The following is a 288,358-nucleotide window of genomic DNA, read 5'->3' as shown; positions in this document are numbered from 1 at the left end:
TGAGTGCTTACACAATGAAAAGAATAGTGTTACGTTGACTATATTGTTTTCAATGTAATGGAGAGCTCATCTTTAAGAATCTGAACGGAACATATGCATAAATAGTACAAAAGGAGCTAAAACTGCTTTATTATGAGACAAACGTATACATAAACATATAGGTTAGACAGTAAATATTGTTTTTACAAACAATGTAGAGAAGCATTTCTTGTTGACTAAAACTGTTCAAACATTTAAACGAAACACATTAAGATGTAGAGGTTCTATTAATGTTTGAAGGATTGTTCATTATTAGCTCAATTATCTTGTTACCGTTTTGGGAGCCTTTTAAAATAATTAGTTTGGCACTGTTTAATATATGAAAAATTTCAACCTGTAAAGTTTAGAAAAATAATAAGAAAACATGAAGTGTGTTGGCAGAATGAGACTTTCACTCTGCAACGGAGTGTGAGCTGATATGAAACTTCCTGGAAGATTAAAACTGTGTGCCTGACCGAGACTGGAACTTGGGACCTTTGCCTCTCGCGGCCGTGCTCTACCATTTTCTTTTTTTAAATTTCATTTTGTTCTATATGGTTCGTTGAATTATTCAGGGGGGAGGTCCGATGACCTTTATTCGTTGATCCGTTTGCCCAGTTCTTTTATTACAAAGGGTAGCTAACCCACTGACCGAACACGCTGAGCTACCGTACCGGCGCCATCTGAGCTACCGAAGCACGACTAACGTCCCGTTCTCAAAGCTTCAGTTCTGTCAGTACCTCGTCTCCTATCTTCCAAACTTCACAGAAGGTCTTCAGCGCACCGTGCAAACGAGCACTCCTGGATGAAAGGACGAGGTACTGGGAGAATTGAAGCTGTGAGGACGGGACATCAGTCGTGCTTGGGTAGCTCGGATGGTAGGGCACTTGCCCGCGAAGGGAAAAGGTACCGAGTTCGAGTCTCGGTTCGGCACACAGTTTCAATCTGCCAGGAAGTTTCATGTAAAGTGTTATAGTTTTGTAAAAAGGGAATGTTCGCTGCACAGGGAGTTTTGTATTGTTTTGAACTTTGCACACTTGTAGGAATATGAGAGGAGAAGCAACATAGTAAATTGTGTGTAGAGGTTTATTTAATGTATATAGCACTAACACCTCAACGTAGAAACGTAGAGTGTAGTAGAATCATGCAGCGTTGTGTACAGTGTCTATATCACTGAAACCTTTGGTTGGGGAAACTGCATTTGGTGACACAGCGGCTGGTATTGTCAGTGTCCTTTCACTGAAGCAGCACTGTGTAATTGTGGCTCTTGGAGGCGAAGCTCAGCATTGGTCGCTGATTGCTACTCAGGAACCGGTAGTTATTGCAGACATCCGTCATTATGACAGACCTCCCTGGTTGCTGTCATCATTGGAAGTGACATCATTGTTGCAGACGTGTGCATGTGCATTTTGTAATTTGTTTGTGCCCTGGCAGATCCCAGTTACTTGGTACTCTATGGACAGAAAATTCTTATCGTAACAACTTCACAAACTTTTTTTCATATTCCTGTAAACATAAGTGAAGATAATCAAGTAAGTAACTGCACATGCAGTTTATACGAATGAAAATTTGTAAATTGTTTCTTATCAGACACAAATATATTAACATGAATCTAAAATTTTTGTACATAAAACTCGTATTTGTAGCATTGTGAGAACTGTTTGGTTACTAATTAAGATATCTGCTCATGAAGCTTATTAAGGTAAACATATAGTGTAAATTGAATATTAAGTAATTCTGCACAGGCATTGTTTCCTTATAACATAAACGTCAAGGAAAGTGAGCTGCATTTTACAGTGTTATACACAAAATGACAGAAAAAATTGTACTGGCAAAGAAATGCTTTGCATATTGGAGCGTCAGACAAACAAAGACTCAAAAAATATTAGATTGCATAACAGATGCTTTGTATATATACGGACATAGGAGGCTTGAGGCAGCTATATACAGGAACGCTAAAAAGTATTGTTCTGCACAGGCAGTATTTGGTGCATATTGATTAAAAATCTTGACAATGACATGTATCAGCGTTTTACTTACGTAACCTCAATATCTTAATAATCCTATATTGAATAATTTTGTACTGTTCAACAGTTATTTTTGTGATCAAAGGTGCACTTTTGTTGGGAATTACTAGTACTATCCTGTCATGACCCTATCACAAAACACACAGAGATCTATACTACACATAAATCGGATCCATCTTTCTACAGGATATGCATTGTAGTAAAGTGTAGTGGGATAGTTGTCCACCCCCGAAAAAAAAAAGTTGCTGAGTGGTCAGTGCGACAGACTGTCAATCCTAAGGGCCCGGGTTCGATTCCCGGCGGAGTTGGTGATTTTCTCCTTTCAGGGACTGGGTGTTGTGTTATCCTAATGTTGTCTTCACTATGGGATACTGTTCAATACCCGTTCTCTCTTGTATTTACATCTGTAAAAAATTGAGTAATCCTTATACTAACTGCAGTATAAATGTTACTTAAAATTCTTATTTTCAGATTCATAATTTAAGTTGCAGTGGGTATTGGCACGTTAAATTGTCGTCATTTAGGTTTCTAAAGGAAAACATTCACCAGTGTCTAAGCTAACAGGTAATAAGTTTTCTTCTTTCTGGCTTGGATTGCCAATTCTCCTTAATGTCATTCCATACTGGATCCTTATCTTGCTCTTTCACAATGTTCTGTAATGAGGACGAAACGAAATTCTCAAACAAGACTTTCTTTATGTAAAGAAGATAGAAATTATTGTCATGTTGAACTTGCTTGTTATTTCTTGATAGTCCAAAGGATGCACGAGACAATGTATCTCCAACAATATTCTCCCCATAAATGATGTGGATGATGGTCATTTGAAATTCTTGAAGATACAGAGTCAAGTGTCTTAGGAGCTCTTGTGTCGGTTTTGATGACATCAGAAATTGCTGTGCACGATGATCTGTATAGAATTTCGTGTTTTTACCAAATAGAAAATAACAGAATTTCGTAAAAGCCCATAATATGGTTTATAGCTCCAGTTCTGTGATTGCGTATTTTAGTTCTGACTTTGTCAGAACGCGACTGCTGAAGGTTATGTTCCTTTATACAATAACCACATTTTCCTCCACCTCTTCAAACACGTGAGCGTCAAGCCCAATCTTGGAAGAGTCTGTGGACAAGCAAAAATCTTTCGATGAGTCTGGATGACCTAATATGTTAGCTTCAAGCAGTGCTTTTTCCAAGCATTGGAATTTCATTTCACCCTTCTCATCCCATTTCCACAGAGTGTTTTTTTCCTGTGACAGCATACACTCTTGGCGTTGTAATAATTTTTAAGTTCAGAAACCTACGATAAAAATTGATTAATACGAGGAAACTGCGAACTTCACGCTTATTAGTAGGTGAATAGGTCAATCTTATTCATTCCAATTTGTCAGGATCTGGTTCTATGACTGTCGATGAAATGACGTGGCCTAAAAGTTTTACCTTAGATTTTACAAATGCGGATTTCTCCAAATTTACAGTAATGCCGGTGTCAGGAAAGAGTCGCAGCAGAGAGTTTAGAATTCTATTATGTTGTTGCGAAGATTTTTCTGCTATAAGAATGTCATCGAATAAGCAGAGAGAATAGTATTTAGCCCACGAATAAATGCTGCCATTGAAATGTTGGGCCCAAACGCTAGCTTACAGAATTTGTAACATGTACCGAAACACAACAATGCAGCGCGTTTTCGGAATTCTGGATGAATTTCAATTTGCCAGATATTTTATTGTAAGTCAGCTGAAGACAGGACGTGTACACCACAGAAATTTTAGAGGAGTTCCTCAATAGCTTGAGGTCTATCATTTTCTAGTACTGTAATGGTATTAATTTTTCTCGAATCCAAGACCAAACAGATCGAGTCATCTTTCTTGTGAACAATGTGTAACGGACTATTGCAGGAGCTTACTGCTGGCTTAATGATTCCGTGTTGTAACATAGTTTGAATTTCAGCTTTAACCTTCTCTCTATAGTGTGGAGGAATGATATATGGTGACACTCTAAATTTATGGTGAGGTTTGACCTGGAAATTATAAATAAAGCCTTCAGTGGTGTCAGGACGATGGATGAAGACGTCAGGGTGATTATGCAACATGTTTGCAAGGTCTTGTTTGTCACCCTCTGGGCGTTGTTGTGCGCTCTGTAAGGAGTGTGTCAGAACTCTCCACTACATTGAAAACAATATAGTCAACTTAACGCTATTCTTTGCATTGTGTAAGCACTCAGATATCATATCTTGGCTTACCACCCATCGAGCAGTCCTTCCGTACGCTACATGCGTGAACTGGGTAGATATTTCAGAATGTATTGCCATAACAACCGTACAGCATAGATCATGAACTCGTTGTCTTACGAGAATACAGGCTTCACATCAGAAGAAATCATGTTGGGTGTTAAGTGGAAAAGTGTAACAGAGGAGATGATCGATTCCCTCCTGCGACAAGATTTAGACATCAGTCAAAAGAAAGAGATGCTGAGGGAAAAGAAGAGAAAACGTGCTAAAGCACTACTTAAAAGGCACTACTGCAAATTTAAAACCGATAAAATTCATAATCGGATGAAGTGTCCTCGTCGACTCACGAGAGAAATCCATTGACACAGATAATCATATTTCCAAGTTCAAGTTTATTTATAATGGGCCATTCAAAAATGAAAGCATTTCTCACCCTAATGCTCACATTCTGATATCAGGTACAATATTGGATGGTTCTATCACAGCAGAGACAAATAATGTTATTCTGCCTGTAAATAATTGTGATTAATTGAGGACTAATAAACTAGTTTTTTTTAATGGTCACACACTGTGGATGTCATGTTTAAATAATGAAGATAAAGTTTTTTTAATTATATGAGCGTTTGCTTTGTTATGTAAATTGTAATCAGAACCTTAATTGTATTGTAATTAGTTTAAGGAGATGTACAGTATATGTAACTGGTGACTTCCGATGAAGTGAGACTTGTTATTTAAGTTGTTGGTATAAATGTTGCAAAACGGACACTAATTAACGTGCAGGAAACTGAATTATTACCTGACAAAAGTAAAAAATATTATGAATGAGCTACCTACGGACGTGGAACACATTGAGGTACCCACACATAATTGAAAGCTGATGTACACGAGGTAGTACACCAGTAATCTGTTTCTTCTTTCCAGGAAAAGGAGGCTATGCAATAAATGCTTATGAGTAGGCAGTGTGTATGTGAATAGTGTGGGTCAAAAAATGTAAATAGTAGTTCAGCTGATTCTTGTGTGGGCACAAGAAATGTAAATGCTGTGTGAAAAACTATTTTTAGATCACTTTTGGGTAATGAGTACTCGTGACGCTTAGTTTATGAGAGTTGTAAATTTCATTTGGACATACATGTTACAAATCCTGTGTGAAAACTTCTTCATCATTTTTAATCAGTGAGTGCTCATGTTGTTTAATTGATGCCAAATGTTAATAGGTCAGTGAACAAATCTTTTCTTTTCTTATTGTGTGATTTACATCTAGCAGTTGTACTAAAAACTTTCATATTTAATTGAATATTTTCTGTTCATATTTGTTTTTGTAAAAAGTTTTTTTTTCTGACGAACCATATAGTCCTAGGGAACATATTTCAAATGAGTAATAAGTAACATGTTTCGGACAGTGGCAAATAATAAATTAAATTTAAATTCCATGGCACTGAAAGTTGGCTGGTTTAGAGACTTGTTGTTACGTTCTGAACGTTTCCTTAGACTATATTTGCCAACGTAGATCAATGAAATGTGGGGCGTGTGTAACAAAACAACAAAGTCCACTAATAAGATTTTCCAGCTTTATTAACTGTGTACATTTAAATGTAGTTTAAACGTATGTTGTGTATGTTATTGTGATGTTTACATGTTTTAATGATCTCCTGTGTGCAAAATAGCCAATGAAAGAGAAAGTAAAGCATTGTAATAGACGCACTGGCCAAGTCACGCAATATCGTAATGTATACGAAAGAGGTTATTGTGGTACTGTTACTGGCCGCAGGAGCGTGGCGCAGACGGGCTGTGTCTGTCATGTGGTAACAAGATCCGATTAGTAGAGAGCGAGCGGGTAGGGTGCAAAGGAGGAATTCCGCTGCGAGAGGACGCTATATCTACGTGATTACTCTGCTATTCACATTAAAGTGCCTGACAGAGGGTTCAAAGAACCATTTTCAAGCTATCTCTCTACCATTCCACTCTCGGGCGACACGCGGGAAAAACGAGCACTTGTATTTTTCTGTGCGAGCCCTGATTTCTCTTATTTTATCGTGATGATCATTTCTCCCTATGTAGGTGGGTGCCAACAGAATGTTTTCGCAATCGGAGGAGAAAACTGGTGATTGAAATTTCATGAGAAGATCCCGTCGCAACTAAAAACGCTTCGGTTCTTATGATTGACACTCCAATTCACGTATCATGTCTGTGACACTATCTCCCCTATTTCACGATAATACGAAAAGAGATGTCCTTCTTTGCACTTCTTCGATGTCATCCGTCAGTACCACCTGCTGCGGATTCCACACCGCACAGCAATACTCCAGAATAGGGCGGACAAGCGTGGTGTAACCAGCCTCTTTAGTAGACCTGTTGTACCTTCTAAGTGTTCTGCCAGTGAACCGCAATCTTTGGTTTGCTCTACCCACAATATTATCTATGTGATCGTTCCAATTTAGGTTATTTGTAATTGTAAACCCTAAGTATTTAGTTGAATTTACAGCCTTCAGATTTATGTGACTTATCGCGTAATCGAAATTTATTTCTTTTAGTACTCATGTGAATTACTTAACACTTTTCCTTATTCAGGGTCAACTGTCACTTTTCGCGCCATACAGATATCTTACCTAAATCATTTTGCAATTCGTTTTGATCATCTGATTACTTAACAAGACGGTAAAGGACAGTATCATCTGCAAACAAACTAAGACAGGTACTCAGATTGTCTCCTATGTCGTTAATGTTGATCTGGAACAATAGAGGGCCTATAACACTTCCCTGGGGAACGCCAGATATTATTTCTGTTTTACTCGATGACTTTCTGCCTGTTACTACGAACTGTGACCTTTCTGACAGGAAATCACGAATCCAGTCGCACAACTGAGGCAATACTCCATTGGCATGCAGTTAGGTTAGAAGACGCTTGTGAGGAATTGTGTCGAAAGCCTTATGGAAATCTAAAAATGTAGAATCAATTTGACATCCCCTGTCGATAGCACTTATTACTTCATGAGTATAAAGAGCTAGTTGTGTTTCATAAGAACGATATTTCCTGAAACCGTGCTGACTATGTGTCAATAAATCGTTTTCTTCGAGGTGCTTCATAATGTTGGAATATAGTATATGTTCCAAAACCCTACTGCAAATCGACGTTAGTGACATAGGCCTGTAATACCGTGGATTACTCCTACTTCCCTTTTTATGTATTGGTGTGACTTCAGTAATTTTCCAGTCTTTAGGTACGGATCTTTCTGTGAGCGAGTGGTTGTATATAGTTGCTAAACATTGAGCTATTTTATCAGCATACTCTGAGAGGAACCTGACTGGTATACAATCTGGACCGGAGGCCTTGCCTTTATTAAGTGATTTAAGCTGCTTTGTTACACCGAGGATATCTACTTCTATGTTTCTAGGCAGTTGTTCTAGTTAGGAATTCAGGAATATTTACTTCGTCTTCTTTAGTGAAGGAATTTCGGAACACCGTGTTTAATAACTCTACCTGGCACTGTCATCAGTGACTTCACCGTTGTGATCGCGCAGTGAAGGTACTGATTGCTTCTTGCCACTGGTGTCCTTCAAGATCCCACGTACGGCCGGCCAGGCATAATGTGGAGAAGTAACTGGGCATCGACGTTAACCAGTGTTTAAGAAAAGCGCTGGCTGGCCGAAGTTAATTGTGGTCAAGAGCCTGTGGCTGTAGATTGTCGTGTTATAATGGACCTAGCCGCAAAGACAGCACCGCTGTGAAGTAAGACCCGACCAAGTTATCATTTGGTATTGTAAAAGGCTTGCCAGTGTTAGTTGCGAATCGTCCAGTAACAAATTCTTTAGCAACGTATGTGTGTTAAAGTGTGTAATTCTCAGTAACACTATCTGACAGGATCCTCTCCGTATCCGTAACTCACCGAATATGTCATTAATGAAGTGAAAGTAAATGATAAAAAGCGTGAAGTTCATCGAATTGATTAATAGTTTGAATGAAAGTGAACGAAAGATTTAATGTTTTAGGATTTGTTAATTAAGTTCTGGTTATAGAAAAATAATTTGACAAAGCAGCATAATTAACAATATTTCATGTTCAGACATTTTTGTGTGAGATGAAGTTTACGTAACAAAAAGTTAGTTTTTTGGACTTGTTAATTAAGTGCTGATTATCTACAAGTAATTTGACAAAGCAGTATATTCAACAATACTTCATCTTCAGAAAATTTTGTATGAGAAGTAATTTACGTAACAATATGTCAAAGTAGCGAACTCCGTAATCATTTTAGAAACCAGTACTTATTGTAGAACAGTCAATGTAAATACTAAAATTATTCTTTTCGAAAAGTTTACCTCTTGCAAAACAGTTTAATAGCGGTTGGCATTACAGTGAGGAACTCAGTTCAGTTGTTATTTTACTGATATTGTAAAGAACTAGTAATTAATTTCATGAAGTAGTTGCAAGTTTGCTACAGAAGAATGCTGAACATTAGATGGGTAGATCACGTAACTAATGATGAAGTATTGAATAGAATTGGGGAGAAGAGGAGTATGTGGCACAACTTGACAAAAAGAAGGGACCGGTTGGTAGGACATGTTCTGAGGCATCAAGGGATCACAAATTTAGCATTGGAGGGCAGCGTGGAGGGTAAAAATCGTAGAGGGAGACCAAGAGATGAATACACTAAGCAGATTCAGAAGGATAAGGGTTGCAGTAAGTACTGGTAGATGAAGAAGCTTGCACAGGATAGGGTAGCATTGAGAGCTGCATCAAACCAGTCTCAGGACTGAAGACCACAACAACAAAGAATGGCTCTGAGCACTATGGGACTCAACTTCTGAGGTCATTAGTCCCCTAGAACTTAGAACTAGTTAAACCTAACTAATCTAAGGACATCACACACATCCATGCCCGAGGCAGGATTCGAACCTGCGACCGTAGCGGTCTCGCAGTTCCAGACTGCAGCGCCTAGAACCGCACGGCCACTTCGGCCGGCCACAACAACAACAACAGTAGTTGCAAGTTTGCTTTTGTCCATGGCTGAAATTTCTCTGGGTGATCATAAAGTTTTGATAATGAACGGGAGTCAGTGCCTGTACGATAGCCCATACCTGGCAACATGCTACGTGATTGAATTACAAAGTCAGGAGTTTTAATTTTTAGTGTACAGAGGGACCAAACTAAAGGGTCTTCTGTCCGAGTTTTAATTCATTTCGCTCAAAGTTGGATGGCGACCGTTCATTTACAGTAATTTCCAAGCAGAATCAAAATTAACTCATCACATAGGACTAAAATATCTTTAACTATTTTCCGTATTATTTTGTATATTTTTTATTTCTGCTGATCGCCTAGCGCAAAGTAAATCGCACAATAACGATCAAGTTACGATACAAACTGACTTTCTCCGGATAATACTTTAACTTCGGATTTGATGCCTTACCTCAAATTAATATCAAAGTATTGACAACACAGTAATTCTTTAATTAGTCTACCAGCTGGAGAGGAAAGTGGTGTTATACTATTAGTGATAAGTTTCGTTGTTGACATTGCTGGGTGCCCGCATCTCGTGGTCGTGCGGTAGCGTTCTCGCTTCCCACGCCCGGGATCCCGGGTTCGATTCCCGGCGGGGTCAGGGATTTTCTCTGCCTCGTGATGGCTGGGTGTTGTGTGCTGTCCTTAGGTTAGTTAGGTTTAAGTAGTTCTAAGTTCTAGGGGACTTATGACCACAGCAGTTGAGTCCCATAGTGCTCAGAGCCATTTGACATTGCTGGGTGCAAGCGAAGAAGAATTATTGATCTTTTGAATGTAATACATAGTCTTATGAGTATAGAAATTGGATTGAGAGTAAAATGGAAAAAGAAACAAGAGATGAGAAGTAGCAGAATTAAGAATAGACAGAAAGTGATCTTCAAAATTGGTGATCAGGAAGTGGACGAAGTTAAGGACATAAAAAGGAGACTAGCACAGGCGAAGAGGGCATTTCGGACCAAGTCTGAAACAGAGGTGTCAATTTGAGGAAGAAGCTACTGGGAATGTACGGTTGGTGCACAGCACTGTATGGTAGTGAATCATGGACAACGGGAAAGCGGAAGAGAAGAAAATCGTAGCGTTGGAGATGATGTGCTACAGATCCATCTTGAAAATCAGGTGGACTGATAATTATAAGTAATGAGGAAGTCCTGTACGGAATCGGTGAAGAAAGGAATGTTTGGAGAACACTGGAGAAGGAACAGGATGATAGGACACATGTAAAGGCATCAGGACTTACCGTTCATGGTCCTAGGCGGAAAATTGGAAGTTAAAAACTGTAGGGGAAGGCAGCGATTGGAGTACATCCAGGCAATAATTGAGTACGTAAGTTGCAAGGACTATTTTTAAATGAAGAGGTTAGTGCAGGAGAGACATTTGTGACAGGCTACACCAAACCAGTCAGAAGACTGAGGACCCAAAAACATGATAATAACAACGAGAACACCGGTTAATGGTTGAAAGATGTCGCTACGAAAGGGGGTTGCAGCAGAGTAGTGCGAGGAGATAAATCGGATGGCGCTTATGTTGCCTCGTGTGGGCTGAAATGACGACCAAGGTGTTTATTAGCTACTCGCAATAGGCCGAACCACAAAGTTTTTACACTGACGTCGACTAATGGATCTGAATTTCGCATCGCGCTGTGCACTTGTTTCTGCCTGTTAGCCTTTTGGATCAATCGCGCTGGTCGCATTTTGTGCGTTTCATCGTACCAGTCTTCGCGCAGGTGTTCCGACTACAATAATTACTATAATATACTCGCAAATTATTCCGAATCCTTACTCAATTTTGGGACCTCAAAATTAACCTTTAACTGTTAAAATGCCACACTCTTCCACTCAAGTACCTTACAAAAGAAGAAATTATACAGGCCACACTTTTATTAAAAAGGACAAAGCACCAAGCGAACACTCGATAGTTGTCGGAAGGTGGAAGAACACATGGAATAAAGCTATTGATAAAGTAAACAAGATAATTCGCAACGTTTGGAAAACTGAGGAACATCCGTTTTGTTTGTCCTTCACGCTGATGTACCTACATCGCAGTAAAGGTTACGGAAGTGACGTAAAAAACTATAAATACATCACTTAACACGTAATAAAATACAAGTTTCTTTCAAAGGCGCTTCTGATTTGGCAGGAAAACAAGTGCACCTTCGACTGAGTGAGATGGGTTGAAAAAAAGTATTTCATGTGCCGAACAGGTAATGAAAAACGAAGGAACTCATAATGACCTTTGTCGACTTCAAAAAGTATTTTGATTCAATATACCGACTAACAAATCTCGAAGTCATTAGCAAATATGGGCTACGTAAGAATGTAACAGGTATTATCCCGCAAACGGTTCGTGACATCACCTCTAAAGTGGTGCTTACGAGAAAGATTTTAGATGCTTTCGGTAGTCCGTAAAGGAGATGAACTTCCGCCTCTGAATTTCAAATGTGTACTTGAGAAAATGAAAGTAACGAATAGGAACGACTAAAGAAAGAAGTCAGGCTTGGCCGCAGAAACACTAATTTGACTGTTAACTGCCAAATCTTTGTAGATGACCAGGCTACTTCTACTGATTTCTCCTTCGAGAAACATGTAGTCACCGCCCAGAATATCAGAGGTAGAAGATGGGGAAATATAACAAACGGAGTTGTGTAAAAACCTAGAAGAATTGATACAGCCAAATTTCTCTGTAAGCGAGGCCTTTACTTTACGGGTGGAAACAATGTGAACAGAACATTAACTTGACAAAAGTGCCTACAAGCAGAAATAAACACCAGTTACTGCCAAGAAACGTCATTACTGCGCAGTAGTACGATCTGAGGCATATTACGCCGCAGAACGCGTTGTTAAGAATAGAAAAGATCTGATAGAGAAATGAAACACAGATCTTCAGGAAAGATCTAAATGATGTGAAAATTTGGCTGCAACACGTGATTCGTAGTCTATAATATACTGAAGGTCACCTCTTTGAGTTAGGTATATTGGGTCAGGCCAGAGACACCCAACTCGCCAAAGTGGTGTTTTAATCGAAAAGCTTACGCCAAACCGTTGAACGACGTAGTATTAATTAATTGATAAAGCACTATCACATTATTATGGCGAGTATTTTTGCTAGTTTTAGCTCCTAAGCAGTCAATCCATCTCTTCTCAATATTGGAATGGCCTCATTAGACTGTCAGCGTTTTGCATTTGTATCCAGCATGACTTATAAGCGTATACGAGGAAGATTACTTAACCCCGCCCAGTTAACCGTGCGACCTAAAGCACTGCATTCCGGGCGGGAAGGCGTGCCGGCCCCCAGCACGAATCCGCCGGCGGATTAATGTCGAGGTCCGGTGTGCCGGTCAGCCTGTGGATGGTTTTTAAGGCGGTTTTCCGTCTGCCTCGGCGAATGCGGGCTGGTTCCCCTTATTCCGCCTCAGCTACACTATGTCGGCGATTGCTGCGCAAACACTGTCCCCACGTATGCGTACACCATACTTACTCTACCACGCTAACAAACATTTAGAGTTACACTCGTCTGGTGTGCGACGTACCCCCGGGTGAGGGGGGGGGGGGTTCCAGTGGGGGCCAAACCGCACAATGTATCCTCTTTATGTATTACACATTCATTTATATACGTATCGCGATTCTCTAGATTTGTAAAAAAGACGACGTAAAAATTCGAGTGAAAAGTGTTAAGATTTCAAAGTAATTTTCAAGGTAATTTTCAAAGTAAGCCCGATCAAAGAAAATAGTAAATCCAGGAGTTGATATAACCATGAACTCGATACAAGTGCAGGAAAGATCACAGACACCACTCATAGGATAAAGTCGGTCTTTTATACCCACATTGCACGTATGGGTCCTACAGGGTTGAACAATCGTGGTTCAGAAGCCAACAGCTACAGATCGTGTCTGCTCAACGTATAAATCTTATTCTAAAAGTAAATTTAGTTTTCATGCAGCACAGAATGAGCAGATCTTTTCTAAGCGTGTCAGTTTAAGTTTCCCGCGCGTTATCAATTACTGATGTACTGCTAAAGATATACATATATCAAATGAAGTTTTGCATAATCTCCGTTCTGAGAGTTCCGGAATCTGTAATGATAACTGGAATAGGAATCAACATAAGCATCATTTCCGCCCATTTTATTGCTCATGAAAACCACACATTACATGTTGTACCACCATACAGCGAGACCTTCAGTGGTGGTGGTCCACATAGCTGTACACACCGGTACCTCTAATATCCATTAGCACATCTTCTTGCATTGATGCATGCCTTTATCGTCGTGGAATACTATCCGCAAGTTCATCAAGGCGCTGTGAGTACAGACTGTCCCATTCCTCAAAGGCGATTCGGCGTAGATCCCTCAGTGGTTGATGAGCTACATCGTCCTCAAACGGCCCTTTTCAATCTAGCCCAGGCATGTTCTATAGTGTTCATGTCTGGAGAACACGCTGGCCACTCTAGTCGAGCAATGGCGTTATCCTGAAGGAAGTCATTCACAACAAGTGCGCGATGGGGGCGCGAATTGTCGTCCATGAAGATGAATGCCTCGCCAATTATGCTGCCGATATGGTTGCAATATCGGTCGGAGGATGGCATTCACATATCGTACAACTGTTTTGCGCCTTCCATGACTACCACTGGCGTATGTGTGCCCCACATAATGCCACCCCAAAACAGCAGGGAATCTCCACCGTGCTGTACTCGCTGGACAGTGTGTCTAAGGCGTTTATCCTGACTCGGTTGCCTCCAAATACGTCTCCGACGATTGTTTGATTGAAGGCATATGCGACACTCCTCGGTGAAGAGAACGCGTGATGCCAATCCTGAGCGGTCCATTCGGCATATTGTTGGGCCCATCTGTACCGCGCTGCATGGTGTCGTGTTTGCGAAGATAGACCTCGCTATGGACGTCGGGAGTGAAGTTGCGCATCATGCAGCCTATTGCACACCGTTTGAGTCGTAAGACGACGTCCTGTGGCTGCACGAAAAGCATTATTCATCATGGTGGCGCTTCTGTCAGGGTTCCTTCCAGCCATAATCCGTAGATAGCGGTCTTCCACTGCAGTAGTAGACCTTGAGCGGCCTGAGCAAGGCATGTTATCGACTGTTTCTGTCTCTCTGTATGTCCGAACAACATCGCTTTGGTTCACTCCGTGACGCCTGGACAGTTCCCTTGTGGAGAGCCCTTCCTGGCGCAAAGTGACAAAGCGGACTCGATCGAACTGCGGTATTGACCGTCTAGGCATGGTTGAACTACAGACAACACGAGCCGTGTACCTCCTTCCTGGTGGAATGACTGTAACTAATCGGCTGTTGGACTCATCTAAAGGCGCTGCTCGTGCATGGTTGTTTACATCTTTGGGCAGGTTTAATGACTTCTCAGAACAGTCAAAGGGACTGTATCTGTGGTACAATATCCACAGTCAACATCTCTCTTCAAGAGTTCTCGGAACTGGGGTGATGCGAAACATTTTTTGATGTGTACATTTTACGCCGCGTAGGAATAGCTGGATAAAAATTGTATAGAGTTCTCATTTTAACTTTCAATGAAAATAATAAGTTGAGGAATCATTTTAAATTTGAGTAGTTTCATGTGTAACTGAAGCCAAATTACGCACTCTGAACTTACGTAACAGGATTGCTAATTATAACGTTTTCATCCTCCCCGTCTTAAATACAATTCCAAACTTTAATCAAAGAAAATAGTTTTTCATCAGTCTCCTGTTTACGGAAACTTTATAGGAGGATATCCAAAAAAGCACTTCTCTCATAAATAAAGTACAAGAGTATCTTGGTTTCCAAGAAAGTCAAAACTTAATACAGGGAAAACATGGACTGAAGCGAGGACGAAACTGGAAACAAATGCGGAAATACTTGTTAAAGCCAAGGTAAAAGAGAAAAAACAAGTGCAGCTGAAGTAGAATGGTTCAGAAATGGCCAAAACGAAAAGGGAGTAAGGTACACGTAGGAATATAACAATTGCCGAATACATGATTATTGTTTGTTAAATAGTTTGTTACATGTATGTTCATTGGCGTCCGCATAAATTTAACCAGGAGGTACCGAGATTCCAAAATTGTAATTTTGTATGCAACGGATTTCACGAGTCGGAGAATATATACTTTTCCAGAAACTAAATTTGACAAGAATTAACAAAACTATTACTATATCTCAAACGAGTGAGAGGTATCCAATCAATGTTTAGAGGTTGATAGCTTTTAACGTAAATCGTAAACATATTTTCATTAGCGCCTATGTGGTAAGAACAAGTTGTGTTACCCACACGGATATGAATGCCCCCACTACATCAGTCTTATTGTTAAATAAGACTTATTGGCTTCTTCACAAAAAATTCATGTACCCGTAATATTAGATTTTCATCAAAAATTGAAAATCTGAAACACAAAGAAATGGCGCTCAAATAAGACAAGTAGAAATAAACATTTAAAAAATGCAGAATTTTCCTCACTCTCACTAATGCTATATCTTCAACTTGTTGATGTGCAGACAGTCACTGCTAGAAATGCTAGGAAATTTAAAACAATATAAAGTTTCGCATTTTGTAGTCCTATTCATGCAACTACACTTAAACACGAGGTCTGTTTTCAGGCTACCAGTTTTTAAATACAAGTTTCCGCTGTTCCAATGATCTCTGACAGATGATGGATAAAAATGGTACTATATTTGTATCATAGTCAACATGTAATCTTACGGGGATACGGTCTGGGCCAGATGGCTTCCTGGCGTCTAAGGATCTTAACTTTTTTACAACCCGAGATACACTGAACACTGTGTCAGCAATCCTTGCGTTTGTTCGATAAATGAAAGGGGCGGATGGTGCTGCAGTCCTCTACCGTAAACGAGTTTTTGAAAGCTAGGTTTAGAATTTCGGCTTTCTGTTTATCATCATCCGTTACATTACGCGTCCCGGCGGGTACTTACACTTAAAACTTGCTCTGCTACTTGTCAATATTTTATGTTATTGGGCCAATTATCTTTAACTTTCGTTGCTGCACATTGAACTTGTTTCTGAACCACCGACAGTTTTAATAATGAGTAATAAAAGTGCTCGATGTGTGACGGTATGCACTGAGACTCCGTACCGGTGCCTCGGACTAAAAGATATTAGAACTGCACGGTTTCGGATATGTGCAACAGAAATTTTGGAGAAAAAAATCTTGCGACACTTGCAGTTCACTTTCAGTGCTACTACCAAGACAGTTCCAGAGTTATCTAGTGAAAGTGAATCTCATCATGAAAGACGGCAGAGCCTCTCTGTTAACAAAAACTGTTTCTTCACTACTTTTTCTGAAGTGGAATGGCCCATGACTGACTCGTTTTGACTCTTCAAGGTACGTGTACTTTTGGCTGCATCCTGGATGGCAATCCGCTATAGACACCAACAGGGTGTATACTGAAATCACTTCAAACCTTGGAAAGTTATAACAAATCGCACAAGTCACCCTCTCACTTATCTTCATATTCTTTAATGTTGTTATTACAAACCAGACATAATTTTTGTGAGACGAAAGGAAGTTATCAACATGAGCAGGCTTTGATGGCAGCATGCACATTGTTGAGGCATGCGGAAGCTTTGTGGTAGCTCTTCTTCTCATAGTATTGTCTGGAGTTTAGAAGAAGCAAGCAGTTCCTTTATTTAAGAGTGTAGCTTGCAGTGGACGTTTGGGGCTTGGGTGCCACGTGCAGCTATTGGGGAGAGGAATATCTCGAATCACTTACCGAGGACAAAATGCTGGTCCTTAAGAATTTCTCGTACTAGTGTGCAGACAATGCTTTCGGCCAAAGAGGCGAAAAAACTTCCTACCTTGATGCGTTTCTGGCCATCACAGAGGAAAGGGTGCAAGAGAGAAGCGGATCACCCAGCCAGGGTATTTCGACGTCCTGCAAGGATATGGTGTACATAGAAATCTGCAAGTTTCCATGGTCACCTTGGGCCGGACACTTTCACTGGAGCCGTCATGTGGTGTCATCCCTCTGCCTGAGGGAAGCCTCAGGCCTTCAGAAGAATATTAGGATGGAACGTAAGGTTTATGGTTAATCAGAAATGATCTATGTTGGGACACTCTTTGTTTAGCCGAGGCCCCTGGTCAGACATGCCCATCCGCATAATGATCTCTGTGATGAATGTGTTCTTTACTTTAGCGTAACCAGAAACTAAACCATGGTTCCCTGAGATTCGACACAAAGCCCTCGTGGGGGCAGCTGCTTGGGTGCTTTTCCTGAGTTTACTGATTTTAATGGAAAGGGACTGGTCTTGAGTGTGAAGCCTGTGGAGAAGTCTTAGCTGTGCCAATAGTTTAGACCTCAGTCATCTCAGATAGCTCTTTATGCTGAGAGCGATCTTATTCGTATCACGTTTGCCACCTTGTTGCCGTTCGATCCGCTTGTGCGCTCTGCCCTATAAGTGAGTCAAATTGGTCCATGGTTGACTGGCGAATGAGAGTGTCACGCGCTGGAATCTATGGAGATTTCAGGACTCCATCCGAGAGTAATTGCGATCTAACAGATCGCCTACCTGTGGCTTTACATGTTTTATGCCCGCGATTACGAATTACAGGCGTAGCACACTGCTTCTGTGCAGACTCTGAGACCTGAGACAGCACTACGCATCGAGAAAGGGCTATAGCATTGGTGCTCCGACTTCTCAGGCCAAACAGAATCACAGTCTTGCCACTTGTTCTCAACTGAACCATCGTAGCATAACTTCTGTGTCGAATAGATCTGTCAAGGTCTATTCGGCGTTACATAACTTCAGATAGCGTTATCTATGTTTTGATCCAGTGTAAATACGTAGATTATAGAGATAAGCCTTAATCTTCGCCAATAAGACACCACCGAGTGGAATGCTAATTATCTGTTGCTTCTATTTGTGTTGTCAACAGTTTATGACTTAATTGCCATCTCGCTTAACTTGTGTTGTTTGTCCTATTTTATGATCGATAAACTTTTGTCATTTCATAAATAAAGATTAATGCTGTGTTGATATATTAATCACCCATCAATAATTGTCTACTGTAGTAACAGGGCCACAATTTCATTAATTTTTCTCAGTATTCAATTTTATCTAAGATTCTGATAAAAGTGATAACCTCCAGTGCGGTCTAGCAACAACAACCAGTGTTAGAGGGCCGAGTAAATTCAGCAGATGCATGGCCAGGTAGACAAGTGAAAGACTTAGATGTTAAAGTGATTGGTGCCTGTGTGTAAACTTACAGTCGCCTGTAGCCTTTCGAATCAAACCGCAAGACCAGTATAGTCTTGCCGTATAAACTATAAATTAAAACACTTGAAGTTTTTTTCTTCTTCAGTATCTTATAATTCAAATTACGTTGTTCACCTCACTGCTGTTTCAATTTTGTAGAAGATGTAAACTGAGAAATAATGTTTAACTTCATTAATACAACGTGTAATGAGATATTGCCAGTGCACATTAGAGATTTTTTCCAGTACAAATGCTGTATTAACAGTTTTTAAATCCCCAGAATACGGTGAAAGTAGCGTTTTAAGAAGTCTAAAATTTGAAAACGCTCCGCGAAAGGTAACAGTACCGGATCCTACCTTTTTACTAATCATGCATTGCTTTCTTCCTCTACTGTTGTTGGAATGGACACCACTGTTTCTCTCAAACGGTGATTATTGCTTTTTATTGGCGAATGATGTGGCAGTTAGAACTCTAATTTCTTGAAAAGGTACTTACATGACGACCGCCTGCGAACCACCTATATTGTTCTTACTTTCTAGGTGGCGAGTTGGTCCAGAAAATTATTCCATAAGATATTAATTAGTGGAAAATAGCAAAATATGTCAGGAGGCTGATTTGTTTGTTTCCTAGACTAAAATTATATGAAGAGCAAAAGAAGCTGAACTTGTTTCAGCAGCGCAATAATATATTAAGTTGTCGTAATCGTCCGATCCAGAAAGATTATATAATTATGTTCTTGATTTTTGTACTGAAAATAATATTAAGATGAATGGAACAGAGCTTTTATTCAAAAGCTTCGATATAGTTTGCATTGCCTTTTGACATTATGACATATCCCTTGTAATAAATCTGAAAATTATTTTTGTATCTTGTAGACCTATCTGATAATGATCGTTTTCGTGGAAGCCAGACACAAAACAAAAGAAAAAAATTGCGATCAGTGACTGTTTTGTAATATACAAGTTTTCATCACTTATCTTTAGTTTTAATGAATTAGTTTTAGTTGCTCCTTTATTAGTATAAGGACTCTCCGATTGAGTAATGAGTCCAGAAGGTTTCCAGTAGCTGATAGAGGATAAAAGCAGTGTGATAACCTATTCAGTGCTTTTATACATTGGGTGGTCTCGGGGAACTCGGGAAGATCGTAAAATACCTCTTCGCTCTTATTGCACCTGAAATTATCTTTACAGCTTTTGGGTCACGGCAACAGCCCATTAGCGCTTAATGCAGTACAGTCAGTAACAAGATAACGGGAGACGACTACTCAACTCCGGCAAGAAATCGACCACTGAGATAATTATGGAACCTCGTATAGCGTGAACAATTTCCAGCAGTCGAATTAGCCTTAAACGTCGTCGAGTGCTAATCAGAACTATATGTGCTTGTCTTGAATAGTGGCTGGATTCTCGTGGATTGTTCGCTTTCCGAATTTAGAACGCCACAAATGTCTACTTCCCAATCGTATACCTCCAAGTTTTCTCCTGCTTACTATGTCTCACTCTTTGCAGCTGTAATTATTTTTTCTCTTCCGTTGAACTTTCTCCATTCCTTATTCGTCTGCCTAGAGAGTACTTTCGATCTAACTTGACCGTAGGAAATCAGTTGCAACTTCCTAATTCTATCAGCAATGACAAGCTGCGTTTCAGACGTTCTCATAATGTTTTCGTTTTAGATGCTGCTGTCTTGAGCCTAGCTGAACGTTAGAGTCAATCATTAGGGATTTGCCTACATACGAGATGTGGCTACAAAATGACGCGACTGATGCTGTCACAGGCTAAGTACGTATGTGCCAAAGAGGAACAACCAATAACTGCGGAGAGTGAAGCCTTCTCAGTTGAATGCGGCATCTCTGGTATTTGTAGACAAATCAGTGCGGTCGTGGCGTTCGTTCCTATTACAGGTACTATTAGTTTTGCTGGAAAAATAAGTGTAACAAATGAGCAACGAATACTCGTTAAGTTTGATATGGAAGTTGGAAAAACTGCTACTTAAACCTATCTGTTACCAAAAGAAGTGTATGGCAAGGACTGTCTATCACGTATGTGAGATTTTGACTGGTTGAAACGCTTCCAAGGTGGCCTAGAAGACGCTGAAGATGACTCACGCCCGGGACACCCTTCATCAGAAACGTACGAAAATATCGAAAAAGAAAGTAATCTGATTCGATATGACCATCGGTAGAATTATGGATCGATTGATGGGATTGTAGGAAGTGACAAAGACTGCTTAAGACAAACTTCACACAACGAATTTAAAATCAGACAAGTGTGTGAGAAATTGATGCTGAAAACTTTCACGATCGAACAAAACGAAGCACGTGAATACATTTACCTGATAGTTTGAATATTATTGAAAATGATCCTGATTTTTGGAAAAAGTAATAGAATGTGACGAATCTTGTTGTTCCACTTTAGATCCAGAAAGTAAGCGCCAGTCTATGTAGTGGAAAAGCCCAACTTCAGCGAGAGAGAAAACATTTCGAATCAGCAAATCAAGATTCAATGTGATGATGATAGCTTTTTCCGATGTTCATGAAATTGTGGATCTTCACTGGGTTCCTAAAGGTCAGACTATTTCTCAACATTGCTGCCTTGAGGTTCTTACTCAACTCCGTGAGAAAATAATAAAAAAGAAAGACGCGGATTTTGGAAGGACAGTGATGGGTTCTGCATCATGACAATGCACCGGCTCATACCGCATTGTCTGTTAAGAGGTTTCTAGCGAAGTACGGAATCCCAGAGTTGGACCACGCACTTTATTCGACTGACCTAGCACCATGTAACCTTTATCTATTACCAGAGGTCAAAACTGCATGAAAAACAACAAGTTTTCCGTCCGTTGAAACAGTGAAAGAAAAAGTAGTGCACGTCGTCAATTATCTCTCAGAGGAAAAAAAATTGACATCGATCGTTGTAACGGTAGGTGAGAGGAGTATACTGGGGGTGATAATAACTCAACATGTACATTTTTTAAATAAAATATTTTACAGCAACAGTAATTTTATGCACACCTCGTACTCTCAAATGCAATGACATAGGATAATTTATTTACTTTTTTGTCACTGCCATGTGGGTTCTTATTCCTCATCCAGGAACCATATTTGGACCGTGAAAACAATTACCTGCATGTGGTGTAGAAAAATATCCGCTACCAGTCATGGCGTTTGACAGCATCTACTATGGACAAAATTCATTTAAATATCTGCATGTGGATGTCGAAGCATGTTGAGAACTGAGAATTGTGCTAAAGAGTGCCCGCTGAAATCCATAACACGAACCCCTGATAGAATAAAACTGTGGTAAAATTCTCTTGCGGAATAATAAAGAACACACTTAATGAGGATACTGTTTTTGCACTGAATATGGGGACTCATCTGGGCAAGAGTATTACTATGTGTGGCACTTAGATTACTAGGGATTTATTTTGGTTTTTGTAAATTTGAGGACAGTATTGCGAACAGAACTTAAAGTTCTAATTTTGTTATAATTAGTAAAAGCCACTTAATTACAATCTATCTGAACAAATCATACATGTCATCAAAATAAATATCGCGCCTATTATTTGTTGTAGTTGTACCACTTTATTTTTAATTGCATGTTTGTGGCAATTGTTGCGATTCCACAATTGATTTTCTCTAATTTGCATCTAAAATCAGTTCGAATAAAGTATAGACGTAGCACAAAGAAAATGTTGTATGTACAAGAAAAAATTTTCAATAATTTTTAGTTTGAAGTTAATATATATTATGAAGGACACAAAACTACCCACATAAGCAATCAAATTGAAGACACGTATCTAGATCAAACACAGTTTGCAATTAAATGGCTCTGAGCACTATGGGACTTAACATCTGAGGTCATCAGTCCCCTAGAACTTAGAACTACTTAAACCTAACTAACCTAAGGACATCACACACATCCATGCCCGAGGCAGGATTCGAACCTGTGACCGTAGCGGTCGCGCGGCTCCAGACTGCAATTAAAGATTCTCTCTAGTTGGTAACAAATTTCGCCTTACTCTCCCACGGGCATCCTCAGAATGGTGCTGTGAAGTGGTAGGTGATAACGAGAAAAACGCTGAAGTAGCTAAGAAACTGTAGCACTCAATGAATCGTTTCTAGTTTGCCTAGACAGACAAGAAAAACAATAGCGAGAGCAACAGAGTAGGAATTAATACGAACAGCATAGTAACGCAAACAGTGAGATACTGTGAACAGTTCTTTGACTGGTTAAATCTCAGTAGAGTCGATAGGAAGCCAACACTAACAACAAAATTTCGAGTACACTAGGCGATATCACAAGGAAATCCACGCCTCGCATGTAGTCTTGGTTACCGGGAAACAAGTTACAATTTCAGAATTTGATAGTGCGCACCTTGTAATGTTATGTTTGCTGCAGTACAAATCATCAAGATGTTCTTCAAAAACTACACTGCCGGAAAAAATTAGTACTCTGTTGTTGAGGTTTCCAATTCACTCAAATTTTATGTTGCAACAGTGCATATGGAGTCCATGGGATGATTACATGAATAGATCTATAGCGCATGCCATTCATAAGTACCAGGTATCGATCCATACCGAAACACCCATATTGGTACGTGGTACGGCCTGCACGGGCGGCAATGCCGACACTGACTCCGACGTTCAGTGGATCGTGCAGTGGATGAATACCGTCCTAGGATACGTGACGGCATGCCTACTCGATCTGTTCACGCAGTTAGGTAAGAGATGTTGGCTGACGAGTCACACAAGTCACTTCTCGTTCCATCATGTCCCACACGTGCTCGACTGGAGACGATTCCGGATATCATTCTGGCCAGGAAAGTTGTTGCTTATCTTGCAGATTACTTTGAGTTTTGCGGACAGTGTGTGGGCGAACATTATCCTGTTGGAACAACACATCATCTTTCCGTTGTAAGAACGGGAAAAGAACGGGCCTAACAACATTTTGTACGTGCCGTGTAGTGATTGGCATCTCCTCAATAAACATCAAAGTTGAACGAGAGTTGTAGCATATCACACCCCAGACCATAAGGACTGGGCTCACAAGCCCTGTCACATGTGCTGTGGTAAGTGTACGATCTTGTACTGCTGCCCTTAAGGCATGACGATTCACAACTGTGATGAAATCCGTAGTCAATAATTCCGAAGTTTTATTTGAAACCAAAGGGGAGGCGAGTAGTGTCCAAATAACGAATCGTAAATACCTATTTTAAAGTCTCAGATTAAGTTACATAAAAAAGAAAAACCCGTCTACCTGGTGTTGAGTTCCTGTCAAAGTGCAAACTGTTTCATCAAGAGCTTCTGTTAAAATAGGATTAAAGAACTACATAAATTCGACACTGTGAATTGCTTAAAAACAGTTACAAATTTATTCGTTAGGTTGATAACCTCTTTGGATATACTAATTTATACACCAATGTTACTGTTACAGAAACTTCAAGGTGTTTCGGAATAATCTTATTTTCCATAACAAGGCACATTTGTCACTGGTGAATCTACTTATGGACCTAGTAGGCCAATCTCTTTCGTTTAGTTATGTTTCCTTTAATGAAGGTATTGTTCGTCAAAATGGCAGATTAGAAATGGGCTCAAGCATTTCTGGGATTGTATGTGAATCTTTTTATCAACAGTGTGGAACGTGAACTCTTCGCGGAGCAGAATGAGCTAGTTTGAACAAATTTAATGTTGACAATAAATTGGTCGTTGTTAACGGGAGTAAGTATGAGGCGTTCGGGCTAAAAGAAATTTTTATCTCTTTACACCATAAGTGAAATTTTACTATGGATTTGAATTTGAGGTTTCTCTTAACTTATTGGATTTGCGGATAAGCAGGAATGTCCAACGTTTAGAATACGAGGTTTTTCGCAAGCCGACAACAACAGATGTCATTATTGCTGGGAATTCTAATCGTCCTCCATCACAGAAGAAAATATTTAATGGTTCAGTGTTCCACAGGTTAAAGAAATTTTCACTTCACGAAGAGGCCACCGACAGGGAAACAGCCACCATTATACGAATAGGGACTGCAAATGGATTTAAAGAAAATGATCTCAGGAACATTGATGAAAAAATTCTGTCACCGACTCAAGAACGCACCGGAGTAAAGAATGAAGAAGTCGGATAAGCTGCTACAAGGTATGTTGGCCCACGGTCTCTGAAGAGTAGTAATGAGTTTAAAAAACATATGTGACGGTAGGTTTTAATGCTATTAATAAATTGGAGAAGCTCCTCTGACACAGTAAAGAGCAGCCTGTTGATAATATTTGCAGTGGTGGGGATCTACAAGATTAAGTGTGGGGCTTGCGACAAGTTTTACATCTCAGTTCAGAATCCTATATATGTAGCAGAGCTCATTTACATCAATGCAATTATCAGCTTCGTCACTTCGAAACAATATACAAATGCTTCATTATGAGATAAAGGCGTTTATTTAGATATTTTGTAATAGCTATAATTTTCGTACATAGACAGTGCTTCCATGGCCGATTACCTAAGGGGAGAGGGGAGGCAATTTCGATCCATTTTTCTGACAACGATATTTCACATTATCAATAGATACACATTTAATTTGAAAAGAACTAGAAGTTTTAAAAACAGTGAAATTTTCACTGAATGTATATAACATAATTATATGCATTCATTGCCAACTGAAATAAACAAAATAACTCCCATGGATTTAAGAAAAACATTTTTTTATTCTGTCACTAATAAAATTTCATTTCCTTTAACACTTTAATTATTGTAACCATGGACCTTGCCGTTGGTGGGGAGGCTTGCGTGCTTCAGCGGTACAGATGGCCGTACCGTAGGTGCAACCACAACGGAGGGGTATCTGTTGAGAGACCAGACAAACGTATGGTTCCTGAAGAGGCGCAGCAGCCTTTTCAGTAGTTGCAGGGGCAACAGTCTGGATGATTGACTGATCTGGCCTTGTAACACTAACCAAAACGGCCTTGCTGTGCTGGTACGGCGAACGGCTGAAAGCAAGGGGAAACTACAGCCATAATTTGACCCGAGAGCATGCAGCTTTACTGTATAGTTAGATGATGATGGCGTCCTCTTGGGTAAAATATTCCGGAGGTGAAATAGTCCCCCATTCGGAACTCCGGGCGGAGACTACAGAAGAGAACGTCGTTATCAGGAGAAAGAAAACTGGCGTTCTACGGATCGGAGCGTGGAATGTCAGATCCCTTATTCAGTCACGTAGGTTAGAACATTTAAAAAGGGAAATGGATAGGCTAAAGTTAGATATAGTAGAAATTAGTGAAGTTCGGTGGCAGGGGGAACAAGACATTTGGTCAGGTGAATACAGGGTTATAAATACAAAATCAAATAGGGGTAATGCAGGAGTAGGTTTAATAATGAATAAAAAAATAGGAGTGCAGGTAAGCTACTACAAACAGCATAGTGAACGCATTATTGTGGCCAAGATAGACACGAAGCCCATGCCGACTACAGTAGTACAAGTTTATATGCCAACTAGCTCTGCAGATGAAGAAATTGATGAAATGTTTGATGAGATAAAAGAAATTATTCAGATAAGGAAGGGAGACGAAAATTTAATAGTTATGGGTGACTGGAATTCGAGAGTAGGAAAAGGGAGAGAAGGAAACATAGTAGGTGAATATGGATTGGGGATAAGAAATGAAAGAGGAAGCCGTCTGGTAGAATTTTGCACAGAGCATAACTTAATCATAGCTAACGGTTGGTTCAAGAATCATAAAAGAAGGTTGTATACATGGAAGAAGCCTGGAGATAGTAGAAGGTATCAGGTAGATTATATAACGGTAAGACAGAGATTTAGGAACCAGGTTTTAAGATTTTAAGACATTTCCAGGGGCAGTTGTGAACTCTGACCACAATCTGTTGGTTATGAACTACAGATTAAAACTGAAGACAGTGCAAAAAAGGTGGGAATTTAAGGAGATGGGACCTCATAAACTGAAAGAACCAGAGGTTGTAGAGAGTTTCAGGGAGAGCATAAGAGTTGACAGGAATGGGGGAACGAAATACAGCAGAAGAAGAACTGGTAGCTCTGATGGATGAAGTAGTGAAGGCAGCAGAGGATCAAGTAGGTAAAAAGACGAGGGCTAGTAGAAATCCTTCGGTAACAGAAGAAATATTGAATTTAGTTGATGAAAGGAGAAAATATAAAAATGCAGTAAATGAAGCAGGCAAAAAGGAATACAAACGTCTCAAAAATGAGATCGACAGGATGTGCAAAACAGCTAAGCAGGGATGGCTAGAGGAAAAATGTAAGGATGTAGAGGCTTATCTCACTAGGGGTACTATAGATACTGCTTACAGGAAAATTAAAGAGACCTTTGGAGAAAAGAGAGCAACTTGTATGAATATCAAGAGCTCAGATAGAATTCCAGTTCTAAGCAAAGAAGGGAAAGCAGAAAGGAGGAAGGAGTATGTAGAGGGTCTATACACGGGCGATGTACTTGAGGACAATATTATGGACATGGAAGAGGATGCAGATGAAATGGAAGATACGTTACTTCGTGAAGAGTTTGACAGAGCACTGAAAGACCTTAGTCGAAACAAGGCCCCGGGAGTAGACAACATTCCATTAGAACTACTGACAGCCTTGGGAGATCCAGTCCTGCAAAACTCTACCATCTGGTGAGCAAGATGTATGATACAGGCCAAGTACCCTCAGACTTTAAGAACAATATAATAATTCCAATCCCAAAGAAAGCAGGTGTTGACAGATGTGAAAATTAGCGAACGAGCAGTTTAATAAGTCACAGCTTCAAAATACTCATGCGATCTCTTTACAGACGAATGGAAAATCTGGTAGAAGCTGAACTCGGGGAAGATCAGTTTGGATTCCGTATAAATGTTAGAACACCTGAGGCAATACTGACCTACCGACTTATCTACATTTCTAGCATTTGTAGACTTACAGAAAGCTTTTGACAATGTTGACTGGAATACTCTCCTTCAAATTCTAAAGGTGGCAGGGGTAAAATACAGGGATCGAAAGGCTATTTACAATTTGTACAGAAACCAGATGGCAGTTATAAGAGTCGAAGGGCATGAAAGGGAAGCAGTGGTTGGGAAGGGAGTGAGACAGGGTTGCAGCCTCTCCCCGATGTTGTTCAATCTGTAGATTGAGCAAGCAGTAAAAAAAACAAAAGAAAAATTTGGAGTAGGTATTAAAATCCATGGAGAATAAATAAATTCTTTGAGGTTCGCCGATGACATTGTAATTCTGTCAGAGACAACAAAGGACTTGGAAGACAGATGAACGGAATGGACAGTGTCTTGATAGGAGGATATAAGATGAACATCAACAAAAGCAAAACGAGGATAATGGAATGTAGTAGAACTATATGGGATGATGCTGAGGGAATCAGATTAGGAAATGAGACGCTTAAAGTAGTAAACGAGTTTTGCTATTTGGGGAGCAAAGTATCTGACGATGGTCGAAGTAGAGAAGATATAAAATGTAGACTGGCAATGGCAAGGAAAGCGTTTCTGAAGAAGAGAAATTTGTTAACATCGAGTATATATTTTTAAGTGTCAGGAAGTCGTTTCTGAAAGTATTTGTGTGGAGTGTAGCCCTGTATGGAAGCGAAACATGGTCGATAAATAGTTTGGACAAGAAGAGAATAGATGCTTTCGAAATGAGGTGCTACAGAAGAATGCTGAAGATTAGATGTGTAGATGACATAACTAATGAGGAGGTATTGAATAGAATTGGGGAGAAGAGGAGTTTGTGGCACAACTTGACTAGAAGAAGGGACCGGTTGGTAGGACATGTTCTGAGGCATCAAGGGATCAGAAATTTAGCATTGGAGGGCAGCGTAGAGGGAGACCAAGAGATGAATACACCAAGCAGATTCAGAAGGATGTAGGTTGCAGTACGTACTGGGATATGAAGAAGCTTGCATAGGATAGAGTAGCATGGAGAGCTGCATCAAACCAGTCTCAGGACTGAAGACCACAACACAACAATTATTGTAAAATAGTTTTTGTTCGGTTGGTGGTTCTCAATTTATTTGTAGTAACTTATTACTACCTTGAGCACAAATTGACCAAAATTTCATATTTCTAATCCAATTAGTTTAGAAAATGTTGGTACCAGAATGTCAAAAAATCTAGCTTTGAAAAAAATCTATTTAAAGTTCACTGTTGCAATTGTAGTACAGTTGTTTATGTTAGTGACGTACACTGATATTTTCCTGCACCGTACTAAGCATCATCTGTATCATATGGATTCCCTATTCTTCTCTTGGTCCTTATTCTTTTCTGTCTACCCTCTTTTGTTAATTTTAAATTAGCAGATTCTGCTATGAGAGTTCTCTCTTTGGCTATTTGTGGACGAAGGATTTTGTAGTATTTCCACTAGATTTTGTGCCCAATACGTCCAAAACATCCAGTTTTCTTGTAACACTATCACTGAAACATAAACACTAATCTTGAGGGTTGTGATATGAACAAATACAGTTATCTGTAACCGGATCCGAAAGACAGAATTCAAAAATTCATTTCCATTTATCATTTTCCCATGAAGACATTTCTTCAACAAAGTATCTTTGCAAAGATCTCTAAATATAGGTTTAATTTCATTCATTACTCCTACAGTGAAAGAGTGTTTGTGGTTGCACTTCTCATGTCTTTGCACGAAGGATGAAGATCATTTGGGCAGAAACAGTGCTAATAATTTTCATTCGCGGAAATCGTATGGAGAAAGATAGCCCATACAGCTTTTTTCATGTTTTCTAAATTCCTGTCATTTCTTGTATTGTCCAATCCTTAATAATTCTGTAATCAATCTATCTAAACATTTGCTAGGTGACCTTTACCACTCATGTTCTTACCGTCTTACAGTGCTATTGTTGACCTTCCTTTTAATAATGTTCTCAACCTGTACCCCATTCTCTTCTTGAGGTGCCAAATGCATACTAATTTCTGCACATACCCACTCACAGGCCTTGCTGTCACCTTTCCCTAAATACTGTGCATCTTTGATACCTCTGTTTGCTACTGAATGATTAAAAATCCTGAGAACTCCTGCTACTTCCATCCCACCACTAGGACCAGTATAGATCATCTGACAGTTGTGTTCATCCTATTTTCACTTTCACTGCAGCAAGCGTTACAGTACTTGCTTAGAATCTCTACATCAGTTGCCTTACCTTTATCAAATAATGTAACTGTAGTGAAGTGTGGCCATGTTTGTGCCAGCTCCTATCAAAACATGTACAAATATCACTACTGTCACTGTCATCACTTTCCCTAAGTGTTTCTTCAGCTGCTTCTAGACATGCAGTTACAGTAATTTTATTGTAAGTCATACATTTTTCAGGGGAACTGAGATGTCAAAAGTAATGCACATAAGAGTATGCCCGCTTCCATCCCTTTACCGATAGGTCTGAGACATAAAATATCCTTATGTTATTCTCAAACAAATTGTTATTTGCGATATATGACGTCATAAGTCTAGCAACTGCACCACTTTTTTTCCTATTCAAAGTCATGTTTGACAAACTCCCATTAAGGAGGCACTCATTCTCTCCCGAGGATATGTCACCACCACATATTCTGCACACAGTATTTTTGGAAATGAAACCACAGAGCACGCGAAGATTCACCTCAATATTTCCAAACGAGTATCCATCTTCACAAGCTGACTGGGAGCATAACTCCTTGAAGACACTGCATTTGCTTTCCTGAGGTGCTTGGAAGTAAACATCGTGCGCTCTTTGCGGCCGCTGTTTATAACACCAAATGTTCGGTGACGTTTGCAGCAATTTTGAATTTATTTTTTAACATGCTGTAGTTTTCATATATGTAATACTTTATGTCATATCTTACACAAGTTTATGTCTTTGAACAGTAGCTTTGTCATTTGTAGTAATCTTGATACACAACTTCTATTAAATTTCCTTATGATACTGGCGGTTCCGCCGCACGGCATTGTGCTAGCCCAAGGCGCCCTCTATCAGCCAAGGCGATCGTTATCTGTCGCTCTGGCGCTGTTACATTTGGTTTCTCTCTGTGCTACTGCAATGTTGTTGCACCTGATATACTAGACAGGTTTTTTTTATTTATGGCGTATACAATTGCCTCTTGAGCTTATGTAACTGAATATGGTATGTAAATTTTTTCCTGTTTTGACATCTTCTATTTTTTATTATTTTTGTACCTTTTTGATCCATGAAATTATATATACTTGCATTTGTATTACGGGAAGAGTTTGTAATCCCAAATTTTATTTCTGACTAGTCACCATACGATGGACTGAGCCCGAAACATGTCGTGAATGTGGAAATAAAAAAAAAAAAAAAATATCTCCTAAAGCAGCTACGAAATTTTCACACCAATAAGAAATCAGTTTTAAAGTAATTTTTATTATATTTGTCATGATGGTTGCCTACCTCTTCTAGTATTTCCAGTGTGAAGTAAATGTTTAAAAATAATTAGTGTTATTCAGTGTTGGGAAGAATGCTGAAGATTAGATGGGTAGATCACATAACTAATGAGGAGGTGTTGAAGAGGATTGGGGAGAAGAGAAGTTTGTGGCACAACTTGACTAGAAGAAGGGACCGGGAGAGCTGCATCAAACCAGTCTCAGGACTGAAGACCACAACAACAACAACAGTGTTGAATAATCACTCAGGTAGCCAGCCATGTGTATTAAAGCGGCGCTTCGTGGACGGGGATGTGCGATGGCCGCTAATCGAATCAGTCTGGCAGATTAAGAAGGACGGTTGGCGCAGCGGCCGGGCTGGATGTGGTTTTTTCCGCGGTTTCCCACGTCCCGCTAGGTGTATACCGGGTTGGGACCCAAATCCAACCAGAGCTATACGATTCACAATCATTTGGAAAGCTTTCGCTCATTTTGAAATGAATAACATTACTTGTAGACAGTTGGAGTGCACGTATTCCGTCCCAGGATGTTACGAGGTGGCGTCATTAAGGTCTTCCCCCTACCCCTGGAACTAACCATTCCAAATTCGTTAGTAGCACTGTCGGCTCTACACCGATGCCAGACAAAGGCACAAGAGAAAGAGGAGGAGTATTTGATTTTAAATTAATATGGGGATGAAGAACTTATTTAAATGATAGTGAGAAGTGGTGTAGAAATCAGAAAAAAGTGCGTTACGCACTTGTTAAATACTCGACACATTTATTAGAAGAACCCGCGAAAGAATGTTCGAATTCTCAAGAAACCCAATGTTAGGTATCGGCTCAAAGATGCGACATTTTTAGGTATACTTCGAGGACATCAATGTCGTGGGACATCTAGTATCGTGTTGGACCTGCATTCGGCATATGCAGCAATTCGATGTCGCTTGGACACAGCAAGTCGATGGAAGTCCCCTGCAGAAGTATTGAGTCTTGCTGCCTGTAAACCCATCTACAATTGCGAAAATGTTATCGGTGCGGAATTTTGTACATGAAGTGACCTCACGAATATGTCCCATAAATATTCGGTCGGATTCATGTCGGGTGATATGGGTAGAAAAATCATTCGCTCCAATTCTCCAGAATGTTCAATTCAGTCGCGAACAACTGTGGCCGGTGACAAGGAGCATCATAAGAATTCCATCGTTGTTTGAGAACATTAAGTCCGTGAATGGCTACAAGTAGTATCAAGTAGACGAGCGTAACCATTTCCAGTCAATCATCGGTTCAGTTGGACCAGGGTAATCAGCCCATTCCATGTGAATGCAGCTTTCACCATTATAGTGCTAACACCAGCTCGCATAGTGCCTCGTTTACATATTGGGTCGATGGTTCGCGTCTGCGACACATTCGAACCATCTGTTCTCACCAACTGAAATTGGGACCCATTTGACCAAGCCACGGTTTTCCAAACTCTAGGGTCCAACTGATATGGTCATGAGCCCAGGAGAGGTGCGTGGAAAACGATGTCGTGCTGTTAGCCAGGCACTCGCGTTGGTCTTCTGCTGCAGTAGCCCATTAAGGCTATATTTCGCCAAACGGAGACATCCGCTGTACATTCAACATTGATTTCTTTGGTTATTTCACGCAGTGTTGCTTGTCAGTTGGCACTGACTACTCTACGCCTATGCCGATGCTCTCGTTCGTTAAGTGAAGGCCATTGGCCACTAGCTTTTCCGAAATTTGGTACTCCGAGCACAGTCTTGACACTGTGCAGGTCGGAATACTAAATTCCGTAACGATTTCCGAAATGGAATGCTCAATGCGTCCTGTTCAAACTATCATTCCGCGTTCAGAATCCGTTAATAGTCGTCGTGCGGCCGCAGTCACGTCTGAAACATTTTCACATGAGTCTCTTGAGAACAGACGATACGTCCACCAACGCAATGCCATTTTATACTCTGTACATGCGATACTATCGCCATCAAAAATGTATGCATCACTATCTGATACTTTTGTCGCCTCCAGTTGTAATTTTTTATTAAAAGGCGTAAAAGGCGGAGCCCCTCCACACCCTCACCAACTTGGTGACCATCTCAAAAGATCCACTGGCACCTCTGTATTTGTTAGTTACTAATTGAGAATATCACGGGATGTGAGGCCGTGAAATCTGGGTAGGGTTACACTCTAATACGGACGCATCGAGGAGGTAGATAGTGGAAGAAAATCAAACGAAAGGTAGCAATTTCAATGCGAGGGAAAAAATGCCATGGCCAGTGCCAAGGGAAAAAAAAAAAAAAAACTTTGCGATAGAGTGGTCAGGCAGTAAGAGCAGCAGCGGTTTCCTTGCTATTTTCTGCAAATCATGCATCGGTGAGGCATCGTGCAGGACTGGATACCGTTGTCAGAGCTTAGGTCATCACGAAGTGTGTCAGTCCTGTATTGGAGGAGTATTGCTGAGCGGGGCTTCTGTGAGATGTGCTCAGATCTCACGGTCGGCTACCACTGGTTATGTCTATATTGCACGTCACGACGCAGCCTCACAGGAATTAAACAATGAATAGCCAAAGAAACTGGTACACCTGCCCAATCGTAGGCCCCCCCGCGAGCAGTGAGAAGTACCGCAACATGATGTGGCGTGGACTAGACTTTCTGAAGTAGTGCTGGAGGGAGCTGACACCATGAATTCTGCAGGGCTGTCCATAAATCTGTAAGAGTACGAGGGGATGGAGATCTCCTCTGAACAGCACGTTGAAAGGCATCCCAGATATGGTCAATAATGTTCATGTCTGGGGGGTTTATGGTTTACGGAAGTGTTTATTACTCAGAAGAATGTTCCTGGAGCCACTCTGTAGCAATTATGGAAGTTTGGGGTGTTGAAATGGCCTGCTGGAATTTCTCAAGTCCGTCGGAATCCACAACGGACGTAATTAGACAGGATGCTTACGTACGTGTACCTGTCAAGAGTCGGATCTAGACGTATCAGGGGTCCTATATCATTCCAACTGCACGCGCCCTACACGGTTACAGAGCGACCATCAGCTTGAACAGTCCTCTTCTGACATGCAGGGTCCATGGATCCACGCGATTGTCTCCATACCCGTACACGTCTATCCACTCGATACATTTTGAAAACAGAGATTCCTCCGACAAGGCAACATGTTTCCAGTCATCAACAGTCCAACGTCGGTGTTGACGGGCCAATGTATCGTGAAGTCATCAAGAGTACATGAGTGGGAGTTCGGCTCTGAATGCCCATATCGATTATGTTAAAATGAAAGGTTCGCACGGTGATATTCTTTGATGGCCCAGGATTGTAATGTGCAGCAATTTGCGGAAGGGTTACACTTATTTCACGTTGAACGATTCCCTTCAGTCGTCGTTGGTCCCGTTCTTGCAGGACCTTTCTCCGGCCGCAGAGATGTCGGATTCCTGATATTCTTCAACGCTACCTCATAGAAGCTATTTCGCATCGCTCGATCACCGACTATAGCACCGCGTTCAAACTCACTTAACTCTTGATAACCTGCCCTTTTAGCAGCAGTAACCGATCTAAAACGGCACCAGAAAATTGTCTTATACAGTAGTTGCCGACCGCAGTGGCGTATTCTGCCTGTATGTAAACAGTATTTGAGTACGCATACCTGTACCAGTTTCTTTCGCACTTCAGTGCATTACATAGAGAGGACGTGAAGCTTGCAGAAGATTTATATTTCATCAGGGTCAATCAGGTTCATTATTTAATGTTTTTCTTTGTTACGATGCCGTAGGACAGCATGCTGCCATCAACAAGTGCCTGCTATTTGTACATAAATTCTTAAGAACGAGTTCATGTGAAGTGTCGGAAACATTTTTTGCTCGGTGTGACAGTGAAGTTACGTTTCCATTGTTATTGTCGTTGTCTACAAAGATATATTTCTTTTAGCTAACAGCATTACATACGTTGCATAGTAAAATAATCTGAAAATGTTTCCCTACAAGTTGTGAAAACATATCCGAAAATAAATTAATTTTCATGGAAAAGGACCGTATCATTCGGAACATATCCTAAACGACACAACCAGCAAAAATAATCTTTGTGTCAGTTCACATAAGTCTGATAAATAAGTATAAGTTGTAGTCTGGTACCTGATAATTTGTAGTATATTCCTGAAATAGGTCGTACTAATAAGGATTGGAAAATAGACGTAATTGACAAAAGCGCGTATTTTTAAAATTTCTGAATACAGTCTGTAATTGTACTGGAATTACGTAACCATTACGGTACCTCACCTGAACCTCTCGATACCAGTAATATTCTACTGTGTTCCTGTGGAAGTAGTTGACATATTTCTGAGACAACATTCACATTTGATTTCATTAATGTAGAGGTACTTTGATACATGGATATGTTTATATTGCAGTGATGTTATTCTTATGTGTATTCTTTCTTTTGTCACTATGATCTTTGACGTACTTGTAACTCTGATTTTTTGGGCGCGTAAGCGATTATTAGTTAGTTGTTAGAGAGTCGGACCTTGAGAAGGTCAAGTCTTGGACGTCATGTTGGAAAGACGCATATTGTAGTCAGCTTATAAAATGTGGACTTTAACGGTGACTGTGAGGAAGATGTTTTCAAGTAACACAACCCTTAAACTGCTAGATTTAGTGATGTTTGTGTGTCACGTGATACTGCAATAAAAGCAATTAAAAGGAAGTGTAACTTAAATTCGGAGTGCTGATTATTTTTCTTACATCACTATTGTGCTAACTTTGAAAGGTTTAATATCCAAGAATGGTTTGTGAAGCGCATCTACAAAACTTTTGAACATAGCAGAATAAAACCTTGGCCTCTTTGCATCCGAGCTTGGAATCATCACCACCTAGAATTTCGACGATTGAGCCATGATTTTACAACGAGACCAGCGTGGGAAACACGAAAAGATGAGTGCCTAGTTTATTTATTATTACATGAAATGCCTTTATTAACTGTGCTCTAATAACACCTGCCACATAACAACTCTGTTGTTGTCCGAAAATGCAGTATTTAGCAGCGTGAGCAACACCACAATCATTAAATTTTGATCTTTGTTGTGTTAGGGTTGTTAGAAGTCACACACATCAACAAATTACGTGCCGTATGAAGAAATTGGAGTTGCAAAAGATAGAACTTCCATCGTAGACAAATTTCAAAGCTGAAATTCTGTATAATTTTTCATAGGTGAAGCATAATCCTACAGAATGCATTCTGAGAATCACCGATGTAAATAGTGTACAGCAAAATCTAGAACTTCCAAGTGAAGAAATTTATTCCCTTGTATTCTGACGTGAGTGGAAATATGATGAGTTTGTTTCTGCTACACTCTGTCGGATTAGTATACTCACTGTAACGGCAAATGGTGCAGTAACTGAAACGCACAAATATTGTGATCGCTGTTGTACTGTACACAAGACTGTATACTTTAAACTCAGAGAAAGCTAAATACTTTCCATTTACCTGGCTCTCATTTCATACACTTCCGTCAGATTCACACAGTTTTATTTTTTATTTATTCTTACGGAGCTAATATCGTCCTATAATAATGCATAATTAGCCCATCGCGTCCCGCTAGAGTAATTTTCGTCTGCCAATTGAGGCATGTAGCGCCATTGTATGGCAATTTTTCATGCATTACGCGCATAATATCGCCTGAGCATCAGAGGCCCTGATTAAGCACTCTTCTTAGTTACGGACTACAGTTAATATTCTAAATAGGTAATTTTAAAAGTTCTTTTTCCTTTAAAGAGTTCTCATTAATCCATTACGTTATGTAGACAAAAGAGAATAGCTCAGCAGTTGATCAAACACGGGTATTAACAACTCTGTGTTGTACATTGGCAATAGGTGATGTCGTTATTCCTGAGATCCTTGAAAGCATGGTCGGTGAGAGCTTAAGCGGAACTTCACTAAATAATCGGTAGTCAACGTAAACGGAAATCGCGGCCGGACACGGACACAGCTACTTTGAAACAAATCATGTGACTGGAACTAGTACCACTTGGAGAGCCTGAAGCGACACAGCGTTATTTTGCTGACTGAACAGAGGTAGTGTACTACATTAGAACAGGTGATGTAGAGATTGCTTAGGAGATCACAGCTGAACTCTACCAGATACTTATTAACTAAGCAGTAACAGACTTATTTGGTGTTCCCAATATGGAATAGCGTTTTGGGTCCCTCGATTAGAAACGATGAACGGACACAAGAGGAGCAAGCTAGATTCGAGATAGAAGATTAAAAATGGGCCCAAGAGACAGTTTTTTGCTTCTTATTTTTGCTTACAATACCCGTTATAGGGTACGGGTAGCAACGTCTCAATTCTTTGCCAAAGCGGATGGATTGTCGAAGGAGTAACTTCGTTCCTCAGTTCTGGCAACAAATTACATCAAAACTGAAATAATTCTTGCACATGTGCATTTATTCTACTTAATGTGAGATTTGGAAGTATTCCTCGGATTGCTATAAACTTTCACTTGAAATTGCAAAGATTTAATACTGCATTTCGGTAAAATAAAAGGTAGCCAATTACCTGGTTAATTAATTTTTTTTGTGAACAGTGCCAGTGTTTTCTCCCTGTTTCATCTCCGTATATTCAGTACAGGTATTTGAAAAAGGAAAATATGACACTAGAGAAGCTGCACTATGACTTTACTTTATTCGACGATAAGTATCGATACCGATGTTATCAACAGGGCAGGGTAATAGGTTTCATTCTAAGACAGAAAATAAAAAACGATTCAGCACGAAGAAATTATCAGAATGGGACGGAAATCGGTAGATGTGATGTACGTTTATAGACAAACAAATGATTACAAAAAAATGATGACTAACTGAAACCCTCAGCTGCCGGCACGTGTTGTTGATATACCTCGATGTGGACAATTGAAAATATGTTCCCCGACCGGGACTCGAACCCTGCTTACGGTCGGCGCACACATTTTCAACTGTCCACATCGAAGTATGTCAACAACACCTGCCGGCAGCTGAGGGTTTCAGTTAGTCATCATTTATTCCAGGGAAAAGCTGCACGGTCATCAACAGCATCTGTTCTTTCGAGAACAGTTACTGTCTTCGTATAAATGATTACAAATGATTCAAATGGCTCTCAGCACTATGGGACTTAACTTCTGAGGTCCCCTAGAACTTTTTTTTTGGTCATCAGTCTACTGACTGGTTTGATGCGGCCCGCCACGAATTCCTTTCCTGTGCTAACCTCTTCGTCTCAGAGTAGCACTTGCAACCTACGTCCTCAATTATTTGCTTGACGTATTCCAATCCCTGTCTTCCTCTACAGTTTTTGCCCTCTACAGCTCCCTCTAGTACCATGGAAGTCATTCCCTCATGTCTTAGCAGATGTCCTATCATCCTGTCCCTTCTCCATATCAGTGTTTTCCACATATTCCTTTCCTCTCCGATTCTGTGTAGAAATTCCTCATTTCTTACCTTATCAGTCCAACTAATTTTCAACATTCGTCTATAGCACCACATCTCAAATGCTTCGATTCTCTTCTGGTCCGGTTTTCCCACAGTCCATGTTTCACTACCATACAATGCTGTACTCCAGACGTACATCCTCAGAAATTTCTTCCTCAAATTAAGGCCGGTATTTGATATTAGTAGACTTCTCTTGGCCAGAAATGCCTTTTTTGCCATAGCGAGTCTGATTTTGATGTCCTCCTTGCTCCGTCCGTCATTGGTTATTTTACTGTCTAGGTAGCAGAATTCCTTAACTTCATTGACTTCGTGACCATCAATCCTGATGTTAAGTTTCTCGCTGTTCTCATTTCTACTACTTCTCATTACCTTCGTCTTTCTCCGATTTACTCTCAAACCATACTGTGTACTCATTAGACTGTTCATTCCGTTCAGCAGATCATTTAATTCTTCTTCACTTTCACTCAGGATAGCAATGTCATCAGCGAATCGTATCATTGATATCCTTTCACCTTGTATTTTAATTCCACTCCTGAACCTTTCTTTTATTTTCATCATTGCTTCCTCGATGTACAGATTGAAGAGTAGGGGCGAAAGTCTACAGCCTTGTCTTACACCCTTCTTAATACGAGCACTTCGTTCTTGATCGTCCACTCTTATTATTCCCTTTTGGTTGTTGTACACATTGTATATGACCCGTCTCTCCATATAGCTTACCCCTACTTTTTTCAGAATCTCGAAGAGCTTGCACCATTGTACATTGTCGAACGCTTTTTCCAGGTCGACAAATCCTATGAAAGTGTCTTGATTTTTCTTTAGCCGTGCTTCCATTATTAGCCGTAACGTCAGAATTGCCTCTCTCGTCCCTTTACTTTTCCTAAAGCCAAACTGATCGTCACCCAGCGCATTCTCAATTTTCTTATCCATTCCTCTGTATATTATTCTTGTAAGCAGCTTTGATGCATGAGCTGTTAAGCTGATTGTGCGATAATTCTCGCACTTGTCAGCTCTTGCCGTCTTCGGAATTGTGTGGATGATGATTTTCCGAAAGTCAGATGGTATGTCGCCAGACTCATATATTCTACACACCAACGTGAAGAGTCGTTTTGTTGCCACTTCCCCCAACGATTTTAGAAATTCTGATGGAATGTTATCTATCCCTTCTGCCTTGTTTGATCGTACGTCCTCCAAAGCTCTTTTAAATTCCGATTCTAATACTGGATCCCCGATCTCTTCTAAATCGACTCCTGGTTCTTCTTCTATCACATCAGACATATCTTCACCCTCATAGAGGCTTTCAATGTATTCTTTCCACCTATCTGCTCTCTCCTCTGCATTTAACAGTGGAATTCCCGTTGCACTCTTAATATTACCACCGTTGCTTTTAATGTCACCAAAGGTTGTTTTGACTTTCCTGTATGCTGAGTCTGTCCTTCCGACAATCATATCTTTTTCGATGTCTTCACATTTTTCCTGCAGCCATTTCGTCTTAGCTTCCTTGCACTTCCTATTTATTTCATTCCTCAGCGACTTGTATTTCTGTATTCCTGATTTTCCTGGAACATGTTTGTACTTCCTCCTTTCATCAATCAACTGAAGAATTTCTTCTGTTACCTATGGTTTCTTTGCAGCTACCTTCTTTGTACCTATGTTTTCCTTCCCAACTTCTGTGATGGCCCTTTTTAGACATGTCCATTCCTCTTCAACTGTACTGCCTACTCCGCTATTCCTTATTGCTGTATCTATAGCGTTAGAGAACTTCAAACGTATATCGTCATTCCTAAGTACTTCCGTATCCCACTTCTTTGCGTATTGATTATTCCTGACTAATGTCTTGAACTTCAGCCTACTCTTCATCACTACTATATTGTGATCTGAGTCTATATCTGCTCCTGGGTACGCCTTACAATCCAGTATCTGATTTCGGAATCTCTGTCTGACCATGATGTAATCTAATTGAAATCTTCCCGTATCTTCCGGCCTTTTCCAAGTATACCTCCTCCTCTTGTGATTCTTGAACAGGGTATTCGCTATTACTAGCTGAAACTTGCTACAGATCTCAGTTAGTCTTTCTCCTCTTTCATTCCTCGTCCCAAGCCCATATTCTCCTGTAACCTTTTCTTCTACTCCTTCCCCTACAACTGCATTCCAGTCGCCCACGACTATTAGATTTTCGTCCCCCTTTACATACTGCATTACCCTTTCGGTATCCTCATACACTTTCTCTATCTGTTCATCTTCAGCTTGCGATGTCGGCATGTATACCTGAACTATCGTTGTCGGTGTCGGTCTGCTGTCGATTCTGATTAGAAGAACCCGGTCACTGAACTGTTCACAGTAACACACCCTCTGCCCTACCTTCCTATTCATAACGAATCCTACACCTGTTACACCATTTTCTGCTGCTGTTGATATTACCCGATACTCATCTGACCCGAAATCCTTGTCTTCCTTCCACTTCATTTCACTGACCCCTACTATATCTAGATTGAGCCTTTGCATTTCCCTTTTCAGATTTTCTAGTTTCCCTACCACGTTCAAGCTTCTGACGTTCCACGCCCCGACTCGTAGAACGTTATCCTTTCGTTGATTATTCTATCTTTTTCTTATGGTAACCTCCCCCTTGGCAGTCCCCTCCCGGAGATCCGAATGGGGGACTATTCCGGAATCTTTTGCCAATGGAGAGATCATCATGACACTTCTTCAATTACAGGCCACATGTCCTGTGGATACACGTTGCGTGTCTTTAATGCAGTGGTTTCCATTGCCTTCTGCATCCTCATGTCGTTGATCATTGCTGATTCATCCGCCTTTAGGGGCAATTTCCCACCCCTAGGACAAGAGAGTGCCCTGAACCTCTATCCGCTCCTCCGCCCTCTTTGACAAGGCCATTGGCAGAATGAGGCTGACTTCTTATGCCGGAAGTCTTCGGCCGCCAATGCTGATTATTTATCAAAATTTGGGCAGTGGCGGGGATCGAACGCGGGACCGAAGACGGTTTGAATATGAATTAAAGGCGCTACCCCTAGACCACGGGGTACACATAGAACTTAGAACTACTTAAACCCAACTAACCTAAGGACAACACGCACATCCATGCCCGTGGCAGGATTCGAACCTCCAACCGTAGTGGTCGCGCGGTTACGGACTGTAGCGCCTAGAACCTCTAGGGTACTCCGGCCGGCACAAATGATTACAATTTCAGAAAATTTGGATTATTCATTCAAGAAAATGGAGCTTTTAAATTTGAGGTCAATAAGGCGACCGTCCACCTCTGGCCCTTACGCAAGCAGCTTTTCGAATTGGCATTGACTGATAGAGCTATTGGACGTCTGGAGAAGCCCCGGACAGTGTTGCCATACCAACCATGCTGCCGCCCGCCATACGACTCGTCAGCCAAGAGCGATGATCTCGGGTGCCATTACTTTGCATAGCAGGACCCCTTTAGTTGTTATCTGCAGTACCCTTACAGCACAGCAGTTCGTCTACGGTATTCCAGACCCCGTTTTGTTGCCATTCATGGCAAGCCATCCTGGGCAAGCATTTCAGCAAGATAATGCCCGCTCGTACATTGCGAGAGTTTCTACTGCTTGTCATCGTGCTTGCCAAGTCCTACCATCGCCAGCAAGGTCGTCAGATGTCTCCCTAGGTTTGAGGAGCATTATGGGCACGGGCCTACAACAATGTGGGGATTTTGTCGATCTAACGCGTCAATCGGACAGAATTTGGCACGGTATCCCTCAGGAGGACGTCCAGAAACTCTGTCAATCAATGCCAAACCGAGCAACTGCTTGCATAAAAGCCACAAAGGCGTTATCGATTTGTTCAGTTTCTGAAGCTCTTCATCTTGAATAAATAATCCAATTTTTGTGAAATTATGATCATTTGTTTGTCTGTACATGTCCATCAAATCTACAGATTTCCGTCCCATTCGGATAAATCATTCATAGAGCATCTTTTTGTTCCTTTTTTCTTTTTCTTTTTTTTTGCCTTGGAGTGTATATCAAGCGGCCGACATCATATGTCATGATAATTAAATGTTAGAAGTTGTTCGTCAAAATGAATGTTAGAAGTTGTTCGTCAAAATGAATGCCTTTCTAAGTTGTACTTCTGACACTCCTTCGCATAGATGCTAGTGATTGGCTCACATTTACTCCACAGAATTAACGGATATTTTCTCCACACTGGAAGTACAACACTTTGACCACAGGTAACAATGAGTGACAGTTGACAGGCTTCATCCAACAATTCCTACGTAGGCTGAGGAAGAAATGCGATACACTGTTAAACAGTTATTGAAATTTTGAGTATTATTTCCTTATAGAAACAAAACGCTAAACAATGGTCTTAGCATTTCTTTTTTTTTTTTTTTTTTTTTTTTTTTGTAGAAGCAGAATAAATTCTTATTTTGTATTCTCTAATACTTAAATTTTCGTTTTCCTTCAATTACAGTGTATTGTCTACTACCTTAAGCCACGGTTCTATGTGAGGGTGAATAATATAAAACAGCAATACTATGTGCGGGCTTGAGTACGTATCCGGTTGAATGAAACCAATTTAAAGATCGTATCCTTAGAAATTTCTGAATTTCCAACCTCATAAAATTTCCTAGTAATGGAAAAGCCACCAAAAATATTCACTGTCTCGAAACTGTTCACTATAACGGACATACAGACAGGAATTAGAAAAAAAAAGTGACAGAGGAGGCATTGTAAAAAATAGGTTACCAACTTTCGATTATACACTATAACGGACATACAGACAGGTATTCAAAAAGAAGTGACAGAGGAGGAATTGTAAAATCTAGGTCACCAACTTTCGATTATATACCCATTCTGGACTAGACTCTATTAAAAATAATGATAGCATTGGTGAATGCTTGCGTTCTTTTGTTCTGCGACAGTAATTACACGATATGATAGGAAACACTGCCTTTAGGAACCAACACTACATGAAGCTTCGCTCTGATAGGAAACTTTCCTCGTTACATTGGGCTCTTGCTCGTTATTACGATTTATTGAAAGAGGACTGACAGTGGTAAACGAAATGCATGTTCGGTTGCCTGTCTCCTCTGGCTACGTTGGCAGAAGTGTTGGTCAATTGGAGCGGAAAATAAGCATTTTTAACTAGGAGTGAGCGCTGACCACAAACTGATGTGATCGATAGTTCTACGGATATCAATAATTATAAAAATCCAAAGTAATTTACCATGTGGCAAGATATCATGACTAAGAAGTTAACACGAACAAGAAACCAGTGAAATTGGAATCCATACTACTGGTGATGCCGAACAGTTTAAATCGCAGTAGTTCGTGATTACCGAGGGAGGATGGAGTCCTGTCAACTTTTCTGTAGTATGTGTGTGCGGTCAAATTGTTGATTTCTCTGTAATAAAGTCTAAAGAAAACACAACAAATATTCAGCGTCAGAACGCAGCCTCCTGGACAAATAGAGAACTTGTTGGTCAAGAGAATGTTGGAGATGAAGTCGGTGATAAGTCGACGGCACGTACAGGATAGGCATAACCGATAATCAGATTCACATGACAACACGAGTTTATCTCTAGGTGCGTCACTACAGTCTACAAACAGATAGTTGCAGCATTCGACAAGTTATTTTATGAAAGGTGACTAACGATGTAGTTATTCCAATGCAAAGAGTTTTATGTTGTTCGGTATCATTTTCATGAGGGATATATTTGTATTCTGCCGACGGTAGTTCTTACATAACCTCCCAGCCACTAGGACTATATTACAATACGTATACGTTAACTACGTGGCGAATCTGCGTAGCTTCGTGAATGTGGTAAATATTATATTCAAAATGAAGTTGACGTTACATTTTACTTGACAGCAAAGAGAAGAAATACATTGGTACCACAATTTCCAAAATGTAATCTAATCTCTGTCCGTTTCGCTCCCCTTATTTCCTTCATCGAAAACTTTTTCATGTTCCACTAAACCCAAAGAACCATGATTAAATTACATACGTATACTGTGAGCATTTTTCTCAAAAAAATGTCAGCATTCATTTCAAAATCTCCTTCGAACTTCTTGGAGAATATCTTCAGTTAGAACTTATCCTGTTATTGAAGATTCGATAAGGCTTTGTACGTAACATTCAACAGGAGAATTCTTCCGCAATTTTCTTGAATATGGAGGTAACATCCTCTATCTTACTACATACAGTTTTGAATATTACTGAAACTATTTTGAGAACATGTAGCTATCTGTGATAGTAGGAAATGATTGCATTCTTGATTATATCTGTATTGTTTGCGTTTGTTCCTGCAGCTTCTGTATTTTTTTGCAATAACTGGCTTTTTGGTAATCCATATACACACATCGAAAAAAGGTTTGCATCACCTCGGTTCCTAGAGTTCCGGAACCTGTACAGAAAATTGGAGTAGAGATCCACATAAACGTAATTTCAGCACTTTTTATTGCTCATGAAAACCACAAATAGAATGTTGTACTATCACCATACAGCGAGACCTTCAGAGTTGGTAGTCCATATTGCTGTACACATTGGTACCTCTAATACCCAGTAAAACGTCCTCTTGCATTGATGCACGCTTGTATTCGTCATGGCATACTATCCACAAGTTAATCAAGGTACTGTTAGTCCAGATTGTCCCAATCCTCAAAGGCGTATCAGAGTAGATCCCTCAGAGTGGTTGGTGGGTCACGTCGTCCATAAACAGCCCGTTTCAGTTTATCCCCGGCGTGGTCGATAGGGTTAATGTCTGGAGAACGTGCTGGCCACTCTAGTCGAGCGATGACGTAATCCAGAAGGAAATCATTCACACGAAGTGTACGATGGGGCTCTAATTGTCGTCCATGAAGACGAATGCCTCGCCAACATGCTGCCGATATAGTTGAATTATCGTTCGGAGGATGGCATTCACGTGTCGTACAGACGTTACAGCGCCTACCATGACCACCAGCGGCGTACGTCGGCCACACATAATGCCACTCCAAAACAGCAAGGAATCTCCACCATGCTGCACTCGCTGGACAGTGTGTCTAAGGCGTTCAGCCTGACCTGGTTGCCTCCAAACATGTCTCTGATGATTGTCTGGTTGAAGCCATATGCGACACTTATCGGTGAAGAGAACGTGATGCCAATTCTGAGCGGTCCGTTCAACATGTTGATGGGCCATTCTCCACCGTGCTGCATGGTGTCATCGTTGCAAATATGGACCTCGCCATGGACGTCGGGAGTGAAGTTGGGCATCATGCAGCCTATTGCGCACAGTTTGAGTCGCAACACTACGTCCTGTGGCTGCACGAAAAGTATTATTCAACATGGTGGCGTTGCTGTCAGTTTTCTCCGAACCATAATCCGTAGGTAGCAGTCATCCACTGCAGTAATAGTAGCGCTTGGGCGGCATGAGCGAGGCATGCCATCGACATTTCCTTGGGCCGTGCTGCAGCTCGCGTTGGTGCTGTTTGTAGGTTTCCACCCTGTGTTGCAGGCCATACGGTATCGTTTAGTTGGCACGGTTGCGGTTGTTTGTCTTCCTCTCTTGTTGGCACGGTTGCGGTTGTTTGTCTTCCTCTCTTGTTGACTGGCCCTATTCGGTTTCACAAGCGTAGCCTGTCCGCTAGTGGCAGCAGCGGCGTTATCGATATGTAGTAACTGTTGCCCTGTCTTTGGGGCGACGTCATTGTGTTCCGTGTCGTGTGAGTGTGCAGTTCAGGAGGGGTCAGGTCCACACAGTGCAAGAACACGCCGGGACTGCTCGAGGCGTGCATGGGCTGCCGGATGGAAGGGCTATGGTTCCGAGGGAGCACGACCTCGTTGTAAACCAGATCCAGCAGGCTTTAAGATGATTGCATTTCAATTCAAGGAGGGAAACCTCCACCATTGTGACATCTCGCGATTCTCCAGTGACTTGTGTTCTTGTTGCTGCTCATAGTGTCACTAAGGCGAAGAACAGCGACTGAAGTGCTTGGAGAAAGCAGATCTGATTAACTTTCCCCGACTTTTTATTACTATTAACTACGTTCAGCTTGTTACAATTTGGTAAGTTCAACCAGCGGTATTTTTCCTGCCTGGTGGCTGCTAACGCCCCAGTTACCTACCATGTGCGTTGATGTATGTAATGGCAGTGTACGTTTCCTCGCCTTGCCTCTGCTGTCCGGTAAGTCGTGTAGTTTTAACAGCTTTCTTGGTGGTAGGCTGTTTGTGATTCTTCTACTCTGGTGGTAGTGAGTCCTTTCTCGTTCCGGGAGCTCTAAGCACAGCATTCTGGGGGCGTGGTGCAGTCCGCTGGTTCTGGCTTTCGCGTTTTGTTCCATTGTTGCATTTGGTTTATTGGGCGTCAGGAAGCTTCAGCAAGATTATCATTAGTCATTCGTTAGACTGCCACTAGTTACCATCTTATGAAGTGAATGCAAGTCTTGGCTGCCTATCTCATCGCTCGCGAAAGCGTTTGTTGCACTGTCTCTGACTGGTCCTTGTGTTTTATTATTGTATTATTTGTTACTATACCTTGTAATGCCTGTATTAAAGGTTACGTTTGTCTAGTTAATAGTTCTGGTCGCCTTCTGGAATAAATCTAGCAGTGTAAGGGTTGTGTTACAAGGCTACCATCATCTTATTGCACACGTTTGGTGGTCAGTTGATCGTTCCTTTTAAGTAACCTTTGATTTATTTGCTGTTTTACAGCCGGTTTCTAAATATTTTTTTTATAATTTTCGTTCTTGGCGTGTAAGGCCTTCAGCCGTGATTGTGATCACTTGATTAAAAAAAAAAAAGTAGTTCGATGTTTGTATTTTAGCAGTAAGCCTTAAAACCTTATTTACTGCCATTCCTGGTGTCTGATACCTTTTGCTGTGTTTGTGGCCACTTACTTTTTAGTATTTCAATACCTGTAAGTTGTAACTGCAGCGAGTTCTTAAACATTGTTAATTTATTGCCATTCTTGGAGTATAAGGCCTTCAGCCATGATCACTGAAGCTTCTTTTTTTTACCATTATCTGTATTTATGGTGATTTGCTAAATTGTAACGCCCTGAAAACTCTATTATTTGTACAGTTGTTTATTTATTCATTAATAAGATGTGCTATTTTTTAATTTATTATTGAGTCTAGAATTACTGTTTTTTTAAAACAATGTAACTGTAATAGGCAACGAATTGTAACTGATTATGGCCCCGTCCAGAATCGTAACCGAATCCTGCCTTCCGTTGACAAATAGGTTTCATTACTGTCTCTCTGTATTTCCTGCACGTCCGAACCACATCGCTTTGGATCACTCCGAGACGCCAGCATACTTCCCCTGTTGATAGACCTTCCTGGCACAAAGTAACAATGCGGACGCGATACAACCGCGGTATTCACCGTCTAGGCATGTTTGAACTACAGACAACACGAGCCGTGTACCTCCTTTCAGGTGGAATGACTGGAACTGATCAGCTGTCGGACCCCTCCGTCTAATAGGCGCTGCTCATGCGTGGTTGGTTGGTTGGTTGTTTTGGGGAAGGACACCAGACAGCGTGGTCATCGGTCTCATCGGAGTAGGGAAGGATGGGGAAGGAAGTCGGCCGTGCCCTTTCAGAGGAACCATCCCGGCATTTGCCTGGAGTGATTTAGGGAAATCACGGAAAACCTAAATCAGGATGGTCGGACGCGGGATTGAACCGTCGTCCTCCCGAATGCGAGTCCAGTGTCTAACCACTGCGCCACCTCGCTCGGTCATGCGTGGATTTTACATCTTTGCGGAGGGGAGGGGGGTGGTTTAGTGACGTCTCTGAATAGTGAAAGGGACTGTGTGTGCGATACAGTACCCACAGTCAACCTCTATCTTCAGGAGATCTGGGAACCGCGATGATACAACATTTACTCTTATTTATTACTACATTCTTAATGGTAGGGAAAACATTAGTTGTGAACGAAAATACGCATTATTTGTTCTTTCAGTAGTTCATAAGTGATAAGGTAATTCTAAAACTTTCATGTCGTGAGAGAAAAGCGGTGTAATCTCATCATTCTCGATACATGTAATTAGAGGCCCACTTACGTTGTCTACCTGATGTCATCTGCTTCTTCGTATCCTGTATTCTTAAGACCTTTCCATCTTCGCTTGCGAATGATTTAATTAAAATTTAATTAAATAAAAGACGCGTGTGACTCCTTCCTACAAACTGTGGATTTACGTTACACTTTAGACTATAATATACTGCGTCGCTCTGTTTGTACGTCACAGTGCATCAGTGAAAGAGAATACTTTACAGCTACATGTAATATGCACATGATGTCGAAGAGGGTTTTACGTGCTGACGGAAATCAAATCGACGCTGTTAGCTTTACAAATGAAAGAGGGAAAAATCGCATTTTAAAATGTAGAAAATATTGTATAACCACTTCCTATATTCTTGCGCGGTAAACACAGTTATCGACAGGCTGATAATATGTATGTCAAGAGAAAGCCGGGCAACAGGAAGGCAGAAACAGAAGCTGACGTGCTGGAACTGAAGAACAGGAGTGGCCTCCTTCCAGGTCTTTCGCCAGCCGGCTCCACGGAACACTTCCCGAAGTCCAGCAGTGAGACAGAACAGCCGCCGCAGGAAGCTTCGTGGATTAATGTGTCGCAGCCCCTCCTGTCGCCGGGAGAAGAAAAGCCGGCGGTTCTTCTGCTCTGCGACTGCACACGTCTGGCCACTGCTACAACAAGTATTTGCCAGCTGCCGGCTGGCGCTCTCCTTATAATCCTTATGGTGCGATGGTCTTTCGTCTGACCGACTAATCTCTTAGCACTGTTATGTAATGAAGCTCACAGTTGTTGGCCATACCCTAGAATGACCACGGTAACACGATAATCTTCTGTTCTTTGGATACGATATTTTCATTACGTTCCACATTTGCTGTTGACGCTGTTGCGTAAAAAGAAATCACAACGTTTTATGAGGGTAATTTCTAAAGTCTAGCACACTGTGATGCGCGACCGTTATGGTGACATTATCAAGTTGAAACACATGCCTGTTATGAGCGAGAGTTAAGGCGGTCGTATACGTGTATGCTGGTTCCCGCGGCTGTGTCGTGAGTAATTCAGTTATAAAATGGAAGCTGGAACAGAGTGAGGTCGGATTGCAAGTAGTGACCAGCGTTTCTACATTAAATTCGATTCTCTACGTGGAAACAACCTAACGGAAAATTACAATGGTTTGAGATAGGTGTGTGAGATTTTTTCTAGGATAGTACCAACGTCATCTGCTCGTTTCCGTGAAGAAGTGGCAGGTAATCTACTGCAACAGACTACGTCTCTCAGGTTATAATTAATAATATTTTGAGAGAAGATCGAAGAAAGATATGCAAGGAAATTGCACATGAGGCAGGAATACCTGTCACTTTAGTTTACAGAATCATAACTAAAAAGTTGAAGATGAGAAAAGTTGCTGTCGGATGAGTTCCATATGAATTGAGTGAAGAGCAGAAAACAGATCGCTAAAAACTTGCAAATGAATTGCTTGAACATTATCGAACAGAACGAGAACTGTTTCTGAAAAGGATTGCCGCACTTGATGAAACCTGGTTACGAGATTGTTAACCTGAGTTGAAGTCTCAGGCATCATAGTGGAAAAATTTTGACACTCCTCAACCGAAAAAATTGCGCCACCAACAGTCAAAGGTGAAACTAAAGCTGATCATTGCGTATTACATGAATCGACTCATAGCTACAGAGTTCCACAGGGGACGTCTGTAACAGGAGCATACTACAAGCTGTTTCTACAATTTTTTTGCTCCCTAAAATTCGTCACAGAAGGTCTGACACGCTTGCAGCTGGTGTTCTCGTTTTCCACGACAATGTAAGACCGATTACTGGTCTAGCAGTGAGAAAAACGGTCGACAAATATGGATGGGAAATATTTCTGCACCCGCCATACAGTCCTCATATGATTCCATCAGATTATGCAGACAACCTTTTAGGTAGGGCAACCATAGCTATGAGTGTTCATTTTGGTATTAATAACCGCTTCGGCTGTATTTCGTCCTATATTTCTGGATCACTACCGATTTCGTGGCACTAAAAGCCACATCTTCCGATGAGCATATGATTAAAATATTGGAGCGGAAAAGCTCGGAATCTTTTTACCCAATATTCGTTGACCGTCGAAATAAAAGACCGCGAAAAGACGCTATGTCAGAGATTAGAAACTGCCAGATTCCAATACAGTGGATGGATCCAAAACAAAAATTACCATTGATCAACTGTACGGATTCCGTATGGATCGGAGAAGCGACCACTAAGGCACTTTTTGTTTTGTACCCATCTATTACACTGGAATCTGGCACATGACGCGCTAAGTGAAATACACACTGTTAAATCACATTAATGTGACCTCCTGTGAGAAACGTGAATAACTACCTTTCCCTGTGGAGACCGCTGCAAGAGCAGCAGGAAGAAACGCAGTAATGTTCCAGAAGGTACAGACTGGGATGTGGAGCCATGAATCCAGTGCCGAGGCCAGTTAAAGAAAACTTCACGGTTGAGGATCTGTGGAGCGAACAATCGAGGCCCCCCCCCCATTCACCCTCCCCCCTACTCACCTTTTATCCGCAACTGCTAGACTTTCCGTTTGCACATTGACGTCGAACATAGGTGGTGATCACATTACTGTGACAAACCATGTAAAGTTACAGTTTCATAACGGCATAAAAATGAATCAACGCTCGGAATAACGTCATATTTGTATTAGGCACCAGAATGTGTTTCCTGATTGTATAGTTGATTGGTTGGTTTGCTTAAAGAAAAAGGGACCAAGCTACAGGGTCATCAGTCGCTTCTTCCACATTCAAACAGGTCGTGAAGTAAAACCGTTCCCCAAAGAAACCTCGGAAGAAAAAAAAGGTGGAAAACTAACTGAGAACCACATTGAAAGAGACAACGATAGAGGCAAGACAAAATGGAAGGATTTGCACTAAAAGGAAAAATCGGTAGATGGCTTTAAAAGAATACAGCAGATGGCTTTGGGTGGCTGATCGTATTAAGAAAAAAAGGAGGAGCCAGCCACTCTGCAACAAACTAAAATCTCCAGCCTAAAAGACAAAGCTAGAGGAACACAGATAGGGAAAGGCGAACACCAAGCCGTACAAACAGCAAAGAGAGAGCGTGGAAGAGTTCAAATGGATGGAGGGTGAAGGCCTGGGAAAGGAGACCAAATGCATACCCTTATAATGTGTGATGAAAAGTTATCTCATGAATAAAACGCAGAACTAGATCAGTAGATGAGGCACTGTCTCCCAACACTATAGGCAGTGTAGCGGGAAGGTAATAAGTCCACCGCAGTGAGGCTAAAATAGGTCAGTCCAACAAGATGTGGACCACAGTGAAGTGGGAGCCACAGCAACACTGAGGTGGGTCCTCACTACAGAGGAGGTGGCCAATGCGAAGGTGGAAAAGGGCAACAGAGCCCATGTTGGTGGCTCACATAGATGACTGTCATATATTCCTTGTTTCCTTGATAATACATAGTTTATTGGGTGTATTGAGGTGGGAAATTCAGTATCCCAGATCCCAAAACTTTACAGCGTTCGTTTACCGGTAGCCTGCTTGGCCAGCCTGTCAGCAAGTTCATTTCCTGGGATCCCGATATATTCCGGAGTCCATATGAAGTACACTTGATGTCCATTATTTCTGAGGGCATAAATAGGCTCCTGGATAGTTATTACCAAAGGATGACGAAGGAAGCACTGATCAGGAGCTTGTAGGCTGCTTGAGGGGTTACAAAAGGCGATGGAGGACTGACCAGCGCTGGAGTGAATATGCTGAAGAGTGCGAGAGATGGTTACCAACTCTGCAGTGAAAACACTGCAGCAGTCCAGCAAGGAGCGCTGTTCAATATTTCCATTGTGATCCTAAGCAACACCAAAGTGTCTATCGACCATTGAGCCATCGGTGTAGACTATTTCTGAGCCCTGAAAACAGCTGAAAATGGAGAAAAATTGCTGGCGGGGGACCTCAGGTGGAACTAGGCCTTTTGGGCCTTGCAATAATCCAGAAGATGCTGTGGAGGTGTACATAAGTGGACCTCCAGGAAAGGTGATACAGGGAAAGTATTGAGTTCAGTTAGAAGCCACAAGACACGGAATGCAATTGGAATTCCTGATCTGGGCTGTCGTTGTGGGATATGGCTCGCCATGTTAGGTAAAAGGAGATGGTAATTTTGCTGTTGAGGCGAACTACGAATGTGGGCTGTATAATTTGCAGGCAGTTGTTGTTGCCTGATCTGTAATAGAGGAACGCCAGCTTTCACAAGAGGCTGTGCACTGGGCCTGTTCAGGAACCTCCTGTCGCAGGAAGAACTCCACAGTGGTGTTTAGGGAGCAGCAACCACAACGTTGAGGCAGATGTTGAACCATAACCAGGCTCCCATAGTCAAAACGGGATATACAAGGGCCTTGTACAGCTGCAGCTGTGTAGAGGGATCGGCACTCCAGTCAGTGAGATTCAGGCATTCAATAGTATTAAGATACTGCCAGCACTTCTCCTTAAGCTGATGGGGAAGCCAAGTTAAGCGGGCATCGAAGACAAGTCCCAAAAATCAATAAGTCTTAATTTCATTACGTAGTTGGTCATCGGATGTGGGTAGCCAGTATGATGATGACAGAAGTGCTTGATGCATATCTTAGCAGCTGAAAACTGGAAGCTGTGAGTGAGGGTTCACCCCAACACCTTTCACATGGCTCCCTGCAGTTGATGTTCAGCCACCCCAGAGGAGCTGAATTGTCAGCATATAAGAAGGGGGATTCTGAGGACACTACTGCTGCCACAAGACCATAAATGGCAATTAAAAAGAATTGGATGCTCAGCTCAGAGAACTGCAGGACCACCTTCTCTTGGATAAGGAATGAACTGTGGGAAGCAACGACTCGAACTCCGATAGCGCAGAGCGACAAAAAGTTCCGTATAAAAATCGGGAGGGGGCCCACTGAGACCCCACTCGTGGGGAGTAGCGAGGATGTAACGTCGTCAAGTTGTATTGTAGGCTTTCGTTATGTCAAAAAAGACGGAAATAAGATGTTGACGGCGAGAAAAAGCCGTTCGGATACCAGACTCGAAGTATGCCAAGTTATCAGTGGCGGAGTGCCCTGGAATGGAGCCGAAAGGCCCTGAGACTCAAGGAGCCAACACAACCGCCAGCTCACCATCAATTCGAGCAGCTAGCACAGAACGTTGGTGAGGCTGATAGGGCGATAGCTGTCCACATCTAGCGTGTTCTTACCTTGTTTTAGCACTGGAACAATGATACTTTCCCACCACTGGGACAGAAATTCGCTATCACCCCATATGCGGTTGAAGACAGCAAGGAGGTAGCGCTGGTAATCCTCTGACAGATGTTGAATCACTAGGGAATGGATGCAGCCTGTCCAGGGGATGTGTCAGAACAATTGGCAAGGGCACTGAGAAATTTCCACTCGCTGATGTCAGCATTATACGACTCAGGGTAGCGTGGAGCAAAAGATAGGTGTTTTCGTTCCACCCACTGGTTTAGGAAATGAAAATCAGTGCGGTAATTCACAGATACACAAGTGCGAGCATAGTGCTTGCCAAGACGTTCTCTGATCATGTCTGGATCGGCATATACAGCTCCATGTACGGAAATTCCAGGTGTACCTGCAGGGATCTGATGTCTGAGCTTGGTATAAACCTGGGAAGGAGAGTTTATAATCGAGTGGTGGAGATGTATTGTTCCCAACACGCCTGCTCCCACCATTTGATGAGTTGACAGACCTGGGCACAGAGCCATTTGAAGGCTTGAAGTGCTCCAGGGACAGATGGCGCTTATGACGTTGGAGGGCCTGCATAAGGTCTCTAATGGCTGCAGAAATTTGCGGTGACCACCAAGGCACTGACTTCCATTGGGACCAACTTGAGAAACAAGGGACTGCTGATTCAGCTACGCCAACAATGGTAAGAGTGATGGTCTGGACCACCCCATCGATTTTACCATTGAAGCAAGATTCAGCGATGATAGCGAAATTGAAAGCGTCCCAGCCACCCTGGACAAGAGCCCATCTGGGCAAGCATCTAGGTGAGTGACGCTGGGGGACAGACAGGAAAAGTGGATAGTGGTCACTAACGCATCAATGGTCATGAGCTCTCTAGTGAATAGACTGTAGAAGGCCAGAACTGCAGATGAAGAGATCAATGTCCGAGTATGTGCCATGTGCCACACTGAAATAAATGTGAGCACCTGTATTTAGGAGCCAAAGATCGAGTTAGTAGATCCTTGTCATATTTTCCACTCCCAGTAATTTTGGTTCCACCCCACAAAGCGCTATAGACATAAAATCACCCAGAAGTTGAAAAGGTGGGGACAGTTGGGAAATAAGTGCAGCCAATACATGGTGGGGCGTTTCACCATCTGGAGGAAGGTAGATGTTACAAATGGTAATTTCCAGCATGATCGTCATCTTGACAGCCACATCTTCTAAAGGTAAAGGTTCAAAGGTTCGCTACATACAGAGGTAAGGACGTAGATACAGACACCGCCTAACATCCTGTTATGATCATTGTGGTGTTTGTAGTACCTCCAGTAGCCACGAAGGGCAGTGGTCCACATTGTGGGAAACCAGGTTTCCTGATGGGCAACACAAAAAGCATGTGTCATGGGGTTGTAATTCAGCTAGATGGGAGAAAAAAAACTCGGGAATTCCACTGGAGGATGATGCTGCCTGTTATTTGGGAAGGCATAAAGGGGCCAAGAAGGCAGTTTACGCCTCAGGGAGCTGGTATCCTGGACCGCTGCATCTGAATCAAAATCTACATCCTCGGTGGATGCTAGAAACTCCACCTTGTCCTCGGACGTGGAATTGTTAAGAAATGGTGGTGTTGAAGCCACCTGAAGCTCATGTTTCTTACCTGATTTCTTCTTCATCGGTTTGCCATTTCGCTGCTCTGTAGGGGTTTTCTGGGAGAGCTTTCCTTAAATAACATTACAGACAGAGGAAAAACATGAAACCTTACTACCACCAGCACTTGGCTCCTTCAGTCACAGACTAGTGTCCACTTTGGATCTAATGGGGACCTTGGAAAGGAGAGTCCTGAAAGACACCTTCCATGTGAGAGAAGGCGGGGGAGCCAGTTGCTTATCTGGCTGGGGTGTGGACACCAACGTCCCTGGCAATTGGGGAGATGTTGCCCCCGAAGTAAAAGTTTAGGGAGCAACAGAAGAAGAAGTGCCTCCAACCTTCAAGGAGGGGGAATGTAATACGGCAGCCCTGAGGACCCACTGTGTGAGGCAGAGACAAGGAGGGTACTGATGCCAATGAGTGTGACGTTAACATAGCTGCTGCATATTCAGATGTCAAGCTAATGGGGTGCAGCCATTTACATTTCCGTTTAGCCTCTTGGTAAGTCAGCCAATCCAGGGTAGTGTGCTCCATAGTTTTCTGCTCCTTTTGGAAAACTGTGCTGTATGGCGAGCAATGGGAGTTGTTCTCTCCTCAGTTGACACAGGTAGGAGGAGGTGCATGTGGAGTACTCGGTTGCAGTGGACGTCCGCAGCAAGATGATGTGCCTGAATTTCCAGCACTTAAAGCACCTTGACCTTTGTAGGCAATGAATCACCTTCAAAGGGCAAGATGAAGGCACCAATACCAACCCAATTGACTTTTGGTCTTATATAGACGCGCTGGATGAAGTGAACGCCCCACTGTATTAAACTGACGTGGAGCTCATAGTCAGACTGCAAGAGAAGGTCGCATTGGAAAATAATCCCCTGGCCCATATTGAGATTTTTATGCAGGACGACGGTACCCAGCTAGTCACAGGCCAGCGATGCTTGGGACAGGACTGAGGAAGCTATCTGAATGAATACTGCCCAATTTCTCATTTTCGACAGTGCAGCCACATCCTTAGACTTGTCGTCCAGGTTTTTAACAGAAAATAGTGTCTTTTCGGCCAGAAAGGAGTCTCTATCTTTTCTGCTGCAGTCTGAATACTGAGGCAAATAAGGCTGTTTTCTGTAGTTCTACATCCCTCTTATGGGGTATCTAGGGAGGGGAACAGTTTGAAATCATACATTGCATGGTAGTCCATCTTGCCTTCTTAGAGACTGCTGGAGCCATTCTGTCGGCAGCAAGAGATGAAGTGGTCTGCTTCATTGTATGTCATCTGCCCACATGCCACCCACTCTCATCAGGGGCTCTCCCCGCGCCCAGCCACAGCGAAGGCCACCTGTTGCGATAGCAGTTGGTGGGATTCCCCATGCTCCAAGGAGACAGGCAACTACTCCTTGACATACATGGGGAACTCAGGCATCAGCAGTGCGATCCCTGTGTTGTCAGGGAGCTATGACCTGTAGGGTACATGGCTACCAAGCTAGATACTGGGTGCGGGAAAATCCTGTATTCCCGTGGGGCTAAAGAGGACAGTGGACACTTGATGTAGAATATGTACCCTCTAATGTGTCGTCGTCCAGGTAGCTGGAATCCGGGTGGAGGTACAGTGCTATGACAATAATAGGTGCAGAAGATCATAATGCATGAGGGATTTAAAGTGCATCACGTAAGGCGTCCTTCCCCAAATGGCCTGCACTTCAGAAAAATTTGGACAATGTGGAGTTCAAACCACAAAAGGAGACCATAATTTATTGGGCCGGAAAGTGGGGACTCCTTTTCAGTCACCTCTTATGACAGACAGCAGTACCTCGAGCATGTTCTGAATCCTGGACTGCAGGGGGCCTGATCGTATAGGTCACTTTTCCGCTACACCTGGTCGCTGGGCGTGTTGATACAAGATTGTCCAGGCGAATGGTGCCTTGAAACATGAACTGTACCGCAGATACAAGCCAGTGGAGGCAGCATTATGACAGAGTAAATCTCCTCTAACATTCACCTGGATTTCCATTGGCCTTTGGCTGTACTCCGTAATGCAGTGACTTTGTCAAGCACAAGACGCATATGGTGAAGACACAGGGTTTGTTTACACCAGTCCCCAACAAGTATTAAGACAGACTAATAACATTCGAACTCCCAATAAAATTCCGGGTAAATTGACAATACCAAACTCATATCTGTCGATTAATTAACTAAAAACTAGTCTATCTTAATTACACAAGTAAACTAATTGCCCCAGGTCCACAGACACTATCGAGGTATTGTTTACATAAAGGGTCATTGGTTGGAGTAGGCAGGATAAATTGGCATTCCCCGTTTATTTAATGTAGACAACGCGTAAGGTGGCGAAATCCAACTTGGTTTCCTGGCCGAGTCGCGATAGGCACAATAAAAAGATTCACACAAGAATTAATTACTTACTTAATTAATTAATTGTGTGAATCTTTTTATTGTGCCTATCGCGACTCAGCATCTCCGCTATATGGTAAGTAGCAACTTTCCTTCTCTAGTATTGTTACATTCCATCGTGGATTTTCCATTGTTTCGTTTCCTGGCCGTTATTTTGAATCGTCGTTGAAGCCACGCTACAGCGAAGACGTTCAAAATCTCTTGCGTTCTGGGAATTCGCTCCAGTTCAGTGCACGAAATTGATGGCTGGAACTTGCCCGCTGTAGTCGGTCAGAACGACCTCCAACTTCTGCTAGATTGGCTGCAATGATCTTTTCTGGTACCGCGAATGTTCACTGTAATTCATCGACAGAGTGTTTAAGTAGTCCGTATAGCAACCTACGACCCATTTCCTTTGCAGTTTCTGGAGCTGTCGACATGGCGAGGTTTATCGTGTAGCAAATTACTGCTATTTGGTGGTAGCCGTGTGTTAGCCATCTGCAAGCTGCTCCTGATGTTTCGAGTTACAAAGCACGCCTGAACTACTGAAGACGTGAAATTTGTGTTGGGCAGGGCGTTGGACTAGAGGATTCTGTGCAGGTGTGTCGTCTCTACTGCTTCGGTGATGTCATGGCTAGCATACCTACATTATAAACAGAAAGATCTGCGTTCAAGTTCTGGCCATGAGACAAATTTTAATTCATTTTTTCAGCTTCCATCTTTACCGTACAACGTTTGCGAATTTACTTTCGTTATGTTTGCAGTGCCAGATGTCGACTTTGTACATCGATATGTAGCGCGATAAGCTCAGTTGTCCAAACCCTGTTACTGTGATCGTATTTATGACCCATGGCTTGCTTCATTAGTAATAGTGATTCATGTTAATTCAATTCTGCGCTGTTTCTCTAGCAACAAACCTTTATTTTGAAGACATTATTGTTTGTGTGTAGTTTTGTTGTTTTGACTTGTCCTACAGCAGGTCAATTTGCCGCCCAGTTGCTGCATTATTGTGAGTGATAGTTTAAGATATTTGTGATGGGGCTACTTCCCATTTGTCAGTTTTTAAATTCATGCACCTCCAGACTATACTGACTTTTATTGGTTTGCAGCTGTAGTAGGCGACGGAACACCTGCTATAAGATAAGGATCAGCAGGTGAGCGATATGCTAAGGAACAAAGTTAGTTGGTACATTCCGAAGGCCATTATTCCATCTTTCGTCAACCTGTGTTAATTTCGATTCTTTAAGAGGAGAGACGACAGAGACCACTGCCACAGCTACAGCTATTCCCCCAACCAATACATGGAACAACTCTAAATCACCATGAAGCCGGTGGACTAAGTGAATGCCGAGGACCCCCTGTAGCACTTCGTGATTGATATTTTCCCTGGTGGCGATTGCACGTAACAAAGCCAGAGTCGTGCATCTGAGATTTGCGTAATGTGACTAGGAATTCACACAGAAGTCTTGACCTCGAAATTTTCCTGCTCAGAACCCGATGGAACACATGTCAGACGCAAGCATGCGTCACCTCCGCGTCTACAAACTACCGACCCGTAATTCACTAGATCTTCTCTACCCGTGCGTACCTCCGAAAACTTACTTAAATACTAGACTGCAGAATAGAGTTGTCTCTAAGAACAGTTTCAAATTACATTAGTGGTTTCCCTTTCTACTGGATCCACGTTTTATGTCAATGATCAAATTATGAAGTATCCTTGTGACTACATGTTGAACTATCTGAGTTACTAGTTCCTTTTCCTTCTAGTCACACAGTTGCCGAGTATGCTCCTCTTCTCAAATTGCGATGGATTATTTATGATGAATGTAGCTGCTTGTGAAAGTCACCAACCGAATCGGTAGTTAAGTGCCAGTAAACGTTAGGTAGGTGAGTTCAGAGGTCGGAGAATGTGAGGGCATAACTCACTGGATAGATGATCTCTCGTGAAGCAATGTAACTTTAAAAGAATCCTACTTACATAACTCTTGTGAAGATGCAGTCATGGTGCCTAATTTTGGAACAGGTGTTACCATAAAGAATGTTGTGAAAAAACACATACTATTCTCACTGTGCTTTGGTGCAATCAGTGATTTTATCTGTAAACATTGAGCTATCCCCGAACTTATTCTCTAATGCATTACTAAAGATAAATATTCCAACAATGTTTACATTTAGATTTTTTGTTTCATATTTAGAAAACAGGTAATGAGACACTTAAAGGAAATGAGACACTTAAAGTAGTAAAGGAGTTTTGCTATTTGGAGAGCAAAATAACTGATGATGGTCGAAGTGGAGAGGATATAAAATGTAGACTGGCAATGGCAAGGAAAGCGTTTCTGAAGAAGAGAAATTTGTTAACATCGAGTATAGAATTAAGTTTCAGGAAATCGTTTCTGAAAGTATTAGTATGGAGTGTAGCCATGTATGGAAGTGAAACATGGACGATAAATAGTTTGGACAAGAAGAGAATCGAAGCTTTGGAAATGTGGTGCTACAGAGGAAAGCTGAAGATTAGATGGGTAAATCACATAACTAATTAGGAAGTATTCAATAGACTTGGGGAGAAGAGGAGTTTGTGGCACAACTTGAAGAAGCGATCGGTTGGTAGGACATGTTATGAGGCATCAAGGGATCACCAATTTGGTACTGGAGGGCAGCGTGGAGGGTAAAAATCGTAGAGGGAGACCAAGAGATGAATACACTAAGCAGATTCAGAAGGATTTAGGTTGCAATACGTACTGGGAGATGAAGCAGCTTGCACAGGATAGAGTAGCATGGAGAGCTGCATCAAACCAGTCTCAGGACTGTAGACCACAACAACAACAACCATAGAAAACGTCACGGCAGGTTAACTTACAAACCCACTGAAATGTAAGTCCAAAAGGGCTTGCCCTGAAGGACAAGAAGGGGACGTAGTATATAGTTGATGGACCGTTGTGCTGTCAGAGTGGCACCAATGACAACTAAAGGGGCCTTGCTATGAAATGAAATGGACGGTACCCCAGACAACCACTCCTGGCTGTCGGGCCGTATAGCGGGTGACGGTCAAGTAGGTATACCACTGCGGTCCAGGGCATATTCCGACATGAATTCACTGGTTCTCGGGGATCAGTTCGAAGCGGGACGCATCACTAAACACAGTTCTACTCCAGTCAATGAGATTCGAGGCCGAAGATGTATCTGGATTCAACCCAGACAGCGAAGGGATATCAATCTAAGTGTTGGCCACCACACGGACCAGCAAACAGGACTGACTGATAAACTCTACAAATAACGTATTTCGGGCTATAGCAAAAGCTCACAGCGATACCGCCAATATCTTCATTAATTAATACCTGAATTTTGCGGCAGCCAACCATGTCTTTCAGGTCCTTTAAATTTGATACTGTAATGTGAAATAAAAATGTCACGGTATGCCTCTCTCTGTGCAATCCCAGCTGATCTTGCTTGAGCTTGAGAGGTGTTGTTAAGGCACCAGAGCGGATATTTGTTGGCATGCAGCCTGCAGCAGTGCCACTCCGAGGCTTCTTGCATGTGCATGACAGAGCGCAAATTCAGTCTGCTGTCCCGAGAAGTACTATCAACATCATCTGGACGTCAGCGCCATGCCTGCTGTGGATGCAGCTGACAATCCCGTGATACAACGCTGGGCCAAGCGTGGTTGTAATGACTGAGGTTGTCGCTTTTCGAGGGCTGGCTCTGGATGTGACGGTAAGTGGTACTGAGCAGAATAGGAAACAACAACTTGCTTCACCATAGGTAGGCACTGCGTTGAGCAGCTGACAAGTGTAAGGTAGCAATGGGCTTTGTTTAGGGCGCACGCCACTTCTTTTGTAGTCAGCGTGCCTGGCCCAGGTACTTGCCACGGGCTGCTGTAGCACAGACCTGAACAGAGGGCAGCAGTTCGTTTGATGGTCAGCAAGCGAGACGGACATTGGAATAGACTGGAACTGATGTACCATAGAGCTGGGCAGCTTCTGAGGGTCATAATGGTCAATGCAGGGCATGGCAGTGCTGTACACGGATATCGGTCACTTACAGAACAGATGTGTCTTCCCAGTGTCCAGAAAAGGACACAATGCAACAGTTTGAGCTGTGCTGCATCGCATCGATCAATGGATCGCTAGATCTCGGTAGCAGTGCACGACCTTTGGTGAATCTCCACACGAGGAGCTTAGGCCGGCACGAGGGTGAGTTGGAATTTGCGGACTGAATTGGAAGGAGCACTTGCGGGGCGCGAGGCCGGTTTGTCTCCTCTGTCTGCAGACGATAGTAAACAGTTTCTGCGGAGCACAGACCTCATCCCACGAAGACGGTGTAATGGTTTGATTGTGGTGGCTATGGGACTCTGGAAATTTGCCGGCGCCGAGGATGTAGAGATCTGAATGCATTTCCTCTACTGATTCATCAAATCTCTTTGGTGAGAATTTTTATTGAACTTCTGTACATGGTTTTGGGTTGGTTCAAATGGCTCTGAGCACTATGGGACTTAACGTCTAAGGTCATCAATCCCCTAGAACTTAGAACTATTTAAACCCAACTAACCTAAGGACATCACACACATCCATGCCACAGGCAGGATTCGAACCTGCGAACGTAGCGGTCGTGCGGTTCCAGACTGTAGCGCTTAGAACCGCTCGGCCACCCCGGCCGACACATGGTTTTTGTTTCAGTCGTAGTGCTATGACTACTTTCTGCTTCATGGAAGGTCTGCTGTGTTTCCTGTTGATAGGGGTTTGCTCCGAAAGAACCAATGTTTATCTTAGTGGAAGCAATTCTGTCTCATTATAGACGTTAGTGGCAACGCTTTGTGAAATGTGTGAAAGGTGCGTGGGCTGTGGTAGAGACCAGGTGGAAATTAGCCATATTTCGAGTGGTTTACCGTGGACCATGTTGAGGGCAGCACAGTGTCTTGTTCTTTCTTTTAAATACAGTGAAGTCTAATTTAATCACAGTGACTTTTCACTGTAATCATTTTAGGTAACCATTTAGTTTAATTTAATCACAGTGCCTATTCATAGCTATCATTTTACTTAAGTTTTTCTAAAGCATTTTAGTGGGGTTGTAAGTTAACCTGCCATGACGTTTTCTATGGTAAGTTCTGCTAAAATAAGAATGTACTTTTCTGCTGTAATTGTTAAGCGAAGCCTGGTAAACTAAGTTTAACATCTGATATTCAGTTGCTTAGCTATTTAAAATAGTGGCGATATGTTAGTAAGAGCTAGCCATTTGTTAATTAAGGCTATTGTTTTACTGCAAAACATGTTATGTCAGCGAGTTTGAATTTTTTGTCATTCCAAAGTAGTTTAAAATGACTGTTTCCACGCATAATTTGTACAAGTAGATGTTTCCGAGTTGATTTTGAGGGCACTTATCCTTTATTGATTTTCTCATTCCTGTAATCAGAGTGCTAGCCAGTAGTTCGGTACACTGTTGGTTATCACAATATTCGCTGTCTGGGAAGATTTTTTTAAATTTATTTAGGTTAGGCTCTTAAATTGTAATATAATGAAAATGTGCCGTCCTTCTTAAAATAGTGCTCTGTTACTAGCTTTCTAAGATTAGTTCTCAGTCTGTTGTAATTCACTTCGTGAAAGATCTCCCCCATCCTGCAGTACACCCGTGGCTGGAGAGTTCACACCAACCAGTCCCTCGGGTTTTCCCGCCTGTCCCGTGGCTGAATTTTATATGTATAATTGCTCCTGGTTCCGTCCACCAACGGATGTGATGCTTTGTATGTGTGCTACTGATAATTGTCATATTTTCTGCAATCGTTTAAAATATTGTATTTAAATGCCAAAAGAAAAATTTGTAAATGTTAAGGTTGTTGATTATTAATCTGCTGCCTATCTGACTTTAGATACCAGTTAACGATTGACAAATTCTTTAAAATATCTTTTACTGACGTCAGTTACTAAGCTCATAAAGTAGACCACAATATTCGACAAGTTGTTTAATTTCGTACTTGTTTTTTTTAACAAACTATTTTACTGATATCATAAGGTCGTTGACTTTTATTTAAATAAAATATCATGCAGCTTTTCAACTGTGAACGCAGCTTTCTTGCCTTCTGGCCCTGTTCTTCCACTCAACAGCGTTTCAAGCTGCTTTAGGGTAACTACACACATTTCACAGCCAAAGATGAACAATTTAATTATTGCAGAAGTGTAAAAAGCACTAAGTGTTTTGCTTTTTTGACCCACATTGATGGTGGGTGGATGAGAGACTTTATCAAAGTGAATGGCGTTTTTGGCGGGTACTGAACTTGTGAAGTCAGCCGGTTCCTGTTATGGTGTTTTCGGACACTGAGTGGCTGTTTAATTTTGCGAATTGTGTACTGCATGGCATGGCAATGGTACAGAATAGAACTTTTTTCCTGTATTGTGATTTTTGGAGTTCAGATAGTGGGCGTGATTCAATACTTATATACAGGTGTATGTTTATTTGTGTTGTTTTGTTTTCCATCGTCACTATGTAAGGTAGATCCTTGTAGTTGGGTTGTCAGTAGTATGTTGTGGTTAGGTAGATGGTAGAAGGTTACTTCTAGTAGATGGTGCCTCTCGTTGTGGTATTACCCAGTTTCAGTGGGTAGTGTTACTCTTGGTGTCCCCTTATAACGTCATGCAAACTAATACTGTGATTTCTGTTTTTAGTTGGTGCCCTACTTGTATGCAACCAGTGTGGAATACGATAGTTGTTTAAGGATATTATAACTGCTTAGAATAACCTCTTTTACTGTAATTATTTTGAGCTGTGCTCATGCTAAAGTTAGTCACTTTCACTTTCCATGTATAATTCGCACAATAAATCATAATGCTCTGGAGTGAGTCATAATACATTCACATCGGAGATTACTTCGTAAAAATGGCTACATGCTGAATATTTATAAATTTTCTTGTTCTTATTATTATTATATGTACAGATATGAGGTACTAAATCCCACTATGTTTTACACATAACAATTATAGAAATTTTTCTACAGGATATGAGTTGTCAAGGAGAAACGTTTTCAGCACGTTTTAAAATTTTACTTCGTTGTCTGTCAGATACGTGATATCACCGGGTAAATGATAAAAAAATTTTAGCTGCAGCGTAGTGCACCATTTCTGTGCTAAAGAAAACGTTTATTTGTTTATTTGTGTCATCGATCTTCTGGTTGATGTGACAGGGCGCACCACGAATGGTTCTCCTGTGCCAACCTCTTCATTAAAGAGTATCACACGCAACCTATGTCCTCAGTTATTTGCTAGATGTATTCCAATCACTGACGTCCTCTGCAGATTTTATTCTTTACAGCTCCCTCTAAGAGTACGGAAATTATTTGATGATGTCTTAACAGATTCCCTAACAACCTTCTTCTTACCTGTTTTTCTGGAGGACCTCCTCATTCCTTACCTTATCGGCCCACCTAATTTTCCACATTCATCTGTAGAACATATCAAATGCTTCGATTTTCTTCTGTTCCGATTTTCTCACAGTCTATATTTCCCTACCGTACAGTGCTGTGCTCTAAGCGTACCTTTTCAGAAATTTCTTCATTAAATTAAGGCCTGCGTTTGATGCTGGTAGATGTCTCTTCGCTGGTAGATGCCCTTTTTGCGCGCGCTAGTCTACTTTTTATGTCTTCCTTGCTCCAAGCGTCATGGGGTGTTTTGCTGTCCTGTTAGCAGACTTCCTTAACTTTATCTATTTCGCGATCCCCAATTCTGACGTTAAGTTTCTGGTTGTTCTCATTTCGAATGCTTCTCGTCACTTTCGTCTTTCTCCGATTTATTCTTAATCTGGATTCTTTACTCATTAGACTGTTAGTTCCATTCAGAAGATCCTGTAATTCTTCTTTACTTTTACTGAGGATAGCAATGTCATCAGCGAATCATATCATTTATTTCCTTTCACTTTAAACCTTACTTTTATTTCCATCATAGCTTCTTCGATGTGTAGACTGAACAGTAGGGGCGGAAGACTACAGTGGTGTCTTATAGCCATTTAATCCGGGCACTTCATTCACGGTCTTCCATTCTTACTGGACCCGCTTGGTTCTTGTACGTATTATGTATTACCAGTCTTTCCCTATAGCTCTACACTATTTTTTTTAATTTCAAACATCTTGCACCATTTTTCATTGTCGTACGCTTTTTCAAGATCGACAGATCCCCGATAGTGTCTTAATTAGTCTTGCTTCCATTATCAACTGCAACATCAGAATTGCCGTACCTTTCCTGAAGCCAAACTGGTCGTCGTCTAGCACTTCCTCAATTTTCTTTTCCAATCTTCTGTATACCATTCCTGTCAGCAACTTGGATTCATGAACAATTATGCTGATTGTTTGATAATTCTTGCACTTGTCGGCTCTTGCAGTCTTCTGAATTGTGCGGATGATGTTTTTCCGAAAGTCTGATGGTACATCACCAGTCACGTACATCCTACAGACCAACGTGAATAGTCGCTTCGTGCTACTTCTGCCAGCGTTTTTAGGAATTCCGTTAGAATGAGATCACCCCTTCTGCCTACAAAGGTCTTTTAAATTCTGAACCTAATACTGGGGCCTCTATCTCTTCCCTATCGACTCCTATTTCTTGTTCTATCACGCCATGAGACAAGTCGTCCTTCTCACATATGCCTTAAATGTACTCTTTCCACCTATACACTCTTTCCTCGACATTTACCAGTGGAATTCTCATTTCATGCTTAATGTCACAACTCTTCCTTTTAATTTCATCGAATGTTGTTTGATTTTTTTATATGCTGAGTCAGTCCTTCGGTCAAGCATTTGTGCTTCGTTTTCTTCGCGTTTCTCATGCAGCCATTTCTCCTTAGCTTCCCTGCACTTCCTATTTATTTTATTTCTAGGTTACTTGTATTTCTGTATTCTTGAATTTCCCTGAACATTTTGTTACTTCCTTCTTCATCGATGAACTGACTTATTTCCTCTTTTATCCACGGCGTTTTTTTTTTTTGTTTTTTTCTTTGCGGTTACCTTCTTTCTACCTATGTTTTTCTTTCCAATTTCGGTGACTGCCCTTTTTAGAAATGCCTATTTCTCTTGAACTAAACTAACTCTGAATTATAAATTATCACAGTATTTGGACTCTCAGAGAACTTCTAGCCTATCTCTTCATTCCTTAGTGATTCTGTATCACACTTCTTTACGCACTGACTTTTCTAGTTTAGTCTCTTAAACTTCAGCCAACTCTTCATCATTGCTAAATTGTGATCTGAGTCTATATCTGCTCCTGTTCAATATGTGATTTCTGAACCTCTGCTTGACCATGATGTAATCTAACTGAAATATTCCCATTTCTCCCCGCCTTTTCCAAGTATACCTCCTCGTTCTGTAATTCTTGAACAGATTATTTGTTATCATAAGGATACACTAAGCAGATTCAGAAGTATGTAGGCTGCAATAGGTACTGGGAGATGAAGAAGCTTGCACAGGATAGAGTAGCATGGAGAGCTGCATCAAACCAGTCTCAGGACTGAAGACCACAACACCAACAAGCTGAAATGTATTGCAGGACTCAATTAGTCTTTCTCCTCTCTGATTCCTGGTACCTACGCCATAATCTCCCATAACCCTTCTTCTCCTCCTTTCCCCAGCCCCGCATTCCAACCACCTGGGACAAGTAGACTTTCGTCTCCCTTTACGTACTGTATTGCCCATCCAGTATCATCATGCATTTTGTCCATCTATTCAGCTTCTGCTTGTGACATTTGCGTGTATACCTGAAGTCTTGATGTCGCTATTTTCACTCTCTGCTCTTCCTTCCTATTCATAACGACTTCTACTCCCGTTGTACCACTTGCTACTGCTGTTATTATTACCCTACACTCATCATACCAGAAATCCTTGTTTTCTTTCCACTTCACTATACTGACATCCACCATATCTTGCTTGACCCTTTGCGTTTCCCTTTTCAGATTTTCTAGCTTCCCAACCACTTTCAAACAGCTGACATTCTTCGCTCTGACTCGTAGAACGTTACCCTTCCGTTGGTTATTCAGTCTTATTTCTTATGGTTGCCTCCCCATTGGTAGCCTCCCCATGGAGATCCGGAATCTTGTGCCACAGACAACATGTCCTGTGGTGTCTTTAATGCCGTGGTTTCCAGTGCCTTCTCAATTCTCGTGCTGTTGATCATGGCTGATTCTTCCACCTTTTAGGGACATTGTCCCACCCCAGGGGCAAGAGGGTGCCCTGAACCTCTGTCCGCTCCTCCGCCCTCTGTTGGTAGTATGAAGGTGACTATTTATGGTGGATGTCTTCGGCTGCCATTACTGGCAGTTTTTACATACAATTGGAGCAGTTGCGAAGTTTGAACCCATGATCGAGGACGCTTTAATTACTAACCAGGGATACTAACCATAGAACACGTCTATTGTAAAACAGAACCTTAATGTGGAGTTATGAATCTCTTTTCACTCCTCCTATTGTGCTTATGTACATCATTATTTGTTTTGATCTGTAGTGGATTATTTACAAAAAACATCATGAAGCAATAAATAAGCTGTGAACCAGAAGTCGGAATGCCCAACTGCTTAAACAGATGTCCGTCGGTGAGCACCACATATAATTTTTACAGAACGTTTTAGAGCTACCACTGAACATTATTCTTTATGGGAATATTGAATGAAAATATGCAAAAATATGAATTTATTGATTCGTCTCCCGAAGATTTACCATTATTCTATGTGAGAATGTGGCAGAACCAAGTTGATTTAAGAGTCAGTAGTAAGCGATTTCTCCAGTTTAAATTTTCATCAGTATGGACATTAAATATCTTTGAAATTTCCAACTCGTTTATTATTTCCTCACAGTGTGTTCCACGTATCATAGGTGTAGTTCCTCTAGATGATCAGAACTCTATATGTTGTTTCTTTTTGAGATTCAAGGTGAGACCATTAGCAGAAAATGAATGACACTGTTATGAACATTATTTAGTATTTCTTTTGTTGCTGTATGAATGCTTGGAATGATTACAATACTAATGTCATACACAAAAATAGCTGCTACTTCATATTATGTATTAGGCAAAAGATAGTTTAAATGTATAACAAACAGTGGCTGATATAAGCTGGAGCCTTGAGGAACAATGTATGTAATTCCTCGATAGTTAGAGGAATCTCTTGGGATTACATTGGATAAATTACCCATACGGCATTACCCATTATTGGTTGGCGATGCCATCAGTACCTTAAAAGCTCAGTTTAACCAATGGGATACTGTGGTTCACACAGTCAAACGCCATAGACAGCTCGCTTAAAATAGCAACCGGTGCTATTTTCTCGTTTAATGCTCGCAAAATTTGGAGAGTGAACGTGTAAATGGCGTTCTCTGTAGAGTAACTCATCTGATATTCAAACTGTGATTAACCGAGGATATTATTATTGCTCAATTGAAATTCTGTTCTAGAATAGATCACCTAATAAAAATTATGGAAAATGGTTTCAGTAGTGAAACAGGTGGACAGTTACTGACATCTTTCCAATCACCTTTGTCATAAGAGGGCTTAACAATGGTATATTTCAATGTTTCCGGAAAATGCCTTGTGTAAATGATGTATTATATATTTCAGGGAGGACAGAACTCATTGCATGGGCACAGATGTTCAGTACTTGAGACACCCTGCATAACCCGCAGAACAGGACAGGTAGTTTAAACTGTGGAAAGGGGCCAAAATAAGCGGCTGTCAGTTACACTCGAACCTAAAACTTTATTATTTGATCAAATATTACAAGAGACCAAAAAAAATTTTTTTAAACATACAGCTTTAATCCTTGGGACTTAATTACCGGCTGAAAGCCACTTTAATTTAAAAACGGCTGAAGGCCATTAACTTAAAACGCAAGCATAATCAGAAATTTAAAAGGCAAGCCTTCTTTATTTAGGGTGAAGGCCCAAAGAATCTGAGATTTTCAGCCGACTGTTGTGGCCGAGCGGCTTTAGGCGCTTCAGTCCCGAACCGCGCCGCTGCTACGGTCATGGATTCGAATCGCGCCTCGGGCATGGATGTGTGTGATGTCCTTAGGTTAGGTTTAAGTTGTTCCAAGTCTAGGTGACTCATGACCTCAGATGTCGAGTCCCATAGTGCTTAGAGCCATTTGAACCATTTTTGGCCTCTACAGTTCCGCCTAGTACCATGGAAGCCATTCCTTCATGTCTTAACAGATGCCCTATACTCCTGTCCCTTCTCATTATCAATGTTTTCTACATGTTCCTTTCCTCTCCGACTCTGCGCAGAACCTCCTCATCCCTAAAATATGAAGTGTAGCTTCTAGTATATGAGGATAACATCATTCCTCGCTCTCTCGTTTCTTTGTTCCTTCAGAGTGGAACAGTCTTCACTTGACGAAAGCGTGTCGCGGATGACAACCACAGGGGTCCTGCTGTGAAAGGAAACGGCAAACCAGACCATTACTCCTGTCTGTCGGGCCGTATGGGGGATGACAGTGAGATTGGTATCCCCACACCATCTGGGGTGTCTCCAGACACGTCTTTGCTGGTCATCGGAGCTCAGTTCGAAGCGAGACTCATCATTAAAGACAATTCTACTTCAGTGAACGAGATTACAGGCCGAAGAGGTCTCTAGAGGCCCCCCAGAGAGCTATGGGATACCAAACTGTCACCCTCCGTACGGCTCGACATCCAGAAGTAATGATCTGGTGATTCATATCCTTTCACAGCAGGACCACTTTGATTGTCACCGCGTCACCCTTGCAGCATGTTCTACACCCCATTTTGTTGCCCCTCTTGGCTTACGTTTCAGCAAGATAGTGTGCATCCGTAGACCGCGAGAGTTTCCAATACCTGTCTTTCTGCTTGTGGAACCCTCCCTTGGCCAGTAAGGTCGACTGTCCTTTCCCCAACAGGGAATGTTTCGAACATTATGGGCAAGGACCCTCAACTATTTCGGAATTTTACTAGCTAAGGCAGCAGTTAAACAGACTTTGGCACAATATTCCACAGGAGGACTTGCGACAACTTTGTCAATCAGTATCAAGCCGAATAACTGTTTGCACAATGGCCAGAGGTGGACCAACGCTTTCTTGACTTGTGAAGCTCTTTCTCTTGAATAAATCATCCAGATTCTCTGAAACTGTCATTATTTACTTTTCTGTACAAGAACATCACATCTACCGATTTCCGTCCAATTCGGGTAATTCCTTCATGGTACGTCTTTTCTATGCCTTAGAGTGCATACCACAATTTTCTGCATTAACTGGTCTTTATGGTTTACAGAAATGAAAAGGTTTCTGTTGTAGACCATAAAGACCAGTTAATTCGGAAAATTATTGTATGCACTCTGAGGCAAAGGAAAGATGCACCACACTACAAAAGAAAAAGAAACCGTGTACTGTAAAAAATTGTAAAAATCACACCATGGAACCAAAATCCAAAGAAAGTCACTCAGTCACGACCGGGGAGACGTCTACTGCAGGTGGTAGTTCACCGTTCTCTAGCCTCATATTCCGCCACTGTCGGCTTCACTTGTTTAAGGATTGTTAATAGTCGATCCCTCCATCGCGTCCTTGGACGTCACGAAGGACATTCTCCAGGAGATTAGAAAACTCGGTTTGTGATGGATCCATTAGGTTGCTGGATGCGGCAAAACCACTGTAGCCCCTTCTGCCCTAATTTTCGGCCAGTGTGTGGCGTTCCAAACAGCTGGTACAGATCTTCTTTCGTTCTTCGTTCCCATTTACGTTTAATGGAGTTATTGGAGGGTCCACAGGTCTCGGAAGTACTTTCCTCTACTGTCATTTTCGGCTGGAACTTATTCTTTTGTCATATTAGTAAGTCACTTGACTGGAGAAAATGAGATTAGCGTGTATTATTCGGTGATGCGCCTCTTTCGTCACTTCACTTTTATTATCAGTATGGATCCTAGCCTTCTCAGTGGATTTATTAACTTCAGTAACCATGGTCGCTATGATGACTACCTGATAGGTAATTTATGTCTTTATACTGGCGCTGTAGATAAGGTCAGGCCTGTTTGTATCTCCGAGATCTGCAGTATTTCTGCTACGTGTGGGCTGTCATACTAGCTGTTGAAGGCAAGACGCACTCAGAAGACATGGTCTGACGTCAATGTAAATTCGTACCAGCACACGCAATCTGTGGATAGAGTTGCAGTTCTCTGTGACAGAGACAGCGGTCACCACAGTGCAATAGATTTGCTTGTGTTTAGCCATGTTATTAGACGTGGTAGGGTAAACAACAAGCGTGAAGAGGGTCAGACGTGATATGATGACTATGAAGGACTCGGAGAAGCAACGTACTCGTGCGGAAAAACTTTAGGTAAGCTGATAATTTGAAAGGGGATCGGTTCTGGCCGCATTTTACCGGCCGGTCGAATAGTTCAAGATGCAAATTTGTGCAGCACTCGGATGTGCCACTAGCACAGTGTTGGACTGCAAAGGAACGTGACGGTAGTCACACTATTTTCAAAGGTTCCGGTCGACCAACTCTGATCACCACAACGTCGGGGGGGGGGGGGGGGGGTTTCTCGTATTGTGGACCAAGGACATAGTAAACCTTGTATATGCAACTGGCATCCAAAGACAGGTACTACAGTCCCTGCAATATTCTGCGTCATCTCACATCATTGGACATAATCTAGCAGCAGCCGGACGAGGAAGGCTGGCTTAACTCCACAGCAAGAACGGCCGCGTTTGGAGTTGTCCGATAACCGTTAAGCAAGGACAGCTGATCAACGGTGTCATATTGTCTTCAGTGATGAACGTGGCTCTACGTACCGCCGCCGACCATCGTCGGGCAGTTCGACGTCGAACTGAGATATTTCCCATTCCTATAGCGTTTTAGATATGAACACCTGCGATTGCGTCATGTTTGAGGAACCATCGAGTAAGACATCAGGCATGGCCGGTTGTGATTGAGAGAACCCTGACCGCACAACGGTACGCCGCTACATTATGCTTCCTCATGTGGCGCTTCTCAAGCGACAGTTTGGTGGTGCCAGTTTTCAACAGGACAATGCTATCTACACATGACAAGTGTATCTATGAACTATCTGCGTGATGGGGTACTCATGTGGACAGTTAAGTACCCAGATCAATCGCCGATAGAAAAGATATCCGAATGGCTCAGACGTCCCAGTATCGTATCCACGATATGAAAGACCAGAAAAAACGGTTGTGGACAAGCTTGCCTCAAAGGAGAACATAACGGCTTCATGACAAACTTCCCAACGAAATCAGTTCATTCACTTGGGCCAGAGGGGGCGTAACGTTAAATGTAGAAGTGACAGCATTCTGCCAATTTTATGTCAATTTTATTACAATTTGTGACCACTGCTACAACATCACATACTATTTCAGTGCATGAAGTTTCATTTTATTTCCTCCTCCACTTCTGGACGACTCACTTTTTTTTGTTACGCAGAGTGTATATTTTTGTCTCATACGACCGATTATATTGTCATAAACAGCAGTTAAAAAAATTTCGTCATAGTTAACAGCTAACGGCGAGTTGTGAGGGTTATAGTAGTTGATGAGAGTATGACCACCGGTTTTTAATGTTCTTTTATACTGAACTACTAGGGTCAAAAAGATATAGACACATTTTTGTTTGAGGGGTTCAATATTATTATCGTCTTTCGTCGCACATGAAGAAAGATCGTCTCATTATTTCAGAGCAAAGGTAGTGTGGATGTAGCTCACGGTATTATATCTGGAGGAGGGAATTGAAATTCTGCCAAAGTAGGCCAGCACTCGTGAGAACGTAATGGCCTGGAAGCGGCGAGGAGGACGACCTGCCCTCCATTTAGGAGGTGGGCGTGGCCGCGGCCTTCTCTCACGTCGGCGTAAATCAAATCGCAATCTCGCCCCGGATCGCCGGGCAGACGGCAGCGCGCCCCGCCAGCTGGTGCCGCCGCCGCTGCTGCTGGTGCTCCCCTACCTCACCGCTCCGAGAGCTCTCCTGCCGCTGCGTTCTCCACCTGTTAGCTATCCGTCACTTACGTCACAGCTCTCGCGATAGTGAACGCAAACTCTGGCTGCTCTAACGCAGAACTGCATACTATGCTTACTTTCATTCCATAATATCATATGGGATTATTTTTTGGGGTAACTCATCAAGCCAAGCTAAAGTTTTCCGGGCACAAAAACGTGCAGTAAGAGTGATATGTGGTGTGAACTTAAGAACATCCTGCAGAAACCTGTTTGGGGAAGTAGGGATACTAACTACTGCTTCCCAATATATTTATTCCTTAATGGAATTTGTCATTAAAACTAGACCACTTTTTTCAAACCAACAGCTCAATTCATGGAATCAGTACTAGAAATAAGAATAATCTTGACAAGGATTTAAAGTCACTTAGTCTTGTACAAAAAGGTGTGCATTATTCAGGAACACACATTTTCAATAACTTGCCAGCAGCTATTAAAAGCTTAACAACCAATGAAATTGAGTTTAAGAGAAGCCTAAAGGATTTATTGGTGGCCAACTCCTACTCCATTGATGAATTTCTCAGTAAAACCAACTGATTTGTGAATATATAACTTCTGCACCATTTCAGTGCAGTAATGTGTTCATTGTAAATAAGTATAAAAGTAGTTTTATTACACGTTTATTACTTTATAAATAAATAAATAAATAAAACTTTTTTTTATTTTTTTTAATTCAGTGCATTAGTATTTGTAAAATGACTCTTTCATATAGTGCTCATTAAAAAATGACGATCGTTCCACTTGGGACCTGTGGAATGGTACATTAGCTTATTGGTTTTAATTGTAAATATTTGTGATCTATTGTTGTTTTTCATGTTCTACATCCTGGAGGACCTCCTCACTACGGATCAATCTAGTAAATCTAATCTAATCTAATCTGACCAGTACTACACATAAACCTTTAATCCCATTATAAATATGCAGGGAGTGTCTCAAGCAAAAGCGATATCTTGTATGGACTATAGTACACGATAGCAATAAAAACAAAGATGTCTCAGTAACCGTGGGATCGCAATCGCGCAATATGCGAGATAGTTGTTAATGTGTGGTTACGAACCGCTGCTGACTTCAGCGTGGGACATTGTCCAAATAATTCCCGGCGGGGTCAGGGATTTTCTCTGCCTCGTGATGATTGGGTATTGTGTGATGTCCCATAGTGCTCAGAGCCATTGTCCAAATATGTGCAAAAACAGGTTGATCCAGAAATACATCAATAAACTTCGACTGATTGTCCGAACGCGCGTCAGGAGACATTACCAAATGACACTACGGAGTGTCTAAAATATAGGCCCCGGCGCCTGCCACAAGGCCACCACTCGAGCAACAAAAATTGATTTTGTATGCTGACGAATCATAGGCGGAGCGTTTTGCAATTTGTTTGTTATTCACTGATCGCAATTGGTTGCCACGAACGCTTGTGGAGAGTATGGAGCTAGTTGCAGCATAGAACAGCCATGTCCCCTATGAATGCGATTGCCTGTTACCTCGGTGGATCTATTATTCTTTTCTCCTGGAACCCACAACGTGTCCATTATATTTCGGTATGCAGGAAATAAATAAGCTGCCTACGCAGTAGCTGGCTCCATCTTTTTCACAGGCCGTCGTGGAAATCAGTCACGATAACAGAATAACAAACAACATGGGACGGTCCGCCTGCGGTCCATCAGCGTACAGAGACACGTTTGCTGCCCAAACTGCGGCCTACTGCCACGTGCCTATAATTGGGAGGCTTTGTAGCTTCGCTGGGTGACGTGTGCGCACACGGGTTCCTGTCCTCGAGTTCTACATCCCGGTCGCTGTCGCCGAGCGGTTCTAGGCTCTTCAGTCCGGAACTGCTCTGCTGCTACGGTCGCAGGTTGGAATCCTGCCTCGGGCATGGATGTGTGTGATGTCCTTAGGTGAGTTAGGTTTAAGTAGTTCTAAGTTCTAGGGGACTGATGACCTCAGACGTTAAGTCCCATAGTGCTCAGAGCCATTTGAATTTCTACATATACACCTACATGGATACTCTGCAATCACATTTAAGTGCCTGGCAGAGGATTCATCGAGCCACCTTCACAATTCTATGTTATTCCAGCCTCATATAGTGCGCGGAAGGAGCTCTGATTTCCCTCATTTTATCGTGATGATCGTAACTCCCGATGTAGGTCGGTGTCAGCAATACATTTTCGCATTCGGAGGAGAAAGCTTTTCATTGAAATTCCGTGATAAAATTCTGTTTGTAGGGAAGCAGCCTACTCACGCTGTAGTAAATTCACATCAGTCTTTCCATTGTGTGCCAGCCAGTCCGCTGTAACTAGCTCTGACGTCATAAATGTTGCGCAATACTTTAAAAATCAAGAAAATAACCTAAAACATTTCTAGCATGTCAGGAGTAATACTAAAACAACATGTGTTGAATATCAGTTCGATAACTTTAGCCATTTTCGAAATTTTGACGTTTCTCTGTAAAAATCATTGGCGCAACAGAAAAGAGCTAGAGAATTAAAAATTGATAATTAGATTCATTTTTCATAATTATTTAATAAAAACAGTCTTCTGGATCTCACAATTTAAGATTTTAGTGGAAATTCATGATTTTCTGGTTTTTGTCTTAAAACTTAAGGAAGCAAGATAGATTAAGTAGGCTAATAAATAAGGCTAGGATGTTTATATTTAAGTAGGTTGGAGATCCGCTATAACTACGAAGATGTGAGAAGTTTCATTTGAATACCTATAAAACTATAGCGATAGCGTATCTCCAAAGGGCCAGTTCAGAGCTCGTCTACTGCATGCAGTGTAATTAAATTAATTCTCTCGCCCAAAATATTTAACTTAGCCACGTCAAAATTTTATTATCAATACTTACCTGCGTGCTGAATGCACATTTAAATTAAGAGCTTCATCGGCCATCAGCAAGAGAAGCTATGATTTATTCAGTGACTTAAAGTGGTGCATTACTAGCCCAGCGGCTAGTCGGGAGAGCCGATTTGATCAGGCGTTGCCTTAGCCGTCCGCACCGCGGCTTTATATATAAGAACGCTGCGCGAGGAAGCAAGGCCCCAGTTCTCTCCAGACGCTGAATAACACGCCATCTGTGTCGGGAGTCGCGTCGCGTCGGTATCATTGCTACAAACAGCCTCGGGTGCCGTATTAAGTTACTCGAGATACGCGTAACCATGAAATCATTTTCGAGTGAAGTGTTAATTCTGGGATTACTTTAATTATCGATCTTCAGTTTGCGTATTGTCGTATTTTCACGTGCCGCCGCGGGACAGACATTCTACCAATTATTTAGCGTGGCGTTTGATGCACATTATCATCAAACTATGGCGAGCATTCATTTAAATATTTAATTTGGACAGTTATAGTGGCATCAGCGCATTAGACTCTGAACTGCTCTGTTAGTTAGATTGTGTGGATTCTTTTGTTTTCATCTGTGACTTTCAGAATATACTGAACTATTTTAATCAAAATCGTTTTTGATTATGAATCCTAGACAATCTCCTAATTTCTCAGAGCTATAAGCTGCAGCTGTAAGTGTGTTTCTCAGATGAAGTGGGCACTAGAAATTCTAATTGCAGGCATCACGTTTTGCTAATCACTTTCTGGTTGCCAATATTGTAGTTAGAAAGCCAGTGTTGAGAACGGCGAAAGACAGCATAAACAACAGCATAAATAATAGGAACATTTTAACAACAATAATTCCACCCGCCGCCGCACATATGGTTAATCGGCCGGGAAATGCAGTGTTTCTACATGCAAACAAATTTTATATAACAGCAACATAATTCCACCCGCCGCCCCACATATGGTGCATCGGCCGGGAAAAGCAGTGTTTCTACATTCAAACAAATTATAATATAACAACGTACTATTCCACCCGCCGCCCCACATATGGTGCATCGGTCGGGAAATGCAGTGTTTCTACATGCAAACAAATTTTATATAACAGCAGCATAATTCCACCCGCCGCCACACATGTTGCAACGAAAAATGCCTTTCTTTTAATGATGTCCAACCGAAATACTGTACCATTTCAGTGACCCTCTCTCCCATTTTTTGTGATAATAAAAAAAAATGCTGCGCTTCTTAGAACTATTTCGATGTTCTTCGTCAGTCCTATCTGGTAAAGATCCCACACCGCGCAGAAGTATTCTAAAAGAGGACGGACAAGTGTAGTGTAGGCAGTCTGCTTAGTAGGTCTGTTACATTTTCTAAGTGTCCTGCCAATAAAACGCAGTCTTTGGTTAGCCTTCCCCGCAACATTTTCTAAGTTTTCCTTCCAATTTAAGTTGTTCTTATTTTTAGTTTCTAGGTATGTTGAATTTACGACCTTTACTTTTGGCTGATTTATCGTGTAATCGAAGTTTAACGAATTCTTTTTAGCACTCATTTGGATGACCTCACTTTTCGTTATTTAGGGTCAATTGCCAATTATCACACCATTCAGATACAATTTCTGAATCGTTTTGCAATTTGTTTTGATCTTCTGATGACTTTACTAGTAAATAAACGACAGCATCATCTGCAAACAACAAACAACCTAAGACGATGCTCGGATTGTCTCCCAAATAATTTATATAGATAAGGAACAGCAAAGGGCCTATAACACTACCTTGGGGAACGCCAGAAATCACTTCTGTTTTACTCGACGACTTCCCGTCAGTTACTACCAACTGTGACTTCTCTGCCAGGAAATCACAAAAATGGTTCAAATGGCTCTGAGCACTATGGGACTTAACTTCTGAGGTCATCAGTTCCCTAGAACTTAGAACTACTTAAACCTAACTAACGTAAGGACATCACACACATCCATGCCCGAGGCAGGATTCGAACCTGCGACCGTAGCGGTCGTGCGGTTCCAGGCTGTAGCGCCTATAACCGCTCAGCCATTCCGGCCGGCAGGAAATCACAAATCCTGTCACGTAACTCATACGACATTCCATAAGCACGTAATTTCACTAAAAGCCGCTTGTGTGGTACAGTGTCAAAAGCCTTTGGAAATCCAGACATACGGAATTGATCTGAAATCCATTGTCAATAGCACTCAACAGCTCATACGAATAAAGGCCTAGTTGTGTTTCAAAAGAACGATGTTTTCTAAACTCATGTTGACTATGTGTCAATAGATCGTTTTCTTCGAGGTAATTCATAATGTTTGAACACAAAATATGTTCCAGGATCCTGCTGCATATCGACGCTGATGATATGGACCTGTAATTAAGTGGATTACTGCTACTATCTTTTTTGAATATAGGTGTGGCCTGTGCAACTTTACAGTCTTTCGGTACGGATCTTTCATGGACTGAATAGTTGTATATGATTTTAAGTATGGAGCTAATGGATCAGCATACTCTGAAAGGAACCTAACTGGTATGCAGTCTGTATCAGAAGACTAGCATTTATTAAGTGATTTCAGTTGCTTCACTACTCCGAGGATATTTACTTCTACGTTACTCATGTTGGCTGCTATTCTTGATTCGAATTCTGGAATATGTACTTCGTCTATTTCTGTGAAGGCATTTCGGAAGGCTGTGATTAGTACCTCTCCTTTGGCAGCACTGTCTTCGATAGTATCTCCGTTGCTACTCAGTTCACACCCTATAACCCCTTGAAGTCTGCTGCAACCTTTTAAAGACCCACTCTACGTTTGGAACGAAAATCTTTCCTTTAAACGCTTATCTAAGTGAGCTCAAATTTCATCCACGCCTCGTTTGCAACTATGCAGTATGCTGGGCAATAGCACGGTTGTTATATGACACTTTTAAAAATTTTTAATATTCTTTATAAGCCTACCATCAAATTTCGTTCCATTCCATCCAGAAATTAACTAGGCGGCATTTGGGTTCTACAGGGTAAGCGTATAAGGTTGACCTTATGCATAGTATAAAAGAAAAAAACAGACAGCAGCTTAACAAAATAGATTGACGCCAAAGAAATCGAAACATCAGAAAAGAATTAATATAGATTGACTAAATTTCTGGAATACAATTGTATAGGTAAGGTATTTAAGTGATTAACTCTGCAAGGTTACTGGTTAACGTAACGCAAGCGCGAGATAAGCTATTGCAAATATGTAACTGCCAGAATGTTGAGTGCTGGCGTGCAAACGTGCGTGGATTACGTTATACAGGCGCAGGAAGTCAGTTTGTGGGATAGAGTTCCATGCCTGCTGCACTTGATCGGTCAATACAGGGACTGTTAACACTGTATGTGGATGACGCTGGCATTGTCCAATGATGTCCCATATGTGATCGACTGGAGACGGTTGGTTATCGAGCAACATGTTGGGTTACAACAGCTGTATGTGGGCGAGGGTTATCCTTGTGAAAAACACCCTCTGCGGTGCTGCTCATGAACAGCAGTACAACAGATCGAACACTCAGACTTAGGTACAGTTTTGCAGTCGAAGTGTGTGGGATAATCACTAGGGTGCTCCTGCTGTCACACGAAATTGCACTGAGACCCACAACAAGGTTTGGGATTAATGTAAGGGAAACGTGTAGAAGGATAGCCCAGGTTGATGCGTCATTTATCATTCCCAAACGGATATTTTTATTTAATAACAGGTCTATCATAAGTCCACTAACAGTTACCAAGATTCTTGAAAAACTCATATAAACATTTGCATTATACATAAAGTTACAAATGGTACTCGAAGAACACGATACCAAAAGCGTGACAGTTAGATACTCAATTTGAGGCTGGAACGCCAAACCTAAGCCTCGTGCGATGACGGGAAAGCCACCAAAGCAGGAGGAAAATGCTTCCCTGCCCAGAACCAGCAGAAAAACAACGCTGCAGTCGCTGCCGATACAAGGTTGTCAACATATACCAGACAACAAACAGCAAAGAAGTTTGATAGAAATTAACATACACAGTAATACTGCAACTGGCAATTAAAGGTTATTTTCAAGGAAACCAACTATTAAATCAACAGTATAGGAGGGGCCCGCTCATAAAACTTGCAATTTAACCGTTTTAGCAATAACGTCAACGTAAAAATACATATAAAAGAATAATTATAAATGAATAGAGATTAAGTAAGTCAAGGTATTCCTTTACTGGAGCCTCTTAGGGGCTAATAGACACCGTAATTTTGATGTGCACGAAATGAGAGATGGCCGGTTAAAATGTAAACCTGTAAACTGCAAGGCTCCTCAACACGGAGTAAGAGTGTGTGCAACTAGTAGCATACACATACACACACACACTCACACACATACAGACACACACACACACACACACACACACACACACACACACACACACACACACAGACATGACCTACACGTGCGTACCTTTTGGCTGAGCACATACAGCTTTAGTTGCAGAACAAAATCAACAACTCGCCCTAAGAAGGGCCTTAAGGTCTACAACAAACAGAAATTACTATCAGTTGCGTAAATTACTCAGTGATACAGAAACCTCCAGATTGACACACACACACAACCCCGAAAGGGGTCACGGAAAGGTATGAAGGAACCGTATTCCTGGCCGGCTCACACCGGTGCTGTATTACCAATCTGTGAGTACAGTACTTACTGAACAATATTCATACATAATTTCAAATAAATGCCGAGGTGGCCAATAGCTTCAGGACCCCAGGTATGCACCCTGAAGTATTGGCAGAAGTGCCAACACCGTTTCCTAGAGGAGGCCGAAATGCACGCGTTTAATTACACGCAGACTGGCGTGAGGTCTGGAACAGGACAATGTCTTGAGAATTGCAAATAAAGTACGTACATGATGTAATACTTAACTTTAATCCATAATTGGTGTACATCGCTCTTGATGGTACAGGTTATATAATAAGCTCAATATAACTGGTAATGGCGCCTTGCTAGGTCGTAGCAAATGACGTAGCTGAAGGCTATGCTAACTACCGTCTCGGCAAATGAGAGCGTATTTGTCAGTGAACCATTCCTATGAACGTCGGCTGTACAACTGGGGCGAGTGCTAGTAAGTCTCTCTAGACCTGCCGTGTGGTGGCGCTCGGTCTGCAATCACTGACAGTGGCGACACGCGGGTCCGACGTATACTAGCGGACCGCGGCCGATTTAAAGGCTACCACCTAGCAAGTGTGATGTCAGGCGGTGACACCACACACCCGATTATACTGCCATCCTGTTCGTAGTAGCTAACAAGTTGTTCCGCACATCTCGGCGTATTTACCACACCACGCTCGCCCGGTTAGCCGAGCGATCTAAGGCACGGCTTTCCGGAGCGGGAAGGAGCGCCTGGTCCCCGGCACGAATCCGCCCGGCGGACTTGTGTCGAGGTCCGGTGAGCCGGCCAGTCTGTGGATGGTTTTTAGGCGGTTTTCCATCAGCCTCGGCGAATGCGGGCTGGTTCCACTTACTCCGCCTAGGCTACACTATGTCGGCGATTGCTGCGCAAACAAGTTCTCCACGTACGCGTACACCACCATTACCCTAACACGCAAACATAAGGGTTACACTCGTCTGGTGTGAGACGTCCCCTGGGGAGTTCCACCGGGAGTCGCACCGGACAATAAATAACCCTGGGTTCGGTATGGGGTGTCGGAGGGGTGAAGTGGACTGCGGTAGTCGTTGTGGGGCGGAGCTTCTCCGTCGTTTTTAGGTCCACGGTTAACATACAACATACCACACTACACGTAATTGACGCCCTTCCTGACGAGGTTGCACGCGACAGGAACCCTTTCTCGCCCTTTCTCGTCCGTTGCCGGTAGCAACGGTCAACGTTGTAGGAAAATGCGGGGCCCCATGCCCCAACGGTCAACGCTTTCAACTCGCTGCAATCGCCCGGACGCCGAGTACTCTGGCACACCCGTCCACCTCCGTGCTCCACACACCACTCACTGCCGCACAGCCCCAGAGGGAATACATAACTAAGCAAAGATGATACAGAATCGATGGAACGAGCGCACAAATCGCGCCAGTAGGATCGCACGTGCGCTCTCACAGAAGCCACAACGGCACACACGCCCCACGATCTAACTCCAGGTGTAGGTACGCAGACGGGTTGGTTTCAGGCCCTCAACGGGACACCTTGCAACAAACATGCGGCCATCACTGGCAGCGAGGCAGATCCAACTTTCATTAGAAAACACAACAGATCTCCACCCTGCCCTACAATGAGTTGTCGCTTGGCATCACCGAAGTCGCAAATGGCGGTAGTTCGACGTCAGTGAAAAGCATGCTACAAGGCATCTGGCTCGGAGCTATCATTGAAATAACTTATTTTTAACACTTTATTGTGTCACTAAGTTTGGCAATGGAAAGCACGCTACAAGGCATCGGGCTCGGAGCTATCACTGAAGTAACTTCTTTGTAACACTTTATTGTGTCACTATGGTGCCGACTGCTACACAGATTGCTGCTGCAGATGCAGTATGATGCGTTACAGCCAGATGCCGAACACGATGGTCTGCCCCCCTCGTTAGTGTGACGTGGCCGGCCGAATCTCGGTCTTCTTTTGATCGTACATTCTAGTGACCACCGTTACTAGCTGTCATGTACAGTGGCCACATTCTCGCAGAGTCTTTCTACAATATCGCAGAAGGAACATCCAGGTTCTCGTAGCCCTATTACACGACCTCCATGAAACTCAGTGAGGTTTTTATAATGGCGGGAACTTTGTCTCCCTAAAGACGTTCTTGACTGACATCAGATCACCACGCCAAAGGTAACTAACGCTCACAACTGTTACAGCCTGTATCTGAAGCAAACCTGATTTGCATCCTCATCGTGGCACTAATGGTGCGACTGGAGCGAAACTTGAGAAGACTTCGTCTTTCAGATGTGGAAACACGCCTACTAATTTGGTTTACGTCGCACAACACCTATTTGGTTTCAGCGATTTCGTTCTGTCAGTATATTATCATAATAAAGTAATTCATTACCTAATGCTGTCAAGTTATTTACTTCATCCTACTTAACGGAAACCGTTGTCACGTCATAGATCATATGCTAGAGTGACGTGACGGGTCCGACACGCCAAGGAGTGTAGGAGGAGAGAGGCGTGTCGTTACTTTTAGTGGCGCATGCTGAACCATCCCTTCCTCTTTTTCTTCCGACGAAAGGCAGCAGTAGCAGCAAGTACAATGACTTCGTTTACGGGAGATAATTTAATTCCCTGAGAACTTCTCGAGTGAAATCATTACACCAAAATCCAACTGTTAAATAAATTTTTACGTTTCCCTTTCACAATTTACAGTGTTTAAATTATTTGCAATCCAATAAAATTAGAAGTTCCAGTTATCTTTTTCTTTCAACTACCGTGATCGGTTTCAACTGAAAGGCCATCCTCCAGTGGCTACACGTCAGTCGTCACGAGGGCACAAAGGCAGACGATAATATACAAGGGCGTGCTGAAATGTGACCCCTTCTAATTTTTTATATGAAAGCTCTAAGGCTTTTTAAATCAAACAACGATTATTAACGTTACACGTTCTTATTCTTCATGTTCACAAAAATATATTAAATGATTTGAAGTCGGAAATTGTCGACAGGTGAACTGAATTCTTTCGTCATTTTTGTTAAATATAATGGCCCAGTGACATCCGTTTTCCACTTGCTGTTGAGTCCAAATTACAGAAATCTAATACCTTTGTGGAATGGAACAAGATTATTAGGTGTCAGGAAAAACGAGCTGTCGAGTTATGAGCCACACTAGTGCTGCATGCATCATGAGGCATTGCTACATTTTGCTGCTAGTGTAAGACGGCACTTAAAGCTCCAGTACGGTTCAAACTGCGAAGATCGAGCACGGGCTGCACCTTGGCCACCAACATCGCGTGTTTGAATGCACTGGCAATTTCTCTCGGCGACCATCTCAGAAGAGATGTGTACATCACTTTCATTGATAAGTAATCCATTTCAACGGAAGGAGTTGTGACTTGTACTGTCTTCCCAAGTTTTACGAGCTAATCCGTAAATATTTTTAAGGATTTTTATTTGTTTCTGAGAAGGGTAGTATTGCATCAAAGAGCGAAGAAGACGCGTGGAACACCTCCTTAACAAGCGCAGTATGATGTTACGTATAACGTGCTGAAGTAGTGCAATAGTTCTTCTCAAGGTAGGTCATGGGTGAAATACCAGCACAGTGAGATGGGGTTTTTAAAATACAACGGGCTTAAAGAAGTTTACGTCCGAAGACCGTATAGTTTAGCATTGTTATGCCAATCAGCAATATCACCGAAATGATTGGGGCTATCATCTCACCGACGCGCCATGTTGGAGACACACTTTTGATGTAATGCCGCGTCTACATCTACATCTACATCTACATTCATACTCCGCAAGCCATCTGACGGTGTGTGGCGGAGGGTACCTTGAGTACCTCTATCAGTTCTCCTTTCTATTCTAGTCTCGTATTGTTCGTGGAAAGAAGGATTGTCGATATGCCTCTGTGTGGGTTCTAATCTTTCTGATTTTATCCTCATGGTCTCTTCGCGAGATATACTTAGGAGGGAGCAATATACTGCTTGACTTCTCGGTGAAGGTATGTTCTCGAAACTTTAACAAAAGCCCGTACCGAGCTACTGAGCGTCACTCCTGCAGAGTCTTCCACTGGAGTTTATCTATCATCTCCGTAACGCTTTCGTGATTACTAAATGATCCTGTAACGAAGCGCGCTGCTCTCCGTTGGATCTTCTCTATCTCTTCTATCAACCCTATCTGGTACGGATCCCACACTGCTGAGCAGTATTCAATCAGTGGGCGAACATGCGTACTGTAAACTACTTCCTTTGTTTTCGGATTGCATTTCCTTAGGATTCTTCCAATGAATCTCAGTATGGCATCCGCTTTACCGACGATCAACTTTATATGATCATTCCATTTTAAATCACTCCCAATGCGTACTCCCAGATAATTTATGGAATTAACTGCTGACCTACTATATTGTAGCTAAATGATATGGGATCTATCTTTATATGTATTCGCAGCACATTACACTTGTCTACATTGAGATTCAATTGCCATTCCCTGCACCATGCGTCAATTCGCTGCAGATCTTTCTGCATTTCAGCACAATTTTCCATTGTTAAAACCTCTCGATATACCACAGCATCATCCGCAAAAAGCCTCAGTCAACTTCCGATGTCATCCACAAGGTCATTTATGTATATTGTGAATACCAACGGTCCTACGACACTCCCCTGCGCCACACCTGAAATCACTCTTACTTCGGAAGACTTCTCTCCATTGAGAATGACACGCTGCGTTCTGTTATCTAGGAACTCTTCAATCCAATGACAATATTTGTCTGATAGTCCTTATGCTCTTACTTTGTTCATTAAATGACTGTGGATAACTGTATCTAACGCCTTGCGGAAGTCAAGAAACACGGCATCTACCTGGGAACCCATGTCTATGGCCCTCTGAGTCTCGTGGACGAATAGCGCGAGCTGGGTTTCACACGATCGTCTTTTTCGAAACCCATGCTGATTGCTACAGAGTACTTTTCTAGTTTCCAGAAAAGTCATTATACTCGAACACAATACGTGTTCCAAAATTGTACAAGCGATCGACGCTAGAGATATACACTCCTGGAAATTGAAATAAGAACACCGTGAATTCATTGTCCCAGGAAGGGGAAACTTTATTGACACATTCCTGAGGTCAGATACATCACATGATCACACTGACAGAACCACAGGCACATAGACACAGGCAACAGAGCATGCACAATGTCGGCACTAGTACAGTGTATATCCACCTTTCGCAGCAATGCAGGCTGCTATTCTCCCATGGAGACGATCGTAGAGATGCTGGATGTAGTCCTGTGGAGCGGCTTGCCATGCCATTTCCACCTGGCGCCTCAGTTGGACCAGCATTCGTGCTGGACGTGCAGACCGCGTGAGACGACGCTTCATCCAGTCCCAAACATGCTCAATGGGGGACAGATCCGGAGATCTTGCTGGCCAGGGTAGTTGACGTACACCTTCTAGAGCACGTTGGCTGGCACGGGATACATGCGGACGTGCATTGTCCTGTTGGAACAGCAAGTTCCCTTGCCGGTCTAGGAATGGTAGAACGATGGGTTCGATGACGGTTTGGATGTACCGTGCACTATTCAGTGTCCCCTCGACGATCACCAGTGGTGTACGGCCAGTGTAGGAGATCGCTCCCCACACCATGATGCCGGGTGTTGGCCCTGTGTGCCTCGGTCGTATGCAGTCCTGATTGTGGCGCTCACCTGCACGGCGCCAAACACGCATACGACCATCATTGGCACCAAGGCAGAAGCGACTCTCATCGCTGAAGACGACACGTCTCCATTCGTCCCTCCATTCACGCCTGTCGCGACACCACTGGAGGCGGGCTGCACGATGTTGGGGCGTGAGCGGAAGACGGCCTAACGGTGTGCGGGACCGTAGCCCAGCTTCATGGAGACGGTTGCGAATGGTCCTCGCCGATACCCCAGGAGCAACAGTGTCCCTAATTTGCTGGGAAGTGGCGGTGCGGTCCCCTACGGCACTGCGTAGGATCCTACGGTCTTGGCGTGCATCCGTGCGTCGCTGCGGTCCGGTCCCAGGTCGACGGGCACGTGCACCTTCCGCCGACCACTGGCGACAACATCGATGTACTGTGGAGACCTCACGCCCCACGTGTTGAGCAATTCGGCGGTACGTCCACCCGGCCTCCCGCATGCCCACTATACGCCCTCGCTCAAAGTCCGTCAACTGCACATACGGTTCACGTCCACGCTGTCGCGGCATGCTACCAGTGTTAAAGACTGCGATGGAGCTCCGTATGCCACGGCAAACTGGCTGACACTGACGGCGGCGGTGCACAAATGCTGCGCAGCTAGCGCCATTCGACGGCCAACACCGCGGTTCCTGGTGTGTCCGCTGTGCCGTGCGTGTGATCATTGCTTGTACAGCCCTCTCGCAGTGCCCGGAGCAAGTATGGTGGGTCTGACACACCGGTGTCAATGTGTTCTTTTTTCCATTTCCAGGAGTGTAGGTCTACAGTTCTGCACATCTGTTCGACGTCCCATCTTGAAAACGGGGATGACCTGTGCCCTTTTCCAATCCTTTGGAACGCTACGCTCTTCTAGAGACCTATGGTACGCCGCTGTAAGAAGGGGGCAAGTTCCTTCGCGTACTCTCTGTAAAATCGAACTAGTATCCCATCAGGTCCAGGGGCCTTTCCTCTTTTGAGCGATTTTAATTGTTTCTCTACCCCTCAGTCGTCTATTTCGATATCTACCATTTTGTCATCTGTGCGACAATCTAGAGAAGGAACTACAGTGCAGTCTTCCTCTGTGAAACAGCTTTGGAAAAAGACATTTAGTATTTCGGCCTTTAGCCTGTCATCCTCTGTTTCAGTACCATTTTGGTCACAGAGTGTCTGGACATTTTGTTTTGATCCACCTACCGCTTTGACATAAGACCTAAATTTCTTAGGATTTTCTGCCAAGTCAGTACATAGAACTTTACTTCCGAATTCATTGAACGCCTCTCGCATGGCCCTCCTCACATTACATTTCGCTTCGCGTAATTTTTGTTTGTCTGCAAGGCGTTGGCTATGTTTATGTTTGCTGTGAAGTTCCCTTGGCTTCCGCAGCAGTTTTCTAACGCGGTTGTTGTACCACGGTGGCTCTTTTCCGTCTCTTACGATCTTGCTTGGCACATACTCATCTAACGCATATTGTACGATGGTTTTGAACTTTGTCCACTGATCCTTAACACTATCTGTACTTAAAACGCAACTTTTGTGTTGAGCCGTCAGGTACTCTGAAATCTGCTTTTTGTCACTTTTGCTAAACAGGAAAATCTTCCTACCTTTTTAATATTTCTATTTACGGCTGAAGTCATCGATGCAGTAACCGCTTTATGATCGCTGATTCCCTGTTCTGCGTCAACTGTTTCAAATAGTCCTGGTCTGTTTGTCACCAGAAGGTCCTGCTTCGTGAAGAAGTCCTAACTGCTGCTGCACATCCTCGTCCGACAATAATCTTCGATGCTTGAAGACTTTTCTTAAGCCACCGAAGGCAAGGTAATCGCAAGGGATCAACACTATAGGACGGTTGATCGAGTGTCTCGCTCTTGAGTTGGGGTAACAGATGGACTCTCAGATCGACCGGCGTCTTGTGTCGAATCGCAACCACCACGAAAGTTGATGCACCATTCCAAAATTGTGCTTTTCGACAAACATTCTGCTCCATATACATTCTACATTCTCTGATGGTTGTCTATCGGTGTTTGTCCTTTGGCAGCCAAGAAGAGAATAACAATACGTTGGTCCTGTTTAGTAACAACGTCGCCGCAGTTCACGTTCCGGCATTTACCAAATGCGCGTGAGAAAGACACGAATGCGACACAAATCCCTTGCCTGTATCTCCGTGCTTATGAAAGGAGCATCTCCTAAGACTCGTCAGGCGCATTTCCTCTGCTGGTGTTTCAGTAGATATTTTCAATTTCGTTTGTGCATTGTGTAGCTGGAGTCAGCCTAAACGAATTGCGCTCTTCACGTCTTTCATATGACTTCCAGTGTAGACGTGAAGTGACAGTCAGTTTACCATTACGAACAAAATAATCTTTAAAGAGGAATCTTCAGTGCCATTGGATACAGCGGTCCCAGATCATTCTAGCATGATATTCGTTTTATCGACTTGCAGTAAGAGGGACAGTAAATCTCGAAGAATAAACAGTTCTCCAGCAGCGACACGACCGCTCTGCCCCGCGCTGACTGCTACCGCCAAGCATGCAGCGCTCCTTCGTTTTTTACTGTCACTGTTAACACATACTGATAAAACCAGTACCGCAGTAGACTGATCTGAGAGAGCACTATCGAATGGGCACAAAACATTTCGCTTTAGAAATGATAATGTTGGTAACGGGAAACAGACTGACAGTTTCCTTCTACACTGGACGTCACATGGAAGACGTGATGAGCACTATTACTTTCGGTTGACTCCAGCTACACAATGCAAAACGGAAACTGTAAACATCTGCTGAAACACCACAGAAAATGCGCCTGACGACACTTACTAGCGACACAGTGTATACATGTGTCGGTGTCAAGCTACGTTTTGTATAAGCTGCAGTGGAGAACGCACACGGTAACGTTTCGGCCGCCTCTTATACTGTATATGGAAACTATTTCATGATGATGTCAGTGGTGGCTTGTAACCAAACATTTTCAGTTATCTCGCAAACGTCTTGTTTCCAAAAAAAGTATTTATTAGAACCTCCCTGTTCCTACCATCGCATTTATCCAAGTAAGTTTTTATTATTAGTTACAATACATCTTGCAAATATGAGATGAGGCAGCCAGGACAGTTTTGGTTATCGTTAGGTTATAGAGGACAACGTGGCACGTTTTCTTACGTACTGAAGTAATTTTTAATGTTTGCAGCAAAAGATTAACACACCGGCTTAGTTTCATTAAATTAATCTCTATACATATTCCGTGGCATTGGATACGCCTTTTGAACAAATACACGTTTTCCATCATTGGTTCACTATAGGAAGACGCTCAGTTTACGGTCACATTGCATCTGTGTAATCCTTACACGAAACACTGGGCACATCGGATATACCAGGTGAAGCACCTAAGAACACCTCACATCGATTCAGTATATCCAGATGTTGTTTTCGCTTGGTTATAGCAAATGAGGTAATAAATTTTGTGATGTATGCAAGTAATTTTTAACGCTCAAAAGTGATCAAATACGACTAAGAATTTTGTAATGAAGCACAGGGTGTCAAAGTCTTCGCGTCAAACGTCAAAGGGTAACAGATCTCGTCAGCGACAACAACTTCAGTTTCAGATAAAATGTTTTCCGACAAAACGAAGCTAGGTGTCGTTTTATATTGGTTATGCCCGTGAGAGGCGACGGGTTGTAACCACTTGAAAGGCGGTGGGCAGAGCCAAATTAGTGCTCGATTCGCTTCCAAGATATCTTCATCCACTTAGAGACATTCTTAAGGTTTCTTGATGAAACTGACGTATGAGTTTAGCGAGGTAATTAATATGCAGCGCCCCTCGTAAGTAGACCCTGCTGGTTCGGTGAAATCTCATCGTCCCAAGGTCTTCCATCACTTAAGGACGCCTAGCGCCGCCGGGAAGCGTCAGCGAACATTTCATCACCAACAAAAGTTTTTCTCCATGTTTTGATCTATTACATTTATCACCCTAGACCTTTGATACAAAGACTTTTAAAATCCTATATAAAGACTCTTAGCGGTATAAGTGCAGCTACTGCGATAATTGGTACCTTAATATGTACCCACTTCAGTGTGTTACATGACTTTTTCTTTCTCTCCATCTCACAGTCCCACAAACACTTCACATAATTTACTACCTGATGTTTTCTGCATGGTCGTAACAGCTCCAGTAAGTGTACTACGCCAGTCGGTATAGACTCACTGTTTTGCGTCCACATGTACACAGTTGAAAACCTGACCTGCTGCCCAGGGGAAAGTAAGTACTAATGACCGCTCTTGCCACATGTAGTTGGAGGTACTAACCAAACTGAAAACGTACTATCACTAAAAGCTATAATTATTACTCTGCAAATAAAGGAAATACTTATGTAATGCTGTTCAGTACACTGACCTTAGTCAATAATAAAAATATTGGCTATTTTACACCTGACACCTTGCATACCTTTTTCGGTCGTATAGTAAGGGGCACTGAATACGACTTCAGTGCCGTATAATTTGGAACCTGGCCAAACACTGGCGGTGTAACAGTACCTCACAGTACTGTCAAAGTGTCAGAGGAAATTCCAGCGAATTTCAGCTCCACTCAGCGAAACACATTCTGGACAGACTATACTGAAAGCTGTAAAAAAAGATATCTATAAACATTCTTCGTGCTACTTTGATTTACTTTCTTTCTTGAATGTCGAAGACCAAAATCCGAGAATATCATGGTCAGAAGTAGAAGGTACCGTAAAAGGAGTCGGTAAGAAAAACCACTTTTAATTTTAGTTAGCAACAACCATTATTTATTGCTTCCGTCATACAAAATTAGGCATTTAAGTTTTTATATCCACTATTAATAGTATTATTCGCACTACAATTATTTGTATTTTATGGTGAATTCACAGGATGTTTAACGATCATCAATCATCTCATGTGCGATTCGTGAATGAAACAGAGAAGCGGGAAACACATTTTTCTATATTTATTTATTTCTGTTACAACCGACTCCCCCATCTAGTGGTATTAACAAGGGAGACTCCTCATCGCACCCCGCCCCCCCCCCCCCTTCCCCCTCTCCCACAGACTTAGTGGTAAGAGGCCCGAGAGGACAGCTCGTCAAAAACTGAACGCAGTTCAAATATGAAAACAGGAAGAACGTGTACTGAACTGCGAAAAAATCAAGACAGGAGCAATCCAAGCTTAACAAGTGCAACAATGAGCGAAGAAGAGACGCGACGGCGTTTGCGGCGATGTGGTCACGGTGTTGGACTGCACAACGGGCTATTTTATTTCGTTTCTTCCGCTGTTCACTGTGTTCAAATTGGTGTCTGTGTCGTAGTGTAACGTCCGTTTGCAACAGGGAGGTGTAAAGAAGAGGCTTATAATGAAAGTTAATTCTGCACAACTACTCTATTTGCAGCCGAAAGGAAGTGGCTTTCGAATGGGAACCGCAAACCTTTGATGAAAAGGCGACAAGTCAATCGAATCCTCCACTGGAAAACACTTCAAATGTGTCTTATACGGCATTGGTGACAGTACGTTTGTCACACAATGGGACTTAATTAGTACGCCTAGAGAATGAGATATGCCTCCTAGGCCGATTTAGGTGTTCGCACAAATGTGAATGTGATCACTTCCAAGGAAGTGATGAAAACATAATAGTTCGTCACACAAGCTGCAACAAATGAACGCAACAGCTTCACAAACACACAGTTTCTCTATGCTCTGTGAAAAAATACCTTTTTAACCTGTTCAAAGTTGCGTCCCGTTTCGGAAGTTTTGACTCTAGAATTCCTTTGTTGTAACATAGTTTGGATCTGTTTATGTGTTGTTTTCATTTCTGTTAACCCGTATATGTGGTATCTCGCGTGCACCCACTTTTCGTCACATTTACTTGTGAAGGTAACGTATTCTTACCACAAAACATAATCTATAACCACTGTATCATACGAGTATGACAACTGCCAAGACTACAGAACGGGAACAAACATTTCAATGACCGGATGGACAGTTGATAAAGATGTGAAAAAAATAAGTTGTAAAAAAAAATGGCACCAGGGCTTTTAGCACCCAGCTCGCGCGCTTCTCAGTTGTACACAGTAATCACTTAACCACAACGCCATGGCTCTTTCACTGTACTCAATGTTACATTTTTCAAGCTTGGAACGTTCACTGACACCATTTGGCTTTTGTTTTAATTAGCTGAGTGCACCATCTTCCTGTTTTCACCCTTGATCTGTGATCAGTTTTTGACGGGCTATCCACGTGGCCACCTTACCACTACATGTGAGTGGGGTGCGATGGGCAGGTTCGTTGGTGGTTTGATTTGGGCGAAGGAGGACCAACCATCGAGGTAATCGGTCCCATCGGATTAGGGAAGGAGGTCGGCCGGGCCCTTTCATAGGAACTACCCCGGCATTTACCTGAAGTGATTTAGGAAACTCACGGAAAACCTAAACCAGGATGGCCGGATGCAAGATTGAACCGTCGACCTCCCGAAAGCGAGTTCAGTGTGCTAACCATTGCCCCGTCTCGCTCAGTACGATGGGCAAGTTTCCTTGTAAGGAGGGTCGTTTTTTCTGTGCGTTCTATATTTCTTTCTATATGACACTAAATGTCTTGGAATTGCTCTAGACTGATAACCTTCCAGTTGTCTAAAGCTAAGTCTGTCCCGTGCAAAATTACTACCAACTCATGCTGGTGGCTCGACAGATTCGATCCTTCGCATAGGAACTAACTTTGAAAAAAGGTTTTTGTTATTTTCTTCAGCTTAAGAGCACATAGTGCAGTTGTCACAGTTCCACCTCCATGAATATTTCGGAAGGACTGAGCAAAAGACCGAGCAAGAGACTGAGCGAAAGTTTAAATAACGTAGCAGCGCAATTTGTGACAGTCTTGCATTATCATGCAAGTCTGATGACAAACAGTTTTGTGTAGGCCACGCTTTTGAGTCAATATTGCTTCCCGTCTCCCCACGTTTCTCCCGAACCCATGCTTAACTATCCCGAGGACAGTTTTTACCAAATTATCTTTCCTTCCGTCAATAATTCGTGTTCGTATTTTGCGTCCATGTATTGAACGCATAGTTCTGTATTATTCTCATCTTTCACCACCAACCTTTTTGTATGTTGTTGTTGTGGTCTTCAGTCCTGAGACTGGTTTCATGCAGCTCTCCATGCTACTATATCCTTTGCAAGCTGCTTCATCTCCCATTACGTACTGCAGCCTACGTCCTTCTGAATCTACTTACTGAATTCATTTCTTGGTCTCCTTCTACGATTTTTACCCTCCACGCTGCCCTCCAATGCTAATTTGGTGATACCTTGATGCCTCAACACATGTCCTACCAACCGATCCCTTCTCCTAGTCAAGTTGTGCCACAAACTCCTCTTCTCCCCAATTCTATTCAGTACCTCCTCGTTAGTTATGTGATCTACCCATCGAATCTTCAGCATTCTTCTGTAGCACCACATTTCGAAAACTTCTAGACTCTTCTTGTCCGAACTATTTATCGTCCATGTTTCACTTCCATACATGGCTACACTCCACACAAATACTTTCAGAAACGACTTCCTGACACTTAAATCTATACACGATGTTAAAAAATTTCTCTTCTTCAGAAACGCTTTCCTTGTCTTCCCCAGTCTACATTTTATATCCTCTCTACTTCGACCATCATCAGTTATTTTGCTCCCCAAACAGCAAAACTCCTTTACTACTCTGAGTGTATCATTCCCTAATCTAATTCCCTCAGCGTCACCCGACTTAATTTGACTACATTCCATTATCCTAGGTCTGCTTTTGTTGACGTTCATCTTATATCCTCCTTTCAAGACACTGTCCATTCCGTTCAACTGCTCTTCCAAGTGCTTTGCTGTCTCTGACAGAATTACAATGTCATCGGCGAACCTTAAAGTTTTTGTTCCTTCTCCATGGATTTTAATACCTACTCCGAATTTTTCTTTTCTATCCTTTATTGATCGTTCAATATACAGATTGAATAACATCGGGGAGAGGCTATAACCCTGTCTCACTGCCTTCCCAACCACTGCTTCCCTTTCATGTCCCTCGACTCTTATAACTAACTTCTGGTTTCTGTACAAAATGTTAATAGCCTTTCGCTCCCTTTATTTTACCCCTGCCACCTTCAGAATTTGAAAAAGAGTTTTCCAGTCAACATTGTCAAAAGCTTTCTCTATGTCTACAAATGCTAGAAACGTAGGTTTGCCTTTTCTTAATCTCGCTTCTAAGATAAGTCGTAGGGTCAGTGTTGCCTCACGTGTTCCAATTTTTCTACGGATTCCAAACTGATCTTCCCCGAGGTCGGCTTCTACCAGTTTTTCACATCGTCTGTAAAGAATTCGCGTTAGTATTTTGTAGCCGTGAACTCATAGTTCGGCAGTTTTCACATCTATCAACACCTGCATTCCTTGGGATTAGAATTATTATATTATTCTTGAAGTGTGAGGGTATTTCGCGTGTCTCGTACATTTTGTTCACCAGGTGGTAGAGTTTTGTCAGGACTGGTTCTCTCAAGGCTGTCAGTAGTTGTAATGGAATGTTGTTAATCCCGGGGCCTTGTTTCGACTTATGTAGTGGACTGTTAAGGCAGCCAGTCCACAGTGAAGTAGCCGAAAGGGCACTCGTCAACTCACGCCGTCTGGCGTTAAGTCTGGAACAGGATTCGTAATGAATGTGATAAAGAAAAGAACGTAGCTACTAGAACACTTAACTTTTATATTGTCCTTTGGTATACAGCATTCTGGATGATACAAGTGAGACTCTATCTTGTGGTACATGCAACGTTACAAATGGTTAACGGCGCCTTGCTAGGTCGTAGCCATTAACTTAGCTGAAGGCTATTCTAACTGTCTCTCGGCAAATGAGAGAAAGGCTTCGTCAGTGTAGTCGCTAGCAACGTCTTCGTACAACTGGGCAAGTGCTAGTCAGTCTCTCGAGACCTGCCGTATGGTGGCGCTCGGTCTGCGATCCTGACAGTGGCGACACGCGGGTCCGACATGTACTAATGGACCGCGGCCGATTTAAGCTACCACCTAGCAAGTGTGGTGTCTGGCGGTGACACCACAACTTAAGTCTTTCAGTGCTCTGTCAAACTCTTCACGCAGTATCATATCTCCCATTTCATCTTCATCTACGTTCTCTTCCATTTCCATAATATTTCCCTCAAGTACCTCGCCCTTGTATAGACCCTCTATACAGGGTGTTACAAAAAGGTACGGCCAAACATTCAGGAAACATTCCTCACACACAAAGAAAGAAAATATGTTATGTAGACATGTGTCCGGAAACGCTTATTTTCCATGTTAGAGCTCATTTTATTACTTCTCTTCAAATCACATTAATCATGGAATGGAAACACACAGCAACAGAACGTACCAGCGTGACTTCAAACACTTTATTATAGGAAATGTTCAAAATGTCCTCCGTTAGCGAGAATACATGCATCCAACCTCCGTCGCAAGGAATCCCTGATGCGGTGATGCAGCCCTGGAGAATGGCGTATTGTATCACAGCCGTCCACAATACGAGCACGAAGAGTCTCTGCATTTGGTACCGGGGTAGCGTAGAGAAGAGCTTTCAAAAGCCCCCATAAATGAAAGTCAAGAGGATTGAGGTCATGAGAGCGTGGAGGCCACGGAATTGGTCCGCCTCTACCAATCCATCGGTCACCGAATCTGTTGTTGAGAAGCGTACCAACACTTCGACGGAAATGTGCAGGAGCTCAATCGTGCATGAACCACATGTTGTGTAGTACTTGTAAAGGCACATGTACTAGCAGCACCGGTAGAGTATCCCGTATGAAATCATGATAACGTGCTCCACTGAGCGTAGGTGACTGACGAAACTAAAATGAACTCTAACATGGAAACTAAAAGTTTCCGGACACATGTCCACATAACATCTTTTATTTATTTGTGTGTGAGGAATGTTTCCTGAAAGTTTGGCCGTACCTTTCTGTAACACCCTGTATAATCCTTCCTCGTTTCTTTCTCTTCTTTGCTTGGAACTGGGTTTCCATCTGAGCTCTTGATAATCATACAACTGGTTCTCTTTTCTCCAAAGGTCTCTTTAATTTTCCTGTAGGCAGTACCTATCTTACCCCTAGTGAGATATGCCTCTACATCCTTACATTTGTCCTCTAGCCATGCCTGCTTAGCCATTTTGCACTTCCTGTCCATCTCATTTTTGAGACGTTTGTATTCCTTTTTGCCTGATTCATTTACTGCATTTTTATATTTTCTCCTTTCATCAATTAAATTCAATATTTCTTCCGTTACCCAAGGATTTCTACTAGCCCTCGTCTTTTAACCTACTTGATCCTCTGCTGCCTTCACTGCTTCATCCCTCAGAGCTACCCATTCTTCATCTACTGTACTTCTTTTCCCCATTCTTGTCAATCGTTCCCTTATGCTCTCCCTGAAACTGTGTACAACCTCTGGTTCTTTCAGTTTATTCAGGTCCCATCTCCTTAAATTCCCACCTTTTTGAAGTTTCTTCAGTTTTAATCTACAGTTCATAACCAATAGATTGTGGTCAGAGTCCACATCTGCCTGTGGAAATGTCTTACAATTTAAAACCTGGTTCCTAAATCTCTGTCTTACGATTGTATACTCTATCTGAAACCTGTCAGTATCTCCAGGTTTCTTCCATGTATACAACCTTCTTTTATGATTCTTGAACCAAGTGTTAGCTATGATTAAGTTATGCTCCGTGCAAAATTCTACCAGGCGGCTTCCTCTTTCATTTCTTACCCCCAATACATATTCACCTACTACATTTCCTTTTCTTCCTTCTCCTACTATCAAACTACAGTCACCCATGACTATTAAATTTTCATCTCCCTTCACTATCTGAAAGATTTCTTTTATCTCATCATACACTTCTTTAATTTCTTCGTCATCTGCAGAGCTAGTTGGCATATAAACTTGTACTACTGTAGTAGGCGTGGGCTTCGTGTCTATCTTGGGCCAAATCAATGTACGATAGTCCCAAAACGTCACACAACCACCTACACAGTCTGTGGGTTAAACGGCTCATTGGGCTGTTGGTACACTTGACGTCTTGAATCATTCTGCAGTGATCTAAAATTACGACTCGTCAGACTACACTACACCTCAGTCAGATACTATTTTGCGCGTTGTTTGACATTAAAATACTTTACATATTTATGTGCGAAAAGTCCTAAGCCGAGCACGATTCGTGTTCATGTCATTTATTGTTTGCCATCTTCTATGACGGTACTGCCACCTCGACTTCTTATTCCATTTACTGGCATCACTAACTTCCTGCGTTACTTGCTCGTGAGAGGCAGCAGCAACGCGTATCGATAAGTGCACTGTCGTACAATCTCTGGAGCGACCGATTTTATTTCCGGGTCGTCGTGCGTCTGGCAGTCAGTTGGAGACGGACCAGCAGTGCAGTCGTGACGCATCAGCAGTGAAGTCGCGGACGAAGCGCCGGTGAGGCGCCAGCTGTCTGCCAGTGCTCACCGACCGCTGGCGACACACATGAACTGTCCGACAGAGGGAACTTGGAGCGGGACGACCGTTGGTTGGCGTTCAGTAGGTCGTGTCATCGGCTGACGTGTATTTGCTCGTTTGACCGTTTCCGGGCCTTGGCAGTCGCTCGGTTGTCGTGGAGCAGCGAGGAAGTCTCCGTCGCGCGTACTCTCGCGGGGGCCACGGGCGGTGTGCACGCGTGGTGCGAGTGCTATGAAGTTCGTCGCCCACCGATCTTTGACGTGAAAGTTGAGTCCTCACTGAACCTGCTATCGAGCCTCAACTGTTTACATTTCTTCGTTTGATCCTGGTTGTCGCTTTTGGGACAAATGGTTGAAATGGCTCTGAGCACTATGGGACTTAACTTCTGAGGTCATCAGTCCCCTAGAACTTAGAACTACTTAAACCTAACTAACCTAAGGGCATCACACACATCCATTCCCGAGGCAGGATTCGAACCTGCGGCCGTAGCGGTCGCGCAGTTCTAGACTGTAGTGCCTAGAACCGCTCGGCCACTCCGGCAGCCTTTTGAGACATTCCGGCGAGCAACACCATGTGTGTATTCAAGTCGGCTTAGATTCCAGCCGTCTTCCTGTGGAGTTTAACTTAACTTTATTTATTCCCTGTTGTTGAAGTTGACCAGAGGTATTTTCTGCCTTGTGGCCGTGGACGTTCCTGTTATCTGCCCTGGTCGTTGACGTAATTTTCGGCAGTGTATTTTCCTTGTCGTGTTGTTGCTGACCAGAGCGGTGTGTAGTTCGACAACTGAGGCGTTCTTGGTCGTTGTGGTCGCCAGTATTCTGTGTGTCGTTGTATTAAAATATTGTGGTCGTTTTGCTGGTTGCGTGAAGCAGAACTGATTTTGTTGATTGGTCAGTTCGGTTGTCTGTCTGTTGCCTTCAGATTAAGAAGTCGTTGGACAGGCTGCCTGTCTCACCTAAATGGGTGTCAGTGCTACAATCTCAGGCTGACCCATGGAAACTTCTGAGCGCCATTCCTTGTGCGTTACATAATAATTTCCCTGTTTGGGTCTTAGTTATTTGGTTGAGGTGCGGCCTTCAGCCGAAAATCAATATCTCTTAAATTAATGTTCTTGTCTTTCCCTTAAGGCATGAGATTGTTATTCTTTTATATGTAGCCTTCAGCCAAATTTACATGAGTTGTTTTAAGATAAGGCCTTCTGCCTTTTAAATTGAAACTCTTTTCTAGGCCTTAAGCCGTTAAACATATTTTGTTGATATGTGGCCTTCAGCCGAGCATTAATATCTCTTAAATGAATGTTCTTGCTTTGCCCTTAAGGCATAAGATTGTTATTTTTTGTATGGGGCCTCAGCTGAATTTGGCATGAAATGTTTTAAGATAAAGCCTTCTGCCTTTTGATTGAAACCCTTCTTATTGCTTAATATGCGGCCTCCAAACAAGTTCCATTAACATTAAGTTGCTAAGGCTTTCAGTCCGTTTAGATTGAAGATTTAGAAAATATTTTTAGGTGAAACCTCCAGAAGGACCTTGTATTTCAATTCTTGTTTAGGCCTTGTGTCTTGAACTTTGAGTGTGGCCTATAGCCGATCTAAAGTTAATCAAAGGAGGTCGATTAAAGTATTGAGTGTTTTGCATCCTTGTTGTAATACTGTGTGTTGTTAAATAAAGTTTGTATATGAGTTCAACTGACAGCAACTTACACTCCTGGAAATGGAAAAAAGAACACATTGACACCGGTGTGTCAGACCCACCATACTTGCTCCGGACACTGCGAGAGGGCTGTACAAGCAATGATCACACGCACGGCACAGCGGACACACCAGGAACCGCGGTGTTGGCCGTCGAATGGCGCTAGCTGCGCAGCATTTGTGCACCGCCGCCGTCAGTGTCAGCCAGTTTGCCGTGGCATACGGAGCTCCATCGCAGTCTTTAACACTGGTAGCATGCCGCGACAGCGTGGACGTGAACCGTATGTGCAGTTGACGGACTTTGAGCGAGGGCGTATAGTGGGCATGCGGGAGGCCGGGTGGACGTACCGCCGAATTGCTCAACACGTGGGGCGTGAGGTCTCCACAGTACATCGATGTTGTCGCCAGTGGTCGGCGGAAGGTGCACGCGCCATTCGACCTGGGACCGGACCGCAGCGACGCACGGATGCACGCCAAGACCGTAGGATCCTACGCAGTGCCGTAGGGGACCGCACCGCCACATCCTAGCAAATTAGGGACACTGTTGCTCCTGGGGTATTAGCGAGGACCATTAGCAACCGTCTCCATGAAGCTGGGCTACGGTCCCGCACACCGTTAGGCCGTCTTCCGCTCACGCCCCAACATCGTGCAGCCCGCCTCCAGTGGTGTCGCGACAGGCGTGAATGGAGGGACGAATGGAGACGTGTCGTCTTCAGCGATGAGAGTCGCTTCTGCCTTGGTGCCAATGATGGTCGTATGCGTGTTTGGCGCCGTGCGGGTGAGCGCCACAATCAGGACTGCATACGACCGAGGCACACAGGGCCAACACCCGGCATCATGGTGTGGGGAGCGATCTCCTACACTGGCCGTACACCACTGGTGATCGTCGAGGGGACACTGAATAGTGCACGGTACATCCAAACCGTCATCGAACCCATCGTTCTACCATTCCTAGACCGGCAAGGGAACTTGCTGTTCCAACAGGACAATGCACGTCCGCATGTATCCCGTGCCACCCAACGTGCTCTAGAAGGTGTAAGTCAACTACCCTGGCCAGCAAGATCTCCGGATCTGTCCCCCATTGAGCATGTTTGGGACTGGATGAAGCGTCGTCACACGCGGTCTGCACGTCCAGCACGAACGCTGGTCCAACTGAGGCGCCAGGTGGAAATGACATGGCAAGCCGTTCCACAGGACTACATCCAGCATCTCTACGATCGTTTCCATGGGAGAATAGCAGCCTGCATTGCTGCGAAAGGTGGATATCCACTGTACTAGTGCCGACATTGTGCATGCTCTGTTACCTGTGTCTATGTGCCTGTGGTTCTGTCAGTGTGATCATGTGATGTATCTGACCCCAGGAATGTGTCAATAAAGTTTCCCCTTCCTGGGACAATGAATTCACGGTGTTCTTATTTCAATTTCCAGGAGTGTATTTTGGCCCCTTTCCACAACTTAATCCGCTCTGTCCTGCTAGCCCCGACATTTCAGTCCTTTAGGGAGATAGCCGACAGTAATTCTTTATTCCGTGACCTTGTATCGCCCTTCATAGTTATGAGGCAGAAATTGTTTGAGATCGAAGTGCATTAACAGACTGCAGCAATTCGTATCAGAATCGAAACTGACTGTTGCTGACAAAGCGAGGTAGTCCTCTCTTCTCAATGTAGGTTAAGACCTTTTACGATCATTGTTCTTATGCCCTATTACCCAGCTGAGAGCTTAACAGCATTCATTGTAGACATTTCCAGCAATTCGTGCGTATAGACAGGTATATAGGACAGCTTCCTACAACGTGCGGTCGTGGGCAGATCCTCATTACTCTCATCACTTAGTCAACATTAGAGCAGCACGTGCTGCTGCGACTGTCGGAAGAAATCTTTAGGCTGGTTTGTCGGATATCCTCTCTTTCTTTGCCCTTCTAAACTTAAATTTAAAATAAATGTCCATGTTGACAAACTAATGAAATGTACGTTAAGGTAACTTATCGCTCACCATTTTATTGTAGTAAATTTGTTACAGACATGTGAGCACGCCACTCTGTTCGCCCCCTAAGATCAACAGCCACCAAGGGGTGAAAAACTACATTTCGCTGCATTTCAAGTTTCCATCGTGATGGAACGAGGGAACCTACTCTAACAATAAGTCCTCGATAAAATAAAAGAGAATTAAAGATCATCTTTGCAGTCGGAGGTAAAATTCACTGTAAAGATTATTTTTAAGTCCGTTTTATTTTATCATGGTTGATTCCTAGGCTATCAGCCCAGCCGCAGGTACACTGAGGTGATAAAAGTCATGGGATACATGCTAACATCGTGTCGGACCTTCTTTTTCCTTGCCTCATGCTGCAGCTCAACGTGGAATGGGCTCAACAAGTCGCTGTAAGTCATCTTCAGAGATACTGAGCCATTAAGACACTAGAGCCGTCACTAATTGCGAAAGTGTTGCCGGTGCATGATAATGTGTATGAACTGACCTCCAGATTATATCGCATAAATTTTCGATGGGACTCATGTTGAGCGATCTGGGTTGCCAGTTCGCTCGAATTATCCACAATATTCTTCAAATCAATCACTAATAGTTGTGCCCGGTGACATGAGGTCATTGTTTGAGAATATAAAGTCCACGAACGGCTGCAAATGGTCTCCAAGCAGCCGAACATCTTCATTTTCAGTCAGTGTTGGGTTCAGCTGGACAGAGAACCCAGTCTATTCCATGTAAATACAGGCCACACCATTATGGAGTCACCACCAGATTGCACATTGCCTTGTTGACCCTTTGGGTCCAAAGTTTCGTGGGGTCTGTACCACACTCGAGCCATACCGTCAGCCCTTACCAAATGAAATCTGGAGTCATCCGAGCAGCCAATGATTTTACAGTCTTCTGGGTCCCAACCGATATCGTCACGAGTCCAAGAGAGGCGCTGCAGGCACTGTAGCGCTGTTAACGAAGGTACTCGCGTCGGTCGTCTGGTGCCATAGACCATTAACACCACATTTCACAGCACTGTCTTAACGGATACGTTCGTGGTACCTCCCACATTGATTTCTGCGGTTATTACATTCAGTGTTGCTTGTCTGTTACGTCTCTACGCATACGCAGCTGCTCTCGGTCGTTAAGTGCAGGCCGCAAGCCATTGCTTCGACCGTGGTGAGAAGTAATTCCTGAAATCTGCTGTTCTCGACACACTGTTGACACTATGAATCTCGCAATACCTAATTCCTTAACGATTTCGAAATCGAATACCCCATGCCTCTAGCTCCAGCTACCATTTCATGTCCAAAGTCAGTTAATTCCCGTCGTGCGGTCATAACCATTTCCGAAATCCCATCACATAAACCAACTGAGTAGAAATGACAGCTCCGCCAATGGACTGCCCTTTTGTAATCTGTATGTGCTGCAGTCATCTGTATATGTGCATATCGTTGTCGCAATACTTTCGTCACCTCAGTGTATATTGCTTTGGTTCATAAGTTCGTAACATTCTCCATTAGCTATACGTACATATAAAAGAGAATTTAGTCATCATCAAAATATTCTCCTTCACTTAAAAGTCTGCCAACAGTGGAGCAACTTTTCAATTCTGTGACTGTGTAGTTCATGGAGTTTTAGGGGAAGAACTCGTAGAGCCATGTCGGTCCCCATTTTCATCCTGATAGGAAGCTCCTTGGGGGTTTCTCGATACAGGGAGGAAAAAGTGAAAATCTCAGGAAGCAAGATCAGATGAATAAAGTGGATGCATAAAGACTTACCAAATCAACTCCTGTTAATCTAGCATAATGTGGTCAAGCGCTATTATGGAGTAGCATCACTTCACGGAGTCACCCTGCTTGTTCTTGGGGTGCGTCTTTCAGTTGATGACACTGAACGGCAGCAGTGATTGTTAGACCCGTGGGAAGCAATAAGTAGTACACCAGACCGTCACTTTTCCACCATATGAATAAGATTATTTCTTGTGGATGCGCGCAGGTCTTTCTTCCCTTTCTTTTCCTTAAGTTACCGTAAAAACACAATGTCTTGTCACCAGTAACGATACATGGTAGGAACGGTCGGTGTTGTTCACGAGTCAATTGATGACGAGCAAGCAGAGCTGCACACTGAGTTTAGTGATTTTTTCTTAGAGCATGCAGCACCCATACATCCAATTTCTGAACCTTACCGTTGCATGTAAATGTCGCATGATGGTGGGATGGTGACAGTTCACCACATTTGACTACTCTCGAGTACACTGTCATGGTTCATTGTGGATTAATGCGTTTAAACGATCTGCATCAAACACTTAAAATCTTCCTGAACATGGGGTGGCACTAATGTCAAAACAATCCAGAAAATCGTTTCCTTGCCGTGCTCTGTCCATTGGCATTATCCCCATAAACGGCGCAAGTGTTTCTGGCTGCCTCCTCTGCTCTCGTCCCTCTACTGATCTGAAACAGAGGAATACACTCCTGGAAACTGAAATAAGAACACCGTGAATTCATTGTCCCAGGAAGGGGAAACTTTATTGACACATTCCTGGGGTCAGATACATCACATGATCACACTGACATAACCACAGGCACATAGACACAGGCAACAGAGCATGCACAATGTCGGCACTAGTACAGTGTATATCCACCTTTCGCAGCAATGCAGGCTGCTATTCTCCCATGGAGACGATCGTAGAGATGCTGGATGTAATCCTGTGGAACGGCTTGCCATGCCATTTCCACCTGGCGCCTCAGTTGGACCAGCGTTCGTGCTGGACGTGCAGACCGCGTGAGACGACGCTTCATCCAGTCCCAAACATGCTCAATGGGGGACAGATCCGGAGATCTTGCTGGCCAGGGTAGTTGACTTACACCTTCTAGAGCACGTTGGGTGGCACGGGATACATGCGGACGTGCATTGTCCTGTTGGAACAGCAAGTTCCCTTGCCGGTCTAGGAATGGTAGAACGATGGGTTCGATGACAGTTTGGATGTACCGTGCACTATTCAGTGTCCCCTCGACGATCACCAGTGGTGTACGGCCAGTGTAGGAGATCGCTCCCCACACCATGATGCCGGGTGTTGGCCCTGTGTGCCTCGGTCGTATGCAGTCCTGATTGTGGCGCTCACCTGCACGGCGCCAAACACGCATACGACCATCATTGGCACCAAGGCAGAAGCGACTCTCATCGCTGAAGACGACACGTCTCCATTCGTCCCTCCATTCACGCCTGTCGCGACACCACTGGAGGCGGGCTGCACGATGTTGGGGCGTGAGCGGAAGACGGCCTAACGGTGTGCGGGACCGTAGCCCAGCTTCATGGAGACGGTTGCGAATGGTCCTCGCCGATACCCCAGGAGCAACAGTGTCCCTAATTTGCTGGGAAGTGGCGGTGCGGTCCCCTACGGCACTGCGTAGGATCCTACGGTCTTGGCGTGCATCCGTGCGTCGCTGCGGTCCGGTCCCAGGTCGACGGGCACGTGCACCTTCCGCCGACCACTGGCGACAACATCGATGTACTGTGGAGACCTCACGCCCCACGTGTTGAGCACTTCGGCGGTACGTCCACCCGGCCTCCCGCATGCCCACTATACGCCCTCGCTCAAAGTCCGTCAACTGCACATAGGGTTCACGTCCACGCTGTCGCGGCATGCTACCAGTGTTAAAGACTGCGATGGAGCTCCGTATGCCACGGCAAACTGGCTGACACTGACGGCGGCGGTGCACAAATGCTGCGCAGCTAGCGCCATTCGACGGCCAACACCGCGGTTCCTGGTGTGTCCGCTGTGCCGTGCGTGTGATCATTGCTTGTACAGCCCTCTCGCAGTGTCCGGAGCAAGTATGGTGGGTCTGACACACCGGTGTCAATGTGTTCTTTTTTCCATTTCCAGGAGTGTATGTCGGAAATGACCCCATTTCTCCATTTGGTACTCCATTTCCTTGCGTCCATAGGTCCACTCACTGTCTCCAGATGATAAAATGATAATATTTAAACCCGAATAGCAACAGTGTACTATAAATAAAAAATGACAGTCGATAAATAAAATGTAAATGTCATGTGATTAGGGCCTACCGTCGGGTAGGCCGGTCGGCGGGTGCAAGTCTTTCGATATGACGCCACTTCGGTGACTTGCGTGTCGATGGGGATGAAATTTGGTGATTAGGACACCATAAAACCCAGTCCCTGAGCATAGAAAATCTCCGACCCAGCTGGGAATCGAACCTGGGCCCTTAGGATTGATATTCTGTCGCGCTGACCACTCAGCTACCGGGGGCAGACACAATCCATATATAAACCATAATAACAGGAAAACAAACATGCAAAACAAAGACGCTTCGAACTTACGCACCAACCTAATAACAAAGAGAGCTGGAACTTTAATAATGGCAACTATTTATTTACAGCCCGTACAAAATAGATACGTATTTCAAATTTTTACTGACCTTCAAAGTTGTTGCCAACGATGTGGAGGTCGTAGGATACTCTTAGCAGTGCCAGTTGTGTTGACAGTTCGAGCGACGCGGTCTATTGCCCGATGAATTTGTAACAGTTCTGAATGCAGTGAAGTGTTTCCTTCAGTTTAGAAATAAAGTTGAACTCACGAGAGTTTAAGTCAGGGGAGTGCAGTAGGTGGTATCGCACTTAGCAGCCCCAACAGTCAGACAAATCAGTAACAGCTTGCACTGCACGTGCTTGAGCACTGTCCTGCAAAAATGATGGTCACGTCCTGCACAAAGTGTCACCATTTCTGTCTCTAAGCTGGCCGAAGTATGTGTTCCAAAAATGACTCCCCTGACCTAAGCCCTCGTAAGTCGAACTCAATTTCTAAACTGAAGGAAAGACTTCACGGCATTCAGACCTGCAATAAATCCCGTCGGGCAATAGAATGCGCCGCTCGAACTGTCAACACAACTGGCACTGCTAAGAGTATCCTACAGCTTCCACATCACTGGCAACGGGTTATAAACAATGCTAGTGACTACTTTGAAGGTCAGTAACACTTTGAAAGACGTATATGTTTTTTATGAGCTGTAAGTAAGTAGTTGCCACTATTAAAGTTCCAACCCTCGTACGTCTAATCTGTTTGAGGTGTGTTTCTCCTAGGATCGTTGGTACCGCCACCGTCCAGTAGTAGTGTGCACTAAAAACTTGTACCCAAAGTGCACTCGGGAAATGATTTGTAAATGGTCGGTAGGCATATTGCGTTAGTAGTATGAAGTATCGTTAAAGCCCTTGTAATTGTTGTGGCGTAACAAGCTAGTCACGCCACACAGAGAAGGAAGCCGAAAGGCACGCGTACACACACGCCGACTGGCGTCAAGTCTGGAACAGGATACGTTATGACTGCTATAAAGAAAATACGTAGCTTTGGAATATACTTAACTTTTAATGCTTCCTTTGGTACATCTCTCTTGACTATACAAATGAGACTCGTAAGATACATGCACTGTGACAATTGGCGCCTTGCTAAGTCGTAACCATTAACTTAGCTGAAGGCTATTCTAACTGTCTCTCGGCAAATGAGAGCAAAGGCTTCGTCCGTGTAGTCGCTAGCAACGTCGTCGTACAACTGGGGCTGAGTTCTCGTACGTCTCTCGAGACCTGCCGTGTGGTGGCGCTCGGTCTGCGATCACACAGTGGCGACACGCGGGTCCGACATGTACTAATGGACCGCGGCCGATTTAAGCTACCACCTAGCAAGTGTGGTGTCTGGCAGTGACACCACAGTAATCATATCGAACGTTTACAGGAGAATGATGAAAAGGAAAAGTGAGACTACGGAAAACTCATTACTTAAGAATGTAAGACGGTCTTCCCAACTATTCGTCGTGCACAGTGTCCTTACCAGTTGCATTTCATACTATGAAACTTTAATTATTGTTACCATGAGAGCACGTACGGCTACACTCAATAGACGTGAGCGGAAATTCTGGTAAAACACTAACAAATAAGATTTAGATGTCATTAGGATTTGTACTCGTATTAAAAGTACCGTTTATTATTCTTAATACCTAACACTTTATTTTGACTATTCTTGATAAATCTATCAGTGCTTATAACTGGAACGTCAGTTCCCATCAACATAAATTTTAAGTCTTTGGATGTTTGTTTTTATTGTTGCCGGGAGGTGTCGATGAGCGGATATCGTATCAGCCTGTCTTTCAAATTGCTGCCCTTAGGTTACTTATAGAATACTAATGCTTACATTTTACTCTTTTTAATCTGTATCTTCATGAATATCGCAATTCGTTTTTGGGTGGAAGAGATAAGAGAGTAGGAAGAATTAACTGTGAGTGCGGGCTCTAGGAGAGTGTGGTACCAGATATATTAGGCGGCATATCTCGCGCTGGCGTTGATTCGTGGTACGTTTTCCTTCTTGCGCGTTCACACCTGCCAATGAAAGTTTTTTTTAGAAATATTTACCTTCCTAAGCGTTGAGTAGTCTCTACATGTACCGAAATCTATATGTTACGGTGTTGTGAATTAACAGCTTAAAGCTGGGGAAATGCTTCACACAGTTGTCAATAAGCTCCAACACGGCGACATGGCTTTATCGGGTCGTTTCATAACAGAGCAGTACAATACCCTTACGAGTAAAATGGAATCATTGTTGGCTCTCAATGCGTAAATTGCCATAAATCGCTTACAATAAGCACGCACTTAAAACGTTTTCTAGAACGGCGATTAGTGGATTACAGCAGTAATTATAATGGCAAGAAGTTATTGTTTCTCACAACAAGGGAGAGTGGTCTTTAATGGGTGATTCACTGCATGTGATTACCATTCAGAGCAATTTATCGATTCTAATTCAGTTTCAATGAAGCACTCTCTGACAGCTAATCGGATTTCGTATGTATCCAACTGATCAGAATACAGTCGTCAGCTACTGTTCAACCTGCGTATGAGAGATGTGAGTAATACAACAACGGAAAAAATCGTAGCACAAAGATAGAGTTTTGCGACATTAACGAAGGCTGGGAGGCGTGTTTCTACATCTGAAAGATGATGCCTGTTCTAAATTAGAGCTTGTCACATAAGAGTGGCGCTACAAAAGTGGCTCTGAGCACTATGGGACTTAACTTCGGAGGTCATCAGTCACCTAGAACTTAGAACTACTTAAACCGAACTAACCTCAGGACAGCAGACACATCCATGATCGAGGCCTGGAGGTCCATCCCACAAACTGAACCCGGCTCCTTTACTATCCAATGTACACCCGTTTGCATGTTTACATTCAACATTCTGACGGTTATACCAGTTATTAATGTACTACCATTTTACCATTTCACATATTTTGCTGTGGATTGACTTGCGCTTACACTAACCTGTAATCTTGCAATGTTAATAATTTAAACGTCTAATAACGTAGACAAATATTTTCCCAAATTTTCATTACTGGACGTTGATTCTCTATTTGATGTGGCAATTTTTTTGCTTTAATTGTAATGCCGATTTGGACTAAAACCAAGGAAAGGTCATAGCAGACGTCTACTTATGGGCAGGATGTTTCTTATATGTGTGTATATATTTTTCTTGTAATTACTTTCTTATTAAATATGTTCACTATTAAACACTTTTCATAGAGTGGGCCCAAACTTTGCATACGTAGCCGTCATTGATAATAAATGACTGTTGACGATTCGGACTTGGATGTGCATTGGAGCACCCAAGTTTCATCAGAGGCTGCGATAAGATTCGTAAATGAATCCACCTCAGCTCAGAGGCCGCTGAAATTCTTTCACTAACCTACAGATGTTCCAGCTTCACTAAGAAGCCTTGGGACACAGCGGAAGAACGCTTGACACGTAGTTCTTTTTGATAATTGTTTTACAGTTCTCATGTCTAAAAACGTCTAGACAATTTCGAACAGCTCTGAGTCGACTCGCGTTTAGTGTAACAAAGGTGAGTTTATTGTTCTCGTCGGTAATGGTTGCCCACAGACGTCGACCGTGACACTAAATATTCAACCCGTTTATTTTGTTTCTTCAACTCCTTGTGCTAAGAAACATACGAGGCCTCCAAATTTTCATCACTGTTATTTGCTGATCCTATACAATTTCCACCGGTGGCAAGCCTTTATGAGTAAAAATTAAAGCTGATGCGTTGCACCGGCGTATAGCGCACCAATTGCTGATACATAGTGAGAAGTGCTATTATAACGTGTCGGTCTGCGAAGGTCAAACGGTCACCATCTCCAATCCCGACATCCCCCGCTCCCTATCACGCTCTGAAAGCTACGTCTGGCTGATTCATCATCGTACTATATGCTCGTATACTGTCGAGGTTATGGCTACGCCGCCATTAATTTCTATCAGGAAATTAAGTGGAAATGTTTCTCTACCTGCTCAGATGATTCTGTCGTTTATCGTCTAGTAAAGTCATCAAAAGACCCAAACAAATTGCAAAACGATTTAGAAAAGATATCTGTATGGTGCAAAAATTGGCAAATGACGCTAAATAAGGGAAACTGTGAGGTTAGCCACATGAGTGCTAACAGGAATCCATTAACCTTCGGTTACATGATAAACCAGTCAAATCGAAAGGCCGTAAATTCAACAAAATACCGAGGAATTACAATGATGACCAATTTAAATTGGAAGGAAAACACTGAAAATGTTGTGTGGAAGACGAATAAAAGACTGCGTTTTGTTGGCAGAATGGTTAGATGATACAACGAATCTGAAAGGACTTGTAACACTACGCTCGGGCGCACAATACTCTTTAAAGCCTGTACTACGGTAGGTTGACGGGCTTCACCTTATAAGAAAGGATTTTGGTATATATGTTGACCGCGTGTACCTGAATGGAGGCAAAATCAGACTTACACCCACTCAGTAATAACAATGATACGTCAAGCAATTCCGGAGTGCAACCACACGTTAGGACGGACAAGAAACAACACAGCAGATGCTACCAAATTGTTAATAATACGGTCGCCAGCCTAATTAGGCATTAACTGAGTTTCTTCCCTGTACAAGTTGATGTACGTTCATGCAAAACAATACGTATTAACACTGCATAATATGGTTAATTTTAGGAACAGAAAACCTACTGAACTAATAATTTCACTTTCTGTACTAATATGTACAAGCCATAAATACTCAACAATACACTATAATGTTTACTACAAACTTCGTACTGTCTATTGATCTGATTAAAACCGGGCATAGGTTACCCTAGAAATAGCACTTTCGAAACACACATACAATGTCAATTTAGAAAAAGGTAAAACACTGATAAATTTTGGTTTTATATTGACTTTAACTTTGCTGGTCAAATCAGTTCAGTACACTTCAGAATTCAAATGAATAGAAAAGAAAAGGGGGGGGGGGGCTGAAACTTTTATGATCACTGTATTGAAAATTTTGATAATTGAAATCACTAAGTACTACTCTTTTTGTCTTATTTCCTGCTCATTTAACTACCATTATTTCTGCCTCAAAATAATTAAACTTCATTACTAATTCAAATTCAAAATTATCTTCCAACTTTGTCAGACCTATATTATTTACCTATATATTCATTAACAACAAAGTTCTTTAAACATCATTCTAACATAGATAGGTCGGCAGGTAATTATTATTAACATAAATTTTAAATCTTCATTTCGGGACACTCGGATTGCACAACATGTGGAAAGGACCCTGTCTAGGTTAGTTGTGAGGATAATTAACTGATAGGACAGTTCTGGTAAAATTTAAGTTGTTATTGAACAGTATGGAACAAAAGCAACACTGGTCCACACGAATACAGTACTAAAAGTTTCAACCTGTTTGTATCGATGTGGCGGTTGGCGGGCGGCGAGATGGCGAGGCACAGAGCACAAATACAATCACAGCAATGGCTCTTGATGTATCGGCACTTTGCTTCTTCTTGGCGTCGCAATACTTTTCCGTTTAGTGCCTATGGAATATTGCCTTGCTGTATAGGCGTCGGAAACGGCACATCCGAGGCTTAACGAAGTCACGTTTTCCAGGAGATCCTCCTCGATTCAGAACGTGTTTCTCAGACCGATGCCCAATTCCGACTACTACTGCTGAGTCCGTTATGCCGTGCAGCGCCCGTGTGTATTTTCCCACGCTCGCCTGCCATCCACCTTTTACCGCTCCCCTACAGACGGGTATTCACCCGAGGTTTCGCATTCTACATATACTAATACATTGCCTACGTATGGACCAGATGCACAATTACAACTTTAACATCTTACAACAGTTTCATCATTTCTTACATTTCAATTTTGTTATAATATTGCTTGCAATTTGACATAATCATTAATATTCACATCGAAAATTGTTTACCGTTTCTTTAACATAATGACATGAAAAGTAAAGAAATGAAATCAGAACATCGATTACACTAATTTATCAAAAATCAGAAGAAAAAATTATTATATGTACAATAGTATAGCGTTGGTGTTGTTACACATGCCACTGTTTCCAGTAAATTTCACTAAGTGCAAATTTGATGGGAACACTAAATTTTATATTTATACAGTGGTTCTGAATCTTTGTGTGAATGTCCCATCAAAAAAAAATTTTATACCACAAACTTCCGTCCACTCACATTATATAGGTCTATAATTTTTAATATATCGAGAACATTTACTTATCGTTTGCTTAAGTGCCTTTGGCACAGTCCAACCCCCTATCACAACATGATTTAAATAGCAAATTACTCATTTTTACTAAATTTCTCAAAGAAATAATTTCAACATCTGGAACACAAACACTTATCTACAAAAGCAAATACAAATATCTATATACACTATAAGACAATTTGTTGCTGCTTGCATTGAATGGCAGTCCATTTCCTTACCTACTAAAAAAAACACAATAATATTCAGAATATTTACTACACATATTTGCTGCCTGTTATTCAGATTTGGGCAGTCCATTTCGCACCATTTTATCACATCTCCTGTACCACACTTACAATTCTCCTTTGACTATTTATCTGACCTCTTTGGTGTTTGGCAGTCTTTTGGATTATGACTCATATACTGCCTACTTTGGTTTTTGACAGTCCCATCTTTTATCTGGCTTACAGCATTTATCCTTTCTTTTCAGCCGTTTTCTCCATACATCTTTGCATTTATAATACATTAGGTAATCTGAAACTTACATAAGTACATTAGCACACTGTCATTGGTATACATATATTTACAAAGATTTGTTACATTTGGAATAAAATAGTTTCAGCATAAGATACAGCACATTTTCTGCAGATTGCTTTCTGAGTGTACTTAGGTCACTCACTCCTAGGAACATACAGTTTCAGGTCCACAACGTTTCTTACACCTAAAGGTCTTTTGGATTTTGGGTACATCAGGTAGTAAGCATTATCGTGTGGAATGTTCTGTATTATATACGGTCCATTATAAATATATTTAAATTTGGAAATTTCATGGTTCAGTTCACTAGAATTTTCGTGGGTTTTTAAAAGAACATAATCCCCAATTTTAAATTTTGAAACTTTCAGATTTTTATCATGTATTTTAGATCTAGATTCAGCTTTTTGCTTTGCCCTTTTTCTGACTAATTCTTTCTTTTGACTCAACCCCAAGCTTGTACAAGGTGGAAACTCTAGTTTATCCTCAATTAAACTTTTACTTCTGCTGCCTAACAAAATTTCTTCCGGTGGGAACCCAGTAGTTTCATGATGTAAGGTTTTCATGACATTCTCAAAGTCCGATATAAACTTGCCCCAGGCTCTAATTCATGCCCCTTCCTGTTTTTTCCGCAACGCACCTTGGTCGACTGTGACATTGTCCCAAGATACGTTCCTGACCTGTGAACCATTTATATCTGGCGGCTTTTTTGGTTTCTGGAGTTCAAAGTCTTTACTTACTTGAACGCGTTGCAAAATAAACACTGAGTCGTCCGGTGGCTCTTTCTTTCTTTGTTCAGTCTCAACATCTGGATTTTGTTTTGAAACTTCGTCATCATTAGGTACAATATCGCAATTAGCTGTATCCCAATTATTTTCACTAGTACCGAAATATTCGTCATCTGAACTATCGTCCGAATCCGACCATTCTGGATCGCTTTCAGGTTCTAACATAAAAGCTTTTCTGAGACAGGCACTAAGTTTTTCCTCTGCATTTTCATCAGGCTTTGATTTTAACTCAGTATCTTCTTTTGGCAAAACGGCCTCATTATCAGCTTTACTCACATCCACTGTTACTTCATATTTAGTGTAATCCTCGTGGACTTCAATTACTTTCAGGTAATTACCTGCTCCTTACCCACGGTGCCTTTCGGTAGCAGCTTGTACTGTTGGCGTATTGTTAACAGAAGTTACTTCCTCGTCAATGCTAAGGATTTCATCCTCCAATTCCTTCCTATCTTTAACCTTCGTCCTATCGGCAGCACGCGTACTTTGCGTGGCGCTATTTACTCTCTCCTCTTCAAATTTGGGCCACGTCACCTTATCGACGTCCCTACTATTGCCTTTTCCACTAATTAACTTCCTTGCCTCATACTCCTTCTTAAAATCTTCCCACTCACATTGCTTAAGGCCTTTGTACAGATCGTCGATCTGCACGCGCCAATCAGTTACTTCTGCAAATTCATTCTCGCCATTTACTTTATTGCTAACACTGCTAACCGCACCTCTCTGTGTATCCACTGTTTCATCTACTATTTCCTTCGCCCCGGAATTACCACTCGTAATGTATTCACCAGTTCTTACGTCAATGTTCCTACCTAATGCTGCCGCATTGCTAGCGGCTTCTCTCTGAACAGCTGTTCTGCTAGGCTGGGCCGTTGCCCTCTGATGCTCCACTCGCCTGTTAACATGTAGCACTCTGCGCAGCGAAGATGAGTCGTCTGTATGCGCACCTGACGCTTGTTCCGCAACGACACGTTGGGTCGTTCCACGCCTGTCTCTAACCTGTCTCATAATTTTACTGTCAGTCCGGTAACATTTCTTAAATCGGGGCCGGTCTGTACTGTCCGCTTCCGTTTGGCCCGCAACGTTCCCGGAAATCAGTTTCCCGCGTCGTTATTATTTTTCGCGGTGTACGCTCTACCGCGACCTGAATAACTCCCTCTTCCTCTGCCTCTGCTTCTACCTCTCTGTATCATATTGACGCGAAACCCATTGCCGTCATTTCTCTCGTCATTATTACAATTATTTCTGTTACCGAAATTCTGATAATTGGCACGACTTTCGCGCCAGTGGTCTTCGTCTTCGACCCTTTCGAGAAATGCTTGGAAGCTGCTATGATTGCTTCCCACGTATATCTTTGAATCTTCTGGAAGCTTTTTATATAGCTCCCATATTATTTCTGAATCGGATCTTCTTCCTCTTAAATGCGTCAACTTCCGGTACCAATATTCGCAGAAATCTTTCAAAGAATTCCTGCCCCTGATATCATGAAGTTTGGCCATGATAAACTCGCGCCACAAATGATCCTGTTTTTGTTCGGACCAATATTCTTCCGTAAACTTTTGCTTAAATTCTTCGAACGTCATTCGTTCGGTATTCACATTAATTCCCCAACGCTTAGCGTCACCTGTTAAGGCGCTAATTACTACGTTTATCTTTTCCTGACCAGACAAGTGTTCAGGAAACATTCTCTCGCAATTTTTGATGAAATCTAACGGATGCCATCCGTTATGTTTCTTGGCGGGATCGAAGCGTTCCTCACCTTCCAATAGCTTCGTAAGTGGTGTGCCATTATAGACAACACCAGGCCTATCTTTAATTTTACTCTCAAGATGGAAAATTTTGCCTTGAATTTTCGAAGTATTTTGTTCACATTTTTGTACACATCCGGTAACTTTCTCACCTAAATCTCTGTCATTGTCTGAAACTTTCTTTTTCAACTGTGAGATTCCGTGTTGACATTCGTTTACGATCTCAGTTTTAAGACCGAAAACTTTTTCGTCTACTTTTGTTTCAACTAGAGGCTCTACTTTCTCTTGGATGTTGAGAATTTCAACATCAAACCTACTGTTAATGTTGTCAATTTCCCCCTGCATAGTATCCATATTTTTATTCATTGTGTCAATTTCAAACTTCATAGTATTTACTACAGAGCTTAAACTACCCCCTTTTTGTTCTACCTGTTCTATTTGTTTACTAATTTTAATTCCTTGCTCTTCGACCTGTGCTTTAACCTGACCAACTTGTGTTTTAAGCTGCTTGTCAACGTGTGTTTTAAGCAGATTACTTTGTGTTTTAAGCTGCTCATCAACGTGTGTTTTAAGCTGACTAACCTGATTACTGACTTGTTTCTGAAGCTGATCATTCTGCGTTTTGAGCTGCTCGGCAACGTGTGTTTTAAGCTGATTATTCTGTGTTTTGAGCTGCTCACTCTGTCCTGCAATTTGTTTGGTCAATTGTTCAAATAAATCGTTCATGCTTAAAATTTTCACACTGTTTTGTTCTACGGAATCGGTGTGTTCCGATCCTACCTCAAAATTTTCCTTCGATTCTTTCTTTATCTGTGGAGAATCAAACATGTCAGTGGATTCGTTCACGTACCCACTATCATCTACAAAGTCATCCTCTACTTCTTGTTTTATCCCTTTCTGTGTTCGAGGCAATCTCGACATTTCAATCTGTTCGTTACATGTTCGTGATATTGTATATACGACAATTGTCTTCCGCTAACGCCATCTGTTATCTGGCCGCGTAAACTCCTGCTATTGCCATGCGCATTCTCCATTACGCTCGGCACATCTACTGTTTCTACGATCTTGTCCATACTGAATGCAAATTAAACCTCTCCACTGTACTTGACGTTCACTGCTATTTACTTTACTGAATATTATTACAATTCGTGCCACTGAACATCCACTGTTCGGTATTCATATTAATTTGTGACCGACAACAACTGGATGTCCTGTCACCGGGAGCCACTTGTAACACTACGCTCGGGCGCACGATACTCTTTAAAGCCTGTACTACGGTAAGTTGACGGGCTTCACCTTATAAGAAAGGATTTTGGTATATATGTTGACCGCGTGTACCTGAATGGAGGCAAAATCAGACTTACACCCACTCAGTAATAACAATGATACGTCAAGCAATTCCGGAGCGCAACCACACGTTAGGACGGACAAGAAACAACACAGCAGATGCTACTAAATTGTTAATAAAGCTGTCGCCAGCCTAATTAGGCATTAACTGAGTTTCTTCCCTGTACAAGTTGATGTACGTTCATACAAAACAATACATAATAACACTGCATAATATGGTTAATTTTAGGACCAGAAAACCTACTGAACTACTAATTTCACTTTCTGTACTAATATGGACAAGCCATAAATACACAACAATACACTATAATGTTTACTACAAACTTCGTACTGTCTATTGATCTGATTAAAATCGGGCATAGGTTACCCTAGAAATAGCACTTTCGAAACACACATACAATGTCAATTCAGAAAAAGGTAAAACACTGATAAATTTTGGTTTTATATTGACTTTAACTTTGCTGGTCAAATCAGTTCAGTACACTTCAGAATTCAAATGAATAGAAAAGAAAAAGGGGGGGGGGGGCTGAAACTTTTATGATCACTGTATTGAAAATTTTGATAATTGAAATCACTAAGTACTACTCTTTTTGTCTTATTTCCTGCTCATTTAACTACCATTATTTCTGCCTCAAAATAATTAAACTTCATTACTAATTCAAATTCAAAATTATCTTCCAACTTTGTCAGACCTATATTATTTACCTATATATTCATTAACAACAAAGTTCTTTAAACATCATTCTAACATAGATAGGTCGGCAGGTAATTATTATTAACATAAATTTTAAATCTTCATTTCGGGACACTCGGATTGCACAACATGTGGAAAGGACCCTGTCTAGGTTAGTTGTGAGGATAATTAACTGATAGGACAGTTCTGGTAAAATTTAAGTTGTTATTGAACAGTATGGAACAAAAGTAACACTGGTCCACACGAATACAGTACTAAAAGTTTCAACCTGTTTGTATCGATATGGCGGTTGGCGGGCGGCGAGATGGCGAGGCACAGAGCACACATACAATCACAGCAATGGCTCTTGATGTATCGGCACTTTGCTTCTTCTTGGCGTCGCAAGACTTTTCCGTTTAATGCCTATGGAATATTGCCATGCTGTATAGGCGTCGGAAACGGCACATCCGAGGCTTAACGAAGTCACGTTTTCCAGGAGATCCTCCTCGATTCAGAACGTGTTTATCAGACCGATGCCCAATTCCGACTACTACTGCTGAGCCCGTTATGCCGTGCAGCGCCCGTGTGTATTTTCCCGCGCTCGCCTGCCATCCACCTTTTACCGCTCCTCTACAGACAGGGTATTCACCCGAGGTTTTGCATTCTACATATCCTACTACATTGCCTACGTATGGACCAGGCGCACAATTACAACTTTAACATCTTACAACAGTTTCAACATTTCTTACATTTCAATTTTGTTATAATATTGCTTGCAATTTGACATAATCATTAATATTCACATCGAAAATTGTTTACCGTTTCTTCAACATAATGACATGAAAAGCAAGGAAATGAAATCAGAACATCGATTACACTAATTTATCGAAAATCAGAAGAAAAAATTATTATATGTACAATAGTATAGCGTTGGTGTTGTTACAGACTGCCTACACTAGGCCTATGGTTGTCCCTCCTGTTTTGGCGTACTGCTGCGCGGTGTGCGCTCCTTACCAGATAGGGTTAACGGAGTAGGAAAAAGTTCAGAGAATAGCAGCACGGTTTATATTGAGAAATAGCGAGAGAATGACACTGACTTGATACAGGATTTGGGCTGGACATGGTTAAAGCTAGGGCGTTTTTCGTTGCGGCGGAATCTTCTAACGAAATTTCAATCATCAATTTTCTCCTGCGAATGTCAAAATATTTTGTTGACGTCGACCTACATATGGAGAAACGATAATGATAACAAAATAAGGGAGTTCAGAACTCGCACGGGAAGATACAGGGGTCACATTTCCCGCGCGCTGTTCGGGATTGGAATAGTAGAGAACTGTTGTGAAGATGGTTCGATGAACCCTCAGCCAGGCAGTTTGGTGTGATTTGCAGAATATCCACGTAGATATAGATGTAGTGACAATTACAGAATTGCGTGTAGAGCAGTCCACTGCGGAAGAAAACATTTAACGTCCTTTCTGAATAAATAATCGACAAATGGTGTAGCCGCGCGGGGTAGCCTTGCGGTCGTGGGCGCCTAGCCACGGTTCATGCGGCTCCCCCCGTCGGAGGATCGAGTCATCCTTTGGGCATGGATGTGTGTGTTGTCCTAAGCGTAAGTTAGTTTAAGGTGTAAGCCTAGGGTCCGATGACATCAGCAGTTTGGTCCAATAGAACTTACCATAAATTTCCAAATTTTTCCAAATGGTGAATCAAAAAATCCCCATGATTTAACATTTTTATTTTCGAGATCTTTTTTTGTTTGCCGTATGATACTTGTTGCCGAGAACTCTCCATTTTCCTATGTTCTTCCTTTCAGTGCTGTTTAGTTTCCCCTCTTTACCTCTGCTTCTGGACAATTATAGACAGTAATTAAACTCTGTACCTTTATAACAACGTTACATGTATTTCAAACAAACGCAACAACGCTGCAGTCCCTATGGCGCTTCTGTTGTGAATGAGGCTTTTGCCACAGTAATGCAGCAAATGAAAGGAATAAGAAACCTACACATTTTCGATAACTTACCTAAATTTCCAGTTTCAAATCATTATAGGAAGAGAGCCACCGCTCAGAATGGCGACAAATTTGTACAGTATATTATTGACGCAGGGGAGAACGTTATGAAAAATGAAAGATGCGTCGCAATTTCACGACTATGGTTCGAGATATACATTACACAATTCACACCGTCCATTACACATAACTGTACAAGTTAGATAGTCCACAGTTGTGGTACTTTTAGCCTATCCACCACGGATAGCTCGGGAAAAATCGTTTTTCAGTTGTTCTGAAGCCAAAAAGTGCATCAGAAGCAATGTGACATAGGTTTTCAATCGTCTTGGGACGAAAAACCCACAAAAGGCCAAATGACAACAGTTTCTGACCGTCCAGAGGCTAAAAACTACATAAAAATAATCTGACATCGGTTTTCCGCCACAAACATGAAATCGAGAAACAGCATGGTCAGCAGATCGGAGTGTCTCAGCGGTCACGTTCAAATTGCGTTGCGCAACGCGTGCCTTCAGTTCAGCTACGTTCGTAAATGGAGCACTGAACAGAGAATCTCTCAGATAACTTCACAGCCAGAAGTCACACGTATTATGAACAGGCTTCCTCTGTCCACAGAATATTTGACGGACATTCATTGTCAACCTTCACGAGAGGAAGAAATTCCAGAGTGAACGTTTGTCTTTCTGGCAGGTCAGCAGGAAGCATCTCCTGAACATGAGTAATTTTTTATGGACAGCCGTGCAGGATGCTGCAATTGCCCTCGCACTGCGTGTCTGCACATCACGGCTCGACTCCGCCTGCAATACTGTGGCCACATCTTCGATAGATGTTGGGTCAAATGATTTCCTCTCTCTGTCATAATGAACTTGAAAAGATCCTGTGTTTTCCGCTTTTGTTATAATTTTCTCCATACCCTTAGGAGTTATCGTATCAATGTTTTTTTCATGTCCTAGAGTGCCCGGGTGTTCTGCAGGGCTACTAGCGTACAGTCACCATTTTTGTAAAAGAGCTTCACCAGCAGAGCGAGATCATTTATAGAGACAGTCATGCTGTGGATCTCGAACGCAAACTGAGGAACAGCCGTGTGGCACGCGAATGTTGGTGGGGATATCTTGACGGTTACAGAACCGTTTATTGGTCAGCTTTTTTCCGTAACGATTCCCCCTGGAGTGAATAATATGCTGTTCAAATTTGGCGCCATTCTCTTTACACAATTGTCTGAATCTGGAACTTTAACGATGGGCATCATGTATCGCACGGATCCGGTCGGGTAAGTGGTCGCATCTGTTATACTATAAAACAGTGCAAGGCGCCCCAACACGCCGATATAGTTAGATTAACGTATTCAAATGTATGACGATCCTGTTTTGAACAGCAACGACGGCATTGTTACCGTCTTTTACTCTACAAGATTTGGTACTGCTGGTTAATCTTTGTCAACATTTCTTGACACAGCAGAATTAATAAAATCTCCATATAAATACTTCGATCATTTCCTGTAATATTTCGATCGTTTCGTATAGTACAAGAAATTTAAGGTATTTGAGCTGTGCGTGCACTCATATTGATTCCAGCCGCTCACCGAACGTTTCTTATCAGTGTTTCATATCGACCACTTCCGTAGCGCCTCACGAGGGCAGACTTGAGGCTCTTTGAAGACATTTAATCGCATGCGCAACGCTGTGTGTTTTCCCGTCTTTCTGGGTGTTCCAGATGGTAACAGTGGTTGCTCGCCGATGGCCGACGTCTGGTTACCGTGTACCGGTTGGCCATTGTTTTCTGTGAAGACTGTGCCTACACTGTTTGAAGAATCACTGCTCACCCCTGCCTTCGTGATCGTGGGTTACTTCTTCTAAGTCGGAGCAGTTCTCTTTTCTAGTGCCTTGGTTCTGCCAGCCTTCCTGATTTCACCAAAGTCTCGAGTAGAATTAAATGTTGAGCAGCCTGACTTATTTGTGATTAAGTGCCGAATGCGGTTCTCATTAAATCCTGTACTTTTGCTGAGCCCTTCTCACTGAAGTTTCTTTTTGGTTCTCGCCCATAGCTTTTTGTAGCTGTCGCTGGTGGCCATTGCCTTGGTTTGTGTTCTTGACGTGGATCGGCATATCCGGTAATAGGGACATGCCCATGTCACTCTTAAGACTGCAGTGAAGAGGCGTACATATTACCCAGTTCGTGACTCATTAATTATTACTGAGTGATTATTATTGAGCGCAAATATAAATTCATGTATATGAGGGTGTCATTCTGAAATCTCAGCCGTTAAAGCTGTTGCAAAACACTGAAACCTCCAGCTATCTGTTAACATTAAAACACTCATGTGCAGGTTGGGCACAGTTTGCCATTCGTGAAGAGCATGATGCCAAGGCGAAAGACTCGTGTGCAATTTTTTATTTATTAATAATTAATATAGAGTAATGAAATTTCGCGAATACATTTGCCTAGGTACCACATTTAAGTGATGAACATTACAAGATCACGGGTTATTGTAAGTGCGAGATAAGCCATTGCAAATGCTGGTACATTAATAACAGGTGTAACGAGCAGAATGATGAATGCATGCATGAGAACGAGGGTGCATTGTAGAATGAATTTTTCACTCTATAGCGGAGTGTGCGCTGATATGAAATTTCCTGGAACATTAAAACTGTGTGGCGGACCGAGACTCGAACTCGGGACCTTTGCCTTTCGCGGGCAAGTGCTCTATGGCTAAGCCATGTCTCCGCAATGTCCTTCCTTCCAAGAGTGCTAGTTCTGCAAGGTTCGCAGGAGAGCTTCTGTGAACAGGTAGGAGACGAGGTACTGGTGGAATTAAAGCTGTGAGGACGGGGCTTATGTCGTGATTGGGTAGCTCAGTCGGTAGAGCACTTGCCCGCGAAAGGCAAAGGTCCCGAGTTTGAGTCTCGGTCCGGCTCACAGTTGTAATCTGCCAGGAAGTTTCGAGGGTGCATTGTGTTGCCCAGGGGCCGGATGTCAGTTTGTGCGAGGCAGTTACATCGCTGTTGCTGGTGGTCGGTCAGTACAGGAACTGTTAATGCTGGTTGTGGATGACGCTGGAGCTGTCGTCCGATAATGTCTCACATTGCTCGGTCGGAGACAGACATGCTGATCGAGCAGGCCAAGGCTATATATCGGCAGTCTATACAGCATGTTGGGTTACTACAGTTATATATGGGGGGGCTTTATCCTGTTGGAAAACACCCCTTGAAGTGCTGTTCATAAATGGCAGCACAACTGGCCGAATCACCAGATTGACGTACAGGTTTGTAATCAGGAAACGTGAGATAACCATGAGAGTGCTCCTGCTGTCGTACGAAATAGTACCGCAGACTGTGTGTGGGTCCAACGTGTCTACCGCACAGACAAGGTGGTTGCAGGCCTCAATCTGTACAATCAAATGGCGGAAGTTTAATTTAAAAGAGTCATATTTATGTTCTGTGTGTGAGAGGGATGTTTTATGGTCTCTTCTGCATGTTTTTGAGATTTAAAAAATCAGAAGAAATGTGTGGTATGTTTCCTGAAATATTTAAGGGTATTACCTGAAACATTTTTCTGATTAAATTCTTCTCTGTAGATTGAAATACTGTAAATTTATAAAACTAACTTTTTATGGTTGTTCATATAATTTAGTGGCACCGAACAAAAAGGAAGAGCTAAATTTTCGCATTGAGAACGACCGGCATCTGACAAATTTCAGATCGAAGCTCCCTACCATTTGGGCATTACTCCTACTAGTGTTTTTTTGGGTGGGGCGTAGCCCTAGGGCGGTGGAGGACTGAGCGTCCGTATGTCAGGAGAAGCACGACTTCCTCACCAGGATATGGGTTGTAGAGGCACGCTTCCCGTGAGACTCTCATTCCCAACTGTCCACAATTCTACCTATGTAATGTACCTTATAGACATGAACAGTTTGTGGAGCCGTGAATGAAACATTCCGAATTACAATATTACTTTCTTCATTTTAGTATAGATACAGGATCACAGATGGTGGGATATTGTTTCTCCTCGTGATACTGGTGGCTGGTGGCGCGCAGAGAGCAAGTTCCCTGTTGGGAGCCAGCACAGCATCCTCTGGCGGCGTCGGTCAGTGGCTTCAACGAAGCCGCCCATGAAGCGTGTCAGGCCTTGCTCGTAGCAGGGCTGTGTGTGGCCACCGCTTACCACACCAGGATAGCCGATATTCAAACCGTGACAGTCAACACTGCGAATGTCGAAAGAATATGCCTGCTCTGGGCCGTGATCAGCGATGATAGAAAGCTTCAGAAACTGGTGTACGGCATCAGAGTGACTGGGGCAGTCAGCTAGGGGAAATCGCCACCAGTCCAATAGATGACTCAACAGTGTGAATGCACCATCTGCATATAGCCCTAAGCTGATGCAGTTACCTATTACCATTGGAAACGAAGTCCCAGGTAGGGACTGGATACTGCAGTGGTCTCCACCTCTAACTCAGCACCTGAAGAAGGTGGCGGTTCAAAAATGGCTCTGAGCACTATGGGACTTAACATCTATGGTCATCAGTCCCCTAGAACTTAGAACTACTTAAACCTAACTAACCTAAGGACATCACACAACACCCAGCCATCACGAGGCAGAGAAAATCCCTGACCCCGCCGGGAATCGAACCCGGGAACCCGGGCGTGGGAAGCGAGAACGCTACCGCACGACCACGAGATGCGGGCAAGGTGGCGGTGTTCGGCATCATGTACACGACTCGATACAGTCGCGCACGGAGAACGTCGACGAGGAATTGGAAACAGCTGGGAGTGAGGGTCTGGTCTCTGTAGATACTTATGAGACTCTGCAGGCCAGCACTTCCCAGACATACGATAGCAGCTGGGTGTCGCCACTGCGTTTGATGACTTCATTAGTTCTGCTTGTATCGTTTAGTGGGTTCCTGAAGGAGGTTAGCCTGTTCTCTTGGAGATGTCCAAGAGAACAGAAACCATGTTTCATCCAGCAGCCACTATGAATTAAGACACAAATGAATTACAGACATTGGCTGCTAGTGGGTGTTGATTTAAATCAAAAGGATAGGTGATAAGTTTTGCCAAACTGGGATTGGAATCTGGGTATCCTGCTTCAAATTCAGAGACGCTGGCTAGCTTCTTCCTCTTCGCTAGCTTCCTGAAGGAGCGTTCTTTGCTTCTGAATACACCTCCTCGTGAAACGGTGTCTAGGCTGATGCTCGTTTCTCTCTACATGACTTCGCTTCTCTGAGTGTCACAAGAGCAGTGTATCGCATCCGACTAAGTCATGGTGAAATACCTCTACTTGTTTCTTATTTGTTGCTGTTTTATCGCCATCTCTACTCGAAGCGCATCAGCAGATGAAGGAAGAAAGAAGCGGGGTAGCAGGATCAGGAGGTCCCTTATTAGCAACTATGTGATTTTGCGCCAAGAGATACTATTAAAGTCAATTAAAATCCACCAAAAGTTTATATCTTGGTTGTTGTGGAAGATATTCTCTGACGACTTAGAAAAAATTTACAGGTAGTGTGATGAGAAGCAGCTAATCCTAAATGTGGAAAAATGGAAGTTATCGCGGATGAGTAGGAAGATCAATCCTGTAACATTCGGATACAGTAGTACTAGTGTCCTGCTTGACAAAGTCAATTCGTCTAAATGTCTGGGAATGTAAGAACTGCGCTAGGGAAGGCGAATGGTCGACTTCGGTTCACTGGGAGAATTTTAGGGAAGTGTGGTTCACCTGTGAAGGAGACCGCATATGAGACGCTATTGCGACCTATTCTTGAGTGATCTGGATCCGTATCAGATCATATTGAAGGAAGACATTGAAGTAGTTCACAGAAGGGCTGCTAGATTTGGTACCGGTAGGTTCGAAGAACACGTAAGTGTTACGGAGTTGTGTCGGGAACTAAAGTAGGAATTAGGGATTTATTTTCGAGAAACACTAGTGAGAGAATTTACAGAACCGTAATTTCAAGACGACAGCAGAACGGTTCTACAGCCACCAATATACATTGCGCGTTAAGGACCACGAGGGAAAGATAGGAGAAAGTAGTGCTCATACGGAGGCAAACAGACAGCCGTTTTCCCTCGCTCTGTTCGCGGGTGGAACAGGAAAGGAAATGGCTAGTAGTGGTACAGGGTACCCTCCGCCATACACCGTACGATGTCTTGCCGGGTATCTATGTAGATGTAGAAATCATTATCTAGTTAGTTCCTCTTTTTGAAATACCTGCATATTGTGTTATAAGTGTGATAGAAAATAGAGAAATTTTCTCTTATAAGGAGGTATAGCCACAGGGGTTCTTGCCGTCGGGTATCTGCGAATGCGATTGCAGTGGGCTGAAAATGAAGCTGGTAGCCTGTATTTTCCACCACTGGATCAATGGTAGTTTGTGATGTACACATGTGAATGTTCGTATCCAGGGTGATCCATTGATAGTAACCGTGCCAGATATCTCACGAAATAAGCACCAAACAAAAGAAATGCAAAGAGCGAAACTCGTCTAGCTTGAAGGGGAAAACCAGATGGCGCTATGGTTGGCCCACTAGATGGCGCTGCCATATGTCACACGGATATCAACTGCGTTTTTTAAATAGGAACCCCCATTTTTTATCACATATTAGTATAGTGCGTAAATGAATGTTTTAGTTGGAACACTTTTTTCGCTTTGTTATAGATGGCGCTGTAATAGTCACAAACGTATAAGTACATGGTATCACAAAAAATTGCGTCAGTGCGGACGGTATTTGCTTCGTGATACATTATTCGTGTTAAAATAGACCGTTTGCCAACTCTGGAAAAGGCCGATATCGTGTTGATATATGGCTATTGTGATCAAAGTGCACAACGGGCGTGAGCTATGTAAGCTGCTCGGTATCCTGGACGACATCATCCAAGTGTCCGGACCGTTCGCCGAATAGTTACGTTATTTAAGGAAACAGGAAGTGTTCAGCCACATGTGAAACGTCAACCACGACATGCAACAAATGATGATGCCCAAGTAGGTGTTTTAGCTGCTGTCGCGGCTAATCCGCACAACAATAGCATACAAATTGCGCGAGAATCGAGAATCTCAAAAACGTCGGTGTTGAGAATGCTACATCAGCATCGATTGCACCCGGACCATATTTCTATGCACCAGGAATTGCATGGCGACGGCTTTGAACTTCGTGTACAGTTCTGCCACTGGGCACAAGAGAAATTACGGGACGATGACAGATTTTTTGCACGCGTTCTATTTAGCGACGAAGCGTCATTCACCAATAGCGGTGACGTAAACCGGCATGATATGCACTACTAGGTAACGGAAAATCCACGATGGCTGCGACAAGTGGAACATCAGCGACCTTGGCGGGTTTATGTATGGTGCGGCAGTATGGGAAGAAGGATAATTGCCCGCCATTTTATCGATGGCAATCTAAATGGTGCAATGTACGCTGATTTCCTACGTAATGTTCTACCGATGTTACTACAAAACGTTTCACTGCATGCCAGAATGGCGATGTACTTCCAAAATGATTGATGTCCGGCACATAGCTTTCGTGCGGTAGAAGCGGTATTGAAAAGCATACTTCGTGACAGGTGGATTGGTCGTCGAAGCACCATACCATGGCCCGCACGTTCACCGGATCTGACGTCCACGGATTTCTTTCTGTGGGGAAGTGAAGGATATTTGTTATCGTGATCCACCGACAACGCCTGACAACATGCCTCAGCACATTGTCAATGCATGTGCGAACACTACGGAAGGCGAACTACTAGCTGCTGAGAGCAATGTCGTTATACGTATTGCCTAATGAATTGAGGTTGACGGACATCATTTTGATCATTTATTGCATTAATGTGGTATTTACAGGTAATGAAGCTGCAACAGCATGCGTTCTCAGAAATGATAAGTTCACAAAGGTACATGTATCACATTGGAACAACCAAAATAAAATGTTTAAACGTTCCTACGTTCAGTATTTTAATTTAAAAACCTACCTGTTACCAACTGTTCGTCGAAAATTGTGAGCCTGTGTTTGTGACTATCACAACGCCATCTATCACCAAGCGAAAAAAGTGGTCCAACTAAAACATTCATATTTATTTATGTACTACACGAATATGTAATAAAAAATGGGGGTTCCTAATGAAAAAAACGCAGTTGATATCCGTTTGACCTATGGCAGCGGCATCTAGCGGGCCAACGATAGCGCCATCTGGTTTACCCCGTCATGCTAGACAAGTTTCGTTCTCTGTCGTTTTTTCGTTTGATGCTTATTTCGTGAGATATTTGGCCCGGTCACGATCAATGGACCACATTGTATAAGGTGAAAAATTCTCGTAGTCGTACTTCATTGTTTCCTAAGAGCTAACTTTAGCCTTTGTAGTATGTTAGCAGACCCCTAAATTAGTATACATCTATTGTACCTGCTCTTGAATGAAATACGTGCTACTACTTAATACGTACACACTAATTTTGTTGCCCGCATCTCGTGGTCGTGCGGTAGCGTTCTCGCTTCCCACGCCCGGGTTCCCGGGTTCGATTCCCGGCGGGGTCAGGGATTTTCTCTGCCTCGTGATGGCTGGGTGTTGTGTGCTGTCCTTAGGTTAGTTACGTTTAAGTAGTTCTAAGTTCTAGGGGACTTATGACCACAGCAGTTGAGTCCCATAGTGCTCAGAGCCATTTGAACCATTTTGAACTAATTTTGTTCCACTATTAAAGACTTATCCTTTCTTTGAAGTGTTCACATTTTTCGTTACCACATGCTGCACTCCTTCATGATTTCAGTGTCATTGTCAGCAGAGCTTCCACGTGCACCAGTTATACCTTTTCCCTGTCCAAAAAAATTAAGGAAGACAATGATTAAATCAAGCCCAGTATCCTTGAAAAATCAACAAACATCAATCTATACAGGCTATTGGAAAAATTATGGTTGACAGTACCTCTCACTATCCCACCTATTAGGGTTTCTAACCGTTTCGTTTGCGCATCGAGTACAGGACGAATGATTGCTCAAACGTATTAAATATAAAAAAGACATGCTACTCCTGAAGTCGAATTCTCCACTTCGAGCATTCGAATTCCACAATTTGTCCTCTACACTAACTGATCTGTTCTCTTGTATTATAAAAATAGTATTATAGTAAAATAGTAATATAAAAATAGTTGCCATAAATGGTATTACATTGATGCAAAATTGCCAGTTATTGATAAACGCCCACTAATAATTTATTGCTCGTTTCGTATTGTTGGGATGAAAAGACTCGCCCCATGAATTCCGAGTCCAAGATTTTCTGTTCATTATTTGTATTCCCGGTGACATAAATTTGTTATTGTGTAAACGCCTAACGTGGGGACGGAAGCTGTGGAGGTGAGCCCTGCGCGTATTCAGATAAGTGCTCAAAATGTGGCAACCTGCCTGTCATCGTGAACTCGGTGGGTATTGTGACACTGATGTGAACACAGCCACTGGAGGTTTGTAGCTCTTCCGGCAGCGGTTTGCGGGGCGGTCGCGGCATTACCCGCCACAGTGCCGCATGAATGCGGTGGAGTGTTCACAATGCACGGCACGGCGCGGCGCGGCTCTGGCCCCGCTGTATCGGCCAAGCGCCAGGTGGTCGCGCTCGCGGCGATAAACGCGGCCAATCTTGCCGGCATGTGTTCGCCACGCAAATCAGCGCCACCGATCGATAGCCGCGGCGGGGCCTGTGGTGCGAGCGGGGCCCAAACGAAAAATATGCGGAGCGAAGAGCAGACTGAACAAGCGCACTTCCCGCCGCAACACAGCCGCCGCAACACTCCACTGAAAACACGCAACTGCTACAAGAGTCTTCAAGTGTCTGCCTGACACGTGAAAAAGAATAACGTTCCTCTTTTATGCAACGGAGGATTTGAAAAGTTTTGCCCGCATCTCGTGGTCGTGCGGTAGCGTTCTCGCTTCCCACGCCCGGGTTCTCGGGTTCGATTCCCGGCGGGGTCAGGGATTTTCTCTACCTCGTGATGGCTGGGTGTTGTGTGCTGTCCTTAGGTTAGTTAGGTTTAAGTAGTTCTAAGTTCTAGGGGACTTATGACCACAGCAGTTGAGTCCCATAGTGCTCAGAGCCATTTGATTTGAACCATTTGAAAAGTTTTATACCGTGAACACCTTGACTGAACTCTACCAACCTCTTCTTCTTCCTGTTCTTCTTCAGAAAACATTGTTCTTGTGAAACACAACTGTCTCTGTATTCTCGCGAAGCACGGAGTGACAATTATTGAACTATATGAAAGAAAACGTTAATTAGTTAAAAACTACGGCGTGCACTCACTTTAACTCAACAGGTGTAAACGTCACTACAGGTTTATGTTATCTACATCTACATCTACATGATTACTCTGCAATTCACATTTAAGTGCTTGGCAGAGGGTTTATCGAACCACAATCATACTATCTCTCTACCATTCCACTCCCGAACAGCGCGCGGGAAAAACGGACACCTAAACCTTTCTGTTCGGGCTCTGATATCTCTTATTTCATTTTGATGATCATTCCTACCTATGTAGGTTGGGCTCAACAAAATATTTTCGCATTCGGAAGAGAAAGTTGGTGACTGAAATTTCGTAAATAGATCTCGCCGCGACGACAAACGTCTTTGCTTTAATGACTTTCATCCCAACTCGCGTATCATATCTGCCACCCTCTCTCCCCTATTACGTGATAATACAAAACGAGCTGCCCTTTTTTGCAATCTTTCGATGTCCTCCGTCAATCCCACCTGGTAAGGATCCCACACCGGGCAGCAATATTCTAACAGAGGACGAACGAGTGTAGTGTAAGCTGTCTCTTTAGTGGACTTGTTGCATCTTATAAGTGTCCTGCCAATGAAACGCAACCTTTTGCTCGCCTTCCCCACAGTATTATCTGTGTGGTCTTTCCAACTGAAGTTGTTCGTAATTTTAACACCCCGGTACTTAGTTGAATTGACAGCCTTGAGAATTGTACTATTTATCGAGTAATCGAATTCAAACGGATTTCTTTTGGAACTCATGTGGATCACCTCACACTTTTCGTTATTTAGCGTCAACTGTCACCTGCCACACCATACAGCAATCTTTTCTAAATCGCTTTGCGACTCATACTGGTCTTCGGATAACCTTACTAGACGGTAAATTACAGCAGCATCTGCGAACAACCTAAGAGAACTGCTCAGATTGTCACCCAGGTCATTTATATAGATCAGGAACAGCATAGGTCCCAGCATGCTTCCCTGGGGAGCACCTGATATCACTTCAGTTTTTCTCGATGATTTGCCGTCTATTACTACGAACTGCGACCTTCCTGACAGGAAATCACGAATCCAGTCGCACAACTGAGACGATACCCCATAGGCCCGCAGCTTGATTAGAAGTCGCTTGTGAGGAACGGTGTCAAAAGCTTTCCGGAAATCTAGAAATACGGAATCAACTTGAGATCCCCTGTCGATAGCGGCCATTACTTCGTGCGAATAAAGAGGTAGTTGCGTTGCACAGGAACGATGTTTTCTGAAACCATGCTGATTACGTATCAATAGATCGTTCCCTTCGAGGTGATTCATAATGTTTGAATACAGTATATGTTCCGAAACCCTACTGTAAACCGACGTCAGTGATATAGGTATATAGTTCAATGGATTACTCCTACTACCCTTCTTAAACACTGGTGCGACCTGCGCAATTTTCCAATCTGTAGGTACAGATCTATCGGTGAGCGAGCGGTTGTATATGATTTGCTAAGTAGGGAGCTATTGTATCAGCGTAATCTGAAAGGAACCTAATCGGTATCCAATCTGGACCTGAAGACTTGCCCGTATCAAGCGATTTGAGTTGCTTCGCAACCCCTAAGGTATCTACTTCTTAGAAAATCATGCTAGCAGCTGTTCGTGTTATGACATTTTCGGTGTTTCTGCCGTCATTGGAGATTATGTGGCGCAGACGAATAGGGAAATTCTGCATGACCACCTGAAGAGTCGGAGCATCGATGCTCTCGATGACTCCCTGAATGGCTGTTTTCAGCTCAGCAATGGTTTTTGGGTTATTGCTGTACACCTTGTCTTTAATATAACCTCACAAAAAGGAGTCACATGGGTTCATATCCGAAGAATATGGCGGACAATCGAGGCCCATGTCAGTGGTCTCTGGGTACCCGAGAGCCAGAATGCGGTCCCCAGCGTGCTCCTCTCAGACGTTAAACGTTCTCCTGCTTCCATGGGGTCTTGCATGAACGACATCTCGTCGAAATCAGAGTCACTTTCGCTAATGGGGATGATATTATCTTCCAAATCCTTTACGTACCCTACGGTAGTAAGCCTGCCATCACGAAATATCGCACCAATTATTCCATGCCAGGACATTGCACACCACACCCGCTGAGGGTGAAGAGACTTCTCGATCGCGAAATGTGGATTCTCAGATCTCCAAATGCGCGATGTTTACTTATTGACGAACCCAGCCAAATGAAAGTGGACTTCGTCGCTAAACCAAACCATACTAATTGCCATCATGCGCCACGGCCAACCGTACAGTTTGAACGATTTTATTTCATGTCGTTCAATAATTGTCAGCCTGTAATGAGTGCTACTGACTGGAGGGTCCAACTGACAACATATTTTTAGATTTCCAGTAGCTTTTAACACCGTTCGTCACAAGCGCCGTCTATTGAAATTCCGTGCCTATCGAACATCGGTTCAGTTGCGTGAGCAGACCCGTTAGTTCCAACTAGAAAAGCCACAGAACATAATCACTCATTTATAGCCGTCAGTGAAAGAGAAGTAATAACTGGCGCTCCCGAAGGAAGTGTTACAGGCCTTCTGTTGTTACTGATCTACATAAACAATTTAAGAAACATCCTGAGCAGTCATCTTAAATTGTTTGCAGGTGATACTGTCATTTACCGTCAAGTAATGTCATCAGATAAGCAAAACGAATTGCAAAATGATTTAGATACCTATGGTGCAAAAAAGCGGCACGAGAAGTGTGAAGCAATCCTCACGAGCATTTAGAGGAATCCGCTAAATTTCGGTTACACGGTAAATCACACAAATCTAAAGGCCGTAAACTTAGCTAATTACTTAGGGATTACAGTAAGAAATAACTTACATGGGAACGATGTCGGGGGAAAGCCAACCAATGACTGCAATCAATTGGTAGAACGTACAAAAAATGTAACAGGCTACTAAAGAGTGTGCCTACACTACACTTCTCCTCTGTCTTCTGGAGTATTGATGTGCAGTGTGGGATCCGCATCAGCCCGTCTGGTATTATCGCAAAACAGGGGAGATAGAGCTACGGATATGACATACGAATTTTGGTGGCAGTCAGTAAAACAAAAGTGTTTTTCGCAGCAATAGGACCTCCTCACGAAATTTCAACCATCAACATTCTCCTCAGTGTGTCAAAATATTTTGTTGGCACCCATCTAAGTAGGGAGAAACGATCATCATAATAAAATAAGAGAAATCAGAACTCGCACGGAAAGATTTAAGTATTCGTTTTTCCCACGTGCAGTTCGAGAGTGAACGGTCCACCGGGCACTTAATACTGTGAGCCGTGGATGTAGATGTTCTTTGCCTTTTATATTTTCTCCGCGGAGTCAGCACGATGTATGAGTTGCAATATTAGTGAGAATTGGCGGCCGCATTAGCTCCATGTCGCCACCACTATCCTTCACCCTCCCCACTCCTTCCCTCAAGATGGAATCCCGTTACCCTATATGTCTATGGTATGTGTCTCGTGTTCAAGTGTGAGTGGCTGAGCGGTTCTAGGCGCTTCAGTCTGGAACCGCGCTGCTGCGTACGGTCGCAGATTCGAATCCTGCCTCGGGTATGGATTTGTGTGATGTCCTTATGTTAGTTAGGTTTAAGTAGTTCTAAGTCTAGGGGACTGATGACCTCCTATGTTAAGTACCATAGTGCTCAGAGCCATTTGAACCATTTGTTCAAGTGTGACAACGTTTCTTCTAAATGACTGAGGCGAAACGGCATTTACCTGTTTAGGTATGGTAAACAGCCTAAAGATAAACCGAGGTTGACTGGCTCAGTAACCCACGTCATAAGTCAGACGGCAATTTGATGAGGCACCTTGCGGATGATCCTGTTGTACACAGACAAGTCGCGACGCTAGAAAATCGTAGCGAAATGCAGGCAGACCTGCAGATCATCGATGCTTAGTGCGAGGGGTGGTAACTGACTATCCACATAAACAAACGTTTAATGTGTTTATTAACGATTCTGTCAACATTTGCAGCATTTGTATTATGGGACTAGTTACGAACCTTACAGGTTCATCTTGAAGCCTGGCCTACTGAGGCTGCACTGACAGTGCCTGATCTTAATAATAAACATCAAAATGGCAACATATGCTTTGTAAATGTTTGCAGAATGAATAGCACACTCCACATATGCCTCTTACCAAGTCAAAATCAAATTTTAACAAGTCTGATTTTGACTTGGTGAGGTTGGAAACTAGTCGCCTAACATAAATACTGCAACTGTTCACAGAATCGGTAACAAACACCTTAAGGAGTTGAAAAAACTTGCTCGTTCCCTGTCAAAAAAAGGATGAAACTAAAAAATAAACGAATGTAATGTATCACGAATACTTAGACATAAGTACCCTTTGTTAACGGTAGATTCGAACAACGCGTAAGATCAGATGGAAGTCGCTAGGGGGACGGGACACTATTGACTAAAAATTAAGAGAAAGGCGTTTCAAGCTGACTGCCGAACGATTCTACTGCCTCCAACTCAGACTGCGGAAAAGTACCACGAACATAAGATATGAGAAATAAGGACTCATACGGAGGCATATTGACAGTCGTTTTTTCCCTCGCTCTATTTGCAAGTGGAACAGGAAAGGAAGTGAATAGTAGTGGTACAGGGTGCCCTCCGCGACGCTCAATACGGTGACTTGCGGAGCAGCTGTGAAGATGTAGATGTAGATGTTGCATGATTACGCAACTGCAGAACGATCAATGACAGCATAAAATATCTAGAAGTATGAAACTTCCTGGCTGATTAAAACTGTGTGCTGGACCGAGACTCGAACTGGCAGAAGTAAAGCTGGTAGGAGGGGGTGTGAGTCGTGCTTGGGTGGCTCAGATGGTTGAGCACTTGCCCGCGAAAAGGCAAAGGTCCCGAGTTCGAGTCTCGGTCCAGCACACAGTTTTAATCTGCCTGGAAGCATCAAATCAGCGCACACTCCGCTGCAGAGTGAAAATCGCATTCTTTCTAGAAGTATGTGTACGGAGTGATGTGAAATATAATGACCACATAAAATTAATTGCAAGTAAGGTAAATACCACACTAAGACTCATTGGAAGACTCCGCAGGGAACGTAGTCCATAAACATTAGGATTGGCATACAATACACTCTTTCGATCAACAGTTGAATTTTTCTCGTCATTATAGGATCCGTACCAGATCGGACTCACAGAGGAAACAGAGAAGATCCGAAGAAGAGCAGCGTTTTTCGTTACAGGTTCATGTAGTGACCACGGAAACGTCACATAGATGGTCAACCATCTGCTGACGTTGTAAGAAATATGTTCTGCATGACGGTTTGGTCTATTGTTAAAGTAGCGAGAGCGTATATTTTTTGATGAGTCAATAAATATGTTGCCCGTCCTACGTATATCTTACGAAAAGACCACGAAGATAAAATGAGAGAGATTCGAGCCCTCATGGAGGATTGCCGGCAATCGTTCTTCCAATGAAGTAATGGCGATTAGCGTAGGTAAGGGAGGGAAAAGACAGTGGTCCACGAAGCACTTTCTGCCATATACTGCAAGGTGTCGTGTGCAGTATAGATGTATATGTAGATGTAGATGCCGGCGGTGTCGACCCGGTGCTGGGTCGCCTCGTCAAATTCCGGAAGCGGCGTGTTGGCGTGTTAACGCGCTCGTTTATCTGGACGGATGAAAACTAACAAATATAATCCAGTATTTAGGGATCTTGTGAGATGTGATTCTAAATTTCATCGTTTTTCAAGAATATGTCTTTTGTATTCAATACAGGAAAAAGCCACTCCTACAGATGAAGACTCGTGAAAATAAATGATACTGATTTTACAGGAGATTTTCTGGTGGAGAGACAATATGCTTTGAAGATGTGCACGTTTAGCTTATCTCTATTTTCTGGACACCGAGAAAGATATAATTATTGACAAGAAGGACAGGAGAGCATCAGATCAATAGATCTCACACACTTGGCTGCGGAAAGGGTAACGACGAGATGGACTCACGACAACTGTGTGACAAGAACATAGGACAAAGATTAGGCACGTGTCCTTCCGAAAGGACAACACACGAAGAGATGGCAGGATTGTCTGAGCGACTCTCACCAATAGATAGATGAAAACAGCTGAAATTTAGACATAGGTTACACACAGTGTAACAACGAACCGCTGGAAACAGAATACTGGAAGCTGGGATGACTGACAGGTTTAGTTCCCAGGCTCCGTTTACCACTGTGACCCCACAGACAATTGAAACTCAACTAAACAGGTAATTACATTGTTATTAACATGATTAGGATACATCTAAGTTAGCCATTGCTAAATCATCAGTCAGACTGAGCCAGACCCCTTCCAGCTCTTCTGTTCGTGCTCGTCTTCTATACTTGCTTCATCTGTCTCCTTTCGTTCATCCTCTCTGTATACCATTTCACTGTACTTTCCTCAATGCAGGACACGACATCTTCTTTCACTGCACAGTTAACTTAATAAACTCTACTTAAATAACAATATTATTTGCAGATAAAATTAAATTGTAAGTTATCAATAACAAGAAATCGTTGCAGTGATTGCCAAACACTAATGTAAACAATGACCTAGTATCTCCTTGGAAAATTTGGATAAGTGAAGTTCGCTGGTTGTTCCGAATTTTATGCACAGTGTCGGGTTCTCCTAAATAAAACCACAAGTTAACTTACTCTTGACAAGTTTTGTGCTTGAAAGAGATTGTTCGCATGAATATGTAGACCCAAATAAGGAAAGAGATTGTTTAGCTGATTATATGAATCGGGAATACTGTTGCAGGTGTTAAAAATGAACGTATCTTACTCCTCCAGTACTTGCAAAACGGACCACTTGTGCGGTGAATTTAATTCACATTTGTTTTTCTTCAGTATTTCTATATAAGCATAAAGACTTTCATATTTCGAGCTTCATATTTCTTTGCTTTTTGAATCCAGCAATTGCATCTCAAAGCTGCTAGTGTCAATATAACTGGATGAAAAATAAATTTTATGTTACAGTGGCATTATGAAGTTTTTCGAAGCAAAAGGTATCGACTCTCAGTGGTCTCGAAATTACTTAAACCAGTTGAGAAAAGTTACTCTCATATTTTAGTGTTGTTTTGAAATCACTACTGATTCACGAGCAGAAGGAGGTCCTTACTCATTGGTCTGAAGATGATTACAGTAGTGGTCGAGACCGGTCACCGTAATAAATAAATTGTGATCAAGTCTGTTTTTGATAGTAAATACTAATAAAAGGTTTACAATCTGTATTAATGTTCTTCAAGTGTCATAAATACATTTGTATCGAGTGCTGTATACACAAGCAAAACGAAATAGAGAGAAAAAATACAGAACTTACTCATACATTTTCTTCCCTATCGAGATTGGTTTCAGACCTGTGCAGTATTAGGATAGGATCCTCTAACTCAGTGTAAAATTGAACAATCGACATACCGGCTATATGATAGTCTTTGAAGACGATGAAGGACGGACACTCTGGGACCACCTCTTGAACACCCTCCTTCACGAGATAGAAAACACCCTCATAGACTAGCCTGCAACATCTTACGGTATGAAACCGAAACAGAGCGCTTGAGGCTGGTTGAAACTTGTAGTGCGTCACTGAAGGGACTTCACTAACTCTCTGGATGACATCAGGAATGTCGTCATCGAATAAAGCGGGAGTGCGCGGCAAGGTCTCGACTACATTGTGGGCAGCACGCCAAGAAGGAAGCGAGAATGTTTCAATACATGATGTGAAGCAGCAGCAGATCTAGATTTTTTCTTCTTCTTCTTCGTCCTGGCTCGTCCTCTTCGACTATGGAGCCGAAATTGTAATATAGTTTGAAACAATGTTACTGACAGCTGATGGCCACACGCCTTTCCTGACAGCTTCCCACCCCCCTCCCCCCACCTCAACCACCCTCAACCCAGGACAGTATTCCTGTGCCCCGTCGCTCTAGAGTAAATAAATGCGCATCACGCCTCTGTGGTAGTGCGTGGGCATCACCCCAGCATTTACCTAGTTGGATGTGGAGAATTGCTTAAAAACATTGTCGAGGCTGTCCGGCTCACCGAACCCCGTCTTAGTCCGCCAGTCGGATTCGCTCCAGGACCGTCGCATCTCTATGAATCACGAAAGCGGCACCTTACCACGCTCGGCTAGCCGGTTGGGTCAGCAGGAAGTTATTTATTTCAAAGATGTGACTTTGTGAGCTTTCGAAATCACTGCCTTTATTTCATTTACATCTGTTGTTTTTGTTACACTGTCTAGTTATTTTCTGGTTTTACAAGGCATATCGCTTCTTCGCCACAGACGTTCGCAAGTATGCTGGTTATGTAAAACTTTTTGCAGGCAGCTATGTTTACAGTCTTGGCTGGTCGCTATCCCGCAATGTTTTTTTGTATGTGGAAAGAAGTGCTACAGAATAGTAATGAACGTAACTGAAATTAATATGCAATGAGATAAACAGAAATGAAATTTTTGTTCCAATACAATAACTACACTGAGGTCACAGCTATTCGTGATGCTCTTCTGGACAGTACAAAAGGCTGTACGTGGTTCTTCGTAGGGTGTGAGACCACAAGAACGGCAATGCTTGCTCAGCAAAGTGCTCCCTTTCTACCCTGCGTCTTGGTACGGAGTCCTTGTGGTAAGGTCATAAATTCCTCCACAAGAGTGGCTGCCAACTTCTGGTTGGTCATTATTGCATGTGGTCTTGCTGCAATATGTCTCCCCAAAGCTATTCGCATATGTTTGATGGGCTTCACGTCGGAGGAAAGGGCAGGCCAGTTCATTCTCCGAATACCCTGTCGCTCCAAGAGCTCCTGCACCTCCGCTTTCCGACGCTGTTGCGCATGGTCATCCATAAAAAGGAAGCCGAATGCCCACTGTTAAGACTCGGATGGGGACGGAGTGAAGTGTCGCAATAACTGTCATTGCGCTAGGGTCTGCAGTTGCAATGAATTTTATGAATGATTTCGTGATTCTTTCGGCTACCATTCTCTTTATTCCATGTACGATTGTACACTTTCGGCCTTAGGCCATTTTCAAGAATTTGTGGACGATTCTTTAGTGGTATATTAAGACATGTACGTCCTTGATCCTATGACGACAAGTAATTGTTATAAAATAAACTGAGAAAGGTTTTTCGCTATTTTAGGAGTACGTTGCTTTCGATCAGTTGTTGCAAAGTGTTTAGAGCTTCGATAGCCTTTGGAAACGTCTTGTTAATGTCAAAAAGGCTAATATACAGATTGCGTCTGAAACCGCGTTAAACTGCACGTTCTCATAGAACTGGCTGGGTGCGTCACTTCAGAGCTTCTAGGAAGGCGAAACCACACCATCTCTACCCTCAGTAGTGCACTGTGTGTTCAGACCAACCATCGAATTCAGTACAGATTTGCATTTAATGTAAAACGATGACTTTTTTTTGTTAAACGTAGTATTTTATTATCTCAAGTATAGGTCACTACCCATTCCAGTAGAGTGGGTTTCGTAGTATTTTTGTGCTGAAACACCCCACAATGTGCCCTGTTTCGTAAGAAACCTGAAAATGAAGAACGTATGTTTTCTCCTTAGCCTATTTCTAGGGAACTCAGGGAGAAGAAGGGTTGCTTTGATGAGAGCTATTATCGATTGCAGTCGATTGCACAACGAATGCCGGCCGGTGTGGCCGAGCGGCTATAGGCGCTACAGTCCGAAACGGCGCGACTGCTACGGTCACAGGTTCGAATCCTGCCTCGGGCATGGATGTGTGTGATGTCCTTAGGGTAGTTAGGTTTAAGTAGTTCTAAGTTCAATGGAACTGATGACCTCAGAAGTTAAGTCCCATAGTCCTCAGAGCCATTTGAACCATTTGCACAACGAATGGCACTGGAAACATCTTGAGTGACTAGAGGACTGAATAACTCATTCAGATACATCTACAGTAAATCAATTCAGATGGTTCTCGTTCAAAGTCAGCTATCGTATAATGAGAATTTATCTTTAAAAATTTACATTTTACTAGTATTACGTTAACTTCACTGTGAAAGCATTGTCAAACAGAAAAAATAAACGATATAATGCAGTCATGTGATGACTGAATAGTTGCAACAATTATGAGTGACGTTATAAAACAAAAGGAATGTCATGAAATGGCTAGTGTGTGTGTGTGTGTGTGTGTGTGTGTGTGTGTGTGTGTGTGTGTATGTATGTATATGTGTGTGTGTGTGTGTGTGAAACTCGTTTGATTACATTGCATCATCACTGAACAGTTTTCAGGTTCTTGTTCACAAGTGTAACGAAAGTAACACTTGAAGTACTAATCAAACAATAATTTTGAACACTTCAAACTGCAAATGACAGTAATGTGCGCTTGATTACGACCTGACGTGTTAATTTCGGAACAAGATAAAGGCTATTAATTCTGTTGATGATTTATTACAGTCGAAGTCGATTGACTGTAATACAAAACATCACCTGTGATCAAGACTTTTGTAAAAATGTAAATGTATTTCAAGTAAAGCGTGCTGCAATTTGACAGAGTTAAATTTCATTCGAGTGTTTTTATGTTATACAGTGTATCTAAAAACCGCTTATTTCGTTGAAGCCCCCTTTTTAGAGCGCAATATGCAAGCGGCAAACGTTAGTGGGTAGAACAACAGGTGGTCACTTGGCAGCCAACTGTGAAATCATTTGGGACAGGTAATCCTTCAAGCTGTCATCGACGGTGACGCGGCTCTCGGCTTCGGTACACGAGGGTCGACTGTGGGCCACATGAATGTATTTATGAGCGTGGCTCAAGAACAGTGACACCTCGCATCACTTACTCGTGGATGCGAATTGCATTTGGGGGCACAGTTGTCACAGTAAGCCGAGAGGAAGTGCTTTAATCTCTGACACTTAGCGTGTTGGAGGACAGGTTGCTGGAAACTAAACAGGGTAATTATTTGACCGTTGGTTATTATCGCAAGAAAGATTTCGTGGCGTGATTGCTATGATGCTATAAATTTCTTAAGAGATGGAAGAGCATCTAAAAAATCTTTAAAAGGTATGTAAGTATTTAGTATTTCAACTGTGAAACGTGTAAGAAAATTTATCTTCTCACTTCAAGTGTGGTTTGCTAGTAATGTGATAAAAGGTTTGTCCGTTTCGAAACACAGATGAAATGAAAAGATTGTACATATAAACTCACTTATTACGTTAGCAGAACTTAAGGAAAAATACGTTGAAGACAAACAGACATACAGATCGAACGTGATCGACTACGGTGGAATGCAGAAAGAATTTCGCATATTTGCCGTATGTTGTGACAACGTACCAGCTGTTAATGTAAAGTGAATAAACCGAATATCGTTCGCCTACAAATTAAATGTATGAGAAACATACGGACCGCAATGACTGTTTTCTCACAAGTGTAACTGGAAAATACGATAGTTCATAAAATCTGTGGTGTTTTCTTTCAACTAGAATATTAGCGTCCCTGAATGTCGTTGCTTAAATGCCAACCCATCACTCATCTAGTCACATTTGTTTCAAATTTGCTACTGTACAGGTGTACACTGTTACGCTATACAGTCACTGTAATATGACGACCTGTCAGAAAGGTGACGAACAACCTTCTGCCGCATGGAGCGATCAGAGACGTGTAGGAAGAGAGTCAGTGAGGTTCTGGAAGATATTGACAGGGATGAGGAGCCATGCTGACTCTGAAACTGTGGCCGTCTACGCGAGGTTTCTTCGCTGAGTATTCAAAGCGCGAACAGCCCAATCGAGGTGAAAATCTGGGAAATCGGATGGTCAGAAGAGTACAGGAAGCACATCCTGGTGATCTTCGAACCACGCACGTCGCGTACACTGTGAGCTGTGTGACAGGCTGCATAGTCCTGCTGATAGATGTCATCGTTCCGAGAAAAAAAAGCTGCCTGCAGGCATGGACATGGTCCCCAGGGATATATACATAACAGTGGAAACAATCCTGATTAAATTCCGTCGATTGTTAACAACCGAACAGCAGCCTAATTATAATTCTCATGTGACCTTATCTTAACAGATAGGTGCTCATCAGTTTTCGTTTCTTCTGGAGTCTTTTCTTACCAGAATGCTGCTGCTCAACAGTGTTACACACAATGGAGTGGAGTTACTGCAACGATCAATATATAGACATATTACACTATCTGAACGGCACATTCTGGTTAGACATTATTTGAGGCAGACACTACTTTCGTCTTATAATTCTAATTACGGTGGCAGACCAATATATTGGTATTTTGTCCACATGGTGTAACAATAATTAGCACACAGAATCCTCACTACAGTTTAAAATGTGGCTGACATGGATGACACGAATACGGATTTTTGGCACTCCTTGAAATTTCTGAACGTGTGTCAGTAATATCACTTGTCACGATTTGGTGTAATATTTTACTGAGGGTCAACCACTGGTGGTGGGACACTCCCATCCGTCGCTACAACATTAGCTGCCCACTGGCGAACAACTCCGCCCAGGCTACTCTCACATTCACTCACTTAGCCCTTGTGGCGCTTGACAGTCGATTCTCCCTACCATCGACATGTGTGAGGTAAAGTGTGTTTATCTCTGAGTAAGGCGTCGTGAATCCCTTACATCCCCATCCTAAAAGATTCTTTGTACCGTTTAGGCAAAAAATAAAATCAATAAAGTTGCTGTAGATTACAAAAGAGAACAAAGAAGACTAATTTTAGGAATAAGCAACGACATTACAAAGTATTAAACATAGATTCCTTTGACCCCGGTAGTGAAGTGCCTCTGCAAAAAATATAAAAATAGAATCAAATTTATCATACCTTAATGAAAAATAGTAAATACTTTACACGGGTTTGTTTTACGTTTAATGACTAAAGGATTTCCCCTTTGAGGAGTTTGTGTGAGCCATCAACCATATAATTGTCACTGATTACCTGTTTCGTAACACAGCACAAAAAACTCTAAACTGTTTCCGCTACGCATCTGGTCTTTGAGCAGGACGTTCGTCGTCTATAATACCTTCGCCATTCCCTTCCACCTCTGACAGCACTCATGAGAGGTACCTGAGATTAATGGCTGTTCCATTCTTATCTCTTATAAAGTCAGGTTACTTCCACTCGCAATGTGGGTGCAGTCAGCGACTGTTATGTGGCTTATAAATTATAGATGGCAGCTCTCAGTCATCTATAATTTATAAGTCTTATAAGGTATTAATATGAAACATACTATTCAAAACATAATTTTAATATAACAAATTATGTAACTAAGAGCCAATAACTTACTTCCTACTAGATTACTCAGATGCCAATTTCAAACTAACGTGGTTGTCCAGAAATAAGTTTCAGGAGAAATGGCTAATTATTTTGCTTCAGCTAACGTTGCTGTGTCTGAGCAATCATTATTAGACTATCTAATATAATAGCAAATTATTTTATTATGTTGACATATAGTCCAAAAATTGAAATATTAGTACTCGGTATTGGTTATATTGTGCCAGCATTCTACTTTAAAAAAAAAAAAACTCAGTAGAATAACTATATCCCCAATCTCAAGATCTAGTTAGTTCATCGAATCATTATTCCTTTACCCTTCATGAATAATCCCTCATTTATTATTACCATACTTTCCTCATCATCACGTACAATATAAATGCCTCTAGATTCAAATGAGTTAACTTGTGCATAAATAAATGACAGTAATCAACCATTAGCTCTTAAAATACTTCGTATTCCACGCTGCTTATGACTCTCATAAAACTCCATTACACAAATCCCTCTTCCCTCAACGTCATCTTCCCTTCAAATATACACTGTTTCAACATTTGTTAATCCTCCTTATTCACCTCAACAAATATTTAAAAACCTGTCCATGCTCCCTAACTTCTTCATACCTAATTACCTTAATTAACCTCATGCTTCATATCATTCATCTAAACAAGTAAGTTTTAATCTACATGTCATTTTACCAGTTTTCTTATTCATCAAACCATCAGCTCTTACACCTGTTCTTTCATGACTCATGAAACAAATTAATATGATTAAATAGAATTCCTTGCTGACAATAATTGCTTTTTCTCAAGGTTTTGATGGATGTTTTCTTCAGGCCTGGCCTTCACCTGTATTTTATGGTACTACTATTTCTGTGGTTTTTTGACATTAAACAATCACATAAAATATGGTTTTTCAAATACTATAACTGTCACATGGAAATGAACTTCAATTTATTATGATGAAGCTGTGAACTTCAATTTATTATGATGAAGCTATCACAAATTTTACTAAACCGTTCATAATCGAAATTCTTTGACAAGTACTGCTCAATAATTTGTACAGTTTGCTTAAACCCGGGGTAGGAAACGTGGGAGAGAAGTGAGATTAGAAGTAGGAAGTAAAGTTCGTACACCTATTCGAAATCTACTTCACTGTCTGAGTTAACCTCATCTTCCCTTGGATTGTACCTTTTTAAGTTTTCAACATGTTCCTTACCATGAACTTTCTTTGTCTGCACATAGTCAAAGCGCACAGTGTTTGGATGGTGAATAATTATGATTCTGTATGGTCCTTTATAAACACAATTAAACTTACTTGTCTTAGAATTTATTTTGTTTGATTTGGCGTGCCCTTTTACTTGTATTGAATTCCTGCAGGTACGTTATTGATTTTACTAATTTCTTATGTCTCTCTTATCTCCTCCCTGCCTTCTCCCTCATTGTTCCATTAGTATAACCTATGATGTGTCTCTCCCTGACAGGTATTCCAATAACTCACAGAAAAAATTATCTGCTTCCTGATTAAGCAAGATCTCAAAAGGTACATATCAGGTAGAATAATGTCGCAGAAGTTTCCTGATACATCCAAATTCCTCCAAAAACTCTTTCCATGGACCAAGCTTCCTGTGACAGTATGTTCTACGTAGACGATTCAACTTCTTCATTGCTCATACTGCAGGGCTGGTGACCGCACTGTTCTGGAGATGGGAAACACTTCTATTTGATATCTATCGAGTATTACTCTTCAATCTTCGGATGGAAATTGTGATTTTTTATCAGTCAGGATTCGTTTAGTTGTACATACATTACTGAAATAGACCTTTTTAAACTTTTTAACTATAGCTTTGCTCGTGGCTCTCTTCAATGCGTATAAGTGTACAATTTTGCAAAAATAGTTCTTTATAAAGAAGGATTTGTGTGTAGTTCCATTGGGCTGCAGGCAGAGGTCTAAACAGGTCACTAGATACGATGTCTTTCATCGACGCCAGTATCATTGGCTGCATATAATCTTTATGTTGGGCTGTGGTTGTCATAGTATTTTGTCTGGTATCGAAAAAAACTTAGTACTTTGTGCATACACCTTTGCGTGTTATTGAAACCACAATCTAATTTCAACTCTTCAGGACATTCCTTTGGTCCATAAACGGCACTACTACAATGTGTAACCAGATAAACTTATCCACTACATGCTCTGACACACATAGTTCCCAGTTTTCTCCCCTTTCGTAGATTTCCTTGTACAAAATTCTGTTGTGGATGCAATAATATGTTTGAGTCTTTTCTTCACCAGCACATCCATATCAGCTTTTAATCATCTAAAGTTTGTCAACTTTACTTTGCTCCCTATGCACATTCTCAAGAACCTTGTGATGAGTTCTTTGTGTTGCACTCTCTTCATTAAGCTGATCCTAGTTTCTTCACTTCACAATCTGTTCATTGCTATCCCTGTAAATGAGTTGGTAGTCTTGATAATATGTTGGGTATTACGTTGCTCGTCCTGGGCTTGTATATCACTTCAGAGTTATAGTCTTGCAGTGCAAATGCCCACCCTATTAACTGACTATGCCTCAGTTTTTTGGTGGTTAGAAATGCCAAGGCCTTGTGGTCAGTGACCACCTTCACGTTTGTTCTGCTAATTAGTAATGGAATAGTTTAAAGCTCTGCACATCCAATTTGAAAAAGGAAAATTTTCTTTCCCATGCATTCAAACTCCTACTATCAAAGGGTATAGTTTTTATCACTTCAGTATCCCCATTCTTCTCCACTTCATACAGACATATGCCTAGTCTGTAATGTGAAGACTTCAGTAAAATCAGGGTTGTACGATACCTCCACATTACGTAAGGTTTCCTTAATCTTTTCTAATTCCTCTTGACATTCATTATTCCAGTGCCATGTCATATTTGCCTTTTTTAACTTGCTCAAGTTAGATGCATTGAGTAACTGATTTTTGATAAATTTTCTGTAGAATTAACGGACACCGAAATATGCTCTCAGTTTCTTCTTGCTGTTTGGAATAGGAAACTGTCTAATAGCCTCCAACATATTTGGAGCCACCGAAATACCTTACTCTGATATTATGTGACCCAGAAACTTTATCTGCAGTTTATCATATTCCGATTTTTCCAAATTTGTTTTCAAACCTACTTTCTCAAATGCTTCTAGCTTGGCATCCTATTTTTCCAAATGTTCATCACACAACTCAGCTGCAGTTTGTGCGGTCGCAGGTTCGAATCCTGCCTTGGGCATGGATGTGTGTGATGTCATTAGGTTAGTTAGGTTTAAGTAGTTCTAAGTTCTAGGGGACTGATGACCACAGATGTTAAGTCCCATAGTGCTCAGAGCCATTTGAACCATTTTTCCAGTTTGTGTGTTATTCACATAGACAGTGACTTTCTTAAGTAAGTCTTCGCCTGGAATAATATCCAAAGCTCTGATAAATTAGGAGACAAACACGTTAAGGCTGATATGCAGAAATCTTTAATCATAACTCCTGTCAGCATACAGAAACGCAGTATACTGGTGGGTTTCTTGAGAAAGATGCATCTGCTGACACCTCGCAGTCAGTTCAGTTCTTACTAACTGTTTTCACTGTTCGAAATAAGTGGTTCCAGGCCCTTCTCACTCCAGTTCAATGATTCTGTTCCGTATGTGTTTATCCAACGCTATCCAAACTTTCCCATCCTTCTAATCCACCTCAAAAATTGGAGCATTATATTGACTGTTGGCTCTTTCTATAATCCAAAGGTCCCTCATTCTGCGCACCTCATTTTATACGGCTCTGTTTTCTACCTGAGGGATAGAATATTATTTAATTTGGAACAGTTTATTGTCCTTTATCTTCAGTCTTCTTTAGTCCCTTTCATGATACGTGGCAGCTGAAAGAAGAGTAAACGAAGTTTGTATACTACTGTAGCCAATTTTCTCCCAAACACTTCACCCAAGTATACCATTCCTTCTTACTTTTATCGTATCATATCCTTCTTATCTTGATCCTCTTTTACTAATTCCTCATGGCATATCAACATGCCTTCTTTACGCAATTCTTTGTCTCGCTTTTCTTCTGTAGGATCCTCTTGACAACAAAGCTCACCTCCTTAAGTTCTTCCCCTCTTCTGCTTGATCCTTCTGTATAAGAGCTACGTTTTTCTTCTCTTCTTTCTTCAGTTTTACCTCAATAATGCCTTCATCAAAACTTACTACCGTTAACACTTCGTTCACCTAGTCTATGCCCAAGATAACTGACATTTTGAAACCTTGCACTACTAAAAATGTCGCTTCATATTCTTCTCCCTATACTTCAAAGGTAATCAACACTTTCTCTTTAATAGATTTGCTATTCACAGCTACAGTATTTAAAACTTCACACCATTCACTGAAAAATTCGGTAAGCGGATGATTGAAATCAGTGTAGCTTGTGGGATATAACACAGGCGTGTCTCCTGTATCTACTAAGGCGTCAACACTCAGTCCACCCATGTTGATTTTAACCATTGGTAACTCGAGTTCGTTGGAATTTTTCCTCATTTTCTTTCATTACGTCTCCTATCAGGTCGCCACTGTCGTTATGTTTGATATAACTGATGTTAGTCTTTGTAGGTCTCGCTTTCTATTGAACCTCATCTGTAATGTCAGTTTCCTGTACTCCCTACTTCCTCAGATCACACTTCTTTATCTGTTCGCCTGTCTTCTACCCTCTCACAGTTTCTTGAATAATCTTCTCTCCTGTGACAATCGTAAAATTGACATCCATTAATGTCGTTCCTATATCCATGACCACTGACTCTTCCTCTGGAATTAGGTGGGCTGTTCAACTAACTTAATTGGTGTTTTCATTCATTTGGTTGTTTCCCTGCCACTGAATGCACTCTAACTGTTACAGTACTTCCACTAATATCTATCTGCCTTTAATCAGGCTCCCAGATAGGTTACTATTTATTGGTTCATTCATGGTGACAACTACCATAACTGCTCAGAAAACTCTCAAGGTGCCCCTCCGAGTGTTAAGAGACATACGATGTAATAGTTCCTCCGGGGTTGTACACTCGTAGAGCAGTATTTCTTCAGGAACTCTGTCTCAAAATGATCATAGTTACTGACTTCTTCTTTCATTCATTCTGTCTATAGTGAACTGAATTGTATATCTGTAAAATGTACTGGGAAAACCCTTCTTAACCAATTACTAGTTACCATCAGGTGCAATGTCCCCTTTGGTTTATACTTTTCCCCTATATTAGTGTGGGTATGCCTGTTATAACCGTTCACTAGTGTAATAACATTTCCTCCCCCCCCCTTCCCCCCACTCTGTCAAGGTTGTACTGCTAATCCTCAGCCGGCCGGTGTGGTCCTGCGGTTCTAGGCACTTCAGTTTGGAACCGCGTAACCGCTACGGTTGCAGGTTCGAATCCTGCCTCGGGCATGAATGTGTGTGACGTCCTTAGGTTGATTAGGTTTCAGTAGTTCTAAGTTCTAGGGGACTGATGACCTCAGATGTTGAGTCCCATAGTGCTCAGAGCCATTTGCTAATCCTCCTATCGAACTCTGCACTTTTATTCTCCTGTTTGTGTATTCCTTCCTGCAACTGTTTAATATCGTCTGCAACTTTCTGATTGTCTTCTTACCTCTGTATTTCTACCGCTATCTTTAAGTTTACTGCCAGTTCCTTTTGTCTCTTTCCTAGTCGATCAATAGCCACATTATATTGCTGTCATCTGTCGTACTGCTTTGACCTCTCGGTTATGGCACGTCTCTATTTCAATTTATATTTAAATACATTAATATCTTCCCCGTCATTTACTGCTGTGTCCTTTCTCATCTGGCCCACGTCTTCGCTGAGTTGAGCTATGTTCTGAAAGAGTTTGCTATCTGTCTTATCGAAGTCCCTATTTATTCGTTCCTCGAATTCCTGTAACTGTCTTCGAACGTTCTTGCAATCACATCTCTGTTTTTTGTTTATTCTCTTGGGAGAACTTCTCCCAGCACTTGTTTGTTGCTCCATTAGCTTTGGATAAGTTCCCTATACTCTCTTTGGTTTTCTGTGGTATCTGATCCATGCTCACTTTGTGCTCTCGAACTCTCTTCTATTCGTTTTCCTTTGATATTATTTACATTGTATTTGTTATCACTGCTAATATTATTTGTAGCTGCCTTCCATCGATGTCTGATTTGTCCCTCATTGGTTTTAGTGGTGCCTCACGGTAACTGGTTGAGTGAGGTAATCGGCTGCCAACTGTCAGTTCACAACGATTGAGACCTGTATCATTTTTGTTTTTTGGTACTACTTACCGTTTTTCAGGTTTAACGTTCTCAGCTTTCTGTTTAATTTCTGTAGACATATTGCTTACCTGCAGCATACTGGCAAATACTTTTAATGAAACGCTTGGTAACCCAAACGGTCCTTATCACCAACAAAATGAAACAAACAGTAACTGTAGTATCTCAGTTAACCCAGGTTAAGAAAATAATCATCACTTAATACGACAATCCTCGAAAGCCTGCCAAAACACAAAACTAGCATCCACATTCATAAGTTTACAAAAAAAAATTTAAATAAAATACACATCTTCAATTAATAAATATACTTACCTGTCATTTACAATTACTTTTATTGCGCATTTGAACTGCAGATGCTAGCTATTGCCTACAGCTGTAAAAATGCACACACTTCCGTACTATACTTCAGAGTAGAATTTTGAAATATATTGTAGATACTATTTATAGATATGACTGTTTATGCAATATATGATTTGAGGTCACTTACGCGCTTTGAAGATAATGTGATATAGTTTCTTATTGGGCCAGAAGATCTTCTTCTCTCACACACATACGTTAACACGACTTGTAATGTTTGACACCTGGTGCAGATGTGTCTCCTCGTTTATAAGTCACGTTCGCGCTGCTAGCTATTGTGCTGCAGGGCTGCGTGCTCCGTTATGTGCTGTAACTGTTGATCATTGCATTGCTCGCGGTTTGATTGGCAGCTGCCAAGTGTAGTTGCGTTCATGGTAGTTTGCTGGTCTGCGGGCGGGTGGTGCTGTTGTGTGCGTAGTTCAAAGCTTCACCACTGCATGTTAAGCTCGGCGTCCCCATTGCTCCCTACCTGCCACTTGATGTTGTCGCAGTCACAGTCTGACAAGTTTCTTCTGAAGTGCCCGTATTCCTTCTTTGTTTCGCTGTGGTGGCTTTTGGAATCAGAACTGCTCTTTGATTCGGGTGCTTCACATATCTGGTGTGATATCACTCAATAATCACAGCGTAGACAGAACTCGCGTATGAATCACTGTTTACGGGTCCCTAAAGGATCAACCGATTTTGATCGCTCAAAAGAAAATTTCGGATGTAGCATGGCACATGTCTTTCATTAGCACTTCAATTTTATAATTTTTGTTAGGATTTGTTTGCAAATTAGACACTGTTCGTTGATGCTATTTCTACCGTTTCGTAATGTGCGAACAAGTTTGTTCATGATACGCAAGGTATTACTGCATTGTATAGTCATAAATATATAGATCATCCCAAAATTTATGGATTTCAGGATTAAATTTCATTACACTCTCCTATAAGCCAAGATGAAATTGGCAACTACATGAAATGCTGCGTTCGGTAGTCTGTTCTTCAACAAATATCAATATCCTCTCAGGGTAAGGCCAGGCGAAACATTATATCGTGAATTACTATTGTTCATCTGCAGCACCAAGATGAAACAGGCCTGATTAAATCTCATCGAACGTTAATAACCAAATATCAGCCTAACTTAAATCTTGATGTGACTGTGACCTAACAGATACGAATTAATAGAGTTTCATTGCTTTGGGAGTCGTTCCTTATAAGAATACTGCTGCTCAATAATTTTAAACACAATGGAGAGGGATTTCAGCAATGGTAAACGTCTTGATAGTGTACACTATTTGAGACGTGTAATCTGGTGAGGCTCAATTTGAGGCAGACACTACTTTCCTATTACGCTTCTGCTTATGGTTACTCTCAACACAGGTCGATTTTTTGGTATTCCATCACACGCTTTGACAGTAATTAGGACACACAAATATCAGTGCAATACAATGTGTGGCCGGGGAGGTTGATGTGTACATGGATTTTCGGCACTCCATAAACTTTCAGAACACAGTGCAGCAGTCTCTGGCTACTACTGCTTGTCGGTGCACGTTTCGCCGAGCATAGCTAGCCCATCTCTCAGTCTAGCCCATATCTGAATCCTTTCGCATACATGTCGCTACATCCTGTATGTCGTCATACTACCCTCGCTAGCCAATGATAGCTAACACAACGTTCCGCAATGACCTTGCGAATTCCTAAAGGAAGCGTTACTGGACTGGAAATTTTAAACGCTATACATTTATTACATTAAATTTTATTTTTCTCTGATATTTTTAGTACAATAATCCTCATAGATTTACCATGGCTGTCATCGCTTTGAAATCTGTTCCTGTGCTGCTTAACCTCATAACATACCTCAAGGATCCCTTGCCCTGTACATTAGCTCAAATGCTACGAACTAATTTCACTGCTAGGCCTCTTTCCATGCGTATGCACAGCCAGCCTCTAACTCCCCTTTCACAATTATACACTAAAATACTCATCCTGTCTTTAGAAATTATCCGTGGCGTAAAGAAACACCTTAAAGTAATGAACGCAAATAAGCTGCAAGCTCCAGATGGAATCCTAATTCGGTTTTACGAAGAGTACTCTACGGCATTGCCTCCTTACTTGCTTTACATTTATCGTGATTCAGTCGCCCAGTGCAAAGTCACACGGAATTGGGAAAAAGCGCAGGTGACTCCTCTATATAAAAAGGGTAAAAGAACGGACGCGCAAATTTACAGATCAAAATTCTTGAACATATTGTCAGTTCGAATATAATAAATTTCCTTGGGACCGAGAAGCTTACTTTAACGAATTAGTGCGGTTTCAGAAACCATCGCTAGTATGATAGTTTGCCCTTCTCTCACGTTATATTCTACGAACCGGGATGAAATCTAACCGATAGCTTCCATGTTTGACATGGCTTTCAGGCTGTTAACTTAGGTATGAGCGTATAGAACAGGTTCCCAGGAATGTGAGTGACTCGAAGACTTCTTAAGGAACAGAGCCGAGTACGTTGTCCTCAACGGAAAGCGTTCATCAGAGGCAAGGGTATCGTCAGGAGAGCCCCGGGAAGGGGTGATAAGACCGTTGTTATTTTCTGTACACTTAAATGATGTGGTGAACAGGGTCAGCAGCAATCTGCTCCTATTTGCATATGATGCTATGATGTACGGGAAAGTGTCGTGGGCCGCGCGGGATTAGCCGTGCGGTCTTAGGCGCTGCAGTCATGGACTGTGCGGCTGGTCCCGGCGGAGGTTCGAGTCCTCCCTCGGGCATGGGTGTGTGTGTTTGTCCTTAGGATACTTTAGGTTAAGTAGTGTGTAAGCTTAGGGACTGATGACCTTGTCAGTTAAGTCCCGTAAGATTTCACACATATTTGAACCTTTTTTTTTTTTTTTGGACTTGAGAAGGGTACAAGATAATTTAGGCAAATTTTCTAGCTTCTTAGATGAGTGGCAGCCAGTTCTATAAGCAGAAAAATCCAAGTTAATGCAGATGAGTAGGAAAAGGAATCTGCTGTGTTCGAATACAGCACTAGCAGTGTGCTACTTGAAAGAGACTCATCGCCAAAATATCTAAGCGTAAAGCTGCAAAGCGATTTGAAATGAAACGAGCATGTAAGGATTGTAGCAGGGGACGCAAATGGACGACTTCAGGGTTTACTGAGAGAATTTCAGGAAAGAGTGGTTCACCTGTAAAGGAGCCCGCACACAAAACATCAGTGTGATCCATTATTGAGTACCGCTCGAATGTTTGGGACTGGAGGAAGACATCGAAGGAATTCGGAGACGGGCTTCTAGATTAGTTACCGTTAGGTTCGAAAACATGCAACTGTTACGGGGATGCTTCGGAGACTCAAACTGGAATCCCTAAGGAAGGGTGACGTTCTTTTCGTGGAATACTGTTCCACTACCACGAAAGTAAGGGAAGTTAGGGTTCGTACAGAGGCATTTAGATTGTCGTTTTTCCCTCGCTGTATTTGCGAGTTAAACAGGAGAGGAAATGACAGGTAGTGATGCGGGGTACTCTTGCCACTTATCGTACAGTAGCTTCAGGATTATGGATGTGGATGCAGATGTAGAACACCACATGGTCTGGCTCCGTTAAACCTTTACTCTTGGCATACAGTCTGTCGGGCCGACGGTTTCTTAATAACAGAACAACTTTGGGAACTTATCGACAACAGTTCCTGTTATACGAGTACTTTCTCGGCAAAAATACTCCCAGAACTATTCTCACGAGAAAACCAAAAACACCACTATCATTCACAACACTTTGACAAAGAATCCCACTTATTCCCATCCCCCCTCCCCCCCTCCCCGTCACCCGTCCCACCTCCCCCTCCCCCACTACCCCACTGTTACGATCGTTACAGAGTTAACTCTATTCGAAGTACTTGGTCCTTCAATACACCTGGTCACGCAAAACAACTTCCCGCTGCCTGGTGGCAATATATCACACTTATCAGTCTTTAGTGTATTTGTACATGGTTTTGTTGGTTTGTCCCATACATTAGACGCACCTCGTAACATGTCTACACAGGCAACAGCTTTTTGTTGCCGAAGTTTAACTCTCGCACGATGCTCAGTCAGAACGCTTACTTTCATACTCGCTTTGTAACGTTGACCCACATCATGCCGGACGCGTACATCAAACTACGGCCCTTCTGTAAACAGCTTGCAGCGCACGTCAGCTGCCTGTCCTGTAAAGCTGTGACAGAGTAGATGCATCCACACTTCATTCTTGATCTCTGGCGTACAGTCTCCAACAGATTCAGCCCCACTGTACGTAATCGTCTCCTCTTCCTTTCCCTCCATTCATCCTGCTTCTGACGAAACTATGTGCCTGTAGTGCTTCCGCCGCAACATCTGCATCATAACTATTAACAACTTCTAGTGCATTTCCTGTAACATCTAAAAATATAACCTCATCTGCAGTTCCAATCTGTGCGATACTAAAATGACCGGCACATGTACTTAACTGTGCATCCGGCCCAAAGTCTCCAGACTCGACAGAACACACACCATCACCCAATGGAGCAGATACTACTGTACTTTAATCACACAAGTTGCTACTCTCTCTCTTAATCACTTTGGAACGGTCTACGTGCATTCATGCTACCTCAGATTTCGCAGTTGATATCGGAGCTGACACTTATCACCTTAACTTCTGAGAACGTCATTACTCTGTGTCTTCCGTAACTTCTCAGGAAGTTATACTACGACGCCATATACAATTAATTTAATCTTCCCACTCAAATATCGTCCACTCATGCGTGGCTTCCTTCCTTACTCTTTACGGGATAGAGAGGTATAACAAAGTTAACGGTAGTCGGATGTCCTACGGGAACAAGTAAACTATGCACAAGTCTTCTCCTCTCCATTTCAGCTCCCTCCTTCTTCCTCATCCTTGGTCCCTTTCCATTCTCTCCATATCCAAGATATTCCTCACATCCTGAAGTCAGGTCTCTAACAATCAGTCATCGAGTTCTCTCCCCAACTTTTCTCTTGTCTTGCGACAGTCTGTTTCCTTCTCCTCGGCATCAACTGCTTCTATCCTCTAACGCAGCTCCACTTTCTCTGATCGCAACAGATTGTCTTTACCTTTAAAAATTTTAAACGCTTCCCCGATAGTAGCTCATTGCAGTATTGACAACCCCCGTCGCTCTTATCAATTCCACAGACACAAATGGAAAAACGTTAAAACACACCACCATGCTAATGCTTCAGATTGCTTTACATGCTTAAAAGCCGAGCCATGTTCCTTCTTCTGCACAATACAAAAACAAATTACGAGAACACTTAACAGTAACACTATCATATTACTTCTTACTATAACTAACTGCTGTTGCTTGAGTAGTCGCTGATACTTACTATACACCGAATCAATGACTAAACTTAGCCTCAGTTCCCGAGTTGTTACTTATGGCTAACAGCTTACATGCTACTAGATAATGAGCGCAACTCTACCTCTTGGTACTCACATCAACCAAGTGGAAACTAACAATGACATGTATTTCTCCTTAAATGGTCGGCGTATACCTGTCACTCCGGCCTCCTGACATCATGCTGTTGGAAGTGACGCCGGCATCTACCAAGTTTCGCTGCCATACGATAAATACGGTGCACGTTGGGCCGCTCTGAGTAGCTACACTTCCACTATAACTGCCCAGAATGAAAAAACCTCTCGAGGAAGTGATGTTTCCACGACTCTGTGCGAAATTAAGCTTTAAAATTGGAAAGAATTCCACTGTTACGGCGTAAAGTGAAGCGCCGACGCGACAGTCGGGAACGGCTGTAAGAAGACGTCAGCCAATCGCACGCTGAACGATCACTCTCCAGGATGGATACGCGACAGCAACGGCCGCTATGTGAAGGGGACATAAGCGACGCCACCTACTGGCGACGCCCCAGTTGAACAGCAGCTTCAAGACTAGCGACTTAGATAAAAGCGTCAACGCTCGTTACTTCGCTTGTACGTTCTACGTAGTACAGATTTGGAACTGTTTATACTGAAGAAGCCTGATTATTTTCTATGTCGCCCTTTGCTTGCGACACATCTGTGTACTTGCAGAAGATAGGTATTGTCTCTTTCCTTACTGTGATAAAACTCATTAATACGACTTGTTTAATTGTCTAGAGAACCGAGGACGAAGGATTCCTTGACACCCCATATTTTACGACAAGGCTGGACGTAATGTATTAACGATGAGCATGGAGACATAATATCGGCTACGGGAAGACGTACAAACACCAACACGACAATTCAGAGCCTTCAGCTGTCACAGTTTTCTTTTGTCGTTGGCTTTTTGTTTTGCTGGCGCCTTAACTCTACCTTGTCTGTTCTTATCAGGCGTGTGTTAACATCTTCTAAAAGTAACTCTTATAGTGTTTTTTCTAGTCAGCGTTTGCTGGTGAGCGTTGCAGAAACTGTCTTTGCTTGTGTGCTTATTTTTATTGCTTGCCTTGTCTGTTTATTGCATTTTCCTATTCCAAAACGACCATCGCACCTCTCCCACACCCTACTCAGGCGCCTCAGCTGGCACAGATGTTTCAGTTTCAGACGCAGCAGAACTCAGCTCTACTGAATACGATACAGCAGCTACTAACCACTCAAGTGGATAACCAGCGCAAAATACAACCACTGTAGCTCCGACTGCCATCCCGCCTTTACGCCAGTTTAATGAAAAAGAAGCGGAATGGCTCGAGTGGTTGCAACAGTATGAAGCCTACATCATTACACACAACTTGTCAGGTTCTATGAAACTACATAAGAATCTCAAAGTGTGTGTGTTCAGAACACTCATTTGGGCTTGTTTAAATAATAGTGTTTGCCTATTGAAAGTGCTGCCGCAACCGCCATTTTCCAACAGTATTTGGAACAATTGTTTGCTCAGGCACCAAACTACTTGGACGATATTGTCGTAGCAGGTCGTACACCTCTAGAACACATTGCAAATTGGTGTGCTTTGTTTCGTGTGTTATCTAATGCAGGACTAAAGTGTAGACTAGACAAATGTGATTTTTTTTTAAAACCTGAGTTGCAGTATCTTGGTCATATCATAAACAGTCAAGGTGTACATACTCTTCAGTCACATTTGTTAACAATACGTGACCTGCCAATTCCTTGTAATATCACAGAATTGCAGTCGGTCTTAGGGAAAATGAACTATTATATTCGGTTCATACCGAATGCTGCACCAGTCGCAGCTCCATTACATCGCTTGCGTCGCAAGAACGTCCACTTTGCTTGGACAGCTGAGTGCCAAGAAGCTTTTCGGAGACTTAAAGATGCATTGTTAAGTGATCGATGCGTGGTTCACTTTCATTCTGACAAACCGGTTGTGTTTGGAAATTGACGCTTCCTCTTACGGAGTTGGTGCGGTAATTTCGCACAGATTTGGTGGTAAGGACAGGCCTATTGCTTTCGCATCAAAAGTATTGACCACAGCTCAGTGTCATTTTTCACAAATACAGAAAGGGGCATTGGCTCTTGCGGATGGTGTTACCGCATTCCCCCACTATATGTGTGGCAGAAATTTGTACTTAGAACGTATCACAAGCCATTGCAGTCATTGTTTTATCCGCTGAAGCCGGTTCCTGTACAAACTGCCAAAAAATTGCAAAGATCGGCTTTGTTGTTATCTCAGTATCAGTATGAGATTGTGTATCGTCCGACAGCTCACCTTCGTAATGCGGACGCACTTTCCCGTCTTCTGATTAGCATTAATTCCAACTTTTGCGCTTCTACTGCATCTTTTTGTCACATCGATGCTCAGGATTCTGAATTGCTTCAATCCTTTCCTGTGAACTATAGGAAAATTTCACGGACCACAGAAGCTGATTCAGATTTGAACCTTGTGCTAAAATACATTCACACATCTTTGCCTCGCTCATCTCTCTGTTGTGCGCCGATACTTTGCACATCGATATAGCCTCACTATACAACAAAGTCTGATTCTTGTTCAAAATGGCAGTGGAGAGTATAGTGTGTTGGTCCTCAAAGCTTGGCAAAAAGAAGTGTTGCAGCTACTTCATCAAGGACACTGGGGGTTTTTCCTGCGAAACAGTTAGCGCGTCGACATTATACTTGGTAGGTTATGGACACCCAAATATGACAGATGACGTCACAGTGTCAGGCATGTGCGGAACATCAGTCCGCTCCTCCACAAAAATTCTCTTCTTGGCCTAAGTGGCAATCACCATGGCAATGTGTGCACATAGACCTTGCGGGAACTTTTTGGAACATTAGTTGGTTGATTGTGGTAGACTCTTATTGTAAGTTTCCTTTTGCGGTGCCCATAAACTCGACAACGTCGCGTAGCACAGTTCAGATGTTGTCTTCTATTTTTTGCCTCAAAGGTTTGCCGGAAGTCCTTGTGTCGGACAACGGCCCTCATTTCACATAAAATTAGTTCGAAACCTTCTGTGAATGCAATGATATACAGCATCAAACCAATGAACCGTTCCATCCACAGTCAAACAGCGAAGCGGAACGTTTTGACAGAACCTTCAAACAGCAGATGGCCAAACTTCCCTCCGCACATACCAGGGATCAGGCATTGCAACTGTTTCTCACCGGCTTTCGTTCGCATCCACAAGATGGACCATCGCCGAGGGAATTGCTTCACAGCCCCGGCCATCGGACACTGCTCCACCTGCTCCACCCTCCTCAACATCCGGTGCCGAAGGAAGACCGCAAGTATCGCTTCACGCCGCATGATATTGTGTTTTACAGGTTTTTAGCGGCAGCAAATGGTGGGTTCGAGGCGAGATCCTTGTCAACTTGGCGCACGCATGTATCTCATTTCAGGCACCCACGGACTGCTGCGCCGACATCACAATCAAATTCGTCACTGTCATAAGCACGGTAATCCTCCTCTATCGCTTCCTCCAGATTCACGGATCATGAGGACAGCGCGGCCACAGAGGCCGCCAGAGGGTGTCATCACGACACTGTGGGTCGACCCTATGGAGACTGAGCTTCCGCCTCTTCCGCTTTCTCTCGCCCTACCGATGGAGCTGGACACGCCCACGCCGCAGAAGCCGACGCCATCTACATCTTGTAACTGGCATCAGGAAGTGGACGCGTGCCCTTCTGGGCGTTTTCTGGAGGGACGTTTCACCAGAGCGCAGGCCGGACGACCGGACCTTTGACGTCACCTGCAGCCACAGCTTTCGGTTTATCGGAACCTCCATGCTGGTGTTTCCATGTTTTCTCTCCCGTTGTTGTGCTCCTTACACGACGACGGTCGGTTTCTTTAGTAGGAGGTGGGAGGGTGACGAAGGGGAGAGGGGGGTGGAATGTTACAGCATAAAGTAATGACGACATACGTTTGAAGTTCTTTAACGCTATAGATACAGCAATAAGGAATAGCGCAGTAGGCAGTACAGTTGAAGAGGAATGGACATCTCTAAAAAGGGCCATCACAGAAGTTGGGAAGGAAAACATAGGTACAAAGAAGGTAGCTGCGAAGAATCCATGGGTAACAGAAGAAATACTTCAGTTGATTGATGAAAGGAGGAAGTACAAACATGTTCCGGGAAAATCAGGAATACAGAAATACAAGTCGCTGAGGAATGAAATAAATAGCAAGTGCAGGGAAGCTAAGACGAAATGGCTGCAGGAAAAATGTGAAGACATCGAAAAAAAATGGTTCAAATGGCTCTGAGCACTATGGGACTCAACTGCTGTGGTCATAAGTCCCCTAGAACTTAGAACTACTTAAACCTAACTAACCTAAGGACATCACACACATCCATGCCCGAGGCAGGATTCGAACCTGCGACCGTAGCGGTCGTGCGGTTCCAGACTGTAGCGCCTTTAACCGCTCGGCCACTCCGGCCGGCGAGGACATCGAAAAAGATATGATTGTCGGAAGGACAGACTCAGCATACAGGAAAGTCAAAACAACCTTTGGTGACATTAAAAGCAACGGTGGTAACATTAAGAGTGCAACGGGAATGCCACTGTTAAATGCAGAGGAGAGAGCAGATAGGTGGAAAGAATACATTGAAAGCCTCTATGAGGGTGAAGATTTGTCTGATGTGATAGAAGAAGAAACAGGAGTCAATTTAGAAGAGATAGGGGATCCAGTATTAGAATCGGAATTTAAAAGAGCTTTGGAGGACTTACGGTCAAATAAGGCAGAAAGGATAGATAACATTCCATCAAAATTTCTAAAATCATTGGGGGAAGTGGCAACATAACGACTATTCACGTTGGTGTGTAGAATATATGAGTCTAGAGATATACCATCTGACTTTCGGAAAAGCATCATCCACACAATTCCGAAGACGGCAAGAGCTGACAAGTGCGAGAATTATCGCACAATCAGCTTAAAAGCTCATGCATCGAAGCTGCTTACAAGAATAATATACAGAAGAATGGAAAAGAAAATTGAGAATGCGCTAGGTGACGATCAGTTTGGCTTTAGGAAAAGTAAAGGGACGAGAGAGGCAATTCTGACGTGACGGCTAATAATGGAAGCAAGGCTAAAGAAAAATCAAGACACTTTCATAGGATTTGTCGACCTGGAAAAAGCATTCGACAATATAAAATGGTGCAAGCTGTTCGAGATTCGGAAAAAGTAGGGGTAAGGTATAGGGAGAGACGGGTCATATACAATATGTACAACAACCAAGAGGGAATAATAAGAGTAGACGATCAAGAACGAAGTGCTCGTATTAAGAAGGGTGTAAGACAAGGCTGTAGCCTTTCGCCCCTACTCTTCAATCTGTACATCGAGGAAGCAATGATGGAAATAAAAGAAAGGTTCAGGAGTGGAATTAAAATACGAGGTGAAAGGATATCAATGATACGATTCGCTGATGACGTTGCTATCCTGAGTGAAAGTGAAGAAGAATTAAATGATCTGCTGAACGGAAGGTACAGTCTAATGAGTATACAGTATGGTTTGAGAGTAAATCGGAGAAAGACGAAGGTAATGAGAAGTAGTAGAAATGAGAACAGCGAGAAACTTAACATCAGGATTGATGGTCACGAAGTCAATGAAGTTAAGGAATTCTGCTACCTAGGCAGTAAAATAACCAATGACGGACGGAGCAAGGAGGACATCAAAAGCAGACTCGCTATGGCAAAAAAGGCATTTCTGGCCAAGAGAAGTCTACTAATATCAAATACCGGCCTTAATTTGAGGAAGAAAGTTCTGAGGATGTACGTCTGGAGTACAGCATTGTATGGTAGTGAAACATGGACTGTGGGAAAACCGAAACAGAAGAGAATAGAAGCATTTGAGATGTGGTGCTATAGACGAATGTTGAAAATTAGGTGGACTGATAAGGTAAGGAATGAGGAGGTTCTACGCAGAATCGGAGAGGAAAGGAATATGTGGAAAACACTGATAAGGAGAAGGGACAGGATGATAGGACATCTGCTAAGACATGAGTGAATGACTTCCATGGTACTAGAGGGAGCTGTAGAGGGCAAAAACTGTAGAGGAAGACAGAGATTGGAATACGTCAAGCAAATAATTGAGGACGTAGGTTGCAAGTGCTACTCTGAGATGAAGAGGTTAGCACAGGAAAGGAATTCGTGGCGGGCCGCATCAAACCAGTCAGTAGACTGATGACCAAAAAAAAAAAAAAAAGTCAAGCACCGTCACGACAGTAGAAAACGATAGAGAAGAGATGGCTGTGAGAAGACGTCAGCCAATTGAACGCTGACCGACCCCTCTCCAGGACCGGAACGTGACAGCAGCGGCCGTGATGTGATGTGAACGTAAGCGCCGCGATCGACTAGCGACGCCCCAGTTCCACAGCAGGTTCATGACTAACGACTGGGATAGAAGCGTCAACGCTTGTTTCTTCGCTTGTACGCTCTATGTAGCACAAACTCGGAACTTTTTGTAGTGAAGAAGCTTCATTATTTTGTATGTCGGTCTTTGCTTGCGACACGTTCGTGTACTTCCAAAAGTTAAGTATTGTCTCGTCTTTTCGGAACAGATTTCACTAATACGACTTCTTTGATTGCCTGGCGAACAGAATACGGAGGATTCCTAGATGTCCCATATTTGACAATACGGCTGGATGGAGTAGTCACACTCTACAGATGTTATACACTAATTTTCCGTCGAGAGGCGTTAATGGTTCACAAAGCGAAGCTAATTGCTTTACAGTAAAATTAACATAACATCAGTTATTCCAATCTAGCCTTTAGTATAGAATCCAATTTACAACCTATGTTACTTGACATTAGAATTTTACTAAAAACCACTTCGTTTGGGCCACAAGTGGCCCATCGGGACCATCCGATGCCGTGTCGTCCTCAGAGGAGGATGCGGTTAGGAAGGGCGTGGGGTCAGCACATCGATCTCCCGGTCGTTATGATGGTATTCTGGACCGAAGCCGCTACTATTCGGTCGAGTAGCTCCTCAATTGGCATCACGAGGCTGAGTGCACCCAGAAAAATGGCAACAGCGCATCTCGGCTTGGATGGTCACCCATCAAAGTGCCGACCACGCCCGACAGCGCTTAACTTTGGTGATCTCACGGCAACCGGTGTATCCACTGCGGTAAGGCCGTTGCCGAATTTTACTAAACTTTTCAAATATGTGTTTTCCAGCACCCAGTCAATAACGCCTTTTACTGAAACTGGTTTCTACCGAATCGATTTTTACACAACTTGTCTCGATATTTTTGCACTAATTGCTTGTTTTCCGTGAAACAGACAAGAACGACACGCCGTATTGTCATCGTTCTTCAAAATGACTGCTTCATACCAATGACTTAAGAAAATCGAACTTATTTCGCTCTTGTGTTTTTATTGGTAGAGGTAAAATAACTAGCTGGATGTTTGCTGTTTGTGGACGGGAGGGGGTAGGGGGGAGGGAGAGAGAGAGAGGTAAAGGGGCTAAACAGTGAGGTCATCAGTCTCTGGAAAAATAACTGAAAAAGCGATGCAATTCGTGTTTTTGTATTTTCCCCACGAATGGTGTGTCACGAAATATTCGGAAATGTGAGCGTGAAAATGAATTTTCGTTACATAAATGTTCTTCAAAACTCAGGCAATGGTCAGCAGGAACAAGCGACGAAATAAATGGTCGTTTCGTATACATATCAGTAAAAATAATCCACAGGAGGTCGCCCGATAAAACTGTTTTTGTATTTGCATTCCGATTAACATATAAATTGCATCCACAGCGAGAGAAAAAATTCGTATAAACGCGAGAAAGCAATCAAATATCTGCAATCATAAAAATACTTCTGATGGCGTTAACGGATCTTCATAAACGTTTCACGAAGTGTAGAGCTTCAATAAATGGTAGGTGGTTACACTAATGTAATACTTATCGCATAATCTTTCTGTACGGAAATGATTCACTCCACATTCCTCTGCTCTCTGTCAGTTGCCCCGTCACCACTAGGAAATCAACAAGGGACATTTCTGACGAGGAAATATCATACTAGGTCGGAGAGCAAGTACACATTCATTCACCTCTACTGTGATAGCAGAAGTTTTCTCATACTGAGCATGAAATTACAATACAAATATCTAACTATGTGTTTTACTCGCGGAAACTCAACTGTGGTCACTGAAACGATCTAGTGAAGAATGTAGGGAATGCTCAGACAGGGTCGATAAGCACAATACTTATAATTAACTGAATATAGCTCAGGTCGTCTTGTGAGTGTATTAAAGGCATCTACCCAATAATAACCACAAACTATTTGCATACATTCTGCCTGTAATTGATAATTCAGTTATTTTTCACAGCCTCAGATTCGGGTTATCAGTTTCTTTTCAGGTTTTTGTCTTGGTCAGTCATGCCTTATCGTGCACTACATTAGAAATAAAATACCATGGGTGTGAGAAGGTAATTAGAAACACATCAAATTCTTAAAATATACCATAAGGAAATCTGGTACACTTAGTGTGCAGTATCAGCTACATTACAACCAAATTTTGGAAACATGTTTCTATTTACTTCACAAAAGACATTAAATGTTGTCCCATAACTTTCACAGTATTAAAGGATCTAGGTTTTGGCGCAAGTGGTATAATGAACAACGCAGAGTGGGTGGGAATTACGAGTGGTTAAGCACGTTTTAGCTAAAGGTATTCGGTAGCCAAACGATAAAAATAAGTTCTATTTGTTGCTCAGTAGCAGTTTTCAACGAACCTTGTAATATTGTTTGAAATATTAATATTTCGGACCATGATGCTATGTGTTCTCTCCATCCTAAGTGCAGTCTCTCAACAGCTATTGGATATTGGCTGTTGGTTTCCCAACAAAGCTGTGCAAGTGTAGAGTCTGTTTTGCGCAATATCCAGCATCTACGATGTCCATGAGTCTGACGCACACAGACATCCCTTTTTTCCTTATGGAATTCAAGACAGTATGTGGAGTGGTGAGCCGTGATGGAATATCCAGTTACACAAACGGAACCAACCCTCCATTTTTAAACATTTTGGAAATTCCTGAAACAAGCTCGTTTATGGGTAGTGCGGGAAGTTGTACACTTTTGGTCAGTATTTGTGCTCTGAGATATATTTATTGTGTAATGAGAAACTGTATTTAACTATCAATCTATTAGATACTACACCATCAGCGTATTATATTACTTTATAATGGATTGGCATTTGTTCTGGTCATAGGAAACCAGAAGACACGACTAACATCTTTGATGTTCGAAAGCAAGGTCGCGTAGCATAAGAAGATATAAGGTATCGATAATAAGTACCTTTTCTTTCTTAATAAATAGTTTCGTCAAGAATCAGGACCTGAACTAGTTACTTTATAACGAACTGTGAACCTGATGATTGTATCGTTATGCAATGACGAGGCGCACTGAGGAGACACACAGTATTTTTTTCTTATTTATTTTACATGGACAGATGTAATGGTGGCCTCGACTATCACATGTTCTGTTATGGCCAGAGGGAGACTCACATCATACATGAACTTGAAATACTGATGATTCTGTGTTGAAAGATGTGCTAAGAAAATATCTCTGTGACTTGTTCTTTTTCTTTTGTCTTCTGATGTTACTTCCTGATCTGTTGTCCTCGTAGCCTCTGTCCGTACAGAAGTATATAAATATGTAAGTTTACCGTCGGTGTAACGCATGTCATAAAAACGCTTTACAGGGTATATATGATAAGTAGGATGGCTAAAGCAAACCCATACACAATAAGTGTGGCGTCGAGAGTTCCGATGCCACGGCATAGGTGCACGCTCGTATGTTGGCACTACGATAGTGGACGAGCTACGTCGACCACAGCACCCTCTAGCTCAACGAGCGCCGCTCTGCTTTCTGCCCAGTTGATAAAAAGCAGAAGACCAAGCAGCTTAGCCGCTACTTCATAGGGGGCTAGCCATTACAAACTTAGCCTTTGTTACTTCAATGATAGTTTGTCCGAGTTATAGTAACTGTTAGCTTGATACATGAACAACGGCTTCGCACCTAAATGCTCATCTTTACCAAAAGTTACGTGTATGTCATTGACTAATATTGTCTATTAAATGCACTTTTGCTTTACGTGCAGTACCGAAGTGCTTTACCTCTCCTGCTCCTACTCACTTAACTTCATTCGGCGTATTATGCAGATCACAGGAGCAGACCCACGCGCTGCCTTCCAGGCGGGATACACAAATAGGAGTCATCAATTAACATTTCCGCGCTGAGATGCCGTGGTCCGTACATAAGACTCTCCCCTGACGTTTCACCTTCGACTGCGGAAGGTATCCTCCGAGGACAATCGGCGAACAGCAACGAGAGCTCGAGTGAGCGCCGTATATATAGGCCATTCAGAGGACGCTGCTGTCAATCACGTGACGTCGGCTGTGCTATGATCTCTGATATTGCCAACTTTCTCAATTGAAACTAATCGATTGTCACGCTGTTGCTGCAATGTTCACATCCATATCTTATCCAGCTTAATGCCTTTATCTTTTCTATTAAAGTTATTGCAGTGTTTGGCAATCTCAATGGTCTCTCTGTACATTCGCGCATAATAATGCGACGTCTTTGCTATGACGATCGTCTCACTAAACTTTATTTCATGATCACCTCTTCGGGCATGGATGTGTGTGATGTCCTTAGGTTAGTTAGGTTTTAGTTGTTCTAAGTTCTAGGGGACTGATGACCACAGATGTTAAGTCCCATAGTGCTCAGAGCCATTTGAACCATTTTTTTGAACCATGATCACCTCCCTGAAACACATGTTCCGCTACAGCCGATTTATCAATATGTCCGAGGCGGCAGACGGGTGTTGACGCTTCTTTTTGTTGTGCCTATATAGACCTTTTCACAACTGCACGGAATTTTATAGACATCTGGTTTAGCTAGAGGATGTCGCTTATCTTTTGCGGATTTTAAACAATCTTTTATTTTCGTAGTGGGTCTGAAAACAGTTTCCATATCGTACTTGCTTAAAATTTTTCCAATGCGATCAGTGACCTTACCGATGAATGGTAAGAACACTTTTCCCTTGGGTTCCGTTCTAGTTGCCAGTCTAGGGCGTAGTGCACGATCGATCTCTCTGTTAGAATATCAATTCTTCTTGAAGGTCGCTCTAAGGTGTTCAATCTCATCATCTAAGTGAGCTGGTTCTCATATTTTGTGCGCCCTGTCTATTAATGTTTTTATCACCCCTCTTTATGTTTTGGGTGGTGGTTAGAATCCTTCTGCAGGTAACGATCAGTGTGTGTGTCTTTTCTGAAAATCTTATGAACCAATGAACCGTCCTCCCATTTGATCACAGTAACATCTAAGAAGTTCAGGTGACCATCGATTTCCTTTTCCATACTAAATTGAATTCTAGGATTAATACTATTCAGATGTAACAGGAAGGCATCCAGTTCCTCTTCCACATGGGTCCATATAACAAATGTATCGTCTACATAACGATACCATCTGGCAGGTCTTTTTCTAACTGTTTTCAGCGCACGTTGTTCAAAATTCTCCATGAACAAGTTAGCCACCCCTGGACTAAGAGGACTTCCCATAGCCACCCCGTCAATCTATTCATAAAAACATTATTATATTGAAAATAAGTTGTTGTAAGGCAATGTCTGAATAATGCCAAAATATCACTAGGAAAAATGTCCGATAAACATGTGATCGCTTCATTCACTGAGATCATGGTAAACAGCGACACCACATCAACACTGACCAGGATATCATTAGGGCCCACACTGATTTCCTTAATAATATCGATGAAGTGATATGAATTTTTAACATGACTGTCAGTTCCGCCAACATGAGTTTTCAACAGCGAGGCAAGGTGTCCAGCTAATTCATGGGTGGGAGACCCTATTGCGCTCACTATAGGTCTCGAAAGTACCAGCGGTTTATGTACCTTGGGTAAAAGGAACTGCCGCCTCGGACATATTGATAAATCGGCTGTAGCGGAACATGTGTTTCTGGGAGGTGATCATGAAATAAAGTTTAGTGAGACGATCGTCATAGCAAAGACGTCGCATTATTATGCGCGAATGTACAAAGAGGCCATTGAGATTGCCAAACACTGCAATAATTTAATAGAAAAGGTGAAGGCATTAAGCTGGATAAGATATGGATGTCAACATTGCAGCAACAGCGTGACAATCGATTAGTTTCAATTGAGAAAGTTGGCAATATCAGATATCATAGCACAGACGACGTCACGTGATTGACATCAGTGCCCTCTGGATGTCCTATATATATGGCACTCACTCGTGCTCTCGTTGCAGTTCGCCGATTGTCCTCGGAGGATGCCTTCCGCAGTCGAAGGTGAAACGTCGGGGGAGAGTCTTATGTACGGACCACGGCATCTCAGCCCGGAAATGTTAAGTGATGACACCTGCCGGGACAGCCTTCATTCTATGAAAAAATAGGAATTCCTATCATGATATCGTAGTGATCAACAGCAATTTTAAAATGAGTATTCTAATGAAAATGACAGAAAACGTGAGTTGAAGAATCGATTAGAGATCAATAGAGAAAGAAGCCGATTAGTCTCTGGGAGCCAAAGACAGGTTTATTAATTTCTTGTGTAGTAATTCAGCAAATAGACATTGGAGTGCGACGAAGAACAAAATTTTTACAGACCCTCAGGTCATTTAAAATACAGAAAGACAGAGGGAAAAGGAAAAGATGTCGAGAACTAACAAAGTGATGTCCGGTGCATGCAATGGATAGCCAGTGAGGTGCTGTTAACTCGTGGTCACCGCGTAGCAAATTGTGATGGACGGTGTTGAAAGCTCAACATTTAGCGTGGTCAGAGTTAAAGGTTTATGCCCACATTGGGTGGTGATCAGTAACGATGAAGGGCCTTAGGAACAAGTGTACAGCAACAGAGAAATTGGACAGCCCCTCGCCCAGGCTCGAACATGCCATCGACTAGGGATGTGGTCACCACGTGACAGGTGACCCAGCGGTGTGAAGGCGTCAAGTCGTCTGCACACGGCTCCCAGATCAGCCAGTCACCTGCTACTACAGAAGATGACGTCCTGGGAAGGTGATTGGTTGATTTATATAGGACCGCAGACGTCTTCTCCATGAAGTTAGCAGTCGATGGAGACGATAGTATTCGGCATCACATACACATACATAATAGGAGTTCGTATCATGATATTGCAGAGAGAGTGGGTGAGCATGTGAGAACATTTGAGCAGGAGTGCGTGATTTGAAGGGATATTTATGAGGACCTTCTAGCCACAAATTCTCTGACAGTAGCATCCGTACCCCGGAACAGGTTGTAGCAGCCTGGTGTCACCGTTAGGTGGGGGTGACTTCAATTGGAGTTGGTGTTGGGTTGTTTAGGGAAAGATACCAAACAGCGAGGTCATCGGTCTCATTGTATTAGGGAAGGACGGGGAAGGAAGTCGGCCGTGTCCTTTCAAAGGAACCATTCCGGCATTTGCCTGGAGCGATTTAGGAAAATAACGGAAAACCTAAATCAGGATGGCCGGACGCGGAGGTGACTTCAATTGCTCAGCTTTTCTCGTTTAGGCGGCTCCTGCGTGCTCTAAGCAGGAACTGTAATATTGCACAGCTTCACCCTTCAGAAACGCAGGCCAGCTCCTTCTGCATCCTCAGCCTCCTGAAAACTCCCTCTTTCGTTATCAACAAACCTCCTTGTGAAACTCTATCGTTGCTTTAGACCAGGGCTTCACAACATACGTGCTCGCGGAGCAAGCTGTGAGCAGCAAGGCGCGAGCACGGAGCAGCGCGAGCACGCTACCCCCACTACCAGACCAGAGCGGAGAGTGGGGAGAGTCACGTGGGGTACACAAAAGCTGCCGCCAGTCAATGTAAATCCGCGGCCACCTGCAGGGATATCACTCACGAATTATTACTGCGACAAATGAAACAAATAAAGGAGATTGTACACGTGCCACATAATTTTATTAGCTTAGTGTATGCCTCTACCATCTGTAGACACTGAAACTAAAGAATTCCACGACAATCCTATATTTTCAACACTTTCTTCAACACTACTTAAAATATCACCTCCGGTTGTAGTGTTCTTCATGGCTACTACATCGAGGAGCTCCTCCCTCACCTGAAGATCTCTGTTAACACCTCTAATAAATATGGCAAGCTGCGCTGTTCCAGTGATATCAAAACTTTCGTCCAGAGATAGAGAATACGCCATAAAATCTTAACAGATATTTGCAAGCTGGCTCTGGACGTCGTCTGCCATGTCCTGTATGCGACGCATAATGGTCATGTTAGATAATGGCACAATCCGAAACTGTTCAACTTGAGATGGACACAAATGTTCCGCTGCAACTACCAAACATTCTTTTATTAAATCGCCATCAGTTAAGGGGCGCAGAGATTTTTCTAAAAGCAAAGCAATTTTGTAACCCACTCTGAGAGCTGCCTCAGTTGATTTTTCTTCGTCGTCCAGATCTTCTTCGGATAGCTTCCTTTTAAGTTTAATAACTTCCTGTGCACGATCTGGTCAATCACATTTTCCACGTCCGTAGTCTTTCGCGTGGTACGACACATAATGTCGCTGCAAATTAAATTTCGTAAAAGAATTCAGCGTTTTGTGACATACTAAACATTTTGCAACACCATCTTTTTCAGTAAACAGATACAATTCCTCCCAATGGGGGTTGAACTCCGAAAGCATGGTTCGGGTTACACAACGGCGACTTCACATGATTCTTAACCAGCGAAGTGACTGTTAAGAGCTGATCGCAGTACTTTAAACGTTACACAGTCGGCGCGAATTCAATAGGCACGCTGCGGCCCTATTCAAACGTGCGCGCGCATTTCCCCTCCCTCCCCTCCCTCCGTACTCCACGACCTTGCAGCTGCTCGCGAGCACGTCCCTGAGCAGACGCGAGTACTCGCGCTCAAAACCGGCCAGTTGTTAAGCCCCGCTTTAGACTAACGTTCGCTTCCATCTGTATGACGTCGTTTTGCTGAGTGTCGCAAGAGATGAACTATCTCACCCGGGAGTATCGTGGTGCAACAATATATTGCTTCGAGATGAAATCAGTAAGAAGTGCAAATAAATGTAATAGGAAAGGAAGAAACGGATGTTTTAAGCTATGATTATATAAGATCACTATTTTCAGTCTACAGGAAATAGCAGGTTGCGAGAAGGTGGCATGAGTACATCGAGTGTATATGTGATACTTAATAGCTGCCTTGTCTTATAAACAAGGTACACAATGGTTTCCGAATGTATGTGAGTTCCAATAATTTATAAAATTTAAGTCAGAGCATTATGTCAGTTAAAGCAACAGACGATACAGGATCAGCTTTTTACATACAATTAAAAACATTCGTTTTCCAAGGGCAAGTTTAGTAATGAATGATTTAAAATAAATCGTGATACTGTAGTGCAAATTCTATCGTTTGGCTCATCCCCGGACAAGTCATCGGTGTGGAATCCCCGCATCTCGTGGTCGTGCGGTAGCGTTCTCGCTTCCCACGCCCGGGTTCCCGGGTTCGATTCCCGGCGGGGTCAGGGATTTTCTCTGCCTCGTGATGGCTGGGTGTTGTGTGATGTCCTTAGGTTAGTTAGGTTTAAGTAGTTCTAAGGTCTAGGGGACTGATGACCATAGATGTTAAGTCCCATAGTGCTCAGAGCCATTTTTTTTTTTTGGTGTGGAATCTCATTGACTGGAGAGGAATTGTCTTCATTGATGAGTCCTGTGTGGAACTGAGCCCGATGACCAGAAAAGATGTGTCTGGAGCCTCCCCGGCCATTGGAGGGAAACCAGCATGACTGTAGCCTGCCGTACTGCTCTTCAACCAGGAGTCATTGTGTGGAGTGCCATTTCTTTTCATAGTAGCACCAAGTTGGTTGTCAACCGTGGCGCCTTGCAGCACAGCGGTACGTCGACGATACTTTACGCCCCGTTTTGTTGCCCTTCATGGCAAGCCATCCTGGGGCCACATTGCAGCAAGATAATTCCCGCCCACATCCAACGAGAGTTTCCTTCCTGTGTTCGTGCTTGCCGAATCCTACGTTGGCCGGGAATGTCGCCGAATCTCTCTCTAACAGAGAACTATTGGAGTGTTATGGGCAGGGACTTCCAAACAGCTCGGAATTTTGACTATCTGACGCACCAGAGAAAACTTTGGCGTGATATCCCTCAGGAGGGCATCTAACAAATCTGTCGAACAATGAATCCGAATAACAGCTCGCCTAATCGTCTGACGTGGACCAACCTGTTATTGACTTGTTCAGTTTCTGAATCTCTTCCTCTTCGATAAATCTTCTAATTTATCTGAAATTGTAATCACCTGTTTATACATGTGCATCACATCTATCGATTTCCGTCTTATTCGGATGATTCGCGTCGTTTTCTTTCTTTCCCTATTGGAGTGTATTTAACCGCCTGACTTTGAATAATAATACTATCTCAGTGGTAAGATATTTTACCGCTTGACACCATCTAGAAATAATATCTCAAGGCCACACGTTACCTGACTGATCTGTCTGCAAAATCTACCACACAGATAACCTCTTCCACTCTTTTAAAATCCAAGTTTAACACTGAGCACCTCATTTGCTGTAACCGATTTCAAGTATCTTTTTATGAGTTTCAGTTGCTTCTCTAACGTATTCTACTTCATACTTTTAGACAAATAATTTCTCAAAACATTTGACATTCATTTCGCAACTTCCCTTATTGGTAATGGTATCAGTACGATAATTACGAACAAAAATTATTATGTATACCAATACTTTCGTATCTTTTTTCATCTACATCTACATCCATTCTCCGCAAGCCACCTGACGGTGTGTGGCGGAGGGTACCTTGAGTACCTCTATCGGTTCTCCCTTCTATTCCAGTCTCGTATTGTTCGTGGAAAGAAGGATTGTCGGTATATCTCTGTGTGGGCTCTAATTTCTCTGATATAATCCTCATGGTCTCTTCGCGAGATATACGTAGGAGGGAGCAATATACTGCTTGACTCCTCGGTGAAGGTATGTTCTCGAAACCTCAACAAAAGCCCGTACCGAGTTACTGAGCGTCTCTCCTGCAGAGTCTCCCACTGGAGTTTATCTATCATCTCCGTAACGCTTTCGCGATTACTAAATGATCCTCTAACGAAGCGCGGTGCTCTCCGTTGGATCTTCTCTATCTCTTCTATCAACCGTATCTGGTACGGATCCCACACTGCTGAGCAGTATTCAAGCAGTGGTCGAACAAGCGTACTGTACCCTACTTCCTTTATTTTCGGATTGCATTTCCTTAGGATTCTTCCAATGAATCTGTCTGGCATCTGCTTTACCGACGATCAACTTTATATGATCATTCCATTTTAAATCACTCCTAGTGCGTACTCCCAGATAATCTATGGAATTAACTGCTTCCAGTTGCTGACCTGCTATATTGTAGCTAAGTGATAAGGGATCTTTCTTTCTATGTATCCGCAGCACATTACACTTGTCTACATTGAGATTCAATTGCCATTCCCTGCACCATGCGTCAATTCGCTGCAGATCCTCCTGCATTTCAGTACAATTTTCCATTGTTACAACCTCTCGATATACCACAGCATCATTTTTAAGGGCGTTCGTTTCTTACAGTTTTGACTTTCTTTCTGATATTCTCGTGGTCGTCGCGAAACTTTTGCGTGACATCACAGATCTCTCTGCTATCTGTAAGGAAGCTATGATATTAATTTTATACGTTTCGCGCAGTATCTCATGAAGGACCAAAGTTTTCTCCAGCGCCAAGACCTCAAAAACCCGGGTCTGGCAACTGAAATTTTATGAAAGTATACATGTTGTTCTGTACCAAATGAGGGGTAGAAGAAATTGCTTTGCGTGAAAAATAAATAACTAAAAATCGCCCAAATACCTATTACCACTGTCTTCAAAATTTTTGCTATTTTGTGAACCGAAACGTGATAGGGGCGCGTGGTCTGAAATCTCAGTTCGTAGCAGCTTCCCACTGAATAGTGCAGGACACCCAAGTATCCCCATACAGTGAGATAATGTCTACAGTGTTAAAATAGACATTGTAAGAGGTATGCGCTGCCTGCGATATGTAAGCTATAAGAGAATCTGAGACCAAAGAGCAGTATTGTATGCAGTAGGAACTGTGTAGCAATAAGTTGTTGCTAGCGAGTAGTCTGGTGTATCGTGTTGGCTGGGCCGGTCGTGGTGCAGCGATGGCGGAGCCTGAGCATTATAGTATAAGGTAAAAGCAGCCTCACGCATATCTAGTAATGTTATGTGAACTTCCATGTAAATCTTTTAAATAATGTCCTAATAATAATCTTTGTCATGTAAAGTAATTTCTAACAAGCATTCATTTCAATTTAAAGAATTTACTAATTCTCCAATCCATGATCATTCCGATTGTTGCAAAAGAAAAATCAGTTGCTTCCTTTCATAAATGACAAATGTATAGGCCAGCATTGCACAGAGCTGTGCCGTAAAAAGCTATTGTAAGAGCAGATAGTTGCCGACTTTATCGAGGTAAGAATTTTTGCTTTTTATTTAGAATTATCTTACAGGGCCATGGCGCAACACTGCTGTCGTCAAAAATTTACCAAGTTACTGAATTTATTTTTTATTACGAGGTTTAGGAATTTTTCTGTTTTGAGCTTACATTAAATGAGAAAAGGATTCTGTAGGGAGGTCATAAATGGGAACCAATTTTGTTCTGAGGTTACACAAAAATTAGAATCATTAACCAAAATCAAAATATCCACGGGTGTACTGCCGGTCTACAGTGTCCAACGGGCACAATATTTCGGCGATCATACATGTCGCCATCATCAGGTGAACTGACGGACTGAGCTCCTGTGAACGTGCCGGCACGGAGATCCGTACACTATGGCTGCTCAGGTGGAACTGGGTTCGGTCGCGGCGGCGGCGGATTTAAATACCCTCCGCCCGCGGCGCGCCCACTCCGCCGTCCGCGCCCCGCGCCACGGTCGCGCGGTGGAACAGATTGCGACGGCGTCTGAGATGACGTCGGTGTGATGGCTCCGTCCGCCGTGGTCGTTACAACTATACATTTGCTCGATTTACTCTTGATTAACCCAATCGCTGGTTCCCAAGCCTTGCTAAGATTATAGCCACAGTCACGATTTATGAGGTCGTCATTGGTGCGAATTTCGATGGCCTCTCTAACAACGCTGTCCCAGTATCTCGACGTCTGTACCAGAATCCTCGTGCGTTCATACTCCATAGCGTGATTTTCCGACAAACAATGTTCAGCGACCGCCGACTTGCTCGGATACATCAGTCGAGTGTGCCTCTGGTGTTCACGGCATCGATCCTCGACGGTACGCATCGTCTGACCAATATACGACTTGCCACATTGACACGGAATCTGGTACACGCCGGCCTTCCTCAAACCGAGGACATCTTTGGCGCTCCCCACCAGTGCACGAGTTTTATTCGGAGGACAAAACACCGTTCCGACCCGGTGTTTCTTCAAAATGCGGGCGATCTTTCCTGAGAGTGCGCCTGTATATGGGATAAACGCAGTGCCTACCTCCTCCCTCGTGATTTCATCCATATCCACAGGTTGTGCTGTAGTGGTTGGGCGGAGAGCACGTTGAATCTGCCACTCTGAGTACCCATTTTTTCGAAATACAGTTCTCAGATGTTCCAATTCCTGGGGTAGACTCTCTGCGTCAGAGATAGTGCGCGCCCTATGTACTAGAGTTTTAAGTACCCCATTCCTCTGTGAAGGGTGGTGGCAGCTGTCTGCGTGCAAATACAGATCAGTGTGCGTTGTCTTCCGATACACCCCATGACCTAGGGTGCCGTCAGGCCTTCTGTTGACCAAGACGTCAAGGAAAGGTAGTTTACCCTCCGTTTCAGTCTCCATAGTGAATTTGATGTTGGGGTGTATGGAGTTTAGATGTGTAAGGAAGTCAAGGAGTTTATCCATACCATGTGGCCAGATGACGAAAGTGTCGTCCACGTAACGGAAAAAGCAAGTAGGTTTCCATTCGGATGACGACTGGGCTTCCTCCTCGAAGTTCTCCATGTAGAAATTCGCTACCACCTGTGAGAGTGGGCTACCCATGGCGACTCCCTCCGCCTGTTCGTAGTATTCTCCATTAAAAAGAAGATACGTGGAAGTCAAGACATGCCTAAAAAGTTCAGTGGTCTTTTCGTCAAATTTCTGACTAATCAATTCTAGTGACTCTCGCTCCCCTCAGTCCGTCAGTTCACCTGATGATGGCGACATGTATGATCGCCGAAATATTGTGCCCGTTGGACACTGTAGACCGGCAGTACACCTGTGGATATTTTGATTATCAAATACGCCGGGAGAAACTCAAGAATCACATTAACCAAAATAATTTTATATTTATTTTAATTTTTTGTGGGGAGGTTACAACATTTATTTCCGTGTTTTTGAACTTTATATTTTCTGGTGCTTATTTCTATAAAGAGTGCCACTAAATGTGGCACTGTTTGTTCTCGTAACAAGTCGCCAGGATACGTCGCAACTCTGTCAGTATTGTGCGAACACACTACTAAGTTACTACCGATGTTCTCATGTATGTAATACGATGTTAAGAGCATGTAGATCGCTACACGTGTTCTCTGGAGAACTGTGACGGCCTCGATCTTAAGAAGTTGGACCTTCCCCTAGTGTAGATGATCCTTGGTGCCGTAACTTGCAAGTCACGACAAAGCCCGAGCACACAATGTAGGCCTAATCGTGTCAAAACCTGCTACATTTCACTCTTCCAGAGCGACCGCTTCGCTCCCCTCACTTTCATCCAGTTGATCACGTAGGGCACACACGGTGTCTACTGATTACAGATACGACCCCACGACCTAGATTTGTTTGTAAGCTTCGGACTGAAATTACTGAGTATGACACAAAATAGACATGTTTTCCAGTATTTCCCATCTCGTGACACCAGAAGAGGTACAGCAGAATTTCTAAGTGCATGTTGCCTCTATTTCGAATATCCATTGACTTACGAATACGTAACGCTTGCTAAAACAATTAATCCTGAAACGTCAAAATTAAAATACCGGGAAAACTTTATCATATACTACGAGAAACCACATTATCACTGGATAAACATGAGGAGCGTCCTGTGTGTGAAAGTTAATACCTTGATGGGCTAATTAACAGCTCACGTGTTACTGACATCGGTCTCGGAAACTGACGTACGTCCGGGAGAGCGGTGTGGTGACCACATTCCCCTCCATATGCGCATTCAGTGACGTCTATGAGCTGAGGATGACAGTACCATTGGGGCTTCATGGCCTGTTGGGGAGGAGTTAAGTCTTAGTGTTACTGACGTACTTCAATAAAATTTAAAAGAGCATACACTATAACTTCCAACCAAAAATCTATAAAATTGCATTGCAAAGACGATAAATAGCTCGTTTTATAACACTGATGTAATACATCTGTGACAAGCAGGTAAGTCACGTAAAATGGTATGACAATACGCCAATAAGCAAACTGTACTTATATTTCAAGTAAAAACAAAAATCTTAATATAGCATATTCAATAAGAAGTACCTTTTATATAAACAGTTCTGTTAAAATGAAGCATTGTACATATGAAGGCACTTCTATGATGCAGAGGATTCTGCTTCTGATCAGAAGAGGGCACCAAATTCTGCCGTCCTGCTCGCAGCATGCAGACTCATATACTTGTCGAAAGCACACAGCTCAGACCACATGCGTAACTAGCAGGGAGCTGACAGAATGCGGTGGGGGAACTCGATCCGTTGTGCACTCGCAGTGTTTATAAGCAGCTGCGGAGGGCAGGTGGAATGAAATAGGTTTATTAAAAGTCGACAGACTTAGTCAAATATACACTCCTCTGTAACTCATTGTGATCGTTTAACAATTTATCCAGGTCCTTTAGCACTATAAATGTTTAATTCCCTGAGGGTATTCAAGTGTATTTCTTCTCCAGTTTTATCCAGTATTTTTAAATTGTCTCTCTTGTTGACAATAGCATGTTTTCTTTACTAAGGTGAAGCCAGAATGCTGATTTATTGCTCTAGTACGTCTACGAATTTCAAAGGACCCACCAGTTTGCCCTATATTATCCTTCTTCTAGTTCTAGCATTTAATTTTACAGACTCTAGCTCCTGATAAGCTATCTGTTCTAGATATAACATTATGCCGTAGCTGTAATTTTAAACACCTGGTTGTCTGAAAAAGCGCTCATATGGATTTTTTTCCACAAAATATATTCAGAACCATTGTGCTTCAATACAACTATTTTCTCTTTACCAACTTATATTCCATCAGGAAGCTTGTGCACAGTGACCATAAACTATAAGGAAGGAGAAACACACAGCAGTCGGTCAAAATCGCGTTAACTTTTATTATTCTTGCAAATCTAGATTTCGGCTATGAATTACCATCTTCACTGCATTTCAGTTATATTTCAACACATTGACGGCATCTGATGTCACCGTATGCTCTTACAGGTGTAAGGTAGAAGGACACCGAAGTCTCAGTGTTCTTCTACCTAAACATCTGTAAGAACATATTTTCTCTCTACCCACAACGATATTATTTTATTGAGACTGCTTGATTTTATTGTAAATTAGTATTACAATTTCTCGGCCTTAAGTAGTTAACCATTAGCCCATATGAGGAATATAACTTTTATATAGAGGACGCTTTACAAGTATGTTCATTAATAGCGTGGTTTCCTCGGTGACTGGGGTGAAACACAGTATTCACCTCATGGTGTGACAAAACTTTATCTTACTGCAGGCCTATTTTAATTTTTACATTATGTGTTTACCTCCTGTTTTAACTTTTTAATTTGTTTCTCATGTAGATTTCAAAGACATCAAAGCCAAAAACAACGGTTCTGGCAGAAAGTTGGCTGTTACATTTGAAGCTTTCAATATTTACTTTTTTGGTATATTAGTTATTGTGGGTTTACTGAAAAGACTCAGTACCGTACATAGCTACCGACTGCGACCAGCCGGCCGGTGTGGCCGAGCGGTTCTAGGCGCTACAATCTGGAACCGCGCGATCGCTACGGTCGCAGGTTCGAATCCTGCCTCGGGCATGGGTGTGTGTGATCTCCTTAGTTTAGTTAGGTGTAAGTAGTTATATGTTCTAGGGGACTGATGACCTCTGAAGTTAAGTCCCAAAGTGCTTAGATCCATTTGAACCATTTGATTGCGACCCATATATCTTATATTTGTGACATTCTGTACAATCTTCAAGAAGAATTTGAGTTCCGGAGCAATCAGGTCACTTATAATATAAGTTTTCTGTTTATCATAAATCATATAATTAATGCATAATAATCTTTTAAGAGCGTCACAAAATCAACCGTAAACAGTTTCAATGAAAGTTTCATGACTTGGAAGTGCGTCTTCCATGTAGGAAGTAACATTTGTGCATTTGTGAAGAGAGTAGTTATAGGGCATGATACAAAATCTGTTTATTATAAATTCATCAGAAATTTCGCTACACTTTCTACAGATTAGTTGTTGTGAATGGACTGCCAAATGGGTAGACTTCGCTTTAATCAATTTTCTTCCATTTTGGTACTCAGTTCAAAACGTTTTTTCTGAGCTTTCGTCGACTAACTAATTTTGGTGACAATTATATGAATTTATTTTGGAATATTCTTTTAAACCAAGTTTTCCTTGCCATCATTTTCTCATTTAGAACAGTTTTTACGACTCGAAATTATTAGTGAGTAAACAGTAATTCAGTTCAGAGCCTTCACAAGTAGTAGAATCTTTCTGGTATTCTTACCACAATTTTTATCAGAACTAGAGTCGACCTTTGTGAACACTTATCTTCGCATTTCTATGCATGATTTTTCAGCATAAGAGGCAGGTGGTAGAAAAGACAAATCTTTCAGAGTCTCGGTCCTTTAGTCTAGAGATAATGCGATTATGTAATGTTCTTTATTTGTCGGACATCGTAAGAAGCTGCACTTCACGCGACTGTAGTCGTTATTTTAAACGTTTCCCGTCAAAGTGAGAATTGGTACCACTTGTAGCTTACGTGAATTCCCATGTGTTTAACTATGCCAATTGTTATCGTTGCAGTAAGTAAGCGCTCACAGTCTAACGATTATTCTACAATTTTACAGTCAGATTGCACTACTAGTTTGATTCATTGTTCCAGACATCATATGTGAGAGAGTGCTTTTTTAATTCAGGACATATCCAGACTTACATTAATGAATAATACTATTTCAGATCAACGCAAGAATCTTACAAGGTGTATATGTCGGAGTCGATGCAGAGATAAAGTAGAGATAGAGTAAGTATATGAGGCTATTGAACGTACAATTCAGTATGTAAATGAGGTGAAAATGTGTCACGGGAAATATTAGAAAACGCAGTTATGGAGAATATGGGCTTGGCAGTAAGAGGAAATGAGGAGAAAAATTAAATTGTGCAGTAGATTTCAGTTATTAATAGTGAATACGAATGAAAAGAGGAGGATAGGAAGAGGTAAACTACTACGAAAAAGCCTGCCGACACGGGATGTTTCCGGATCAGAGATTCCAAAATCAGATACGTGGGATACAGAAGTACTGAGGAATGACGAGACACGTTTTCGGAATTTCTATATAGTCTGGGGGAAGTCGCATCCTACAAGTTCGTTTGCAGAAGCTATAAATCCGGAGATGTACCATCAGACATTTGGAAAAGTATCATTCACACAATTCCGAAGATAGCAAGAGCAGATATTTGCCAGAACTATAGTCCAATCTGCTTGAAATCTAACGTATCGTAGTTGCTGACAAGAAAAATAGACAGAAGAGTGGAAAGAAAACCGTGATTTGGTAGATGACGATAATTAGGTCTTTAGGAAAGGTAGGAGCACCAGAGTCGAATAAGAAAATGCGTAGTGTGAAATCGTGCAAGATGTTCAACAGTCTCAAGGAAATACGTGTAAGCAAGAGAGAAAAACGGGTAATCACAATATGTGGATACAAGAAGAATGGAGTTTCGAAACGAAGTGCTCCAATTCAAAAGAGTATAAGACAGGTGTATTGTATTTCGCTGGATTCTTCAGTCTACTGTATATACAGGAGAAGCAATCACGGAATTAAAAGAAAAACTGAGGAGTGCGATTACAATTCAGGGTGAAAGGATATCAACGATAAAATTCGGTGACAAAATTGCCATTATCAGTGAAAATGAAGAATAACTACAGGGTGTGTTGAATGGAATTAACTGTATAATGAGCTCATACTCTGAACTGACAGTAAACCGAAGAAAGAGGAAACAAATGAGGAGTAGTAGAAAAGATGTTAACGATAAAAATAACATCAGAATTTGGGAAAAAAAGTAGACGAAGCAGGGGAAGCAAATTAGCATGTGACGAACGAAGCAAGCAGGACTCGTAGAGCAGACAAGCACAGGCAAAGAGGCTACACCTGGCCAAGAGAAGTCTGTCATCATACAAAGCCTTAATTTGTGGAGGAAATGTAAAGTAATGTAGTTTGGAGCAGAGTCTTGTATGGCAACGGATTATGAACTGTGGGGAAACCGGAAAAGAAGAGAATCGAAGCGTTTGAGATGGGTGCTAAAGAAGGATGTAGAAAATTAGCTAGACCGATAAGATAAGAAATAAGGGGGATCTCAGCAGAATCGGCGAGCAGCAGAACGTGTGTAAAGCATTGACAAGACAGATTTGTATTGGGTGGTACCATTCCAGTGTGGGGACTGATGGCTGCGAAAAAAAGGTCAAAAGAGGGTTGTTTCCAGCGTAAACTGGTTGTTTAGTATTGAAAGGCTTATGAATGTGCCAGGAAATAAATTATTTCCAGAACACCCACCACTGCGAGCTCTAAAACTGCTGAAATGTCTATTTCGAAAGTAGATGCATACCTCAGTACTGCAAAATAAATCGTGATTTTGGAAACCACATAAAGAATGTACACAAAATGAATGGGACTGATGAACAACGTGAAATATCTTAAGAACAATGTAAAATGGAGTACGAACTTCTCACAACTGTTATCTGACTTACACGTCAAAGAAGTGATGCATGGAGAAAACTGTAATATTATTCCGGATATAAAAACATAAGATGACAATACCATATGCTCTTCTCCACCTTGCTGAAAGTAAGATAGTGAATGTAAATTTAAAAGCATCTGAGGCCTGTCTGGCACAGAATAAATTTGAAGAATGTAGAAAATATGCAGAAGAACAGGATCAATGACAATAATGAAACGCTAAATCTTAAGAGTAACATTTGTACTAATAGTAATAGCCTTCATTAGTCTAAAAAGAAATAAGATTTTCTTAATTCATAGAAGACTGTACATGGATTACAAAGACCAAGTGCGACCAGCGTACATGAACAATATAGACTGTAATTTGTCTCAAATACCGACTGACTACCGTCAGTACCCTCATGTTTTGTAGTTTGGGTATCATTGCGACAGGTAACTCATTTATGATGGTAGTGCATCGGCAAAAGACGGTGCCAAGTAACGTTACCGACACTGTGGACAAGCCCTCCTAAAGGAAAAGACAGCACCTGGAAGTAACTCTCGTGTTTCCCATTTGCAAGGCTGCCATATGCTAAAGAAAGAGCATCTAAATCTGCGTTCTGAAAAACATTGTAAAGCCTGTGGTAGAATGTACTTTTTGTTGTACCAAACATTACGGTTTTTTACCAGATGGAGTGTGGAAAGATTAATTATTTGTATGGTTCTGTTGGATCTATTATTAGCCTAATTGTACGTATCTACATGATAACTACGTGATAAGTATCCAGGGGAACAAGACTAAGTTCTGCGATGAAATACCGCTCTTAAAATCTTTTAAATCAAGTTTAAGGCAGACATGCCAAATGTTTCTTCAAATGTCTGCAAATTCATATATTTCAATATGGCTGTGTGTTTCTGTAAGCTTACGTTGACATCTGGAACGTATCAGAGGAATTTCATTGTGTGTACAATCTCTGAACTTAGTTTTTATTTATTACTCACCAGCGTATTTCTGTTTGGAACTATATGTGTTACAAAGGAAATAATTTTACAGGAAGCGCATTCACATGTAGTGATATATGAAGCAGTGGAAGCAAAGATGCGTAACACAAACGTATTAAAAAGTTCATGCACATATGTACGTAAAACAGTGTATTTGTGTATGTGTGTGTTCTTCATACATTTTCCTAAGCCATTGGACCTATCATAGTTGAGGAGGTATGACATCGTCAAAAATGAGAAGCGTGAAAAACAGCGGCAATACTTTTTGCAGACAGCTTACTTATACACTGTGAACTGAACGGCACGAAATAAAATTTTCATTACTGGTTACGTTAGGACATCCAAACTGAACGGCTAGCCGCAGGGCATGATGGGAATTAGCACGTGTACGCATGGTTTGGTTTAGCGACCAAGCCCACTTTCATTTGGATGGGTCCGTCAATAAGCAAAATTGGCGCATTTGGGGGACTGAGAACCCCATTCTGCTATCGAGAAGTCCCTTCGCGCTCAACGGGTGAATGTGTTCTGTGCAATGTCCAGTCACAGAATAATCGGATCTTTATTCTTTGTGGCACGGTGACTACCGAACGGTACGTGAAGGTTTTGGAAGATGATTTCATCCCCATCATCCTAAGTGACACTGGTTTCCACAAGATGTGGTTCACGCAAGATGCACCCCAGCGAAGCAGGAGAGCACTTTGGGGACCGCATTCTAGCTCTGGGGTACCGAAATGCCACTGGCATGGGCCTCGATTTAAAGCACGTCATGCAGAATTTCTCTAATCGTCTGCGCTACATAATCGCCAATGATGCCAGGCATATCGAATCTGTCGTAACCTAAATGCGAATATCTGAAATGACGTTTACATGATGAATAAAGTGTGTGTACGCCGTATTTTTTAGTACGTCTTTTTTCATATAGTTCATCCTGTATGTCGCTGAATGTACCTACAAAATTATATCATTGCACGCCACTCAGATCGAGAGATTGGCGTCAGAGACAGTGAGTTTGCTCAAAATATGCCGCCTCATGCATGAAATTTTAATACAGTTATTCCTGACTACAAAGACACCCCTACATTAGAATCAAATTAAGTAAACCTCGGACACCTGGAGGCGCCTTTGACAGCTTTCAACTACGAGGCGCCAAGAGCTGTAGCCGAAGCAAACGGCAGTCTATAGGGCTATGAAGAGGCGTTGCTATAGAGACGTTTACAATATCGCGTTGTTGACAGTCTAAGCAGCTGTACTTACAGATTTGTGCATTATGCATATTTCATTGTACGACCTTTGCGTAATTCCAATCTTTTTTCACAAATGCATAGAAATGAAATCTTTAAGATATTGCACTATAAACAGTTCTCTTTCTGTTTCAGTTTCTAATAGGAAAGTGGCAAAATGAATATCCGCCAATGCTGGATTTGGCAACTAGCACTTAAAAAAATGGTGAGCTATAAGAATCATACAAAAACTAACCTCAATACGAACACTTCCTGGCATACAAAACTTATCAAAATATCCTGGCAAATTACCCATGAAATTACGTTTATTGTGCTGCACATACACGACGTTATCGAAAACAAGTAAAAAAAGAGATTAATACAGTCTACTTAAGACGGGATTATAATCTAATGCCAATTTTGATTTTACGAGTATTTACATTACTACCTTTAATAAGCCGTGCCAGTTTCATACTAGATTACAAAATATATTCTAAACGAATGTACTTTCTACAGTAGATAATTGTAACTTTCCCGTAGTTTATAAAGTATTTACAATACATCGACGTGAGAAAATATGAGTAAAGAAGCAAATATTTTCTTTCGTGATCAGTCTTCTGACTGATGTGTTAAGGGGCTCCGGAAAGGCTCGAAATCATGGAAAGTTCGATTTTTACTTTTTTGCGTTTTCTGAATCTGCAGACTATTACCTTTTACTAGATATATAATTTATTCAATTCCGAAGACTACAACCATTTTTAAATTTTTTTTGAAATGTGTTCTACATGGGCGTGACCCACTGTGGCGCTGTTAAACTGCTGTCAAATGGTGTTATTATTAACGTCCGTGTTCATCAGGTACATTTTAGTGATGTGAGATAAAGTATGTGTTGTGGCTAACCTGTGATGGTTCAATATATATCGCTGGTGTGATTGTCGATTGTTTCATGTTAATTTACTCTGTCGTTATCTCGAAAGTATTCGTAATTAATTCTGTTTCTTGAGTCTCTGTTTTGTTGAAGTATAATAATGAGTAAAAGTAAAGTTATTAGAAATCCTCTGAAGGCTTTTAAGAAAAGGAGAAATGTTGGAAAGCCAAAGGTATGTGTTATTACTGTAAACAATAAAGACGATGAAAATCCCCAACATAGCTTGTGTCCCAAAGAAGAAGACAGTTGGTGTAAATATAACAAAGGATTGCTAACTGGTGAAGTGTACACTCATAAGCATAGTCTGCCTCATGCAATAATGGAGGTGATAAAACCTATTTTCAGAGACTTAGCAGCACCTGAACTGTTGAAAAAGTGTATTCACGGAAAAACTCAAAACCCCAATGAAAGTGTAAATAGTGTTATATGGTCGAGAATCCCCAAGACTGTATTTGTTGGAATAGAAACACTTCACTTTGGTGTGTATGATGCTGTTGCGACTTTCAATGATGGCAACATTGTAAGGTGCAAGGTATTTAGAAATATGGGAATGAAGATAGGTTCTAACATGGTACGAACGATGCTTGCTTTAGACAAGGAACGCCTTCGGGCTGCAGACAGGGCTGTAAAGAGTCTAGAAATACAAGCAAGAGTAAACAGGAGGAGGAACAAGAGGAATCTGGAAGAGGAGTTTGCAGAGGATGAAGATAATCCATCCTATGGACCTGGAATGCACTAAAAATTTAATCCAATCTTTGTCGCTCGATTCCCAAAACTTTTATTTTCTCATACTAATTACATGTTTTCTAAGGATCTTCCAAACATATTTGTTTCAAACTTTCAGTAAATGTTACACAGTACCTTCTGCATAATTTAACACAGCCTTTTTCCAAAAAACTGTATATTTTTGAATATATAAATAAAAAATTGCAAAAAAATGTTGTGAATTTTCATTACAATTGAAAAAAAATCATCTTTAATAACTGAACTAAAATTTTGTAAAATCCCTGTGTTAAGTTGTAGCCCATATTCCAATAAATAATCTGTAAAAAGTTCAACTTCCTACCTCAATTACTTTGTGAGGAAAGATGTAATTTATAAGCGTTATTTTAACATTGCAAGTATACGGCGTTCCGGAGCCCCTTAAGGCCACATTAGAGGTGTTCTCCTGTGCGACCGAGTGGCATTTCAACCCAAAGTCCTCAATTAATTCTTGGATATATTCAAATCTCCATTTTGTCCTACAGTTTTTACCCTCAAGAGCTCGCTCTCGTAACATGGGAAGTTATTCACTGATGTTGTAACAGGTGCCCTCTCATCCTGCCCCTTCTTCTACTCATGTTCTCTCCTCGGTAACTCTGAGGAGAACTTTCTCATTCCTTGTCTTATCAGTTCACCTAAGCTTCAGCATCCTTGTTTACCACCACACCTCAGACGATTCTATTCTTTTCGTTTCCGCGTTTCCCACAATCCACGATAAATTTTCATTCAATACTACGTTTCAGACACGCATTCTCAGAACTTTCGTGACTTTAGGCAGAAATTCTACACTGAGCAAGCATTAAAGGAAAGCAGGAGCCAATTGGCAAGGGAATAGCAGTTCAAGAGGAGACTTTGAGTACTATGGCCAACAACAATCGTCGCGAGATGTTCCGCAACTATGTTGATAGTTAAAACTTATCTTTTACTTTGGGATCACAGTTGCACATTTATTTTCTATGATATGAAGCCAAAATAGACGATACATTTAAAAACATACTTTGAGATTTGTCAATGACACTGTAATTCCGTCAGAGACGGCAAAAGTCTTAGACCAATTTATTTTAATGTATAAGGCCTTGAAAAAATGTTGTAAGTTGAAAGTAAACAAAAGTAAAGAGGAATGGACTATAGTCGAAATAAATCAGGTGATACTGATAGGATAGGATTAGGAAATGAGACACTGAAAGTAGAAAATGAGTACTAATGTTTGGGAAAGAAAATAACTGACATAGGTCGGATCAGAGAGGGGAATAAATGCAGATAGGCAATAAGAAGAAAAGCGTTCCCGAGAAACAGAAATCTCTTAGTATCGAATATAAATTTTGAAAGTATTTGCATCGAGCGTAAGCTTGTAGGGAAGCGAAACATGATTGATAATATGCCTAGACAAGAAGAGGATACAAGCATTTCAAATCTGCTGCTAACAGAAGAATATTGAAAGGCGATACAGAATCTGGAGGGGGGAGGGAGGCAATTTATGGCACAGCTCAACTGAACAAAGGAAAAAATGGAAGGTAGATTAGTGTTTACAGTCCCGTCAACTAAAAGAAAGGAACCGTTGACAAGAAACTTCAATTTTAAACCAGAGTAAAAGTCCTCCTAGAGGCATGCAACCGTTATGAACGTAAAAATTGAAAAGAATTTTAAAAGGCTGTGTGGTTGCTTAAAAACAGTCGTTGGATTTCGCCGAATTTGTTTACCAACTGTCATGACGCGTTTCGGGTCGAATCCGTCATCTGATGGACAGACAGATAGACAGACAGAACAGATATGATGTTACTGATTTTACTGAAACGCAAAATTCTTACAAATTGCCAGTTCGTAACGAACGATACCTCAGAACAAAACTACTTTTGATATATAAATACACACAATTTTAGATACAAATACATGAGACGTCCATGTAAACATCAAATACTGTCATTACTAATGTGTAAATAACAGGTAGCGTCATAGTTGCACAGTTAGACCCTAACTGCTGAAGTAGCATGTGAAGAAACGGCCAGCCCTATCGTGTGTGTCGGGAGGAAAACTCGGCCACGCTAGATCACGTACCCGTGTCGATTCACATATAAAGAACGCCACCAAGATTCGCGGGCAAGTTTTATATTTAAGTTTTGAAGAAACAATTGCCGAAAGTGCTTGTCACTACACAAAACATTTAAAAATTTCTTGCCCAACATACGAGGAAAAATCCAACCGTATAAAAATACGAGTGACATGTTATATAAAACCAGTGTACAGATATCTTTACAAGACTTATTGCTTGTAAATATCGGTGAATTTGTCAAGATATTGCCAACTGAACTCTGTTACTGCGTAAATTAACTATATAACTTAGCACAGACATAAATTACATTTCTATTACAAAATAGAAGTTCTGGCGACATTGCTCATCCAATCAAGTGCAAACACGTACAGCGTCAGATAAAGTTAAACCTTCACAAATTAAATTTTAGTTTCACAGTAGAAAAAAGACTTAAGGGTCGCTGCTAACCAAACCTTGTCCAAAATTAGGTGAAGTTTAAATTTCATGAATAAAAACTCATATAAGTGGTTAAACCAGAACAGGATACTATATTATTATATTTAATTTCGATAGAGAAACAGTTCGTCGAAAAGGCAATTTGTCTGTTTGTTAATCAGAAGGGTTGGTTTCGACCGGTTATTGATGTAAATTTTCATTTCTTTGAGTACATACATATTATCATCCTTATTTTCAGTGTGGTAAATTGATAAACAATTTTCAGGGAAAACTAGGGGATAAATCAGTTCCCTTAAGCGCTATCCTAGTGTATCCATGCTCCTGAAACGTATTTTGAATACCCTTCCCATCTGACTGATGTAGTAGCACTCGGAGTACCCACATTTGATCCCATTAACACAGGGATCAAAAAACTTATTTATTAGAGCTTTCATACTGTGTCACAGTATCTCCCTCAGTTTGTTATTGGTTTGGAAATTGAACCGATCCGTGGCGCTTGCCATTGCTTGTATGGTACAGTTAGGGTCGAACTCAGCAACTAATGTCGCTACCTGTTATTCTGGATGCTAATAAAGAGAGTATTTAACTCCTACATCAAAGTCCCGTGTATTTGTGTATAACATGGTACGTGTTTCTGTGTTGGAAAACATTTTGAATTTGAATATTGTTCGTCTGGAACTGACATTTATAAGAAATTTGTGTTCCTGTTAAATTTGTAACTTAACATCTGTTACTTTTGTGTGTTTATAGGTCATCAGATAATGGGGTACACCCGAAATGTTTCATTACAGCTAATAAACAAATTCCGAGGAAGCCAGCGACTGTTTCTAAACAACCAGAAAGCTTTTTTACATTCTTTTCAATAATTGTAGGCAGGAAAATCACTGAGGCTTCAAAGAAAATTCAGTTTAGTGAAGGAAGAAAGTGCACGGTATAAAAATTCTAGAGGGGGAGCCAAGGCCTGAGTACAGTCTAATGTATGTAGGTCGCAGTAGTTATCCAGAGATGATGAGGCTTGACAGAATAGGTTAGCGTGGCTTGTACTTACTGCTTAAATATCCTTCCTAATTAGGAATAATGCCCGTGGGCATGTGGAACACCTAACGCCCTGTTACTACGAAAATTTTGTAGTCACTCAGGGTAGGAGTATTTCCGTGAGCATAATTTCGAAACTCAAATTAGAGAAGAAAATTAGTCTGTTCATATAATAACTGGAAGGTAGGTGTAGGTTTGGTGACGATTTCGTATCCCACAGCACTGAATTTACGTAATACCCATTCGACATAACAGAATGAAACCATTCATAAGAACTCCATTATTAATCATGCACAAAAATAATTCTAAATTAGTGTACATTACAGTATACTATTTAGCTCATTAAAATTCTAGACGTGACTGCAGAATGAAAGCATTCATAAGAACTCCACTATTAATCACGCACAAAAATAATTCTGTAATTAGTGTACATTACGGTATACTATTTAGCTCATTAAAATTCTAGACGTGACTGCAATAGCATCTAAGTATGTGAGGAATGAGATAACATATGCCAGTAGGCATTCGTTAACCTAAATACAATCAAAATTATTGGCATAAAACATTAAAGAAGCTAATGTATCTTTCCATTTCAGTGGAATAACAACGTTTTCGTTACTTATCTAACATAAATTGTTGATGGTGTAGAGCAACTAGCCACAAACTGGGTTTAGGTTACTTTATTCAATAAGTACAGTTACCTATTTCGAATTTTTCCAACACAAATATGTAACACAACCATACTGGTCACAAGTTTATAATTTTGAATTACTGTTTATCCTACGGCAACGCACAGAAAACCAATCTTTAATCTGTATTGATGAAAGCATGAAAAACCGTCTGCAAATAACGCTACTATTTGAATAAAGTAACCTAAAACCATTTCGTGGATGGTTGCTGTACACCACAAACAATTGATTTTGTATAACAGCATCGGTCTCCAACCACGTCTATATATGGCAGAACTGCATGACTTATCTAACATTTGGGGTAAATGTTGCTTTGTTATGAGGGATTTTAAGAAAATAGCCAGGAAACGCAACTTCTAAAATCACTTTTAATTAATGAAAGTCTAAAAATCGAAAAAAAAAATTATTATTGGAAGCTGCACTCTACAAAGTTTACTGGGTGACTTACTTGTGTTGGCGAGTTACTGATGTGGGTGTCATGACTTTACTTACAGTCTGGTACCATTCTGTGCCTCCACCTTAGATTCAGCGAAGTATTTTGTGTTTGGTAATCTATGGCGGTAAATGTCTTCCTCCATTATCTCGTTAAAGCGCCACCAAGCGTGCAGCGAGCCTCATGTTTTCTCCGATAGCTGCAAACCACCCAAGTATTATTGAAAAGCGCGCTGATATTCATTCACCTTCCAGCAACAGACTGAAAATACTGAACTCTTCCAACGGAAATGTCTTTGACCTACTCATTTCAGTTCTCTTCCAAATGTTAACAGAAACGTTTATGTATTCTTTTTACTTCAGACCACCCAGTCTAATGTGTGCATATTATTTAAGCCTTCATGGAAAAGTGCCATAAAAATAAAAAATACAGCTTTGCGCAGGAAAAATAAAAGTATTTAGGCAAAGTATTCCCCAGGCCACTATCATGTGAGGCATGTTTTCTCTACATGAGCATATACATTGACATAAACCAAAACTGAGAAAGTGACAGACAAAAGAAAGAAAATGTTGTTCAACTGCCTCGACGTTAATGTGCCCTTACAAGTGCAGCATCATATCTCTCTCCGTACTGAGGGTCACAACAACAACTATACCAAAAAAAAAAAAAAAAATGGGGAATATGAAAGATTCTCACGTAATGAAATGAAATGATCGTACGGCATTGTTGACCGAGAGACCCCATGCGAGGTGTTCTTCACGACTTGCGAGTCAATGATGATGAAAGACATATAACACCCAGTCACCTCGAGGCAGAGAAAATCCCTGACCCCGCCGGGAATCAAACCTGGGACCCCGTGCGCGGGAAGCGAGAACGCTCCGCAAGACCACGCGCTGCGAACATTCTCACATAAAATTATCTTTTTCATAGATACGTAATCTTAACAGAGTCGTAAATGCGGTGCACAATAATGACGATTATTTGTTATATTTTACATGTTACTTTGGTAATGACCTTGAACTACTCATAGTAGATGTATCGAATTTTTATGATATTTGGCTGGTTATACGTGTCTGATGTAGATGTTACTAAAATTTTGTTTTCATGCCGTTGTCAATGTCAATTTAGTGTTATTTGCTTTGTAATATAGACAGCCGGAAGACAGTTGAACATAGACCGATCGGTTGCTAAGCAATGAACGAAATGCACGTGCAGCTGTTTTAGACAGAATGAAATTCGTTAAATATTTGTCATATCTATCACCAGCAGAACAAGCCTGAGGCCAGTCGCACAGCTCTTTTCCATAAACGTTCGGTATTCGATGATAGTTTTACCATACATCCGTCCAAAGAACTCGAATAGGAGTCCGAAATGTCTGGAACAATTGCACTTTTATACACAAACTGAAATTTCCGAGTATCTTACAACGGAATAGTAGCCTACCTTATGATTCCTCCATAACTAAGCCTGACGTTCAACGTCAATTATCGACAATCTGTTACTCTCAATGAATTGTGTAACGTTCCTTGAGAGGAAACAGCTTGTTCCATTATAATCAGTTTGTTCCATCGCATTATATTGAATACTATAGATATTTGAGATACATTCGTCATTTTTCCAAATTTAAGAAATATTATAACTCGAGTGAAGAGATGGACTACCCGTTTATTTAATTTATAATTAAATAAAAGCACTTCCTTTCCTTAATCCTTCTACAGTGCCTTGGGTTAATTAACTTTGAGTTTTGAATTAGGAGGGCGTCTGTTGGTAGTGGCAAGGCAGAGCTGTGATCACTCTGATGCACCTGTTTGTTAAGGGTAGATTGGTGTTGGTAACAGGTTCCCCTCCCCTCCAGGGCGGAGCAGAAAGACCGGTGAAGGTCGCCGTGGCAGAGACACTCTGGGGGAAGCTTTTGAACTAAGCGCACGGAATCGAGGGCGATCTCTGTATTTGTTGCCAAATGCTTTTCGGGATGAGGTAAAATTATTATATTGTTATCAATCCGCTGTTTTTCAGGATGGGAGTATTTAGCATGTTGTTACGATCATTAATTATTTTTTTCGATAAATTTTGCCTGTAAAATTAAAATTTTTAGCTACCGTTTCTTTTCCAGAGGTGAGCGTGGGGGCTCACGTTATCCATTTGTAGTAATGCAATCAGTCAGTGCCTTCAGCACACGAGGGCAGCAAAAGTATAAAAAATCAAACAGTTCAACTTTTAACAGTAGCGTTTTGCAATTGTCGCAGCTGCTGATGAGAAATTTAGACGATGATTCCGTGTGAAACTGCTAGGATATGCGTGCGTTTTGTGTGAGTTAAGGCTCTAAGCATGTGGCGTAACACTTTGGCCAATTCATAAATTTTGTGCACGGATCTTTTGATTCATGACTACCGTCATTTACAAGCAGCGACCTAGACGAGGCTCCACGTCCTAACGAATTGATAAATAACAGGATGTGCGTGTGAATAATTGTACGGATTGAAGAGAAGAAAGAACAGTGGGGTGAGTACAAAAACAAATTGCCATTGGTGTCGATCACCCCGCCAGCGAGCTACCAATTCGTTCTTGAAAATACATAGTTAAGGTGAGGATGCTATCGTGTGACGTAGTTGATTTGCGGGTGCCATATTTTATAGGATGTTTTATTTTTAAAGACGTTGTTCTTTGTGTATACGAGAGAGGTTTGTGTCTGCTTTGTTCCCCTCGTCTTCTCGCCAAAGCATCTTTGCCATAATTTTGACGAAAGGAAAGGTGCTGAGATGTAATGGAGAGAGTGACCATTGAGGAACCAGAGCGCGGTTCATTAATTCATAACGATTCGGTCCAATTAACAACATGGGATTCGAATTTCAATCGCTCTCCAAGCAGACGGACTACAGATGCATATTTCTGGGTAAATAAAAAAAATATCATATGGATTTAATTTCATGGATTCAGTGACTGATTGTAACACCGCCATCCTGTGCAGTAACAATGTTAGTACTTAATTGAAGACATGATAATCTGGCGGGAATGAAAATTAACAAGGATCGAAAATATAGATCATGTTAGGGCTTGGTAATTAGTTACTTTCCCACTTGGGTGCTTGAGCCCTCTCTCGCGTCATCCGCTGCGAAATCTTAAAATGAGAATCACCTAATCAATGAAATTGTAACTTCGGGCCGTTCCCCTTTCAATCAGTTCTCCTGAGCATTGAATCAAGCGGTTAAGCAGCGTGTATATGAGATTTCTTGTCACACACGCAACCGGTACTCTTCAACATAGATTGGGAGAGAGAGAAAAAGGATAACAAGAGGGAAAGTAACCGTTGAGCCTAACTCTAATTTTCTTTAGAAATGGTATCCCCTTTCAATCAGTCCTCCTGAGCATTGAATCAAGCGGTTAAGCAACGTGTATATGAGATTTCTTGTCACACACGCAACCGGTACTCTCGAACATATATTGGGAGAGAGAGAAAAAGGATAACAAGAGGGAAAGTAACCGTTGAGCCTAACTCTAATTTTCTTTAGTAATGGTTAGTAATGGTATTAGTGTGATCATGGTTCACATACCATTCCTATACATACTACGATAAATGCGTTTGTGGAATACAGAAACATTGTTCAAAGAAACAGAGTCACTAGAAACATAAGGCTTTGCTGGAGCAGCGAGTAATTCTGCTATTATGATGTGAGAGAGGAGAGGGACTCTTATGAGATGGCAACACTATTTAGAAACCGGACATGTGCTCACGTATCTCATTCTACCAACTGGCTTTCTGTTTAGTCGGCAATGTTCAGTCGTTGAATGTGTTTCGTGTGTCACGTCAGCCAGTGATTTAATTTTACTGCATGACAAGCATTACAGAAGCGCAACCGTGTTTTAATTAAGAGACAGCGGCGGGTCCCATCCTCCTGAAGAGGAGACACACGACTGACAGCGAAACAACGGCATTCATGCGGAATGCACCTGCCGCGCATGCGCAGACCGCTTGATTAAATTGCACGGTCGAGGAATTCTAAATTTCCTGCACGCATCTACCGTTCGCACAAGTGATGACCAACGCCGTCAGAATTCGATTCGAAACAGTAATTCAATTACTACCGATTTGAGAGAAAGATTGGCTCAGAAAAGCTAGCACAAAGTAATATTGTTGTCGAAATTTTGCATGTGCAAGTTTTCCATTCCACCGAATGCCAAATTAGTATACGCACGTAGTTTTTAACATGGCCAACCGAGGAAGTCAATGAAAATGAGACCAATATTTAGAGTTTATTGTTTAAATGAAGAGTTCATCAAATGAAATATTACGTATATTATCCTGAGGCATCAGCATCAACCAATTGTCATCTTAGTAATGGAAATAAGTATGTGTTTTGCGGGGGAGGGGGGGGGTGGGAGGGGGGAGGGGGGAGGGGGGGCGCCAGGGGGGTTCAGTGGGGGCGGTGAAGGGGGAATTGTAAAGGCAGACTACAGTAAGTAGGTTTAAATGGATGTAGTCTGCAGTAATTATATTGAAATGAGATGATACATCCATATGATAGATTAGTGTGCAATAAAAATCTGTAGCAAGGCGCTATTCGTCCACGACACTCAGAGGGCCATAGACAAGGGTTCCCAGGTAGATTCCGTGTTTCTTGACTTCCGCAAGGCGTTTCATATAGTTCCCCACAGTCGTTTGAACAAAGTAAGAGCGTATGGACTATCAGACCAATTGTGTGATTGGATTGAAGAGTTCCTAGACAACAGAACGCAGCATGTCATTCTCAATGGAGGGAAGTCTACCGAAGTAAGAATGATTTCAGGTGTGCCACAGGGGAGTGTCGTAGGACCGTTGCTATTCACAATATATATATATGACCTTGTGGATAACATCGGAAGTTCACCGAGGCTTTTTGCGTATGATGCTGTAGTATATCGAGAAGTTGTAACAATGGAAAATTGTACTGAAATGCAGGAGGATCTGCAACGAATTGATGCATGGTGCAGGGTTTGGCAATTGAATCTCAATGTAGACAAGTGTAATGTGCTGCGAATACATAGAAAGAAAGATCCTTTATCATGTAGCTACAATATAGCAGGTTAGCAACTGGAAGCAGTTAATTCCATAAACGATCTGGGAGTAGGAATTAGGAATGATTTAAAATGGAATGACCGTATTAATCGTCGGTAGGGCGGATGCCACACTGAGATTCGTTGGAAGAAAATAAAGGAAGTAGGTTACAGTACACTTGTTCGCGCACTGCTTGAATACTGCTCACTGGTGTGGGATCTGTACCAGATAGGGTTGATAGAAGAGGTGGAGAAGATCCAACGGAGAGCAACGCGCTTCGTTACAGGATCATTTAGTAATTATGAAAGCGTTACGGAGATGTTAGATAAACTCCAATGGAAGACTCTGCAAGAGAGACGCTCAGTAGCTCGGTACTGGCTTTTGTTGAAGTTTCGAGAACATACTTCCACCGAGGAGTCAAGCAGTATTTTGCTCCCTCCTACGTATATCTCGCGAAGAGACCATGAGGATAAAATCAGAGAGATTAGAGCCCACACAGAAGCATACCGACAATCCTTCTTTCCACGAACGATACGAGACTAGAATAGGAGGGAGAAACGATAGATATACTCAAAGTAACCTCCGCCGCACACCGTCACGTGGTTTGCGGAGTATGGATGTAGATGTAGATGTAGATTCGAACCCAAGTCTCTTGTTGGCTAGTCAGATGCGCTAACCACCTCTTTGCTGAGATGCTATTACGTTACATTTGCATAGCCTCTGCAGTGCTGGTCAAGTTCAGGTGGAGTACGAAGTGAGCTGAAGCGTGATTGGGAATTTGGACGAAGGAGGGACATGTGCAGGGACAGTCCGTGCAGTTGTGCGGGGCCACTGTGCGCCGATGGCGTAGTGGTTGGTGCATTCGCCTAGTGACCAGGAAACCCGGACTTGCATTCAAGTCTTGGTACAAATTCCATTCACCATGTCAGTCAGCACCTAAACATTATAGATGTTTGAGACTTGTAAAGGTATTTGCAACCATAATGTTTCATTTGATTAAAACAACTATCCTTGGGTTGCAGTCAGGATCCTCCCTTTCGATCGATGATGAGACTCTATGCCAATATAGCTGCATAGCCTCTGCAATGCTGTACGAGTTGAAATGGAGGGTGGGGGGCGGGGGGGTGGCTCAGGCGTGAATGGGAATATATGTTGACGAGGGAGACATGATAGGGTAGTCTGTGCAGCTGTGTAAAGCCACTATGTCGGGTTGACATAATAGTTAGGGCATCTTCCTAGAGAGCAAGAGACCCAGCTTCGACTCCAGGTGTTGGTGCAAATTTCATTCCTCGCTTTAGTCTGCATGTATACATCATACGTTTTTGAAAAAAAAAGTTCTCTTGAGTTTTTTTACTTAAATAAATAATGACACAAACTGCGGAAAGGTCGTCCTAGACCAAGAGAAGAAGAGAGTCTAGGAAAATATCGATTAACTTTTAATTTATAAGTAACGCACTTCAATATATGAGACTCTAAATTCTGTTTGACACAGATGAGAGTTTAGCTTTAGTAATATGCCCATCCTGGGAAACAGTCTAGGAAGCCCTAGAGGATCACAACGCAAACGTGGGGCGAAGTGAAGTGGATGATACAGTCACATCATATGTCCACAACAAGAAACTCCCATTATGAATATCCTCTCGCCCCCTGCCCTTCTAACCACACAAGTATACTGACATCATGCGACGAAAATGATCTGGGGCTCAATTATGTATAAACAAAAATGGTTCAAATGGCTCTGAGCACTATGGGACTCAACTGCTGAGGTCATAAGTCCCCTAAAACTTAGAACTACTTAAACCTAACTAACCTAAGGACAACACACACATCCATGCCCGAGGCAGGATTCGAACCTGCGACCGTAGCGGTCGCGCGGTTCTAGACTGTAGCGCCAGAACCGCTCGGCCACCAGCGGCCGGCCATATGTATAAACAACATTTAAGAATATCAGCCAAATCATTATTTTTAAATAGTTACTTTGCTAGTAGCAAGCTAATCAAACTGCAGCCGTTGTTTGCATTAGCCGAGTTTCGGTGATCTACTTGGACATTTCTGCCTCTGCTTGGCGGAGCGCTGATTGGATGTGTAATTTTCCTATGAAACTTTCACAGCCATGTACGGTATATGTAATTCGTTTTTGTCTTTCTCTAAACGCTGTGTGTCGTAAGTCCGATGAGCAGTTCTCCAAGTAGTAGAATTTTCGGCAAAATGTTTATACATACGTTGCCTGTCCTCTTGATATAGGTAAGAGTTCTTCGGCAAACTTATTTTATCTATGCTGGATCTCGTGAACTCCGCGACCGTTAAAGATTGTTGCTGAATAACGAAACTAGTCGCAAATACAGCTTTATTTGAATGCCATTATCGGTTTCGGGATGTCATGGTCCTCTTTAGATCGCTAACGTTTCCGATTGCGTTAATATTTTGGTTACGTTATTCTCGAATAAAATTTCTAAACTTATTCAATTTATTTTGTGATTGTGTGTATCATAACCATACGTTACGCTATAGTCTAGAGATATAAAGTATTGGACATTTCTATAATTTTATAGTTAAAGATAATTTAGCCCAAGACTTTTTTTCTGGTCTGAAGTTTTCGTGTTATACCGTAATGTATGCTACTTATTTCAGGAACAACAGTCTGTAGCGTTTTCTTTCCCATGAATACAGCCTAACGTCGTTGGTATTACGAAGTGCTTTTAATAACTGAAGAAGATTCAAAAAAATGGTTCAAATGGCTCTGAGCACTATGGGACTTAACTGCTGAGGTCATCAGTCTCCTAGAACTTAGAACTACTTAAACCTACCTAACCTAAGGACATCACACACATCCATGGCCGACGAGGATTCGAACCTGCGACCGTAGCGGTCGCGCGGTTCCAGACTGTAGCGCCTAGAACTGCTCGGCCACCCGGCCGGCGAAGAAGATTCAGCTATACTGCAACGTTTAATTTAATATCTCATCTGCGAACAGGACAGCCAAAGGAGATAGTAAATTGGCTATGAGTTAACTACGACCTTGTCTCACTCCTTTGTTTGTTGGGAATGGGGCTGTAAATTTTCTACGCGGAGCCAATGCTTTTTTCTTCTATATGCTCAGAATTACAGATAGTGTATCAGACGTATTGATCATCTTCTATCATTCATTATATTTCAAAGAATGTTGATAAGATATACTTAAAGGCTTTCACTTCTTCTTCTTCAGCGTTTCCCACTGGAGTTAACCGTTTTCTTCCACCACCGGTCTCTTTGTTTCCAATCATCAGGTCTTAGATTAATGTCTTCCATTGCTTTCTGTGTGAATTTTTTCCATCTTAGCACTGTTCTTATCCTCCATCTACTTCTGGACAGCTCCGAGTTTAAAATCTTTCTTGGGCCCTACGGTTGGGCATTTTCTGTGTGTCTGTGCGTACCACGGAAGTGCTCATTTCTCCTACGTTTTTGTTACAGAGTGCGTTTCATGAGATATGGGAGGGGTTCCACACGTAATGCAACATACATTTTTTTTTCTGAATGCTGATTGCTTTTATTCAGGATTCCAATACATCAGACTATTCCCTCAACTTTTATGGCTGTAAAATCCTATTTTTCAGCATAATGTCCACTCAACGCTACGGCCTTATGCCACCTTCCGGCAGTGTCTGGACGCCCGCATGGTAACACTCTGCAGGTCGACATCGGAGCCAACGTCTTGCTGCTCCACTAACCTCCCCGTCGTCCACGTACTGCTCCCCGCGGAGTGCAGCCTTCATTGGGCCAAACAGAAGGAAGTCGGAAGGTGCGAGATGCGGGCTGTTGGGTGGATGAGGAGAAACAGCCCAATGAAGTTTTGTGAGCTCCTCTTGGCTGCACGGTCTTGTGTGAGACCTTGCGTTGTCATGGAGAAGGAGAAGCTTGTTTGCGTTTTTGGGGCGATGAGCTCGCTGAAGATACTTTTTCATTTTCCTGAGGGCAGCGCAATACACTTCAGAGTTGATCGTTGCATCATGAAGGAGGACATCAAACAGAGTAACTCCTTCAGAGTACCAGATGATCGTGCCGCGACTTTACCAGTTGAGTGTGCGGCTTTGAACTTTTTCTTCGCAGGAAAGGCGGTGTGGCGCCCGTGTATTGATTGCCGTTTTGCTTCCGGTTTGAAGTGAATTGCCCAAGTTTCATCAACAGTTAAGATGTACGACAAAACATTTTCACGACCATCCTTGTAACGTGCAAGCGAATCCGCTCAGAAGGTACTTGGTTGTTCTTCATAGACTTACGTTAGGGGGCGAGGAACCCAGCAGCACATTCCTTTGGGAAACCAGTTGGTGGACTAATGTGTCAGCACTACCGACAGAGACGTCCAGTTGAGCAGCGAGGCGTTTGATTGTGATCCGTCGACTACCTCGAGTTAGAGTGTCCGCAAGTTCCAACACTGCAGGAGTAACAGCCGTGTGCTGCACCTGGAAGACGGAGCAGGTTTGCGCGACCTTGTTGCGGTAATGGCAGACGCATCCCTCATCGACTCACAGTGCATTTATTTACTGCCACGTCTCCGTAGACATTCTGCAAGCGCCTGTGAAGGTCTGCAACGCTCTGGTTCTCCACCAAAAGAGGCTCATTGACAGTGTGGTGTCACCGCCAGACACCACACTTGCTAGGTGGTAGCTAAAATCGGCCGCGGTCCATTAGTACATGTCGGACCCGCGTGTCGCCACTGTGTGATCGTAGACCGAGCGCCACCACACGGCAGGTCTAGAGAGACGTACGAGCACTCGCCCCAGTTGTACGGACGACATTGCTAGCGACTACACGTACGAAGCCTTTCTCTCATTTGCCGAGAGACCGTTAGAATAGCCTTCAGGTAAGTCCATGGCTACGACCTAGCAAGGCGCAGTGAACCATATCTGGAGAGAGTCTCACTTGTATTATCAAGAGCAATGTACAACAAGAAATTAAAGTTAAGTATCCGAGAAGCTCCGTTCTTTTCTTTATAGCTTTCATCACGTATCCTGTTTCAGACTTAACGCAAGACGGCGAGAGTTGACGCGTGCCCCTCCGGCTACTTCTCAGTGTGGCGTAGCTAGCTTGTTACGCCACAACAGACAGCTCTCTCCATGGACCTTACGCCGTTGCAGACGCTATTTGGAAAGTTACGCATGGCGCCATCATCTATAAGAACTTGGTCAAACTATAGCGGCTCAAATGGGAATATTTCGCATGTCCCACAACAAATTCCTCATTTTTTCAACTGAAACTGGCCGAGTAACAGACATGTGCTGTAATACATATTGAATGCCACTGTTTAGCAAAGATTAATTTAAACGAAGTGGAAACTATTGACAGTGGTATCCTGGTCGTCTGTTAACTTCGAAGGCAGAGTTTTGTCTTTGACATAGTTTTTCGTTGTTTCAGATATTTTTCTATAGTTACTGAAACATCGCTGTTTAATCTCCGAACATTTTGATATCGACGAACAGTAATACAGGTTTACCTTTAGCTAATTTGATGCAGTAAATAGCCGAAATTTCCTGATTCCACTATTTTATGTAATTGATGACTAGTTTCGGCTTACCTAAAACCATTTCCAAATCATCCTGTGAGACGGAACGTTGAAATTATGATATATCCAATAAACTGTTCCGAAAGTTGAGTGAATACAACAAACATTACATGATACAGAGCACTTCGCACCAGGATATACGTACCAAACGGACAAAATGGTATATTCCGTAATAGTATGCAATTCGTGTTTAGATTTTATAAGCCGGCCGCCGTGTCGACGGTTCTAGGCGCTTCAGTCTGGAACCGCACGACCGCTACGGTCGCAGTTTCGAATCCTGCTTCGGGCATGGATGTGTGTGATGTCCTTAGGTTAGTTAGGCTTATGTAGTTCTAAGTTCCAGGGTACTGATGACCTCAGATGTTAAGTCCCATAGTGCTCAGAGCCGTTTGAACCGTTTTTAGATTTTATATACACTTACATCTAAGTAAAGTTTTCTATGAGTGTTGGCAGGACCACCATACAATTGAAAGCTACTTCCCTCGCAGCTACATGGAAACTTCAGGCTAGTTCATTAAAATTTCCAGTCTTCAAGGATGAAACAATTAATACAGTAAAAGTGCAATTCAACTGACACATATAAGCCTTTTAAAGTTTTCCGTAAACAACAGGAATTTAAAAGCTCTTCAAATTTTTTGTCAAAAACAGCAAACATTTAAAAGGAAAGACCTGTAAACTACAGCAGCGCCACGTATGGTGTATACAAACAAAAATCGCATTCTGCAACGACACACAAAATTGTTCATTTTGAACCAAAAATAGCGTGCAAAGAAACATAAGAATATGACTTCGAAAAAATCTTCATCGCCTTTCGAATTACTTCATACTTGTAAAACACAACGCCAGAAGCAAACCTAACAGAATTTAAGCCTGTAAAAAAACCTTTTTAATGACACTTAACAGGTGAAACTAGCTTGTCTCTTCAACAGTACCACATGCTAGAGCCTATGATGGTACAAGACAACATGATGTATCTTTTAATTCTTGAAAGTTGTGTGTAAATTTTCGTAAGAGTTTTTCTTGTTTTGGTCATAAGGTTAGAATTGCTTAGACATCCACTCACAGCCTCGGTGGAAAAGCTGCGCTGCACAGAGATGAGTTGGAGAAGATCTTGCTGGGAGTATACGAACAATATATTTCTTTTGTGAATGTGTGTGCGGCAAAGCGTACTATTCGGAGTGTAATAGACCCCTGTGACTGTGTTTTGCATACTCTGTGGCATTACCGTAACAACAGATGGTAATACGCTGTTCTGTGTAATGGATGTTAAAATATAGCTTGCCTCATTCCTCCATTTTTCATTTTCACAGTTATTTATTTCCCTGCGCTAGTTCCAACGGGTTACGGGCCCAGGCACCAATGAATGCATTAGCAGTAGGTTCTTTATATACAGAATGAAATGTCATCGGAATAATCCTGGAAGTGTGCAGTGAAAGCTATCGGGACGAACTGATTGCGGAGTAGTTTCATACTATCAGTAAACGTAATTGTGAAAATGAATGCGGCATAGACACCACAAATAGAGAGACTTGTAGTCAAAGGATGTTCACGAAAGGAAGGGATAGACACCAGAGAAACGTTTTCGCCACATATCTTGTAAGCAAATTACGCAAAAGCCTACGGCAGGAACCTGGGAGAGACTTTAGAAATATATTTATGTAGCCAAATGGAACAACAAACCGTAAATTAGAATAATATAGAAAGGGCAATATAAAACTTGATGGTTAAGGTGATGTAGATTAAGGAGGTGAGTTGGACAGCAGACATTCCATTACTGGAAGGCAGGACTTATATTCTGGTCCTGTAAAAGAAAATGGCAGCCTTGAGCATTGTAGAAGCTGAGTATGTGACTGTATCACACAATTCAGGAAGCAGTGTGGATCAGAACTGTAATAAGTAAAACAGGGCCAAATGTCAGTATAGAATCAACCAAGATATTCTGTGAGCTATAAATTTGGCCAAAAATAGTGTTATTAATGCCAAAATTATTAGCGCCAGGACCAAACACACAGATACAAAGCTTTTATAGCAGACCAAGTAGAGAAAGGGAATATTGAAGTAGACTATTTATGCACACAGGAGATGTTGGCTGACCTACAAGGGTAGCCCAGAAAGTAATCACGGCATTTTTCTCAGCAGAAAAGAATGCTATGGGTGCGAAACGTTACCTGTGTTTAATTGGAAGTCTCCTGCGTGAGCGCGCCAAGTTTCCGTCACTTCCGGGATATGGCATAGCTGCAGGACAGTGTCAATATGGCGCCTGTAGGTAATGTGCGCTACATGAGAAAGAAACTGTTTGGAATATTCATAAACGCTTGTGCAAAGGCTATGGAGTATATTCTGTCGACAGAAGTACAGTTAGTTGCTGTGCACGCAGGCTGAGGTCATCAGAAGGCGTTCCTCGATTTGCAGCGGTCGGGGAGACCATCCACAGCTGTCACACCTGACAGCCCTGACCTAGCCCCTCGGACTTACACTTCTTTGGGCCATTAAAGGATACCATTCGCGGAAGACATTTTGAGGACGATGAGGAGGTCATTATACAGTGAAACACTGGCTCCACCACCAGGACAAGGATGGGTACCGACATGGTATACATGCCCTTGTTTCGCGCTGTAGGAAGGCCTTAGAATGGGGTGGAGGTTACGTGGAAAAGTAGGGTGTGTAGATAAAACACCATTCTTTCGTGGGTGTAATTCTCATCATGTTCAATAAGGAATTGTTGAAGAAAAAAATGCGGTTAATTACTTCCTGGGCACATCTCGTACTGTCTGTTATGGCGCATCGACAAGTGCCGGCACGAGAACGAAGATCGCATGAGCAAAGAAGGCGGTGAGATGGCCAATAGCCCGCTGAGTAGGACCGAACCGCGACATGAGCGCTCCCCTAGCTGATGAGAACATAAGCGCCGCTCCTCTAAGCCTCGGCCGGACAGTATTCGACTGCAGTAGACTTCAGTCTAGCAGAGAGTGTACGATAGCAATTAGTAGTGATCCATATCAATTGCTTACATGGACACCGTCTATAGCGAAGATCATTACTGTTTGCATGTCTCCTATCGCTTGCAACCCTTATTGTAAATTCGAAGATAAGTATTGTCAATTTTCTTATTTGTAATAAAAACTATTAATGTCATTTGCTTGAATTGTTGTATAGCATTCCGAGAACGCAGCATCCTTTAGGCACCCTATAAGCGACGAGTGGCCAGGGCCCCACACTATCCAAACTCTTGAACAAGGAGAATTTTCGGAAGATAGTGACACGATACGGTTTGACTTGTGAAAGAGACATCCGAAATGTCCTTTAAAAGGGGAACGTTGAGTATATATTAACAATATATTTCGAATCTGAATGGGTGTGCGGCAAAGTGTACTGCATGAAGTGTAAGAGATCTCTACGACTCTGCTTTGCATACTCTGTGGGACTGTCTTAAAGACGGACTGTAAAGCGATGCTCTGTATCATCGATATTAAAATCTAGCTTTCCTTATTCCTGCATTTTTCGTATTCAGAACTAATTATTTCTGTGCTCTAGTTCCAAAACATTTTTGCTCTGCAAAGATCATAAATATGCAGTTTAATTTCTATAGTTTTTGGATTAGTTACATGACTTCACAGAAATTATCACTAATATTGAAACTTCATTACATGTTATTAACTCAAATGGAATGACATTGCTGTTTAGTTCATTTAACCCAGAGTCATTGACCAAGAGTCAACTAATTTTCATTGCTTTGGTAACCGGCTGGTATCTATGATATTAGAGAAAAGAGAAGACAGCCATGCTCTTCCCTTTGGCCCGAAGTTCTTCAAGAATTCTGGAAGAAGGCCGTCACAGCCAGCTGCTTTACCAGGTTTTTCAAACGCACAAGTCATAGCCATCCAGAAACCAGGGAAAACAGGAGAGAATGCTAAAGATTATAGACCGATATCTTTATTGTGCACCACTTACAAGCTGTTTGAACGAGTCATCCTAGGCAGAATAGAAAGTAAAATAGAAGCTGCTCTTCCCCTAGAGCAAGGCGGTTTTCGAAAAGGAAGAGATTGTTGCGACCAAGTTCTCGCCCTAACCACTTTCATTGAAAGAGGTTACCAAAACAAAAAGAAAACGGGCATGGTATTATTAGATCTCACCTCAGCATACGACACCGTATGGACAAAAGGGATACTGTATAAACCGTCAAAAGTCGTGAAATGCAAGAAGATCATAGATCTAGTCAGAAATATGTTGATAAACAGGAGATTCAAGGTATCTCTGAATGGGAAAACAAGCAGCTACAGGACACTACAAAATGGTCTCCCCCAAGGGTCTGTGCTGGCTCCATGCCTTTTCAATTTATACATAGCGGACATCCCAAACCTGGAATCTCGTTGTTTTATGTATGCAGATGACATCGCTATCGCGGCTCACGCCAACACTTTCGAAGAACTGGAAGAAATTTTAAACAGGGATCTGGAACGACTACAACAATATTATGACAACTGGCACCTCAAAGTAAATCCGACTAAATCCGTGGTATCAATAATGCACTTGTGTAACAAAGATGCAAATCGTGAGCTAAAAGTGCAAATAAAAGGTAAATTGTTGAAAAACGATAGAACGCCAAAATATGTGGGTGTTAAGCTAGATCGCACTCTCACATATAAGAGCCACCTGTACGAAGTCGCCCAAAAAATGAAAACAAGAAACAACATCATAATGAAACTGGCAGGAACAACCTGGGGATGTTCCACTGAAACTCTACGCACATCAGCACTGGCACTTCTGTATAGTGTAGCGGAATATTGCGCACCCGTCTGGGCCCGCAGTAGGCATGTCAGATATATTGATGTGCAACTCAACGAGACAATGAGGCTCATAACAGGAACAGTAAGACCCACCCCGAAACCTTGGCTGCCCGTCCTTGCCAATATCGAACCAGCCTCGATTAGACGTGAAAGAGCAATCCAGAGGTACAAAGAAAAGTTCAGGGACCTACCTCCTCCCCCTGACAGATTGATGTCAAGAAATCCCTTCTGGAAAGAACTCAAACAACAGATTGATATCGATAACCTGTGGAAACAGCAATGGCAGGAAAGCAAAGTGAATAACAGTTTCCTTATAGAGGACCCATCTCAACGAGTTCCAGGCTTCCAACTCCAACGTAGAGTGTGGGTAACTCTAAATCGTCTGCGGACAGGTGTTGGTCGGTGCGGATATTTGTTGAAAAAGTGGGGTTTCTCCCAGGACCCCAATTGTGCGTGCGGAGAGAGTCAAACCATGCAGCAAATAGTTGAGTGCGACGTACACGGACTTAAGGGAGGAAATCTGATGGACATACATGTGATAAGTGACCAAGCACTTTTGTGGCTGGAAACCCTGAAAATTTTATTGTAAATCATTGTTAATGTTAATTTAAATTTTTATGTTGATGTTTGTAAGTGTATCACGCTTTGCCTGTAGCTGAACGAGAAATAATAATAAATAACTAATTTTCAATTTATTTAAAAACATTATCAACAAATTATGAACCAAGGATGATACTAATGCTTTTATAGAACACGTCGCTCCTTTGCATAACTCGGTAGTTAGATTTTGCAGCTCTGTTATCGAGACGCACTATAGCTACGAGAGCAGTCTCCACGTCGTAGTTCATTGCGACCCAGATAACCAAAATACTCGTAGTGTTGAAAAGGAAATTATTCATTAATTAAATTTCCGAAGTAAATATTTTAGTTCCAAAGTAGTCAGCTTATCATCAAATCTCATAGTGAGATTTTGTGATAACGGCAAGTTTCAGAGAGATAATGATTTTCTTAGAATTCTCGCAGTTAGATTTCTCTGTGGATACTGGCAGTTTTGTCACCAACAATTAGGGTTACGCAAGCTATCAGCTCTAATGTCTGGTATGGGTGCCACTCTAAACAGGAAGCCCAAAATTTAGTAACTATCAGATAATTTAACATTAAAAACACAATTGAAAGGAAAACAGCCCTCGGTCACTATTTTTAACAAATTAACCGGGTTTCAACACTGCTAGGAGTGTCTTCCTAAGAATTTAAATCAAAGAATGGTCTATATTCAATAACATGCTCACAGAATTATGACTAAAAACGTATGATAGAGTATAAGTACGGAATCATCGTGAAAGACTGGCAGTACTTATACTTCATTTATAGAATAATAAATATGCCAACAGCGCATTAGTCACAAAGATATTTAAGATAAAGAAAACTGTGATGGCGAGCCACTAAGGGGCTGCTCGTAACTTGCGTGATGCAGGTTGCAAAACGGACTCAAGTCCGTAATTAGGAAACAATTAGATATGAGGGAATAACAACTTGCATATGCATATGCAGTAACTATACACTAACAGTTATCGTGACACCAGATAGCAAAACCACGATTACCGAGAAAATGGCGGGTATGAGAACTGGAGCATTGAAAATTACAGACAATAGCAAAATTTGGTATCGAATGAATCAAATTTCACCCACGACAATTTGATTCTAGTTATGCAGAACCCAGATAGCTGAAGTTTCGCAACCTATTTCACAGATGTCTAGAGGAGATGACTACAGAAGATTTACGCACAGAGAAAGTCCCACCGACATTACTGAAAATATTTTTTGTTCGGAAGACATCAGGAACAAGTTTTTACAAGAAAATAAGGAACCTCAAAGCCAAATTTATCATCCCGTCATCCGCATATAAATATGCAAACATATTTAAAGCACAGTTATAGATTCAGGCTCTGGAGTTGCAATGGTTAGTTATTTAGCGGCCACTAAATCCAATTCAGACGAACCTTACTCTACTTTACCTTATAGTGATGCACCATTCAGTAAATGTAACGCAGATGAAATTTTCCCAATTTTAACTTTACATAAAACAAACGTTAGAGGAGCTTTTTCAAGAAACGGTATCGATGTAAAATCGCAAACACACTTACTATTCACTGCAAAAGTCACACTTTCCCTTGCAGTCACCTGGATCTTTGCACTACTAACAACAGAGATTGTTTGGCATGGATTTCTTAAACAGGCAGAAATTAATACTGGATTTTCAAAATTCGTGTTTTTAGCCACAAAACAATGATACGTTAAGATACGTTCCATTCAGAGAAGCATTGCTGCGCGGAGTGGCCTCGTGGTTCTAGGCGCCATTTCACGGATTGCGCGGCCCCTCCCCCCCGGAAGTTCGAATCCTCCCCTGGGCATGGGTGTGTGTGTTGATCTTAACAAAAGTTGGTTTAAGTTACTTTAAGGAGTGTGTAGCTTTAGGGACCGATGACTTCAGCAGTTTGGTCCCTTAGGAATTTACACTCACACACTCAGAGAACCAGGAGATAAATAGGCTTCAGTTTTTCCTGGTACCCGAAATCAGGGGCGGTATACGTCATCCATCCTTCACTGATGAAGAATTGCCTGTTATTAATGAAAATGAAGAATCGAATTTAGAAATTTATCACACAATATAAGCAAAGATATACAGGTATGAAGCTGCAACAAACATGGGTAGGAAACAAGATGAAGTAGTCCCACAAACACCTTCTCGTGTGAAACTTCCTGGCAGATTAAAACTGTGTGCCCGACCGAGACTCGAACTCGGGACCTTTGCCTTTCGCGGGCAAGTGCTCTACCAACTGAGCTACCGAAGCACGACTCACGCCCGGTACCCACAGCTTTACTTCTGCCAGTATCTCGTCTCCTACCTTCCAAACTTTACAGAAGTTCGCAGGAGAACTTCTGTAAAGTTTGGAAGGTAGGAGACGAGATACTGGCAGAAGTAAAGCTGTGGGTACCGGGCGTGAGTCGTGCTTCGGTAGCTCAGTTGGTAGAGCACTTGCTGGCGAAAGGCAAAGGTCCCGAGTTCGAGTCTCGGTCGGGCACACAGTTTTAATCTGCCAGGAAGTTTCATATCAGCGCACACTCCGCTGCAGAGTGAAAATCTCATTCTGGAAACATCCCCCAGGCTGTGGCTAAGCCATGTCTCCGCTATATCCTTTCTTTCAGGAGTGCTAGTTCTGCTAGGTTCGCAGAAGAACTTCTGTAAAGTTAGGAAGGTAGGAGACGAGATACTGGCAGAAGTAAAGCTGTGGGTACCGGGCGTGAGTCGTGCTTCGGTAGCTCAGTTGGTAGAGCACTTGCCCGCGAAAGGCAAAGGTCCCGAGTTCGAGTCTCGGTCGGGCACACAGTTTTAATCTGCCAGGAAGTTTCATATCAGCGCACACTCCGCTGCAGAGTGAAAATCTCATTCTGGAAACACCTTCTCGTGTTTTGACAACGTTCCCTGATCTATTGTGGACCTGTTTACGAATTTGAAATAAAACCCACAATACCTTTGTTTCTAGACACTACAAGATTCCATTCTTTTATAGAGAGAAAGAGAGACAGGGAATTGAATTTATGCTCTAACAAAGTATAACTGAAACACCAGCTAGCGCTTTTAAAAGTCCGTTGAATGATAAAAAAAAAGATCGTTGGCTTAGACTTCGGTATTGTAGTGACAAATAGCCGGACCGAAGACATTAGGTAAATTGTTACAAAAATTTCATGGAGTTACCACATTTTCTACATTCGATTTAAAATCAGGAGTCTGGCAGATCAATTTAATCCCAGTTCTCGCATTCATACAGCCCTTTTATGCTTCGGAATTTGTTATCAATTATGCACACTGTCTTTCGCTCTTAACATTTCATTTGCATCTTTCATTATAGGTTTGAACATCTTGTCCCAACAGCCGGCCGAAGTGGCCGTGCGGTTAAAGGCGCTGCAGTCGGAACCGCAAGACCGCTACGGTCGCAGGTTCGAATCCTGCCTCGGGCATGGATGTTTGTGATGTCCTTAGGTTAGTTAGGTTTAACTAGTTCTAAGTTCTAGGGGACTAATGACCTCAGCAGTTGAGTCCCATAGTGCTCAGAGCCACCAACCCAACACATTTAAAGGAAAGGACCGCTACTTTCTTCGACGACATACTTGTTTTTTAGGAGAACTGGTACCAACGTAACACCGTCTTGAACTCATTATTTTCAGATCTTGGAATTGCTGTCAGTTTAAACAAATGTGAGTTAGGAAAATTGTCCATTAAATTTTTAGATCATATCATTTTATCTTCTGGTGTTGGACCCAACCCATACAAACTTGTGGCCAATTTTCACATTGCAGTTCCTACTGCTAAATGCCAACTTAGCAGTTGATTAGGTCCTCTCAATTACTGCGCTGTTTCTTTCCCTAAATATCTGTACTCGCTTCAGGATTATGTCAATGAAGTGGTAGTTTAGGGACGAACAAGCACAAAAGGAATTTTATAAACTGAAAAAAACCTTACTACCTGCATCTTTAATTTCTCACCCGGAACTTCCGCGAAATTTTGGCATCGTGACTGACAGCTGCAACACAGTGCTTGGCGATATGTGTTGCAACACGGAAATGGTGTAGTTGTTACTAAGAGCACTACATTTGCCAGCAGCGTTCTGTCCTCTTCCGAAACTTATCCAATCACAGAACTTGGGGCATTAGCTGTCGTTTGGACTTTGACAAAATTTCGATATTTTTTACTTGTCACACATGCAAAACTATGTGCAGACTACCATGCGTTACAATTTCTTATGACCACCGAACTTTCTCGTAATTTCTGTGGGAAATGGGCATTATATTTGCAGGAACTTCATTACGTTGTTTATACATTCTTGGAAAAGAGAATACTGTTGCTGACGCCTTTTTACGATCTCTTGGTGGCTGAAAATAGGTTCATCCACAGAATTCTGTTACTCCAGTTTCCGTCTTCAATACATACAACATGTTGGTTTCGAAAATTACTTTTCGTTTGCTTTAAAGGATATTGCTAACGAAATAGATAATGATGCCACATGGAAGAACATCAAGAAGCTGTGGCGTGACACAACTACCTTGACAGTTAGACATTATTATTTGGTTCTGCACAACATACTCTTTAAATGCATGAATCGCGACAGCGATACATGGCTTGTTTGAATTTAACATGAGATTTGATTAATATATTATTTTGGTACACTCATCTCAGTTATACACACTACAGAGCGAGATAATTTTCTACATCCTTCATCAGACCTCTTACTTTCTCAAAATGGAAAACCTTATCTGATATGTTCTGACCAAATTGTAAATTCTGTCAAAAAATTAAAACATATACCACTTCACATTTTGCTCAGCTGTTTCCCATCATCCGTGTTGAATTACGTCATTTGTCAGTTCTAGACGTGTATGGACCAATTACAAAGAGCGAGAATGCCAACAGAGCTCACATTAAAATGTGTTTCTTTTACACCACTTCATCAAGTGACTGTGACAGTTACGCTTGCAGCATTTACCAAGGATTTTTGAGAGAACTGGGACGTGTTTCCGAAGTTATCTTTGACACTGGACCTCAATTTCTTTTGACTCTTCGGTTTCATACAAACAAATTAGAAAAATTCCCATTAGCAAACTTCTGCTAACCCATCTGAAAGAATCATGAAAAGAATAACAAGATTATGTAGAATGTACCGTCACAAAAAGCACACAGAACGGGATAGGTATTTTCAAATCTTTTGGGACACGGTAAATTTATTACCTAATGATTCCGCTTTACTCTCTCCTCATTTGATAAAAAAACCACTGACATAATCATAGAAACAGTGCTTCTTCCAAAACCAAAATGCTTAAGACACCATGAAGTCACAGAAACACCTCTTAAAAAACATAAAAAAAAGGCAGCAGAGAAGAGTAAACGGCTACAGAAGAGGAGATGCAACAATAAAGAATTCAATGCAGGTCAAAAGTTGCCATGAAAATCAAAGAACAATTATGTAAAAGTCTTCTTCGTCTAAAATGGACCATTTTGTAGTCGCCGAATAGCTCACTCGAATTTTACAGAAATCGTGCGCAGAAGAATATCGTGCTCTACTCCACTTTTCCAAAGCAAAACATCTTCTAGAGCAATTCTTTTATAACTTTTTTGCCTGGGTGTTCACATTCCTTAGCTTAGTCGTATTGTTGTACATGGAATTTATTCATAGAGGAGTGTAATGTTGTAAATATGTGGATGTTAAGAAGTCATGAAACATTTCATCCTACGTATCTGTGGACCCTAATCCCCCCCGTTGCCATCACAACATCAGGTAGAAGAGGTTGGACATTTCTTTGTATTTATTTCACTTTATTGTTGTTAATATAATGTACTTTACTGTTACAGATATAACTGCAATGTCACTAATTACGAAACTTTCTAGCGACATATGTCACAGAAAGATACTGGCAAATCTACATTTCAAAAAGGAAGCAGCAACTTTTAGTAGAGCAGAAATGCATCATGGCACAAAATCATGAATGTTGGTTGACATCGTCGAGTACTGTGTAAAGTAATGGCATTTTCATTTTTTACAGGCTGACACACTGAACTATGCAATAAATTGACGGTATTTGGCAAATGTTGTGTAGTATGTAACTGTGGAAGAGGTAGAGAATATGGGTTGGTTACTAATCGGAGGAGGTTTCTAATTTTCAGCATAGAGCAATTATCATAAAACTGCAGGGTAAGGGCTATGAGTACAAGGACGTATGAGTTTTCTTGAGCAAGTGTAGTTTGGTATAGAGGTAATTATGAGTTTATAACTGTTATTGGATGCCATGATGAAGTTGATGGTTTTGTGGATTTATGAATTATGTATTTTACGAGATATGTTTTAAGATTTCAGGAAATATGCAATGAGGTTAGGGAGTGTTAGGACTTACCTGATTATTTGCTTGTGGCGGACACTTCGAGTTATTATGGTTTAGTGATTCTTAGGAGATATCTTACGAATGGAGGCGAGATGTGTTTGGAAATTTGCTGCTTTCTAGGATACACTGTGAAGAGAAATTTTGGCCTGTAAGCATTATTTTCTTTGTGGTAATGATATTTATGAGAGATGACACATATATTCATGTTCTCGACTTGACAACTGTTTGGTTTTGCTTGTCCCAACAACTTTTCTTTCTCTCTTAAAAGATTAATTATTTATTTGTAACTTCTTCAGCCTAGTTTAACAGATTTAAATATATTTACCAATCACTTAGGGCAACTATTCTCTATCTTATTTATGTGTAGCTGTGAGGCATTATTTGGTAACACTTCGTCTTTCTTGCATTTTGGGTACGCTAAGCATTTATTTTAGTGATAATGATCAGTCAGCACGTGCATAGAATAAGCGCGTGTGTCCGCATTGTTACTTTCGTTACGTTTTGTGATGGACTGGTGACTGACGCTTCAGTATAATTAATTTCTTTGGACAGGTACATCAGTTTTGTGCACAAACTTTTATTTCTTTCCTTCATCCACTTCCTTCTCAATAGCAGCTCGAGCTAGATTTTGTAGAAAATAGTATTATGTTTTATGATTACTATATACTGTAAGTAAGACAACCATAAGGAAGCTTTTACTTTCGTAATTGAATTTGGACAGGTTTTTTACGATAATACTATGGCTTTTATTCTCAATTCATGCCTTGTATGTATACATTGTTTTACTCATGTTCTCTTATCCAGAATTCTGTGTAACACTAGTGTAAAGAATTTCGTTTATATGCTACTATCGAAACTTTGTGGTTAATCTGTCAACTTTAGGTATATATTGTAGACTGGTATTGAATGCCACCACAAAATTCATTCTCTTGTGGAAACTTACTTTAGGTATTTGTATGTGTTACCATATGATAAAACACACATTTCAGTTTTTATTCAGTCTTATGTATTTACACACTTGTAACAATGTTTGTCTATTATTTATTACAATTTATCATAACTTTCATGGAAATATTTCAGCGTACTCTTCTGCACTGTGAGACACTTATCAAACGAATGGATGTTTTGTTTACAACAAAAATCCTCTTGAGTCTACTCCTAACCTCCTCACATATGAAACAACACACTGATGCAAGCCATACGTTGTTTATACACTAAGTCTCCGGAAAAACTCTTAGATGAGTTTTGTTTTGTGGAGTACTAGGTACATTCAGGTTAATGACTATTTTCACTGAATATACGCAATTCAACGATGGCAGCCTAGTGTTTGCAATGGTGTAAAAAAGTGACATTTCAGTGAAGTTTCGTTTTCATCTTTGTGAAACAACAAATTTGTTAACAGTCGGCCCACATACTACATGTGGAGTAAAACAATCAACCAATACCATGAATGATATTACCAAACTTCCTATATTACTGGTGCTTTGAGCACGCTTATGGAACTGTTGGTGCGCCTGTGCACAATGATTTAAACTAGTTTATCTTGGATTGTTTGTGCGCCTGTGCACACCGATTTAAAACCATTTTTCAAGGATTAGTAGTGTGCCTGAAAATAATTTGTAATGTACTGTGAATAATGCTATACTTTTATGCTGTTACCTTTATCATTTCTTTATTTCTACTCATGTACATTGCGTTTTAACTTTCTTAGCGAATATTGCAGTTTAATCCTTATTAATTACAAATATCGTCCATCAAAATTCTGGCTGGAGAGTCCAAGGGGTGTGAAAGGTACATGTGTAAATTTTCTTAGGAATTTTTCTTGTTTCGAATGTTTGGAATTACCCTCGTAATGCCTGAATTGCTGAGACATGCGCGCTCAGCCCCGGCAGAGAATACGAATATGCGAGCTGGTTTTACTGGTTTTATTTGTCGATCGCGAGGAGGGGAGAGGAGGCAGACAGTCGAGCTTGAGAGTTAGAGGTGATGAACTGAGTTTCGGTATAGTAGCATTATGCAGCAAGCAGTGGGGAGTTAATGGAAGATTTATTGTGGAGAGGAAAGGAATTAATTTTTACATTGGTACAATGACACTCGTTTCGACGAACGACTTACAGGCAATCATTAAGTTTGTTTTACCTGCGGCAGCGGTTTAATTGTGCAGTCGGTTCGTCAAGAGTCCATATCAGTTATCTTCTTGCCTTCATTCTTTTGTTGTCAATTTTGTGACAAATGGATTAAAGAATTAGATTTTGGGATTCTGTATAAAATAGGATCATATATGTGAAGTTTAATTTTTGTAATTCTTGTATTATAGTTACTTGACTTCAGAGACACCGTAACCATTATTAAAGTTTCATTACATGTTACTACATCAAGTAAAACTAGGGTGCAATTGAATTCATTTAATACAGTGTCATTGTCCACATACCAAGAGTTAATTAATTTTCTATTTATTTTAACCCATTATTAGAACATTATGAACCAGGAATGATAGCAATGTTCTAGAGAACGTATTACACCTATGCATATTATAGTAATTAGGTTTTGCAGCTCTGTTGTCGATACACATTGCAGCTAGGAGATTACTCTACTGGCCTTTAAAATTGCTACACCAAGAAGAAATGTAGATGATAAACGGGTATTCATTGGACACATATATTATACTAGAACTGACATGTGATTACATTTTCCCGCAATTTGGGTGAATAGGTCCTGAGAAATCAGTACCCAGAACAACCACGTTTGGCCGTAATAACGCCTTGATACGCCTGAGCATTGAGTCAAACAGAGCTTGGATGGCGTGTACAGGTACAGCTGCTCATGCAGCTTCAACACGATACCACAGTTCATCAACAGTAGTGACTGGCGTATTTTGACGAACCAGTTTCTCGGCCACCATTGAACAGACGTTTTCAATTGGTGAGAGATCTGGAGAATGTGCTGGCCAGGGCATAAGTCGAGCATTTTCTGTATCGAGAAAGGCCCGTACAGGACCTGCAACATGCGGTCGTGCATAATCCTGCTGAAATGTAGGGTTTCCCAGGGATCGAATGAAGTGTAGATCCATGGGTCATAACACATCTGAAATGTAACGTCCACTCATCAAAGTGCGAACAAGAGGTGACCGAGACGGATAACCAATGGCACTCCATACCACCACGCCGGGTGATACGCCAGTATGGCGATTACGAATACACGCTTCCATTGTGCGTTCACCGCGGTGTCGCCAAACACGGATGCGACCACCATGATGTTACAACAGAACCTGGATTCATCCGAAAAATGACGTTTTGCCATTCGTGCTCCCAGGTTCATCGTTGAGTACACCATCGCAGGCGCTCCTGTCTGTAAAGCAGCGTCAGTGGGTAACTGCAGCCATGGTCTCCAAGCTGATAGTCCATGCTGCTGCAAACGTCGTCGAACTGTTCGTGCAGATTGTTGTTGTCTCGCAAACGTCCCCATCTGTTGACTCAGGGATCGAGACGTGGCTGCACGATCCGTTACAGCCATGCGGATAAGATGCGTGTCATCTCGACTGCTAGTGATAGGAGGCCGTTGGGATCCAGCACGGCGTTCCGTATTAACCTCCTGAAACCACCGATTCCATATTCTGCTAACAGTCATTGGATCTCGATCAACGCGAACAGCAATGTCGCGATACAGTAAACCACAATCGCGATAGGCTACAATCCGACCTTTATCAAAGTCGGAAACGTAATGGTACGCATTCCTCCTCCTTACACGAGGCATCACAACAACGTTTCACCAGGCAACTCCAGTCAAGTGCTGTTTGTGTATGAGAAATCGGTGGAAACTTTCCTCATGTCAGCACGTTGTAGGTGTCACCACAGACGCCAACCTTGTGTGAATGCTCTGAAAAGGTAATCATTTGCATATCACAGCATCTTCTTCCTGTCGGTTAAATTTCGCGTCTGTAGCACGTCTACTTCGTGTTTTAGCAATTTTAATGGCCAGTCATCCAGACACAGTGTTTATCGCAAACGCGCCGAGTATCTCGGTACCCTCCATGGACGACTCAAAAACCCACTAAGCACCACCCATCCACCATCCCTGTCTATGTACTTCATGCTTGGTAATTTTAGATTCCCGCCGGAGGTCGAACAAAATGTGTATCCACTCTGAAGATTCAGGTTCTGAGCACAGTGGGACTTAGCATCTGAGGTCACTAGTTAAACACAAGGAACAGTAAACAACAGAAGCATCACATACGACGTGTATGAATAAACGTCCTACTGTATAGCGACACACATCAACCATCGTGAACTTTAAAACCTAGATAACCTAAAGACATCACACACACCTCCATGCCCGAGGCATCATTCGAACCTGCGACCGTATCAGCAGCGCGGCGCCAGATTGAAGCGCCTACAAACGCTCGGCCACAGCGGCCGGCGAAGATTTAGTATTCCTTGTCATCGAAACGAATCAGTTATATGAGTGTATGCTGTTGGACGTGTTTCAATCAACAGTCACCTCACATTCTTGTAATACTATCATTCATCCAGCTTTCTGGAAAGCCTTTCTTCTATCTAGGCCAAACAGGTTTCTTTAAGAGTGAAATTTCCTGTGGCCAAAAAAGTATTTACGATCGTGAGCGCGGTGTGAAATTTTTTTCCGAGCAGTTTATTTTACGAGAATTCTTGCGTCGGCCGGCTCGTGACACACACACACGAGACGGAGCCGGGGCTGTCTCCCTCTGTGTGAGAGCCGTCGTGGAGAGGGCAGCCGGCAAATGAGGTGGTCATTACCGGCCCCTGCTCTGCGCTGCGCGGCGCGTCACCGCCCGGCCAGGCACAAGGCGGCCGCTTTGTGCGCCGGCATTATGGCGCCGGCCTTTGTGCGCGCAAATGAATTCCGCGACGGCGAAGAAAACACTTCGGTCTAATCTCCGTGTACCCCCGCCGCTACTGCTGCCGACTACCTCTCCACGGGGAGGCTTCCTTCCATTCCGCCGTGTGCGGCCGCGTTACATCTCCGTGACACGCTATACGCATTACATTCACCCGTAAGTGTCCGTATAATTTTCTGGAGTAATATACACAATAAAATTGTAAAGGTTACACAAGTAAAAATGATATGAGATACTATAATCATATACTCCACATTTAAGGTAGTTTGAAAAAAAGCTCCGTTCGAATAGTCCTCGGAAGGCGCTATGGTACCGTCCGACCGCCATGTCATCCTCAGTTTTAGGCATGACAAGATGCAGATGTAGCCACCGTCAGTTTTCTTGACCGCAGCTGCTACTTCTCAGACAAGTGGCTCCTCAATTACTCTGCCAAGGGCTGAGCGCACCCGGCTTGCCAAGAGCGCTCGGCAAAACGTGGACGGTCATCCATCAAAGTGCTAGCCAAACCCGACAGCGCTTCACTTGAGAGGTTTCAGGGGAAATGGTATTACCACTGCCGCACGGATATAGGCTTTAATTTGATCTAGGTGGTCATTAAAGCCATATTCATAGGAGAATAAAAATATGAAAATATCACGAGAAACGCACTCTTGGACCTACACCGAGTTGACAAAAGTCATGGGGCACAAATAAATATAGCGGTAGCGTCGCGTACACAAGGAATAAAAGGGGTAGTACATTGGAAGAGCTGTCAGTTATACTCATGTGATTTATGTGAAAAGGTTACCGCTATAGTTATGGCGGCACGTCAGGAATTAACAGACTCTGAACGCGGAATGGTAGTTGGAACTAAGAACATGGAACATTCCATTTCGGAAATCGTAAGAGAATTCAATATTCGCAGATTCAGAGTGCGAAGAGCGTGCCGAGAATAGCAAATTCCAGGCATTACCGCTCGTCGCGGACAACGCAGTGGCCGAAGGCTTTCACTTAACGACCGAGAGGAGAAGCGTCGGCATACGAGTTGTCAGTGCTAAGAGACAAGCAACACTACCTGAAATGGCTGCAGAAGACGACGTGGGGCGTACCACGACCGTATCCGGTAGGACAGTGCCGCGAAATTTGGCATTAGTGGGCTATGGCAGCAGATGGCCGACCCGGGTGCCTTTATTATGAGTACGACATCGCCTGCAGCACCTCTCCTGGGCTCGTGACCATATAGGTGGGACCGTAAACGACTGGAAAACCGTGATCTGGTCAGATGAGCCCCGATTTCAGTTTGGTAAGAGCTGATGGTAGGGTTCGAGTGTGGCGCAGACTCCAAGAAGCCATGGATCCCAGTTGTCAACAAGGGACTACGCAAACTGGTGGTGGCTCCATAATCGTGAGGGCTTCTTCACATGGAATGCACCGGGTTCTCTGGCCCAAACAAACCGATAAGTGACTGGAAATTGTTATGTAGGGCTGCTTGGAGATTTGCGGTCTCTCATGGACTCCATGTTCTCTTCAGGCCAGATCTGTCCTCGACTGCTTTGAAAAACATTCTTTACAATTCGAGCCATCCGCATCGTTCGACATGGATCCCATCGAACATTTATGGGACATAATCGAGAGGTCAATTCGTGTGCAGAATCCTGCACTGGCAACACTTTCCCTGTTATGGACGGCTGTAGAGACAACATGGCTCGACGTTTCTACAGAGGACTTCCAATGATTTGTTGAGTCCATGCCACGTCGAGTTGCCGCTCTACACAGGGCCAAAGGACCCGATATTAGGTGGTATCCTATGACATTTACCACCTCAGTTTATTTATATAAAGCCTATGGAGGCAGGAGAAAAATTATTAAACACCGCTAGACATGTATGCTTCAAAGTAAGTGCAGTTGCTTTCCAAGCTTACACTCTACTCAGTTGTATTCGACCACGAACGGCACCCGCGCAAGTCCTCATTATGTTGTAAGTGTCCGTCATGTCCAGAACAGTGTTCCGTGAAGTTTCGAGTTTATTTTTTCGGAGCTAGCTGAAGTCGGACGTGGGGAAATTGTTGGTGCTCGTTTAGTGGGTGCTTCCGTAACCAAGGTGGTTGAAGCCTTTGATGTTTAGAGAGCCCCTGGGTGGGTGATTTATACTGCATACATGGAAAGCAGAGAAACATCCTTTATTACAACACTAACGAAACTATGTGTTGAGTGATAGTGACAGATTGTCATTGAAGAGGGCAGTGACAAAAAATAAGAGGACGACATCTGCAAAAGTCACTGCAGAAGTGAATTTCACGCTCACAGAGTCTGTCAGCATTGAAACAACACGAAGTGAACAGACCTCACATCGTGCAGGGCTGGTTTCGTTGGCATGAGAATGAATTGCATCTTCCCTGGCCACCAGACTCCAAATTTCAGTATTATTAGTCTTTGTGGTCTACTTTCCAGAGAAGGTCGCGTGATCGCTATCTACATCCATCGTTGTTACATGACCTTCCTACTATTTTGCAGGAGCAATATAAGCTTACCTAGAGAACCACACAGGACTTGATTCTGTCCATTCCGAGAACACAAGAAGTTGTTTCAAATGACACTGGGTTTTCAACACCGTATTAGGCAGGGTACTGTATTTTGTTATTGGAGTTTCCTTCTCGGCCACCCCTGTACCTCTGTATACTGGAAATCGGATCTGGCGACCATAATATCGAAGAGTATGAGGCCACAGTAGTAGCCAGGAATGATATGTTAGAAACAACGTTATTCAATCTCAATACAAAAGATTAGAAACTGGGGCTGCGCGTTCAGAAATAATTTCGTACATGTTTCAAAACAACAAACAGAAGTTAGCGCGTATTTCGGCTTTTAAGTCGATATTCCGAGAGCATTAAGATAATCTAGAAAGGAATTTTCAGTGCTGTTGAGCTGCTTGTGACTAAAAGTCAGTCAGTGAGGCACAACGTTCTATAAACGGCGATGACGCACTCGAACGAAGGGTAATTCACTCAATGTCGCTTACCAAATGATCTTATGCCATGAGACGGCACATCCTTGAAGTGAAGTGATCTGGGCTGACGCTGAAGCCACAGCTAGACTGTGGCGATGAGTGCTTTTGGCAGAAGCTGAGGCAGTTCAAATGTTCGTGTGCGAATTCCTAAGGGAGCAAAGTGCTGAGGTCATCGGTCTCTAGACTTACACACTATTTAAACTAACTTACGCTAAGAACATCATAGACAACCATGCCCGGGTGAGGACTCGAACCTTCGGCGGGAGGGGCCGCGCAATCCGTGACATGGCGCCCTAAACCACGCTGCCCCTTCGCGCAGCCCTGACGCAGTCAGCATCACCGAAAAGCGTGAGGCGTGCAGAAGGGACGTGTAGCAGAGGAGATGTCAGTTGGTTTCGGAAGGACCTGGGTATGCCAGCCGAGTTAAATAAGTGTGAATTCTGCTGGAAGATACTGCTTCCCGTTGTTCGGAAAGGGACACTGGCCAACTTTTGCTCAGTAGCGATGTTGCGCAAGATATATGCTTGTGGCACTGCATGAAGGACTGTGTCCGTTCAGTTGAATTAAGCAGTCGGATACTTTGTGTACTCGGTAGGTAAACCCTGTGAAATAGACTTCATGGAAGGACAGCGTACCTTCATTTACTTTTTGTTTTATGCAGAGCAGAGTCCACCGTCTGTTTACAAACGATATGTGTAGGAATACCTGACTAATGCCTCTTGAATTAATATGGACTGTGCTATGTTACAGCGGCGAGAATGAGATTAAAGCGTGACGTCTGCGGCCGGACAATGGTTGTGCTCTGTAGGCACTGTTTGTGCACCCTTGCTGTCCCGCGCATGGTTCTTTCAGCTGTATCAAGTTACAGTGAGCTCGAATGACGTTTCAGTTTGCACTCTATGAGTGAGACTGTTTGCTGCTTACACACACACACACACACATACACACACACACACACACACACACACACACACTGCCAAACGAGAAAGCGCTGGTATGTTGATGGACACAATAAAAAACACAGAAACATACACAAAAATTTAAAGCATTCGCAACCCAAGATTGCTTCAAAAAGAAAGAGGGAAGGAGAGGGAAAGACGAAAGGATGTGGGTTTTAAGGGGGAGGGTAAGGAGTCATTCCAATCCCGGAAGCGGAAAGACTTACCTTAGGGCGAAAAAAGGACAGGAATACACTGGCACACACACACACACACACACACACACACACACATATCCATCCGCACATATACAGACACCAATATATTTTTCCCACGTGGAATGTTTCCCTCTATATAATATTTGTGTGTGCAAATGGCAAACAATCTCACTCGTATATAAATAAGATCTTGTGGAATTATTTAAATTGCTTTGAAATTGTGATCTTTTGCTGAAAGTGTATGCTAGGCGATTGTTAGTACTACAGTCAATGGCTGTGGCTGGTCACTGATTACAGACAAGACATTAATACGAATTTGCTTGGAGATGAGCACATGAGCACCTAAACTGTAATAGACTTGTGTATTATCTTGCTATGCCGTGGCCCGAAGCAAATAGTACGCCTAGCAAGGGCCCAAATGGAACGGACTGAGCTTTTATGTAAATAAGCCCACCGCTGTTTGGTGGACACAATACGGAACATTTTGATTGACCAAACTGCTTGAGTTGAATACAGATGAACCACTCTGTGTCTAAAATTTATAGCTCATTCTCCAGAAATGTTAAATTAAATTGCATTTGGGATTTTTAAACGATAGATGTTTTTAAATAATAAATCGTTCAAATTGTTACTCTTCGCTTACTGTACTCAAAGTCTTCTTTACACCATACAATGGTACCCTCCATCGGCCAGTTGTTCGCTGATTGGAAACCTTTATGAAACTCTATTCAGGGAAGCAATAGAATACAGAAAACGAAAAAGCTGTACGAGTCATCATGTATTTGTTTGATAATCGTGTCACAGAATTGCTCAACAAATTGCTGTGGGAGGCAGAATCAGGAAGCAGTGTACTGTGTGGAGAGCCTTATAAATTCATTCTTCTCTGCAGCTCAGTGGTCAATGGATCTGGCTGCTAAGCGGATGCGAATCCCAATGATTCTGAAGATTTTTCCTTGGAGGGACTACTGGAACGTCATACATTTCGTCTCGTGATGTCAGTTTCATAGCTGCTTGAGTTACAAATTGGAGCTCCATAGTTAGGAAAGCCGGAAATTCCTGGGAGAGCGCTGTTCTGACTACGCATCCGTCCATTCCGCATTCAAGTGATGCCGCTCGCAGGAAATGTCGATCCCGATTGGCACATCTAGCCCAGAACGTGGAGATCTTCTTGCTTTGCTTTCAAAATTTCGCCACCACATTTCCCAGGACGAACACGTATAAAGACAGCAACGCTAAAATTAGATTAATAAGGATTCATTCTGAAGTTTAGGTCTCTCTCTAGATAAATCCGCGAATTTAGTAGAAGGTGATGTGGAGGAGGCGTGGGATGACACTGGTTCATTACGTAACCTCAACCCCACACTGTAGCTTTTAAAAAATATACTCTCCAGTGTCTACGAAATAAATCCCATTCACCAAATTTTACAATCGCATGATATACGAACATATGAGAAAAGTGATCACGAATAGTCTAGGTACAGATGGATTATAATTACCTTGACAGAGTTAGAGTTCATTTGAGGTTGAAAAGATTTTCTGCTTAACCGGTACAATAATGTTACCTTCAGAATGAAAGGAAGGAAGATTGAAAATAACAAAGCCAGTAGGAAGGGCGGTTAAAATTAATGTACCGGAAATGTCATCATACGACAGACGAAGAACAAAGCTTCACAGCCGCATTTAAAGCTTAACTCTGCCAATAATTTCCTTCCTGATTTCATCAACACCACAAAATCTATTTCCCGTACCCTATTGGATTATCCCCTTTAAGAAAAAGGATTTTGTGAAGAGAGCATTAGCACAGCCTCGAGCTTCTTTCCAAAGTAAAATGTCACCCACGGAGTGGAGCTTGCTCTGAAATGAAGTGCACTGACAGGCTGAAATCGCTTTACAAGCGTTGCTAGTCGCAGTCTCTCCATTCCCCTCCCCCCTCCTCACCTCCCTTTAGCGCTATCGTCACTAAACTTCAAAGACTTGCTGCCACGTATAAAACAGTTTCAATCATTTACGAATGAGTTAATGTATTGAGTGTTTCACTTTAAGCATGAAAGACAGTCCTAGATTTCGGAAAAGTGTTTGACGCGGTGTCCCATAATAGAAGCGCATATGGAATACGTTCCCAGATATGTGAGTGATTCGAGCTCCTCTTACGAAGCAGAAACCGGAACCAATCTACATCTACGTCTAGATCAATCTCCGCAAGCCACTTAATGGTGTGTGGCGGAGCGTACTTTCGGTACCACTATCTGATTCCTCCAACCCTGTTCCACGCGCGAATAGTGCGGTGGGAGAATAACTGTCGGTAATCCTCTGTATTGGCTCTAATATCTCGAATTTTCTCCTCGTAGTCAATACGCGAGATGTATGTGTGTGTGTGTGTGTGTGTGTGTGGAGGGGGGGGGGGGGTAAACATGTTAACTTGTTGTCCGATTCCTCCTCAAAAGTGTTGTCCCAAAATTTGGCTCTGAGCACTATGGGACTTAACATCAGAGGTCATCAGTCCCCTAGAACTTAGAACTACTTATACCTAACTAACGTAAGGACATCACAAACATCCATGCCCGAGACAGGATTCGAATATGCGACCGTAGCAGCCGCGCGGTTCCGGACTGAAGCGCCTAGAACCGCTTGGCCACTGCGGCCGGCCCCAAAATTTCAATAGTCAATAATCTCTCCGTGATGCCCAGCACCCCTCTTCCACCGCCTGCCTGTGGAGTTTGTTTAGCATCTCCGTAACGCTCTCTCGCCAGCCGAACGATCCCGTGACGAAACGCGCCGATCTTCTTTGAATCTTCTCTATCGGTCCTATCCGATAGGGATCCCCGATAGATGAGCAATATTCAAAAGTCGGCAGAACAAGCTCCTTATAAGCCACTTATTTCATTTCCTTAATATTCTTCCGATGAATCTGAGTCTGGTGTCTGCTTTTCTCACTATCTGTTTTATACGGTCATTCCACTTAAGGTCCCTCTGGATAATAACTCCTATATATTTTGCGGCAAACGCTGTCTTCTACTGTTTTTCATCAATTGTGTAACTGTAGAGTTGTGGATTTCTTTTCCTATGTTTGCTCAATATCTTACATTTATTTACGTTCAGGGTCAACTGCCAGAGCCTGCACCATTCATCAATTCTCTGCAGATCGTTCTGAAAATTCTTATTATCTTCTGGCGTTGCTACTTTGGTTTACACAACTGCATCATCTGCAAATAGCCTTAAAGAGAAAGCGATGCTTTCTACTAGATCAGTTATATATAATGTAAACAGGAACTGTCCTATCACACTTCCCTGTGGTACTCCGCATATTACCTTAACGTCGGTCGATTTTGTTCCGTTAAGAACGACGTTTTGAGTTCTATCTGCAAGAAAGTCTTGAATCCATTCGCAGGTATGCTCCGATACTCCGTAAGCTCGTATTGCTTTCATTACACGGCAATGGGGGACTGTGTCAAAAGCCCTACTGAAATCAAGGAACACGGCATCAACCTGAGCGCCGTTGTCCACTGCGCTGTGGATCTCATGGAGGAACAGAGCGAGCTTAGTTTTGGAGGATCTCTGTTTGCGGAATCCATGTTGATTTTTTATAGAGGAGCTGTTCATTTTCCAAAAACGTCATAATTCTTGAGCATAAGACATGTTCCATAATTCTAGAATAGATTGACGTCGAGCGAAATAGGTCTGTATTTGTTTGAATCTGCCTTACGGCCTTTCTTAAAAACGGGGATGACCTGCACTTTTTTCCAGTCGTTAGGTGCCTGTCGTAGATCAAGCGATCTACGATAAAATAGCGCTATAAGCGGAGCAAGTTTTTTCGCGTAATCTTAATAGACTCTTATAGGTATCTCATGTGGTCCTGAAGCGTTTCAGCCATAAGCGATTTTAGCTGCTGTTCATTTCCGCGATCGGCTATCTCAATATCTGCCATTTCGATGTTCGTACGACGATTGAAAGGAGGGACAGTGTTACGACCTGCCATGGTGAAAAAACTTCGGAAGACTGAATTCAGTATTTAGGGCTTGTTTCTGTATCTTCCGTTTCGGTGCCGGTGTGATCGCTGAGAGAACGAATAGATACGGATATTTTCGCTTCGTTCAGCTTTTGTTTGTCAGCTAGGTTCTTACTTCTCTTGAATCTGAGACGAAGTGCTCTTTATTTACGTAGCGCTTTTCTATTTCGGCTATTAAACCACGGTGCACCTTTCCCATCACTTAAAACCTTACTGTGAACATATTTGTCTAGGGCATTTTGAACGATGCTTTTGAATTTTTTCCATTTGTTCTCCATATCTTCGTCCTCGTTACCCAATATTTTATGTTAACGGATGAGATATCCTGAAATATGTATCCTGTCGCCCTTTCTTAACATTCCTTGTAGGATCCGTCGTGATAGATGCTGTCAGAGCCTTATGATCACTTATGGTTGCAGACGCAAAACCCTAGTAATGTTTTGTAGACGTCGCCAAGTATGGACTGAATCACTTGCACTCTATTTTAAGAAAATTTTGTTTTTCATGCATATCGATGTTTATACTGGCGTATCTCTTTAACTATTTGTTGTACAATGATACAGTTTGTGCAGGCGCTTACAGTGGTGTACGAGAATACTGTGTGCTAAATTTCTAGCGAACAGAGTTTGTAATAAAGAAGTAATAAATTAAAATATCATGTCTGATGTAGAAGAGTTATTGCATTAACAGCGGAGACTTATTCATTGATGTACGCCACCTTAGATGAGTGGTCAATGCGTCTGATTGCCATGTAGCGGGCCTTGGTTCGATTCCCGGCCGGGTCGGAGATTTTTCTCCACAGAGGGCCCAGCCTGTGTGTTGTGTTGTTCTCGTTCTGATTATAGACATGCAAGTCACCCAGTGTCGCGTCAACTGGATGGACTTGCAACTTGACGGTCGAACTCCGCAGCTGGGGACTCTCGACCGTCATTGCCATATGATCATTTCATTAAGCGAAGAACTTTTTTCCTTTCGTTATGTTATGTTAGGGGTTAGCGAGAAAAAGCAAGAAACGCAAACAAATTGCAGTGAATCGGTGAAACAACAAAGTTTTTGGAGAGAATAAGGCATAAATGGAAAACCAAAAAACCAGAAAGCACAATCACACCTTTAAAACTGTGCTGACTAAGACTAGGAGAAAATGCACCCAAAGACAGAAAAGTAGTACAAGTGGAGGAACTCTCAGATGTGATTATAATCACATAGAGTACGAGGGAATCTGATAAAAATGCAAGTCCAAGCAGATGCTCTGCAATGTGATTAAGAAAACAGAGGTACCAAGTACTATGAAACGTCCCCTTAGAAAACTTAATGAATTACTATGCAGATAAACCTATTACATTATTTGATTTTCAAACAGCTGAGCAGAACTGAACGTACTCAGACATTTCGCTCTTTACCTATTCTGATCAACACTAAACTAACACACAATATTTTTAGCGCAACGCAATCTGACTTTCAATAATCCGTACAAATAATGGCCCTGACCAACATTAACCTATACCTTTCACAAATCACTTACCCCACAAAAATCTTCGCTACTCGAACTACTGAAATACAGCGAGCGCCACTACTGCCAGCTAAATAAAAGATTCAAACTACTGAAGGCACTAACTACTGATAGGCATAGTTAGCAAATGAAAGATTTTGATAGAGAACAAACAATGTATTTACCTTAATAGTGTTCAAAAGTCATAATATATATATAGCAGTTCATGAGATGGAGTCTTACAAATTTAGTCTTTGATGGACACACGTCCAGATCATCCGCTCTCAAATCTCCGCCATCTCTCTCCCCACATCCACCACTGCTGGCGACTCACCTCCAACTGCGCAACGCTACGCGCTGTTAACAGCCAAGTGCCCAACACTACAATAACCGACAACAATTCAAACCAGCCACAGACTGCACACAGCACAGCCAGTGATTTTCATACAGAGCGCTATGTGGCGTTACCAATAAATAAACCTAAACAGCCTACTTACAGTACTTTCATAAGAAAAGGATAAATCTAGGTTGACTCCAAATTTTAAATTTTAACAGCCAAGATGAAGAGGTAATGTCGGTCAGTCATATTAGAGTTGGGAGAACATGATTCTGTGCGCATTGTGTAACTTGGTCCTATGTGGTTAGGAAAATTTCATAGAATTAGAAGGTTGCTGAGCGTGTCACGTACAATCTTAGACGTAGGGCTAGGCTGCTAGCCTGTCGTCACAAGTCCGATTCATTCTCTTAAGAGGGCCCATAAAACCGGCGGCCCTTTAAATTCCAAGTCTGGCCATGCACGATATGGCAGCACTGTGGGAGTGGAAGTGGCTGTAGGTAGTGTTTCCTTCTCGAGTTGCTGCAGTGTTCTATCAGTTCGTGGTTTAGTGGTAAATGATGCGCATTGTTAATGTCGTGAGTTCGAGTCCACTTTCTTCTACATTTTGTAAACCGAATTTCGGCGGTCCGTTAAACTTATCAGTCTGATGGTACTTCGTAGGCAATTCGCTTCACTTTCTAATCAAATAGTAACAGCAACAACTTCGAGAAACAATTCTGCAAAATAATTCGTGGCTGTATCAAGATCAGAAAAGTTTACTCTCGAAAGTTCACCCACCCTACAGCGGCCGCTGGCTGCCAGCTGCACGCCACCAGCCGATCCACGTCCAGCGCCGTCTAACCAGACGAGGTAATTATTTTTTCATTCGGAGTTCTAGTACATACTTGGTACTTATGGACTTTGTTTCAGTGTTCTAAAGTAGAGCCACAAGTGGAAAAATTTATAAAAGTTGTGACATATTGCTCGCTTTTTGTTTAATACAAAGGTTAAGGTAGCGGACGTTGCTCTAAATCTTTGTGTTGTGTATAGGATGAGTGCTTTTGAGCTAAACACGTCAGAAAATGATTTTCTTATTTGTAGTAAGATCGTTCTGGAATGAATGATTTTCCACTTTCATGAAGTCTTGATAACTTAGATGTGCGATAAACTGCTCCCATATGCATTAATTTGCAATATTATTACTGGTATCGAGATATAATGCCTTTAGTGTTAATTTTTTAAGAAGAAATACGTGGATGAGCCCTAACAAAAGCCATGTACTCGAACTGCCGGTATTTGTTGCCAACATGTGAAACAGGTAGACCAGTGTAAGGATAACATATTGCTTCTACACTGTCGCACGATCTGCTGATTTCACAAGCAAAACCATCCAGCATATTGCTTTGGAAGTCACCTCTCACACACTTAATATTCTAATCGTACGCTATCACATGTTTACCTGTTCTACTCCTTATCGAACAACCGCCAAGAAAATTTGTTTCAGGCGAGAATTTATTTCAGACCTGCTTTGATGACTTGCATGTGTATGCAAATGTACCTCTTGAGTGAAGTGATACGTACGTAAACGATGGAGAAAAGAATTTATGGTTCAAATGGCTCTGAGCACTATGGGACTTAACCGGCGACTGTAGCAAAGAATGTATACTGGTGCTAAAACATTAAGAATGCTTTCCATTCAAGAGAAAAAATAAAGCATGTGTTAAGACAAATAACACCTGATGGTGGACCCACAGAGTCCAAAATGCAGCGTGTACTTAATAAAACACGAAACGTTGTGACTGAAGGCGATTATTTTTACACCATACCCCAGTTTAATATAAGTACTGTTTCTGTTACAGTGTAGATGTTGATTATAAAGTTGTTCGTGTCTCTAACCTTTAGCCTGGAGTAGAAAATTACTTTTGCAAGAAGTACTAACCAAGTATTGTGAAGTTAAGAATATTAGGAGTAAGCGCTGCTCCAGTCAACATGGACTGCAAGTTTTCAATGGCGTTCTGTCCGTAGATATGCAGTTAAACGTCAATATGCCGTCACATATTATGGTTTCAGGATATAAGGTCCAGGTTCATATACACGCCAAGTTCCAAAGCACTTTATAAGAAACGAATGCGATCGCCCTCGTCAGAACTGTCCTAAACGGGTTTTCATTTTACAAAACCCTGTGCGGGAACGGAATAAAAACCTCAGCGGATCTCGTAACCAAATACCGGTCGAGAGACGTCGTTCTGCCAGGTCCATCCACAGTTAAAATCTAACATATTACGAGGCAAAGACTTTTCGTCGTTGGAAAGCAAACCCTACGTCAGCAACCTATACCTAAAAACTTTGTCTGAGTGACAGCTACTAAGAGATGATGGACATATTAAGAAAACAGTTACGGCGACAGCACTACTGAAATGCGACTTTTGAATGTTATGTTCCATAAAGTTCCCTTTCTGTGCAGCGACAGTGGAATATAAACTTATAAAGAATGCAGCAACCAGTCGAGGAAACGTAATTTATTTATCTTGTTGCAAATCGATTTCGACTGATATCAGGCATCATCGGTGCATTTTTCTAACCGATAAATGCCATAAGTAGAAGTACGGTCCTTGGCAGCTTTCTGATGGTTCAAATGGCTCTAAGCACTATGGGACTTAACATCTGAGGTCATCACACCACTCGACTTAGAACTGCTTAAAACTAACTGACCTTGTTAAACTGAACTGCCTACTGAGCTATTCCTTACCTCAGTATCTATAACCTCAGAGAACTTCAAGGGTATCTCACCATTCCTTAGTACTTCCGCATCCTACTTAATTGTGTTGGGGAGGGCACTCAGCTTAAGTAGTTCGTGCAGTGATCTTGACCATCCTTCTGTGGTGGTGTAAGGGTAAACATTTCTGCGTAGCAAGCAAGAAGACCCAGGTTCGAGTCCCGGCCGCAGCACGAATTTTAATTCATTTCGTCTGCTTCTATAACCCGAGGACATCACACGCACTCCTGCCCGAGGCAGGATTCGAACCTGCGACCGTAGCAGCCGCTTGGTTCCGGACTGAAAGGCGTAGAACCGCTCTGCTACAGCGGCTGGCGCAGATTTCTGAAAGGGACACTCAAGAAACTGTGTCTGATAAAGATAATACAGATACCAATGAAGCAACGACAGAGGAATTCAGTCAGTTTGGTAATGGAGAGTACGCAAAAGTTTTAGAGGTTAGGTAGGATGAATCAGTGCTCAAAAAGTGGGATATGGAAGTACTAAGGAATGGTGAGGTACCCTTGAAATTCTCTGAGGTTATAGATTCTGAGATAAGGAATAGCTCAGTAGGCAGTTCAGTTTAACAAGATGGACATCCCTGAAAAGGGCGACCATATACGAGTAAGTTGGAAAGAAAACTGTAGGTACAAAGAAGGCAACCGCGGAGAAACTGTGGATAACAAAAGAAATATTTCTGTTGATCGATGAAAGAAGGAAGTAAAAAAATGTTCAGGGAAATTCAGGAATACAGAAATTCAAGTCACTTGCTAATCAAATAAATAGAAAGAGCAGGGAAGCAAAGGTGAAATGTCTGCATGAAAAATCTGAGGAAATCGAAAAATAATTTATGGTCGGAAGGACTGCCTCGGCGTACAGAGATTTGAAAACAACTTTCTGTGAAACTAACAAGAAGGTAGCATGAAGAATCCAATGGTAATTCCACTGGTAAGTGTAGTGGAGAGAGGGGATAGGTGGAAAGAGTACACTGAAAGTCTATGTTAGTGGCAGATCTGTCTGATGACGTGACAGAAGAAGAAACACGCCGCGCGGAGTGGCCGCGCGGTTAGAGGCGCGATGCCACGAACTGCAAGACCCCTCCCGCCGGAATTTCGAGTCCTCCCTCGGTCATAGGTGTGTGTGTTGTTCTTAGCATAAGTTAGTTTAAGTATTGTGTAAGTCTAGGGACCGACGACCTCAGCAGTTTCGTTCCTTAGGAATTCACATACATCTGAAAAAGAAACAGGAGTTCATAGAAAAGAGATAGGGTATCCAGTTTTAAAATCAGAATGTAAAAGAACTTTTCAAAACTTAAAATCAAATAAGCAAAATGTATAGCAAACATTCGATAGTAATATCTAAAATGTTTGAAGGAAGTGGCAAAACGACTTTTCACGTTGATGCGTAGAACGTACGAGTCTGGCAACCTACCGTTTCACTTTCGGAGAAAAATAATATACTCAATTCCAAAGACTGTAAGAGCCGGCAAGTGAGAAAATATTGCACAATCAGCGTAACAGCACATGTAGCCAAGTGGCTGATAAGAATATTGTACAGGAGAATGAGAAAGAAAATTATATATGTGTTAGACGACGATCAGTTTGGTTTTAGGAAACGTAAAGGCACCAGAGAGTCAGTTCTGACGTTGCGGTGGATAATAGAACCAAGACTAAAGAAAAATCAAGGGATTTGTAGACCTGGAAAAAGGATTCGATAGTGTAAAATGGTGCAAGACGTTCGAAATTCTGAGATAAGTAGGGAGAAGCTATAGGTAAACATGGGTAATATACAAGATATACAAGAAATAAGGGGGAAGAACAACAATGGAAGCCAAGAACGCAGTACTCGTATTAATAAGGGTGTAAGAAAGGGATGTAGTCTTTAGCACCTACTGTTCAATGCACAGTTCAATCCGTACATTGAAGAAACTATGACGGAAATAAGGAAAGATTTAAGAGTGGCATTAAAATCCCAGGTGAAAGGATATGAATGATACGATTCGCTTATCCTCACTGAAAGTGAAAAAAAATTGCAGGATCTGCTGAATATAAAGAACAGAGTGAAAAATGTTGATTGATAGTGCATCGTAGAAAGAAGAAATTAATGAGAAGTAGCAGTAATGAGAACAGCGAATACTTAGCACCAGAGTTGGTGATCACGAAGTAGATGAAGTTAACTCTGCTATCTAGGCAGCAAAATAACCCATGACGAACCGAGAAGGGAGGACATCAAAGACAGACGAGCTCTGGCAAAAACGGTATTCATGGTCAAAAGATTTCTTCTAGTGAGAGAGAAAGAGTCACTTCCTCACTATACTCCCTACATAGTGAGCGGTCTTTATGTTGGCTCTCCTTCGAATAGTATTTATCTTGATTTGAGGACAAACAGATAGTTTGGTCATTTAACAGTAAATTTTGCAGTGGACTTTTGGGGCATGGAAGCCACATGCACCTCTTAGGGGGAGGAACGTCTCGACGTAATCGCAGGGGACAGAATGCTGGGCAAAAGAATTTATCATCTGCAGACAGTGCGTTCGTACAAAGACATGGAAAAATGGAGCTGTAAGTATCTCTTGTCACAGCAGGGGCTGGGACGCGAGAGAAATCTAGGTCGTCTAGCCAACGGATCATGACAGCGTCCTCAACGCCCTTTATGAACAGGGTGGGTGGCCATAAAAATTCGCGAGTTTCCGTGTTCAACGTGGACAGGATGCTGTCGAGGGAGAAGTCAGGTGATGTCGTCCCGTAGCCTGCCGACCTTTTTTGGGAAGTCTCAAGTCTTCAAAACAATTTTAGAAGAAAGGCAACATTTACGCCAGCTCTGGAATAGTCTATGTTGGGATATAAAACCACTTCTCTTAGTTTAGCCAGGGCACCGATGAGACATGCGGCAACGATCAGCCCATCCAGATAATGATGTCCATGGTAAATTTGTAATTACATGAGAGCTATATAGAAACTCAAAATAATATTTTGTCTAAAGTGACGGTGGAAAAAAAAAATCAAGTCGGGAGCACAACAGCTCCTCCTCTCCGCGTGCAAATTTGCAAATTTGCGAGTCGAAGATTGAGTACTTCTAATGACAACAGAAGAATATTGTTAACTTCGATTAGGATTGGACGATGAGTTGAGCAGACGAGTTGGAGGGGAAACATGAAGCTCGAGGGTTCTTGTGATTAGCATGAAACTCTTCTGGGGGCAGTTGCGGGAGCGCTTTTGTTGAGGTTACCGAGGTTTGATGGTAGGTGAGGGGAGGGGAAACCTGGTCTTCTGATTCAGACTCCTGTCTACAGTGGGTCTTCTTACTCAGACTCCGGTCTGGAGTGTATTCTGGTCTTGACTTTTGTTATGAGAGGGTCGCATTAGGCAGCCTTGTCATAGGTGTGACTTCGCAGTAGCGCTGGTCTTCACTGGGTTGACCGTGGTGAGGACTTAGCTGTACCGACAGTCTATACCTCAGTCATCTCGGACAACTTGCTGTGCCGAGAGCAGTCTTGTTCGTGACCCGTCAGCTCTGACGTTTGATCTCCTTGTGTGCACTGCGTATATGTGAGTCAAGTTGGTCTATGGTATGATGGGCGAATGGGAGTGTCACACGCTGTAATCTGCCGAGATTTCAGGAGTCCATTAATGATAAATGCGATACGTCTAACAGGTCGCCAGCCACGACTTTGCATATTTCGTGCCCGTGACAGGGTATCACAGGCGCAGCACATCACTGCTCTGCAGACGCTTGACCCACGACTGTCACCTGAGACAGCGCTACATATCGAGAGAGAAGGGTATTGTGCAGCAGCTTAGGCTTGCTAGGGCAAACAAGACCACAATTTCGCCACTTGCTCTCAGCTGCACCACCGTTGTGTAAGTTCTGTGTAGAGTAAACCCATCAACGTCGATTCAGTGTTAGGTAAATTTCAGATTGCGTTATGCATATGCAGAGCAAGATTAAGTAGTTCAGTCAGACAAACCTCAGTCTTGGTCAACCAGCCACCACACAGTGTTGTTAACAGTTCGTTGCATATTTGCGCTGCCATCTCATCTAGTTTTATTTTAGGTCATCATGCTTAACATTTATTACTTTTGTACAATATTTTATCAATAAACTTGTGCCATAACTTTCATAAAATATCAATCCGGTGTTAGTATATTAATCACCAATCAACAGTTGACAAATGTAATAACAGGGAGACAGGACACAATCAATAAATTCAATGCGCAATAGCAGTGGTAATGTTACTAGTGACATTGCCACTAAAGTACAGTTAATAAACACGGTTTTCTGAAGTTCCTTCTCCAAAGAAGACGTAGCAAATATTCCGAAATTGTAATGAAGAATAACTGGCAACATTAGTTAGAAGTAGACATCGTCGTTGTAGCGAGGCAGCTTAAATCAATTAATAGAAGCCGGGCCTCCAGTCCAGACACTATAGCAGATAGGTTCCTTTCAGAGTACGCTGATACAGTTGCTATGTACTTAGCAGTCATATACAACACCTCGCTCGTAGGAAGATCCGTATCTAAAGAATGGAAATTTGCAGATGTCACAACAATACCCAAGAAAGGAAACTGGGGTAATCCGTTGAGTTACAGGCCCATGTCATTAACGTCGATCTGCAGTAGGATTTTGGAACATATATCGTGTTCGAACATTATGAATTGCTTTATTCACAAACAGTCAACACTGATTCACATATATCGTTCCTGTGAAACACAAGAACCTCCTTATTTAACACGGGATAATGAGAGATAACAATAGGGGATGTCAAATTGATTCCATATTTTCAGATTTCCAGAAGGTTTCTGATACCTTTGATCACAAGAAACTTCTAATCATATTTTGCGTGTATTGAGTATCGCCTCAGTTGTGCGCCTGAATTCGTGATTTACTGTCAGAAAGGTCACAGTTTGTAGTAACTGGCGGAAGTCGGAGTAGAACAGAAGTAATATCTCCCGTTCCCTAAGTATTTGTTATAGGTCCTCTGCCCTTCGTGATCTACATAAACGACATAGGAGACAATCTGAGCAGCCCTCTTAGATTATTTTCAGATGATGCTGTCATTTACCGTCCTCTAATGTCATCAGACGCCCGCATCTCGTGGTCGTGCGGTAGCGTTCTCGCTTCCCACGCCCGGGTTCCCGGGTTCGATTCCCGGCGGGGTCAGGGATTTTCTCTGCCTCGTGATGGCTGGGTGTTGTGTGCTGTCCTTAGGTTAGTTAGGTTTAAGTAGTTCTAAGTTCTAGGGGACTTATGACCACAGTAGTTGAGTCCCATAGTGCTCAGAGCCATTTGTCATCAGACGATCAAAACCATCTGAAGACAAGGTATCAGTATGATGATTTGAAATAATGCGAAGTTTGAAGTCATTTACATGAGTTCTAACAGGAATCGACTAAACTTCCATTACACAATAAGACACACAAATTTGAAAGCTGTCAATTCAACTAAATAATTACGAACAACCTAGACTGGAATGTTCACTTCGCTAATGTTGTGGGGAGGGCAAACCAGGCACCTAACACGACGCAACAGGTTTGCTAAAGTAATTGCATACACTACGCTTATCCGCCTTCTTCTGGAATGTTGTTGGACGGTCTGCGATCCACATCAAATAAGACGATGGAGGACATCGAAAAAGTTCAAGAAGGCAACTGATTTTGTGTTATCGTGAAATAGGGGAGGGAACCATGTGTATGATACCCAAATTAGGATGGCAATAGTCAAATCAAAGGCCATTAGCGTTGTGACGGGATCTTTTCATGAAGTTTTAATCATCATCTATCTCTTCCAAATGCGAAAGTACGTAGGGAGGTAGGATCATTCTCATAAAGTAAGAGAAATTAGAGGTCGCACGGAAAGATGCAAGTGTTCCTTTCTTCCGCACGTTCTTCGAGAGAGGAATAGTAGAGAACCCTCTGCCAGGCATTTAATTGTGAATTGCAGAGCATGTAGTCATGTATATAAAGATAAAGAGAAAACAGGCATGGTCATCCTTGTGTGTGAAGCTATCCCAGTCGGAGATATTCAGAAACTAGGATCCGGGAGAGAAATCGTGTGCAAAATTTACCGTGTCACCCTCCTAAACGTTGGCACCTCTTCAGACAGTAGCGCAAATGCGGAACGAGTTGCCTTCTTAAACGATACTCTATTTCACCTTGTCAGACAAAACCTGCCTAATATGCATACCAGCGGAAAAGTGCTCCTATTGGAGCGCAAAATTGCGATTGTGTTTCCCGTTTATTTAAAAAACCCTGTCTCAAAACCCTGACTCAAAACTGGAGTACCAGTAGCCTCATTCGATCTTCCTTTAAAAAATTTTCGAAACATTTCGTCATGCGAACATATTCCTGCTTTCCTTAGCATGTAATTCACATGAAATCTTAACAAGCTCCCCTAACAGTAACTCACTCACACCCACTAGTTCATCGCTGTAACTCGCTCATATCCATCTACTTCCACTATCCACTATCACTCACTAATTCAGCCCAACTCATTGTCATAATCTCTTTGTGTCTCTCTAAATGTCACTCTCTCCTGTCACACAGCCACAAAACCGTTCGTTCAGTCCTACTACTCCCCTCAATGTCACTGTCTCCCTCTTTCTATTCCTTGCTGCTAACATCTAATTCCTTCCTTCCTTTTCCTACTGTCTCTTCTCACTGTCACAATCTCTTCCTCGTTGTTATTGTCCTATGCTTCAGCCAGCCGTTGTGGCCGAGCGGTTCTAGGAACTTCATTCCGGAACCGCGCTGCTGCGTACGGTCGCAGATTCGAATCCTGCCTCGGGCACGGATGTGTGTGATGTCCTTATGTTAGTTAGGTTTAAGTAGTTCTAAGTCTAGGGGAGTGATGACCTCAGATGTTAAGTCCCATAGTACTTAGAGCCATCTGAACCATTTTCCTATACTCTGCCTCTCATGGTCACGGGCTCTCATTCGCTTTGGCTTTCTCTTTCTGTTTATTCTCCCTCTCCAAGTGGCATTGTCTCCAGCACATTGCAGTTGTCTCGTTCGTTATTCCTGTGACGGAACCACTGTTTACTATGTTCCACCATTTATCGCTTTTGCGTCTCTTTGCCACTGGAACCGTCTCATTCTCTTTCAACATAACAAAGGAAAAATGATATCACATGCCAAAACTTGTGGGAAAATTAATAAAGATGCTGAGGAAGGTGGAATGAAGTAGCTGGTACACCACTTTTCAGGCAGAGAAATTTTTGTGCTAGGACAGAAGCATTTTCCCGCTAGCCCTATTCTTTTCTCTGCTGCAGCGGTGAACGAAACTCATAAGATACATAATGTACTGTTCAGTAAGATTTAAATACAGTCCTGGAAATGGAAAAAAGAACACATTGACACCGGTGCGTCAGACCCACCATACTTGCTCCGGACACTGCGAGAGGGCTGTACAAGCAATGATCACACGCACGGCACAGCGGACACACCAGGACCCGCGGTGTTGGCCATCGAATGGCGCTAGCTGCGCAGTATTTGTGCACCGCCGCCGTCACTGTCAGCCAGTTTGCCGTGGCATACGGAGCTCCATCGCAGTCTTTAACACTGGTAGCATGCCGCGACAGCGTGGACGTGAACCGTATGTGCAGTTGACGGACTTTGAGCGAGGGCGTATAGTGGGCATGCGGGAGGCCGGGTGGACGTACCGCCGAATTGCTCAACACGTGGGGCGTGAGGTCTCCACAGTACATCGATGTTGTCGCCAGTGGTCGGCGGAAGGTGCACGTGCCCGTCGACCTGGGACCGGACCGCAGCGACGCACGGATGCACGCCAAGACCGTAGGATCCTACGCAGTGCCGTAGGGGACCGCACCGCCACTTCCCAGCAAATTAGGGACACTGTTGCTCCTGGGGTATCGGCGAGGACCATTCGCAACCGTCTCCATGAAGCTGGGCTACGGTCCCGCACACCGTTAGGCCGTCTTCCGCTCACGCCCCAACATCGTGCAGCCCGCCTCCAGTGGTGTCGCGACAGGCGTGAATGGAGGGACGAATGGAGACGTGTCGTCTTCAGCGATGAGAGTCGCTTCTGCCTTGGTGCCAATGATGGTCGTATGCGTGTTTGGCGCCGTGCAGGTGAGCGCCACAATCAGGACTGCATACGACCGAGGCACACAGGGCCAACACCCGGCATCATGGTGTGGGGAGCGATCTCCTACACTGGCCGTACACCACTGGTGATCGTCGAGGGGACACCGAATAGTGCACGGTACATCCAAACCGTCATCGAACCCATCGTTCTACCATTCCTAGACCGGCAAGGGAACTTGCTGTTCCAACAGGACAATGCACGTCCGCATGTATCCCGTGCCACCCAACGTGCTCTAGAAGGTGTAAGTCAACTACCCTGGCCAGCAAGATCTCCGGATCTGTCCCCCATTGAGCATGTTTGGGACTGGATGAAGCGTCGTCTCACGCGGTCTGCACGTCCAGCACGAACGCTGGTCCAACTGAGGCGCCAGGTGGAAATGGCATGGCAAGCCGTTCCACAGGACTACATCCAGCATCTCTACGATCGTCTCCATGGGAGAATAGCAGCCTGCATTGCTGCGAAAGGTGGATATACACTGTACTAGTGCCGACATTGTGCATGCTCTGTTGCCTGTGTCTATGTGCCTGTGGTTCTGTCAGTGTGATCATGTGATGTATCTGACCCCAGGAATGTGTCAATAAAGTTTCCCCTTCCTGGGACAATGAATTCACGGTGTTCTTATTTCAATTTCCAGGAGTGTAGTTTACCTACGTGAAACTGAAATAATGCGAAACCAATTTTACACCTCATACTAGATTTTATGTGGAAAATATTTTTCTTGTGCTTCATTACTACAACGTAGGTTTTCCCAGATAAGGTAATGTCACTTTATAAACTTCATTTTCGATTCGCACCGGATTTTGCGTGCATATTTTACTTTTAGAAGTAGGGTAACTTTCAACCTCTGTATCTCGCAAATGGATAAAGATATGAAGATAATTTTCAAGTTTGTTTGAGGTCGGGATCTTCGAAATACATCGACAAAAGAAAAAAAATAGCCATTTTCTGTACATAGCCGTCTTTGAATTCTCGGCTGCGTTTTGGTTCCTTGGTAACGGAGAAAACTTATTAAAATATACTTTTTGTGGGGTTTTCCGTGGAACCGCCCATGAACTAATGGTTCCTCAATAAGTCCAATCAAGACCACCATAGATCACATCAAGTGCGAAAAGGGCCGACCGATTTTCTCCATTTGCTTAAATAGGAGGAAGTATGTAATATTCATATTTTCACCCTATACTGTCTGGCACTGACACGATCTTTCTGTTGGTTATACAAATGGTATCTAGCCCAAGGGGTATCCAGAACACTTGATCGTACCTTTTCATCACGGACAGAACCCTAGGTAGGAGCAACGGAATATCCCGTTTTTATGTGCCGCGCTCTGGAACATACCACGTACGCAAGCCGTCGCATCCATACTGATAGGAGTAGGCTAAGTGTTTACTTCATGTGAGAAACCCGCAACCGAATTATAACTAGTGTAAAGAATTTCCTGCTCAAGGATGCGTGTCAATTAAAACACTTCATACTTGTGAAATACATCGTTCTGCGGTCGGATGCGGAAAGTCGAACTGGTAAAAATACATACCACTGAACATTCGTCACGTTATCTGTAACGTTAAACCTGCAAAAATAGCCATCAAATGGTACAGAGGGAAATTTATGTCAAACTTCTCCAACTTACAAAGTCTTACGTGACGTTGTAGGAGCAACATCGACCGGCCGCCTACGTTCACTCGACTGTTTCGCATTAGGACCAGACTGGCGCACCGACAGTTTCGCATTAGAAGCCGACTGGAGTACCAGACTTGCTGAACGACCCTGAAGAACAACTCCAACAACTCATGGAAGATCTAAAACCAGTGAAGTATGGAATACCATGGAATTTTACTTCACCATCCTTAGAAAAATGCAGTGAAAGCTCAAAGAAAGTTGCTATCTTGAAAGCGAAATAAGCCACGAAGGACGGAGCTAGGAGGACGTAAAAGGCAGATTAACACAACCGAAGAGCGTATTTCTCACGAAAAAATGTTTATTAGTATAAAATATAGGCCTCAGTTTGACGAAAAAATTTCTCAGATTGTACGCTAGAAGCACAGCATTCTATGGTCGTGAGACATGGAACAGAATAGAATCTAAGCATTTTGGACGTTGTGTGACAGAAGAATGTTGAAAACTGACAGGACTGGTAACCCAAGGAGTGAGAAGGTTTTCCGGAGAATTGGCGAGAAAAGGGATATACGGAAAACACTGCCTAGAAGAAAGGAAAGGACAATAGAGCATGCATTAAGACAACAAGAAATAACCTCCATAGTACTAGAGGGGTCTGTAGAGTGCCAAAACTTTGACGACATAGTACGCAAGTGCTACTCTGAGTTGAAGAGATAGGCATGGGAGAGGAATTCTTATTGGGGCACATGGAACGATTTAAAAGACTGATGACTCGAAATAGGGTAACTTATTAAGGTGCAGTTAATGGCTGAGCCCTAAAAAAAAGCTCTGTGCATCACCAAAGGGAAGTGGGAACACAATATTGTGCACCTCATGGCTCAAAAATTATGTGTGATTCGAACCCCTTCACAGCTGTAAATTGTTGGCAACTGCTGAGATACCTGTCAGTCGCAGTGTAAGAAGAAGTAACAACTACATTACATAAGAAGTTGCTACTACACGGTAATGAGTACGCTGTTTTCACAAACCGAGTTACCCAGGAGTTTTTTTGCTATATTATGTGTTGAGCACTTATTCGTCTGATCGCGTGCAGTGAGATATTCACCTTTAGCACTCTTCAACGAGAAGGCGTCAAAAAAATTTCTTTGTATCACTCATTGTCGAGAAGGCGTCAAGAAAATTCCTTTCTGGATGAAAATTTCCGCGGATAACGATATCTTTAACTTATAAGCAATTGGTTTGGCAGGCGTGGAATTGACAGATTACCTGAGAACTGTTAGACTGTTTTAGATAATGTGAGAGAATATATTGTTTGTTGTTGAGTATTACTTTCCACCTTACGTTTACTGTTGAGTTCACTAAACTAACAGTAAAACACTACTAACACAAATGAATTACCAAAATTTATTTTTAAAAAATATTGTCTCTAAAACAAGCATGCCTAAATCTGCACTGATTAATAACATATGATTCAAATTGGTCATCGAAACGCCCTGTGGACAATTGCTGTCCAGTGGCACTCATGTAGTACAGAGAAGATATGGTGTCACCGCCAGACACCAAACTTGGTAGGTGGTAGCCTTTAAATCGGCCGCGGCCCGTTAGTATACGTCGGACCCGCGTGTCGCCACTATCAGTGATTGCAGACCGAGCGCCGCCACACGGTAGGTCTAGCCTAGAGAGACTCCCTAGCACTTGCCCCAGTTGTACAGCCGACTTTGCTAGCGATGGTGCACTGTCTACATACGCTCTCATTTGCAGAGACGACAGTTTAACATAGCCTTCAGCTACGTCATTTGCTACGACCTAGCAAGGCGCCATATTCTTCAAGAATGTATTCTAAACAGATAATATTGTGAATCATGCACCGCCAAGAGCGACGTTCATCATTAATGGATTAAAGTTAAGTATCAAACTAATTACGTCCGCTTTCGGAATTCTAATTCCTTGTCATGTTCCAGACCTCACGTCAGTATAGTTCTTCCCTCCTCACGCCAGCCTGCGTGAGCTAAAACGCGTGCATTTCGGCCTCCACTAGCAACACGGTGTTGGCTCTTCTGCCAACACAACAGAAGAGGTATTTCATTTGTGAAATTACTTATTCACAAAAACCACAGAAAGAAAGCCACTATCAAATCTGCAGTATCATTGATTCCTTGGCCTTCACTTTGGGATACTGAAAGTATTGGGAAGACTTAAGGTGACACAGATTTTCTTAAAATTGCGTTACTGAAATTCTGTCTAGCTCCTTGTGGTAAAAAAATCTCACTTTCCTTGAAACTCAATCTGAAAGCCAATGATACTTTCACTTTATAACGTGGCCACATTTCCTCAGAGCTCAGTGGTGGCTAGCACACATATATCACAATGTAAAAGACGGTCGGCCGCTGTGGTCGAGCGTTTCTAGGCGCTTCAGTCCGGAACCACGCGGCTGCTACAGTCGCAGGTACGAATCCTGCCTCGGGCAAGGATGTGTGGTAAGTCCTTAGGTTAGTTACGTTTAAGTAGTTCTAAGTCTAGGGGACTGATGACCTCAGATCTAGGTCCCATAGTGCCTAGAGCCATTTCAACCATTTTTATAAAAGACGAGAACAGATGGTATATCCATATGGCACGGCCTTCCTGGGCTGAAAACCATACATTGATAACCTAATGTCACATGTCAAGTAACAGTTTATTCAATGGAAAACATGAGAAAATACGTGTATTGAGTGAATTTAGTGGACATTTCTATATCCTCCGGAAAGTAACTCGACTGTCCCTGAGTAGCCAAATATATTACGTGTGTTTACGAAATTTGGATTATATTACCTGCAAGAAGAATGTTCCCACAACCACAGGTTTTATCTTGGATGAGATTGCATTTTGGAAGCTTGCAGTTCAAAGACCTAGTAACACTGGCTGCTAAAGTGTTCAGTGAGTGTTAAAAACGTAAAACAGTGGCAAAAGAATTTTATTAACCTTTCTGTAACTGGCATGGTAGGTTTTTGTAAATGTTTGGCCCCAGATCACTTTGTACGTGTCAAGTAATTCCCAGAAAATTTCAGTCTGATTGTTTGTGGGTAAGTAGTTGATGTCAGGTAACGCCCCATATGTATTCCACTTGGCTCAGATCAGGCAAATTTATTGCCAGAGGCATCGACTTGAGTTCACTGCCATGCTTCTTAAACCATGATGGTCAGTCTCTTGCTTTGTAAAATGGACAGTTGTCCATCTGGAGGAAGTCATTGCGTGTTGGGGAAGAGATGAAGAATAGAGGGGTGCACGTTATCCGCCAAATGTACATGTGGTCCGCAATTGTTATGTTGCCATCGATTATTACCAAAGGTACCATGAAAGCACAAGAAAATTTCACGTCTGTCATAATTCCTGGACTGCCAACGTTCATATGAATGACATCATGATAACTGGCCTGGTATAACAAGACTCATCTCCACAGCTGACAGGTTTGTCTGTTCCACTGTCCAATCTCAATGATCCTATACTAACTACAGTCGTTATAGACGATACTGCTCGGTCAACGTGGGAACATTTATGATCGTGTGCTTTGAGTTTCGAAACGCTTAACTCTTCACTTTACTTTGAAACACTTTACTCCGTCGTCAGGTCTGCAACAGATCGCTGCCTAACCTGCTTTACGGAGCAGGCAAGTCTCCAATTTCCCTAATCTATTCGTTGTTAAAGTGACTTGCGTTAATGGATACCCCCATCTGCGGCCTGTATGGTCACTAGAATGATTCTCCATGCACCACTGTTCCCCTTACACACCTTCCTTAAAGCAACGCCAACACGTGGCAAACTACCTCCTGAGTGTTGTGCTTATAACCTTCAGTGAATAAATGCAGAACTTCTTGCGTCTTCTTAGTAGTAGTAATGCACACCAGCTTACACCAGCAGTAGCTGAAGTCCTGTATTGTAGGTAGTGTGTCACATTTAAGTGTATCTTTTCAGACGTTACTCTAAATAGCATAAATTAGAGGGTCCAACTGGTGGTCCAAAGCAAGCATCAATGCTGTCCAGAAAATGGGCAACTATCACGTGACCGGCAAAAAATTACTTTTTCATAAAGTTATGATGAATTGAATATGTTCAATTTGAAACTCCTGCTACAAGATACTGATCACTCTTTGGTCCGTCCCGTTCTTAACATTGTCATCTATGCTGTAAGTGAACCCACAGAGTCTTACTCTTGTAACTGGCCAAACAGTTAAATGTGCTGGTCTGTTATCTTCCGGCTACTTCATTGCAACTGCGAAACTAAACATTTGCAAACGTATAATGAAACTAATTTATGGAAATAAAGGAAGTCCTGTGTCATTTCTGTACAACTGTGATGAAGAACCATTTTCGCCGTAATTTTCATCGCTAGAAGTAGAAATTTTCCCGTCGATTGCAATTATTGGCAATGTTTGCTTTCTAACATTACCACAGTTCTGTTATAACAAGTTTAACTTGATATCATATTCAATGCTGCAAAGAAGAACCACATCTGAAAATGAACATCTCTAATATAGGCTTTTGTGAAATCTTTTTACTCCCCTGAGCAGTTTCTACCTTAGAAGATGACCAGTACAAAGGGAGATGATTTAATCCGATTCACTTTCTACATTCGACAGCCCATGGGCTCGTTTCCTGTCACCGTCAATTCCAGGAATTTCTCAAAAGTTAGGATGCTCAGTATGGCGATACTGTAGATTTTACGGAAGCAAGGTGGCTTAGTCAAGGCCAGATATTAAAAGATTTTATAACATAAATAAAGAAATCAAATCGTTCATGATATCAAAGGCAGAATATCCACCAGAACTTGACGATGCATACTAGGTGGCAGATTTTGTATTTTCAATAGATGTGGCTGCTTATTTAGGTGACTTAAACAGGCATCTTCAAGGTAGAAACCTGCTTGTCAGTACAACGTTTCAAACAATAAATACATTTCAAATGAAACTGAAATTATGGCAAGCACAAGTTACTGCAGACAACCTTTTTGTTCATATCAACACGTCGATCAAACATAATGCTAAAAACAGGATAAAATATGCATAAATACTCTTCTATTTGATGCAAGAAAATCTCTTTCAGGATTTTTGAAAAGCTAATCAAACATTTACTATTTATACGACACATTTACTGATAATAAAGATATCTTTCCAGAAAATTTTCACGTGGAATGCTTAGAGCTGCAGTCCAATATACATGAAAAAGAAAAAAAACTGAATGTGCACCTATGTAGGACTTTCTCAAGTCATATGTGCCCAGAGACAAATATTCTTTGTTGCACGGTCATGCATTATATATGTCACCTTTCTTTGGAAGCATCTACGTTTGTGAACAGTTATTAAAAAAAGTAAAGCAGACAAAGAGTAAAAATAGAACCAAGATCTAAAACGAACACTTTGAGAATTGCAAACACTTTGATGGAACCTGATATTAATAGATTAGTTTCCCAAATTCAAAGTCAAATGTCACATTAATTCTATAATTTGTAATTACTTATACATAAAATCTTTGATGAAGTCTCGTGGATGATATGTCTAATTAACTCTGTGATGTTTTTTAGAATAAAGAAGCATAAATTAAGAAGTTTTAAATAGCTTAACTGCGTTAGCTACATATCTCGGTCCACCATTTTTTTCAGCAGTTATTAATTGTTTTAAATATGTTTTTTGCGTCCCAAAACCACTCGTTTATTTCCAAAGTGGCCCAGGTAAGCTAAAAGGTTGGACATCACAGACATATATGATATAGTATAAATAATGATTTTATACTGCTTTATTTTAATATTAAACTGAAACTGGCCTAATTAGACTGAAACTGGTCATACCAGTCATCTAAACATTTAACTTATCTGTGTGTATATAGGCTACAGGGTGCAATGAGTACACGCGCAGTTATATTTACTGGTGACTGCTGATGGTGTACTGAACAACGTTACATCAGTATTTACGTCATTTGGAAACTAACAGTTATAGTTATTAAAAGTTCTGCATTTTAGGTAGGTAAGTAGTAGGAAAAACATGTGACAAGAACAACCCATTAATGATTACTTTTCCCTCGGCAGTGGGTCAGGTGTCGAAGTGCGGATATCTGTATACAAAACGGTGAGGTGTCATTCACTTCATGGCCCAGATACGGCCATGCAGAAAACATCAGGTTGTAAATTTTATCAGACGTACGTTGCAAGACAGTTCAATGCAGACAAAAAACCACAAATACACTGACATGTCTACATATTAAGGTACCACCTATAACAATATCAGCTCTCATAGCTATTAAACCCTGTTTATATATTTGTACTCTCTCATCCAAAAGTATTATAGAAAAGAATGTATATGTGTATATATCTATGCACTTATATTCCATTTTTCCTAAACCATGGACCGATTTCAGCCAAACCTGACACACATATCACTTACTGTCTATAAATAATTACTGTAGTGGGAAGAACTATATGTTTATGGAATGGGTGGGGGACGGGATGAAACGGAAAAGTAACGCGTGAATACGCAGATTTTATTCGTGCAGTATTCAAAAACGAGAGCACTTAGCGACTTGGAACATAAGTTCAAATATTTGTGAAACTTTTTCTCGTTGAAAACCCCCACTGAATGATGAAAGAGAAAAGGTTTATGCCTTATGAAGTTTTCTCTGTTCATGCACATCGGACATGACGCTTTAAATTATTACTTCCTTACTATTAACTGCATTCGTGACACATTTTACACACATATTCATATGCACCACTGAATGCTCCTGGCAAATTATATCATTGCACGATACATAATTCAAGAGATATGATGCCATAAATGCATAGATGCATGAAGAAGTGCCGCATCATGCATGGCTTTTCAGTACAGGATGTTCAAAATGACTGTACGGTTTTTAAGGTTTTGTAGCGTTTATTACATTCAACGTACATTTATAAATAATACATCAAGATCAAGATCAAGAAAGATCTACTCAAACAGATTTTCTTAAAAGTTTTCAATCTGATCACCATTGGTCACATATCGAGTCTTTAGGCGAGTTCTGCACAGATCTTGATCAGCGACTAGAGAAATTGTTACAAGACTGCTGTTTCTAAAGTCGTGTAGATCAGCTGGTAGCGGAGGCACGTAATCGTACATAATATGATCCTTTACGACCCCTAAAGGTAAATATCGCATGGCGTCAGATTGTGTATGAACGTGGAGATCGTGCAAAAAAAATTCTGTCATCCGTCCACTTGCGGCCAGTTCAGCAGTAGGGTACAAAGTCGTTTAACCAATTGCGTATTGGGATCCACAAACTTTCCGCCGGGATGTGGCGCAAAAACCCTCAATGTAGGAACTCTAGTTGCAACTGTACTATCTCGTGAGGATATGCCGAACCCGAGAAGAGCACAATATGTCTATTCAGCTTTGCACTTAGATGAAATGTCGACTCATTACTGAAGACGACAAGATCTGGAAAATGTTCGTCGTCGTGCACCAACATTTCACTGGTACGTAAACTGTAGTCTATAGGCTTCAGAGACTATAAGGATGTAGTTGCAATCGCCTCCTTAAAAGTTTCCACACAGACCTCACTAGAATTGCTAATTCACCACTAGTGTTCCGAACTGATTTTGCATGAAGACTCTTTCAACACGTTTTGCTGCCGCTCCTGGTCTTTTCATATTCTTTCCTTTGAGCACAGATATGCAAAGAAAACTGTTATAGTTGTTCTTTCAGTTGATGTGTTATTTATTACTGTAAAGTGAATTTAATAAATGCTATGAAGCCTTAAATCCCTATATCCATTTTGAAATACCCCGTATATTAGTTCTTTGTTATCAGCAGTATTCGCAACACATTTCACATACAGTTTTCACATATGTTACTGAATTTACCTACAACGTTATATCACTACACGACACATAGCTCCAGATATATGACATCATGAACACTGAGCCACGGGGAAACGAAACTGTAGGGCAAAAGTCACTAGCGATACAGATGAAATGTGTTTAGAAATACTTGTGAAATATATTAAATATATTTCAAATATACCGGGTGATCAAAAAGTCAGTATAAATTTGAAAACTGAGTAAATCACGGAATAATGTAGATAGAGAGGTACAAATTGACACACATGCTTGGAATGACATGGGGTTTTATTAGAACCAAAAAAATAGAAAAGTTCAAAAATGTCCCACAGATGGCGCTTCATCTGATCAGAATAGCAATAATTAGCATAACAAAGTGGAACAAAGCAAATATGATGTTCTTTACAGGAAATGCTCAATATGTCCACCATCATTCCTCAACAATAGCTGTAGTCGAGGAATAATGTTTTGAACAGCACTGCAAAGCATGTCCGGAGTTATGGTGAGGCATTGGCGTCGGATGTTATCTTTCAGCATCTCTAGAGATGTCGGTCGATCACGATACACTTGCGACTTCAGATAACCCGAAAGCCAATAATCGCACGGAATGAGGTCTGGGGAGCTGGGAGGCCAAGCATGACGAAAGTGGCGGCTGAGCACACGATCATCACCAAACGACGCGCGCAAGAGATCTTTCACGCGTCTAGCAATATGCGGTGGAGCGCCATCCTGCATAAACATCGTACGTTCCAGCAGGTGTGTATCAGCCACGCTGGGGATGATGCGGTTAAGTAACATGTCGGCGTACCTCTCACCCGTCATGGTAGCAGTTACTGACGTTTTGCTTTCCAGCGACATCTGTCGGACTTTTGTGAACTTTTTTTTTTTGTTCTAATAAAACCCCATGTCATTCCAAGCATGTGTGTCAATTTTTACCTCTCTATCTACATTATTCCGTGGTTTATTAAGGTTTGAAATTTATACTGACTTTTTGATCACCCGGTATGTCACATGTGCGTATGCAGGCAAAGCCGCGATGAGAAAACTGCTCTTAAACCTACGGAACGTTTTCAATAGAACTTGGTACTCATACTGCTTACTGCCTAGGAAGAAATACTGCGAGGATAAGAACCAGCAGCCTGCTATTGGGATGGAGTGGAGAAAGAAGGGGACAGATCAGACAGAGAGGAAGAAGTAAGACATGGACACAATATCTGGGAGAGAGAGATTGGCAGACAGAGAGGAAGGATGAAATGGATAGAGAAAGGGGAATAGCTTGAGAGAGAGAGGAGCAGGAGGAAATGGATAGGGGGAAGAAATAGTAGGAGGTCGACAGAAAGACGATGAAAGAGGAGATGGACTGAAAGATGGCGGAGGAGGATATACATAGACCAGTAGGAGAAATTGGACAGTGAAAGAGGAAGTTGAACATAGACAGAGAGAGGTGAGAAGGAGATGGGCAGAACAGAGGGGGAGGAGGAGATGGACAGGAAGAAGGGACGGAGAAATGGACAGTGAGATGGCAGTGAGGAGCCGGATTAAAAAAATTGGAACAAAAACGTATTTGGCAACGCTTGGCCCTGAGTTAAATTATAAAAAAAAAATCACTGACATCTTCTTCAACAAAATGTCGCCTTTCTGTAAAGGCGTGAGTGATAAAAGAAATGTGGTACTTGTGTAATGAAATTTTGTCATGCAATTCCTGCTGACTATAGAAGGATTCTTCTGCCGCCAATGTGCGTTTCACTTAAGGGACGCGAAAACAAGTGAAATTAGAGCGCGGGTGAAAGAGGAAAGGAAATGACTAGTAGTGGAAGAATTTACTCTCCGGCATGAACCTCATGCTGGCTCTTGGTGTATGTATGCGGATGTAAACGTTGTATCAAATTTTTAATGACACTCAAAGAATGCCGAAAGTTGAAGTTCATACACTTGTACTGTTTCAGATATGCAGAAGCGATGACAGTTGTGTTGAAACAATGGGTTTTCACTGTCGAATTTTCGGATTTAAATCAACGCAGGTTGAAACGCCGGTAATGGCCATCTGATGGGCGCAACCCGCGTGGGACTCTCGCTACCAGATTTCACAATCAATTTGTTACTTTCGCCAGAGCGATTTTCCATTAACTCTGTCGATGAAAAAGTGGCTGACAAAGCAGGGAATTCGCGTTATTAAAGCGAGCATTCGTATCCATCTCAGCGACTGAACTATTGATCACCTGCCGATAGCGGAAGCGAGAGTTGGACGTAACGACAGCACCGGCTGACGGCACTTAGTGCTGCCTGTCTCGCAACTCCTCAGTCTCAACGAAGCGCCTCCTTGTATCTTCTGCTATCAATAATTCTAAAATAATAAGAATAATCATAGACAAGTAGAAACATCGACACGAAGGGAACGAGAATAGCTATTCGATCTCTAATAGCACCTCCAAATATTTTTCCTTGAATTCATCAGCTCCAAATACATAATTTTCTAACTACAATGCCCTACAAACATTTGGATATCTGTACTGGAGCTGAGGGAGGTGGCGCAAAGGCAAGACACTGTGCTCACGTCCGTGAAGGAGCTGGTTCAAATCCACAATTCAAGGTAGATATTCTATGATTTCCTTAAATTTCGTAAGGTGAATACTAGGACAGTTGAGAGAGACGACCGACACTTTTCCCTATCATTCTCCAACTCTTTCTCGAATGAGATCGACGTCGAGGTGACGTCAGGCACGAATTATTCGTCCTTATTTACTTTATTCATGTCTTGTCCTCTCTGTACAATATTTATCCCCATTCTTCTATCCATTACCCAATTAATCATTTCATGATACCTGGTTTAGCCAAGTTGCCGCAAAGAACTCTTACAAGGGAGGTATAAATTCGTAATAAACTGGCCGAAAATTTTAAGGTTATATAGTTCAGTTATTGTTTACTTGCTAATCCTGGCATTTATATCAATGACTGTCTCAGTTGGTTTGTAATTTTTAGTAGTACAGGCACGTAAACGAAGCAGACATTTTTATGTATAAGAAATAAATAAAACTATGATTTATTGATCATTGCGTTAGTGAGTTTATTCAGCAGCTTTGGACCATATAATATTTTAGGCATTTCTGTCTTGTGCAAAAATACTTTCTTTGGCTGCCCCACTCGTGAGTAAGCAACACATAAGGGGCAAGCAGAAGGTTTCCATTTAAGGGCGTTACGTCAGTAAATATGCAGCCAGCTCGATGCTGGTATATAAGAATGGCAAGGGATTAACGTGACCGTCGATGCATGGTTTTGAGGTATAGGTACAGACAATGTGATAATTAATGAAACAATATGCTGCCACTTCGGTAAGTTAGTTTTTTTTTTTGTATAAGCACATCAAATAATTTACTATCTGATGTTTTCTGCACGGTCGCGTCTGCATCACGAAATGCGGTACGCCTGTCAGTATACATTTTCCGTTTTGGTTCCACACGTCCACAATTATACACTTCAATACAGGGCTTGCTACCCTGGGGAAAATAAAAATTAGTGATTTGCTTGTGCCACGCATACTTGGAGCTACTAACCAACCTAAAATCATACTACTCGTAATAGATGTGATTGTTAGTATCCAAATAAGTAAATACTGATGCAGGTCTTTCAGTAAACAGTCCTCAGTCACCAACAGAAATGTCTACACTGGTACCCGTAATGCCCTATATAAATGACCATGTGAAAAGTATGGATTTTCGAACAATTGCAATTGTACTTTGTTGATAGCCACCGAGAATACTAGGCGAACGGGTAACTATAGTCGTTAGACATGAAACGGCACGCCGCTGGGAATCGTAGGCACACATCGAGTTAGCACATCTTCTCTGCTTCACTTATCATTCAGAACCGTCGCCTCAATGACGTTTGGCACAAGTGTTTTGACGAACAGCCTGGTTAAATTGCTCAATCGAGTTGGGTAAATGTTGAGCAAAAGAATTATTGGTGCCCCATTTTTGAGTGACAGTGTATGCTGTGGGACACCAGGAAGGTCCAGGAAATTCAAAAACTCAGTTGGATACTTCAACATACCGACCGCATTCACGACGCTGTCAATCAATTTGTTGGAGTCAGACTCTTCCGCAGATGATGTAGTTGAAGGCACAGATGTCGGAGTCATTTGTTGGCAATATAGCGATTGATATCTTTTTTGTACTTTGTGGCAATTTTAGGGAATACTTTCTCCATTAAGTGCTCGACTGACGAAAATGCTACACAAAAATTCAACGAAAATTAACTATATTTAGTGACGGTATCACGAGGAATATTTCCATTTCCAACGTCTTACAGCAGATTTGAAAGGATGGCTGGCGCATTCTACTGTAGGAGTACGCATCTCCTGGTTTCTAATGTGGGTCGTAGCACGTGTCTCAAAGGCGTGACTGTACGAGGTCAGCGCTGAGTTTATCAGCCGGTGTTGATTTTGGTGTGCTGAGCAAGGTAACGGAAGTCAGCTCCTAATAAAACGAGTGCTCCACCGAACGGTTGTGCATTTCCCCGTAAATCTCAAACTGTTCGATCAAGCGCAGCAAACGATTTCGTATATGGGATAGTTCATTCATTCCACACAATCAGTTAACAAATTTTCAGTACTTTCACGATGCCAGAACCTTCTAAAGTGTTACAAGTCCGAGCCTCCACAAAATGTATATTCAAAGGATATCTGAGCATCGGATGCGCTGTCCGGCTACAGCCAAAAATGTATTGCAATATCTTATGACGCAACAGCCAAAGCAGTTCCATTTTCAGAAGGAAACAGAAGGAATTTTAGCTAACAGCAAATTCACGAGGTACGTTTTCCCTGTGGCGTCGGGCACAGCAAGGAAAAATAGATCGCCACTATTACTGGCCACTGCATTAGTGGTTGTTACGTAGGTCAACTATTGATCTTCAAGTGAGATTTGTTCGTTTCTTATGACAAATGTGCGGAATGCATCGGCATTGAATTGTTGTCCTGTCAATAAATTCCGATCACGATGGTCACACGCAGAACGTCGTGGTGCAACCACACCAGATTGAACGAGTGAATAGTTGTTGAGGGTTTAAGCACATGTCTTCAGTTTCTTTGAGAGCTTCATTGAAAATGTTTTTCGAAAATAGGATTGTTTTATCGTCCCTAATGGTTCAAACACAGTACAAAATACCTTCACGCGAGGCCACTCTGAATTTTTACTACAGATCGTTTGGTTTGGATGGCGAACTGGTGGTCACAATGACAAAAATTATTGTTTGGATTTGTCACGGATGGTAGCTGACAGAGGTGTCCGTCAGTCTAGTTTCTCTGTGTTTATCACTTCCGACTAAATCAAGTTTCGGCAAGCTTCCCTGTATGTCTGAAATTATACGCCGTCGATCGCTCTCAGATTTACAAATGAAGATGGACCTTTCACGTTAACCAGCAGTATTCTGAAGCAGTAATATTCGGCATTATTTGTATGTACTGTGTTAATACGACCCAATACGTCAGAGGCATATAATTTTGATATTCTTCAACTCTCATGTCTTGTTTACGAGCTTCGATTTTTTTGAAGTAATATTCTATGTGTAGTACTTTGGAACCTCTGCGTGTATCAATGTTTTGGGAAATACACATCCTTGTCACAGCGCAAAAAGTGCTGTCAGGGTTGTGTGCGCTGGTGCAACAGCAAGATTTCGTGCATTCTCTTCCTTGAAATACATTTTTTGTCCGTTTTCTAGGTGAAAACTATGATGAACATCGGGGGGGGGGGGGAGCATGAATTCGGGAACTCAAAATACGCCACACTACCCCCTTTCTGCTGATGTATCGACCGGTTTAAAATTGTATACGTCCATCTTTGTGCGCGTTGGCTGCCCTTATTCACGTATTTGCACATGTATTTTATTGACTTAACTGAATTAAAATATTCCACGTTTATATGTGCTTTAAATCTTTTTGATAACAAAGGCTAATATGGTATCTTCGATCTGTTGTGGTTTTTCGTATCGGCATTTATAATTCTGCGACCTCCATCATGTGGTTCGTTGAGGACAGCTATTACCGCCAGCGCGAGATTCATGAAACAGTTATTTTGGATACTTTTCCTGCATTTGTTATCTGTCCATGGTGAAACTTCCTGTTAGATTAAAACTGTGTGCCGGACCGAGACTCGAACTCGGGACCTTTCGCACGAGAGCTTCTGTGAAGTTTGGTAGGTAGGACGTGAGGTACTGATAGAATGAAAGCTGTGAGAACGGGGCGTGAGTCGTGCTTGGGTAGCTCAGATGGTAGACCACTTGCCCATTAAAGGCAAAGGTCCCGAGTTCGCGTCTCGTTCCGGCACACAGCTTTAATATACCAGGAAGTTTCGTATAAGCGCACACTCCGCTGCAGAGTGATAATCTCACTCTGAAAACATCTTCCAGGCAGTGGCTAAGCCATGTCTCCGCAATATACTTTCTTCCAGAAGTGCTAGTTCTGTTTGATTCGCAGGAGAGCTTCTGTGAAGTTTTGAAGGTAGGAAACGAGGTACTGGAAGAATTAAAGCTGTGAGGACGGGGCGTGAGTCGTGCTTCGGTAACTCAGATAGTAGAGCACTTGCCTTCGGAAGGCAAAGGTCCCGAGTTAGAGACTCGGTACGGCACACAATTTTAATCTACGAGGAAGTTTCATATCAGCGCACACTCCTCCGCAGAGTGAAAAATCTAATTCTGGGATCTGTCCGTGGTGATTGTGGTTTCTTAGCACCATATGGCCCATATACCATATGATTTGTGACAATAGAGACAATATCGAACAGCAATTGTGTTCACCATCTGGTATTTCCGCAGAAATTGAATCATCAATTGCAGCTGAAGTGCGAGAGTGCACCCAAGGGTCCGCTAGATCCAATATGACCGCTATCAGTGTCTGACGGAACTTGCAAACCAGGACAGACATCTCACTTCATCTAAACATGTCAACAACCACATACTGAGAATAAGGAAAACTGAAAAATGTAAATCCTCACCACATTTTAGTCCATGCTTGCATGTAGATCCCTTCAAGTATTAAATCTCACTACACAGAAAAATTTTCATTCACGACCATATGCTACGGCTCAAAACCAATAGATAATGAAAAATCATCATTGTCTGTATCACTTCGCTGCATATAACAGTATCCACAAACATCCAGAAGTAATTCTCGCTTAGTCGGTGATACGCTGAGTCTTAGGTTACCTAGCTGTCTGTATTCGCTTCGACCCAGTGACGTATAGGAGACCATATGCATGCGGCGACCTAGTGTCAGTATCCGTCAGGAAGAGTCCTGTCTGACAGCAAGCGCCACCGTAACTGTAACCAGCTCTGCGACGCTTGGAATATTTAGGCAGCTTGGGTTGAAAACTCGGAATGAGCTGCGCGCTGTTGCGGCAGCTGGGTGCGTTAATTGTTCACTTAATTATCGAAAGCACGTGACGGGAATGAGAGATTGTGGTGCAGAGAAGATGTTCGGTGAAGGGCCTTTTACGTGACGGAAATGTGAACGAGATCTCAACTGCCGCAAGCTAATTAAAAAAGACGCCATTCCGAGGTGAGGGTTTCTGATAGGTACTGCTCAAAAATAAAAGTCGATCTTTCTTTTTAAATTGTTGGTGAACAAGTTAACTAGTTTTAGACGATATCTACATTGAGACAAGATTTTATTAGGAAGCGAATAACTATAATTTTTCTCTTAGAACGACCGTTTTCGAACACGTTCGTTATGAATCACTGTCTTGATTTCAGCTCTACTTCCTTTCCTACTGGGGAAACTGCAGATAGCATTAACGTGGAGCTGGTTACCGCAAACCCTTTCACGAAGGAAAACCGTATTAGCTCGTTTGATTTCTGAAGTTCTATACAGGGGGACAATTATTGAACCACATGAAAAAAAAGAAAAAAAAACATAAGTTAGTTGCAAACTACGACGTGCACACACTTTTTTCAGCATGTGAACCCCACTACACATATTCTGTGGTGTCACCGCCAGACACGACACTTGCTAGGTGGTAGCCTTTAAATCGGCCGCGGTCCGTTAGTATACGTCGGACCCGCGTGTCGCCACTGTCAGTGATTGCAGACCGAGCGCCGCCACACGGCAGGTCTGGAGAGACTTACTAGCACCCGCCCCCAGTTGTACAGCCGACGTTCATAGCAGTGGTTCACTGACAAATTACGCTCTCATTTGCCGAGACGATAGTTAGCATAGCCTTCAGCTACGTCATTTGCTACGACCTAGCAAGGCGCCGTATTCAATTAATATTGAAATTATAAAACATGTACCGTCAAGAGCGATGTACACCAATTATGGATTAAAGTTAAGTATTACATCATCTACGTACTTTATTTGCAATTCTCAAGACATTGTCCTGTTCCAGACCTCACGCCAGTCTGCGTGTAATTAAACGCGTGCATTTCGGCCTCCTCTAGCAACACGGTGTTGGCTCTTCTGCCAACACTACATATTCAGATTTAGGTTATAACGTGTTCAATAGGCCTGCCATAATTGACGATGATGTGACGCACACGAATAACGAAATTCTGCATGACCCGCTGAAAAGTCGGAACATCGATGCTGTCGATGACCTCCTGAGTGGCAGTTTTCAGGTCAGCAATAATTTTGGGGTTATTGCTGTACTCATTGTCTTTAATATATCCCCACAAAAAGGAATCGCGTGCATTCAGATCCGGAGAATAAGGCTCCCAGTCGAGGTTTGCTAACGGCCTCTGGGTACCCCAGAGCCAGAATGCGGTCTCCAAAGTGCTCCTCCAGGATATCAAACACTACCGAAATCAGGGTTACTTAGGATAATGGGGATGAAATCATCTTACCAAACTTCACGTACCGTTCGGTAGTCAACGTGCTATCAAGGAATGTCGTCCCGATTATTCCGTGACTGAACACTGCACACCACACAGCCACCCGTTGAGGGTGAAGTGACTTCTCGATGGCGAAATGCGGATTCTCAGTCCCTCAAATGCGTCAATTTTGCTTGTTGACTAACCCATCCAAATGAAAGTACGCTTCATCGCTAAGCCCAACCGTACAGTGCATACTAATTCCCATCATGTCCCGCAGCCAACACTGGAGTTTGGACTTCCTAACTCAAACCATTCAGAAGTTATGACGATTTTATTTCATGCGGTTCAATAACTGTCATCCTGTATGTAGACTTCTCATTTATTGTTCACCAAGCAATTCAAATGTAACTTGGCCATTTGCTGGAGGCAGTTTTACCATTGTACCCAATTCTGCACAGCACAGCTATAGTCTGGTGGAAGTCTCATAGCAGTAAAGATCACTTCATATACGAAGCATCGTAAGTGTGTCAGGATCACGAATGGAATGGCTCTTGGGCAGGTTGTTAAAAAATGACGAATACTTTACGATGTGGCAGTACTCATGCAAAAATCAAAAGCAAGGCCAACACAAAGCATACTCTGTGTTGTTCATCGGCGCTCGGCGTAACGTCCATCCATGGCAATATATCACTGCACTTCGGCGTAAAGAATCTTGGAGTATCTGAATTTGAGCTGGTGGATGTGTCTACGGGCATGACATGAAGACGCAGCTTCTTGCAGTCTGTGTATCACTGACTGAAGCGCCGTAGAGGAATTCGTTCAGTATACCAATACCCGAATGTCGGAGTCTATAGATCGGGATAGCGAGAGGCCGAGGTGTGGGTCTCACCTCATCGATCAAGTAGTTGTTTAAGAACAGCGTCTTATGTTTACTCACACTCTAGGCCATACGTGCTTGTTCGTCAACTTGCGTAAAGGACATCTGTACTATCTGAGTTCATAATATATCCTACAGAAAAATGGAAAATCCGCCAATAAGATACTCTTGATAATGATTCTGGTTTTCCATGTATGGCCAATTTTGTCGCCAATACGGCTTCCACGACGTGAAATGAGATATTCTTCAATTTCATGTGTATATTAATCAGAGCACATACAAAAATTCACATAAAAGCTGTTGCATTATCCGCCTCCTCATATCATCCATACATATTATAGACGTGTGTGTGTGTGTGTGTGTGTGTGTGTGTGTGTGTGTGTGTTTTCCACATCTCCATCTAAACCATTGGATCGATATCAACCAAACATGGTACACAAACCATTTCCTGTCAGGCAACAATCGCTATGGGGTAAAAACCAGCTCTCAAAATTCAGGAGACATGACGTCATAAACAACGAGATGCGTGGAAAACTGCCCAATCATGCATGACGCTCAAATTAGTTACTTCTCTGCTATTAGCTCTATTCGCAATAAATTTCGCGGGCAATACCCACATATGCCGCTAAATACACCTACAAAATAATATCACGGTATCACACATAATTCAGGAGATATGACGTCATAAAGCCACTGCGAAGCGTGAAAAATTACCGCATTCGGTATTACGTTTAAATTTATTACTTATTTGCTACTAACTCTGATCACAACAGATTTTGCAGACAGTATTTACATACGCCGCTGAATCTACCTACAGAAATATATCAATCTCCAAAACGTAGTTCAAGAGATATGACGTCGTAGACACTGAGTTGCATGAAACAAAGCCGCATGATGTTTTATTACATTTATTCTTTACTACAAAGACACACCTACGGTCGAGTCTACTTAACGAAATACCCGACACCTGGAAGCGCGCCGCGCGGGATTAGCCGAGCGGTCAAGGGCGCTGCAGTCATGGGCTGTGCGGCTGGTCCCGGCGGAGCTTCGAATCCTCCCTTGGGCATGGGTATGTGTGTTTGTCCTTAGGATAATTTAGGTTAAGTAGTGTGTAAGCTTAGGGACTGATGACCTTAGCAGTTAAGTCCCATACTTCAGTCCGGAACCGCGCTGCTGCTACGGTCGCAGGTTCGAATCCTGCCTCGGGCATGGTTGTGTGTTATGTCATTAGGTTAGTTAGGTTTAAGTAGTTCTAAGTTCTAGGGGACTGATGACCTCAGATGTTAAGTCCCATAGTGCTTAGAGCCAGAGAGTTAAGTCCCATAAGATTTCACACACATTTGAACATTTGAACCTGGAAGCGCAGTTTAAAGCTTTCAAATTTGACGCGCAAACGGCTGTAGGCGAAAGCAAATCTTTCTATAGAGCTATGAGGAGACGTTGCCATAGGGGTGTTTACAAAACCACGTTGTAGACACACGAAGCAGTTGTGCTTATCGTAAACAAATTGTATCACAATTTCAAAGGTGTTATCACGAATATATGGAAAGGAAATTGTTTTGATATTTCACAACAAACATAGTTCATTTCTAATATAAGTTTCCAAAATGAATACCTGTTTACTGCCGGGTTTGCCGGCTAGTAAAATTATGAACGTGAACAGTGTATCTACACCACACTTTTGTAAGAACTCTCAACAGAACTGCAACCTTCCATGCTTGTCTCGTGGCCTTAGGGTCTGCACGTGCTGTAGATGGTATGGATACAGCCATTGGCCATGAACTGCCACCCAGACAAGGAGATGACTCGACGTCTCGCACAGCTCATATTCGTTGGACGTTGTTTTCGTGATCTCCGTCGATCAAATGCTTCACGGCAGGTGTGCGGTCTGAGGGAAGTCTTCCACCGTTTACCTTCTAGCGTCCTAGAGAATTTGCGTCCCGAATATGGTGGAAAATCTGGCCGATCAGCTAACCAGATACTTGGCTTCCTATTCTGCGATGTGAATGTTTCTCAGCGGAGAGGGCACAGGCTCCTAAAGTGGAGTCGGCGTAAGTGATCCCTAACAGCTGGCAACCCTATTGCAAGCTTTCAGCTACGAAGTGCCAACGGCTGCAAGGTGAAAGGAATAGCAGTCTATAGCGCCCGGCAACACTGAGCTATTGCAGTAGAGACGTTTACAAAATCGCATAACGTGATTTATAGCAGTAGCCGCTCGAAGCTGTTACACCCAGCCCACTGCAATTATCAAGGGTCTTCTTACAGCGACTCGACTACAGTCTTCTTTGGTGTACTAAATTCCGGTAGAAAATGATATTCGCCATTTGAGATATGGAGCAGACGCTATTTCGTGTTGAAAAACTGAAAAGGAAATGTACTGAATAATCTGTGCATACAAACGACGCAACAACGGTAAATTCTTCTGAAGTGAAGTCATTTCTGGGAGCGTGAAAGACTCCATGACACAATATTCAGAGAGCCAAGTAACTCAGTGAGCAGTAACAAATACTAACAATACTGAAAACACTGCAATTCGAATGATTATCTCAGTGCAGAATATTTTAGAATATTTTAGAAAGCGTACTATGTGCCATTGGCCCCTTACTTGGCTTGCATTTATAGAAAACCTCTCGCCGAGCGCAATGTTGAAAGCGAATAGAAAAAAGCGCTGATGACTTGTATATACAATAAGAGCAAAAGAACGAACCCGCAAAATTACAGACCAATATTTTCACCATCGATTTCCTCCAGAATTCTTGAACATGTTCTCAGTTTGAGCATAACAACCTTCACTGAGACGGAGAAACTTCTCTCCACGAACCAATATGGCTTAAGAAAGCATCTATCATGCGAAACTCAGCCGAAACTCAGTTTGCCTTTTTCTCACAAGATATCCTGCGAAATGTGGATGAAGGACAACAGACAGATTTCGAAGACCTAGATTTCCGAAAAGCATTTGACGCGGTGTCCCATAATAGAAGTGCATGTGGAATACCTCCCCAGATATGTGGGTGGCTCGAGCGCTTCTTACATATCAGAATCCAGTACCAATCTACATCTACGTCTACATCATACTCCGCAAGCCACCTAATGGTGTGTGGCGGAGGGTACTTTAAGTACCAATATCTGATCCCTCCAACCCTGTTGCATTCGCGAATAGTGCGTGGGAAGCATGATTGTCGGAAGCCTTTGTATTGGCTGCAATTTCTCGAATTTTCTCCTCGTGGTCAATACGCGAGGTGTATGATGTAAGGGGGGGGGGGGGGGAGCAATATGTTGTCCGACTCCTGAAAAGTGCTCTCCCGAAATTTCAGTACTCTTGTAACGTCTGCCAGTGGAATTTGTTTAGCATCTCCTTAACACTCTCTCACCAGTTAAACGATCCCGTGACAAAAGCACCGCACTTCGTTGGATCTTTTCTATCTGCTCTATCAGTTGTACATGATAGGGACCCTGGATAGGTAGATGAACAATACTCAGGAATCGGGAGAACAAGCGCGTTATAAGCCACTTCTTTTCTGGATCAATTACATTTCCTTCAGATTCTTCCGACGAATCTGAGTCTTTTGTCTGCTTTTCCCACTATCTGTTTTATGTGGTCATTCCACTTAAGGTCACCCTGGATAGTTACGCCTAGATATTTTACGGCAGACACTGTCTCCAGCTGTTTGTCATCAATAGGGTAGCTGTACAGTAGTGACTTTTATTCCCATGTATGTGCAATATGTTACATGTATTTACGTTCAGAGTCAACTGCCACAGCCTGCAACATTCATCAATTCTCTGCAGGTCGTTCTGCAAATTCTTGTCATCTTCTGGCGTTGCTACTTTGGTATAGACAACTGCATCACCTACGATTGGCCTTAAAGAGCAAGCGACCCTTTCTACTAGATCATATATATATACTGTAAACAGTAACCGTCCTATCACACTTTCCTGTGGCACTTCGGATGTTACATTTACGTCTGTCGAGTTCGTTCCGTTAAGAGCGACATGTTGAGTTCTATCTGCAAGAAAGTCTTCAATCCAAACGCTGGTCTGCTCCGACACTCCGTAAGCTCGTATTTTTTTCATTAAACAGCAGTGCGGGACGATGTCAAATTGCCTACTGAAAACAAAGAACATGGCATCACCATGAGCGTCGTTGTCCACTGCGCTGTGGAGCTTCTGGAGGAACAGAGCGAGCTAAGTTTCACAGGCTATCTGTTTGCGGGATCCATGTTGATTTTTATAGAGGAGATGTTCATTTCTCAAAAGTCATAATTCCTGAGCATAAAACGTGTTCCATAATTCTACAACAGACTGACGTGGTCTATAATTGTGTGGATCTTTCTTACGGCCTTTCTTAAAAATGGGAATGACCTGCACTCTTTTCCAGTCGTTAGGTACCTTACGTTGCTCAAGCCATCAACGACGAATCACTGCTGAAGAAATAAGACATCTAACTGGTTGAAAATAATTGTTTAATACATTTACCTAACTTCAGGCATCCTTAAGGATTGCCAGTAGACAATAGTCGAAGTTTAGTGCTGAGATGCTCAAGTCAAAAATTAAACATTGTCTTGATACGTACGCCTTGCAAGGAGCAATATCAGCCTATAGTGCTATTTCTCCATTGAAACTTGTGTAGGTTGCTGATAGAAAGCTAAATTCAAAACTGTAAGAATCCTGTACGTTGTCGACGGCGAGTGGTCGTCAGAGAAAAGAGTATCTTCAGAAGAGCCCCAGAGACGTGTGACAGGACAGCTGTTATTTTCTATATTCACATATAATCAGGTGGCCAGTATGTGCAGCCACCTGCAGCTGTTAGATTATGACACTGTAGTGTAAGGGGATGGAGTTGTCATTGAGTGACTGCAGGCGGATACAAGATGAATTAGACCAAATTTGTAGTTTGCGTGATGAATTGCAGTTAGGTGTAGCTGTAGAAAAATGTAAGTTAATGCAGATGAGTAGGATAAACGAACCCTTAAAGTTCGAATGCAGAATTAGTGTGATGCTTGACACGGTCTCGTTGATTAGTTATCAAGACGAAAGTTGCAAACCGATAAGAAATGGAACAGACATTGAAGGATTGTAGTAGTGAAAAAAATGGTCGGTTTCGGTTACTGGGAGAATTTTAGGAAAGTGTGGCTCATGAGTAAAGGAGGCTGCTTATAGGAAATAAGTGCAACCAATTCTTGAGTATTGTTCGAGTGTCAGGGATCGGCACCAGGTCGCATTAAGGGAAGACAGAAACGATTAAGAGACGGGCTGCTAGATTTGTTACCGGTAGGTTCGAAGAACACGCTAGTATTATGGAGATGCTTCGTGAACTCAAATGGGAGGGAAGGTATCGTTCTTTTCGAGGAGCACAACTGAAAAAAATATTATGAGAACCGTCATTTCAGGCTGACTGCTGTAACACCCCAAGCGTAGAACCCATAATGATAACCCTTTTGTTGCAAAAAAAAAAAAAATAGCATAATTAGTCATCCTGACAGTGACGGCAGCCACTGACAACAAAATTTACACTCTTGTCAGTTTGGTTAACAGGGGTGTTATATAAATACTAATGATTATCATAAAGAAAGGACTGAATGGAAGAATACCATGTGATACAAAACGGAAAATTTAAAGAAAGAAATCAAAAATTATTATTTACGAAGGTTAAAGCCCAGACCATAAATCAACCAAAGGTAACATTTATTCCAGAAGAGAGTTGTAGCCGCATGAAGCTGTAAGTTCGCTGTGACTACAATGTAACTCGGCAATGGGGATGTTAACTTTAGTTCTCTCTTGTATTCTGCAACAGTAGTAGGCATGTTAAGCGCTACTAGATTGTTTTTAAACCGATCGGAAGTTTAAAGTTCTACGATATAGACTGGAAGTGTCAGTCAGAAATCGGACTAAAGTAGGATCTTCTTTACCGTCTGGACAAATAACGGGGTTATGATGTATGTGAAAGAAAAGTGAACCATGTGATTACCGTTTTGTGATGGGAGAATTTTAGGAATGTGTGGCTCATATGTAACGGAGGCTGCTTATAGGATTCGCACCAGGTCATGATACTTAATAGTCACGAACATCAAAGGACACAGAAAGAGACTGATCGCCGACAAAAACTCGATTATTAGACTTGAGTAGGCTACAACTAAACGCAATCGCGAAGAAATTTCAATTTCGCCGTGTTATGAGAAGTTAACGTCAAGGTCATAATTACTGATGTTAACATATGTGAATCCCTGAATGACATACCGGTGTTCGTGCTCAGCGTACGGACAAACAATGATGACGAAAGACAATAAACCTTAAGTCAACTTTAATTCTTCGTGTCGCCTACATTATTTAAGGGACATTTAAAGTGTATTCGTAAAATTAACTGATTATTCTGATAACATAAAAGTGCTAAGTAATGTAGTGACAATTCAACTTCACACCAAAATTACAACGCTTTCTGGACATTGCTCAAGGGTATGTTATCCCTGGACTTACGTCGTGCAGTTGCTGAATACGCGACGTAGCGTAGCGACGCCTTGACGACGGAATAATTATTAACAACTTAATATCCTCCCAAAATTCATAATGTGGCCTCGGCTTGGGTGATGGAATGATGATTCAAGACACTATTTTTTAACGTTTGAATAACGCCTCTGAAACCGGGCATAAGAACTATAGTCAGAAAGTTTTCGTAAACTGAAAAGTCTGTCGCCAACACGCAAGGGACGTTTGGTTATCATTTCAGATCAAAAGAGTCATCGCGTTATCGACTGGTGCAGTCGCTACATCTATAAGTCAAGAAGATCGACAGAAAGCGAACACAACTGCTTTCATTACAAGCAAGGCCGGCGCACACACTCCGGCGTGCTGCTCCATCGAGACAGTGATATCATTTTCGAGATACAGTATTTGAAAATAACCACACCACGCGAGGAGTTTGTTATTTTTCCTAATAATTACAGATTGGCGATGTCGTGATCGATGGACGCCGTTCCACGTCATCTCGACTGCGACACCCATCACCATCCAGCCGAGAGAGAACAGCGCCACAGCACTGAACAATTCTACTGCACCCAACGTACATCTCGTGTAAGGACCAAGAGGATGAGGTAAGCGAAATTACTGCTTGTACGGAGGCATATAGAAAGTCGTTTTTCAGAAGTGGAAAAGTAATGGGAATGTTTAGTAGTGGTATAGGATACCTTCCGCCACCCAACGTACGGTGGCTTACAGGTTATTTATGTTGGCATAGATATCTAATGCTCAATTTAAAGTGTATTATGATACAACAAGACATCAAAATACTTTATTGGCAAAACACCTACGCGACAACGGTGCTCATAGCGCTAATTAAATATCTTTGAGCCCTCTATGAAGAAGTGTTCATTTTTGAGAATGTGTGAGTCTCGGGAACCCATTTGTACTGGACCTGTTTTCGTTTTCAATTTATGTATACTGCAGTACTACGTCTACCACATCTCATACTACTACTCTTTCATCAAACTTTATTAACTTTATTGTTTGAGCTTCACTGTAATATACTTGTCATTGTTAACAATACAGATTTTGTTGTACATCGACGACAGTAGGCCGAGCGGGGTGGCACAATGGTTGAGACGAAGAACTTCTGGAGCAGCTTGTTTCAAGTTCCCCTCAGGCTGTCCAGATATGTGTTTTCCGCAGTTTCCCTAAACTGCTTAAGGTAAATGCCTATGTTGTTTCTCACAAAGACGCACAGCTCATTTCACCACCTCTAATTCCAAACTGAAGTTTGTGCTCCGGCCGCAATAATCTCGTTGTCGACGAAACGTCAATCCTTAATCATTCTCCCTTTCTTGTCATGTTATGCTATACCCTCTTGAAATTATGCCATGACGGATCTTTTTAGTAACAGCATAAATTGCCGCATTATCGTAAGAAGCTCTGTGGATCGAAGATCTTCCAGACGTGAAATCAATTTAATGATCTGTGTACTCTCACACAGATGTAATGACGGAGTATCAGGTTAATCTGTGTTAGATGTTTTAAATGTCAAAAGCCACTCTCACACTAATTCTTCATTAATACAACCAAACAGGTTTCCTACATATACCACAAAGCACTGAAAGGCCTAAGCCGAAACAAGGCCCGGGGAGTAGACAACATTGTATTACAACTGCTGATAGCCTTGGGAGAGTCAGCCATGACAAAACTCTTCTATCTGGTTAGCAAGATTTATGACAGGCAAAACGAGGATAATGGAATGTAGTCGAATTAAATTAGGTGATGCTGAGGGTACTAGATCACGAAATGAGGTACTTAAGGTAGTAAATGAGTTTTGCTATTTGGGGAGCAAAATAACCGATGATGGTCGAAGTAAGAGGATATAAAATGTAGACTGGCTATGGCAAGGAAAGCATTTCTGAAGAAGAAAAATTTGTTAAGATCGAGCATAGATTTAAGGTTCCGGGAGCCTTTTCTGGAAGTTTTTATATTGAGCGTAACCGTGTATGGAAGCGAAACGTGGAAGATAAACAGTTTGGATAAGAAGAGAACAGAAGCTTTCGAAATGTGGCGCTAGAGAAGAATGCTGAAGATTTGGTGGGTAGATCACGCAACTAATGCGGAGGAATGAATAGAACTGTGGAGAAGAGGCAATTGTGGCACAACTTGACTAGAAGAAGGGATCGGTTGGTAGGACATGTTTTGAGGCATCAAGGGATCACCAATTTAGTACTGGATGGAAGTGTGGAAATTAAAAATCGTATAGGGAGACCAAGAGATCAATACGCTAAGGAAATTCAGGAGGATGTAGTCTGCAGTAGTTATTCAGAGATGAAGAGGCTTGCACTGGATAGAGTAGCATGGAGAGTCCCATCAAACCAGTTCTTGAACTGAAGACTGCAACAACAACATCGTGCAAGATTCTGCAGGTCCGCCAGTAAAAAATCATCTTCTTTCTCAAACTATAGTACTTTCCAGTTTGCAGTCTGCCTACCCATTCTCGGAATTCCTTCGTAGTACGGACTACATGGTTTAACCTCTGAACCTTACTCCTTCTTGATTCACAGATTTCACGTTATTTTTGTAGTGATTTTCTTCTTTACTGTAACTCAGTTGATCGCTGTTGATCCATCCATATTCAGCAGCAGCGTCTCACTTCAATACGTGATATGGCCACATTGAAGCCGGCGACAAGACGGTTTCAAAATTAATACCAGAGCAGTGGGCCGTCTCTCCCACCTGTGTCTTCGTAACGAACCTGCAAATTACTGGAAGTGAGGTAAGTTCAGTGTGACTCTAGATAGCTTACATCAGTACCATGTTAAGACGGAGATTTCATCTTTGCTAAGGTCTACGCAATGGTACCAAAGCACAATACTGCCGCTCACAGACAGATATTGCAGAGGTGGAAGAAAATTGCCTTGCAAAACGTATGGAGGAAATTAAGTTTCGTATGAAATATACTGACAAATAACGCAGCAATGTGAAACTCGGACCATGCATAGCAACAATTGCTACAGTATAGTAAAGGAAGTAAACGTACTTAAGTATGTAATGATCCGAACTGAAATGACAAGTTACCGCGATTTATAAACATCCCCTGGATATTACAAAAGGCGGGACACGGTTGTTAACAGGGTGTATGACCACCCCGGATGACAACTCATCCTCTGCAGTGTGCTCCCCACTCCGGCCACAAGCAACTACTGGATGGCCATTGGGGGATGGGCGAGGGATCGCAATTTGTCGGTTTTGTTGGTGTTCACCCCGTGCAGCGCGCAGAATATCTATCGACGTCTACCTTTACGTACACTCCATTACTCTACAATTCGCACTTCAGCACTTCAGATGGATTTGGTGCAGTACGTCTCTCCAACGCATCAGAGACGTGCTTGATGGAATTTATCAGAAGAGAGGGCAGACCACTCTATTCGCCGAGTATCCACCTGTTTCAAGAGCTCCTCCAATTCCGCTCCAGTTAGGAATTCGTCCCAGCACTCTGTCCGCGTTGTTGACGTTAAACCTGTCCAGCGCGCAGAAGATCTATCGACGTCTACCATTACATACTCTTGATTACTCTGCAATTCACACTTCAATAGTTTACATGAAACGTGGAACCACTTTCAACCCTATCGTCGAACTACTTTCGGACTTTTTCTCCAATCTCCCGCTCTCCAAGTGCACGTGTAATAAATAAACACTTAAAACTTTTCGTGCGAGCACTGATTTGTGTTATTTTCTAACGGGAGTCTTTTCTCCTTACGTTTGTGGTACTCGAAAACATATTTGGGAATTCGGAGGAGAAATTTGATGACTAAAATCTCGTGAAAAGACTCACTGCAATGAATAAAGGTAGTTTTTGTGATTGTCTGTGACACTCTGTCCCTTAGTATGAAGCTACTAGACCTTTTTTGTATTTTTCCGATGTTCTGCATGAATCGCACCCCATACTGCCCAGAAATATTCCAGAGTATGTAGGCAGTCCCCTTTGTAGATTTATTGCACCTTCTAAGTTTTCTGTTAAGAAAATGTAATATCTGCCCACTTTGCCCCAGTATTTTCTGTATGACTGGTCCAGTTTTATTTCTTCATAACTGTAGTCCTTAAGTATTTACACTACTGGCCCTTAAAATTGCTACACCACGAAGATGATGTGCTAGAGACGCGAAATTGAACCAACAGGAAGAAGATGCTGTGATATGCAAATGATTAGCTTTTCAGAGCATTTATACACAGCGCCGGTGGCGTCACCTACAACGCGCTGACATGAGGAAAGTTTCCAACCAATTTCTCATACATCAACAGCAGTTGCCTGGTGAAACGTTGTTGTAATGCCTCGTGTATGGAGGAGAAATGTGTACAATCACGTTTCCGATTTTTATACAGGTCTCATTGTAGACTATCACGATTGCGGTTTAACGTATCGCGATATTGCTGCTCACGTTGGTCGAGATCCAATGACTGTTAGCGGAATATGGAATGGGTGGGTTCAAGAAGGTAATACGGAACGCCGTGCTGGATCCCAACGGCCTCGTATCACTAGCACTCGAGATGACAGGCATCTTATCCGCATGGCTGTAACGGATCGTGCAGCTACGTCTCAATCCAGGAGTCAACAGATGGGGACGTTTGCAAGACAACAACCACGGAGACCATGGCTACGGTTACCCTTGACACTGCATCACAGACAGGAGCGCCTGCGATGGCGTACTCAACGACGAATCTGTGTGCACGAATGGCAAAACGTCATTTTTTTTTGGACGAATCCAGGTTTTGTTTACAGCATCATGATGGTCGCATCCGTGTTTAGCGACATCTCGGTGAACGTCCATTGTAACATGTATTCGTCATCGCCATACTGCCGTATCGCCCGGCGTGATGGTATGGGGTGCCATTGGTTACACGTCTCGGTCACCTCTTGTTCGCATTGACGGCACTTTCAACAGTGGACGTTACATTTCAGATGTGTTACGACCCGTGGCTCTACCCTTCATTCGATCCCTGTGAAACCCTACATTTCAGCAGGATAAGGCACGAGTGCATCTTGCAGGTCCTGTACGGGCCTTTCTGGATATAGGAAATGTTCGACTGCTGCCCTGGCCAGCATATTCTCCAGATCTCTCACCAATTAAAAACGTCTGGTCAATATTGGGCGAGGAACTGGCTCGTCACAATACGCCAGTCACTACTGTTGCTGAACTATGGTATCGTGTTGAAGCTGCATGGGCAGCTGTACCTGTACACGCCATCCAAGCTCTGACTCAATGCTCAGGAGTATAAAGGCCGGTATTATGGTCAGAGGTGGTTGTTCTGGGTACTGATTTCTCAGGATCTATGCACCCAAATTGCGTGAAAATGAAATCACATGACAGTTATAGTAAAATATATTTGTCCAATAAATACCCTTTTATCATCTGCGTTTCTTTTTGGCGTAGCAATTTTAATGGCCAGTAGTGTAGCTGAATCGACGACGTTTACGTTTGTCGGCTTTAGATCGAATAAACGGGATATGGTGGAATTTTTGTTGATACTCATGCTAAGGAACTCCCCTTTGTTCAGGACGTACTGCGACTTCTCACACATTGCAGATTTTCTGCCTAAATCATTTTGTAATTCCTCTAAATCTTCTGGGAACTTTGCCGTATGGTAAAAGGACGGCATCATCTGTAAAATAAGGGGGTTGCTCATATTTTCTCCTAAGTCTTTTATGAAGTGTAAGAACAGCAGAGGGCTAATAACGAATTCTTAGAGAGCCCAAAATGTAGTTTCGACTTCACTATACGACCTCCCTTCTGTTATGACTAACTGTGATCATTCAGACAGACCGCCACGAATTCACGAATCCAGACACGGAGCTCAGACGTTGCTCCATAAGCACACAATCTATTTTTTTTTTTTATTTCTGGTAAGTTGCTTTGGAACCAAACCGCTGAGGTCATCGGTAACTAGGCTGACATATTACTTACTCTAAATTAAACTAACTGGCGTGAAGGACAACACACACTCCCATGTCTGAGGGAGAACTCGAACCTCCGACGGGGGAAGCAGTTACAAGGCGCCTCGACCGTAAGGTTACAATGTGCGGCTCACAATCCGATTAGAAGCCACTGGTGAGAAGCGGAGTTAAAGGCATACTATGTTTCTTGATTCCAAATTTATGTTTGGAATCAGTTTGATATCTCTCGTCGACACAGCAAGCTAAGTCGTGTGAACTGAGAGCCAACAGTGTTTCATAGTATGACAGGACAGTCAGGAAGGAGCTGAGGCCCGGCATGTCTTAGCCTGAGCAGCCGGCACCTCGTCTGGAGGCCTCTCTAATGTTTGACGGTAGGCTGGGGGGCGCGGCCCCTGGAGGTTGTAGCAGCGGTACAACCCACATGCTTGTGCCGGATACCCCAACGTCCAGACGTGACATCACAAATCTTGTTAGCAGTTCATACAAACAAACAGTCATCGTGATATACATTTACGCTCACGGAGCGTGAAAGACTAAATGTACTGCAAAGGACGATACGCTAAATGAAATAGTTTAACCAGACGATTATTTTCATGTCTAAACTGACTGGGGAAGATAAATATTTAATTAATTTATGACCCGAAAAAGAATCTGTGACGATGTTTTCAATAACTGTAGTAACGGTAATACTGATTAAGTTACATGGAAGGTCGACCTACCAGATGAAAGCACTCGTCATGGCAAATCGAATGAGCTACTCGCGTGTTTATTTATGCCCTTAATTAGTTGGTGAGAAGCGTCTGAATTAATTTATTCAAGTCAGTATACATAATTACACGAAACAGTTACACAAATAGCATCACATGATGTGTTGGAAAACGTAACCACACGTTATGAACAACACGCGAATTGTAAATTCTCAGCGTCTCACTGCCATTTCTGCTTAATTAAAAAGACTTCAGAGTATTTTCACTCGCCATTTAAAACCTATCATGGTTACGTAAATCTAAATAATACCAGGATAAACAGCAGCTCATTTCGTGTTTCACTGATGTGCCATTTGTACGTATGCAGTAAATGTTCAAGTCGCAGTTCACTAAGACTAAATATACTCCCAGTCTAGCAAAAATTGCTGTCACGTTAATTACGATTGTGGGGGATTACTCATCCTATATTATGAAATATCATTTGAACCAGCGCATCTGCTTGCATCTTTTGGTGTTTTTAGTTTTACAGTAGCACATGAGAACGAGAAAGCCGTAATTTCGGACAGATAGAAGATAACAGAAGTTAGTTCTTGCAATTGAGGGGTGCCGGATATAAATAGGGCAGGCATGTTGCTCCTTGAGCAGCGTACTGGAGGCTTTCGAAAAGGCAAGATTTGGGTCAGTGTGGGCGGTGATTTAGCAGACTGCATTTCGGATTTACTTTTTTATTTCGTGAACGGTGTGAGTCAGGTCCATGACTCTTAGGCGCTGAGCGTACTAAGCCGACGCCTGGAGTTCATATTTTTCGCTTATAGAAACGGTGTGCACTTTGAATTATTTCGCATTTAATGTCACAGGGATGCTGCTACAGCTAGGAATTATTTTAACCTTTGCACTGTCAATCTACAAAGTTGAACTTACATTTTTAGAGCTTCTGATTGTATATACCTGCGCGCGGATGAAAAGAACTTTGAATTTTAAAAGCTGACGCAAGTAATTTTATTTAAATTTATTGTGATCTTGACTAGTCCGCAACTGCATAGTGAGTAGTTGCAATTTTTGGCTAATAAATACACCACTGGGTGAAATCATTTATATGGCATACAAGAAAACTAAAAAACTTTTTTTATTATGGATATAAGTGGGATTTACTTTTGTCTTTATTGAAAATGGTAAAATGTGATGAGGACGACCTCGATCCATATTTACTAGAATAACCAAACAACTTATAATACAGTTTTATATTTTACTTTTACTTTTATTTATTTGTTTACTTTTTTTTGAGAAGAAACCGCCCTTACATTGATTATTACTACTTTTATGTTCTTTACAGTCTAGCTTTCTGCTTTTACACTAATGTCATGTACAACGCTAGAAGTTGTTAGATCATTATAATTAATGACATAATAATGGCTAAATGGTTCAAATGGCTCTGAGCACTATGGGACTCAACTTCTGAGGTCATTAGTCCCCTAGAACTTAGAACTAGTTAAACCTAACTAACCTAAGGACATCACAAACATCCATGCCCGAGGCAGGATTCGAACCTGCGACCGTAGCGGTCTTGCGGTTCCAGACTGCAGCGCCTTTAACCGCACGGCCACTTCGGCCGGCGACATAATAATGGTCTAACAACTTTCAGCATTGTACTTGATAATGGCGTAAAAGCTGAAAATCTAAAGCGTACAGAAGATAAATATAGTAATACACAATGAAATGCCAGTTTACACTTTCAAAGAGTATTGCATGACAGTGACTCAACAGCATTTTTAACTTACACGATGGTCACACAGAATGTTCCCAAACGGTAGTAATATCACTTACAAATATTAGAAACCATCACAACGAGAACTACATATTCCGAATTCGTGCTGGCTGTATGGTAGAACGTAATCAAGCCTAACACATATCACAAAATGTAAAATACCAGTTGGTATCGGTCTCATCACATAAATTTAAACGGTAAACTTGTTGAAAAATCGATCTTTATATAACTTGTGAACAACCATTTTATTGAATTCATATTTAACATGTGTATGACTAAAGTTAAGTACATCTACATGTACATCGATACTCTGCAAATCACATTTAAGTGCCTAGCAGTTAATGTTAAAATCCTAATTTAGTAAAGTCATCCGTAAAATAAGTTCCACAGACTTCTATAGTAATTAAATGTCACTTTATGAAAACAGTTGGAAACATTTCTAGGGAATATCTGTGATAATCACCAAATTCTGTGAGTTGTAATAGAATATTTGTCCTTCTTCTTTCTAGCACTTGGTGAGAAGAGCTGGTGGTGGATCGGAAAGACAGTCGTCACGGTTAATTGTTGAAGGAAGGATCAGTGAGAATTTCATAAGATATGTTTTGTGAAACAATCACCTATGAAATTTTGAATACAGGAGATTCAATTAAGAAACTGTTATATTCGGTGATTAGCAAACCATCAACTCGGTAAAACTGAAAACAGTACATTTCTTCTGCCGGCCGTGGTGTCCGAACGGTTCTAGGCGCTTCAGTCCGGAACTGCGCGGCTGCTACGCTCGCAGATTCGAATCCTGCCTCGGGCATGGATGTGTGTGATGTCCTTAGGTAAGTTAGGTTTAAGTAATTCTAAGTTCTAGAGGACTGATGACCTCGGAAGTTAAGTCCCATAGTGCTCAGAGCCATTTGAACCATTTCTGAAGTACATTGTTCGTGGAGAAAGTAACCGAGACCCTCATAATCCTGAAAAGACGAGAAAGAGGCGAACTTCAAAACTAAGTAAAAAGTTTTATTTTTATAAAGTGTAAAAGTTTTATTTTTATAAAGTGTAAACTTCTTTGTAAATATGATGAAAGTGTAAAAGCTATTTTTGAGGTGTGTTAAGACGTCAGTCGATGATATCCTGATCCTGCGAGGCAAACTCAGAAAATCGCCAGACAGGTTCAGCGGGACTTCGAGCTGCAACCTAGTCCTCAGAAATAGTTGGGCACTGCCGAAGGCTTCTGCATAGATGATCAGAGATGTGCATAGATAATCTCTGTCAAGGTTTTGCCAAATCGGTTTCAAGGACGCTTGGCGATTGTGGCAGGGAGGCGGTGGCGGTGAGCTCCCTATTTTCGGGGTCGTAACGGTTCCGGGCCAGCAGGCAGCCGAAGTGGTGGCGGCGGCGGAGGCGGCGGTGGCGGAGGTGGGGGCGGTGGTGGGAGTAGCAGCCCTCCACGAGCGGGTCACGGCCGCCTCAAGCGACGTACGTCGGGCGTAGCTTGACCAAGGGCTACTTTGAGAGGTCTGTACACCAGGAACCACTTTGCCCTGTTCTCCTGTTGAACGACACACATTTACTTCAGCACAGCTTTCGTTAGAGTGTAGCTTCTCAACTAGACATGGTCTTTTATCATTTTTCTATGCCATCTTTATCTACTCGGACCATTGGATATAGAAAGCTAATCCTAACTTCCCTTAACGGTCAGAAGCTTCTGTTCCATGAACACTCCTGTCTTGCTTAAAGTCAGTTCTGTTAATTTAGCTGTGGGCAAAGGTGGATTTTCTGCTCTCTCCAAGCTTAGAAACGGGAGGCTCAGACGTTGTATTGGGCAGGGGGGAGGAGGGGGAGGTAAATTGAAGAACAATGAGAGAAATGGTGGCAAAGGCCCCCTCCCTTTCTGTCACGGCGTATCTGGCCTGGAGAGCGTAGGTGGAACGATCAATCCCGTGGAACTCCTGGGCAAGTGTTTCCAATGATTGCTGCAAATTCGCGATAGAAACTTTGAGTTCTTTATAGAAAATCTGACGGTCAAAACAGACGGGTAAGAGATCCGTAGGGCGTCCTTTTTTGACGCGAGCCGGATGGGAAGCTGTGTTGGTGCCGAAAATTAGGTGCACGAAGAAGTCCGTGCTCTCGGAGGTGTTGAGGAATGAACGATGGGCAGTTGAAGACAGAGTAAGTGCTGTAGTAGAGACACGTTGGAGATGCTGTTGGCTGGTGAGTACACGCTGTGCAGCAGTGTCACGATGCAATGACGGTGAGGTTCTGGCGCGCCTCTCGTCAGGTCACCATCAGACTTTGCTCCTAGTCACAGTTCTGTTTATCAAAATCTTTCCAAACTGCTGAAATCTTTCTCACGTGAGTCATTAGATAAATCCTTTACACCACCCTGTTTTAGGCTGACCAGTATGTTCGTCCTCTTGATTCAACAACTGTAACTCGCATCCATTTCTCTCTCGCTCTGCTCATGTCCAGTGGAAATCGGTTAAAGAAATTATGAGTTTATCAGCGCCTCAAATCTCTGAATAATAGCACCATTCTCATTTACTCTTTGTCTTCAGCAACACTTATATGTGATGCAGTGTGTTGAATCACACACACGCTTATAAAATCCTTTCCCTTGTCCTTGTTTCCATAGAGGCAACCCCAATGTTGGTGTGTCGGCTGAGTTATTTCCAAGTCTTCATTTTTGAGGGGACAGTAGCATTTAAGATCATTGCTTGTTACGTAATTCAGATTTCCTTTGTGTAAAAGTAACAGTTAATAAATCCAAAGGTTTGAATTCAGTCTTTTACTTAGGGCTCACAAAGTGACTTTCACATACATGAGGAAACAGAATCACAAATAGGTGAGGCACGGATAAACATGTGTATCCATAAAGCCATTCTGTGCTGTTTGTTGACGTTTATTTAGGTTAAAGAAATTGTTTTACATGTTTGCAGTGCAGAGATTTCTCCTACTTTAATTAATCGGAGTGTGACCATTGCACTTTTTAGGTATGAAACCATGTAAGTTTTCCTACCCCTGTACCGTACCCTCAGCTCACAAAAATTTGTTATAATTTAAATGGGCTATTTGAACAGGGTACTGAGATGAAATAGTGCTCTTTTCAGACTTATTTTATTACGGATCTCACAAGCGGATTCCCAGAATAAGCATACTGATCAAATTACAAGAAAACAAATACGAAACAAATTACACGCCTTCGTCTGTTTCTTTCACTTCTACCACCCTCTACACGTCTCCCTGCCATCCTCAAAGACACGGAAAAGATGTAATGCCACAACTATTGTTGCTAGTGGCAAGCAACTCTGTCATTCCTTGGCATACCTATAATTACTCGTCCTCGTGGCTCGCTACGTAGCTGAAATGGCTGCAATACCTTTGCAAGGGTCATGTAACTTACAGGAGGTGAAAGACTGCGTGCCCAAAGGGTTGCCACCTTTCAGCCATCATCAGTGAATGTGTTAAAAGAACAATAGGAATCAGTGATTAAGGGTTTACAGTCACATTTTTGCCTGCCAGAAATACAGGTTAAGGTTACTTGTTTACCATCCGATCACTCCATGATATCAAACACTAAAATTACAGCCAGCACCGTAAATAAATTACGGCGAACCTATGAGAGGATAGTTCTACTGGCACTTCTGGTTCCATTATCAGATAACGAAAAAATTTTGGTATGTAATTAATATTTAACCATAGCTTTCACAGGGCAGTTATGGCGAGCCTGTTTTCTGAGCTCTTTGCGTAGAGGAGAAACCGCCATTCGTGTACATATACATTTACTTGTGGTCATTTTATTTGGTTATCAATTTTATTCACGTAGCATTTAGTTGTTTGCTGCTTCTGAAGGGGGCTAGACAACACAGACAATAATTGTGTGAGGGAGTTATGATTTTCTAGTGTTGTCTGGGTTAATTTTAAGATGAGCGTATCAATTTCAACTTGAGCACTGCTTGTTTGGGACCCGTTGAAGCGAAATTTTGCGATAAACCTTTAATCTACTCATAACTCGATGTTTTTCGGAGCATTTTCACTTTGGCGTCCTAAGCAGCCACGTAGTAATGCCGTCACAGCAAAACTTATAAAAACAGACATACACCAGCATGATAAAGTGGAGTACGGAACATGGAAATTACTGTAGTTATGGCTTCTTTTTCTGTAACGAAAAACTAACAACAGTTGAGCAGTGACGCCTGTAATGAAAAAGTGAAATGTATTTGCGTTTCTCTCTCAAAAGCTTTATGCCAATCCCAGTTCAGATATCGAATGAGAATTACTAAGGTATGTATGAAACGGGGGCACAGGGTATGTGATACTTCTGAAAGGGGTCTGTCCGTACAAGTGGAATTATTACATTCAAAATCCACAGGGTGCTTGTGGGTAAACTTTATGCTTCACCATAGTCGTGTGGCTGTTTGCGTCGACCTATGTCGGTGATAAAAATTCCGTTCTGCGCATCTGAACGCTTACTTTGGAGTCATTCTCACTCTACGCTTGTCGTTCGTAGCTGTCAACGCTTATTGGTAGTTTTTACCACCTCTGTATCGTCATCGAACACAAGAAGCGACGGTGATGCTACTACAATGACTACGCGAAGTGAGAAACGTCAGGGAGATTGCGGACATAGAAGGCGAGAGCCTTGGAGCGAACAATAAGTCCGGGAGAGACACGAACCACAAAAATTCTGATAAGCGAGGCCACGTTAGAGACGTAACAGTCGTCACAAACGGATTTACAGTACATTTGAGATTAGTGCCTTGAAGGTCGGAAATAAATGCCTCATACTTAGCATTTTGATGAAAGTGCAGTCGAACTGTCGCAACTTGAGTTTGGCTATCGTAATTTTGGATCGAAGAATGACAAATAACATCGAATTTGATACTAGTGGTGTCAGAGTGTCATGGTAGTTTGTGGACCACTTTATGTAGCTTACTTCATGGCGATAACTGCACAAACTTTCTAAACTCGGAGTAAAGAAAGAGACAGTGTGCAACAGCTTTAACAAATGGTTCAAATGGCTCTGAGCACTATGGGACTTAACATCTGTGGTCATTAGTCCCCTAGAACTTAGAACTACTTAAACCTAACTAACCTAAGGACATCACACACATCCATGCCCGAGGCAGGATTCGAACCTGCGACCGTAGCAGTCACGCGGTTCCGGACTGAGCGCCTAGAACCGCTAGACCACCGCGGCCGGCCAGCTTTAACATATATTCTCAGCGTCCTTAGACTTGTCTAAACTATAGATAGAATTCATTGGTGGAGACGACGGTGAAACATTTCCGTGAATAATTTTTAGCAATAAATCTGTAGTTCCTTTCACTGCTGCTGTAACAGGAGCATTTATTACTGTTGTCGGTTCTGCTGTTCGTACTGCTGTATGTATTCACTGCTGAAGCTACTCATGCTGTACCTGATGCAGACTCAGTTAGTGCTGTTACAACTTAATTAATTATTTGTCCATAAATGCATGCAGTATACGATCGTTATCAAACCTGAAACACCCAAAGACTGAGTAGCAAACGTCACACCAGGGCACAGCAAAACTGTGAAATAAATCTGGGCCATATGTGAGACTGCAGCATGTGTCCCACAGACATTGGAATACTGTCACTTAAGTTATCACCGTTGTACACATTTCTGCAAACGGTAAGACTATGCCTTATAACAACACACTTGTCCAGTTGTGAAATCATCGGTTATTCGGAATCGTGTAGAAGGAGCATCAAGGAACCAGTCTTTACTGCATATACAGTTACAAAAAAATGGTACTGGTGCTTGACAAATATCAATGAAATAGCAGTTAGCTTCAGCTAGTAAACTGGTAAGTAGTGTAACATACTGACGCGGCGAATGCCACATTAAAGTGACCATCTGTCAAAAGCCTGAAAAACCACCATCTGCATCGCGAACCGCTGCGGGACGTGCAAGAAGAGACTCGAAGAGATTCCGGAAGGTACCGGAAGTGATGTGGAACCATATTGGCTCCAATGTCGTGGCCATGTTTCTCAATGGGGGATCCACGGGTCTAAGAGCTGGACGGAAACGGTCCCACAGATTCTCGGCTGGGTTTAAATCCGGGGATTTCAGTGGCCAACAGAGTACGGTAAGCTCATTCGGGTCCTCGTCGAACCACGCAGGTGCACTAGGAGCTGTGTGATACCCGTACATTTTATTGCCTTCGCGATAGATGCCATCATGGCGAGGAAAAACAAACAGCATGTCAGTGTGGACATGGTCATCAGGGAAAGTTGTATACCTGTGTTTGTTCACTAAGCATTCCAAAATAGCGAGATCACCTAGGAGATGCCAAGAAAACATTCCTCAAATCATACAACAATTCCTTTTCCGTACTGCAGCCTTCCGACGATTGTTGTAGGGTATCTGTTTTCAGACGTTTCATGCCGATGGATTATAGCGCGCGAATCATCTGAAAAGGGCCCTCAGCGGATGTCCAGTGGTGGGTGGTATTGGTGTGCAAATTCCAGTTTTCGTCGTCTATGAACAGCAGGGGTGGATGATCCAGACGCCTGCTGCGGACACCCTACGCAGCAACGGTCACTGAACGGTCGTCGAAGAGACCCGTTAATAGCCTCTTGATTCATCTGGGAGGGTCTGTTTGCCCGTACACAAGTCCACAGGCGTCGTGCACCCCTGCCGTCTATGGCCGGTGGTGCACCACAGTTGCCGCATCGGTTTTGGATAGCGCCATTTTATCATGTACAGTACACTTTAACCAAGTTGGCACGCGTTTAAAATTTAGCCGTATCCGAAATGCTTAAACGCTTGGCACGAAAGCCAATGATCATGCACTTCTGGACGTCAGACAACTCGCGCTATTACAGCAACATGACAAAGTATTCACTATTTTCCGCGTTCCCATGACACGCTTTTTATAACCTCTACTGATAGTGGTGACATCTGCTGTCTGTGAGTGTTTACTGCGCTTTGCCGTCGAATCTAGGCCGTTGTTACATTTATGTGACTTGACCGTATAGTTGAATAACCGTCGCGGATCAATACGCTGTGATATATAGTTCTTTGGTACTACCAGCAGTCACATTCAGTCTGCATTAATGACATACTTCTGCCAATTGCTTTGTAATGTACTACCTCTTGATGATCACACGGCTGTTCTTAATTTGTTGACACCTCTGGTATTTTATAGGGATTGAAATGAAGGGTCACGTTGACCGAAAGTTACCAAGCTGGTACACAATATCTCTCGGACAATTGGTTAGAATATCTTCCATGTGCGAGCTGATATTCAGTTCTGAGAAAACTATGTTTGCAGAGTGATTTGTGTCAGTACACAGTTGCTATATGTGTCTGACGTTCTTGGAACTCCTCTAAGAGAGATCTCAGTAAAACGTGCCGAGAATGTTAACATGCTGTTTATCGTCGTATTACGAACTTTTGACAGCCTTCTCGTCATCTACGCGACAGGTATGGTAGTTGAGACAGTTGGCTGCAGTGTAATGACTGCAGAACCAGTGTTGATGAAATAGACTCAGGCCATATAGCATGAAGAGTAGTTCCTCCAGAAGGCCCAAACCACAAGAAGAGTCTATGAACTTTCGACTGACTAACCAAAGAACGGAAATATGGCAGAAGTTACACATAAATTCTTAGGATCATCGAGAATTTACAAATGGATGTTGTATTCGGCTCTCGAGTTGCTCTGGGTTGTTAAACATAGGCAGAAGAGATTTGCACGATGATAAGCTAGTCATCTGGCATGGTTAAGTGGTATCTGTGGCGTTTATTGATGAGTTTCGCTTCTTTTGATGGAGATCTTATCGACATATACCTGTCCATAGGCGACGTGATGAAACCTCAGTGGAAGCATCGATTTTCGAGATCCATATCACTCCGACTCTGAATGATTGGTGGGGAGCTACTGGATATGATAACAGGACTGATCTGCTAATTGTTGGAGAGAAAGTAAACTCTGTTATAGTACCCTTTATGATTAGTGTAAAGCTGCTTCAAGAATCATAAAAGAAGGTTGTATACCTGGAAGAATCCTGGAGATACTAATAGGTATCAGATAGATTATATAATGGTAAGACAGAGATTTAGGAACCAGGTTTTAAATTGTAAGACATTTCCAGGGGCAGATGTGGATTCTGACCACAATCTATTGGTTATGAACTGCAGATTGAAACTGAAGAAACTGCAAAAAGGTGGGAATTTAAGGAGATGGGACCTGGATAAACTGAAAGAACCAGAGGTTGTAGAGAGTTTCAGGGAGAGCATAAGGGAACAATTGACAGGAATGGGGGAAAGAAATACAGTAGAAGAAGAATGGGTAGCTCTGAGGGATGAAGTAGTGAAGGCAGCAGAGGATCAAGTAGGTAAAAAGACGAGGGCTAATAGGAATCCTTGGGTAACAGAAGAAATATTGAATTTAATTGATGAAAGGAGAAAATACAAAAATGCAGTAAATGAAGCAGGCAAAAGGGAATACAAACGTCTCAAAAATGAGATCGACAGAAAGTGCAAAATGGCTAAGCAGGGATGGCTAGAGGACAAATGTAAGGATGTAGAGGCTTGTCTCACTAGGGGTAAGATAGATACTGCCTACAGGAAAATTAAAGAGACCTTTGGAGAAAAGAGAACCACTTGTATGAATATCAAGAGCTCAGATGGCAAACCAGTTCTAAGCAAAGAAGGGAAGGCAGAAAGGTGGAAGGAGTATATAGAGGGTTTATACAAGGGTGATGTACTTGAGGACAATATTATGGAAATGGAAGAGGATGTAGATGAAGATGAAATGGGAGATAAGATACTGCGTGAAGAGTTTGACAGAGCACTGAAAGACCTGAGTCGAAACAAGGCCCCGGGAGTAGACAACATTCCATTAGAACTACTGATGGCCTTGGGAGAGCCAGTCATGACAAAACTCTACCATCAGGTGAGCAACATGTATGAGACAGGCGAAATACCCACAGACTTCAAGAAGAATATAATAATTCCAATCCCAAAGAAGGCAGGTGTTGACAGATGTGAAAATTACCGAACTATCAGTTTAATAAGTCACAGCTGCAAAATACTAACGCGAATTCTTTACAGACGAATGGAAAAACTTGTAGAAGCGGACCTCGGGGAAGATCAGTTTGGATTCCGTAGAAATGTTGGAACACGAGAGGCAATACTAACCTTACGACTTATCTTAGAAGAAAGATTAAGAAAAGGCAAACCTACATTTCTAGCATTTGTAGACTTAGAGAAAGCTTTTGACAACGTTAACTGGAATACTCTCTTTCAAATTCTGAAGGTGGCAGGGGTAAAATACAGGGAGCGAAAGGCTATTTACAATTTGTACAGAAACCAGATGGCAGTTATAAGAGTCGAGGGGCATGAAAGGGAAGCAGTGATTGGGAAAGGAGTGAGACAGGGTTGTAGCCTCTCCCCGATGTTATTCAATCTGTATATTGAGCAAGCAGTAAAGGAAACAAAAGAAAAATTCGGAGTAGGTATTAAAATTCATGGAGAAGAAGTAAAAACTTTGAGGTTCGCCGATGACATTGTAATTCTGTCAGAGACAGCAAAGGACTTGGAAGAGCAGTTGAACGGAATGGACAGTGTCTTGAAAGGAGGATATAAGATGAATATCAACAAAAGCAAAACGAGGATAATGGAATGTAGTCAAATTAAATCGGGTGATGCTGAGGGGATTAGATTAGGAAATGAGACACTTAAAGTAGTAAAGGAGTTTTGCTATTTAGGGAGTAAAATAACTGATGATGGTCGAAGTAGAGAGGATATAAAATGTAGACTGGCAATGGCAAGGAAATCGTTTCTGAAGAAGAGAAATTTGTTAACATCGAGTATTGATTTAAGTGTCAGGAAGTCGTTTCTAAAAATATTTGTATGGAGTGTAGCCATGTATGGAAGTGAAACATGGACGATAACCAGTTTGGACAAGAAGAGAATAGAAGCTTTCGAAATGTGGTGCTACAGAAGAATGCTGAAGATAAGGTGGGTAGATCACGTAACTAATGAGGAGGTATTGAATAGGATTGGGGAGAAGAGAAGTTTGTGGCACAACTTGACTAGAAGAAGGGATCGGTTGGTAGGACATGTTTTAAGGCATCAAGGGATCACAAATTTAGCATTGGAGGGCAGCGTGGAGGGTAAAAATCGTAGAGGGAGACCAAGAGATCAATACACTAAGCAGATTCAGAAGGATGTAGGTTGCAGTAGGTACTGGGAGATGAAGAAGCTTGCACAGGATAGAGTAACATGGAGAGTTGCATCAAACCAGTCTCAGGACTGAAGACCACAACAACAACAATGATTAGTGTAACAAGTGACATATTCCAGCAGGATAATGAATATCCCACATTGCAGTACAATCTGCAAAACTTGATAAACGAAAAGATTCTTGGTTGGTCCGCTTGGTTCGTAATTTGCCATCCGTGGAACATGTTCTGAGATTCGACGATAAGTCTCCATGAGTCCTGACGAACTGACACAGCAAGAATTTTAGGCATTGCGAGAAATCCGACAAGATGAAATTCGAAGGTTCTTTTGCTTCCATGCCACTACGAATACAAGCACTTATTCATACCTAACATTGAAGTTGGTGCTAGGTATCAGTTCCGACGAGCAGAATGGATGAAATACAATCTTAGAAAAAAGAAACAAAAAATAAAAGACGAGACACCTCGAAGAAATTATCCGAATGTGACGGGAATCGGTAAACGTGATGGCCATATACTGACAGTAAAATAATTACAGTTTTTTTTTTAGAAAATGGACGATTTGTTCAAGAGAAAGAGCTTAACAGATTGAGCGAGTCAGTAACGCGTTTGGCCACCTGTTGTTCTTATTCAAGCTGTAATTCGGCCTGGCACTGATTGATAGAGTTGTTGGATGTTCTCCTGAGCAATATCGTGTAAAACTATGTCCAAACGGTGAATCAGGCAGCCAAAATCCCGAGCTGGTTGGAGGGCCCTGCCCACAGTACCTCCAACGTTCTCAACTGGAAGAGATCCGGAGACCATGCTAGCCAAGACAAGCAGTAGAAACACTCACGTTGTATGCGCGGGCATTACCTTGCTGAGATGTAAGACCAGGATGACGTGCCGTGAATGACAAGAGATTGAGGCACAGAATATAGTGGTGTACGTACAGCAATGCTGTAAAGGAGCAACGGATGACAACGATAGCAGTCATTCTATGAAAAGAAATTACACAACAGACCCTGACTCTTGGTAGTCGGGCCATATGGCGGGTGACAGTCCCGTTTGCATCCCACAGCTTTCCGGGACTTTTCCAGACACGTATTCGGCCTGGAATCTCAATGACTGCAATAGAATTGTCTTCACTGATGAGTCCTGCTCCGAACTGAGCGAAGACTGGTCTGGAGACACCTCAGACCAAAGGTGGGATGCCAACCCGATTTTCGCCCGCCATACGGCCCGCCAGCGATGGGTGGTGGTCAAGGGCTGCATTTCTTTTGATAACAGGACCTCATTGATTGGCATTCGCGGCATCTGTACAGCACAACAATAAGTCGACGATATTCTATGCTCTGTTTTGTTACCTTTCATGGTAAGCCATCGTGGGCTTACACTTCGGCAAGGTAACGCCCGCCGCATACGGCGAGAGTTTCCAATGCTTGTCAACGTCCTTGCCAAACAAAAAATGGTTCAAATGGCTCTGAGCACTTAGGGACTTAACTTCTGAGGTCATCAGTCCCCTAGAACTTAGAACTACTTAAACCTAACCAACCTAAGGCCATCACACACATCCATGCCCGAGGCAGAATTTGAACCTGCGACCGCAGCGGTAGCGCTGTTCCAGACTGAAGCGCATAGAACCGCTCGGCCACACCGGCCGGCCCCTTGCCAAACAGTACCATCGCCAGCGACGTCCCCAGATCTCTCCCATATTGAGAAAATTTGGAACAGAGCCCTCAAACCAGCTCGGAATTTTGACTACTTGTCGTGCCAATTGCAGAGAATTTGATACCATATCCCTCAATAGGAAATCCAACAACTCCATCAGTCGCTGCCAAGCCGAATTACTGCTTGCATAAGGACCAGCGGTGTAATATTGCGTTATTGACTTGCTCAATTTGTAATGCTCTCGTTCTTGAATAAATCACTTAGTTTTTCTAAAATTTTAATAATATGTTTGCCTGTCTATGTCCATCAAATTTACCGATTTGCGTCCGATTCGGATAATTCTTTCGTTTTACATCTTTGTGTATAGGGGCTATGGGTTTCATATCCTTCACAGCCTTCCGTGCTATGTCTCAGGATTTAGCTGGCACTGGATCTTGTGGTATACCTTCACCGCTTTATTCGATACAGACAGTGTATAATAACATAGCGCTTGCTAGCCAACCCGTCATAATTGTGTCTAACGTCCTAGCACTGGGTAATACTGAGTTTTTTGTACTCAATTGTGAGCCGTAAAAGACATGTATGCCGTGTCAAAGCCACGCGAGCTGAAAAGAGCTTTGCGGCATAAAGGTGGCCAGTGAAGTGACTGCTACAGCTCGTGTATCGTGTAGCGGCTCCCTACGGCCAGCGTATACAGACACTCTAGTTCGTCAGTTTTCCGAGACAACAAAAGCTTGAACACTAATACGAATGGATCGGCTGCATGAATGCCTCTGGCCGTTACAACATGGTTCAAATGGCTCTAAGCACTATGGGACTTAACATCTGAAATAATCAGTCCCCTAGACTTAGAACTACTTAAACCTAACCAACCTAAGAACATCACACACATCCATGCCCGATGCAGGATTCGAACCTGCGACCGTAGCAGCAGCGCGGTTCCGGACTGAGGCGCCCAGAACCGCTCCGCCACAGCGGCCGGCTGGCCGTTACGAAAAGTTTATTCATTTAGTACTCGTTACGAAGTGATCATCTCAACGAAGTTTTATAAATGTCTAATAAGTGATTCATGGTGTTAAATATTCCATTTCCGTCAGTGTATACGTAAAACTTGAATTTATACACATATAAAACTGTCCATGTGTCCGCATCGTAACCGTGTCGCTAGTTTCAGATAGACTAAGCTAGTGGTAACAGTTATGGTAAGTAATGAGGAACATGGTAAATTGTCGCGGTATTCTCAGTTATGTAGGTGAATTGAATGGAAGGCTTCAAACGTGTTTCTGCCAACAACTGTTTTAGACAGCAATTGTGTCTTTGTTCCAAGATATTCTGGTTTTTAGAGGAAAAGTTGGTGTTGGAAAGATTCGAATAGAAAGTCCTCACCACTTACAAAATTTTTTAAGTCTTGGGTTAAAACGCTCTAGTAGGTTCATACCAGAGCTCATTTAACAGAAACACACTGCATCAATCTCGTCATACATGACACCGCCCTCTCTAACGGTACACTAAATGCACTAAATGCGATTCATTAGTATCCTTCAGCGCGGTAACCTTTCCAAAAAGTGCAGACGTTCGAAAAACATAATGTTACAGTGAACAAATAAGTTTGGCGACACTGATATGGGTTGTTCATTAGATATTTATGCTATTAAAACGTATTTAATCTTGTTTGGATGTTATTTAGATTTTTATTTTTTTTTGTGATCTGTACTTTAGATATATTATCGCTATGTCCGTGTCATCATTTTCACTGGTTTGCAACATCAAATACGTTTGGGCATTATTTAATGCGTGCTCTTGTTTGTCCGGTACTAGTTTGCTATTTGCTACTGCGCATGCTCGTTAAATATGTAACGTCATTGGTTTACAAAGATAAACGAGTTCTGTTAGTCGTTAATTCAAGGTAGCAATTGCAAATAAAACGTTGTCATTTACTCTCCTATTTCCTATGCACAAGAGACATAAATAGATGTCGAAGTAATTTCTGTTGATGACTCTCATTAGTCTAGCCTCGAGAATTTCGAATTAACTTTTAATATTTCATAGATTATACATAACCCTTTAACAGAGAATAAAACTTTGTGAACAGAAAAATTTGTGAATGACGTGTTGTCAATAGCAGCTGATAACCACATTCCTGTTTCAGACATTCGAGCAGTACACGAATGTCAACTACGGAAATGAATATTTTATTGAATCGAAAATTACCCAAACTGTGCCGGATATTTTACAATAAAGAAAATATTTTGTCCCTCTATTATTGTGTAAAGACAGAGGTCACACCACTCTAATTTCAATGTAACAGTAGGATTGATTGTTTGTTTAATGATGTTTGATCATTAGAACACGCAGTCATCGTATGCGTATGCAGCGCGTCATTCGAGACGACGAGAAATCTCTCATACATAAAAGTAACATTGGATGCATCGCAACAGAGTGTTATAGGATCATTAATGTTCGCAATAAATATTAATGTCCTAGTGCCTGACGTTGGATGTTCTATCAGGCGCGGTTCACGGCGAGGCTATACGATATGTGGCAAGATATGTGACGTGTCTCGTGATAGAACACAGAAGCAACCCGAATCGGAAGATCACACAGAGAAACACACTTGAAGCGAATTTACCTGGGTGACTCTGGGACGACAGTGATACGTCGCCGGGGTGCATCTCTGTCATATCACCCAGCACAGTAGGTAGTGCTGGTCGCTCTGCGCAACTCTGCTCTACAGTACAACGTCGAGCCATCAGATGTGCCTCGAAAAATGTTATTTGTAAGTGAAGGAGAGCTACAGTAGTCTGTCCACTTAGTTTCTCTGCATAGATTTTACTATTACGTAAAACAAACACAATCTTTAAATTCGCATGTATTCTCCAGTGTGCACTTTTCCTTATTTGATTCTAAGGAAATCCTTCAGTAAAACAATCTGATTTATCTCACTTTCTACAGTCCCATATAATAGTTTGATAATACGCATAGTATTGTTGTACTTCGCAAATAAATTAAGTTTTGAAATATTTTGAAAAATGATTCAAATGGCTCTGAGCACTATGGGACTTAACTTCTGAGGTCATCAGTCCCCTAGAACTTAGAACTACTTAAAACTAACTAACCTAAGGACATCACACACATCCATGCCCGAGGCAGGATTCGAACCTGCGACCGTAGCGGTCGCGCGGTTCCAGACTGAAGCGCCTAGAACCGGGCAGCCCCACCGGCCGGCACAGAGGTTGGAATACATCCAGTACATTTTTGAGGACGTAGGTTTCTTGAGCTACACTGGGGAGTTGGCGCAGGAGAGGAATTCATGCCCGGCCACCGTCAAATTCAACATTCATTTGTAGTACCACACTTCAGATGCTTTCATTATCTTCTTTTCCGGTTCTCCCACAGCCCACGTTTCATACCGTACAACCCTGCGCTCCAAATGTATGTATTTTCATTCTGCCCCTCATTCTTGAAAGTGTTTCCCATACGTTTCCTTCCTCGATGATTCTGCGGAGAACCTCCTCATTACTTACGTTATCAGTCCACCTAATTTTCAACATCTCAAAGGCTTCGATTCTCCTCTGTTCCTGTCTTCACTTAGTCCATGTGTCACTGCCATACAATTCTGTGCTCCTAAGGTACATTCTCCGAAATTTGTTCCTCAAGTTTAATACTAGCAGACGCCTCTCGGCCAGTAAATATCGTCTTGCGGTGCTAGACTGCGTATGATGTCCTTCTTGCTCCGTCCGTCGTCGGTTAGTTTGCAGCAGAATTCCTAAACTGCATCTTCTTCGTGACCATGAATCCTGATGTTAAGTTTCTCGCTATTCTTAATACTGCTACTTCTCGTTACTTTTGTCCATTTTTAATCTACTCTCGATCCACATTCTGCACTCATTGGACTATTCATTCCATTAAGCAGATCATGTCCTTCTCCTTCACTTTCACTCAGAATACAAACGTTATGAGCGAATCGTATCACTGATATCCTTTCATCTTGAATTTTAATTCCATCCTTGAACCTTTCTTTTGGTTCCGTCATAGCTTTTTCGATATAGGGTAAAAGACTACATACCTTTCCTACACCCTTTTTAACCCACTCTTATTATCCCATTTTGGCTTTTGTACATATTAAATATTACCGCTGGTCCCGGCGGAGGTTCGAGTCCTCCTTGGGCATGGATGTGTGTTTGTCCTTAGGATAAGTTAGGTTAAGTAGTGTGTAAGCTTAGGGACTTATGACCTTAGCAGTTAAGTCCCATAAGATCTCACACACATTTGAACGTTTTTTGAATATTACACGTTGTGGTGGTTCTTTTATGTTTTGTATTTATATTGAGTGCGTGTTATTCTGGCTGCTTCACAACAGGAAAATTATTTACGTCAGTGACTCAGTTGTGGTACTTCTGGCCACACGATGTTTTTATATTAAAAGACACCACCAACCCACATTATTCTGCCCGTATGGCTGTATTTGTGCTTTCACTGATTTTTGTAAATTATTTATACTTTGATTAAACACAAGGCTAAAGAGATTCTCGCGATATCGCTTGGGGGGTTGCCAAAAAAATTTTACTCAAGTCAATTTACTCAAATATGAGTCAATACTGGAAAAAATGATTACATTTACTGGTTCAGTGGAAGAACCGCTAATCAAGAGATATCTCTTACGTTTAAATTTACTTTTATTTGTCAAAATTAGCAAATACTGAGATATCTATTACGACTCTGGGCCGTTATCATTTAGAAAAATGGCGCTGACCTCTGCACCTATGTTCCCCTATAAAATTTGCTTAAAGACATTCATTTTGCAGCTTCATGAATATAGGAGCTTGAACATATAAAATTTTACAACATTTATAAGTAGTATTTGATTACACGTATTTAGGCTAAATATTACATGAACTTGCACGTTTTCGTGCCTCGTCACAAAATGGCCTCTTACACTACGAAGAAACAAAATGGAAGAGAGAGCGATCCTTTTGCAAAAGAACAGAAATTGGAAATACATTCGCAGATCATATTCATTGATTACAGTTTTTGTTATTTTTCGGCGGTAATATTTCTTACGTTACGACATCAGTGTT

The sequence above is a fragment of the Schistocerca nitens genome, chromosome 8 (assembly GCF_023898315.1).
Source record: "Schistocerca nitens isolate TAMUIC-IGC-003100 chromosome 8, iqSchNite1.1, whole genome shotgun sequence".
Taxonomy (NCBI): Eukaryota; Metazoa; Arthropoda; class Insecta; order Orthoptera; family Acrididae; genus Schistocerca; species Schistocerca nitens.
Note: the sequence above shows the minus strand (reverse complement) of the source record.